Source organism: Pieris napi, chromosome 3, assembly GCF_905475465.1.
Source record: "Pieris napi chromosome 3, ilPieNapi1.2, whole genome shotgun sequence".
NCBI lineage: Eukaryota > Metazoa > Arthropoda > Insecta > Lepidoptera > Pieridae > Pieris > Pieris napi.
The window spans coordinates 1174506-1418298 of record NC_062236.1 but is presented as its reverse complement, the minus strand read 5'-3'; the positions used below and the strand labels follow the sequence as shown (position 1 = coordinate 1418298).

General features: G+C 34.2%; 6 protein-coding genes across 10 annotated transcripts; 4 read left to right on the top strand and 2 right to left on the bottom strand.

Moving 5' to 3' along the window:
• The first annotated feature begins 1981 nt into the window (after window positions 1–1981).
• LOC125063441 (opsin, ultraviolet-sensitive-like) lies at window positions 1982–51842 on the top strand. The gene is made up of 3 exons (XM_047669870.1): window positions 1982–2517; window positions 49253–49383; window positions 50347–51842. The coding sequence occupies exons 1-3, from the start codon at window positions 2015–2017 to the stop codon at window positions 51357–51359; spliced, it is 1647 nt and encodes a 548-aa protein (XP_047525826.1). The 5' UTR covers window positions 1982–2014; the 3' UTR covers window positions 51360–51842.
• Window positions 51843–52992: 1150 nt separating this feature from the next.
• Window positions 52993–54172, top strand: LOC125063738 (methionyl-tRNA formyltransferase, mitochondrial). Its single transcript, XM_047670322.1, has 4 exons — window positions 52993–53183; window positions 53254–53460; window positions 53565–53694; window positions 54005–54172. Exons 1-4 carry the CDS (start codon window positions 53017–53019, stop codon window positions 54011–54013), a joined length of 513 nt encoding a protein of 170 aa, XP_047526278.1. The 5' UTR covers window positions 52993–53016; the 3' UTR covers window positions 54014–54172.
• Window positions 54173–56321: 2149 nt separating this feature from the next.
• LOC125063403 (glycerol-3-phosphate dehydrogenase [NAD(+)], cytoplasmic) lies at window positions 56322–75505 on the bottom strand. 2 transcript variants are annotated; one of them, XM_047669834.1, is made up of 9 exons: window positions 75261–75504; window positions 74959–75136; window positions 73956–74096; window positions 71822–71929; window positions 70624–70770; window positions 66429–66612; window positions 64849–65002; window positions 62871–62963; window positions 56322–56352 (listed from the first exon to the last, which is right to left on the bottom strand). In XM_047669834.1, the coding sequence occupies exons 1-9, from the start codon at window positions 75311–75313 to the stop codon at window positions 56340–56342; spliced, it is 1071 nt and encodes a 356-aa protein (XP_047525790.1). In that variant the 5' UTR covers window positions 75314–75504; the 3' UTR covers window positions 56322–56339. The 2 variants fall into 2 exon arrangements, with proteins under 2 accessions (XP_047525790.1, XP_047525789.1); XM_047669833.1 differs by lacking the exon at window positions 56322–56352 and adding an exon at window positions 58792–59327 and having other exon boundaries at window positions 75261–75505.
• A 625-nt stretch (window positions 75506–76130) lies between these two features.
• On the top strand, window positions 76131–82925 carry LOC125063231 (dnaJ homolog subfamily A member 1). Its single transcript, XM_047669561.1, has 9 exons — window positions 76131–76323; window positions 76910–77116; window positions 77998–78245; window positions 78471–78629; window positions 78788–78943; window positions 79978–80149; window positions 80533–80660; window positions 81036–81183; window positions 81645–82925. Exons 2-8 carry the CDS (start codon window positions 76918–76920, stop codon window positions 81180–81182), a joined length of 1209 nt encoding a protein of 402 aa, XP_047525517.1. The 5' UTR covers window positions 76131–76323; window positions 76910–76917; the 3' UTR covers window position 81183; window positions 81645–82925.
• A 314-nt stretch (window positions 82926–83239) lies between these two features.
• On the bottom strand, window positions 83240–84830 carry LOC125063230 (U3 small nucleolar RNA-associated protein 18 homolog). Its single transcript, XM_047669560.1, has 2 exons — window positions 84591–84830; window positions 83240–84507 (listed from the first exon to the last, which is right to left on the bottom strand). Exons 1-2 carry the CDS (start codon window positions 84629–84631, stop codon window positions 83253–83255), a joined length of 1296 nt encoding a protein of 431 aa, XP_047525516.1. The 5' UTR covers window positions 84632–84830; the 3' UTR covers window positions 83240–83252.
• An 845-nt stretch (window positions 84831–85675) lies between these two features.
• Window positions 85676–179956, top strand: LOC125063741. Of its 4 annotated transcripts, none has more exons than XR_007119559.1 (9): window positions 85676–86888; window positions 127668–127791; window positions 153486–153624; window positions 168628–168734; window positions 168921–173057; window positions 173708–173813; window positions 174849–175121; window positions 176056–176235; window positions 177512–177642. XR_007119559.1 is itself a non-coding variant. In XM_047670326.1 (9 exons), the coding sequence occupies exons 1-9, from the start codon at window positions 86230–86232 to the stop codon at window positions 178404–178406; spliced, it is 5988 nt and encodes a 1995-aa protein (XP_047526282.1). In that variant the 5' UTR covers window positions 85679–86229; the 3' UTR covers window positions 178407–179956. The 4 variants fall into 4 exon arrangements, 3 of the variants coding, with proteins under 3 accessions (XP_047526283.1, XP_047526284.1, XP_047526282.1); XM_047670326.1 differs by lacking the exon at window positions 176056–176235 and adding an exon at window positions 178187–179956 and having other exon boundaries at window positions 85679–86888; window positions 177512–177734; XM_047670327.1 differs by lacking the exons at window positions 176056–176235; window positions 177512–177642 and adding an exon at window positions 178187–178340.
• Window positions 179957–243793: the final 63837 nt, after the last annotated feature.

Below are 243793 nucleotides of genomic sequence, written 5' to 3'. Positions count from 1 at the left end.
GCTTAATGGACGAGACATTTTTATCAACTTCTATACTTATACTAATTGGAGGTTAGAGTAAATTCAAGAAGGTTCATGACCTCTTATTGAAAGGGTTATTGGATACTATCAGGATACTTTGAAAATAGTAGATTTATAATTTTTTTGTTAAATTATTTATTAACAATTTTTTATTTTATTTATCGTATTGTTATTAATTGTTGTCGTACTTGAATTCGTGTTTACGGTGATGTTAGTTATTTCAACTATGTATTTGCGTGTTGTTCCCACGAGAATGTAAGTGCGTGCTCCTATTTCACCATGCCTCCTACTGATAGAGAACAAATCTTTGTTTTTAATTTATTTTATTATTAAATTTTTTATTTTATTTATCGTATTGTTATTAATTGTTGTCGTACTTGAATTCGTGTTTACGGTGATGTTAGTTATTTCGACTATGTAAGTATTTGCGTGTTGTTCTCACGAGAATGTAAGTGCGTGCTCCTATTACACCATGCCTCCTGCTGATAGAGCACAAATCTTTGTTTTTAATTTATTACTATGTATTACTTAAGATGTCATGTGGAACATGGTGTAATGGTTGCAGCTCCTTACAAACGTTGTGTAAAACAAAAAACTTGGCGATTAACTAGAGTGGCGGAGAGTTTATTGCCAGTTCTTCTCTTCCGTTCTACGCCCATCATTTTGAGTTAAAAGAAAAAGGAATTTGTTAATATATATTATTCACACCCACACAGCACATCCCAAATAGATATTATATAATATTTTTTATTGATAAGTAAAGTTTTCCTTTCGTAAATATTTAAACATTTTTGTAGTATTCTTTTGAATTCCATCTTTGGCTATATATTTAGTATAATTGTTTGTTGTATATATAATTTACGCTAGCAGTAGGAATAAATAAATAATAATTGCCTAATACTGCATTATTAGAAAAACAAATGAAGTATTACAGTATTAATTAATTAGTTTCTCAATTGTCAGATTGTCATTGTGTGGTCCCTTAGATTTCCTTCTTTGTTATCGACTTTCTTTAATCATTAGTGAACCAGCCGATCATGAAATCACGTAGCTGACGTGAACAATAATAATTAAACCTAAAGAACAATCTCATCTGATGATATACCTATAGTAGGTGTTCTATATGAGTACGTTTATACACAGAGAAAAGTTTATAAAATACTAGCTGACCCGTCAAACGTCGTTTTGCCATAATTTTTTTGTTCAACAAAAATAACTATCTACAAAATCGGGGTTGCTCGTAGAGGGGTGAAAATTAGGGGTTGTATGTATTTTTGTATGCTGTATCATAAAAAAATAAAAACTAAAAAAAATTCTAATAAATAAAAAATAAAATTTTGTGGTGGACACCACTTATCACTTAGGGGTTTGAACGATAGATAGTAGCCGTTTCTCGGACTTGACTTTATATGTATAGGGATATATAATATTTTGATATTGTTTAGAGCTTTTGTTTTAAATGTTCGATATTTAGTAAAGCTTTAAAGAACTTTCTTATGGAAATAAAATATTTTCTTCAAAGAATAATGATAACAATGCAATATGTTCTTAAGCGTAAAGTTTATTGTTGAATAGAACAACATTTCTTTTAATACGGGTCTTCTGTAGCTATAAAAGTTGTTTCGAAACTCCGTGAAACATAAAAGCTTTATTGACGAAAGCTCAAAGCATACTAATTCATATTCATATTACTTCCTTTGTTTACTACGAGGTATGCCTGAGATTTTGTGTTTTATACTATCCTGTTTAAACAAATCTACTCAAATAAAAGCACTACCAAGTTCATTATAATAAATTAACATATTATCTAGAATTGTTTATTTTTATTTCAACCAAACATACTTAAAATTCAACTAAGCTCATATAACTCATTTACTATCGCATAACAATAATAACAAATTTATACAGTAAAGTGTAGACAAAAGCTTCGATATGGAGCAGAAAGCTCACTCCGCGTTTACGAGCGCGCGCGAGCGGTTGTGTCATGTGAATCATGATGCAAATAACAAAAATAATCCTTATACTAATCCCGATAATAGTGCCATGTGACAATTCGGTGACAAATGAACTCGACATCAAATGTATAAAGAAAAGTGTTCTAAGCAAAGTGTACTGCAACAATCTCGTGCGTTACGTCGAAAACTTTAAACTTTGGAAGAAACGTAAGCGATTGACGAGTATGTTTGATGAGTTAAAGATTAGAATTAAACGAAGAGCAATGGATTACGAGTATGTTTTGGATGTGAAAAGCACACCTGTGGCTCGAGGCGAGCTTCGAAGCAGTTCTGATATTTTGGTAACATTCAAGAGGAATTGGCCTTTGGCGCTGTGGCGACGGTACCTGTTCACTGATGACTACTTGCTCCTCATCAATCCTCATTGGCTGAAATTTGGACCACCAGAACCTGCCATGCAATATCTCCTTGGTGGGTTATACGTCACCATGGCTGTTGTGGGCTGTTCGGGAAACGCAGTTGTTATCATAATGTATTTTAGGCAAGTACATTTATAGGTGTTTTGTTTTACTGTATCTATGACATATTTAAGGTAATTTTGGAGTTATTGGACGTATTGTTTAGCATTTTGAAACGTTACTTTTATCATTACTATATACAAAACAAGCCAACAAAAGTGTATTCTCTCGTAACAAAACTAAAAACGATGACTATTACGAAAAACGTTTAAAATAAATATTGTGTCATCTCAATTTTCCGCGATTGAAACTTTTTTGGCACATTTCCATTATTGTCAAATTGTCTGAACATATACAGGTATCTAAATCCAGACGCGAAATATTTATAGTCAAATATTATTGAGCAATGTTAACTAAATTGAAAACTGCTGTGGAACGTGGTTCTACGTTAACGCAATTACGACTTGCTTATTCGGAGAAAGTACATAGTGAGGAAGCAAAGAACACTTACTCAAACTCAAACTCAAAATATTATGTATGTTGTTCACGAATGTTTGTGGAACGTTAAAAACAATTTATACAAAAACAAACAGGCTAGGCATTCGGCATACACTGCTTTAAAAGAAGCTATTTAGTTTATTATTTATATTTAGTTTATTTATTTCGAATAAAATCTCATCTTCTATTTGTTCCATAACTACAGTTAGTATTTTGCGTAGAATAGAGCGTATTTGCCGACGTCGTTGCGCGTTCATTGTGGCGCTGTAATGATACTCTACTGGAAGAAATGTAAACGTTCACTCGCAACGCACTAAAGCACTAAAGAACTTGGCTTACAAGTTGTACTAAAGCACTCTCCTAAACACTAAAATAATGTCAATCGGCCTTTACAGAAACACATTTGTACTCATCGTTTAATGGTCCAGATTACGTCGGATTTACAGTATACTGTTATGAAAAATGTCTCGGTGTACATTTTCAGTAGCTCCATGGAGATCTTTCCGACCTTGCAACCTTGAAGTGTTATTTATTTGTTATTATTATTTTCTTTGCGACTTCTTCGCTACAAAAAGTCCCCACGGAAGTTGTGTGCTGCGACATCGCGGGCTACTACTGAGGAAGTTGTATGGATCTGGTTAGCGCCTTGTTCTTCCCATGTCATTTTCACAAGTAGATCCTTTCTATAACATATTTTCATAACTATTAGTGAAAATTTGAAATACATGAAACTGTAATACAAAACTATTCTTATCAAAAATATTAAAAGGCATAATATCAATTAGCCGTTCAAGTACTACGTAAACAGATTTACTGCAATTTATCTCCCGTCCCTTCCGTAAACAAAGCTCTCAAAAAAAATAGTTACTAAACGTATTAATTTTTTTAGGAATCCTCAAAAATGCATTTCGTTTTTAAGCATAGACAATGTGTGGGTTATATGTGTAAAAAAGTAAATAATTACTGTTGACGTAATCACCAAAAAAGAAAATTAAAGTGCTTACGTTTATACTTGAACGACCCTTTACCTATATGTTCTGTATGTATCATAAATTCGAATTTGAATTGCGCCGCAAGAAATTTGATCATTCAAATGGTTAAAAAAGTTAAGTTAAAGTAGAATCAACCTTGCACGATGACTTATTAAAAAAAGACATGCGTGTATAGCGTTGCATTTCGCTAAATGATGAAAACATGCGAAATACAGATTGATTCCAATATTTTATCTATATTCAGCTATTGATTTACACGAACACTCGCTGCAATAACGTAAATTAGTACAAGTTTTACACTGACTTCAAAAAATACCGAAGTACGAGGCGAGACAAATGATCAATTCAAGTTTATGCACAGCATAATCCACGGACGGCGGAGCTTTACTTAAACGGTCCAAACGCTTTCCAAAGACAATCTTTAAATAAATAGCATTGTATTTCTGTCTAAAAGATTTACATTCTAATACATCACTTATTGCATTTTGACATACAGGTCTTAAAGCGCACTTACACGGGCAACTAAAATTGCTCAATTCCAGTCAATACTCGTCAATTATGACGTCACGACTACATCAAGCAATTTACGGCAACGGCAACAAGCATCAATACTGCGCAATACAATATTGAGCGATATGGCGCAACTTCATCAACTAGGCAATACTGTCATACACGAGCATTTCAGTTTTCGCTCGCTATGGACGACATTGTTCTTGCTGTGGCGGCTTGTAGCGCTTTTTTTATCATTAATCAAAAACAAAAAAGAAAGAAAAGGAATAGGCGCATCTGGGTGCGATCGTTTTTGGCAAAGAGGACATAATTTTCATTATTTAAAGAATTAGATGATATATTATTCAAAAACTTTACTAGAATGTCACGAACAGACTTTGAATTACTTTTAAATAAAGTAATTAGAAATTATTATTATTTAGACCTCTCGCTCTCCCCGCGGAAGCAAGACGGCAAGCCGCAAAACAAACAAGTGCGAATGAGACATATACAAAAATTGCTAGGTATTTCCAAGTCCATTGGATATTCGTCAATTCGTATCTGCGACATTGAGCGATATGAAATATCTGGAGCAATTAGAATCCGAAATAATTTATTGCAATTTATTGAATTTATTGAAATTGCTCCATTAATTGCTCCAGATCGGTCCATTCGTATCGCCGAGCAATTATTGCCCTCGTGTAAGCGCACCTTTAGTTCGTTCAAAATAATCGGGGTTGATAAATAAGTGACACGGTTGTATTTACGAATTAATAATACAGATTTACAATGCGCAGAGGCGATGAGAACTTGGAGAAACGGATCGTGGTTGGTAATACAGAAGGCAAAAACGTGGCCGTTCACCAACAGAATGGACCGATCAAGCGAAATTCTCATCGTCCTCAAACTGTACATTGTTATAAGAGATGCGCTGGACCGAAAACCGGTGGAAACAGATGCGCTCCAGACGCTTTTTTGCTGACCACGACGCTACGAAGCTGCGCTGCATGAGCTGCCGATTGAAAAGATAGAGTACTTTAGACTTTAGCTATGCCAATGAAGAAGATTTCATGATAATGAGTAATTTGAATAATCTCGCTCAATTATGTTAACTGAAAGATTTAATTACCTTCGAAACAAGAAATAAGGGAACTAAGTTACCGGTATGTTCTGTTTTAATTGTTAAAATGTTCTAATTTCAATCCGATTCATGGCAAGTTAGAAATATAATCATGCAGTGTTTTTTATTTCTCTATGCTTACCACGTACTTTCACGTTATATATAATAATAATCCAGCGGCGATAGTGTTCCTTTGATACAAGAACGTGACTTATATGTGTCTGACACAACGATTTTGTAATCCGGTTTTCATGTTTTCCAATCCTACATACAAGTATTCATTGCGCTTATAGAATGCTTGATTGGCCATGATTTGAATACACAACCTCTAGGTTGAAATTTCGCAAGCTTAAGCCACTAAGCCAACACTGCTCTCATATTTTTATAAGAGTTATGAATTTGACCTCTTTTTTGATACTTTTCACAAAATTCATGCTCTAATAATTGTACCATGGAGGTGTCTCTTTATCATAACGTACATGAAAACAAAAAACTTTACGATACTGATAGCTTGTTGATTGTAGATAAAAATAGTAAAACAAATACGGAAAAATGCCTAAAACCAACTGTAGCTATTATTGTACTACCATTAGATTTGTAAATAACAAAATACGATTGCTTTTGGTATAAATGATTTTTTTACATGTGAATTCCATACTTCATAAACAATAAATCCGTAAAACTGCTTTCTTTAAACTATATTAATTATTTGTATTTCTTCATCATAGTGTAAAGTGTAAACACAATTAGTCACAGACAAAAGACTAAGTACTTTAGTTAAATGAATTCTGACTGAAGCTCCCATGGAAGTCCGCGAGAAGAGATACAGAAGACTTTGTTACTGAATTCTTTGATCGTGTTTTAACATCGGCCTGTTCGGGCAGAGCTCCCGCTGGCGGTGTGATTTTTTTTTTATAGAACGGGGGGCAAACGGGCAGGAGGCTCACCTGATGTTATGTGATACCGCCGCCCATGGACACTCTCAATGCCAGAGGGCTCGCGAGTGCGTTGCCGGCCTTTTAAGAATTGGTACGCTCTTTTCTTGAAGGACCCTAAGTCGAATTGGTTCGGAAATACTTCAGTGGGCAGCTGGTTCCACATAGTGGTGGCAAAAACTGCCTTGAAAAACGCTCAGTTGTGGAACGGCGGACGTCGAGGTGATACGGGTGGAATTTCGTATTCTGTCTCGACGTCCGATGATGAAACTCAGCTGCAGGTATTAATCCGAACAACTGCTCTGAACACTCTCCATGGTAAATTCGGTAGAAGATGCAGAGTGACCCCACATCTCTACGCAACGCCAAAGGATCAAGCCGCTCGGAGAGGGATTGGTCGTCGACGATTCGAACCGCTCTGCGTTGTATACCGTCAAGTAGAAGGAGCTGGTACTGGGGAGACCCCGCCCAGAGGTGAGAGCAGTACTCCATGTGGGGCTGAATTTGCGCTTTATATAGTTGCCTTGATTGTTCGCGGCCTGCTGATGCAGACACTAGGGCGTGCGTATAGCCCTTGGTGTGACGAGGAGCGGCAGGCTCGGCTCTTCTCAATCGTTGTCTTGGTTCATCCGTTGTGAGGGGCGTCGCGACGGCGAATTGACAGGATATAGCTGCGTTATCAGTCCTTGGCAGTGTTGGCCTAGTGACTTCAGCGTGCGACTCTCATACCTGAGGTCGTAGGTTCGGGCCCCGGCTGTGCGCCAATAGACATTATTTCTATGTGCGCATTTTACATTTGCTCGAACGTTGAAGGAAACATCGTGAGGACACCGGCATGTCTTAGACCCACAAAGTCGACGGCGTGTGTCAGGCACTGAAGACTGATCATGATTGCCTATTAGATTATAAATGATCATGAAACAGATTCAGAAATCTGTGGCCAAGACCTAAAGAGTTTGTAGCGCCACTGATTTTTTTATCTATCCTTGCCCCGGTGTCTTACGTACGCACAACGGACCAACCTCGAGTCTAATTGCGGAGAAAGGAGTCCTTCTACCCCGGTGTCTTGTTCAGTGGTGGTACCAGCGAACTGTTACGAGAGGGTACTCGTTTCTGGATTCCTGGAGTACCACTGTGCGAGGTCCATCTGCTCGTACATGCACCTGGCTGACCTTGCGACAAAACCGTCGATGTTAACCAATGAAAACAAACAGTCACCAGTATATAAATATCCTTTAAGTAAAATACCGCGTTTATAATGCAGCAACTGCCATCTAGTGATCGGCATAAGAATTAACTGCTTGATTAATAAAGTGCAATAAGACTAATTAAATTTTTATAAATTTACTAGCAAACTCGGCGAACTCCGTTTCGCCACCAGATGGCTTCGTTTTATGTAACATTTCGTTTGGTGATCCCGCTTTTCTGTTAAAATTTTGTCAGAATTTTCTTTGCTATAAACCTCACGGAGCCCAAGACCTTTACAACGAATGCAACGTGCGTTCTGGAGTTATAGCGTCAGGAAGGAAAACCCGACTTATTTTAATATAGTAGATTGGACCAATACTAACCAGTATTGATCCAATAAATTTACAAATTGTTACGTAGCTTTGGCTGAACTGTCAAAGGCATCTCTTTTGATTTCACCTAGGGACATAAATAGGCTTTGCCGGGCGTGACCAGATATATTCAAATCTGTATGGAAATGTCAAAGTTCGGTTTGTTAAAGCGTGAGTGAATACGTTGGTATAAACAGATAATACTAACTTTTTTATTCCTTTGCCGGATCGCTTGTATGACATATTCTGTATGTACAGAACTTTTCTGCGTCACTACTGAACATTTAATAATAAATAATATATTATCTTAATACAATATACAGTATTAACAATTTTCTTAACCGACAGTAATAATAATAATTAAAATGTAATAAATAGAAAATTAAAACAAATTTAAAAAGTTTGGACCCTGTGGCATACCTTTAACGCTGGATGAATTTACGCGATATTGAAATTATTACTATTAACAAATATCTATGTAAATTAAGACGTCATTATTGTTTCTATTTTTAAAATGAGATGGAAGAAAAATTGGGTTTAAAAGATTTAAAACTTACATCTATATATATAAAAGAAAGTCGTGTTTGTTACAACACTTATAACTCGAGAACGGCTGGACCGATTGCCATGGTTTTTGATTTGTTGGATTTGTTTCCGTCCCGAATAGCAGAATAAGCAATAAAATATCGGATAAGTTATCGAATAACAATAAATTAATTTTACGAATGCAAAAACCATATGGTGCCATCTGTTGACAAAACTACGCATCATTTTACGTCCAATTCGTGTCAGTTCAAGAAATTCCGATCTTGAGGTGAATGAGGAGATGCATAACCATGCTTTGATCCTGATCAAAAGATGTTGGATATCAGAAAGTGCTTAACATGCAGTATCGCCATATTGACGCTAGAGAGAAGATGCCTAATGTGTAAAACTGCCATTCTTCTTTCGCAATGGCAAGCAATAAAACATTTCTGTATTTGCAAAAAAGTTGTATTAATGTAATACTTAACATTAATGAAATCCTAAAATAAGTTAAATTAAAGTAACAACGATATTATAAGGTTGTAGGGCGGAACGAAGTTAGCCAGGTCAGCTAGTTTTTGATAATTTTAAAACTCTAGATCTTATCTAAGAACAAAACAAAACTATAAATATAACGACTATTGCTTAATAAGATTTCTAGAAAAATCTTTAAACACGGAGAGTTCAATTCACGGCAATCATTCCAAAAAAGCTTAAATGAAAAATAACGTCTACATAGTGTTTATCAAATTTTTTAAAGTACTGCAGTTCCGTTCTTATGTGCCATCGCTAAAGATACTAACTTCATTTAATTTGACCCTACCAGGAATAGAATAAAAAAAATTGTATTTGGTTTTCGTCTAATGATTTCGTATTGCCAGCGGAATATAATTATCAATACTGGTCGTATTGATAGATTCATCAATCATGTTTTCTTCATATAAATAAACCATGCATTTTGCTACAAAAGAAGATCGACATTCATTGAATGAAAGCTCCATGTGATAGACATGCATTGTCTACTTATACTCACAAGACAGGCTTGGCTTAAGTTACTATTTTTAATATGTTGTTATCTTCAGTGAGACAATAGAAAATTTTGTCTAAAGTCTAAGGAGTATAATTTCTATAACGCTGCTAGAGATAAGAATATTGTCTATAACATATTTTATTCACTATTAAGCCGTCAATTTGTTCATGTGTTCTTTGAATTGCTTTTTTTTTGTAAACAGGGACCCCTAGGTCATAGCTTATCAGGCACGCAATCAGGCAGATATGTTGAAAGAAGCTAAGCAGCAGGGGAGTGTTGAAATCTCTCCTTTCCTGAAAAGGGACTTTAATAACTTAAAGGGTTAGCGTCTCCCTCCGGGCCCGGGTGACAACTACTCCGGAAATATCCTCATAATATTAATGGGCGAGTCGGGGGCCCGCTGCCCGGCGCTACGCGCGTTACCCCTCGTTCTAGTTAGTGACGTATCCAACATTCTTGCAGCAGATTTTTTCCAGCTGCAAACTGTGCTCAAGCAACATGTCGGAAAGCCCATCCCGGCACCCTCATGCCAGTCTCGAGCTCCAGATCGCACCTGGCCCTTTCAAAAGTCGCACAGTCAACAAGTAAATGAATCCCCGTTGGGTCGGTTCTGTCGTCACAGTCGCACGCGGGGCTTGTCTTCAGTTTGATTCTGTGTCCAAAAGAATTTAAATTGCTTTATCAATTGTATTATCACTTTTCACTAATTGAAATTAACACTAATATTCTAACTCGATAGGTTTTCATAATCGATATGTCGAGTTAGCATACAAAATAAAATACAATAAAAGTCATTAATCATTTATTCATGTAGGTAACACAACATACACTTATGCATTTTACATTTACTGCCAGTTCTCAAGGGCGTACACCGGAAGAGAAGAACTGGCAATAAACTCTTCGTCACTCTTTTTAATCGCCAAGTTTTTGTTTTACACAAGGTTTGTAAAGAGCTGCAACCATTACACCATGTTCCACATGACATCTTAAGTAATAAATAATAATAAAATAAATTAAAAACAGGAGGCATGGTGAAAGGAGCACGCACTTACATTCTCGTGGGAACAACACGGAAATACATAGTCGAAACAACTACACCACCTACGAATTCAAGTACGACCAGTCACCACAACTAGCACCCGTTCACGATTATGACGCATGGCCAGCCATCGGCCATCGGCCATAATTCATAATTGATAACAATGTCAATATGTATTTTAATACCCATAACAGACTCACTTCAGCCCTGCGATTGAAAAGGTGGGAGCTTGTAGTTTATTGTTTATCAGAATGCCAAATCATAAAATGACTACTTCACGACTGATTTGAGAGCGACCGCCGATGCGAAAACCGCTGTGTGAGTTCGAAAAGTGAGTTACAGAATCGCAGGGCTGCCTTACATTACCTTTACATTACAAAACAACACGGGCTCGATAAAATAGATTGAATGTTTTTTCCCTAATGAATATATAAAGAGAAATAAATGGCGATGCTGAAGAAGATACACTGTATTTTTAAGTGTCTGTTCTGTTTTACGTAAAAGATATAGCTCTTTGTGATGAAACTCAAAAAAAGTATTACTATTGACAGCAAATAAATAATATTGACTCATAATTCTTAGTTTTCTTATAAACTTAATTTTCAGTAAATAAATTTTAATTTTTTACTCCACCTGACATCAGCAGGTTTACAAGTGCGTTGGCAGCCTTTTAGGTAGTAGTACCCTCCTCTTTTGAAAGCCACCCCAGTACCAGCTCCTTCCACTTAACCGTATTTGAAGAGCGATTCAAATCGTCGACGCGACGGCCTGATTGGCCGTGCGGCTTGATCCCTTGGCGTTGCGTAGAGATGTGGGGTCTCTTTGCATCGTCTACCGCATTTACCATAGAGAGTGTTCAGAGGAGTTGTTCGGTCTAATACCTGCAGCTGAGTTTCACTATCGGACGTCAAGGCAAAATACAAAATACCATCCGTATCACCTTGACGTCCGTCGTTCCACAACTGGCCGTTTTCTATAGCAGTTTTTGCGGCCCACTGAAGTATTTCCGAACCAATTCGACTTAGGTCCTTCAAGAAAAGAGCGTACCAATTCTTGAAAGGCCGGCAACGCACTTGCGAGCCTTCTGGCAATGTGAGTGTCCACGGGCGGCGGTAATACTTAACATCAGGTAAGCCTCCTGCCCGTATGCCTCCTATTACATAAAAAACTAAGGTATTCTATTCCGTCAGTCTCTTGAAGCGTGTCTTGTCCTGTGCTAGATACAGCAATTCTTCCGCAGTCGCAATACCCATCCACTTCCTAACATTGCGAAACCATGATTTCTTCCTTCCAACACGCCATTTACCCTGGATTGTACCCATTATAATTAATTGAAGGAGGTGGTAGCATCGCGCAACACGTGGTCTAGGTACGCAACTTTCCCTTGTTTAATGTTATGCAGTATGCTGCATACGTTTTTTCGACATTCCAACCCGTTTAAAAACCTTCTCGCTAGAGACCTTCTGAATCGAGCTTATACGAAGCATGCGACGATAGCACCACATCTCAAATGCTTCTAAGCGTCAGCAAAGCGAAGCGAAACTTTAATTGTCTAATTAAATACAAAATTATAAATTAGTACATAAATAAATTTGATCTAAATTTAAATTTGATCGCGTCATTATTGTGGAAGTTAAAAATACCTTAGTCTAGTCGACAAGTTGAAAATGGAACAAAATAGAGATACTACTCCTAAAATTATGTGCGATAGCTCATTGGATCCGGAATGACGTCTAGAAAAATGTGCTAAAAGCGTGTATTAGCACATAAAAAATTGCAAAAGTTATAGACCATTAAAGATGAAAAAATAATGGCATTTAGTTTTTTGCCAATATTTAATAAACTATTAATATTTAAGAAATTTCAAATAAAGATTCTGAAAGAGGAGGAAATTTCCAACAAAAAACTCCTGACTCCCGGAACTCTATCTCCATTATTTATAATGTTAATTTAACGCTAAAAATAGGTCTGCGGGTGACATTTTTAGGATTCGCGCGTGGCGTCAAAAGCGACTACGGCACATTAATTAATTTATTTAAGGTATTGAATATTTTTTTTTAAATTTGAAAAAATTATGGTGTGTTCTGAACACTATAATTAATTTATTCCCGTTGAAAATTTTACTTAAAGTTAATTTTTCAACAAGTTAAATAATTGTTAACTAACGAAATTTTCTCGAACGACCGTCTTAATTGTAAGTGAAAAAAAATGTTTAAATAATGGTCGTAAAAATATTTCGCTTCGTAGAGCCTTTCTTACATACATACTTAACAAGATCGTGCCATAAAAGTTAAAAAAATATTTATACTTTGTTTATAACAATTTTTTTACTTAAACAAAAACTTAAAAATCCATGTAATGATGTTAAAAAATATTTTTTTTTTCTCAATCATCATATAATCGTTTTTTTATTAATACAAGATATTTATTGATTTGCAAAAAAAAAAATTCCCGCCATTTGTTGATAATTTTTTTTTAAACAAATTGATTAAATCAATATTTTTTAAAAAAATTTTAACACAACTTTATTACATTAAAATTTTTATGATTTTTAAAAAAAAAATTTTCCTTAATAACAATTTTTAATTGTTTATAATCGTTTTTTTTAATTTTCTATTGTTTAAATAATTAGTTAAGAAATTTTTTTTTTCCTAAAAATCATAATTGACAGTCTTCTATAAAGTAACAGAAAAAAAAATTTTTTTAATCAACAATTCTATTGTTTATTAACTTACCAATTTGTTATAAACAAATATTCAACTTTTGTTTATTTTTTTTCTAAAACTTCTAAAATTAACAAAAACAACCATATATAACAAAGTATAGAAAAAAAATTTTTTAATTTTAAATAAAAGTAATATTCATGATAATCAAAAAATTTACAAAAAATTTTTTTCTATACTTTGTTATATATGGTTGTTTTTGTTAATTTTAGAAGTTTTAGAAAAAAAATAAACAAAAGTTGAATATTTGTTTATAACAAATTGGTAAGTTAATAAACAATAGAATTGTTGATTAAAAAAATTTTTTTTTCTGTTACTTTATAGAAGACTGTCAATTATGATTTTTAGGAAAAAAAAAATTTCTTAACTAATTATTTAAACAATAGAAAATTAAAAAAAACGATTATAAACAATTAAAAATTGTTATTAAGGAAAATTTTTTTTTTTAAAATCATAAAAATTTTAATGTAATAAAGTTGTGTTAAAATTTTTTTAAAAAATATTGATTTAATCAATTTGTTTAAAAAAAAATTATCAACAAATGGCGGGAATTTTTTTTTTTGCAAATCAATAAATATCTTGTATTAATAAAAATACGATTATATGATGATTGAGAAAAAAAAAATATTTTTTAACATCATTACATGGATTTTTAAGTTTTTGTTTAAGTAAAAAAATTGTTATAAACAAAGTATAAATATTTTTTTAACTTTTATGGCACGATCTTGTTAAGTATGTATGTAAGAAAGGCTCTACGAAGCGAAATATTTTTACGACCATTATTTAAACATTTTTTTTCACTTACAATTAAGACGGTCGTTCGAGAAAATTTCGTTAGTTAACAATTATTTAACTTGTTGAAAAATTAACTTTAAGTAAAATTTTCAACGGGAATAAATTAATTATAGTGTTCAGAACACACCATAATTTTTTCAAATTTAAAAAAAAATATTCAATACCTTAAATAAATTAATTAATGTGCCGTAGTCGCTTTTGACGCCACGCGCGAATCCTAAAAATGTCACCCGCAGACCTATTTTTAGCGTTAAATTAACATTATAAATAATGGAGATAGAGTTCCGGGAGTCAGGAGTTTTTTGTTGGAAATTTCCTCCTCTTTCAGAATCTTTATTTGAAATTTCTTAAATATTAATAGTTTATTAAATATTGGCAAAAAACTAAATGCCATTATTTTTTCATCTTTAATGGTCTATAACTTTTGCAATTTTTTATGTGCTAATACATGCTTTTAGCACATTTTTCTAGACGTCATTCCGGATCCAATGAGCTATCGCACATAATTTTAGGAGTAGTATCTCTATTTTGTTCCATTTTCAACTTGTCGACTAGACTACCTCAATTTCTCGCCTTGAGCCCTTTTGTGTGATTGTAGTACTTTCGAGCGTGGAATAAAGGAAATGTTGATATCTTTCATCTTCCATTGTTCACTTCAAACTCGAGGATACTCAAGAGTTTTCCGCGTCACTTGCTTTTTCAATTTAATATATGAAAGTATTACAACATGTCTCAAATAATAAAGGACAGGGTATGTTAAGGACGTCAACAAAAACGCACTATCAGCCGTTATGCCGTGCGTACATTTGATGACAGTGATAATGTTATCTAAATCATAGTGATCACATATGTACAAGATATATTAAAAAGTATTTATTTTTTTGTAGGTAATAACCTATAATTAATAAATTATAATTCGTATTTCCTCTCTTCATTTTATTATTTCTATGAATATATTCTTTAACGATTTAATGATTATTATTGAAACAATTGACGCAAATATCTTGCAACCGGCCGATCTTCGCATTTTGTAATCTAGAATTCACTAGTAAATGCGTTAGCTATTTTTCATATTTTCTCAATACCTTATTTATTTATTTCGTAATTGTACAGCTAAGGGGCCGTTTAATTATTACGTACAGCAGATTTACTGCAATTTATCCCATTGTTTTGTTTTAAAAATTTTGACACAAATATACGATCATTTTGATATATCAATAATCGAGGTGATACAAATTTTACTGAGCTATCGAGTAAATGTATATATATGCCGTGGTCCTTCTTAAAACGGTTATCTACTAACTATTCAGGCAACGTTATATCATAAGTAGCGTTTAGCTTATGTTAGACGCTGGTTAAAAATGGCTACATCGATCCTGACCCAATCCGCATACGGACTCGCCTGTCTCCCATATGCCTACAGCGAATTCTATCTTATTTCGGCCATACAATGCACAGAGGCGATGAGAACTTGGAGAAACTGATCTTGGTTGGTAACACAGAAGGCAAAAGATCACGTGGCCGTTCACCAACCAGTTGCACCGATCAAGTTAAAGATTCATCGTCCTCATCTGTACAATGACATAAGAGACTGGATAGAAACCGGTGGAATCAGATATTCCGCTCCAGACGCTCATACATGAGCCGCCGATTAGAGAGAGATGTATTTCTAGCTAAAATAGTCCATGAAGTTGCCATATCATGAGCTGATTGATTGTACGATAGACGATAAATAAAGCAACCTGAACTGAAGTACGCAAGCCGTTGCATGTGCCAATTAATATGATTTAATACCGTTGGTTGTATTTCAAGTGCACTGACGTGACTGAATCAATATATGAACATTGTATTAATTACTTTGTGAAATCAAACGCCAATTTAGCATTTCGAAAGGTATTCCCATTTGTCGTATATGATACAATTTATAAGTACAATATACTTCCACATCTCGTAACAATAACAGAAAAACAATAACTAACCTTAAAATATAATAACTAATATATTTTTGAATCCCATTAGGCAAGGTTGCGAAAAAACTGGCAGCGTTCCCCTTTGAATAACTAGATTAATTGTCTGTCTAGGACCCCACGGACCAAGGGTCTCGATACCGAATGAGACAAAATCATATTCGGAGCCTAGACCCCTGTATAACAAAAACACAAACATTACATAAATTTAACATTTCTGTATATTGAAAATTAGGTTATAAGAAAGAGTAATCGTTTATTTATTTATTAACACTCCGTTGCATACAGAACTATAATACAATTGTCATAATTAAATGTTAATTAATCTGTTTCGGGATATATTGTTTTAAGGCAAGTGCTAGGCTGGGTCTAAGGCATGCCGGTTTCCGTACGATGTTTTCCTTTAACTTACGAGCGAGTTTAACATGCCCACATACAAAGAAAAGTTTATTGGCGGACCGAACCTGATGACCTCAGGCAAGAGAGTTGCCAATGTCGCATAAGCTCAAAGTTATAGTTGTATTAGGTACAAAAATAGTAACCTCAATTAAAGTTACTCACTACTTTCCGTTACTAGAAAATTAATGACCCTGTTATTAAAGAATTGATGTGAAATTTGCGATTTAAAATTATAAAATGAAAACCGAGAAAGGTCGTTTCTTTTCTTTATTCGTAGACGAGTGCTACAATACATTTGTGACTTTTAAAGTACTTATTGAAACTCTTGTTTGTCGGCATTGTATTGGTTTTGCTAAATAAGTATGAACAAATAATAAAGCCCGTTTATTTCCAATCTTTACAAATGTTTAATATACAGCTTAGATTTGTTATATACTTTGTTTTCTTACTACTCAATGCCCTACCTTCAGTATCATTGATCGGAACACCTTCACCGGTAAATGCCTCCAGCTTTTTCCAAATGTCACAATCCATGGCTTTCTTTCTCCATTCTCTTCCTGCTAACGCTTCTATATCTTCTATCCACCTATTTTAGGACACCCTCTTCTTCTTTCCATATTTTAGTTGTCTTTCTAGTCCACCCTTTATTAGTGCATCTTGCTATATGTGCTATATAGTATGTTGTATTAACAACGAATAAAAATCTCAGAAGCGAGTTAAGTTCGGCGGCAGTTGCTGTATACACATATTATGTTTCATCTATATAATATCGGTATGTAAAAGATATTAAATGCGTGTTTTTATCACTCTTATAGGATAAGCCATGATTAAACGAAGATGTAATAAAGTGTTACGTTCTTCAAGTTATTTGCTGGAAGTTTGTTTGGGGCTAAAGTTTGAATTGACATGTCGTAAGAAAGTACGACAACTTTCTGCTCTCAGAACTTGATTACTATAGATGCTTAAGGCCCGACTTTATACAAATTTAACGGATAAGGAAACGTATTGAATTTTCAAGCTTTTGTTAAGAAACGTTTACACATTTATACGAATTTTAATGGCCATTATAAATTTCTAGAATTTTAATTAATCACATTTTATGTTTTTTCTTCTTAAGGTTACATTATTGTAGTTTGCGTATAGGTCTATTTTGATTAATTTGTTACAAAAAGATTCCTCTTGATCACCTGAAGAGATTCCTGAGAAGCATTTTCAAAACCAGTTTAGTAGTATCCCTTGAAAACGTTTAACAAATTCTATTAATATCATTTTGTATGATTATAGTGGAAACGGAGATTTGCCGCAATGATTCAATAGAAAAATGTGGGCTTTCAAATATAACATATTGTGTGACCTAAATATACAAATAGGACAACAATTTCGCATATTTCTTTTCGAAACCACACATGCGAAATAGAGTCTGATTAACCATTCGTATTGGCTAGAAAAATATCACAATCTAGATTTATTAAAGGCAATTTTGAAGACGTACTTTAATATAATAGAAAGCCTTAGTAATAGGATGTTTTGATGAAAACAAAATTGAAATAATTTAGAAAGAGTTCGTAACATTCAGATGTTTATTGTGATGTGGTTAGTATAGTCTTGTCCCGTTCATAAGCCCTCTAAGTCTGAAACCCGTAGTAGACCTGTGGATCTCTTACTGGTTTCTACACGGTGACTACTAGCTTGTATTTATTAAACTCCTGTTAGGAAACCCTTGGTTCCAAGCCAGGGTTCACATGACCTCAGGATTAAGATCTTAATCGCTGTCCTAATTGGCTTAACTGTCAAATATTGTGGTTAATTAAATGGAATTGATTTATGTCGAAAACACTCATAAAATATCCACATCTGCACTGTAATTATTATCGGTTTTCATTTATTAATTTATTTTTACATTCCAAAGCAATGTATGCCTAAAAAATATGACATCACAAATTTAACACACATACACATAAATTAAATTAGAACATAAGCAATCTATCAAACGATTTTGTTTAAAAATTTGTTTCAGTGCTTGTAAAATAGTCAATTCGTTCCTCACACATAATACTTACTTTGTTACTAAGAAAAAAATTAATAGAGATAGCACAAATAAATGTTTCAGCTATAAAATTGGAGCATAAGATGTACATTTATCGTGAAACGTGAAGAAAACGACATGTTTTAAAATCAAAAAGTCAACGGCGTGGATGGCTCACTTACTTGTCTATGAATAAACAAATGATCTCGAAACAGATACATAAGGGTCACAGCATATCAGCGGCGGTTGACGTATAGGAGCTGCTGATACGTTTTGGTTACGTGCATACGTTAGGTTGACGCCTGGCTGACGGCGAAGCGTAAAGCGAAACGGTGACGATCTCTTTCTGAGTTGATATGTGTGCTGTGATCTTAAATCTGAGGCCAGACCACTTATTACAATACTCACTTTGATTGACAGGTCAATAAATTCAAATTTTTATTTTATCTAAAGCGGCGTATCTGAATATTTTTTATGGACCAGCAAATATGTGGCCGATACGAGTGGTGTACAGCAACATAAGACAATGAAAACAAAGATGTTGGCAATATAGCCTATTGATTCAAAATATGAAATTCTACAATAGAGTTTTCATAGGTCACATTGCCCGAAGAACAGATGGCCGAAGGGTCAAAAATATCCTGTAATGGAGGCCGAAGACCAGTCGAAGTGTTGGACGACCTCCTACTAGATGAACAGGTGACCTGGTGAGGGTGGAGGAAAGGCGTTGAATGAAAAGCGAGGAACCGGTGGTACTGGAGGTTTAGGGCCATTTATAGGCATATGCCTATGTCCAGTAATGGACATGGAAATATTTGATACCGAAGTATATTTTCTAGATTCAATTTCCCGTTCTTAGATTAAAAAATAATAATGTAAGTCTAACAAAAACGGGACCGATAACGAAAATGTTACGTAAATATTTACTTTAAAGTTAATTAAGCGTTTCGGGATAAGTTTATGACAAGGGCTCGTTTATTAATTTACTAAAGTAACTTAATATAAAAAATACTGCAAATTTTTTTTTAAGACTTTCCATGCCTATCCTCAAATATTTGTATAAATTTCGCACAGTTCCTCTGGTTACGCCTCTAGCTTTCCTGGTATTTTAAATGTCCGTGGGTGTTGGTAGCATCAGCCTTCCGGCCGTTCTCCTGCTGTCCTATATAAAACTAATTGATGAGGTATTAATCTACTCACTAACAAAAACCCAGGGGCTAGATCTGTCAGCTGATCTGAAACCAGAACGGATCCCCGACCCCCGTTAACAAAGACGTTGCTGTCTCTGACAATATCGACATCTTTATATGTTCGCAGAGTGAGTTCACAGTAGCGATATTTTTATTCGACAATATCGTATTGGTTTAGTACGGATAATGTATTTTTTTGTGAATAAATAAATAAAGCCTAGAAATATAAAGCCTAACCATCAGCATTCATTGTCATTTCATCATTCATGTTCACATCATTGGTCATTGGGGCGGAAGAAGATTTTTTATAAGCATTGTGTTTGTGCACGCCGACAGCACCTATTATCGGGACCACAAAAAAGTTTTCAAAATGATTTTTATTTTTACCATCTTAAGTAGAGAATTATTGGGCTTTTAATAAACACAATAATACTCAACTCGCTATTGACTCCCTAGAATCATGTTTTTTTTAAAAGAGCTTAAACCAAGAAAGTATTTGGTTAATTTGTTCGTTTTGTGTACATATAATTAGAAACTTAGTAATGTATATTCTTAATTTATATTCAGAGTTTCATGTAGAGCCGTGTCAATAAATTACCAAATTATTTCGCAAACTTCGATACGGTTTAAACAAACTCCGAGTTGCGAAAGTTAATTTAAACATAAACTTTTCATGTTTATTTTATACTACAAACGTGTGTGGTTTATGGAACTATAAATGTTGCCGTCGTTGGTCTCAAAAGCAATTTGTTGTATAAATTTAATAACAAAATAAGAATTATTTAATTAGTTAAATAAAATAAAAAATAAATCAGTGGCGCTACAGCCTTTTTAGGTCTTGGTCTCAGATTTTTAAATCTGTTTCATGATCATGTTTTAAATCGAATAGGCAAGTAGGTGATCAGCCTCCAGTGCCTGACGCACGCGGTCGACTTATTTTTTGGGTCTAAGGCATGTCGGTTTCCTCACGATGTTTTCCTTCACCGTTCAAGCGAATGTTAAATGCGCACATAGAAAGAAAGTACATTGGTGCACAGCCGGGGATCGAACCTACGACCTCAGGTATGAGAGCCAACACTGCTCTTTATTTATTTACTTAGTTACTTAAGCTAATATTATAAACTAAGTTTGTTTGGTTGATTGAACGCGCTACTCTGACGAAAACGAGAATAATTCAAACTTATAGCGGTTCCGTTTCTCTCATTGTTTATGTTCTAATTCATGCCTGAAGGTGTTTTATTATGACAAATTGATGAACATTGCCATCGAATAGCCTCTGAAAATACACAGCAAAATTATCGTCAAATACCATACGTGTATGAGCTGGCGTCTGCACGAATGATATAAATGTGAAAAGCAATTCGATGCTAGGTCACTTTTCAAAACAATTATTATAACTATAATCTATAATTACATCACGATAATATATGTAAATATTAATATGTTGGTACATACACAACAATTTACACCTTCATTACAGAAACAAAAGTGACATTGCAACCTTTTTAGGCCTGGGCCTCAGATTTCCCTATCCGTTTCATGATCATTTGTCAATCTAATATGCCAGATTAAGGCCCCATTTGAAGAATAAGAAACTGCTGTTCCATGATGACAGTACATGTTCATGTAAATGCTGGCAGAATTCCATGATTTCGCGTTGCTTCCACATACTCCATATTCTCGAGATGTGTCCCCCAGCGACGTTTGGCTGTTCTCAGACCAGAATGCTCACTGGACACTTTGAGTCTACATTTGAGTTTATATATATATATAGTACTAAAATGGATTCGAAAAATTGTATAACCGATCTTTGTATCGCTTTTGAAAGCAATTATATTGAATAATGAATTACTAACGAAACACACACAGAGAAACACACAAAATAATAAATACAATAATCAAAAACGAAAAATAACAAAAAATTAGGGAAAGAAAAAAAAAGGAATAATGTAATAATGCATTTCAACTGTGTAATGCGTGTGTGATGTGGCTGTAATTGGCCCTGGCTCAGCATTACGCTGAGGAGCAGAATGTTCCACAGCGCTGGTCATTCTACCAGAGACCACAACAGTTAGTTTGCGCCTCAGACAATAATATAATAATAATTATAGAAGAAAAAATAATAATGGTAGAAAAAAATAATAGTAAAAAAATTATCAAACTAAATCCTTTAATATAAATTGTTTCAATGTAAACCTAAAAAAATTCAGTTCACCTAATACAGGAGGTTTAAAGCTAAAACATGAAAATGGGTCATGTTGATTTACATGTTTTAGCTTTAAACCTTTTAAAACTTTTAGATCATTTAAAAGCTTGTTTAAATAGAACGACTTACCAATTATGGAAATCCCATTATGGGTACAAAACTCATCAGACTTACGTAATGTATACATTTATACACTTCTTTTACAATAACTTGTAAAGGTTTTCCCTGAATGGAATAGGCAACGATGGTATTAAATTTGTGTTATATTTATATTAATAACTGTTACATATACATAGTAAGAGCACATATGTATGCACACAAATATACTGTATTTACAATATTGTAAAAAAATTATAAATGGAAAATTAAAACATATTTAGAAACTTTTTCCTTTCTTAGATTCCATTGCTATCTCAATGTAATTGTAATTTTTCATACTTTTTTTTTCTTTAAATAGGTTTTTTTAGTTGTCTTACATATAGAAAATATTTGTATGAGTGTTACCAATTGTTGGCTCAGTAAATAAATATGAAAATGAATCAATATTCATTTCAAAGTACAAAAGCTATTGATAATTTTAGTATTAATACAATTGAATCGAATCGAAACTTAATCGGGATTGAAACTGTTATTCATTTATACTAGATAAACAAATCAGTAAGTATAAAAGAATAGGTATAGTTAATAAAAATATATCTATGATGTAATATACGAAACTTCTCTACATAGACACAAAGAAAAGGATTTGCAAGTTTCCCACGCTTAATCCCACAAAACACAATTAGACATCTCCTTTCTTATGAAACTCGACCTTCTTCTGAACTAAGTAATAAATATAATAATAGAGAAAAGATTGTTTAAATAGTTATCTAGAAGTTACTTATAACAGAAGAATCTTGTTACAGAAGAGATATCTAGACTAACATAGTTTGGTACCGACTTAAGACTTTTGGTTTCTAGCACGTCACTTTACGTAAGTACGTCTAGCACTTGGTTTTTCGGCATTCTAATTTCGTAATTTTTGAAATTAGAATGCCGAAAAACCTCGTATACATCATGTGCGTAAACCACTTTTTTATCGAAAGATACGAAGAAACATGTATTGAATGCGTCTTTTCCACTATATTGCATTGTGGGTGTTCACTTACTAAACAATTTTGTTCGCCAGCGTAACTCCGACAGCTCAACGATTGTTTATAGGGACAATAAATTACTTGTTGAAACTATTAAGCTCTATTTTCCTCAGTCGTTTAAATTGCGTTGACTTGCACTTCCTACGGTGTCGTCTATTGTAATTCATTCATTAACTAAATTATACAAATGCACTTTGCTTCGTATCTTTTCGGTCGAATTCGAAATTTAAATGTGCATCTAAACCAAGCAATGGAATCTTTGAACTTAGAACGCTAATCAGCTCGCTTGGAGGTGAATTTAAAATTTGACTTGTATTTTAAAATGTCTACTTGTGTCCTCGATGGAAGCTCGATCGATGAATCTTAAGTGACGTAAAATACCAAGGTTTAACGAGAAATGTTGTTCAAAACTCAAATAAAAAAATGGATCTGGGTGTCTACTTACTACACATTGTTAATTTTATTAAACTATAATTTGTAAGATCAATAGGCAATAAGTCCTTGTTTTTTGTAGACCGAGGATTTTTTTAAAATCAATAGATCATACGACATCATACGCCACTCTCTTGACTCTGTCAATGTTCCAGACATTTTGGAGCCAACAGGCATCGCTAGAGACGATGGCAAGTGACCGGATGGGATGTCTTTGATCACGTTACCCCGTCTCACCTCTCTCGGACAAACACAAAAGCTGGGACGGCCGGAGAGCAGGCGGAAATTAATAAACGGCTCAAATATAAGAATCTTTTCTCCAACTTTGAGTTTGTTCCCTTAGTAGTAGAGACTGTTGGGCCGTAGTGTTCAAGTACACAGGTGCTAATTAAAGATTTAAGTTGGCGCCTGGTAGGTAGTACCGGTGAATAGAGCTGGTCTGGAGCCTCGTGGAAATTCCTTCCAGCGTCATAGGTACACTGCCATGAATGTTAGCTTTTAAATTTGTTTTAAGTATCGACTATTATTTTTTAATTATTATTATTATCACTATCTATGTTAAGAACATTTTAAATACTCTAAATTTGTGCGTTAGTAATAAAATAAAATCGTTACATATAGAATATATAAATACCGATTTAAATATATATTTTCTAAAACAATAATCATACACCCAAAATTAAATAGACTCATTTAATTATATATTTATTTATTAATTGAAGTTTACCACATCATACATAAATACTATATCTGCGGTATATGTTACTAGCTATGTTATATAAAATATGTGACAACTTTGGTAAAAATAAAAATACTGTTATTTTTATTATGACCAAAGTTTTTTATTTACGTTGAAAAGAATACCAGCAAAACAGCATATCAAGTACGAGATAGGCACTTAACAATGCTTTTCTTAAAATTCATCAGCCCACTAACGAATATATTCAGCTCCGGATAAGTACTGTTTAATCCATTATTATCGCGAATAATTCGAATGAGAGGTGCCTGAACTCCTAGGGAACATATTATACACTCAAGCGTAATTTAAACCTTGGGAATGGTTAAGGGACGGCTTTATTTTAACGAATAAAATACCAGATACCCTTTAGATGATTTTACACTCGTTTCTACCTTAAGACCAATAACATTGTAATGAAATTCGCATATGTCATCAATTGACGAAGGTGAAAGTCAGGCCGCAACTTAAACCAAGCTGAAAAGTTTCCTTGCCATTATTGCTTCAAAGTATTTGAATTTAATCTAAGTGAATAACTAAACGTAATATTCAACTGTATTGTGTTAGAGTGTTAGCTACATGTAGTGTATAAAAAGGAACGTGCTCCTATTTCACCATGCCTCCTGCTGATAGAGGACAAATCTTTGTTTTTAATTAATTTTATTATTATTTATTACTTAAGATGTCATGTGGAACATGGTGTAATGGTTGCAGCTCCTTACAAACGTTGTGTAAAACAAAAACAGTTTTCCTTTACCGTTCGAGCGAATGTTAAATGCATAAACAAACATAGATCGATCTCCGGGGATCGAACCTATGCGCTGCTCTTTATTATCTGAAACACATTTCAATAAATAAATATTGTCACAAAACATTACCACGACTCAAAAAGAACTCACACAGAAACACACACACAAAGTTATACAATGACAAATAAAAACGCCATGCCATGCACGTTTATTTACTTACACGATACTTAAAACCTCTTTCGTAATCTCAGATAAACAAATTACAAACGAAGCGCGTCCAATTATAATCGTACACGAAAACCTTTACCATTTAATAAAGAAAAATATTTTTTTACCTTTAAGGAGAACGAAATTCAATTTGATACCCCTATAACGCTATTGTATATTTTACGTGGGACTTATTGATAACACTTCACCTCATTATCGAGATATGAAAGTAACTTGATATCGCTTTACGTTTAAATTGTTATATATATCAAGATTTTACGCGATATATTCGGCACACAATAATTTTATGGAAGTAGCCAGGCTATATAGCGCGTGATAGAGACCTTGGAAGAACAAAATACTTATCTATCCACCGCCGATGACACGGCGAAGAGTATAGATTCCAAATTAATGCAAAACGAAATGTTGGAGGAGATTGGGGGAGGCCTATGTCCACAAATGGACCGACAGGAAGGTCCACCTTTACCATAAAGGAACGTGATTTTTCTTAGATAATAAAAAACAATAATAATAAAACCTTTATTCATGACAAATAGGTTGTGACAAAATTCATATATCGCTAGTCCCCCACACTAGAGTCCCTGTGTTGTGGGTAACTAGATGACAATTAGTCAGTGGTACATGGTACAAGCTTAAAACAAGAAAAAGAGAAAAAGTAGGTTTAGTGATGGGTACAACTAATCAAACACAAGTCTTATAAGACATTAAGTATGTGTGAACTGTGAATGGGTGTGTGTGCGCATGTATTTGAGAGTGTAGCTAGAGTTGGTATAAGCGTGCGCTGTGTGTGTTAGTTTGGCATCTCAGAGTCATGCCAAGATACGTAGTAATGATCCATTGTTACAATTTATAATTTATCCAGAGAACTGAAGTTGTATATGTTTAAAGTGCAATCGTTCGTTTAAAATACAAAGCTGTAAACCAAAAGACATAAAAGATTTATTTCGTAAATAATAAAAGGACAGTTTTATGAATAAATGTATAATCTCTTACTACATATAATACATATTAAATACTTAGGAATTAATTTTCTAATTTTAGATTCCTCCCATCTAGCGTGCATCGAAGAAAGAACTTACCTTCTTCCCCCGGGAGATGCCTAATTCAATTGCGGGTTAATCCTATCTCATTATACACTCGAGTGTATAATGAGATAGGATAGTCACAAGCAAGTAAGCATTTGGGATAATTGGAGTGATTATACAATGCTTTGGACATCATAGGTCATATGTAATAATAATTGTTTAATTAATAAGAATTATTTCTAAAGACTAAGGTTTTGTTTATAATCATTGCATTTCACAAACGGAATTTGATGGCCATTTTTTGACTAATTAAAGGCAGATATGAAGTCATTTAAATCGTCACCTAATTAAAACACACGTCAATACGTTAGGAAAGATAGCCGAGATAAAAATACTATAAATACAATTTACCACCCGTGTATCCACAAATGAGCGTTTTGGAACCAGCTGCCCACTGAAGTATGTCCGAACCAATTAGACTTCGGTCTTTCAAGGCCAATTCTTAAAATACAACGCACTTGCGAGCCCTAAGGCGGTGAGAGTGTCCATGGGCGGCAGTATCACTTCACATTAGGTGCACCTCCTGCCTGTTTACCCCTGTTATATAAAAAATAAAACATGTGCTCTGTAGGTTAACTGCATACATGATGTCAGAGGTAGAACGACGGGGAATAATATATTCTTAGATAATATAACCAACAATATTGTCGAATAGATGAATAATTATGCAAATTAATGTCAAGTGACATCTAGAGGGTAAGGTAAACAGGCGCATACAACATAATATAGTTGATAGTGATTAAAGTGAACAAAATATGTTTAGTTAGATATAAAATGGGCGCTTTAAAGCCCTCCCAGCTCTGGCAACGCACCCACTAAAATGAAACCAAACGAGCCAGAAGGCTCGCCAGTGCGTTGCCGCTTTTTCCTTGAAGGACCCTTAGTCGAATTAGTTCGGAAATAATTCAGTGGGCAGCTGGTTCCACATATTGGTGTTAAACGCTCAGTTGAGTGAACGACAAACGTCGAGGATTTGCGGGTGGTATTTCGTATTTATATAGTTTTATTATATCAAAACCATTATTTTTTACTCTCTTACACTCTAAAGATGTTAATTGACTTTTTTTAGTAATCTCACGATAGTAATCATATATGTATATGATAAAGTGACTACACAAAAACGTTTTAATGTTTGTAGGTGACGGATTAAATGAGTTCAGTTCTTTCTTTTATCATATACTAGCAGACTCGGCCAAGCGTTGCTGTGCTAAGGTTTTTGTTATATTACATAATAGTAAACTATTCAAGGGGAACGTTAGGAGAACACCAGTCATGAGGACCACCATGCTTTTTTGGTGGTTATGCCATTTAGTTGTAGCTTATGTGAAACGTTCGTACTTTCAACACAGCGCCATCTGTTAGAATTGTGACTGTCAAATAATAAACAAATAATTTGCAATAAAATAATATTGCGGGTTTAAATTAAGATGTAAGTTCCTATCTTTTAAGTTACATCAAACTGCACACGGTGTGCAAGTTTGATTGAAATCGGTTAAGTAGTTTAGGAGTCCATAGCGGACAAACAACGTGACGCGTAATTTATAAATATGAAGATGGTATGCGTTTAGGCTATGGCATCACAATTTTGCTAGCTGGAGAGCTGGACCATCGCCAGCGATTAAAATGGGTGACAATATATGTCAAATATAACAATTGCATAAAAACCTGAGGGGAAAGTTTTTTATCCACGATGAATAACTATTTCTATTCAGTTATGAAAGCCAGCCTTGATCATTGCCGTAGGGGACAACTTTCTTATTACTTTTAACTTTTGTGAATGTAGAAAGATTGTACTTTCGCCTAAGAAAAGAATTTAAATTCTCCAGAAACTTTTCCACCAGGGTGCTTTCTAGTTTAAGTATTTATTTGCGACCATTTATTGACATTTTATTCTATCTGAACGAGTTATTAGAACGAGATGATTCGAAATGATATGCGGAACCAGCTGCCGTCCTATGTCTGAACCAATTCGACTTAGGGTCCTTCAAGAAAAGAGCGTACCAATTCTTAAAAGGCCGGCAATGCTCTCTGACAATATGTTCGGCGGTATCACACATCGGCTGAGCCTCCTGTCCGTTTAGCCCTGTTTCATAAAAAAAATTTTTTTCAGTCTATTAAGAATGATTTAGTTGTGAACGTTACAAGGAACTGTGTGTTTAATAGGATCTTACTTCTGGGCTGAAGGGCCTGCGCAGTTTAACACGCGTTATTTAACAAATGGAGCCGAGACGCGTAGTTTTTACTAACGAAATATATTACTATGTTTTTCAACTCAGAACATAAAATTTTAAAATATTTCTAGATATTTCACCGGAGGTCGACCGTACCGGACCGGAGATTTGTGAAGAGTATGGGGATAGTATAGTGATTTAAAAACGTACTTAAACAAGTTTAATTTACAGCAAGTTTTTTGTATTTTTTTTTAAACATGCAAGTAAATGATCGATCGAAAATGATATTTGCACAAATATGATTACGGCTGTCTGACAATACCCACATTATGTCAGCAGTCCTTTTTTGTTCAATGAGAGGAAAAGAATGATGGAAAAGAAAGACGTGACAAAAACATTTCACAAACATCGACACTTGTGATGCTGGTATTCAATTATCCTTGAAAACATACTTTGGCAAAGATTTGTCTTTAATGGCGGTTTCGGAGTAAATATACCTAATATAAGAACAATAAAGTCAGTCAATTAATATGATTGTTAATTACCACGACAACATAATTAATAATTTAAAATTATTTGATCAAATCTGTAATTGTGATAAATACTTAATTTATTAAGGTCAATCAATTTATATGGTACTAGAATTTTAAAAAATAGGTTTTAGTTAACAATGCCCAGCTTACAATAAAATCTGAATATATCGTTACATAATCTTACAATCTGAAATAAGAGAATATATTCTATATGTTATTCATGCTTTTAATACCTACGCACCATTTTTCATAAGTACAGCAATAACATTTGCCAAGAAAGTGTCGTAATGTATGTAATTCGCTAAGTCAGGTGACTTGACCTTCTTCCTTATAAAGCCTTTCGGTGATGTCAGAAAGTATAAAACTCACGTTTAAAATATCCAGCTTGCACTTTGTACTTTGCAGTTTTCTTCAAACTTTGATCAGCACTAGAAGTAAATCTGATATAAACTTTATAAACACGAATGGAATGTTTTACAACCCAAATTCAAAGTATATAACTGTTAAATAGGTCTGTATATTATAGATTATAGCGCTTAAATATAATATGTTGAAATATAACAGATATAATATAAATTTATTTATAATAAATAAATTTAGCAGATCTTCTCGACGAAGCGACGACCTTGGCTTGATCCTTTGACGCGGCAATTGCATATATAAGGGAGTGTTCGGATACCTGCGGCAAAATTTGGACGGCTCATTGGTCTAGTGGTTAGTGCCCCTGACTGCGAATCCATGGGTACCGGGTTTGATCCCCGGCTGAGACAAACATTGTTGTGATGAACATTTGGTGTTGTGATTAGGTCTTGGGTGTTTAAATATGTATTTATATGTCTATCTATCTATAATATGTATGTATATCCGTTGCCTAGTACTCATAACACAAGCTTCACCAGCTTAGCATGGGACTAGGTCAATTGGTGTGAATTGTCAAAAAAAAATCAAATCAATCAATCAAAAATATCATTTGACGTCAAGACTGAATGTAAAATTCCACCCGTTCTACTTTGCCGTTGGCATTCCACGACAGAACGTATTTAATACACTTTTTGCCGCGCACAACTACTTGGAACCAGCTGCCATTCCAGGTACCATTCCATTACGAATTAGGGCCCTACAGGAGCAGAGCGTACCACTACTTTAAAGGCCGTAACGCACTTGTAAACATCCTGGTGCTTGATGACTCCGATCCCATAAAAAAATTTAATTAAAAATTCTTTTAACACTCAGCTTTATTATATTATTTAATTTTTATAATACGTATTATTTTTACATCATATTTTAATTATACATTTAGATACACGGTCTAGCCTATTAAAATATAATTGTGTCTACATATTTCGTTATGTATATCATTTGTATAGGAGGTCTTTGTATTAATAAAAAAGTGCGTGCGTACAAAGTACACATATGTCAAAAGTGAAACTTCTTTGGCAAACTAATTTTTAACAAATTTCCGAGACTTAAGGAGGGAAAAAGAAAGATATGTTAGGAATTCAATGAATTTAATTGTCATTAAAATATTAAAAGTGTCAAAAATTAATACAAATAATAAATTTCTTTTTTTTTTAAATTTTATCTTCGATAATAAAAACTTAGGTGTGTTAATTTACAATTCGTTATTTGAGATTTCAGTAAATTATTTTGCATAAAATGTAAAATACTAATATTTCAAAAATTCTCTTTACGAAATTTTAATTTTAAAAATACAATTTCTATAAGATAATTCACCCTTCTCACTCTCTGTCAATCGCTCTCTCCCTTTTCTTCGACAAAAAAGCTGCACAACTTAGTGACGTTTTTTAAAAAAATTACCCTCATGAGCCTAAAGAAGTTTCACTTCAAGAATATGTGAAAATAGGGAACAAATTCTGATAATCTGCGTTTTGCGAGGAAAGTTATTTCGTCTACCGTTATCTGGAAAACGTTAACTGGTTTATATTTTATTTGAGATTCTATATTATCTAAAACAAATAGAATTATAACCTATCTACATTCTACATATATCACTATATCTACATTCTTAATAATTATTTACATACATTTACAGACTGTTCGGCCCAGTAAAGAAAGATTTGTGGTTAAATTATTCACAAATACATAGATCTACTTGCTTAATCATCTAGTTGGGTTTGAATATTATGAAAATATACACTCTTATGTCTGCTTACCAAGATTTTTATGACCAGCACTAATTAATTAATGTGTCTATACGATTCTCTTTGAAATTGAGTGATAGTAATAGTTATTGTAAGCCTGGAAGGTTGGAAACGCACTCACCATCCCCGCGTAATTGTAGGTACATGAACAGTGATTACTCATTCTAAAGGCCGATTTACATTATCTTAGTGTTTAGGAGAGTGCTTTAGTACAAGTTGAAAGGCAAGTTCTTTAGTGCTTTAGTGCGTTGCGAGTGAACGTTTACATTTCTTCCAGTAGAGTATCATTACAGCGCCACAATGAACGCGCAACGACGTCGGCAAATACGCTCTATACTACGCAAAATACTAACTGTAGTTATGGAACAAATTGAAGACGAGATTTTATTCGAAATAAATAAACTAAATATAAATAATAAACAAAATAGCTTCTTTTAAGGCAGTGTATGCCGAATGCCTAGTCGGTTTGTTTTTGTATAAATTGTTTTTAACGTTCCACAAACATTCGTGAACAACATATTCAGGCACAAATTTGATAGTTGTATCTTCCGACCATTTAGCCATCTATAAAAATCAAAAACACGCACGCGTTTCACGGCATTTATGCACTCTCCTAAAAATTTGACTAAATTACGTGTTTACACACAACGAGGGAAGATCTCGGGGGGTGCGCGGGCGCGGGAGGGGTATCATTTGAAACAAAAATAAAAAGCGATTCTATTTTGATTCAACTTGAAAGCCAAGTAGAAACGTAATAAAGCAAGTAGCGTTTACATGTTTCAACTAAAGTACTATCCTAAAGCACTCTCCTAAACACTAAGATAATGTAAATCGGCCTTTAATGCTTACCCATTAAAACTTGATATTTATATCATATCATTAGTAGTGTTTCAGAACTTAGATTTAAAAACAATATTTAAAACGACTGTTAATGTCCTAATCCTTGTTATCCTCCTTTAAAAAACGGTTTATCTCGATTTCCGGCAAAACTAAAAGTCCTATCGAAGAAAACTAAATGGCAAAGTTGTAGGTCATAAAAAGATCTACAACTTTTGTATTCACACATTTTTCACATAACCTCAAAATTTATTTGTTTTGCTTTATATCATATTTTTTATCAGTGAAACTTTTTGTGGATACATTTATTGTGTTTTTTTTATGTTTTATTTTTTAACTTTTTTATTGCATCAGTTTTGTTTCCCAAATAAATAAAATAAATATTTATGTTACAAAATTTATAGAATTTTAAAATATATAAATCTTGTGCTGCATTGAAAGACTTTATTTTGTCACAAACGTCTTTTCAGATAATATTTTCGCACTCGGCTGTGTGGAAAGATTATCAGATTTGAAATGAATAACACATGTACTAAATCAAGGTTGAAACAGAAATTTAAAAAGTTTGGTCCCTTTGGCAATTCCTTGCTGTATTAAGATACTTATTCGTTGAGGAAAGCACCAGCTCTGGGGTTACCGGTACTATCTGCCAGGCTTAGATCTTTAATAAGCGTCTGTGCACTTAAACGCCAAGGCCTAATTAATAGTCTTTACTCCAAAGGGAACTAAATTATAATAATCATACATTTTGATTATGATTATACTATATATAACATAGGTTGAGAATATTGTAAAAATTGTGGTTTTTTTAACAATATAACTGGTAAGACAATTCACAAGTCAATTGGTGTGAATTGTCTTTAAAAAAAAAAGCTAAGCTGGTGAAGCTTGTGTTATGGGTACTAGGCAACGGATATACATACATAGTATAGATAGATATACATATAAATACATATTTAAACACCCAAGACCTAAGAACAACACCAAATGCTCATCACATCGATGTTCGCCTCAGCCGGGGATCGAACCCGGGACCCATGGATTCGCAGTCAGGGGTACTAACCACTAGACCAATGAGTCGTCAAATACCACTATTTGTGTCAATGTGACCAATATTTGTGTGTTGAAAATAAATATTTTTAGTTTGAAACTACTATCTTCAAAGTTTTCATTATTCATTTATAGAACAAAAATAGCCACCTAATAAGCTGCCGTTATGTTAATAATTAAAATTAATTAAACAAAATACATTTGAGTTTCTCTTTGAAAGTGTTAAAATAAATTGGAACATCGTAATATAAAAAATAGTGGTTAATTATATTGTATGCAATCGGTCTGTTACGGTACGTTCTAAAATAGTTGCCTGCGTCATAATTAAGATAATAACAGTATTACAGCGGGCGTAGGAAAGTTTCCATATCCTGATCAATATCAAAACATCATAATAAATCTTAATTTATAGCGATATCTTTTCTCTAGAAAATACTAGTGATCATGAGCATTCATTCTAGGTAGGAATTGTATTTCTCAGCCTTATAGGGGGTCAGAGCCGCCATCTTGATTTTGAGGAATGACCATTTCTCGATGATTGAGCCAATTTATTTTCTACATGCTGTCTTTGGCTATTATGATCCCAAAAATCATTATCAGCCATACGTAAACAAGTATGTATATTTTGTTGTTATTGTGAAGAGATAAATGTTGTTTTGCAGGAAGGAACACGAACATAACTTTACAATGTATTTCATTTAGCTTATTGGGTTTACTTTTACTATTTGTTGTACATACTAATATTAGATTTTGATAATATTAGAAAAATATTGCTCTATTTATTCATTTGATATTAGTCTATGACGGTTGTATCTTTCTGTTCGCAACTAAAATCTGTTTTCTGCCTTTATTATTTTGTAAAACTTCCGCCATATTTTATAAATTTACTTGGCACGGGCGTCAATAACAGATTCCTACTGTCGCACTTTGCACCTAAGACTTTAAAATTGTAAATCAAGTATCCTCCCTTGTTTGAATTTTCTTTTTTTATTGTTTAATTTATTAATAAATATTATTGTATTGTGATAAATGTCGACGCTTGTGTGACCGCCGTCACATAAAATTCTGTAGTTTTTTTAATACATAAAATGTACAATATCAAAATTGATCTCCAATCTTAAAAACCTCCTTCCCAGCGGGCAACGCGGGAACTTATTAAAAGCTCCCTAATACGGAAATATCTTGACAATCATTCTATTAGGGGTAGATCGTGATTGAACCTAATCGTTTGTATTTACTTGTACTTAATACAGGATGTTGAAAGGTTTATAAAATCAATATATTGTATATCTTACACGGCATTAAAAGAATTAATTGTCAAAATGTTAATGAAAATCTTGTGACACGCGAGTTAAGTTCGGTGGCGGTTGTTGTATGTAATATGTTAAGATATATGTTATATGAAACACTTTGAAGCTGGCTAACAACTGGCTTTAATTGCTTAAGCTTATTAGGGATAGAGGGGTTGCGACGCTGGATTAACAAAAACTAACTTGACTTATTGAAGAGTTCGTAAATCTAAGTGACACTTAGGTTATCTATAAAGAATATAAGTATAGTCGACCTATTGGACATTATCGGAAACAAGAATGAGAATGAGTGCGGTAAAAACTAAGGGTCCCCGCACATGGGCCACCGGCCACAACCACAAAACGCCGCCACTGGCATATTTCCTGTAATTTTCATACATTTTATATGGACTCGCCGCACACGGTGGCGGCCACACGCTACAAATCGTCGCAGCTTGCTTCTTGTGGCTCGCACCGGCCACTAAACGCCGACACAAAAGCCGCCACACGCCACTCGCGCGATTCCGCGCCCCTCTCTCCCTTACCTCAGTTAACCTGAAGTCGACGGCAACGCACGCACGTAGTCTGTGTTTCATATAGGTAGATAAATATGGATATAGAATTATTTATATCAGAGATACAATCCCGTCCTGCGATTTGGGATTCAAAAAGTGATAGTTTTATTTTTAATTTTCCAAACATTTTCCAGAATATGGCCTCATCATATTTTCACTGAGGCCAAATGCTTCATCATGTATAGTTCAATGGTTGTCGATTACCGACCTGTCGTAGTGAGGGGATATTTAATGTCTTTCTGTGTATCCAATAACTACGGTTTCGTCTTCTACGACGACGTCTTTTTATCAAAAGTAGCGCAATTAAACCTTCTTCGTCAGAGTCCATTATGATACTGCAGGCAAGGGTTAAAAAAAGTAGCAGCCACCGACCGCAAGTGTCGACCACCGGCCACAAGTAGCTGTCGCGCGCTTCAGCTACCTTTGTAGCCGCTTCTAGCTTCTCGTGGCGGCGTTTGTGGCTGTGGCATGTGGCCCGTGTGCGGCGACAGTAAAAGGCTCATATTAGCTTCAAGGGTGCGATGATTATTTAAATTTTGTTTACCCTTTTACTAATATATATATATATATGTAACTTAACAAATGTTAGGTTATATAACTCGCACCGACGTGCACATTTTTTGAAAGTGTAGTGGTTTTAATATGGCGCTACTGGTGAAAACTCAAAATGTACGGTAGCAATACTTACTATAGAGGCCTCCAAACTAACAACAGTTTAAAGCCACAAATAAAACCTTGTTATCATAAAACACTTAAGGAAGAAATAATAAAAATAAATAAGATCAAGGGAATAGAAAGCAACCGGAGGCCCTTGAGGGCAATATTTGCCTGAGGCGTTCTTGCCCTTAGATTACTGCTTCGTTTATTTTATTAACGAGAGGTATGTAACATTCGTTAAATTACATATATTTTTTATTAAATAAGTATAAGCGTATACAAAATGTAAACCACACTCTAATAAAGTGTCACTTAGATTTACGAACTCTTCAATAAGTCAAGTTAGTTTTTTTGTTAATTCAGCGTCACAACCCTACAAACCCTAATGTTATTTTAGTTATAAACTCATGTTTTAAACAATTAAAGCCAGTTTCAAACAAAGTGTTTCATTTAATATATATCTGAACATACCCATACATCAACCGCCTCCGAACTTAATTCGAGTAAGAAGGTGATACCCGACACAGGTGGTCGACTTTTAGGTCTATGCCGGTTTGGATGCGATGTTGTTTCACGTAAATTAAACCTTCAAAAAAGCCTTTGAACATACAACCCTGTATAACGTCTATTTATAAACCAATAAGCTAAGCGGTTGTCAAGTACAAGTAGCTTTGTCATTACCTACGTTACCTTAAGGAATTGAGACCCAATTGAATTGTTTCCTGTAATTAGTAATGTGTTTAATTGCTCAGCACTGGAATTATATAAATAAAATTAAACAACGGCGCGACAACCTTTTTAGGTCTGGGCCTCAGATTTCTGTACCTGTTTCATAATCATTTGTAAATCTAGTAGACAATAATAAAACATATATTTTTGTGTCTACGGCAAATAAACTTAAAAACCTTCTTCTCAGGAAACCGTTCCTCACGATGTTTTCTTTCACGGTTCGAGCGAATGTTAAACGAACACATAGACAGAAAGTCCATTAGTCCACAGCCGGGGATCGAACCTACGACCTCAGGGATGAGAATCGCACGCTGAAGCTACTAAGCCAACACTGCTTAATATAACTATTATTGTAATTACTACCTCGGCTGTAATAAAAATAAATAATAAATGTATTGTAATTTTAATTTGAACTATTTTGTCTAACTTTTACCGTTTCCGAGTATTTGCTAAAAATTATATTTGTATTTATATTTGTTTTCAACCCTTGCCGGGAATTAAAACATGAAACTACTTTTGAGTAAATAGAATAAAAAATAAAAAAAGTAAAAAGTTAATATTTATTTAGCTAAATTACAAATTAATTATAATTATTTTACCGCATCAAAGGCGAATATATTAAAACCGTACTTACTTTAAACCGTAACATTCACATCTAAGGTTACTAGACCTATACATTATACAATTTGTATATTATGCCTGTGAATATCGTTCGATAGCTATTTTTCAGTCTGGAAAACTATCAAAAGGATACTTGGAGGGTTTTTTTTTTTAATGGCTCTGGCACGGTTTGTGCATAAGCCAGCGTCAAGTATAAGATTTTTATAATTCGTGCTTTTTGCCTTAGAAATGACCATGTACGGTTTAGGCACTCGCCCGGTACCGCACAACCCTCCCAAAGGCCGAGAACAAATTTTAAATTAAATTAAAACTTGCCCTCGAACCGGGAATCGAACCCGGTACCCCTCACCTAGCTGCCATTTAATAAGACCGCTAGGCTATGAGGCCCCCACTTGGAGGTTTGATGACAGAAAATAGTAATCAATGCTTAAAGTTTTGTCACTGTAGTTTAGACACCATGTGTGCCTGCAAAACCCTGTCGATATTTGCGTAGATATACTTAAGCAGTTGTAGGCAGAATTCAAAAACACTACCTCGGGACAAGTCCTCTTTCCACTAGAGTGACTGCCATGTAATTTTAATATTATTATTATCTTAGCATATTAAGTTTTTTCTTTAAAAGCAATATATTTATAATATAATGCTTTTAAAGAAAAAACTTTTTAACCGGATTAAAGTTATGTATTATTAAAAATTTACAATTCATTAACATAATTAACATAATTAACTCCAATTGCGAGTCAAACAATAAAGACCCACTTTTTCGAAGTATCGGTGAGGGTAGTGTGGTTCGCGAAAACATGCATTCGTCGATTATGTCGGCCGGGACAGGTATTATGACTCATACCATGACGACAGGGGCGACGGTGAATGCGGTGGCTTCAGCTGAGACAAGCGTAACTCAACAAATGAGCTCTGGACAACTGAACGAGACGGTTTTTCCAGTTGATAATGTCGAGCCCACGGATGGTGCGTGGCAAACCGTTACGAGACGTAAAACAAAATGTAAACAACGTTTTGCAGGAATGACGGGTCAAGCCAGTGACGGTGTTAATTTCAAGGCGGCGGAAAGGTTTATACCTATTTTTATAAGCAGTGTACATAAAGATACGGTTGAATCGGATATCATAGATTATGTTCTCAAGAAAACTCAAGTGAATATATCGCTAAAAAAAATATCAATTAAAAGACATAACAACCATTTAGCGTACAAGTTCATGATACCTGAGGACAATTTGTCATTATTTTTAGATGATAAACTCTGGCCTAAAGGAATTATTTTTAGGCGCTTTGTACATTATAAAAAAGAAAAAAATCGCCATATTATAAATGAAACGAATATGAATTCCGGCCTTGTAAATGTAAACAATGGATAACGGCGTATACGCAATGACAACATTTAATTGTAAAAATATTAAACGATCCTTAGAGTGTATCAGGGATTTATGTCGTCACTCAGACATCATAGCTCTTCAGGAAACATGGTTGCTACCGAGCGAGATCTCATATCTTGGCAGTATTGATGCGGACTTCGGGTACACGGGAACATCAGCGATGGACACATCAGAGGGAATGCTGCGGGGGAGGCCCTATGGAGGGGTGGCCCTGCTGTGGAGGAGGAGTGTGTTCAATAATGTGGTAGTGTTACCGAGTAATAATTCTCGAGTTTGTGCAATTAAAATAATAACGAGTGATCGACCCATAATCGTAGTGTGTGTGTACATGCCTACGAACTCGCAGGACAACTTGCCAGTGTTTACGGACTGTCTAAGTGTGGTGAGTGCTATTGTTGATGAGTATAGCATAGAATCTGTTTACATACTAGGGGATTTTAATGCGCATCCTTACTCGTTATTTTACTATGAACTTTTAAATTATTGTTATGATCAAAGGTGGTCATGTATAGATGTTGAGTTGCTTGGACCGCACTCTGACACTTATACTTTTGTTAGTGAGGCTCACGGATCGCGGAGGTGGCTAGATCATTGTTTAGTGACAGACGCGGCCTGCCGTTCAATATCAAAAGTGTATATTATGTATGATGTATTGTGGTCAGATCATTACCCGCTTATACTTCATTTTAATATTAAGATTATTAGTAAAAAGTTGTCCTCTATACAAAGTAACTCTGTAAACAATAACGTACGTTGGGGTCAAAGATCCGAGGAAGAAATATTGTTATATCAAAGTGAATGTAACAAGAGGTTAAAATCAATAGATTTTCCAGAGATATTTACGGATTGCGCAGGTTGTTATTGTGACAGACCTAATCATCAAGGTGCAATTGATATATTATATAATAATATTGTTATTTCTCTTAGTGAGGCAGCCGTGACTAGTCGGAAATACCCTAATAAAAATAAAATTAATGATAGAAATCAAAATATTATAGGTTGGAACAAACATGTGAAGCCGGCGCACGCGGAAGCGAGGCTGAGGTTTAGGATTTGGTTACTTCATGGGAAACCAGAATCAGGGAGGGTTTATAATGACATGTGTGAAAGCAGAAAAATATTTAAATCACGACTAAAATGGTGTCAAAACCATCAAGATTTAATAAAAATGGAAAAACTAGCCACTTGTCATGATAAAAAAGATTTCGTTTCGTTTTGGAAAGAAACAAAGAGGCTGACGCCGATGCCGGGACTCCCAGTCAGCGTCGGAGGGTTAAGTGACTCGAAAGAAATTGCTGATTTTTTCCGAGACAACTTCTATATATCATCCTCGCTGAGACCGTCGCGAAACGAACTCAGTGCTATACCCATTGGTGATAGGGTTAATACTCAATTTAGCGCCAAACATGTAAGAAGCGTTATAAGTTCTATGTCAAGAGGAAAGTCCCCTGGTCATGATGGGTTAAGCATCGAGCATATACAGTACGCTGGTTCTCATATATATAGGTTATTAGCCATGCTATACTCGTTGTGTATAAGTCATTCATATCTACCATATGATCTTATGCGAACATTAGTTATACCGGTTGTAAAAAACAAGACAGGAGATTGGGCGGATGGTTCAAACTACAGGCCTATATCGCTGGCGACTATTATGGCTAGGGTGTTGGACGGTTTGCTTAATACTCAGTTAAATAAATATATACATTTGCACGATAACCAGTTTGGGTTTCGACCCAAGCTGTCTACAGATGGTGCTATACTGAGTCTTAAGCACACCGTTTCATACTATCTGCGTCGGAGGACGGCGGTGTATGCCTGTTTCCTTGATCTTTCCAAGGCATTTGACTTGGTTTGCTACGATCTACTTTGGAAGAAGCTAGAGGATATAAGTGTTCCTCAAGAACTTCTTAACTTATTTAAGTTTTGGTATGGTAACCAAATCAATAATGTTAAATGGATGGGTGCCTTGTCTAAGCCCTATACGATGCAGTGTGGCGTAAGACAAGGTGGACTGAGCTCTCCATCTCTCTTTAATTTATATATAAACGCTTTGATTGAGACGCTTAGCAGCGAGCGTGTCGGCTGTCACGTGGACGGTGTGTGCGTTAACAATATCAGCTACGCAGACGATATGGTGCTGCTGAGTGCGTCGGTCTGCGGGATTAGACGTCTCCTTAAGCTCTGTGAGGTATATGCGGCTAGTCATGGTTTGAAATATAATGTAAATAAAAGTGAAGTCATGGTCTTTGGGGCCGGTTGGAAGGGTGTGTCCAGTATACCCCCCATGTCGCTATATGGGGTCCCTTTAAAAATTGTAAAAACATTTAAATATCTTGGACACATATTGACACCCGGCCTCAGGGACGATGCTGATATAGATAGGGAACGGAGAGCGTTGTGTGTCAGGGCGAACATGATCGCCCCCAGGTTTGCACGATGCTCAATTGATGTGAAAGTAACCTTGTTTAGAGCATTCTGCACATAATTCTATACGAGCGCCTTATGGTCGAAATATACTCGATTGTCATACAACGCTTTCCGTATCCAATATAATAATGCGTTCAGGGTGCTGTTGCGGCTGCCTCGATTCTGCAGCGCATCGGGGATGTTTGCTGAGGCGCGGGTGGATTGTTTTTACGCCACCATACGCAAGAGATGTGCATCCTTGGTGCGCAGGGTGAGAGCTAGCGGTAACGGTATCCTCCGCATTATCGCGGACCGAGTCGATTGCCCATACATGAATCACTGTTCCTCTATTTCATGCGGAATTATTCCGGTATGAATTAATGTAAACATACTAACACTTAGATTTAAGGTATTAAGCTGTAATTTTACTAACATTGTTATGGAACCTTGTTTTCTGAATTAAACAATTAAATTAAAAATTAAATTAAAAAATTAAATAATTTTAAATTTAACCGAAGTTTCGCGTGCTTTACAGCTGTGTTGGATGTCAAAAAGTATCACAACTGTAGAAAAAGTTGCATTATCTGTATTTATTTCCCCGGAGTCGGTATCGACTAAAAGATGGAGGGCAGAAATGGCTCACGGTGTCCTCTATTTTCGCGGATTGTTTATCTTGAGATTTTAATTTGGATAATATTGGATCCCAGGTGTTTGACAATTTTAGGCCGTATTCTCTGTCAAACACCTGGGATCCAATAATATAAAATACAAATATAAATGTCAATAAAAGACAATACTATATTGCTTTTAATAAAGTCTACACAAAAACCTGGCATGGCACTTTCCAGGCACAAAATTAAATTAAAATTTTAATAGACAGGATGTTTGACTCCCGTCTTCTCAAACCTCAAAGCAAAATTAAAACAATTGAGTTTTTCATCGAAAATTGTAAGAATATCGCTATTAAATAAAACAATTACTATATTTGTATTTAATATATCTAGTACGTATACCTTTTGATGTTTTGTCTCGCTTCTGTTTATAAAGGACATGATTGAAACGTGGCCGGAAATTACTTTGAAACATCCTTTTGATTTGTGTGGAATTTTTTTATAAGAATATGTCTTTGTTTGACAATGGACTGATTCGAAAACAATTGACTTTTAAGACGGGCCTGGGTTCTTTGAAGCTATATTCTTAAGTCCCGTCTTCTCTCGATATAATTTTCACAGCTCTTATGTGCTATCGCTAAAAGTACGTGAAGAAAAGGGATTGCCAATGTAATCCAATCAAAACTAGCACTAATCCTCGGTGGTGATGGTGGTCCTTGTCCCATACTGAAATACAGGATTGTACTGGGACGTAATCCATTAGTCACCAGATTTTGCATGTCAAAAACAGACTGACAATTCTCATCCTTTTGACTATCAGGTGAAATAATGCAAAAAGATGACAACTCATACATGGTTACAAATCATTTTTTTGTCCCAAATATGAAATTACTTTGTGAGGTGACCTAGGAGTATGCCCTGTTCATCTACGACCTTACCATCCAGAACGGACTGTGCTAAAAAATAGATTTGTTGATACATTCTTATTCCCTACCATTGCTTCCTTATTTAAAACGATTCATTCTAGTTCTAATAAACATATTTAATCCTTTATTTAAAGTGTCTTATGAAAATAGCATATTTATATATCAAATTCTCGTGACACGGTATTTGTAATAAAACTCAAAAACGACTTGACCGATTATCATGAATTCTTGTTTTTATTTTTTTATAGATTCTCAGTTTGCCATTTTTACGGCAATTTTTACCGGGTCACAGCATGTCTGTTACATTTCATCGCCATATTTCATGTATCATAGTTCATTCCTAAAGTATAATATTATGATAATAGTCAATTGGTTACTATGGCAACGTTTCAACTGCGCAGATGCTACTTATCTGTTAACTAACGAGGTCGTATTTCTTCAAGAAACGTACTTCACAATATCTGTTGTTAACGCTCTACTTTGACACCTACGTCCTACATTTCTTTAACTTCACTAATGAATACCAAAATACGATACAGCTTATACTAAAATAGAAAAACGTTCTAAATACTTCGTTATTAATATTTTGGTCTGTGATAATGTTTTGCACATAAAGGATAAAAAACAAATGGAAATAAAAATGGCTGCAAAACTGGCTTCAATATGAATTCTATCAAAACACTTTGTTCACGCCATCCAGTTACCTTTAGTCCTCTCTGATCACATTCTCCATCCTTACCGCACCCATTTCCTAAACACCACTCTTTCTCTTTTGCGGTATTAAAGTGTAGAAGGAGGGGACCGTATTCTACATGCTCCCGCGCCGCAGAGAAGATTCACCCGCCGCCGCGAGCTCACGCGTGTGCTTTCGCTTGCGCTTACGCTTCTTCCGCTTATAGTGCATATAGATTTATTTGTGGTCTTCTCTCACGAAGACAGGTGAAGAGACTGTGGACTTTAGGTGAGTGGTGTTTCCATTATTTTTACGCCGCATTCCACTTGCCCCTCGGCCTACTTCTCTTTGTCTTCGCCGCTACATTATTTTGGTCCTTTCGAGCCGCGATATATTATTTTAGTTTATTTCAATTCGCGATATATATATATATCTTAGTTAATATGGAGACTCGTAAAGCAACATTAGAGAAACAAGGTGCTAACAGTTCTCTTGAAATTGAACGAGCCGTGTTAATAGCAAAACGCGACAATCTATTTTCACGATTACAAGATTTATATGATAGGTCTAAGAAGACATCGGATGAAAGAGACATAAATTATTTTTTATCGGGAATGATTTCGATTGACAACATTCGGGATAAATTTTCAGAAACTGTAAATAAAATAAATATAATCGAATTAACAATTAATCCCCTATACACTGTTAATTTTGAATGCATGAATGCATTTGAAGATATGTACTGTCATTCTAAGTACATGTTTGAAAAATTCAACAAGTCAGTGGCAGGTAGCAATGGTTTGTCAGACTCAAATACCCAACGTAGATCGTTTCGTTTACCGAAGTTAGACTTGATGATGTTTAATGGTGATGTCATTAAGTGGCCAATATTTCACGAATCTTTTAAACGTACGATACACGAAAACCCTGACCTTACAGATCATGAACGCATTCAATACTTAATCAGTAAATTGTCTGATTCGGCCCTTTCAGTTTGCGCAGGTATCATTCCAAATGCCGAAAATTATGCTTTAATTTGGCAAACGCTTATAGACAAATACCATGACAAACGAAGTTTAGGTTCAGCCTATATGCAAAAGATTCTAGACTTCAAACCGCTTACCACCGCTTCACATAAAAATTTACAATTGTTTCTTGACAATTACTGCACCGCAATATCAAGTTTAGAATCATTGCAATTAGAAAATTTAGCTGATTTTATTTTACTATATTTATCATGTAAGAAATTAGATTCTAGTACGATTCGTTCCTTTGAATTACATAATATGAATAACCCAACAATACCTAGTTATAAAGATTTAATTGCATTCGTACGCGAACATAATAGGATAGCTCAACATCTAGATCCTACTCGCACATTTGATAACAAACCGGTTTCGTCGCGTGCGTTCGTTTCGCTTACAGAGAAGCAGTCTTCTTGTTCATTTTGTAAACGCACCGATCATTTTAATTTATATAAATGTAATTCATTTAAAGAATTGTCTATCGAGGATAAATATACTTTTATCAAAAACAATAAAGGATGTTTTAACTGTTTAAGTTTATCGCATATGTTGAATAAATGTAAGTCTGCATGGAATTGTCGTCATTGCCGCATGAGACATCATTCAACGCTGTGTCGTAATGCGACGGTTTCTCAAGAAAACATTCACCCTAATAACTTGAATCGCATGAGCAATGCAACTGCACAGGTTGCTGTGCCTCCCGCTAATAACACACTTTATTTACCTGCACGCAGCGACAATCAGCCGATTAATAACTCAAATATTTCGCTTTGTAATATTCGGCCCGCTATTTCCGAAAGTAATAATACATGTTTATTAGGTACGGCACAAGTATTGATATATGGTTTAAATGGTAAACCACACAGTGTGCGTGTTTTAATTGATTGTGCATCTCAAAGCACTTTTATAACAATGAAATGCTGCAGAAGATTAAATTTAAAGGTTAATAAATTTTCTAATAAATTTGTAAAGGGTATTGGTTCCGCGTCAAATCCGATAATAGGAGAAGTGTCTATTGTTCTGTCTTCTCGGATTAACAATAATTCTTTATCTTTGAATGCCTTTGCGATAGACAAAATTACAGACTCTTTACCGGTGTCACAAATTAATATGTCATCGCTTAAGCATTTGAACAATATTACCTTAGCGGATGAAAATTATTTTTATCCTTCAGAGGTTGATATACTTATTGGTGCACCGCAATACGCCGAAATAATGTTGTCAGGCCGTGTTACTGGCGCACCTGGCACTCCTACCGCTTTCGAAACAATATTCGGGTACATTATCATCGGAAACGTTCTCTTATTAGGTTCTGATTGCACCAATAACTATAACAGTTGTACCGCTATTTCGTTATGTTCTTTAGTTGAACAGCCGCAGTTAGAAAGTTTAATTCAAAAGTTTTGGCATTTAGAAGAGGTGCAATGTTCTGTCCCTTTGAGTCCAGACGCTATTAAGAATGAACGCATATTTACAAATACTGTTTCTCGCGATTCCACTGGTCGCTATACAGTGATGTTACCTTTTTCAGAGAATCCAGCCGTTTTAGGAGACTCATATGATATGGCTAAACAACGATTTTATTTTCTTGAGCGTAAAATGTCAGCATCAAAGGAACTTCGTTTGGAATATGATGCAATTATTAAAGAATACATCAATAAGGGTTACATTTCATTAGTGGAAAATGATAATAAAAATCAAGGTTATTATATTCCACATCATGCAGTTGCGAGGTTGGATAAGACCTCCACGAGATGGCGCATGGTGATGGACGCTAGTGCAAAAACATCTTCTGGTTTATCTTTGAATGATATATTGTATACTGGAGATAGTCTGCAAAGTGATCTATTTAATATTTTGTTAGACTTTCGCTTGTATAAATTTGCCTTTATTGCGGACATAAAACAAATGTACTTACAAGTGTGCGTTTCGGAAAATGACCGTAAATATTTAAAAATTTTGTTTCGCTTTAATTCAACTTCACCGCTTCATGTTTACCAGTTCAATCGTGTTTGTTTCGGTTTACGCTGTAGTCCTTACCTTGCAATGAGGGTGTTACGCCAGCTGTGCTATGATGAAAAAGTACGTTTTCCGAACGCTATTCCTATAATTGAAAATAACACGTACGTTGATGATGTTTGTTACTCTGTGCCCTCCTTGCCTTTTGGGTTAAAACTTTGCGAAGAACTTCGAGAGCTTGTTAGACTTGGGGGTTTCGAACTTGTTAAATGGGCCAGCAATACATCGGAGCTTATTGAAAATTTATCATCTTCTGATAATCAATTAGGAAAAATAGATTTTGATGGTTCAGAAAATAATTTAAAAGTTCTTGATTTACAATGGTCTCCAACCACTGATGAGTTTACGTACGCAGTTTCAATTAACCATAATAACCATGTGACTAAACGTAATATTTTGTCACTTATAGCACGACAATTTGACGTCCTAGGACTAATAGCTCCAGTCATACTTTACGCTAAACTAATTATACAACAATTACACCTTCTTAAAATAGGCTGGGATGAACCACTTCCTTCAGCTATAGTTGATGTTTGGCAAGTTTATATTCGGGAACTTCCATGTTTACGACAGCTACGTGTACAACGACATTTAGGGGTTGAAGAAAAATCTACAATTTCTATAATTGCCTTTGCGGATGCCAGTGAAAAAGCCTATGGCACTACTGTTTATTTAAAGACAAATAAACCTTTAAACTCTCCGCCTATAATTCGCTTAGTATGTGCTAAGTCGAAAGTTGCTCCGCTTAAAACCATTTCCGTTGCAAGACTAGAACTTTGCGCATGTTTACTCATGGCTAAGCTAGCTCAGCGGGTAATAGATACTTACAAGAAACGTCACGTCATTAATGACATTTTTTGTTTCACTGATTCAATGGTTGCACTACATTGGATTTCCGCATCTCCGCACCGATTTAAGACCTTTATTGCTACGCGCATTACAAAAATAGTTTCTCATATTCGACCTGAAAAATTTCATCATGTTGCGGGTGATCAAAATCCTAGTGATTGTCTATCTCGCGGTATGTCACCCACTGCATTTGTGAATAATTCTATTTGGTTCACTGGCCCAAAATGGTTAGAATTGGAATCATCTGAGTGGCCAATCACTTCTGTTAACTCTGAAACAGCTGTTGATGTAGAAGAAGAAAGAAAAATAGTTTCTATTCCCGCTACTGTGTGGAGTGATCCAAACCCAATTTTAGAACTGTCTCATCGAGTTTCTTCATGGTTATTGTTTCTCCGTACAGTGGTATGGATATACCGTTTTCTGAAAAGACTTCCTAGATCTACTAGTATCTCTGCTGATGATATTAATTTTGCTGAAATACAGATTTTTAAGGTTTTACAAAAAGTATACTTCTCTGATGTTATCCATAACATTAAAACTAGTGGTCGCTGCTCACGTTCTATTCAAAGATTATGTCCTTTTCTAGATTCTGATGGGTTGATAAGGGTTGGTGGTAGACTAAAAAATGCCAATCTTCAGTATGATCACCAGCATCCTATTTTGTTACCGCAAAAGGATAGGATAATTGAGTTAATTATTTCCTATTATCATAATCATAACTGTCACGTTGGTCCAGTTACTTTAATGGCGATACTCCGACAACGTTTTTGGATACTATCTTGCCGCAGCATAGTGCGATCAATTATACATAAATGTAACTTTTGTTTCAAAGCAAATCCTCAACCTACGATACCGCTCATGGGTGACTTACCCGACTATCGTGTAAACGAATCTAATGCTTTCGTTCATACAGCTGTAGACTATGCTGGTCCTATTTCAATTATTCCTTATCGAAAACGTGGAGTCCGCTCTATGAAAGCTTATCTTTGTATTTTTGTTTGTATGGTGGTTCGAGCCGTGCATGTTGAGCTTACAACAGACCTTAGTACTAGTTCATTTCTTTCTGCATTCAAACGATTTATTGCGCGTCGTGGTTCGGTTTCTGTTCTTTATTCAGATAACGCAAAGAATTTTGTTGGAGCTAAAAATGCATTATCAGATATATTTACACTTACAAATTCGAATGAATTTCGTGAAACATTTGCAACTGAGCTTTCAAATAATCGTATTCAGTGGAAATTCAATCCTCCTCGAAGTCCTCATTTTGGTGGCTGCTTCGAAATTTTTGTTAAGGCTTTTAAGAACCATTTGCGTCGTGTAGTGGGTGAGCAGTTACTCACGTACGAAGAAATGTTAACTGTTCTTACCCAAATTGAATCTGTAATCAATTCTCGACCACTTACACTTTTAAGTGAAGATCCTTCTGAGCTCACAGCACTGACTCCAGCTCACTTCTTGATGTCATCACCATTAAAGTTTCTACCCGCAAAGATAAAAATAAATGATGAACCACTTTCACTTTTAAAACGATTTGCGTTGCTGGATGGTATGGTACAATCATTTAGTAACCGATGGAAGGTAGAATATCTTCATTTGCTACAGTCCAGGACAAAATGGAATACACAGGCCAATCCTGTTACAATAGGTACAATCGTAGTAATTGTAACAGATAATGTTTCTCCACTTTCTTGGCCTTTAGGAAAGGTGATGGAAATCTATCCAGGAAAGGATGGAGTTTGTAGAGTAGTTTTAGTAAAAACCGCAACAGGAGTTTATAAAAGGCCTGTTGTGCGTTTATGCCCATTACCAAATCAGTAAATCTGCTTTACAAAACCGCTTTATAAACCGCATTAGAAACCGCTCAATAAAACCGTTTTACAGTCCGCTTAACAAACCGCTTTAGAAACCGCATCACAAAACCGCTTTATAAATTCGCTTTACATTCGCATTAATATTTTTATTACATCTTATAATTTCTTTCTTTAATTTACAAATTATCTCTTTATAAAAAACCTAAGGGTTTTTTAGGCCGGGGGCAATGTTCACGCCATCCAGTTACCTTTAGTCCTCTCTGATCACATTCTCCATCCTTACCGCACCCATTTCCTAAACACCACTCTTTCTCTTTTGCGGTATTAAAGTGTAGAAGGAGGGGACCGTATTCTACATGCTCCCGCGCCGCAGAGAAGATTCACCCGCCGCCGCGAGCTCACGCGTGTGCTTTCGCTTGCGCTTACGCTTCTTCCGCTTATAGTGCATATAGATTTATTTGTGGTCTTCTCTCACGAAGACAGGTGAAGAGACTGTGGACTTTAGGTGAGTGGTGTTTCCATTATTTTTACGCCGCATTCCACTTGCCCCTCGGCCTACTTCTCTTTGTCTTCGCCGCTACACACTTCATAATCTGGGTTTAACGAATTTTTTATTTGTAGATGCCGATCTCTCCGCACCCCAGGAAATATTTTGGTAGCCAACCTGGCCCTCAGTGACTTCATAATGCTGGCAAAAACACCAATATTTATTTTTAACTCATTCAATCTCGGACCAGCGTTGGGAAAAACAGGTAATAAGTTGGCATAACATGCACAGAATAATCATTATATGCATGATAATATATCAGCGATTCCTATAAAAGTATTACAAATGCTCCAATTATTTTTAATTTTAAATAACAATTCTGACGTTTCCGTGCTCGCGTTACTGAGTGAGCACTTTTTTAATCTTGACACAGAATAACAATGCTATTTCACAGAATAAAAGCTTTCATTTTTCGAGCCGACAGTTATCATAGACTAAAAGTCTATGATAATAATAATCTACAAGTACTTCACATCTTGAAGTTACATAACGATATGTATAATTAATGTTTAAATGGTAATCTATATGATGTTAAGATGTTTTTTGGTATGGAGCAGGACACGTTCCTGTATAATACTTATTTAATTGATACAGTAGTCTTCTGCGCTTACAAACTATTGTTTGGCCAGCAATCGAATCCAGCACTCTGTGTTTCAGTCAGTCAGTTATATGTAATTTAGCCTTAAGGCAGTCAAAAATAACTAATGTGCTTTAAGTTAAATAAGTATTTTAATTAAATATCCTACTTAGAAACGATAAATTACTAATGTCTAAGTAATGTTCTTGCAACGTATACGCTATCACGTCTGCAAAGTCTAATGCATTTCCCTAGAAGACTTTAATAAATTAGTCGAGATTCTAGTTACTTAATTATAACTTAAGTTTGTTAATATATTAGCAGTTTCAACTACAATTTTATTCTAAAACTTCAGCTTTGAGTTATCTGTAAAATAAAATCTTGCTTTATTTAAAATTTCACGTGTCATCAAATTTCAATCCGGAATCAGTACTATCATTCTATATGTCATTAATCATAGATCGATTGATTTTTTTTTAAAGTGTTTTTTATTTAAGACCAATTAATCCAGCTTTATACTTACTAGAAGAATTCGGAAGCGCCATCTCTAAATACAGCATTATAACTTTTTTAAAACCTTAATTATTACAGGTTGCGTGTTCTACGGTTTCGTTGGAGGTTTAAGCGGAACAACATCAATTGCTACTCTGACAGCGATTGCTCTGGACCGATACTGGGCTGTTGTCTACCCCTTACAGCCCCTTCGAGCCCTCACTGCCATTCGAGCCCGCCTTTTCGCAATAGGCGCCTGGATCTACGCAGCCATTTTCTCAATAATCCCAGCTTTAGATATCGGTTACGGCCACTACGTTCCAGAAGGCTTCCTCACCAGCTGCAGCTTCGATTATCTCACAGATGAACTGCCCCCACGCTACTTCATCTTTGTATTCTTCTGCGCTGCCTGGTTCTTCCCCCTTTGCATCATCTGCTTTTGCTACACTAGGATCCTGCGTATCGTTGTTGGAACCAGAAATATGAATAACAAGAATCAAGAAGAGAAGATGTCTTCGAGACATGTTAAGGAACAAACCAAACGGAAGGCGGAAATTAAATTAGCAGGTCTAGTCATAGCGGTTATAGCTCTCTTCTTTATATCTTGGACACCATATGCAATAGTAACGCTGCTTGGTATATTTGGTCAGAAAGACGTCTTAACTCCGGGTGTATCCATGATACCGGCGCTGTTCTGCAAAACTGCAGCATGTATTGACCCATTTATTTATATCATCACTCATCCCAAATTTCGGAAGGAGCTACAGAAGATGCTTTTTAAAGATAAATCACGAAGAATGACGGGGACATTTAAGAGTGTTGCCTACTCCATGGAAACGACCAAGGTGAACAGAATTAGCAGAGATTTGAGCGACACAGATGTAGAAGTAATCGAGATGAAAGACATTCCATATCATAATGATGCTAATGGCGATCACATTAAAACGGTATCATCCAAAGTATCGAAGAGGCAAGATTCACTAAAATCTGAAGGAGGTGTGAGTATGAAAAGCATTGAAGCAGGCGTAGTGAGCCCTCCCTCTTGGTACACCAAGCCGCAGTTTTCAAGAGCGAGAAGTTTCAGTCGTATTTCGAATAAAAGTTCGTGTTAATTAACACAATAATAAAGTTACTACATATCCTGAATTAGAATGTTTCCGTACTCTAGATGCCAGATTAAAATTATAGAAATGTTGATGTTGCTACTGATCGATATTTGTAGCAATTTCTTTATCTGCACTTGATATTTATAATCTAGAGACAACATGTTATGGGATCAGATCTTCTACTATTTTATCCATATATGTTTTGCCCAACATACAGGGAAAGGCAAAGTATATAATGTATAGTGTAACTCATGATAAAAATACTCAATCAAGGTCACGATTTTTATCTTACAATTAAGTTATATTATATATATCGTTTTAAAAACGGAACTAAATTGTTCAAAATAAATTTTATTATCAATATATTATGATAGTCTATTCTTCCAGCTTTAGAGCAGTGTTGGTCAAGTGGCTTAAGCGTGCGACTTTCATCCTTGAGGTCGTATGTTAGATCCCCAGCTGTGCACCAATGGTCTTCATTTCTATGTGCGCATTTAACATTCGCTCGAACGGTGAAGGAAAACAACGTGAGGGAACTGGCTTGCCTTAGACCCAAAAAGTCGATGGCGTGTGTCAGGCTGATTACCTACTTGCCTATTAGATTGACAAATGATCTCGAAACACATACAGAAATCTGAGGCCCAGACCTAAAACAGTGGTAGCGCCACTGATTGTTATTCATCCAGCTTATATGGATGTCAAAAATTTTAATGTGGTATAAATACGTTGTACTTAGAAAAAAAAATGCTGCTTTACAATGGGCTTTGTTAAGTAGATACACTGTAATTAGGTACTTGTTATATGTATTTGTAGATGTATGTATATGTTAATTATATTTTTATATTGTATACTATTTAGAATATGGTTGTTCAAATTGTTAGATCAAAGAATTCAATTTTCAATGTAAGAGACTATTTTTCCCAAATATTGTAATACATTAGGTGTCTGAACACTGAACAATAAAGTTAATCTTTAAACTGGTTTTTGTTCCATTACCCTCTATTCCATACCTCAAAATGCAAAAAGACTTTCAATTCTATGATAATAAAACGAAGTGAAAATAGTTTTAACTCATTTCGTACATGCTCGATTTGTTTCAAGAGTTAATGATTTATAATCTTTGTAATATTTTTAAGCGTTCTATTAAACGCAAAATAGTTAAAACTAAAGACATCAATAATGTAAATGTACAGACTTCCTAAGATATACAGTTCAAATGCTTGGTACAACGAAGACTATAATTTGTTTGAAATAATTAAACGGTTGGAATGTCTTGGGAATTTTTAATGGCCTTGTATCCATATAATGTCCATCCATTTAATAGCTTTTCAATTAGTACAATATATTAATATTCAATTACTAATATACCTATCTCAAAAGTACGAATATACTCCAGATTAATAAATTAAGGTTCCAAATGGCCTTCCAATACTGAAACCCTTTTCAGTGCCACAAGGCTTTCGTCACTAGTAGTGGTGTCTGACTTAAAGGAGCATGTGAAATCACTTAAGTAGTTTATCAACTATACATACATACAAACTTGACACGGGAAAGGAGAACCTGGGTATAAACTCTGTGGAAACACAAATTACCTACATTATCGCCTTATGTTGGCAGCAGCACGTATATGTCAAAAACTGACGTTTGTGACCATTTAATAAAAATGACAATTAAAATAGCTAACCTTACTTTACAGAAAACAAAATCTCTATTTTTCAAAGAAAAATGTACGCAATTACGAAAATTTTGTATCAGAGCGCCTTACAATGTATTGTTTTTCGGTTCCGACGTCATTGGACTTAATAGCTTACGTAAAATTAATTATTTAAGGTAAGGTAAACTAGCCTGATTTTTAGAAAATTTATGACATTAAATATTAAAATATACAAATCTTTTACAGAAAAAGTGAAACGATAATCAAACGGTTAGATCTAGTTACGGCTAATAGCTCAAAAAATAAGAGTATTATTGAGAAGTTTGCTGAAAAAGAAGATATAAGAGTACTGACCTGGCCCAACCTTAACATCCATGAAGCTGAATATGATATTGGTTTAATAGTGGCCTTTGGACATTTAATCAAGAAGGATGTTCTTGACAAATTTCCATTGTAAGTTACCAAGGATGTTTTGTTTAAACAATTATGGCTCTTGAATATATTAAATTACACAACCAATTTGTATTGGAGGTTAACATTAAGGAAATAAATTTCAGAGGCATGGTGAATGTACATCCTAGTTTATTACCAAGATGGAGAGGTGCTGCACCAATTATTCACACACTATTACATGGAGATGAAGTTGCAGGTGTATCTTTAATGAAAATTAAAGCTGATAAATTTGATGTAGGTAAGTACCAAATATTATAAGCTTGTATTTCCTACACATATTTGTGTTTTTTAATGACTGTCCTGTATAAAGCTTGGTAGGTTATATCTTTTTATTGGTCCCCTGAATTTTGCAATAAGTAGCCCTTGGTTTAGTTATATGTAGTTACTTATTGTTCTTCCATTAGAAATCAGTTGGAACTAAGATTAAGGAGATTTTTTCGCCACTGAAACTTTAAACCTTCAAAAATGTATGTATACAGTCAAGCCAACTTTAATATTTTGTAGTGATCTTATATACATTTTTAAGAGAACAATTATATTTCAGGTGAGATAATAGATCAAAAAACTGTTCCAGTACCTGAAGATATATTATTACCAGATCTAACACAGCAGCTTTCTGATATTGGAGCTGAGATGCTAGTAGATTGCTTAAGAACATTGCCAGATAGTCTAAATAATCTGCATCCACAATGCAGTGAAGGTGTTACTTATGGTAACTACAAGCATTGCTTTTAATTCAAATTAACATTTTAATAATTATTTTTTGTATATCTATTTGTATACCATGTTCCTGGAGTTTGCACCAGACAGAACAGACAGAAATGTGTACACACATCCCTTATATCTTTAGAAAATATTGCCATACTGAATATGTGTATACTTTTTACTTCACTGAATTATCTTCATAAGAAACATTGTTCAATACTTATACATGCAATAAACAATAAAAATTGTCTCAGAAATCTCCCCAAAGTAACATATTCTTTTCAAATTCCTGTCCAAAGCCTGTTCTATTATATATTTTTATTTTTAGCCAAAAAAATCAACAAAAGTATAAGTGAAGTAAAATGGTCAGAGATGACAGCAACTCAGGTCTACAACCTATATAGAGCCACATATGGCCTACATCCACTAAAAACAACATTTAAGGGCAAACCGATGAAGTTATTCAATGCCTTCCTTATTCAAAACCAAACAGAGTATGAAAAAAAACCAATTGGATCTCTAGAATATTGTAAAAACACAGATGCAATACGAATATTATGTAAAGATAATAAATATGTATACTTTAAATCACTTAGGATTTTAGGCAAAAGAGAGATCACTGCTTTAGATTTTTATAATGGATATATAAAAAATGTTTCTTTAGATAAAAGAAAATTTGTTGTAAGTAGTACATACTAAAAAAATTAAATAAAAAAATAAACCGTCTTATTCATTTAAATCAGCCTAAACACAGTTAAAAATTAAACTCAACTCCATTTACTAAACTGCGATCGCCATTCAAGATTGGGTCATTAAGAACTGTATCAAAATTTAAAAAAATTGTGCTGATGGTCATATTGTCTTTATGAAGGAGTAAGAAAATCTATAGCATTAAAGAAGAGTTTTGCAAAGAAGTTTTATTTAAATAATTAACAACACTATCCTATTATTGACACAACATACATACATTGATAAATAAATAATATAGAAGATAAAATAAATTTAATCGACATACAATGTCTAAGAAATTTACATAAATAAATATATATATATGATATACTTAATATACATATAACTTGTTAATAGCTGTAATAATATTAACATTGATAACTAGCTAATTTAACCTGCTTAAAATTTGAACAGCCATGAATCTTCAAAACCGCTCAGTGCCAAACACTTTTGCGTTTTGCCAGCGCTTTTGACGTATTCCTGGATTCGATTCCCAGCGTTACCACTTGTAGCTAAACTGAATTATCTACACTTCCTTTAAATTTATTATTTCTAATTAACTAGAATATTACTACTAAGAGAAAATGAGCAAATTTCTCTTTCATCAGCTGACTTAATCATTATTAACATACAAATAATTTATTTTATTATCATTATAATAAAATAAATTATTTGTATGGAACAATTAAACTATAACCGTTTCCAAAATAGAGTATTAAATACTGCCACATTGTTTGGGTATCTGATATTATGACTTTGCAACATGCAAACACGTATTAAAGGCTAATTTGATAACAATAAATTATTGTTGAAAAGAAGTGCTGTCCTCTTCCAATACGTAATCTTAGAAAGAGTAAGAGATGTGTCATGTGAACGTTGGCGAACTTTAGGCAAAGGTTTCAAATACATTAATTTGTCTTTTATAGAATTTTCTAACTAATACTTACTAGAGGTAATAGCGAGCGTCATGGTTACGAAGTCAAAGTTACTAGAACCATACCTACATAATTGTTTTATTTTTATTATGTTGCAGGGGACTCAGCTGATGTTAAGTGATACCGCCCCACCCACGGACACTCAATGCCAGAGGGCACGCGAGTGAGTTACCGGCCTTTTAAGAATTGGTACACTCTGTTCTTGAAGGAGCCTAAGTCGAATTGGTTCTGAAATACTTCAGTGGGTAACTGGTTCCACATAGTGGTGGTGCGCGGCAAAAATTGTCTTAAAAAACGCTCAGTTGTGGAACGACGGACGTCGAGGTGATACGGGAAGAACTTGGTATTCTGCCTCGACGTCCGATGATGAAACTCAGCTGCAGGTAGATGTTTCGCCCCTGCCTTGATGTTATATCGATCTAATATAAGATTTTCTACTTCACTATAACACACGTAATGTTCAAACATACATTTTATGTATTGTCATATGCTGATTGATTTCGGCTACTCTTACACTCTAACCCTGGAAATAAAAACGATTTTAAACGATATTGTATATTTCAATGTTTTAAACAGTTTAAAAAGTTACATGCATTGAAATGCAAAAGTTTACATACATGCTTTATAGAAAACAAGAAAAACATTCAGTACTTACCATTTCGACACATATTAATCTATTCTATACACGCAAGACACTTGTTAGGACATTAAACATTTTGTGATCTCCATTGAGGTATGCAGTGAATATTTCATATAGGTACATTAATATTTCTTGTATAGAAACATACTAATTATCTAATTTCCTATTAGAAACACATAATTACCTATTTTACTGAACAGAGTATTTATATACTCATCGTATTTGTTAGTCAAGTCTCGTTTCTGAATATCGCCCTTAGAATCAAGAAATCAACGGGCCGAGCTTATGTGTATTTTCATACTTTAAAAACAATTACTATTTGTGCCTATCAATCTATAAAATGAAATTTGGCTCTTAGGTTTTAATAGCGCCTACTTTTTTTTATTGACAGTTAACTAAGAGGCATATTTGAGTTCATAGCACAAAGCAGAAGCCTGTCTTACCTCAACTAACAAATGCAGCAATGAGATTTCCTAACAACTCGAATCCTGAAAATGTACTCAATATTGAGAAAGTAAACACACGGTTTCTGTTGTCTGAGTAAGAAACATAAAATTTAACGTAATAATAAACATAAAAAACAGCAATTTTTTAATTAACATAACTCGATGATTCGATTGCTTTTCAATATCTACAGAATGATCCTCCTAGGACGAACTACACTTTTTGTTGTACTCAGTTTTAAGGTAAATTCAAATACAAATAAAAATTACATTCAAGTAGAATAAAATAGCTGTATTTCGATTTTGAAGTTCCTACTCGCAAAACTTAGTTTTTTGATATTTCAATTATCCCTTGGAATTTATGTTTGGTTTAGCTTGATGGTTGAGTTCGAGGCGCGTTGATAAAATTGAGCGATTTTTAAATAATTTTTTTTTTGATACTTTACACGCTAAAAAACCCCTCGAGATCATAATTCCTTCTAAATTGTAAACCCCCAAGTTGGCATCACTGCATCAAGTTGACATAATTACTCAATATTATGATATTGAAGTGTTGGCAACACTTATAAGTTCGAGACTGACAGAATTTTGATTAATTTCTGTTTAGGCAATAATTGCAATAAACTCGCTTTTATTTCCGTTAAACATGTGTACAAGTCAATAAATGTTTACTGTTAATTTTTTAAAGTTTTTATCTTAATGGGCCATGATGATTGGTTCGTTAGAATCAAACTTAAATGTTTATTTTATTTCTACAATAAGACGATGTGTTAAAAATAAATTGACTTTGTTAGTAAATAATGATTCTTAAAGAAATAAAAATGCATTTATTTAATTTTTTTATATAAATCATGCTTAACAAAAATGGTAGGATGAAATGATAAAATGCGTCTTCCCTGTATCTTACGATCTAGCCATATTATATCTATAAGTAGGTAACAAAAATTCCTTTAAAATAAAAAGCTACCGAAACCTTATCCCAATACGATATTTTGTCTATATACTTATTAATACATAGTGCGCATAAAGGACTATTGCGGTAAAATTTTCATATTTTAATTGCAATAATATAAATTTTACTCAATAGTGCAAATTTGCCTTAAGTAAAATTATTTATGGTTTAATTTAAATAATATCGAATTTCATTGAGTACGTGTGTTACGTAAAACGGAACGACGGTTGCCGCGCGTCTGTGATAGAACAAAATAAGTTGACAAATCGCTTGCCTCTGGGAACCAAGTCGTAAAAGCAATTTTTTTTTATTTATTTATTTTGAAAAATAAAAGAAGGTAATGCTATAAATGTAAGTGCGTGCTCCTATTTCACCATGCCTCCTGCTGATAGAGGACTAAACTTTGTTTTTAATATATTTTATTATTATTTATTACTTAAGATGTCATGTGGAACATGGTGTAATGGTTGCAGCTCCTTACAAAAGCTGTTGTGTAAAACAAAAAACTTGGCGATTAAAAAGAGTGGTGGAGAGTTTATTGCCAGTTCTTCTCTTCCGTTCTACGCCCTTGATTTTAGATTAATAAAATTAGAAGTATTTAATGTACCTATATTTCTTTTTTGACTTTCATAAGTGTACATTGTGTTACCTATATGAATAAATGATTTTTGACTTTGACTTTATTATTACATGGTACACATGGTACAGTTACATATACACATTTGTTTTTTTTATAATAGGATAACGCACTTATGTTCTTTAATTTGTTATTATTAATTTATAAATTTTATGGCAATAGTCCTTATGTACAATATATATTTATATAGATATACGTTATATTTAACTGCGCATAACATTCACGAGATGTTTTGTAAAAAACTGATTAACTTTCGTAGAATAAAAAGATGTAATCCATTTGCTGTCCACAGACCCCAAATCTTCCACATTATTGCACATTTAAAACTTACTTTGTATAAACAATGAAACATAACAATGCACAAGGCACAAAAACATTATCTGCCAAAACTATTATTGTAAGTATTCGACAGTGATCTTAAAAAAAAAATCAAACCTTACATAATATATAATAACATACTCGATTTGTATATGTATTTCCATTTCACGACGGCTAATTAAAATATGTTCAATAATATACTAAACTAATAATGAACAACACGTAGGCCCCGAGTCGTTACTTCAAGGAATAAGAATCGTCTTTATAATTCAATGTAATCATTAAACAATGTTAGTACAAAATAAAATTACACCAATTTTGGCACTGACATTGTTGGCGCCATTACCATTAGTGTCAAGGTCAAAATTACATTAGAATTTTTGGACTAATAGCAACTCGGGGCTAAATGACATTACTGCAAAACAATGGCACTTGAAGTGAATGATAAAATGTCACTGTCACAAATAGCTTCAGTCGTCACAGAGAGCATTTTGGCGCCAACGGTTTCCTAAAATATGAGTTAAATATTAAATGAATGTTCAATGATTTAAAAAGTTATATAAGTAAAAATGAAACAAAAATACAATAAAGATATTTAATTAAAAAGCATTAGTCACAAATCATGCATATAAAGCAATCGCCATCAATGTAATTCGTTAGTAAATGCTTATATTCTTAGGCGCAAATCTGCAAATTGAATTATCGTTATAGTGATAGAAGTAACTCTACAGATCTAACATCAGTGTATGTATATGTTTTTGTATACAGGTGTGCCAACATCAAGTCGATTTCGGGTGTCGGGTTCAAATAATGCAGGTTTCTTATTTACATGCTAGTCATTAATAGTCACTCGTAATCTTTGTTAGAGGGTTTATATTAATGATTTGTATGGCCATCATTTTTATATTTCTAGGATAAATTATATGACCACAAATTTCTTTTTCCAGGTTAAAATAAATAGGAAAGAATGAAAAATCTATTCTTAGAATTTTCATTATTTAAAATTGCTATCTCAATTTCAAATAGGGAATAAATGCGTAATATATTTGTCACTGGTAATAGGTACTAAGTAATAATAAATGCAATTTTTTTTTTTAGTTAACCATAGAGATGCCCAATCCCGGCTTGACGTTGATTTATAGGAGGGTGTATATGGGATATTTTGGATAGGTTAACCTAACGTAACGTTTTTATTACATCTACGATATGTCTGCATATTATTATATATACTATTTGTTCGTCATATACTAAGCCTAAACTATAGCAATTATTAAGTTTTTGACATATTTATTTCAGGCCTACGTTTATGATTAAAAGATCTATCAATATTTTGATTACCAATCTGATTGCTTTTCTATAAAATCTAAATCTGAAAACATCGGCAATTATACTTATAATAAAAAAGTTATAAGGACATAAATAAAATTACATTTCTCAACATGATTTAATTAGACTCTAAAAGATAACAACATGTCTAGGATTAAAAAGTTACTACTTATAGTTACTGTACTTAGTTTTTAATAAAGATTGCGAAAATTTTTTATATTATTACATTTATAAACTCTTTATTCATATAAATCAATTAATTTTTATTTGTTTATACTCTGATAAACAGAAAACTACATAAATTTGATGGTTATTATTTTTGTTTCGAAAATTTGTGGTGGTGGTCCTTGTAAACCGTTACAATGCCTTACAGGGGTGGAAGGGGGGTTTGAACTACGTGTTACGTAGCACTGTTTTAATATACACCCATTGATATACAAAAAACCCAAGATGCACAGTCTCATATAAAAGTAACGCTCGAAAGTGTCCCGAAACACTATTTCTGTCCATAACAGTATATGTTACAAGCATATATCATTGCAAAATCAACCTTACGCGAATTGCTTAAAGTTGTTATTACAACGCAGCGTATACGTACTTAAAGCAATAAAATTTTACGACCGACCGTGGTCGGTAGGACAAGGTATTGAGTGGAGTCGAACATGACTTTTTTATTTACAACTATTTAACATAATTTTAAATTTATCCGACTTTTCGGGTGCTTTACAGCGTGAGTGGTCACGGTGACTGAAGACAAAAGGTGTTGGATGTTAAATAGTTGTAAATTTATAATAATACATAACTTTAATCCGGTTAAAAAGATTTTTCTTTAAATTAAAAAAAAATGTTAAATTGGCTACCTCCTGACCCACACTTTATTTAGCGTAAATATATTTGTCAAAAACTACACACAAAAAAGTTCAAGAGTACATAAATTTATTTATAAAAAAAACACAAATAAATAACATCGACTCCACTTGTAGACGCGAGACTATTTGAAATGAGCGCACAATTTAGAATGTTGCGCTCATTTTTTGAGGACGTTTTTTTGACGTTGAGTGTGCATCTTGGGTTTTTTGTATATCAATGTATACACCAGATATATTGTGTGTGACAAAAATGGTCTCTTGGTCATGTATCATTTAACTAGGGGTGAGGGGATACATTTTAAAATTCTCCAAAATAAATGTAATAGGAGGATAAGGAATAAAGACAAAGGCAAGATTTAAAATAAGACTAAGTTTTTTTTTTAAAGACAATTCACACCAATTGACCAAGTCCCATGCTAAGCTGGCGAAGCTTGTGGTTTGGGTACTAGGCAACGGATATACATACATATTATAGATAGATAGACATATAAATACATATTTAAACACCCAAGACCCAAGCACAACACCAAATGCTCATCACATCGATGTTCGTCTCCAGCCGGGGATCGAACCCAGGACCCATGGATTCCCAGTCAGGGGTACTAACTACTAGACCAATGAGTCGTCAAAGTTCTAAATGAACTATGACAGTTGACAATAGAGCTGGACTCTTTCCATAGACCAAATTATCCAAAGTATATGAATAAGGAGGTTAGTTATGTAATTTATGTCATTTAGTAGGTTAGCTTTTCTGACGCAATATTTCCGCAATCATTATCAATATCTCTTATCTATGTCTACTTTAGATTACCCCCATTTCGGGTTCCAATAATGCAGGTGTCAGCAATACATCATTACATGCTAATCACTAATAGTCACTCGTAATCTATGTTAGAGGGTTTATATTAATGACTTGTATGACCATAATTTTTATATTTCTAGGATAAATTATATGACCATAAATTTGTTTTTCGGGATAAAAAATTTAAGAAATATTTTGAATGGTCATCCTAATCATTCAACTTCACACAAAATAAGTATATAAGTACTAGCACCCTGTATATACATAAAAACATAATCTTGCTGTTATTTACATCTAGCTACCAGGCGGGCAACCTTTTATACAAGAATTAAAAAAAAACGGCATATATTATAACAATTCAAAAATAACGGGAAATAACGTCTTCTTATAAATATCGCAACAATTAACTCAAATAAAATTTTAAAAACTTCACAATCGTGATTTTTTGTCGTCTCTACGACGTAATTATAAATGTAATTTTGTAAAGTAGACTTTATATCTCTGTAAACAAGTCTAAACTTCGACTTTTTGGGTCTAAGGCTAGCCGGTTTCCTCACGATGTTTTCCTTCACCATTCGAGCGAATATTAAATGCACACACAGACAGAAAATCCATTTGTGCGGGATCGAACCTACGACCTCAGGGATGAGAGTCGCACTCCGAAGCCATTAGGCCAACACGGCTCAATCATCGTATAGGTCAGTAATTATTATCTGTTATTTTATTTAGTACTTTTAACTCTAGTAAATAAAAAAATCTAGTCTTGAGCCCTATGTAAAATTTCAACTGCTGCTGATACAAAAATGATTGCTATCGAATTTATTTAAACGCGTTTGCGTTGTCGGCACAGATTAGGTACACAAAAAATGTCTATTGTCAAATTGACGTAAATGATATCGAATTGTAAAATTATAACCCCTATAATCGTTGTATCGCTCTTGAATATTCAAATCAAATTCTACCAAATATTTATTCACATATTGACGTATGCTCTTCTATATAATCTGTATCAAAGATTGCCCATTACTACGGTTAATTGCGAACGTGTGCTTACATGTGCTCGGGGTGGGAACGGATGCAATCAATGAAATCGTTGGGCTTCAACTCGCCACGGCAGATACGGAAGACAGCTGTGAAGAGCGGGAACCTGGAACATAAAAACATAGATAACGTTGCCAGCCTTTCAAAGATAGGTACGGACTTTTCTCGAAGGACCCTAAGTCGAATTGGTTCGGGAATACATCAGTAGGCAGCTGGTTCCACATGGTGGTGGTGCGCGGCAAAAATGCCTCAAAAAACGCTCAGTTGTGGAACGACGGACGTCGAGGTGATACGGATGGTAATGATGATGACGTCCGATAATGAAACTCAGCTGCAGGTATTAATCCGAACAACTCCTCTGAACACTCTCCATGGTAAATGCGGTAGAAGATGCAGAGTGACCCCACATCTCTACCCAACGCCAAGACTGGTCGTTGACGATTCGAAGCGCTCTTCGTTGAATACGGTCAAGTTTTTAGGACTGGAAAATATTTAATTATTTTCGCTTCTCAAATGGAACATATTATAACAAGATTACGTCTTTAGTCAAGGTTAGGTTTGATGAATCTGTAATAAACAACCTTCCACTTTTAAATATCGGTTAAAATGACAATGACATCTCAAACCATTGACCTTACTGTCAGTGGATGCACGCCAGCTCTATTTTTGAATCTTGATTGCGACATTCAATTATAACGTATAGTATGAAAGTATATATTCTTCGCTAAGACTTTTTTAAATAGCTAAACTATTGATAATAAAACAAATAGTGTTCCGCAATTTTAAATAACATATCAATATCTACAAAAAACGTTTAAAAAATAAATTTCCACCCGTGCCATGCCAGAACGGGCCGCTAGTATGTTGTATAAATGTAAAATTTTACGGCATTAGAGTAATCTTTAATTTTGTTCTTAAATAAAGTTCATTGAGAGATCTCGAAAAATAAATTGCAATTCGACATATTAAATACTACAAAAACCAACTGAGCAATCAACTTCCAAATACGTTACCGTAGATAAGCAGTTACACAATAGCGAACTTGCCAACTATTCAATGAATAAAATTAGACACTGCACGGGCCTCGCGTAACTATGGCTAATATTTTGTATCTTAATACTTTTAATTTAAATTAATCTAAACATTTTGTAAGACAAAAACTGAACAAGAGTAACTAAACGAAATTAGAGAATTGTCACTGAATAAATTCAAAACTCTCGTTAAACGTAAATTAATCAATAAAGCTTATAATATGACGATTATTTAAATGATTGATTTGCTCCTGGCAGTAAATTTAGAAGCATTTTTTATTGACGTGAGTGTATTTGTAACTGCCAATGTTGACGCGAGGCTTTTCGAATTGGTAGATTATTATCGGAAATACTGTGGTAAATTGTATACATTAAGTTGTAATTTGATTGGTAAATGACGTAAGATTATATGATATAGTGGAAAGAACAATATAATATATCATATACGTATGATCAAACTATCATGCAAATACATGTACGAGGTGTGGCGTAATGATTGGGTAATATGGAAGAGGTTGTGGCGGTTCAGAAAAATTTTGTATGTAATTTTGAAAAATTTGAACATTATAGAGAACATCACTTTGTTTTCATTCGGTAGCACATCTACTATCTATTCTATATCATTTGGAGTTTTGTCACGAGAAAGAGTGGCAAAGAATGTACTTTTTTTTAATTATCGAATATCTCGAAAAACCAAAATCAAAGATGCCGGCTGAATTCTATTGTATTAGGTACTTAATAACAACATCATCGGTTGTTAAGACTATCGGATTTAACGACCAAATATGAGTCTCTTCGATGTCGTTATAACAGATTTTGACTGTAATTTCTGAGCCGCTACAACGTCTTTTACCCACAGGTACCATGTTATCAGCAACACCCTGTATACAGTAGAGATGGCCAGTCCCGGCTGTATATTTATTTAAAAAAATAGTCTTTATCAATGTTAAATGATCTTACTTATTCTCCATATTCTTGTTGGCAAGCATGTGGTTAACCTCCTCAGCGGTGATGGGACCCTGCAACTTCTGTCCATTCAGCATTTCGTCTTCCAGCTCTTTGATCGATCGGCCGGTCTTCACAAACGCTTCAGCTACACGACGATTTCTGCCACCTATCATATCATAAATAATTTATTTAAAATGGTCTACCAACGGATATTACAATAAGAAACAAAAACTCCTTCAGTTAGTTTTTTGATGTCAATTAAAACCTTATTACGAGATCCGTCTTATATTATTTATGAATAAATAAATAAAAACTACTAACATCATGTGAAATGTAACTTAATCTATATATATATAATGAAAATGGTCTTCGTTTGAGGCTCAATCACGCCTAAACCACTGATCGTATCGACATGAAACTACCACCATTCGATGCGAAATTTTTCCTAGATGGTTTATGGCTATTTATTTATTAAATTCCAACGTTCCTTCATTTTTTTATTTCTGTTTTTTTTTTATGAAAATGTTTCCCGCTAATAAAACAAAAGAGGCTTCCTAGAACCGCAAAACGTCAACATCTGTTAAAAACTCGATTTTTGAAATATTTCAATTTTCTTAGCGGGAAGTTAAAAAGAAGAATAATAAAAATATGAAAAAAAAAAAAAATAATGAAACATAAAATTTATTTTAATTCGTCCAGCAAAGCGGGCGCGAAACGGCTAGTATGAAATAAAAAGGTTTTAGTATTATATATATATAACTTGACTATATTTAGCAGTAGAGACTTATGGTTTAGACACCGCCCTCTTTTCAAAATGCCTCCACTTAATACCAACTTTAGGAAAAATACATTCATGATTCATCATTGACTCTGTGAGCACAGTCACATCCGGCTATTTCCGTTAAAATAGGTAATTTAAATCTTCTGATTTTGATACTTAATTTTAATCTTTTAATTGTTTCGTAGTTTTACATATTCATTATTATTAATTTTAATTTTATTCTTCCTATCTCCTAAGGTACTATAGCTGGAGATTTGTAATTAGTACTGATTTTATTTTATTGAAATCATCATTTACTTTTTGTTAAAATACTGTCAATCTTCCTAAAATTTAATAAATAAATAAACAATTTAGTTTTTTCTTTAAATATTAAGTTGTCGTTAGTTATATGTTTAATTTCAATTTTCTTTTTTGTATCTATTAACGTACCTATGTTTTTTCTTTCATATATTTTGTTTATCAATGTCATCTGTTTTGGCTTTGTATATATTATTGTATGTCTAATTGTTTTCTTTTATGATATGTATCTGTAAGATTACTTTTCTTTTTTTTAATTTCTTTATTTTACAAAAAAATATAATACAATCATAATAAGTTACATTAGAAAACCGCTGTGGTTTGTATTAATGTAACCATAGCAATCTTGTTTAGGAGCGCGACAAATGCATATAAAAGTAGTTTTTTAATTTGCTGTTTATGTTGGTTGGCGTTAAGCAATCTAATATGTGATTGGGTAGACCATTTATTAATTAATTAAATTAATGAAACAAAATTAATTAAAATTATAAATACATTATGTATTTTCACTCACCATAACAGGTAGTAATAAGATCGGCTACACCGCAGGACTCGAAGAAGGTACTAAGTTTGCTGCCCGGATAGAAGACATCGACGAATTTGATCATCTCCATCAAACCGAGTCTGATGACCGCTGCTTTCGTGTTGTCACCGAACCCTAAACCATCCACGAAGCCAGCACCAACAGCCACTATATTCTGAAGGAAATAGTTACATTCATTTACTTCACCTTAAATTACTAGGAATTCAAGAATTTCCGCTTCTAACTGAATAAATAAGAATAAGTTTTGTTTGGGTAACAAAATGATATTCGACATGGGTCCAAAGACTTCCGGGACCTCAAATATTTATACTTGGGACGAGTTCCACATTTAAGATGCTGACGAAGATACTGACTGTTTATTTATTTAAGATACTGACGGGTCGGGTTCATAATCTGGATATAATGGAAAGACTGGGTCTACGGGTACCAAGTAAAAACCTGAGGCGGAAGTCCCAAAATTTGGATGTACCGCGCGTACATTCCAACTTGGTTAGTGAAGCGCCACTCACGCGAGCAATACATATAATAATTAATAGAACCTCTGTTGAGGTAGACCTATTTGTTGGTACACCGGCTGAATTTACAAGAGTTGCTTCCTATACTATTAGTTATAAGATTTAGGTATATAAATATATTTTTTAAATGTTTTTTATGTAAGTTAATCGGCGTGGGTATAATTATTGCGTCGTTCTATCGAATTATTAATAACTGTAAAGATAGAATAATGATGTGGAATAAATAAATAAAAATAAAAAATAATTCTGTGTATCGACTCAATCTATAAAGAACCTCCAAAAACATCATGGAAACTGAACTATATCGTAATTGTAACGTCATACCATCTAGACATGCTCACATGATAACCATGTAAACAGATTTGTCTAACATTACCGACGTGCGTAATAATCGAAGAGATAACATAATCAAATTAAACTATTCAAATATCTGGCGTAATAAATCAGCCCCTCTGTGGTTCTCATACACGTAAAACCCCAAAGGGTAGAAGTAGTAGGGTGCTCCTTCCAGAAGCTCAGAAATTTCTTGGGGATTTCGCAAGCACGGAGCGACCTCACTGCTCTGAGGATTTCTGCTCTTTGGGAAGCCAGAGCCACATCATTCCAGTACTACGTGGGTGACTGATTCCTCTGCGCTAAAACAGCCTCTGCACATGAGACTGTCGTGCAAGGACATAGAGATAATAAAATACAGTGTCCCTACTCCTAATCGTCCCTTTCCCCCTCCTGATCTTCTTTGGATTGATTGTATTATTATTATTATTTTGCATGTAAGACGCAGAAATTTGATCCTGCAACTGTATATAGGTACTAACTGTAACATTACGGTCGAATAAGTAGAGGATAAATTATCGTCTTCATAACGGCAATACATACGGCATAAATTACATGACGTAATGGCGCGTCTAAACGGGCCATGTTTTGCTGCAATTGATGGCTGCAACACTGTGGCCGGCAACATTGCAAACAATAGCAGCCACACTATGCAATATTGCAGTAATGTCCCGGCCATATAGCCAAACATGTTTTGTATAGCCACATATGGCCGATGTTGCCCCGATGGGTGGCCGGACGATCGCTAGGCTATCGAATTCAACTGCAATATTGCACAGCCAGTTCTCGTGTTGTTTCAGTCACTCTCTTTGTTATGGCATAGTGTATCCTTTTCTACGCGACATGACGTTTGCTTTGAGTGAAGTGTGCCTGTTGCTTTATTCTGTGTTTTGCGATCAGCTGTATTTGACGTTAGATTACTACGTAAAAATGACTACTTTTGACATTCTAGTTCTTGAATAATTTATTATCAAGACTTATTTCTAGACTCAAATTGTCTACAGTTTCACGCCTATTTAAGTAAGGTCGAATCCACAATCTCTTCTTTTTCTGTTTATTTTTTAAAACAATAAAAGCTGCTGCGATCAGTTTGATTTCGTCAGCCAATGTTGCCGGTTTGTGTGGCCCGTTTAGGAGTCTGCATCATGGGCCATACTATTGCAGACATATTGCAACACATTGCCCAGCCATAGATTGTTCGGCCATCAGCTGCATTAAAATATTTTTCTAATGGCCGGACAATTAGTGGCCAACAGTGCAGCCATCAATTACAGCAAAACATGGCCCGTTTAGACGCGCCATAATGTACATAATAGTATCTAGAAATATTATGAATATATTAGGATTAACCTTATAAAATCACGAAAACATTTTAGTGACATTTCTAAATCTGGATATTGATCATATTCAAATCAATTATATTGCATCGTCCCAGAAACATATTTATAATTTTTATTCAGTAGAGGATTATTATTGTGGTGGTGAGAATATATCTGTCTAATTAAGACACCTTATAATAAATTTAAAGAAAACTATGACCGTAATTACGTAACTATAAAAGACTAATCTATATTTTTTACCCTACATAGTAGCCTATCAGACACGCGTTCAGGCAGATTTGTGGCCGAAAAGCTAGGCAGCAGGGGAGAGTTGAATCTCCCCTATCCTTAAAAGGTCCTCAGGTCTGGTGGGCTTGGCGTCACCAGCTGGGCCCGAGCGACACCTACCTTGGTAATCCGTAAAACTATAGAATTTCGACATACAGAAGTCATAGCAGTACATTTTGAAGGTGAATAACAAGATAGATGCTGATGATGATGAACATAGAAAATCTTTAGTAAATGCTAGCACACTGCTCTCTCAAAATTCTTTAACAAAAACGCGAATTGATTTCGCTGGTTACATAACTTGTGCTTTTATGTACCTTCGAATACGGCAAAGCGTGCGTGTTTACGTACAAAAAATTATCTTTATATTATGTTGGCTATGCGATTTACGTAGTTATCTACCTATCTATCTAGTTTATCTAAGTATTTGATGCTGGAATTAAAAACAATACAGTATATATTGATTCTTCACAATAATTTCAGTGCTTGACTCTAATTTAAAACACAATACAATATAAATTTCTCGCTACAAAACCAAAACAAAGTCACCTCAAACTTTTGCGTAATTTCGTTTTTATTCCATAAATCGAGTATTATGTAGCCTAGTAATTGAATTACAGCGCATTAGTTTTGCTAAGAGCTGTTACTAGCTATTATATAAAATATTGTTAATTTTACTAGTTATTTAAAAGAAGCATTTGGCGTTTACTACATTTTTGTTCCGGAAAACACTGTATCGTCCGTCTTATCTCACGCGATCTTCAGGCATACGCCTAAAGGCCGATTTACATTATCTTAGTGTTTAGGAGAGTGCTTTAGTACAACTTGAAAGGCAAGTTCTTTAGCGTAGCGTTTACTAAAGCAAGTAGCGTTTACATGTTTCAACTAAAGTACTATCCTAAAGCACTCTCCTAAACACTAAGATAATGTAAATCGGCCATAATTCGCACTCTTAGCGTCCAGTTAAATAAAATTTATTTGCAACAAAATCTGTTCGAAGTAATAACATTTTATTATGTTAAAATTACAGTGTAGTTGGATATTAATATCGATAAGGAACTAATAATATTTATCATGGATAACATTTATCTGGAGTATTATAACTGATAATAAGTATTAAAGCGATCCCTTCACTTCAGCAATTTTAGTTGCTTAATGAAAGTCCCAGCGCGGGAAAAAATTGGCGGCAAGATTTTTATGTCACAATAAAATAACAGCAACATGTGACAGTTGTTTTGTTTCGCCAAATGGCCAGGCTTTAGTCTTTCGACCAAACTACATAGTCTCAAATAACTATATTTGACGAAGTAGACCACAAATCTAATTTTAAAAGATTTATTTATAGAACAGAAGCCAAACGGACAGACGGCTCACCTGCTCGGTCTGTCGATGGTGTGCACAAGCCTATTACAGTTGGTATTATCCTAAATTTATGCAGATTTTACTAAAAAGACACTTATAATACTCAAAACCTTATAATATTTTTTTATGACTGTTTTGTTTCATTAGGGTTGTCAAAAGATGTGGAAGAGATCGCTACACAGCGATACAACCACCGGTTACACAATAGTTTTTATTATTTTCCAAATTGTATGATATGCAATAAAGTATAGATAATAGATTTGCGTTCGGTTAATACATTAAGAGTTTTAAACCTTATAAACTTTTTGCAAATATTTACATACAACAATAAAAAAAGTAATTGCATACCTTCAGAGCACCGCAGATTTCAACAGCATCTTCATCATCAACGACCACCACCCTGAAGTACTCTGTCTGGATGATGTCTCTCATCAGCGGGGCCAGCATTACATCACGACAACCAATGGTTGTTTCGCAGAACTTTTCTTCTGCTACCTGTATTTGATTTTCAGGTTAATTTTCAAGCATCACTCAATATATCTGAGCTCTTAGGAATAATGTCTAGGACCCAACAGTAGAATAAAGTATTTTTTTTTAATCTAAGCATATCGTTAAAGTGAAAGCATAGGCCTTAAACGACGCTATCGTCAAAATCGGAGACGTATCGTAAAAAACTACGTACGTATACGTACTGTACGTATCATTAGTTAAAGGTTTTAAGAACGCATCGACATTATATATTTATATATTTAGAATATATTTATCTCCTCCTACGATAGCTGAGCGTCGTCATGCTACTGACCACTGCTTCCATCCAGCTTGGTGAATGGCGTCAGACACTTCAGTGCGTAGGTTTTGGGACACTTGGTCAGACCAGGACATTGGGCTGGCCCTTGGTCTCCTTCTTTCCATTTTCCGGGACATTATTACTTTTCTAAAAGGTGTTAAATACTGGTCCCAATTGTCATCATAAATTGACCTAAATTCAAACATATCCTACTTATGCGAGATATATTTAAACTCCGAGTTACCAGCCCTAAATAATCTCGTTAAACGGAACACATTGCCAAGGTGAAACGTTATAAATAGAAACAGACTAACGAAGGTAAAGGTTTGCTGTGCGAATTTATAAAATTTAAGTTATAAAATAAATATTTAATGTATTAAATAAAATATAACAGAAAATAAGTACACAACAAGTAAACCATATATCTGTGTGAGTGTGTAGCGTAAAGCACACACTCAAACGGGGAATACACAGTCTTCTACCTTCGCTTTTGTACAAAAATTTTTGATCATACAGTATTTATAGAGAAAAATGGACTTTGAAAATTTATATCAAGAGTATAAATTAACCATATCTTAAAACTGTTTAAAAAAAATTGTTTGAAATACAGGTAAACATTATTTATGTGTGTATTAAAAATCACAATATGAACAAACATACACACTTAAAACATCATACTCAAATATTTTCCAATTGCAGCATTCATTCATTAAACTGATAACCTTTTTCTAAAGTCGCAATATATCAAATTTATCATACCTCTGACGCAATGTTGGCACCCATGAGTACCGCGCAAGGAATCTTCAAACATCTTGTAATGATATGTGAGATCAAGTCAATACCGCCACCTTCAGCGATGTCGAAACCCTGCCAAATTATATTATCTAACAGTTCTCGCCTGTGATATAGCTCTAAAGGCTAATTAGAACAATTATAAGGCGACTCTAAAGCAGTGTTAGCCTAAGAGTCAGCCTGTTCTACTGTCATGAGTTCGAATCACATGAAATATTCGTGATAGGAACAGGGTGTAGAAAAAAGAAACGGGTGCGTGTACTTATGTACGCGCGTAAGAAGTTATACTTCTTGGGCATTATTAAAAATTGTTTTTGATTGTAGCAAATAATTAACTACAATTAAATAATCAAAAACTGGAAAAGGAGTCATTACAGTCAATAAAGTTCAGTTTACATTTGAAAAATTAAATAAATAAATATTTATTATTATTCTCTTACATTAAGTGTAACATAAATTCTATTATTATTCGAATGTTGTTTTTAAATTATGTCCAATGCCGTAACATCTTCCGTGGGCAACTTCATTCTGTTAATTTTGTGTTACGGTGGGCGCGCATCGTAAAATTTCACTCTCATCAATTTTTCATAACGCGCCTAAAGAAGTATAACTTCAAAAATCTACGCGCGTCATGCACCACTAACTCCTAAAGAATAATTATGAATGAAACAGATGCAGGAATGCCCATGGGGACGTTACGTTACGACCTTATGTACCGTGATCACTTTTAGTAATCGCATCTTTATTGGTTTGTTTTAAAGTGCAAATTACAATGCACAAACTCATTGTTATATCGTCTTCAAAGGAAGAACTCTTTAATAATAGAAGTTATTTTAAAAAAAAGTAAAAATTTAAAATTCAATTAAATCGGGTGTAAGCTAGAACGCAAAACATTCACAAAAGGACGAGATTCTATTTCTGTGCGTATAAAATAACATAAATATGAAGAAAAAACGATGCCATTCACGGGAAATTATAGTAATAATGAAAAATTCTTCTAACAGTGCACTTATACCAAGCTCTCGACTACCGTCAGACTTCCAACAACGACAATAACAGCGCCGTCAGCCGTGAGCATTGGCACCAGCCTTGCGATTCTGTAACTCACTTTTCGAACTCACACAGTGGTTTTTACACCTTTCAAATCATCGTAAAGCAGTCATTTAATGATTTGGCATTCTGATAAAGAGGGAGTTTGTAGTTTTTTGTATATCAGAATGCCAAATCGTTACAGAATCGCAAGGCTGGTGTGGCAAATTTACACGCTACCCACTTCCCTATCCGACAGAGCGGAGTGGAATTGTGATAAATAATAAACGTAATTAACGAACCATTAAGATCGTAAATCGATTATGAAGTCGATTTTCTCTAATCTAGTTGTCATAAATTTTATGTTTAAATACGATAAGAGATAAATTGAAAAATAAAATAATTTATCTAACACAAATCAGGCCAATAAAATGTAATTTAAATTATGGTTACTATAAAGTTTTAAAAATCTGTAAAATATTTTATTTTAAATATCTGTTTACGCGGAAAACTAAAAATTTTAATGAGAATTATATTTTATGCAGACGATGACCTGTTATACTCAGTCCAACGCGTTGTTAGGCTCCATAACTTTATGCTATTTATAATTAAACACGAATATGAATGCGAAATTATTACAATACGTATATAACTCGAGTCATTAAATATACATTTAAGACAATATTATAATTATGTAACTTTTTCTTAAAGAAGCATACATTTTCGCGTTTAAAAAACGTAATATAAGCGGTACATGTGTTCCAAGGTCACATATACTCATATAGTACACGCCAAGTCATATGTTCGCACTATAAATATAATATATTACGGCTCATGTCCGTTAGACGCTTTTTTCAATGCCATCTACATTTAATCGCCACATTTCCATAACAATTACAACCTTGTAGCAATATATAAAGCTATAAAAGCATCTATTTTTTTTAATAATCTCGCAGTTTGATATTTTAAAACCAAAGCCGAAAAGAGATGGATTCATAATTATATTAGAAACCTCTATGTGTTAATTCACGTCAGTGGCAGTGTCAATCATTAAATAGGTATTTAATCTTACCTTGATAAGTGATAACGCAGCAGCTGTAGGCTTAATTTGTCCAAGAAGTGTAGAACATAGTGTTCTCACAAACTGATGTGGCACAACAAATATCAGGAGATCGGCGTCTTTAGCTGCTGTCACTAGATCTGGTACAGCAACCTAAAAATGACTATATTTCATTCTCTGTATATGCATACCATTCCTGGATATTGGAGTTAGTCAAGTAAGTTTTGTATGAGTCTGCACGAGGCTCTAATTTTTATTAGTGTAAATGCAATTCTTAGATTACCTAGATTTATTACGTCTGGTATAAACTGCATTCAATAAAATCAGTAAATTCAAAGATAGCTTTAATGATTGTTTTATTTTCAACAATCACAATTGTAGTAACTACAAATTCATAATATTATAATACACAACTTAATCTAAACCAAATAAAGCATAAATAGCAATTTACTTTATCACAGTTTATAATATTCAACAATAGAGCTTTTAATTAACAACTGAAACTAATATGTACAACAAATACACATAAAGTTAAAAAATAAACATATAAAAATGCCAGGAATGTAATGAACTATAAGTATTAACAACATATAAAGTTCTTAGTGAAAGTTAAAGACTGCATTTTATCTTAATGAATGTCACCTCTAGATAAGTGTCATCTAACATTTATAATAATTTTAACTAACTTTAAAAAATGCAATTCAATTATACGACTTTACAAAATATGTAACTTTAAATTAAAGTTAAGCTTACTTTATTTCTTTAAGTCTTTTAAGTCTTAATAGTAATAACATAGATTCATAAATATTGTAATAGAGATTGAAATCTGAATTTTAATGTAAGGGGCAGGTTGTGTTTATGCCTTGCTGCATCTATTGCTTTATTTAAAACAAAAGATAGTTGTTTTAGGTTGAAAGAGACAAAATTCTGCCTACCTAATTTACTTACAGATAAAGAAAATACTATCACTTAAACACACAATAAAGTATATCTCCCATCTAGAGTTGATACTTACTACATTCTCTGGTAATTTATGACCTGGAAGGTATTTGACATTTTCATGTGTTTCATTAATAATTTCCGTCAACTTCTTGCCTTCAATGATCTCTTCGTACACCCACATTGTGACTCTGTCTTCAAAATTTGAAAGGCGCGCTGCATTTCTACCAACAATTTTTGCTATCGCAGATCCCCTAGACAATGATTTTTTAATTATACACTAACTTAATATAACTAATTATTACAAAACACGCAGTAAACGTTATGTCATCAAATTAAAGTTACAATAACCAATAAACTACTGTATATAAGCCTTACCAGTTTCCTGAACCCACAATGCACACACGATTTTTTATTTGTTTCTCAGCCATGATATTTATTTACAATTGAAAACTCTCACTCGCGTTAATTCACTATTTAATATATACAAGCGTGTATAATGATTGCGATACTCGTAGTGCAGTGTTTTATATAATAATAATTAGTCGACTTTTGGCCTAGTCGCGACCGCAGTGTATTAACGCAAAATTATCACTTTTATCACTCTGTCTCTGTTATCAGGCAGCAGTCATCAGTCACTCTTGCAACAAGGCAGTGATATGACTATTGACATTATTATTTTGATTAGCACTTGACATCGTAGACTAGTTAGCATATTAGCATATATTCTGTTCTTGCTTGGCAAATTTAAATTTTACTTAATTTCTTTATTAGACTAGATTAACAAGTCAAAAATCTTTTCATTTAAATAATTTGTCATTAATAAGTTTCTAAAGACAACTACCTAAACGTATACATTTTGTCTCATAACAAAGACATAAAATTATTCGTGGTTTTGTTCAATGTTATATATATCGGCCTAAATGTTTCTTATTTATTTAAATGTTAATTTAATTATATATTTCTTTGTTTATGCCGAGTATATTCTTTTAATCTTTGGTTACGCCTTCATCTGTGTAAAGCAAAACATAAACGTTCAGTTCTACGCATAAAATCAAAGCAACAAGTTAACTGCTAAAGTAGCTAAGACATATGCTTTTAGTTAATATTATTTTCAAATTATTATTTTAATAACAAGTTATTAAGAAGAGATTTTTTGTATACCTTAAAAATAGAAGTATTTAGTTTCAACCATGGACCGTATAATGGAAAATGGAGAACATTCTAGAAACAACGCAAGTTTGATCGACTTTTGCGTAAATTCATAGTGAAGAAGGTTCTATGCTTATTTCGTTCTACGAAACGTCAGTCGTCATTCGCTATCGAGTTTTAATACGCTAAGGTGCTCGTGTCGCGTGTTCAAAATTGTTTTATCGTTGTTTCTAGAAAACTACGCTTTTACTGTTATTCCCTGTTACCTAAAACGTTAGCCCTGATTAAGGTAAGATGAAGTCCTTTTCTGCATAATATTAATTCAATTATAAAATCTCACGCATGATGCAAACAGCGTATTTCTAAGTTATCTTTCATGGAAGTCGACTATGAACAAAGTGATTAAAGCTTTGTCATACCAACTTTCACACCTCAGATTTGCTCGTTATCCCGTTTTAGAGAAAACATAGTTTTAAGTTTTAACTAAGTTGATGTTTTAATATCGGTCTTGGTCGATAATCAACTTCCATGATTTGTGCTTACAGAATGTAGTTAACATTCTGTTCATCAATTAAGTTAAATCTTCATAATATGTTTTCATTATATTTGGTGCTATAACCACTCTCACTTATTTTTATCCCTTTTAAGTTTTCAACATTTTAAAATAATTATAGGTTAATATCCTCATTGTGTTTAAATGGCATTTATGGCTACCCACATATACAGATTTTATTGCCCTAGGATGTGGTTATAGTTATATGAAAACCACTTTTATATAAATTTTGTGTTTTTTAGTCCTTAATTAATTATGGTAATTTAAAAAGTACAACAAGTATATAAATTAATTAAAGTAGAATAATCATTATATTGTTAAGGTGACAAGATGGTGAAGGAAACAACATACTATGATATACTTTGTGTAAAACCAAATGCCACATCAGATGAGCTTAAGAAAGCATACAGGAAATTAGCCCTTAAATATCACCCTGATAAAAATCCAAATGAGGGTGAGAGGTTTAAACAAATTTCACAAGCATATGAAGTCCTTTCAAACCCAGAGAAGAGAAAAATCTATGACCAAGGTATGATGGTATTATTATTTGTATTATTCATATTATTTATATATTGTTGCTATTTTGTTATAATAATAATATATATAACAAAATGTTTAATTATTTATAAAACTATGTACATTATGTAAACTACCTTTATCCTATTGTCTTAATCATTATGAAACAAATGTGGTCTTTACATAATTTAATTGTATTATCATGGTTTTGTCTGTTATTAACATTGTATATGATAATGCTCTATTTATTATGTTGACAAAAAATCAATGTCGTAAAATCATTTGATTTAATGCTTCTGATGTCTTTGAAGAGTACTTTAGAAGTAATATTATACTATACCAGTAAAAATCTTGCTATAATAATTATTTTTGATTATAATATACTTTTCTTGAAAATCACATTTGTCTTATGAATAGTTTATATTTTACTGAGTAAATAAGTAATTTTAGCCTGTGATATATTTGAGTCTATACCACAAATTGAAATCAAATTCTGTTTAGACCATCTGGTATGATTTATAAACTAGCATTTAAAAAAAATTGCTTAGTAAAACAATATTGTGGACTGACTTTTTATTTAGTAACAAGCTCGTTATATAGCTAACAATGCATCTATAATTTGACACTTTGAATAGTTATGTTGCAATAGTATGTTTATTTTCATTTTGTTTTACATGAGTTGGTCACCGGTGCCAACACTCCGATTTTGACAGATGTGAGTGGTTCTTTAAAGCAGAACTCTAGCTGGTAACAGTAATTAAATTAACTTTACGTCTTTTGAAGTGCTGGTATTATTTCTATGTTTATATATTATATTTTCTAATATATTAAATAGTATTATTCCTATGTTTATACATTATATTTTCTAATATATCTAAATTTTGTGTTTAAAAGGTGGAGAACAAGCCCTCAAAGAAGGTGGTGTTGATGGCGGTGGCATGTCATCACCAATGGACCTCTTTGATATGTTCTTTGGTGGAGGCTTCAGTGGTGGAAACAGACGTGGTCGCGAGAGGAAAGGCAAAGATGTAGTCCATCAGTTGTCAGTTACTCTAGAAGAACTGTACCGAGGTGCTGTCAGAAAACTGGCATTGCAGAAGAACGTCATTTGTGACAAATGTGAGGGCAGGGGTGGAAAGAAGGTAAATTATGTCTACATCAGTATTGTTTTTCATAGACAAGACAAACAGATCTTTTGATGGGCATTAACACACAGCAACTAATAGAGTGTTACTAATCACATTTATAGTTAAATCAGTAATGTCAAAGTTTTTATGCAGTAAACATGTCCAGAATATCTAAACACAGACATAACTTACTAGATAAACTTTATTAAAATGTATTATTTAAACATTTTTTTTATATAGGGTGCAGTTCAAACATGTACCACCTGTAGAGGCACTGGTATGCAAGTACAGATTCAGCAACTTGGTCCTGGAATGATACAGCAAATACAGACAATTTGTGGAGAATGTCGGGGAAAGAGAGAAATCATTGACCCTAAGGACAGGTGCAAAGTTTGTCAGGTATGTAACATTGTGTTGTAATTTAGAGGTTTTTCTATAAAATTTTGTGTGTCAACAATTACTACCTGTATTAAGTGAACCAAAGGTTCAATATAAATTTTAAACTATTCCAATGTTTGCGAGGTATTCTGTTTCCTAAAGATGAATTACATTTTTAGGGCCGTAAGACAGTACGTGATCGCAAGATTCTAGATGTGCATGTAGACAAGGGTATGACTGACGGTCAGAAGATTGTCTTCAGCGGTGAAGGTGACCAGGAGCCAGATTTGGAACCTGGAGACCTGATTATTGTACTTGATGAGAAGGAGCATGATGTAAGTTTTTATTTATTTATTTAAAAGTTATACATATTTGTTGTAAATAGTATTATTTATTTGTAGAAAACTTTCTAATTAGTAGGAAATTCAAAATATATTTGCAATGTGAGAGTATATGAAGAGAACATTCGAACTGTTTGTCATTCATAGTATGTTTGTAATTGACTTGATTCAACATTTTAGTTCGATATGCTGTGTTATTTATTATAAATTCATGAAAAATCCAATTTAAAATACATTATCTAAATCTACGTTTCACAATTTTTAATAAAATAATAATTTAATTGTCAAAACGTAATTTATGTTTAGATTGTCAATATATTAATGCAGATATAGTAAAATATCTGTATGCTTATAAGTAGTTTAGTAAATATACTATATAGAAATCATCATAGTAGTTTTTATGTGTCCTTACATTAAAAACCAATGTCATTTCATTGAATAATTTATACATAACAAACGCAAAGATGATAAATTTCATTGAAAATAATGAACCCGGGTGTAAATGCTTCTCATTAGCAGTTACGTCACTATCGCTTACGATAAATATAAATGCATGACTCGGCATAATAAATCACTATAATATGTATTTGAATATAATTAGTGTAGTATAATATCTCTATATTTTGTTTGGAACAATTTGTATATATTTTTAAAATTTTGCAGAATTCTATTAAATAAGTTTTAATTTAATTATATATGAAATGTTTTATTAATTCTCTAAAATAAGTTGCCCTAATAATGTTTACTTCATTATTCAAGCAAGGATTATTTGCACACATAAAAAAAATGTTTGTATACAAGTTCAAGCTTGTGTTGAGTCTCTTTGTTAACGACGTGTATAACATTAGAATTGACGGCACTTAATCTTTTATATGTGAAGTGAATATTATGATAATATCAATCTACCTTAAAGCATCAACTAATTATCTGTGCAGTTCTTGGGCTTGATGAAAATTTGTTGAATATTACTTTAACCCTTTCTGGCTATGTAAGTCAAATTTACTTCAATATTTTTATTTTATTTTTAGGTTTTCAAACGTACCGGCAATGATCTGATTGTGAGGCTGAATATAGAATTAGTGGAGGCACTCTGTGGTTTCCAAAAAGTGATTAGAACTTTGGATGAGAGAGACATTGTGATTACCGTTTTGCCTGGAGAAGTCACCAAACATGGGGAAGTCAAATGTGTTCTTAATGAAGGTAAGATTTACAGTCGTACTTTAGCCTTTTAGTAATGGGTGGTAAAATGGTATTTATACCCTTAATGGATTTAGATAATAAAATAAAATTTGTTCATAAACAGAACAAATGTACATAAATATATATGAAAAGAATTATATGATTTTAAATTTAATATCAGTTCTCAAATCAGATTTTTAAACCTGAAACATTGTTTCACTGAGAATCGAATCCGTAATAATGCCCTGTTTGTTAACTTCTAAAATGTAAATAATTTGTATTTTAACAGCTTATTGCATATATTGTATTTCAACTTGACATAAAGTTTACCTTATTAATAGGTTTAGTTCTTACAAATGGGGAAAAAGTAATAAATTGTATTAATTTGAAATGTTTAATTACAGGTATGCCAATGTACAAAAATCCATTTGAGAAGGGTCTCCTTATCATTCAATTCCTAGTTAATTTCCCGGCTCGAATTCCACCTGAGATCATTCCAGCTCTTGAGAACTGCCTTCCCCCTAGACCAAGGGTAAGAATTTAATCATTGATAATTAATAATTACTGGTTTATGTATGTATGTATGTATTATAAAGTCTGGACGTTTTTCAATGGTAATCTTGATTTATAGTATATAAAGAAGAGATTTCCCTGAGATTCTCTCTTCTATAAAAAGTGATTTCTGTACTTTTACTATGATATATGGAGCAATTTATATATTTTTATAATAAATTTAAATGTGTAAAATATTAATATCCAATTATGAAAATTATAAAACTCGAGTACAGAACAATTTAGGTATAATTGAGATATTGGTTATTTAGTTTTTTTTCATAGATTCCTGTAAGGACATAGAATTCCCTATATACTTCAAAGGTTATTTAATGGTACATACTTGTTTTTACAGGTTGAGATTCCGGAATTGGCTGAAGAGTGTCAGCTAGCAGAACTGGATCCGGAACAAGAAATGAGGAGACGGCGACAGCAGCACAACACCTATGATGAAGAGGAGGATGGCCCTGGAATGAACCGTGTGCAGTGTGCCACAAGCTAAGGTTTGCTCACCTTCATATTTATGAGATATTTAGTTGGAAACATAATACTTGTTTAAACCAATTATTATTGGTGAGATAAAATAGAAAATTTTCTGTATATTTTGGTTTTGCATACAATGTATATTTCATACCATATATAAATCCTAAAAAGTTAAAAAGTTGGCTATTTTCAAACATATAGGCATATAAAACAATAACCTATAAAATTACATAACTTTAAACTACTGAAGAGATAATATAATTTATGTGATTTTGTTTAGAAACACTGTAAAGTTCCTTACCTACTAAGTTTATTTCAGAATACCTGACCATAAAACACAAATATATTTTTTATATTCTTTGGGTGATAAAATATGCATGACATTGGTCAAAGTAAAATGGTTATGCACTAAATATTTAAAACCTTTATCATTTTTTTTATAATTTAATATAATATATCTAACAATATTAATTTTTTTCAGATAATTGCTGAGTTCATCAGAAGCCTTAGAAAAAGATCTAGATATAATTGTTTTCCCTAAACACTGACGCATGTATTGGAATTTGTATGGCATTGTATTTTAATAGTTTAATTATAACACTATCATGACGCATTTCCATACATTTTAATGATCACTTCTTTAAGTATTTTACTTATATATAACTTGGTCTATACATAATAATAAACTTTGCTACATTTGAATATTCATTTTTCATTTATGCAAGTTAATTTTATGTGAAAAATATACTTAAGGGTTGTTTATATCTAGACATTAAAGTGTGCCAGACACTATACACTTTTTTCTTTTGGTACCTCTCCATTACTGGATATTGGCAGTCAGTTTCATGCGTAGAGTGTCTTGTCCCGGGACAGATGCAGCAATTCTTGTGTAGTTGCAATACCCATCCACTCCGTAACCTTAATTATGATAATTTAAAGGAATAGGCTGACATGACTTTGTCCTCTTTATGTTGTGCTTAAGTTTTTTTGACATTCCAACTCAAAGTTTCTCGTTAGAGAATCCTATACACACCACAGATAGAATTCAATTGAAAATTTGTAAACGTTAAAATGTGTTATTTTACAATAAGAATCGTTATCTTGAATAGAAAATTCTATTAATGCTAAATCTAGCGCCATTTCCTATCCGTCAGCATTGAAAAAGTTATTGACTATATTCTGGTACTTTTAAAAATATTTTGTCCTGCACACTGTGTCTGATATAAACTGATCACTGGAAATTATAAAATGTGTTTCTGTCGAAATTAGACAATTTAATTTTAAAAGTTACTAGTATCTTTAGTGATAATTGATTTATGCAATAGTTATCTTTGAAACTAATAGGTCCGGGGCGTCATGAAGACTAGTATCATTCAAAGTTCTGTGATTTTAATTTTTCTAGAATATTACCTAAGTTAATATTAAAGACAAGTCATCAAAGGTGATATTGTATCTGACAAATTTATATATATAGTATTATTATATACTGAAAACTGTAGTATATAAATCCATAATTATCTATTGGGATATCTATAAACAGAGGTGTAAAGCAAACAGCATTTTACAAGATAACATATATCGATATTGTCTTTGATTCACTGGTCTCGTCTGAATAAACACTAGCATAATTTATATTTTAACTTACTAAAGTTAATAGTTTTTGGTGACTGTTTGATCATGTAATATAGGGCCTGGTAGAAAGAATTGAATTTGTGTAACTGCTTAAATTTGTTGTAACTCAATAAATAAACATTTAAATACATATTTGGTATTTTATTTATAAATTTTATCCAACCCATGCAAGACTAAGGTTTCTTCCAACAAGTACACAAAGACATAGCATTAAAATATGTTTAAACTAGTTTTACTCTTTTCTGATTAATTACAAATTTGATGTTACTAAATATAAGGTTTTTGTCCTCTGTGAAAATTCATATTATAGCATTTTTTCTTTCAAATAAATGATATTTACATATGTACCAATAAATAATAATTTTGTAGGTTTATACTTTATTTCTTGTAAGTCAAACATGAATTAGGATAAGATATATCTGGTTTCAAAATAAAACTACTATAAAACATCAAAAATCTAATAATTCTTAAAATGACCCAATCTGAACAGATTGACAATACCCTTGTTATTACTAATACCCATATAACCACCATTTGGAGAGAAGCCAACTGTTTCAATAAGTTGTAAATTTTTCTGTGGAAAATTTGGAAAAACGTTGTATGATGGTATGTGAAGAGCTTTTAAGGCATTTGGAAGGAAACTTGATGAAACTGATAACATTTCTGAGGTTGGGTTAAAAGTTATGTTGGTTATTTTTGTAGTTAAATGTGAAATAGTTTTTAATGGCACAGGGTTAGTTGTTGTTAATTCAGCAGTATCATAAATATTGACAATTCCTTCAGCTGTTCCTGTTGCTAAAAGACGCCCACAATGACTCATAGATATCCTTGAAGGTGTAATACATCCACTGTCAAAAAATTTCTTAATCGGTTTCATTGTTGTCATATCCCAAACAGTGACTTCACCAAGATCATTAAAACAGTAAAGTTCTCTAGAGTCGTGACTGTATGTCATTGCTTTTACATTTGAATTATTTTTGATATTCTTTATAAGTTCATTTGTGTCAGCACAAATAATAAAAACTTCACTAAATCCTTCAGAGGCCGCAATGAATTTACCATCAGGGGACAATTTAAAATGAACAGCCTTTTTTAAGGCATGTGGAAGTTGGACAATTTTAGTACTGGCCTTAACTAAATCATAAATGCAGTAGGTATGTCTAACGCCTGATATATAAGCTTCTGATCCATCAGGTTTAAAGTGTGTACTTGCTATTGTCCAACTTTTAAGCTTAAAACTATGAAGTTTGTTATTTCCATCCAAAGAATGCAGTGAAACAATGCCTGATGTATTTGCCAGCATGACAGCGCTAACCTTGGGATGAAACTTTAATGAGGTTGTAATTGCACCTTTTTGTGGTGTAATTGTTGTACTCTTTTTAATCTCCAATATGTTTTTTTCAAATTTAGATACTTTTTCTTTGTCTAAGTGACCAACTGTCTTAACAATATCTGATCCAGAATCATCTTTATTTGAAGCATCTTTAATTTTCGCCCAATTTGGTGATCCAATGAGAGTTTCATACTTTTGTTTAAGTTTTTCTGTATACAATGCATCATTTTTAACCTTAGGAATAACAGTGTTCACTTTAAACTGACGATCATCATCGTCGATCCAAGCAGGTTTGCGATCAACTTGACTAAGACTCGTTACATTTCTATTTAACTTTTCTGTAAACTTTTTAGTTTTGTTAAAGAGCAATGACGATAACCTGTGGAAAATATAAGAAATTATTAACATAGATCAATTGATTTGACAAAATAAGAGATATTTAATAAGTTATTATGAACTTACTTGGATTCTTCAGCATCGATTTGATTATATTTTCTCTTCATGGCGTTATTAATTTGTTTAGACGACTCCGGAAATAAAAAATGCGTGCACTATGCAAATTAAGGTTCCAGTTAACAATTTAATTATAACTACAATGTTTATGCTTAAAATATGTTACGTTCGTCTAAAATATAACCTCAAAGATTAGTTTTAAAAATACATGTTTAAGACTTATGCTTGAGATATGAGAGTTTACAGTTGAGGTTATTGTTTACACATTTTGATTGATGACAGATGACAGACGGAACTTTATGACCGTAAAAAAATATATTTTAAAATATTTTATTAAATGATTACTTGACGACAAATGTTTTTTTATAGATATTCGCAGCAGTATGCTATATTGAAGCATTTTACAAATAATAATGTGAATATTATATTACTTTATCCGTTTATTTTCATAATAATTGTGTGTTATCTTAGTTTCATAATTGAGATATTAGGTACTATAGTACTATACTGCACTATCGTATCTTTAATTACATACTAAAGACATTAAAACATATTTTAATTACAATTAATATTAACATGAAATAGATGACCATATTGTTTTAACGAAACTATGATGTTTAATGTTTATAGGGAAATAGTCTATATTTATAAACGTGCTTCAACGGATGCTGATGAGGATGATTATTACTCGAATTGTAAAGCAAATTATTTAGGATTCTAATCGTATCAACAATTTTATGCTTCAATTGGGCAACATTTATCAGAATTGACAATGACGTACACATGACAATAGCGATATGTTGTAATAGAAGTATCAATACATTGCGTTTCATATGCTATGGTTATTCCCGAATGGTCAGTCAAACAGTCAAACTCTTCCCCCTTCATACATCTTGCCGTGTGCACCATATCTATCTCTTTCATTTAATAAAGCCCTATGTTTCTCTCTCATATGAAAACGTTTTCTTGTTAACACAGCAGTAAATTTAAACCAATCAAATGTTTGTCTGAACTAACACAAAAAGATTTTATTGGTTGCTTTTGTTATTGGAAGTAGCCTCAACTAAATGTAACCCGGCATATTCTGAAGCACGCATGAAGCCATTTAAAGAAATAATATTAAAAGGCTTTAGCTATTAGTCGTATTTAATAGCTCAGAGTCTTTCACTCGTCACCGTGTCGTATTCAACTATTCAATTGTAGCGTTTAAAACGGTGTTAATATTATGCGACCATCACAAAACATTAAAAAATAATGTTTCTAATCGTGAAATATTAAAAAAAACATTATTATTTGCGGAGTGTATTGATGTGAAGTGTTTTGTTTAGATGATAAAAAACATTTTTAATCGGTGACCTTTTTACGAAGTGTCAATATGGATCCTAGCTAACCGATCAGACACAGTAGTGAATAGTCATTATCTTTTATTTCCTGCAATAAAAGTACAATGGGGTCGAAGGAGGCTCCCCCATAAAACTGTCACGTTTGTTTTGGACGTCATAAACTCGTCAAGAAAAGGATGGTGCAGTGTGTTTGGGTTCGGAGCGATGAGCGGGCGGCGAGCGATGCTCATATCGGGTCAGGCGGGTCGTGTGCTGGAGTGGTATCGTGAGAGGGTGTTCCATGTGGCGTGTGATGTGTGTGCGAGATGTCCGGCAAGCCCGCGAGTGTCGCCGCGGCGCGGGCGGGCGTGGCTGGAGCGCCGCGCGTGCTGCTGTACGTGGCGGAGCCCCGCCAGTTAGAGGCAGCCGCCGCCAGCCCAGACACCCCGCCGCAGCGTCTCGACGCGCTCTACGAGAACCTGCCCGCCAAAACCGTCTATAACGATAGGAACTTCTACAAACCCTACAGTGAACCTGACAAATTCGTCGACTCACAGACAACATTCATAAAGGAGCAGAGAAGTGAAGAACGGCCCAGTGTCAAGAGAACCACCTGGGACAGTGAATACTTACAGCTGGACAGTGGTGAGTTTCAGCGATGTGGAACGGAGATGCCCATAAGTGTGCCTAGTGATTCAGTGCAAAACAGTGAGAGAGATTTAGGAAAATATGTGAACTACCATCTGTTAGAACAGAGTGTAACTCACCAGTCTATAGTGAATCAGAGTATAAATATACTGAATAGGTCTATAAGTGATAATGAGGGCAGCCCCCAGTTGGTGCGGACTGCTGAGGGTGTTGTGCTTGCTGTGTTGCCTTCTGTGCAGGAGTCAGAAAGAACTACACAAAGTGAAATCCCACAGAGCATTACTGTTCCACTTGGCTGGAGAAGGATTGTGAATGGATTATCAGTCCTCTATGTCAGGTAAGTTCTTTTCTGTCATATACATGTTATTGTCTTATACATATAAGACAATATTATTTTGCCTCTTACTGAATAATTCATCTATGAAATGAGTCTTCTTTCATATTTAGAAGAAACAGTTTCAGTAAAATAAGTAATCAATATTCCTTTGATTTTACACTTTACCTAAAATAAATTACTAAATATTTGTTACTCTTCATTAATTTGTACAATAAATTCATGACACCAACATTTTTTTCAGTGACTGTTGGTGCATGAATAGTATTAATTTATACTACTCCATGGAATGTATGAGATTTAATTGCAGAAAGCTTACAAAAGAGCATGAATTACACATTTCAATTAAATAAATAAAAAAAAACAAAATAAAAATGAAATTCTTTATTCATAAAAGCATATAATTTACATCATTTAAGTATTCATGGGGTATTTCCTTATCTTTTAATCATTCAAGGGCATGCTCAACATTGATTATAATTTATTTATTTTACTTATATATATAATATACCTATTATAAAGTTATTTTTTTTATTTATATGATTTGAGGATATCACTTTCCTTAGTTCTAGTACTTATTTGACAATTATATTCATAATGATTATATTTATATATAACTCTCATCATTGTATAGTTCAAAGCAATTGAATGGACACATTCAATTTAGATTATATATTCATGTAATATATGATATAAGTGATATTAAAATAAATTGTTTTATGTATTTTTTTAAATTAATGACATGTCTAATAAATTCTACATATTTTACAAATTGAAATGTTGTAAGCGGTTCAGGTCATGAGATTCCTAACTAAATTTATTATTACATAAATATTTTATCATTACCAACACTAGGGCCTAAACATTTTACAAATACTTCCCATAATAGTTCTAATAGGTCCCATACTCCAAAGTAGGTATTGTGTGATTTTTTTAGATAATTTCAAACCCAGAGTTGGTTGCTTTGCTAATACTATTTAACTAATTCAATTACATCTAAATAAATAAATAAATAAAGTGTTACTCTGAATGACAATTTCCATTCTTGACCAGAATTAATCAATATGTATTTCAGAATCTTTGAGATTATGTTCACCTGTGGGCTTGCCACGTATAATCTTACGGCGAAAAAATGTAATCCTTACCAGTACACATATTTAATGCTAATAATGCATTTATATAATTCAGAAAATAAAAAGTATGATTGAGCATCACAAAAAGCTGTATATGGGTAGTTCTTATATAAGAGGTTTTTCGTGTATGGAGGAGACGGCCAAGGAGAAAAGTTGGAGTTTATCCATTATACATATATATTATGATTTTTGGCTCGTTTGTGTATCTACTCACGTAAGGGCAAGTTACTTAAAACATATTTTGTCACTTTTTAGAGGGCCAGGGTAAATACATCAGGCAGGGTAGAGACATGAAGATAAGGGTAGATACGTATTTGACCAGGGGAGATAATTAGAAGCAATAAAACAAAGAATACAATTGAAATAATCAACTTTTATCAAAGATTGTTCTTGAAATTTATAATCAGGCAACATTTTTTTATCATATTTATTATTAATCAGACTAAATGCGCCGTTTTTAAGCGTTTCTTTGGATGTCAACGGTTGTTGAATATTTTTTATTTGGTGCTTGCGATCTTTTGAAGTTATTATTTGTTCAATGTCAAAAGGAGTCTCGTTTTCGGACTCTGAATCAGGGACGTAAACATCTTCGACTCGGAGACGAGATTTTTTATTAGACGAGTATGTCATGACACCAAGCTTAGAATGATCGCAATGTATATCTTAATTGCAAAAGCAGCTTAAAGACTTCATTTTCAATGTTGTCGGATCTTCAATGTTCCATGACACCTGATGGACGCGCAAAGTACCAGCAAAAGTCTTTATGAGTGTTTTAGCACTAGCAAGCAAAGCGTCTTTGTCTAAAATATCTTTGTCATAACGAAAACATTAATGCCAGGACAGTTTTTCTGAATAGCATCTGACAAATCGCTCAGACATGCTATATCTTTGCCACTAGCTACCAATAGGTCGGCTGATCTTTTGCAAACAGCATCAACACCATCTGAAGCTCCCTTACCGTGTCCAGCTTCATGGTAATTCCAGGTAAAGTCTGTAAGAGCTGGGTAAACTTCTATTAAATGAGTGCGATATTGTGTCCATCGCTCCAAAAATGGAGGATCTCTACTTCTGGTGGCAAGCTGTTCAAAATTGGCTGTAAGTGTGCCCATATAGCTGGAGGCGTATGTAACAAAATCTGTGACATCGAACAATAGCATGTTGTCTTTACTTCACCTGATGCCTCTTCTTTCGTGTAAGTTACAACTGTGTACAGACTTATCTGTTGACGTGCACCTCCAAAATGGAATTTCTTCTGCGTATTTTGTTTAAAGTCACTAAGGTTCACGTGAATCACAGCTTCTCTTACTGTCAAATTTGTCTTATTAATTTTAAAAGCAGAATGTTGGTGGACTAAATTCAGTTCATGGTGAAGAAAATACTCCAAGTTGTCTTCTAACTGTATAATCAAATCACGTATATAATTATTTTTACAATGCAATCTCGCGATAGACACTGTTCGTTACACCTATTGCAACAAATTTGAAGAAGATTTTGATGGTTTGATATTGATGTAACTTTGGGTTGGAATAGTGCCGTAAGAATCAGATCCACATTGGCGTGTGCAACACACAGACATTAAATAGGTGGCACAATTACTATGATACATATCTCCCCTGGTCAGTAAGTATCTCCCCTGATAGTAATCTTACCAGGGGAAAGACGCCAGGGGAAAGACGTTTTCATAACATAATACATTATTTTGGTTTATCCAAGAAAGTTTTCAATGAATAATAAAGCAAGCTTTGACTATTACAGTATTACTAAATTACGACAGGAATTGCAAATAATTAAAATGATTATTATAACTTTTATTACTTACCAGTGGAGAGACACAATGACCTTGCGAAACCGTTACATCGCACGGACGTGACACAAAAACTGGCAAATTGCGTCGATCTAACCGCTTCTGTGCTTAGTATTGCGAACTTCACGTTGTTAATTGTCAATGAGCGAGTTCGGTAATGTGGCTGTCTTATATTTTATATTGTAGCAGCGTGCGAATATTGCCAGGGTAGATACACAAAAAAAGCGGGACAACAATAAAGTTTTAAAAATTATTGAAAATAAGCAAATATTTTTCAATTTCTCTTTAATAATGTTAAAGTATATTTAATTACGTTTGTGGTAAACATAGTTTGTTTTAGCAAATAATACAAATATTGTATGTATTGTATGCTAGTTGGGCTGAAACCGGTAAGGGGACAGGCCAGGGTAGAGACTTTTTTAGACTATATAACGAGTTTTACAAAAATATGCTTTAATGAGACATTTAATTATAATGTTATTTAATAAAGGACATTTAAGAGAAGTGATTCATTGCACAAAATAGCAACATATAGATTAAAAAACCACTTTTAAATAGATTGCCACCATAGTTACCTCTTATAAGAGAATCACCCATATGCTAACCCATAATGTTAATCTAAAGATAGTTAACCGATAATAATGTACCAGGCGATGAGCAACGCGAAGGAGGCTCAATCGCGCGTTTACGTTAAATCAATCCGAAGTGGACAAACCAGTCGGGCAGCTGTGCGGACGTTGCTTGGCCTAAGTTAGGAGGTACTGCCTTAAAATTTCATCACTATATGTGTACCCTGGACAAAATAATAGACATTTGAACATTGAACACTTAAATAGTATAGAACGTGCAGATTTGGATAACTTGCGTATTGTTCTTATATTGCGATAAAGAACATATCTTTGTTTTTAATTTATTTTATTATTATAATTATCACTTAAGATGTCATGTGGAACATGGTGTAATGGTTGCAGCTCCTTACAAACCTTGTGTAAAACAAAAAACTTGGGGATTAAAAAGTTTGGCAGAGAGTTTATTGCCAGTTCTTCTCTTCCGTTCTATGCCCTTGATTTGAGAACTGGCAGTAAATGTAAAACTAGCTAACATTTAATGTATATTTATTTTTTGGACGTTCATAAGTGTACATTGTTTTACCTATATGAATAAATGATTTTTTACTTAACTTGGCTTTCTAAGTAGAATACAGTAGAACATTCATTTTAATAGCATAAAACAGTAGCTCATGATAATAATAATATTTTTGCTTAATTTTTGTAAGATTATCAAAGTCAATATGTTTGGATAAATCGTGAAATGTTTTCCCTCTCACCACTAATTTACTTTCAAAACGTGTACACGATGCCCATAATATTAAATTGGCTTTACCGGTGAAGCAGAGATATTCCATTGTGGACAGGGCCGGAGTTTAGGTAATCATTTCCAGCGGGGCTTCACGATGTAAACGTTTTTGTACTTGGGCCTCAAACGTTTGTATGATAGCTGATTGAGGGTGCTATTAATTATTGGATTGTTTAAGAATATTCACTTATTGTTGTCGGTTTATAAGACGTTTTGGAACAGTGTGTCCTAGTGGCTTCAGCGATTCTCATCCCTGAGTCGTAGGCTCGATCCGCGGCACTATTGGACTTTCTTTCTATGTGCGCATTTAACATTCGCTCGAACGGTGAAGGAAAACATCGTAAGGAAAACGGCTTGCCTTAGACCCCAAAGTCGCTTATTAAATTTACAAATGGTCCAGACCTAAAAAGGTTTTTTTTAATAAGTCGTTTTAATGATTACATTTTGAAGTAATTATTCAATGGGGCCTATTCGGACCTCAGAAGTCTACGCATGTGCAGTACATCCCTGGTTAGATTCCTCTCTCATTACGCCTCTTATCTGTCATTGGCAGCACAATGCCGAACAATACGCGCTCACGCATCTTGCGAGTTTAATACCTCGGGATTCTTTTGTCTCTGCCTATGGGATCTGCATTATTAATTAGCTTTTGTCTTTCGTAATTGGTTTCTAATTGATTGAGCGTTTTGATACAAGAATGCGACGTTGTTATTCTCCGATCATTTTTGTTGATAAAGATCATTTTTGCTTAAACAATGCGGAACAAAAATGCCATATATTCAAACGCCGGTATCAAATATGTCGAAAACAATAAAGAGCTTAATGTCCTATTTAAATATACTGTAACAGTAAAGTCTTTCATGCAGTTATTTATCGGCCAGCTGACCGACAATAAAAAAACAACGGACACCGCTCGGTTGATTTACGATGCAAAAAGATCATGGTTTTAAGGATTTCTTTGGGCTTTGTGAGTTGCATAATGACGGAGTTTCAATGCGATTGTTTCGATGAATCGTTGGGCGTCACCGGGCGATGATCCGATTTACAATTCGTTCCAACAGCACTTCACAATGGACCGATGTATGGAGCCATTGCGTTTGTCACCACCCGCCGTGTGAAATTCTTTTATACAGCTCTGAGAAGTGGGCAAAATTGCCGCCGATAACACACGTTTGTTGGAAGGGTTTGTAAGTAGTTTTTGCGTCAGTGCACCTACTTTATACCCCTATGTTTTCCTCGTACTCTGTTTTAACTTGCATTTATGAAGCGTGAATTTGCAAAGTTTAACAAGAACGTCTAGACTTCTACAAGTAATATCGTAATGCAAGCGGTGTGGTCGTTTTTTCTAAACAGAAGTACTGAGAGTTCATAAACGCGTTACTCGCAAATCATAGCTGTCAAAGTGGTAGGGGAGCCCAAGAGGGGATTTCGGGATTTACTAAAGCGCGGCAGATTAATATATAGGGGGATACCTTGTACCCGGTTAAGTACCTCCACAAAATATGAGGCCCATATATAAGGCCGCCCGTGAAGGAGACAGGATCAGATTTGTAAAAAAAAATTGACCATCAGAAATTCCCGAGCGCGTCAGATTAAGGTAGGGTGAGTTAATTAAATCCTAAAAAGTGTATATTCCACTAATCTGACAATTTGAGAGTGACGGAAAAAAAGGGGAGGGCAACAAAGTTGTAAAAAAAAAACGTCATCTCGACATTCTCGAGCGTAGCTAATTTTTTTTTTATTTTGAAGGAAATAATTCAAGAATAATGAAAAATATATAATCTGACGATTTCCGCAAGCCGAAATAACAAAAATTCGTCGATAAAGTTAAATGCGTGCAGCTGCGTGATGCCTACATTTCCTTAAACCGATCGGAATCTACTAAACGGCGTTCTAAATATTTCCCTCAAAATTACATTTCCTGTGAATTTGAACCGATTCGGACCGATCGATTTTGAGAAATTTTGAAAAATCTTAAAAAAATAAGAAATATTTTTTTTTAAAGTGGTTTCTTTATCGATCAACTTCAAAAACTAATCCGCCTTTGAGCTTGAAAAACCACGTCGATCGCCACCAAGCTGGTCAAAAGCGGTTGATTAGTTCGAGAGATATCGTGAACGAAAGAAACCCGAAAAAGTGTTTTTTCGGGATTACTCCGAAATTTGTGGTTCGATCAATTAAAATTGCAAAATTACTTATGATGATGATAAAACTGCGTCGAATGCCGCCAACCACGTGAAAATTGCTTGATCTATTCAAAAGTTATTGCGGTTTGAAAATTCCAAAAATAGTGTTCTATGAAACTTCTATCAGACTTTCGAGCTGGGAGAGCTCAAATGCATAGAAATGTTATTTCTTTGAACTCAGCGAGCTCAAAATATCAATTTTAAGCGCCCAGGAATAGAATTAGCGGAAAGTTGCAAGGATGGCCCTTTAGGTGAACCGTTTTTCTAAATTTTTTTTTGTCAGATCAGGCGAATCCCTCTAGATAATCGTCAGATTATGAGACAGTACGTTTAGAACATAAAGATGAACCACATATATCTTAATCTGACGTGCTTGAGTATTTCAAAATGGCGATTTTTTTTTGCAAATTATGAAAATGGCCGTGGGTTTGCGTCCCATCGAAATCGTCAGATTAGTGAATGAGAGCTTTTTTTTGGTGCACTTAACACTCCCTTAGAAAATCTGACGCGCTCGATAATTTTTATTTTTTTTTCATTTTCAACCCTTAAATACAACCACCCGCATCATGCAAACGATCAGATTAACATACGTACATTATAAAAAATACGTAGGGCATTGATGCTATCAATATCTGACGCGCTCGAGGATTTCCATGCAACAGTTTTTTTTTACATATTTAATAATCTATAGCCGCTTCCCCCACCGATGAAAAGGTATATATCATATAACATTTTTTTCTTCTTATTATCTAAGCTTTGCATCCCAATAGGTCTCTACGACGCTCGAGTAAATCCCCATTTAGCATCGTGGGCTCCCCTACCAAAGAGAAAATAATGACTACCAATCTTTAGTCTATTGTTTCGAAGGTAACACGAACCGTACCTGAGTTGGAAGTCAGTAAAACTTTACAATGTTCCTAATTTGAGATTTACAGTCGTCTCCATGATGAATGGCTATTGTGAAATACATACAATATTGCGATAAAACAAAATGTGAATATCTTAAATGCTTTACGTTTGTGGCACATTTTCCACGATTGGAATAGGGTTGAGCGGTTTTATTATAGTATTTTATTCCTAATACGTTTCAATTATTTACGATGAGTTATGTACGGATTGTTTGTTAATCTGATGTTAAAAATATGTTTATTATGGAATATAAGATACAGGTATCACTTCTACGTCTTTAAATTTGAATTAGTAGACATCCCTACTCATCGGCAAAGAAGACAGAGGGTGTAGGCCAAGAGAGATACTCTTTTAAAATAGCAAATCTTCATACAAAATGACTATGGCAAACAACACTTATTTTAAAACAAAGTTATGTGTTAGGTTAGCTCATAAACATTGTCGAGTGTGTTGCTGGCTTTTTAAGAATTGGTACGCTTCTCACTTGAAGGATCTTAAGTAGGATTGGTTCGGAAATTAACGTAATGTTTTTAATTGCGCAAAAAATACCATACAATTTTATTAGTAAGTTATATATATATAATAATCTTGTATGTTTTTAGTAGAGATAGGATTTAAAAAGATTTTTTTTAAATATTTAATTATTATTAACAGTAGCCGTACTCTCGCTTAAGCAACTTCTCGATACTTAAAAAGGTTAAATTAAATTTCTAGTAGTAATAACGACAGGTATAAAAGGTAAATTGCGCTATACAAGCGCAAAAATTATCGAATTGCGCAATAAAAACCTTATCTCGAGTCGTCTGGAACGGTACAGATAATAATTTAAATTTTGTTGAAGTTAATAAGAAGATTGCTGTAATCACAACTTCCTTATAAGATTATTAATGTCAATTCATGCAATTTGTTATTGCAGTTATTTTGGTTTAAAGTTCAGATTTCCGGGGTAATAATTCATATGAATGATAAGCCAAAATAATGAGTAAATTTTGATACCAGGATATCTATATCAAAATTTACTCATTATTTAGGAATATCGTTTAAAATCAGAACTGGGGCAATTCTTCCTAAGTATTAGCTCGAAAGTAATCCTTTATATTGTAATAGGCTTTTCGTTCAATGAGATTAACTCGGGGGCTTTGGGTCCGAAACGGTAAATATAATAGGGTTTCAATTTGACTTGCGACAAGAAAAGAGTGTACCAATTCTTAAAAGACAACACACTCGCAAGCCATCTGGCATTGAGAGTGTCCATGGGCGGCGGTATGACTTAAAACCAGGTGAGTTTCTAAAAAAAAATGGAAATTCATATATCAACTTCTCTATTAGCGATATTAGCTTATGTAGACTCGCAAGGTCGTTAGTTCCAAATCTAGCCATGCAATTATTCCTTTAACATCAGCTCGTTTGGAGAAAACGCCGCCAAACTTCAGACATAAGTTTTCCTACATGCCTATGAAATAATCAAAATTGAGGCTAAATAAAGGGATTTTTTCCAAGGAAATACTTTAAATCCGACTCAAGCGACATTTGAAAGTTTAAACATACTATGCGCAATAAATGTATCAACAAAGGGAGCTATAAAATTGGTAGGAGATCGTGTTTTATAGGTTATTTAACAATTTATATGAACGCGCTATACGACGTAATGTTCTAACCCAATGTAGGCGGTGCCTCATTTAATGTCGCAATAAAAAATCGACTACGGAGACTTACGTAATCCGCGTTTCCATGTCGAATCCAAACGAGAGATCGATTTGGTAATAATTAAGAAATAAAAACATGTTTTGATGGTTTGTTTTTATGTTTAACTACTATGGATGTTTGATTTGGTAAATTAAACTATTTGAAGGTGATTTGGCAGATGAAATTAATCGCCATTTTGAATTGCAAACGATTGTACTAGTAAGCTGTGCTCAGTGGATTTTTAGTTTGCGATTTCTATTAAAACAGCCAGTAATTATGTCCTGATAGTCGAATGAACCTTATATTCGCTATTCTTTATTCATTTTGTGTCACGGGTCGGTGCCTACGAAGTTCTTAAATAAACCATGAATTTTTCTAATAAAATTAGTTGCGATGATTGCGATTCGATACCGCTCCTGAGTTTTGCCTTGTCATTCAACAAAGTACTATTTTTAAAGAAATAAAAATAGCTTTTCGTTTGTCTCGCTAAAACTCGAGAATGGCTGGACTGATTTTTCTAATATCTTGAAATATTTGTGGATGCTTTAACGGTTTAAACGGAAACATAAATTATAAGTAAAGGAAAATACTAAAAACGATAATTGGATCCAATAAAAACTTCCTAGCTGCGAAATATTTGAGGTTTGTTTAGAAATAAACAATTGTTATATATGTATGACAACAACAATATAGTGGCCAATTGTCCTGTCTTGTTTCTATTTATTGTACCCCACCAATATGTGACTGACAGGACTAGGGCCACTGGATTTATGGATGAAAGCTCAGGCATTAGAGTAGAAAATATCACCCATTAATGATGAAAAGGATTTAATGGCTTGTCTGAAATAATGCTGTCGAATAATGGGTGTTTAAATCGAGGTTTCAACATTCGAGATTAATAATTATTCATTACAACAATAGATGATGAATTGACAGCGGTATTTAGGTGATTTGAGAATGTTATTATTTAGTGGAATTATTTATGTGAATGTAGGATTTGAATTTTTGTTTGTAAAATTTTTGACTTCTAAGTTTCATCATCAGACGAAATTCCACCTTTCCATTGAGTGCCCATGGGCGGCAATCACTTAATATTAGGCGATCCTCTTGCCTGTTAGCGTTCTGTTATATAAAAGAAAGTGCGTGCGTACAAAGTACACATGTCAGAAGTGAAACTTCTTTGGCAAACTAATTTTTAGTCTTGTTCATATTTATACAAATCTAAAACTTTAGATTTCGGAGACTGAGAGGGAGGGAAAAAAGAATTTAAGTGTCATTAAAATATTAAAAGTGTGGAAAATCCATACAAATTATATTTTTTTTTTTATAAATTATAATTAAATTTATTTCTTCGATGATAAAAACACATGGCATTTTAATCTACAATTCGTCATTTGAGATTTCAATAAAGTATTTTGCATAAAATATTAGTATTTTATATAAACACAACTAACATTTCATAAATTATCTTTACGAAATTTTAATTTTTAAAAATATAATTTTTAAAAGGTAATTCGCCCTTCTCACTCTCAATCGGTCTCAATCGCTCTCTCCCTTTTCTTCGACAAAAACGCTGCACATCTTCGTGACGCTAATACTATTATTATTGCGTTTCATCAGTAAAAATTTTACCCTCATGCGCCTAAAGAGGTTTCACTTCAAAAATAAATGAATAATGTGTAATAAATGAATGAGTAAAACGAGTAAAAAAATCGAAACGAGTTGTGTTTATTTAAATAAATTGTTATATAATATATATTGTTCTAAAATTTATATAAATTGTCCTTACAAATGTTTAAAATACGGTTCTTTATTAGTTTATACATAAGAAGAAATAAAAATTAATCTTTCTACCTATTGCTTCCAAGACTTAAAAACTAATACAATAAAACGAACTAACCGTTTTTCAATACCGAATCATTTCATTTACAAACTACAAACTAAACTAATTTATTATAATTAAATATATAAACAGCTCAGACTTAAACGGCTTGACGGCAATAAATTTTTCATCAGTCTCGTTCCCGCATTTCCAAACATTACGTGCGGGTGTGGGAACTGGGTACAAATGTGGCCCATATGAGGTGCCATCCGGTAAGAACGAGATAGCCGGTCTCACTGATAGCGATTTCATGAGCTGGCGACTTAACAATATGGAATTTAGTATGTAAAGGTGAAGACACGTAGATACCGACTTGATAATGACAATGAGACCGTAGAGAATGAATTTAGTCCCTTAATTAACACCTGGGGCTTGAGACTAAGTCACTTTACTTCACTAAAATTGATTTAACGCTTGTCCCCACACTACACTTTTGTGCTGTTGGTTTTAAGAAAAAAGTAAAGAAAAGTAGTCTTAGTGTAAGTAGTCTAATCAAACAAAAGTCGTATAAGACCTTTAGTATGCGTGTGTGCGTGTGTTATGTTATGTATGAGTGTGTGCGTATAATACACTCATTTGAGATATTTTCTTTAATATTATTATTTAAAAAACAATCTATTATAAATAATCTTCGCAGCGCATGCGATATAAGATATAAGATAGGCAATTTTTACACCTTGGGTAACACTATTGTAGTTATAGCCTATATTAATCAGTGATAATGTAGCATTGAAGTGGTGAAATAATTTTTAAAGTCCAGTACTTTTGACTCGTTACAAACATACTTGAATACAAATCTATCCTCTTTATAATATTAGTATACACAAGTATCTGAAGGTATATATGTGATCCTGCTAAGATTCACCGCTACAAGTGAGACTGTACATTATAATTATCTGTGCTTACAAGCAACATGACGAATGGCGTCCACACACAATGCAAAACAAATACTTCTGCGTCATACGTTTGTCCTTGAACGCTTTGCTATTAATTCCTTGCAAATTTCGTTATTAATAACATTCATTTTATTAGTTTTATATAACGATCGGACAAGAAAAGAGCGTAGTAATTCTTAAAAGGCCGGCAACGCACTCGTGCGGAATTGAGTGTCCATGGGCGGTGGTACTTAACAATGCTTTCTTTAAAACCAGGTATCAACGCTTTCTGTACACATGTATACGTAATGATATTTACAATTATTATACATTGATACCCCAATCCTTATACGTATTACTCGCTGAAATCAACTTTCTTAGTGAAAGTTTTGCAAACGGGCCTCGCCTGATGTTAAGTGATACTGCTGTCCATAGACTGACTTACCAGAAGGCTCATAAGAGCGTAGCTGAACATTTAAGTATTGTAACGAACGTTGTTGAAGAACCCTAAGTCGAATAGATAGATAAAATTCTAGTCACATTGTTTCTAACCGAAACTCTCCGACGCGGCCCGACAGATTTTTATTAATTATGTGCATTTCGTCTGAGAATAGATTTGTTAAATAAAAAGTCAAAAATCATGTAGGTAACACAATGTACACTTATGAACGTCAAAATAGAAATATACATTAAATGCTTCTAATTTTACATTTATTGCCAGTTCTCAAATCAAGGACGTAGAACGGAAGAGAAGAACTGGCAATAAACTCTCTGCCACTCTTTTTAATCGCCAAGTTTTTTGTTTTATACAACGTTTGTAAGGAGCTGCAACCATTACACCATGTTCCACATGACATCTAAATTTGTACTTATTACTAAATCAGCTATATCCGGTTTTTGTATATTCTTTTGCCTTCTGTTTAAAAAAACGACGTTAGTTTGACGACTTGAAGCAAAATGATATTTTGAATATGGAATAACGAAACTACTGTGTCGCGAGTTTGTTTAAAAAACGTAAACTTTTCTCATTACAAAGTTGACATTAGTTTATTAAAGCTTTAAAGTTATTTGCTAACGTAACGCAGATGAGGATAACTCGTGAACTATATGTATTTTTATGAGCATTAATATATAAATAAATAATACATATATACCTTAATTAACATAACATTTATTACTGACGAAACACAGACACACACAAAATAAGAATAATAATCAAAAAAGACAAATAACAGAAAAATATGGTAAGAAAAAAAGGAATAAGGTACATTTTAAGTGGTAATGTGTGTGTGTTGTGATTGTAACTGGCCCTGGCTCAGCATTATGCTGTGGAGCAGAATGTTCCACAGCGCTGGTCATTCTACCGGAGACCACAACAGTTAGTTTGCGCCTCAGACGCAAAAAGATAAAAATAATATAATAGTAATTATAGAAGAATAATAATAGTAAAAATTAACAGTGTAAGTAAAGAAGACTTGGAAGATTTGTGTGTAAAAGTATAGTATGGTAAATAAAAAAATAAGAATAATTGTTACTAAAACTACTATAAGAAATAGATACATAAATATATTTTCTCTTTGCTCGTATTTTTGTGAGATAACCAGGAAACTTACTCTTGGGTAAGACAGAGAGATGGTGAAAGTGCAGCGTTACGTTTGTCTTTATTTTAAAGATTTAAGCAGTTTAGTAAATTATACAAACAAAAATCATTGTATTTTTGAAATAGGCAAATACTTTTGAGAGTAAACGTTGTTATTCTATCGGGAATATTAAAATACGAAAGGAAAAACCAAGATATGCGACTGTTGTGTGACTAGTCAAGGTTGTTCAAACAAAAACTATCTACAATTCAAGGTTGGCCCGCGGATTCGTTTGTGTAATGCTTTGACAAAGAGTAAGCCAGTGTTTTTGTACATTTTGGAGTCATATGGAGTTTTATTTTATTATGTTTTGCTTTAAAAGGAATTTATTGTATCTGTTTTTAATGGACGACAAATAATACAGAGGTTCTTAGAAATCGTTTTTATTCTTGGAAGAAGACGGCTGAAAGTAGTGTGGTGAGGTTCTGATGATAGAGTAGTTGAGGGATTCTTCTTCTTCATATTTATAGTCGTAATTGAAGTGATTTTATATAACTCAACGTTTCCTTTCCAAGCACAATTCGGTATAGTTGTTCAATGGAGACCATGGTGGTAGCTTTTAAAAGGAATTTTGTATTATTTGTTCAGATTACTGCTCATTTAGTATGGGGAGACGAATACAAAACCTCTGCGTTATGTGGCATGTGTTGCTAAGCCACCGAGGCTGTATACATCTTACAGCCTCCGCGTAGTGTTGGAAGTCAGAGAAAACCGTTGGCAATGCAAAATACTTTAAAAGTTACGAAAAATACGTACAATATAAGAGAATTCTAAGTAAAAGTAAATTATAAATATATCAGTGGCGTTACAGCCTTTTTAGGTCTGGGCCTCAGATTTCTGTATCTGTTTCACCATCATTTGTCAATCTAATAGGCAAGTAGGTGATCACCCTTCTGTGCCTGAGACCCGTCGTCGGCTTTTTGGGTCTAAGGCAAGCTTTACCCCCGATATTTTCCTTCACCGTTCGAATGTTAAATGCACACATATAAAGTCCATTAGTGCACAGCCGGGGATCGAACCGACTTGCATGAGAGTCGCATGGAAACCAAGAACACTGCTCAATTCAAAGTAATAATAAAATTAATTGTCATTGTGGTACAAGGCAGGTGTTCACTCGATCTGGTCTAGGCAACATGTATCAATATAAAATGTATTATTAAAATGTTTGCGCGGAGCCGGTTTTTTGTTGCCAGCGTTAATTAATATTGTTTATCTCTAGCGACCATTACTCATACTATAAATAATGTTTAAGTTTGTTTTTAGGTAATTTATATACGAAAGGATATGCTTAGGTGGTTTGGACATGTCGATGAATAAGCTTTTTTTTATATACAGTCAAAACCGGTTATAACGACATTGAAGGGACCGTATAGTTGCCGACGTTATATCCGATAGTCGTTATAAGCAATGTCATATACACAAGTACAGTACATATGTATGTACATAGTTATATTATCATAGTTATCGATCTAGAATAGGTAGGTATGGGTTATATGGTATGTTAATATTATAATATGTAAACGAGTCGTAGTAGTAGTAGTCGTGTAGTTAGGTACAAAAGTAATCAGTAAGTTTTTTTTTTAGCCCAGTCTCAAATATTTTTTGCATTTTACGTTTCATACTCCTCAAGGTATGAGTATCACCAGTATCAAACTGTTCGTTAAAGGCAACAAATTTTTTTAAGAGCCTCGGAAATCGTTGTTGGCTGAAACTGTTCGTTGGGATAATGTGCGAAGGTAATAAGATGCCTCAATATTCATTCAATGCTTATAAATAAGATTTAAAATCGTTTGTATTGTTTTGTTTTGCTGAGACAAGAAGCGGTTGGTCGTTATAGCCGATGAATATCGATAAAATTTCGTCGTTGTAAGCGATATGTCGCTGTATCCGATGTTGTTATAAGCGGTTTGTTTACTGAATAGTTTAATAGGGATTCGGACGGGACCGTACAATCTGGTTGTAATAACCGATAGGTCGTTGTAAACGATGTCGTTATAAACGGTTTTGACTGTATATATATATATATGTATTAGGAGGCAATTAATTATAATCGGTAAAATCCAAGGTAAACGGCGTGTTGGTAGAAGGAAGAAATCATGGCTTCGCAACGTTAGAGAATGGACAGGTATTGCAACTGCGGAAGAGTTGCTGCATCTGGCACAGGACAAGACACGCTTCAAGATACTGACGGCCAACCTCCAGTAATGGAGAGGCACTAAAAGAAGAAGATTAGGAGGCAATCGGGCAGAAGGCTCATCTGATGTTAAGTGATATCGCCGCCCATGGTCATTGCCAGAAGGCTCGCAAATGCGTTGCCGGTATTTTAAAAGCGGTTAACAAATATACAAAGTAACCGTGGGTGGTGAAGTCGGGTCTTAGAGGGACATACCTGGACCAAATCCAGGAGGTACTAGAGAAGGGAAAAATGTACACCTAACATACATACATGATGGATGTCACGAATGTGGATGAGAGATATGTCAGGACTGTAGCAGGTGGAGATCTGTGGTGGTATCCTGAAGGTAAAATACGACGAAGATATATAAATAAAAATCTAGTGGCGTTATAACCATGGCCTCATGATGATCAGCCAGGTGATCGTTTCTTGACGCTTGCCAATTTTTCAGACTAAGATATAATATGTCGGTTTCCTCACGATATATTCACCATATGAACCAGAGATGCGTGTATAGAAAGATAATCGATTAGTGCTCAGCCGTGATTTAAACACACGACCTTAGGGTTGATAGTCAGTAGGCCAACATTTCTCTCTTTAAAGCAGCCAACAGAGTATATATAGGTATAAAACCTATTAATTATAGTAAAGTCATTTAATAATAGTCAACATTGCGTGTTAGACTTAGAATTAGGGTGTCTGATGAAAAGTTCACAATTCATAATATATTTAATGGGTCGTTTTATTATTCTGTTGCTAATAAATTTGTTTGTTTGTAAGTATGGATGGATGTTTGTTATTCTTTCACGTAAAAACTACTGAATGGATTTTAATGGAACTTTACAATATAGCTTGTACATCAGAATAACACATAGGCTACAATTTATAAAAGTATTGTGTGAATTTTCCAAAATATCAAGTAAGTAGGAAAAAATCTACCATCTGCTAGCTATTCTGGCGTGCGCTGCCAAAACCGCTAGAGTTACACATATGTAATGTATGATGGAAATGTTTATCTTAAATAGTTAATATAAGCTACGCGAAATACTAATCCTGCGCTGACGCAGTCGCAGGCACCAGGTAGTTATATATATCTATTTATAATAATTTATCTTTCTAATTACGGCTTTGTATTTTGCGGTTGCTATTTAAATGCGACTCTCATACCTAGGGTCGTGGGTTCGGTCCCCGGCTGTGCACCAATGGACTGTCTATGATGACGGAGCATATACAATCTGAGGCCTAGACCTAAAAGGTTGTAGCGTCATTGGTATATTGGTATTTTTAAGTTAACATTCGAATCATAATGGCAGTACAAAAAATTATTAATTTAAGGCTTGGTAATTAAAATGTTTATTTTATAATTGTATGGTATCATTTACAATGAAAAAGTGGTTACGGGCGTATGAGTCTCAATCATCGAAAACATTCAACCACAATGTAGGTAAGCGTTTATCGCATTGCGACCAGGTGAATGTCCCGAGTACACACACACATACACAAATGGTACAGTTTGTTTCATACATAGTGATTCAATATTACATTTTTGACAGTTTAAAGTTTTTGTAGCATCCTCGCATGAATATCATTAAAGTGGTGACAAATGTTCGTGAATGTATGATTTTATTCCCGGGATAGTTCTCCCAAAGTCGACCTTGTTTACTCGCACCAAACATCGGTACAGAGTAGTTTCGCTTTTCAACAATTTACGAAGTTTTTCACATATAACTCAATATTTATTACTAGTATGACTTTCATTGTTGAGCCTAGTGGCTTTAGCGTGGGACTCTCATCCCTGAGTTCGTAGTTTTGATCCACGGCTGTGCACCAATGGACATTCCATGTGCGCATTTAACATTCGCTCGAACGGTGAAGGAAACCGTTAGACCCAAAAAGTCGACGGTGTGTCAGGCACAGGAGGCGAGGCAATACTTGCGTATTTGATTGACAAATGATCATGAAACAAATACAGAAATCTGAGGCCCAGACCTAAAAAGGTTGAAGCGCTACTGATTTACTTTGACTTTCACTACTGTCTAAACGACGTAAACAGCTTGTAAAAAATGTTATATATTCACCACTGAAACAAACATACACTGCGATGATGCTGGTATGACAGATCGCACACATTCATACATTGGTATTCAACACAAGTACGCCTGATCTCATTACTTGCTATACATAGCTAACATAGTATTGAATTAGTACTTTTTAATCGCGAGACAGATGTTTTAGATTAATTGTATACAAGTTAAAAATGTAGGACAATTTATTGTCTATAAATGGCTTGATATGTGCAACTCCTTTTGTACTGGTTAATTAGACTCGGAAAGGCTGGTTAGGAGAGAAATATTGTTATTATTTTTTAGTTTAGTTTTTGGGAATGCGATTACAAGTACCATAGGCAATCGTGGATGGTGTAGTCGGATTGGGCAGGCATTGTCGTCCTACATACCTGGATCAGATCCAGGACGTAAGAGAGAAGAGACAGGTTGAAAATACCCATAACTGTATGCATGGTGAATGTCATGAAAGTGGTTGAGCCAGAGTTGTGTCAGGGTCTGTTTACCCCTTAAGGAAAAAGACGTGAATGTATATTTTTTTTTGTAAAGGCAAAAACTGCCGCGCACGACTACTGTGGAACCAACTGCCCACTGAAGTACATTTTGACTTAGGGTCCTTCGAGGAAACAGCGTCCCAATTCTTAAAAGGCCGGCATCGCACTCTCGAGCCATCTGGAATGGAGAGTGTTTATGGGTGGCGTTATCACTTAACATCAGGTGAGCCTCCTGCCCCTGTGTTCTATAAAAAAAATATATACATAAATAACATTCTTTTGGTTTATATAGTAAGGATTATATAAAAAGTGCGACTCTCATACCTGAGCCCGTAGGTTCTTTCCACGACTGTGCAACAATGGACTTTTCTGTGTGCGCATATGTCTCTTGGGAGACTATCGCAGGGAAATGGGCCTTAGACCCAAAAAGCTTACGTGACGTGTCAGGAAGAGGCTGATCACCTACTTGCCTATTAGAAAAATTAATGATCAAGATACAGATACAGATATGTGAGGCTAATAAAGGATTTTAGCGCCACTGGTTTTTTTTATAGTAACAATAATCCAGCGGAATATTTCAACCTTTTAATAGATGATCAAAAGTTGATGTAATGATATATCACTTACCACTGGAAGCACTAGAAACCGAGTTAAAAATGTAGTAAATTCGCGTTTGTGGCCGTTAAAGTTACGACTCGTTAAATATAAATATACTATATTAAATACGTGTATGTTAAACATCATTCTCTATACACCTCCATATATGAAACCCAATTTCTTAGTCAACGACAAACTTCCATCGCTATCTCTTCCACCAATTGACAGGTGCAGGTCATCTCCACTCCGTTTAACTGTACACTTGTGTTCCCTAGGTTTTCTATTAACAGTCCACAGCATCCAAACCACCTTAAGCTTACAAAGATAACTAAAGCACCTCTATTCATCACACAGAATCGGTGATATGAATCAGTACTTCAATTAAAAAGGTGCTTCAAGACTCTTTTCGTTTTGTTTCAGTGAATGCGGAAATTGCGTGGTAAATGGTTCTCTAAAATATGTCATAAAATTCCGTATAATTTATAGGTGTAGTCTAAAACACTCGAGTTTTATAAGTTACGAGCCGTTTTACATTCACTGAAGCCCCTAAAGTGTTTTATCTACCGACACTAGTTCTCATGACAGACCTTTATCCATGGAAATACCAAGGATACTCGCAAACCCGTACAACAGCGAGGGTGAATAAATACGAGCAATTAAAAATATGCTTCAAAACACCGTTAATGATTCTCGCGTTTTTGTTGAGGGCTTCAAATGAGGATATTTTTATAACTTTTATGGTTAAATGTAAGTTTAGGCTTGGAGTTAATGTTAAGGTGTCATGGGACACACCTCTCAATCGCATTTAAAGATGCTGACAAGATCACAAATCACTTACAACTTGGAGAGTTTAAATAATTTTGTAATTATGAAAGTTGCATACAGTTTATTCGTTAGATTAGCTTTTTAATATAACAGTTACAGTGCGTTGCCGGTTTTTTAAGAATTGGTATGCTCTTTTCTTGAAGTATATATGTATGTTTTGTCTGTAAAACAAAAAACTTGATTAAAAAGAGTAGCGGAGAGTTTATTGCCAGTTCTTTTTGTCCGTTCTACACCCTTGATTTGAGAACTGGCAGTAAATGTAAAATTAGATTATTTGTATGTATTTCTTTAGTGACGTTATGTTATAATATAAATTTATCGAATTGGTTCGGAAGTACTTTAGTGGGCTGCAGCTGGTTCCACATAGTGGTGGCGTGCGGCAAAAACTTCCTTAAACGCTCAGTTGTGTAACTACGGACGTCGAGGTGATACGCTTGTATATGTATAGCATAATGGGCATTTATTTCTCATACATACATTCAAAGTGTAAATAAGTGTGAACTATGTCAAAATCTATTACGTTTTTGACATTGTATATTCCGGTTTCCTTCGTTCCGTTGATTCGATTTGGACAACCGGCTTGCAGTAATTTCCAACTGAATTTCGGAAACAAATATTTCTTCATGGTCGTAGAATAGTGACGGATCTGACAAATAGTAAACTTTGCAGGACAGCCATTTCAAAATAATATAGTCATGTTAGTTTTTGTCATAACTATTTTAATTCATTTCTGTTATTCAGAAAATTGGCATACAAGCAAACAAAAGGGTTTGTTTTGAAACAAAATAAAAATAATTAACATTAAATTACACAGTTTTCTAGAAACATCACATGTTTCTATGAAATTCGTCACTTTACCGACTGATTAATTTGAAATTTAAAACACGTGGAATTTTTTGAAGTTATACTTCTTTAGGCGCGTTACGAAAAATTGATGAGAGTGAAATTTAACGATGCGCGCGCACCGTGACAGAAAAATTAACAGAATGAAGTTGCCCACGGAAGATGCTACGGCATTGGACATAATTTAAAAACAACATTCGAATAATAATAGAATTTATGTTACACTTAATGTAAGAGAATAATAATAAATATTTATTTATTTAATTTTTCAAATGTAAACTGAACTTTATTGACGTTTATTGAGTCATTATATGACTCCTTTTCCAGTCTTTGATTATTTAATTGTAATTAATTATTTACATGCAATCAAAAACTATTTTTAATAATGCCAAAGAAGTATAACTTCTTACGCGCGTACATAAGTAAACGCACCCTTTTTTTTAATGTAGCCGTAATATTTAGTCAATGTAGTATACAAATATGTTTTTTTTTTCAATCCGACATTGTTCTACGATCATGACAATTTTTTTATTAGTTTTCCTAACGCAAAGTTTTCCAATTTTACACGTTAAAAGCTGTTATGTTTTATATACAGGAGACCCTACACCGGGTCAACAATGACATGACGTTATTTGCGATTCGTCTCGCGGGTACTTGTTAAAAAGAGGACCGCAAACAGTAGCCAGACGTGTACTAACTATTAACTAAACGATCCTGTTTGTTTTCTTTTTAGAAGTGTTTGCTTATTGTTACGTTTTGGCTTGACGCCTCATTATGACTGTAGGATAATATAAAGTTAATAATACAGAGTTTAAAGTTAGGTATGCAAGTATAGTATGAGTTCTATTCATTTGGGAAAATTGTTTAAATATCATCCCATGTGTCTAATAAATAATGTAGCTTTATTGAAATAGGCTTTGGTTTTGTAATGCCTGCCTGTACAATTTTTATATCTCCTTGGATGTGTTCTGATGATCGTATGATTAACTCTTTATATTGTTATCTTCAAAACATTAAATAAATTAATTATTTTTTAAATGTTGGTTATTTCTTCTACCCTATATAAATGTTCACTTTCTCCTATTCACCTTCAGATACAGCTCTGATTTCTCCACAACTGAGCGTTTTTAAGGCAGTTTTTGCCGCGCACCACCACTATGTGGAACCAGCTGCCCACTGAAGTATTTCCGATTTAATTCGACTTAGGGTCCATCAAGACAAGAGCGTACAAATTCTTGAAAAGCCGGCAGCGCACTTGCAAGCCTTCTGGCAATGTTAGTGACCATGGGCGGCGGTATCACTTAACATCAGATGAGCCTTCTGCCCGTTTGCCTCCTAATACATAAAAAAGCGCCTCGTAGTAATTCTCAACGTTAGAGAATCAGTTACCCGTGATATTTCTCTTTACAAGCTGTATAAGTACAAACACATTTGAATTTACATCGTCAATTAATCACATAATAAAATTTCCTATGATAGTCAACATAGGGACAACTGTATCGAATTTGATACAAAATAGTTCGTACGGTTAAAGTGTACCGTTAGTATTAACAATGAGATTGCCGGGCGATAACAGATGAATAGAAATTGTTATGATACCAATGATATTAATATTCCTAGGTAACTACGTATATTAAATAAATAGTATTGTTTTGTATTTCTGTGATTAAAACTTGTTTAAAATAACTGTAATAGATTAAAATAATAGTCGTACAAAATCTGTATTATTTTTTTATGATCCAATAGTTCTTATATGTTAAGCTATATTCTTTAGCTAATTAGTATAGGTTAATTTTCGGTGTTCGACAAAGGATAGATAGGGGTGGTAATTTCGGGGTGGTAAATGTAGTTTTGAAATTCGAATGTCAAAGTAATTTAAAACTAAGGGAAAAGTTGTATAAACGTTATTTAATATTCTTTTGATTAGCCTGAATCATGGGGTTTTCCATGAGTCACTAATATAGCATTTTATTTTACACCACGCGATGCGAGGGCCGAGATGTTTAGCATGAAGGGTTGAATGAACATAATCAATTATTATTTTAACTGTTTTTGGGTAATTATGTCGTTCTAAAGGACGTTTAGGACGTCGTGAACGAGCGATTAGCGGGTATAATAGCGATTTAATACTTCATGACTATCGAGATTATTGATATCAGAGATATCAGATATGTCAGAGATTATGTATGAAAAGAACACGATGTCATTTGTTTTATTAGAATGGCAATACCACGCGATATCAGAGACATCTTACAGGTTGTAAATTGTCAATGTGTCAAAGTCAATTTGTCAGTAGTGCGTAGAATCGATCGTTGACTTCAGTTGCTCTCTGATCTTGTTTAATCCATAATATAAAAATGAACCGCTGTATGCGTTGCTAAGCGCAAATCTTGAGAGCAGCTCGACTGATTTCGCTAATTCCTTTTTTATAATATTCCTTGAAGAGGATGGTTCTAACGGCGAGAAAAAATTTAAAAAAATTGCCTGAAAAATTCTAAAAACAACACTTCTATATTCCGATACAAATGATTCGAAATAATACTTAAAAGTCAATTTGAACTTTAACACCATACCATAAAGTTTAAGTGTTTAAGGGTTCCGGGATTGCGAAACAATTGAGTGACGTTAGTATAAATAAATATTAATGTCAATATTTGTCATATTTATACAAAACGTTTGAAAAAATAAAAGGCCGCTAGAACTAAATAAAAATATCGGACAATTTTTTCGATCCATATCAACCCGCTGGTCCCATAACCGTGTTCCAGGCCGTTATGCCTCACCTGTGACGCGCGATACAGACACCCCTTGTGATAAGTCAGATACGTACAAACATATAAACATGCGGGTGAATTGATATGTTTGGTTTCGATTAATTTACATAGTTCATGCAGGCTAGGAAATGTACAAATTGTTAATCAGATAATATGATAATTACAATTAGCATCACCTTGATGGCTGGAAGTCTTCTATTTACCGCTTCACAAGACACAACCTTCAACTTCGATTTTGTTCCCTTTGGAGTAGAGACTCTTGGGCCGTGGGGTTCAAGTGCACAGGCGCCTATTAAAGATTTAAGTCGGCGCCTGGTTGATAGTACCGGTGACCACAGAACTGGTGCTTTACTGGCTCAACGAATAAGTATCGCAATAGGCGAGGAAATGCTGCCAGCGTTAAAGGTACACTGCCAAAGTTTTTTTTTCTTTTTAATTATTTTTATTGTGTATATGATTAAATGAATTAAATTGTTCAAAGAACTGACCAAATATTAAAAAATATATATGTTTAAAATTTATTCTAAATAGTGAGATGGTGAGAACAAAGCAACTATTTACATTATCGTATTCATAAAGTGTATAGATATTAGTCAAAATATTAACGTTAATTTATTAGCGAGACGACTGATAGGACAAATAATTGATTTATGGCTTTTAGCGTCTGTAACAAAGCGTTAAAGTAGTTTTCTGGATACTCTGTCGACCATACACGTACGGTGATGGAATATGTGACAGATGTAAAATGATTGATTAAAGTACAGGTGGAAATCGGCAAGCCCATACTCCCAAAGGGAGGAGGGCTTACATAACATATTTATGTATATGAATCTTAAAACTTCTCCAGATGGAACGATTTTGATGTAATATGTGTTCAAGTGGATTTCAGAATGGTTTAGATGTGTACAAGACGACGCTAGGCTGATAGGAAAAGAATAGAAATCAACTGAAACTAGCAATTTTTTCTAAATTTTATATCATCTTAACATAATTGATGACAATGCCTAACAAATATGATTGAACCTCTAATAAGGATTATAATTGACTAAATTACACATAACTGTTGATTTAACCCCGAGAATACCAATTTGACATTAATTACATACTAATAATTAAAGATGTCATTGTCTATAGTTATTCTTAATTGGATTAGTTATAGAACATACAAAATATATAGAGTGAGAAATTATGGTTGATGTATTGTCTGATAGGAACTGTTCGTAATTTAATCTTAAAGCCGAAAGGAGTATTTATCCTTTCGAGATAAAAACATATGTATCTGTATCATACATAAGCATCTGAATGACAAATTATTAATAAAAAGATATATACCGCATCAAAGTTAAACATGAATACATATTTTTGTAAGGTTTATTTAAAATTATATAGAGGTCAAGTTTGTGTGGTTGTATCTGGTTCAACCGAACCGATGTTGAAAATTCTTTTACCAATAAAAATTAATGTTATTTGTGAGTGTACGCTATACCCGAAAAAAGAGACAGGTCACGTGCTGGAGCTGGTCGCTGGTATGAAATTAAGTGTCTTTATTGTAAAAAAACTTGTAAACGAATCGTAGGTACGTGTAACAGCAACAGTGTAAAGAAGTATCAAACTAATTCTGTCGGCCGTACGACAGATACATTTATATGTATTGGAATTTGACAGAGTTCGAGCTAAGGCTTGTTTCTGAATCTAGGCACTTTAAGTCTTAATAGCGTTAGTTAAAGTATTCAACTTTATGTGGCTGTTTCAATAACCGTTGCGTTGTTATGGCGAACTTGGAATCGCGCAGTACAAAAACCTAATATGGAAATCGGGTAAAAGATTGGAGTTAGGGTAACAGTTAAGTTCACCACATCATACATAATGCATATGTTACAAGCTTTTCTAAAATATATGACAATTAAGTAAACATAAATATTACAAAACATAACCATTACTAGCAAAACAGCGTATCTAGGTGCCTATCAGACACTTAAAAATGCTTTTTTTTTTAAATTGACACTACCGAATGTGTCAAGCACTGGATAACTAGTGTTTTGTTCCGTAATATTCGCGAACCAATATAAAAATTTTAATAAAATTATTTGCCGCAGAAGTTCTTTTCAGCTACAGGCAAAACGAAACGTTATGACTCGCGTTCAAGAATATGAACGTTTGCATTCACATCATAAAACATAAAATTAAAACCATCAATTCACCTGGCGCATAAAACGTTTTATAATAACTTTACAATCACCATAAAACAACTGTAAATAACATTCGTTTGAACACAATTATTGTTTAATATGGATGAGCGGTCCCCACAGTGAGCGGTTCTAGTTCTATTTGCTTTACATAATTTTCTTCAATCGACCAATATATCCTGAACCTGAGCCCGGAAAGATTGATCTCTCCAATTGGATTGGAATTTTCCCGATTGGAAGCATTCGGATTCCATCCGCGTTGCATTGTAATCGTGAGCTAATACGCATAATAAGTAGATATGGCGAGTAGTAAAATGGTTTTGAATTCGTGTATTTTTGTGGCCATACGTAGACTGATCTGGATGAAGTGTCAAATGCTTTGCAGCGAATAGGTAGGCGCCTTAGATAGGGTTTAGTCAGGCTTCCAAATATTTTTGTATCAGTCTTACAGAATTGTTATACCCGACGACGAAATTAATTAATTAATATACAGTGTTATACGGATGAAAGAAAAAAAAAATCTTATTTTATTACTATCAATAGTTAGTTTTGAACGCTGATTATAAAAACACTTAAGTATGTTGTTGATGTCTAAATATGAAAATATTTCTTCGTTAGGTATAGAGAATCGATGTGCGTTATAAAAAGCGAAGTAATGTATTGGCTTTGTGTTAAACCAAACAAAGTAACTATTTTTGCGTTATAGAGAGATTTCCGTTATAACGAATGTCTCTTTAAAGAGTTTACACTGTATATTGTATATGTAGTTATTTACATAGTAGGGGAGCGCGGGGCTTGTTGTAACAGGGGTAAATAGTAACAGACCTTTTTCAATAGGAATTTGAATTTTATTCACGTTTTTTTTTTACCTAATCTTAAACTTATAAAGTGCCACGCCACTTTACCACAGCCATGGTCCCACCAGACGGCGTAGTGAGTGGGTGTGTGCAAACGCTTTATTGTTGACAGGTAACCTATAATTTTACTTACGTAAATTTTTGGTTAGTTTTACTATTTTCGTAGCTTTGAAGTTTTATGTATTTTATTTTATGCTCAAATATAACTATTTATGATTATGTGTAACAGTTTTCGAGATTACTAAGTTGATTTATTAGTTATCGTGATAAATATTAAGAACTATATCTAGGGGCTAGTTGTAACAAAACCTCGGGGTTTGTTGTAACATGTTACAATTTGCCCCCAGATTGCTGTAAGTTACTGACGACCGATGTTTATTTTTCCCCGGCTTAAATACTCGGAAATGTTCATTCGCCGTGGACCTCAAGATTGCATTGGAGCTGGCAATTCTTCAGGGTGGATGACTGAAAAAGAATTCTTGATTTTTATAGATCATTTTATCAAACACGCGAAACCTACCAAGAAAGAGCCAATTGTGTTACTGCTCGATAATCATGGCTCACGTATGAATATTGCAGTTGTCGAAAAAGCCAAAGAAAACAATGTTATCATGTTATCGTTTCCCCCCCATTGCTCCCACAATTTGCTACCTATGGTTGTAGGAGTCTTCGGCCCTTTTAAAAACCACGTGAACAGAGCACAGACTGCATGGATAATCCAGTAAAAACTATGGCAATTTATGACATCCGAAGTGTAGTGAAGGAGTCATTATCACTTGCCTTGAACCCTGCAAATATTATCAGTGGATTTAAAGCTTCTGGTATTTGATCTTTGAATGTTTATATTTTCCAAGATAGTGACTTTGTGCCCTCTTATGTTACTGATCGTCTAGATCCTACAGAACAATCAGAAAATGTTCTAAATGAAAGTGAGAATTTATCGTTGAATCTTGAACATCCGCAACTATTTATTAGATTCTGCTCCTGAAGTGGATAATCAGCACAACAGAAATATATGCCACATTGAAACTGCGTACAAACCAACTCCAAGTTGCTCTGGTCAAAATCAATTTTCCCAATGAAAGATTAGACCATTACCCTTTGGTAATGGTCTACCTGGTCGCCACCACGAAAAACAAATATAATTTGCAGACGCAAAAGGAAGTCTCCTATTCTGACAGATACGCCTGAAAAAGAAGCTTTGAGACGGGAATATGAAGAAAAGATGAAGAAAAAGCAAAAAAAGATGATATAGAAAAGCGAAAGGGGAGAGGAAAAGTTAAAAATCTGCGAAAAATAAAGATTGAAGGTGTCACATTTTTGTTTTTTTTGTTGTTACTACTTGTCCCAACAGATGTTACAACTAGCCCCAACCACGGGGTAAGTTGTAACACTTCCCTTTTTTCAAAAAAATCATAATTGTGAGATAGTTACCTGTAGATTTGATAATATTTCAATTCGACTTCATAGATTAATAGTTAGAGTATCGATCAAAGTTTATTTGGTAGTAATTTAGCCAATACACCTCATGATATTCAATTATTTGTTAAAATTGTTACAACTAGCCCCTCGATCCCCTAGGTAGTCTAGGTATTTTTAGTATTTGTGAAACTGCTTCTAAAATGGACGCTTTGTCCTATTCATTGGGAAAACTAAAGTTAATTTAAATATGTTTTTAGTCTCGCAACCCCAAAATTAGATTTCATTATAGCTGATTGGTAATGTATATCACAAATAAGTGTATGAAGTCAATTTCACTGGTACACAGACAAAATCTCTATGAAAAGGGTTAAGCGGATTTCCCCTCGTATAGATATTCCGAATACTTCAAAATCGATTTCAGCTACACTTCCCAAGTCAAAAGCTCGAATTGGGCTTTGATCACCGAAGCGACGTCGAACCGACAGAGTTCATACAAGACTGGTGACTGGTACAAATTGAGCTTTTATTTATTCACTGGGGGACCTAACTGATATGGGTCTGTAATAGGGTTGTCTTCGAATACAAATTTAATGTTGATACAAGAACATTTGTGTATCGTATCAGTAACTTCGGTCGGAGAGCATTAAGTTCTTTTCTTGCATGTACAAGTACAGTCATTGGTTATTGTTCCTATGAAGACTTTTGATTTACGTTTAATTGCCAATAAAAATTTAAAAATTAATTACTAAATATATATATACATATATGTACATTGTACATATAACTCAATTGACATCTTTATATGTTTGCAGAGCGAGTTTCATAGCGATACTGTATATGTCTTTAATAGTACCTATATAAAAATAAAGACAAATGATTAATTAAATTAAATAAAGTGTAATTACACTAATTTAGTTTTTATATATGAGGTTGTTAGTATGGACGACCTATACACCGTGTACGGATACGTAATAAGAGAGAGATATTTGACAAAGAAAATTGGCATCTTTGCTCTCTAACTCAATCGAATTATATACCGAATCGAAGTATATACCTAAAAAGAATGATAAGATTTTCGTCTAAATAGTGTTGAATACATGTGAAGTATTGGCAGCCCTATAATGTAAAGAACACCGCCGATGCCGTCAAAGACCGCTCAGAGTCCAGACCCTTGTCAATGTTACTATCAATATCCAAATATTAACCCCTTATTGAACAAAATGGCCTGTTAATCATATTAAGTTGTTTGAGAATCATAGTCAATTTAAAAAATAATACTGTCATTGTTCGTATCAATTTAAGGGAGTTTTCTTTGTACCCGTGGCTATTGTGATAATAGACATTGGACACTCAACAAAAAATAAATAAATCAGCGGTGCTCCAACCTTTTTCTAGGCCTAGACTTCAGATTTCTGTAACTGGTTCAATAGTCTAAGACAAGCCGGTTTCCTCATGGATTCCTTCACCGTTCGAGCGAATTAAATGGTGCGAAAATCCAAAATATTAAAAAAAAATCGCCTAGACAGTAGACATACTTTCATGAAGATGACATACTTTCTTTCACAGTTAAAAAAACCATTTCAAAACAATATACATCGGAGGAAATATAATCAAAACTACGAAGAACTCATTACAGTTCCTACGCTGTGACGTCTGAAGTTAGTCGCAAGTTCTAGTACCTAACTTCACTAAATGTAAATTACTATCAGCGCTATCAAACACTAATCCCATAGGATGTCTTCATCGACTATGTCGTATTGTACTGGCAAAACGCCAGACTATTTGATTGCGATTTGCGACCGTAGCAAGATCAAACTTATTACATTTAACAAATCTTTCGCTTATCATTTGAGATGCTGGGATTTACTTTTTTTTTATTCTTACAAAATGTCAGCCGTGCGATCAATGCGATAAACTGACAACTTTAACTCTAAACTAATTATAATCGATACCTAAACCTTGGTATCGATTATAATTATCGAATAAATATAATTTATTGTTAATACATCCTGCTCGGAAGCTTCCATTTTAATAATCTTAAAGCAGATTTGTACTAAGTTATGAAAGAGTGAGCAGTGTTGGCCTAGTGGCTTCAGCGTGCGACTCTCACCCCTAAGATCGTGGATTCGATCACCGTCCGTGCACCAATGTACTTTCTTTCTACGTGTGCATTTAACATTCGCTCGAACGGTGAAGGAAAACATCTTGAGGAAATCGGCTTGCCCTAGACACAAAAAGTCGACGGCGTGTGCACAGAATACTGATCACCTACTTGATTATAAGATTGATAAATGATCATCAAACAGATTCAGAAATCCGAGGCCCTAGACAGACTGAGAATTTGAGATATTTTTTTGTCATATGATACATTGTATCATAAATAACGATAGTAAAATAAATATTTAACACAATATTTTCCTACAATTCTGCGAGACGTTCCAATGACTTATTTATTGCATGATTCATGAATTCTTGCAACCGGGAATGTTGTGGTTCGTTTTATTTTGCGACGGGCTGACTTGTTTATGAGTAAATTATTATAACGAGCCGTTAAATAAAAACACCCGTTTTGTTTCTCTCGATGCGATGAAGTGCATAACTTTACTAAAACGGGTATGTGTCTAAAGCAACAATGTGTGTATATCGAACTTGAGAAAACAGCACAGTGGTATCTCAAGTTAAGGGGCTTTAATCGGGGCCTATATCAACATTGGAATATAAGCAGTTATTACTGATATTATATATGTAATGAAATGACATTTTATTAATTTTAATTTGACGCCTTTTTATAAGTTGTCTATGGAAGTTGGTAGGCGACACATCGGAGTGACGCGCGATGGAATGGCGGATGACGTTCAGATTATTTTGTGCATTATAAAAACTTGTAGAAATATAAATTAAAGGATATAATTGGTGAGGCGATATTAGTGAAGTTCAAATGCCGTTCATTTGTATTTTCAGGTGAGATTTAAGAATAATTGTCATAGTTAAACAATAATTATTGTGTTCGGAAACCTTGCTCCAATGGTAAAGGAAAACATCGTGAGGAAACCGGCATGTGTTTAAACCCAAAAATCATATAGAGTCAGGCACCGAAGACTGGCTAAAAGAAATAGTATTGTGGTGCCACTGGATTATTTAAAAAAAAATAGAAGCTAGTAGTCAAGTTAATTGCGAAAGAGCAAAGTTACTTGTATGCAAGTAAAGGGGAGTGCAATATACACTTTTTACATTTCAATGCTTTTTCTCTACCCATATAAGAAAAGCTATAAAATAGCGACAAGATAATAGGCCAATTAAATATTAATGCCCGAATGGCAATAAAATCCAAGTGAGTATTGTATATGTCTCGGGTTTAACGCTGAATATCAAGGGTGAAAATAATTACAGCAGATACCGTGTAGACTCTTTGTAACGTCATTCGTTTTTACGAAAAATTCTATTTAACGTAAAAATGTATATAATAAAATTTATTTGGATTAACCCAATATCCATACCTTTACCCTTCTCTCCCTATAACGGCAACTCTCTATAACGAATAAAAATATTAAAAATGAAATATATTAATAAAAATTCGTTATAAAGAGTATACACTATATTTATGAAAATAAGTTAGACGATATACAGGTTAACTCACGAATGACTGAACGATGAATTTGAATATTAAGCTAAACATACATTCACTATTGGTTAATAAAGCAGGAACGCTTTGTTTTTATGTTCTTAAATCTATCGTATTTATATTAATGTTGTAACAAGCATACAAAGTTGATAAAAAATTATAAATCAAATCAAAATAAAAACAAACAAGAAAAACATAAATCTAATTAGGAGATTAAAAGTTATTAGTTTTTGTTATTAACTTATCGCTTTTATTTTTATCGGACTGGGGTAGACTAAATCTAGTCCAATTTAACCCCAAGAAGACACAAGTATGCGCGTTTTCCGCTAAAAAAACTCCCTTTGTCGCTACTCCCCTCTTTGAAGACACTCTCCTTAAAGCCTCAGCTAGCATCGGAATACTGGGCGTTGACATATCGAATAACGTTCAGTTTCGCGGTCATCTGGAAGGAAAGGCTAAATTAGCCTCCAAAAAGCTTGGTGTGCTCAGCAAGGCGAGACGGTACTTCACTCCGGGCCACCGCTTGCAACTATATAAAGCTCAAATTCGGCCCCATATGGAGTACTGCTCTCACCTCTGGGCGGGAGCTCCCCAGTACCAGCTCCTTCCACTTGACCGTATTCAACGAAGAGCGGTTCGAATCGTCGACGACCAGTCACTTTCAGTGAGGCTTGATCCCTTGGCGTTGCGTAGAGATGTGGGATCTCTCTGCATCTTCTACCGCATTTACCATGGAGAGTGTTCAGAGGAGTTGTTCGGTCTAATACCTGCAGCTGAATTTCATCATCGGACGTCAAGGCAAAATACAAAATACCATCCGTATCACCTCGACGTCCGTCGTTCCACAACAGAGCGTTTTCTAAGGCAGTTTTTGCCGCGCACCACCACTATGTGGAACCAGCTGCCCACAGAAGTATTTCCGAACCAATTCGACTTAGGGTCCTTCAAGAAAAGAGCGTACCAATTCCTGAAAGGCCGGCAACGCACTTGCGAGCCTTCTGGCATTGTAAGTGTCCATGGGCGGCGGTATCACTTAACATCAGGTGAGCCTCCTGCCCGTTTGCCTCCTATTACATAAAAAAATATGTGTATGTATATATAATCTACATACTTAAAGAACATTTGTGAATGTTCATGGGCGCGGTTTACATCATGTGAGGTTTAAGATATTTATTTCACAATAAGAATGACAAATCATTCACTTACATAAGAAAATATACTAACTAGTAATACAGGAATATATTAGAATAGCTTATAAACTAATTGTGTATTATACTAGTGAAAAAAGAATAACATTAAGCAAGAAACTAAAGACTTATGAGATAGAACACACTATTAAAAAAAAATTAAGATTAGGCAATTTAGAAGGTGGATAGACCAAATTAAGGACTTTTTACATAGCAGAGAAATAAATGTGTTCAAGTGTAAAAGTATCTGAAATAAAAGGTTTCTATTATATTATTATTATTACACAATCAAAGATGTGAAGGTAATTAAAAATTGTATGATTGTTATAATACATAAATATACATATATAGCCTAGGTACGGTTGTATTAATGACGCATGATTCTGCTTATAGATTAACGTTTATAGTTTGATTAATTAGTCTGTAATCGAGATTTGTTTATGGTACGAGTTTGAATTCAACAATTTTCGATTCTAGAACGATTTCCGTGGAGTTGTGTTTCGCGGAAGGCTTAGTCATCCATCTTAATAGATTTCAATTGCTCATTTGAATTGTAGCAGTTTTTGTTGATGTTTTTCGACTGTTTTCCTGTTAGGTACGTGTCTATGGGATGGTATGGTTTTTAAAACTAAGTTTTTGATATAAGTAGGATATAATATTACCATGTGGAACCAGCTGCCCCCTGAAGTATTTCCAATCCAATTCGACTTAGGCAAATAAAATAGCGTACCGATTCTTATAAGGCTGGCAACGCACTTACGAGCCTTCAATGTGAGTGTCCATGGGCGGCGGTATCATTTAACATCAACCTCCTGTGCTGTACATAAAAAAAATATATCTTTAGTTGGTCGTTATGTACCTATGTATGACTTTTTATACATTGGTTTTTATTTCGTTAATTAAAAAAACTAATATTGGTTTGTCGATGATTAAATCTTGGACCTGGAGGCTGTACAACTTAGCAAAGAACATATGCAGGCGTTTTTTAAAGGTATAAAAGTATATTTATATAAAAACACTTATACCTTTTATGTTTCTCCTGAAAAGCTTCTTTTAGCTTAGGGTTAGAACCCCACCACTAATGACTGCTACTGCTAATTTCTTCCCACTGAAGTATTTCCGAACCAATTCGACTTTGGGTCCTTCAAGAAAAGAGCATAACAATTCTTAAAAGGGCGGCAACGTACTCGCGAGTCCCTGGCATTGAGAGTGTCCATCACTTAACATCAAGTTCAGCCTCCTATGATATAAAAGAAGTGCGCACAAAGTACACATGTCTGAAGTGAAACTTTTTAGGCAAACTAATTTGAAACTTGTTCATATTTATACAAATCTAAAAATTCAGATTTTCAAGACTTCTAGGGAGGGAAAAAAGAAGATATGTTAGGAATTTAATGAATTTAAATCAATAAAGAAATAATCGTCGTTAAAATATTAAGTGTCGAAATAATACTTACAAATTATTATTTCTTTTTTTTAATTTATTTATAATAAAAACACGTGGTATTTTAATTTACAATTCGTCATTTGAGATTTCAATAAATTATTTTGCATAAAATATAAAATACTAATATTTCATATATTCTCTTTACGAAATTTTAATTTTAAAAATAGAATTTCTATAAGCTAATTAACCCTTCTCACTCTCTCTCAATCAGTCTCAATCGCTCTCTGCCTTTTCTTCGACAAACACGCTTCACATCTTCGTGACGTTCCGTAAAAATTTTACCGTCATGCGCCTAAAGAAGTTTCACTTCAAAAATAATTACTCATACATTATCTTAAGAACAAAGGCCCGAGGACATAAACAAATATAGTGAAACAAACCCCCGGGCGTCAGTTAACGTGTCGTTACTCGTTAAACAACAATCAATTATCGATTCTCAGTTAAAATAGTCGCAAGGTGCGAAAGGGTTGCGTGTTAAGTAATTACATACAGCTGTCAGCCGGTATTTAGGGTGAGCATACACAGACGCGGGAGTGTTTGGCAAATATTAGATTTCGATTATGCCTAAACACAGTCTGTCACAAATAATAATGGGGCAACTTATTATGTCTCCTAAGTTGTAGGGGTGCTATTTAACCATAACATCATATTATCCATGGCTGAAAGAAGCAGTAGGTATCCCAAGTCCTCTTGGGATGCGCGGGAGTCGAAAATTATGAGGCTATCTTCATGTCACTGCGAGCAGTGTTGGACAAGTGTCTTCAGTGTGCGACTCTCATGTCTGAGGTCGTAGGATCGATCACCGATCGATCACCAATGGACTTTCTATGTGCGCATTTAAAATTCGTTCGTACGGTGAAGGAAAACATCGTGAGGAAACCGGCTTGCCTTATACCAAAAAAGTTGACGGCTTGTGTCAGGCACAGGAGGCTATTAGATTGACAAATGATCATGAATACAAAAATCTGAGACCCAGACCTAAAAAGGTTGCAGCGGCACTATTTTTTTTAATTTTATCTTCATGTCACTAAGGACAGGGATCGCCTGGAGGCTTCTGTCCTTCTGCAAATATAATGACTTGTTTAACTATATTTTCAGGATATTGACACTTCCTTCGTCGAGTTAGTTGCTAACACAGAAGGAAGAATATGCGTAGATTCTAACACACACATAACCCCCTAGGCTAACATTGTGAAAGGTAATCTATTGTTCAAAGCAAATTAATTTAAAATTCTGATTGGGAGGAGATTGTACGAATGCCAGGTGTTTCTAATATAGCAAAGTTTATTAGGGAAAGTGAAAAATATTTAACCAAAATTATTAGATTTGGTTTGGTTTTGTCATAGCTTGGCAGAGTTTGTTTAGACCAGGGAGTAGATTCTTCATACAAATGCGGACGTAGTACATAAATGCTTTCACATCTTGGACGCATTAATATGCGTATTTCATAGCACATATTGTTTCTTTGGAAATAAAAAATGAATCTCTTAGGAGTGGAAGTAAGGTGTGTCTACGATAGGAGAGACGACCTCCAAGTCTTTAAAAAAAGAGCGTTTTCCTCCGTCTGAGACCGGAAAAGCACTTCTATGGGTTGAAAATAAAACACTTTCTAAATTTCAACCTCAACAGAATATAATATTTATATAAAGGTTATTTATTTATATATAATTTAAATTATAAAAGACAATATACAAAGTTAAAACAGCATAAACAAAATTATATATGAAACAGATAACATAAGTAAGTACATTAATTAGTCAAAAAAAAAACTGAAATTAAACATTAAACTAACGACAACTTAATATTAAAGACTGAAAAAATCACACTTCTGACATAAGCAAAAAAAATACATTTTATACAATTTATGTTTTATATGACTTGTTAGATACCCTAAACGTTTAATTTTGGTCGTGCCGTTGAGTCAAACAGAAAACGCGTCGAAACCAAACAGAAATCCTTTGTGACGTGCGTTTTTACAAGAATCACCAGACCGTGAAACGAATAAGCCAGTGTTTGAATCGAATTCCACGCTCCAAGACTGCTAAACACACGATAACAGTACAAAATAGTGAACAAATAAGAACACTATTTATTCATTTACAGCATAATATATGCCTAACAATAATTATAATATGTTAAGGAAGAGATCGCTCGCTAAGTTGCCCTCATTTTCAATTAATTATGTCAATTGTATTATAAATAAATAAGGGTCTGTTTCACAATGTTCGGATAAGTTCTACATAAGTTCCAAATTAGCTATTTATTACTTATTGATAGGATAAACACTATTGTTGCGTTTCACGACTGTCAGATAGCGCTATTCGTCACATAAAGTCCATCATAAGTTATGAGTCCGATGAATGTCAAATAGCACAATTTATCTTCCAAATAATTTATGTGTTGCATAGCTATTTGGTACTTTATCCATACATTGTGAAACAGACCGTAAATATTTTAAATTGCTAACAAGTTCCTCAACAAATTACATTCATCTCTAAGTCTTCCCAAACCTGTCCCAAGTATATCCATCTGGACCAGAACCGAGGAAATGGAGCTACAAAATCATAAGCGGCATTGGTGACTGCTGGTTCACTTCGCCTTATCGCTTAAAGTTACTTGGAGTTTCTTGCATATTCTTCTCCATATGAAACTACCTTTTGGAAGGGCAACTAAATATTTTTAACTTGTAATTTTGACTTTCAAAGGTGCCTTTAATTGGCCTAATTGAAATAAATGATTTGACATTTTTTTGGCTTAAGTACAGAGTTTGCGATGTTACAGTATTTGAATTTATTTTAAATGTTTAAGAGTGCAATAGTGGTATTTTGTGGACTCTCAAGTTTTGTAATTATATATAATTAAATTATTTATAATGCAAAAGATTACCTTGGACTTATAGTCTCGAGGAAGGTAATGAAGTAGCCAGTATTTTTCCATTACATAAAGTTTGAAGTTTAATTTCTGTTTAGTCATCGTTAAACTGGAGGTTGTTAGCTGTTCTTTACCTGTTTATATATATACGATAAATGAAACTTAAATGTGTTGCTGAAATATGTATTTTAAGAAACAACATTTAGGGCTTGTTATTTTACTTGGAAACAAACACTTTTATAATCCAAAATGTTCTACCAAAAAATCTTCGAATTAAAATTTAAACGACAGGCTAAAACTAGTGTGTTTTCCGCTAATAAACAAATTAAATGATACATCAGATAATACTTAATAATTAATAATCTAATCCAAGAAAGATCTAATCTAAAAATAGAATTATTTCTTTAGATAATATCTTATAATTATATTATATAATAATGTTCGTTCGTTACTTAATAAAATTAAATAACCATGAAAGAAAATACTTAGTATAATTTACTATACTGTTTATGTTCACAATTATTTCGATAATTTTGACAGCTTGAATAGATTCGTAAAGTTTAGTTCCAAATACGTACGATTTCTATAGTAATAAGGTAGAGTTAAAAAGCAAACAATTTATAATATGAAAGTAATGTTAGTATGGAAATGTTTGCGGCCATACACTATGAATCGAAATGCCTACTTTAAACACCAATGACCGTCAATTACCTTAGAATAAATTGTTGGATCGTTATGTTAATACGTAATACATAATAACAGTGGTATGTTGTCGCTCTGGAGCGGATTGTGTTCGCAAATTGCTCTTAATAGCCGTTCAAGGCGTGTTGATGTTTATCGTTACTTGTATCGAGTTTCGCAATGCAGTCGTTTGTTGGATTTTTACGTCTTTGTTTAAATTGTTAATAGCGTATAGAGCAGTGTTGGCCTATTGGCTTCAGCGTGTGACTCTTAGCTCTGAGGTCAGAGGTTCGATTCCCGGCTGTACAGCAATGGAATTTATTTCTATGTTTTCTATCTGAACGGTGAACCGGGTTGCCTTTCACCAAAAAATCGACGACGTGTGTCAGGCACAGGAGGCTGATTACGTACTTGCCTATTAGATTGACAAATGATCATGAAACAGATATAGAAATCTGTGGCCCAGAACTAATAAGGTTGTAGCGCCTTTGATTTTTTTAAACGAATATTAGTACGAGATTTAGATATTTTTGAAGTTATACTTATATAATTATATATAGTTCTTTTGGCGTGTTAGGAAAATATTATGAGTGTAAATTTTTACGATGCGCGCGCACATCGTCGCAAAAAACCGACACCCTGAAGTTAGCTATAGTTAACAATTTAGTGTCGTTTTTTCTACAAACAAAGAATAAGGCGAAAGATAAAATTTTTGAAAATATGTTTACTTTTTACGCCAAAAAAATATAACTTGTAAAGCGTGTACATTAGTAGGTACACATATGTTTTTTTTTAAATTAAGTACGTTGTCAAATCAGCAACTCTCGACATCTATTTAATCTATGGATACGGTGCTCCGGCGCTGGATATGGTCAAAAGACACAAACTGGTATTTGGGCTGGCCAAGAGATGCGAGCAGTAGGTATTCCATATGCGGTCGTAGTTGAGCCTTGTAGAGCTGTATCATCACAGTATAGCATCTTTCGAAATATAAATAGTTCCTGAGATTATCTTGTTAAACGAAACAGTCTTAATCTTTAAACAAAGGTCAACATTTTTCTAAAGGACAAGTTGGCGATTGTTTTAAATAATATTTTTTAAATAGACAGTGAACTAGATAATAGGAAATAATAATGTTAGTATTACACACACTAAGACATTACACACACGAATGTACATCGCTACATAAACTTTATTTAAATGTCTACATCTTCATAAATACCTTAAAAATATAATAATATAAAATAATAACTTAAATATATATTATTAAAAGGAATCCCTTGAGGCAAGGTTCCGAAGGTACTGGCAGCGTTCCCCCTTTGAATAGCTAGACTAATTCTTTGAACGAGGTAGCTGCCAGCTCTTCGGTCTCCTGTGATTTTGCTATTTCCTTAAAAAAATAAAATTAAAAATTACTTTGTGATTCGAGTTCACTGTATATAAGCTACCTTATAATACTAGTTATAAAACAGTACTCCTAATAAACCTTATTTTAGTCACTTAAACAAGAAGTAATTTAACTAAAGATATATGTATGTTTGAATGAGAGATATACGAACCGCAAACAGGAAAATGATTAAATAATTTCATTCAAAATTATTACCCAAAACTCCACATTTATGTATATTTTACACGTCATTTAATTAACAAAAACCCTATATATCTCGAAAACATTTGTTTTCCGGTGAATAGAACCGGTTAATTATGTGATTTGTATGCAAACACCAGGTTTAAAATTACCGCAAACGCAATTCGTGGTGAATTTTTTAACCGCAAAAGTAAAAGGGTTGCCCGCTAATCGGTCAATTATTGTATTTTTCCTGAACGATATTAAAGGAGTTGGTTCATGGAGTTACGAAAATATTAAAAAAAAGAAAAGAATTTTAGGTCTGAATAATATCTTCTTTCATGATCATTTGTCAATCTGATAGGGAAGTAGGTTATCAGCCTCCTGTGCCTGACACATACCGTCGACTTTTTGGGCCTAAGGCAACCCGTTCAGCAGATTTATACTAAGTTATGTGTGAAAGAGAGAGCAGTAGTGGCTTCAGCGTGCGACACTCAACCCTGAGGTCGTAGGTTCGATCGCTGGCTCTTTCTATGTGCGCATTTAACATTCGATCGAACGGTGAAGGAAATATCGTGAGGATACCGGCTTGCCTTACGAAAATATTAAAACAATACCTATAGCAAAGTTAATTAACAGTTTTAGTATGTGACCTCAAGGTGTAGGTAGCACGTTTGAATTCCGGCTTTGAAACATTCTATGTAATGTCCTTTAACAATCGTTTTACGTGTAAAAATAACTAACGATATTTTCAAATTCCTATTATATTTATTTAAATCTTTAGTTTTTTCACAAAGTAAGCCGTTCAATTATTACGTAAGGGGTATAATGCTATAGGGGCCAGGAGGTCTTTGATTTTCTTTTATCTAATGGCGATAAAGCTATCAAAGTGGTGATCTAGATCAGGAGTCTCCAAACTACGGCCCGAGGGCCACATCTGGCCCACGGATAGATTTTGTCCGGCCCGCGGAGAGAATACTTGAAAACTCCTTTTAGAGAACATATTTTTTATAGCAAATTAAATTTAGTTTACTATTGTATTCTATTTTTATGTTGAATAATTATTAATATGACATCTACATTGATATGGTCATGGGCTAACTACTCATAACATTGTTGTAGGCTTATCGTTATTGTTTTTGTGATAAAAACAAAACTTATAACAAGTATAATGACATATGGTTTTGGCCCTCGGAACTTACTGGAGTAATCAGTATGGCCCTAAGGCTGGAAAGTTTGGAGACTTTTTAACACATGGCAACCCACACATTGCCTATGCTTAAGAGCTTTGCTTACGTTTTCTGATAAGGGGAAAGGGGGATAATTTGTGTATGAAACCTTTTTACGTAATACTCAAACGGCACCCAATAAACATAGTAAAACCATTCTTTACCCTAATCGTTATTTATAGAAGACAAGGAACTGATTTAAAATCTTCTGAATTTTTGGTTTCTTTACTTCTTCTGAATATCTAGTATTCGTCATTTTTGTTACGAAAGTTTATTTATCTATTTATTTATTTGCTCAACGGTAGTCCTACAGCTACGTATTAAACAATATTCAAACAATTACACTGTACACAAAGGCTAAAAACGGAATACACATTTAAACATACATAAAGCACAGTTTCACCTATACAAATACAAAGAATATATGTATGTATGTAGTTATAGTTGTTTAATAATATTGTTATTTCCAGTCCGAGTGGAACAGCGCTGAGCACGCTAGCCCAGCTCCGAGAGTACCTCCAGACGGCGGGCACCTGCAAATGTGGTCTTCCGTGTCCATTGCGACCCGAAACTGCATTCAGCTTTGATCCAAAGGTATTTTTTTTTTTTTTTAATATATCACTTTTCTACTCCCCTGCCATTGTGTCCAGGGACCTTTGCACATCACACGTCTCGCGAACGACGCCCCGGCTACATCTGTAATATTTTTGTTTACAATATTCATGGGCGAGCCGGGACGCAATAATCCAAAGGTATTTGTCATATTAGGTTCAGAAATAATTACGAGATATTTAAAACAAAGGATATGTTTAAATGAAATTAATCGGTTTTAAAATCAATTTGTTAATTGTTTGCACTAAACAGCGAAGTGATTTGTCGATTTATCAATGCTGTCTTTGGTATTAACATTCGGGTCCGGTGAGTTTTTCATGTGAAAATATTCGTCGGAAGCCGGTTTCGTAATTGATGAAACTTAAACCTGTCGCCGTCTGAGCGCTGGCAATGTCGTTTATATCCGCTGTACGGGTCTTATTAATTAGCTTTTTTATTGTACTGTGTACTTTGACTACAGTTTTGTTCGAAATATATAATATGAATTGCCTCAAGGGCACCTTCAAATTCTTTTATGAAGATATACAATCAGATGACATTGTAACGTGGCAATGCAATGGTCCGCATTATCGCTAACAAGCAACCAACCTAACACTAGTAAAGATATGGAGACTTATACAATTACAAAGCTAACCCCTTATTAGTCTTTCCCCGTAGTAGACTATCTAAAGTTAGTAATTCTTCTTTGGGAAAAGGGATACTCTTCTTTAATAAAATCCCAGAGGCTCTTTAATCTCTGCATTTTAATAGATTTAAGGAATAGCTTTTCTTACAGGCTTACTATAAAGTTAACGATTATCTAGTTGATAAAAGGGCCTGGGCCCAGTGCTAGACAGGCTACTTCTAATTAATTTGCGATATTTGTTTTAAAATAAGTGTTGTTTGATGATTTGCTATTTTAAATGAGTAGGGAGAGTTTTTTACGCCGGCTTTTTCTCCCGGCCCACACCCTCTATCTTTTTTGCCGATAAGTAGGGATGCCTACAGATTTAAATTTAATGACGTGAAATAAGTGATACCTGTATCTTATGTTCCATAATAAACATATTTTATTTTATTATATGTATTATAATGTCTAAAATAAAAAATTAAAAGCTTATCTTCAAAGTCATGAATCACAATTGATGCTTAGATATTAAATCCTACTATGTCATATACAATAACAATTATATATCTACTATTACAAGATAGTATAATTATTCCTATGATGTCCAAGCACCATTGATTTTCCCTTAAAAAGGAATTAAGTGCGCCTACACAAGTTGAAGTTTTATGTGTTACTTTGACTTAACTGAGGGTTTTTAAGGGAGTCTTGCCGCTCACATATGTGGAACCAGCTGCCCACAGAAGTATCCTATTCCTGACCAATTCGAATTAGGGTCCTTCAAGAAAAGAGCGTAACATTTACTTCTCTTGAGCTGGCCGGCATTATGTGAATCTATGGCTGAAAAAAGATGGCGTAGTCTTGCTCTTTCGCGAATTTTGTAAACGTTTTTGACATTCATAAGCATGCCCTAAGACGCATCTCAATTGATTTTATGGGTGGTGGTATCACTTAACATCAGATGAGGCTTCTACCCGTTTGCCTATTATAAAAAAATGGCAATATTGACGCGCCCTTGAAGAATTTTCCAAATTGATCCAGGGGAGTTAAATATATATATATATATCTTATACGGAAGTTGTTTCTATTTATAAATATCTTTGGGTGATATGTCAGTAGTCCCTTGACATTCACGCCAAAATTACCTTGATTATAAATTGTCTTCGTTTTAATATGTTAAGTGGATGGATTTTGATTAATAAATTATGCATACATTATCAAACTAATCTATAAAATCTGATCGCCGTCAAGATTTCGTATTAAATATTCAAATAAAATCAATATATTCGTGTATTAGAATAAGAACACTTATCATATTGCCTTGACATGACCCATATTACAATTCAATTTACACCTTATGCTAATGTGTATAAGCAATAAATTTGCTTGAATTATTTGGAGTGATTACGTATATGTTATGTAAAAAATGAGACAGACCGAGACGAATAGTCAGAAGTCGACAACATTTTGATCGTTTTGTAGGCACGTGGTTTGAATAACGTTGTGAAGATATGCAGTGCCCGGCCAACACTCGAACGCGCATACTCAACATTTGGTCCGTCAATCTGTTGATGCAGTGAAAAGCAAGGTTTTTTGTTCTTGATTCAAAATTTATGATAATTGTGTTGGGTTAGTGTATTATTCGCACTAAAATATATTCAACCTTAAAGCTTAGTTCCAATTAAATAACAACGATAGTGATTCAAGGTTTTTTATAATGATTTCTAATGATGCAACGAATATTAACCAATATGAGTACGAATAATTCAACTAAACAATAGGCCATTTAATTTAACTGACACACTTCTTTTTTTATATATTAGGGAGCAAACGAGCCTATGGGATGCCCAAAAGGTCAGTTTGCAGTCATCGCAGCCCATTTTTAGTGGGTGCTTTGCCGGCCTTTAAGGCCGATTTACATTATCTTAGTGTTTAGGAGAGTGCTTTAGTACAACTTGAAAGGCAAGTTCTTTAGTGTAGCGTTTACTAAAGCAAGTAGCGTTTACATGTTTCAACTAAAGTACTATCCTAAAGCACTCTCCTAAACACTAATGATAATGTAAATCGGCCTTTAGGGAGGAGTACACTCTAACTTTTTCGATGTCGTAAACGGTTTTGACTGTATTACTTGACTAAATAAACTTTGCTTAATGTAAAAACTTCGTAAAATAGTATATTACGATTGCAGTGAAAAGGTTGGGCGCACATGAATTGCGTAGTAATTCAGAACACAGTATTGCCTAACAAGTGAGTCGTTAGAGCGCGCCCCACTTAGCTCAGTATGCGCTGCTTTATGCTAAAAAGATGGCAACATTTACAAGAGAAACTAACAAAGTTTTAATTAGAAGAGAGCCGTGTACATGTTGTTTATCATGTTGTTTTTGGACAACGTACGTGGTTATGTGTACGTTGTCGATTTTAAAAAGTTTCCTTACTAGGCACTCTATACTTTCACACTTTGCTGCACAGTCGATGGAGTCTGGCTAATGAAAGAAGATAACGAATATGCGCGGCAAATTAAAAAAAAATTGTATGGTATCCCTAAAAGTTTGATATATTTTGTGCATTAACTTACTTACTTGATACTTGATTTTATTTTATTATTTTTTACATTGATAGTAACTGTATTTCTATGAAATTAAATACTATACGTATTTAGTATTTTACTATTGATACTTAAAATTACTAGCATTATATGGAAAACTAAAACTATATTTATTATAAAACACAACTTTATTCAGAATAATCAAATCCTGCGAAAGAAACGAAATATTCTATCAAATAAAACGAGTTTTGGCTATTATACCTGTTAACTATTCGGAAAAAATATATTTTATTAGAAATAAAATTGATTATTTTTCCGACCCTAATGTCGGCCAATAGAATTGCACCATTCGACGTCACGTGGTACAACCTACATGGTATTATACTGAAAATTTTTTGTGAAAATTTTCTCTGGTCGTTGCTTCAAGAAAAGTATTAAGTAGTTGTTTTATTCATTATGAAATTCTTATTTGTTAACTGTACATTTCGTCTCATGGTGCAATTCTATTGGCCGACATTTGGGTCGGAAAAATAATCCCCCGAATACCACTCGAGCTTCAAAATTATCGGGTATTTCCCGATAGGTTCGTTGCAAACAATTAATATAGTTGTCATGACGACGACAGTCGTCATGACTACTATATTAACTTATTACTCTTGTGGTATTACATATGAGTAATTGCATGAAGTATCAAGACAATAAATCATACTAACCTAAGAAATCAATGACATTTTGTGTTGCCATCCGAAAGTTTTCAAATAATTAAATTATCTTCTTTCATTAGCCAGACTCTATTAAACCATCATACGAAGGGTAAACGAGACTTTGTTAGACATTAGTAACTACAAGTCTCGATTCTAAATCTCACCTTAACGCTGCGATAAATAAACGTAGAAATCTGTAAACTACGAGTAAATAGTTTACGTTGCTGTTGCACTTTAAACTATGTTAATAATAAATTCGCGTTTATATTAATGAATGTTTTATTTAGTTGGTTGTGCTGTATCTAATTAAATAATCGTGCGTCGTGGAATGGACTAGAAACGTTATTTCATTATGAGTCATTGGTTGTTATCGGTATAACGTGAAAAAAACTGTGCTGATTTATGAAGTTTAAAAAACTAAGATAATTATTCAATTCAATTCAAAATCATTTATTCATATTGGTAACACACTGTACACTTATGAATGTCAAAAAAGAAATATACATATATGAAATGCTTTTAATTTTAAAACGGAAGAGAAGAACTGTCAATAAACTCTCCGCCACTATTTTTAATCGCTGATATTAGGAATACTAACATATTTTGGGGCCGTCAACGCACTTTCTGACATTGAGTGTCCATGGGCGGTGTCACGTAGCAGATGAGCCTTACACATTTGTTCTATATAAAACTGGTAAATTCGAAAGAAGATGAAGAGAGACCCCATATTTTACGTATCGCCCCCTCGACGCCACATTCGCTCGAACCGCTCTTCGTTGAATACGGCCAAATGGAAGGAGCTGGTACTGGGGAGGTACAAGGTAGGTGAGAATAGTATTCCATGTGGAGTGTGTGTCCAAGATACATAAACTAATAACAAAGAAATTTTGAAAACATTCATGTTTGATATTCCATTAACTTGAGATAGGAGATCTGGGCCATGGCATCCACGAAGGAAGCCGTTGGAGCATTGGTCCAGAAGAGTTCGTCTATCCCTTCTAAACTAACCTAACCTAATCCTTTCTAAAATTCTTATGCCCAGCGGGACACATATCTGTCAGATGTGACGAAGCACCACAAATCCGTTGTATGTACGAGCGAGAACATGCCGTGAATCACGTGCTGTGTGCAAGAAATTGCAACCCTACTATAAAGACTTGTAAGATGATGTCAATGTATTGGAAGATGGATGCTGCAGCAGCTAGTCACGGGGTTTCTTGGTAGAATGCTTACGCGACCAAGTCACCCCAACAGCGAGAGGGGTGGGGTTTGGTGGTTAGGGCTTTTAGATCGAGTCCCATACCATATGCGGAAAAGAATTCCCCTCAATAAAAAAAAAAATAACATACACAATTTGACATACACATACACAATTAATTGTTCACATAACTTTAATGATGATGAAGGAAGAAAATCCTAAAACCTATCATTAAAACTAGAAACATTGGTAAATACTGGTCTATCCTATAAAGATAGTTAAGTCCATCTCATTCTCTCACTCTCACACAGCCTTATTTACAGATCGACACACACTTAGACATGTGTTCATACATTACAATATGTAAGCGATCTGTTACAGCTATATCATTCGTCTAGACAGTTTTTCCAATTCGATATTCAATAAAAGTTATCCTTTGATCTCGCCTACTAAAATTCAATGCTTTCAGCTCAATAAAGGTGTATGGCAACACTACGGTCGACAAGTTAATTCTGTCAAAGCCGTGGCCGTCTCGCCTTTGTGTGTACTTGAAATGTACAAATTGCATTGCAGAGGGGAGTGGGTTAGGGCTGGCGATGTTTGGATTCTGTGGAGCTTAAGCTCCCGAATGCAATTATAAGTAAGATCTGTGTATATGTTCTTCTTATATAGGCAAATTGGTGATTGGTCAAACATATTATGTTTTTTACTATGTTCTTAGAGCACCGGCGAAGCAGTGTTGGCCTAATCGATTCATTCCCGAGGTCGTAGGTTCGATCCTCGGCTGACGAATGGATTTTCTTTCTATGTGCGTGTTTAACATTCGCTTAAACGGTGAAAGAAAACATCGTGAGGGAACCGGCTTCCCTTAGACCCAAAAAGTCGACGGCGTGCGTCAGGCATAGGAGGTTGATCATCTGCTTAAATTTACAAATGATCATGGAACAGAGACTGAAATCTGAGGCCCAGACCTAAAAAGGTTGTAGCACCATTGATTTTTTTTTATTAGAGCACCGCGCTTTAAGCTTCTAAAAAAACCTAACACTGCTTTTAGTACAAAAAAATCTAATCTTCAAGTGTTAAAGAAAACTTTTGTTTTCGCACGTATTTGCTGTGCTCCACGTCGGTTTTTACCTTCTTGAGTTAACAGTAATAATAATTAGGCTACATTTATTCCTTGAAACATCATATTTACAAAAGATACACTCATACAATTTTTTACAGAAATAATTTTCTTTTTTCCAAGGACCTCTTGTAGAGTATAGGCCTCCTTCAACTGACTACATCTCCCTCTCTCTTTAGCATTTTCTACCAATTTTCTTCACCAACTTCTTTCCTTTCCACCTTGTTTACCATCTGCCATTGTCCATTGTCTGCATTTACTTAAGTTTTTTTGTAATGCAGACAATTATGGTTTTCTTTCTTATTTTGTCCTTTAGTTTTAAATTTGTATACTACGTTCCTCTCGTTGACAAGTTGTTATTTTTTTGTTTGTGTTAGTCTACACACACAGTAGACCTGTAAAGTACGTAATCATTTATCTGCGATTTAATAATTTCAGACATAATGTTAAGTATGAAAATCTTTGTTTAGCGTTTCATTACTGTAGAATCTTTCAATCAAATACTTGAAGTATTCTCTGATCTGTGTTATATACTATCGGATATGATGGTTTCAATTTTCATCTATGATACATGTGTGTTAATGTCATTTACATAAATGTGTCATTTATATACAAAACCATGTGTCCGCGTTCATCGTAAAAGTTAATAGTTTTATTAAATGTTTATTATATGTGATTAGTTTTGAACACACCCATTACAAATTAAAATTAATATTTAAATACCTAGATTTGTTGGCTCTATATAGGTTTAGTAAAACATGAGCGTGTTTATATTTTTGTTCAGCATCAGACACAATTTGATCTAATCTTATAATTGGTTGAAATAAAACATAGACTACAGAAATTGAGCGCGTCTAAAGTTGTAATAAGAACTCCTTGGAGAAAGTTTTTGCCGCGCACCACCACTTTGTGGAACTAGCTGCCCACTGAACTATTTCCGAACCAATTCGACTTAGGGTCCTTCAAGAAAAGAGCGTACCAATCCCTAAAAGGCCAGCAACGCACTTGCGAGCCTCCCGGCAATGTGAGTGTCTATGGACGGCGGTATCACTTAACATCAGGTGAGCCTCATTCCCGTTTGTCTCCTATTACATAAAAAAAACTGAAATGATTTTTGATATCGTTGTTAAAATCCATAGAACCGTAACTTTTATGATATTCTATGTTTAAAGTTCATAGACGTTCCTAATTTAAATATGTAGATACTATTTAATTCTGTGTATTGGATGTTTTGACAACCCTATAACAAGGAGTGTCCTCCGAGCGGAGGTGAGACTCGTATCGATTCCTCTTTGTCCCGACTGCATCTTGAGATGCACGAGATATGATTTGATTCAGTGCATTGATCCCGCCTGATTGACGGATAAGGATGAGCAAAGTGGGTTTCTAGATAACGATTTTTTGCACTTCCTAGCTTCGAGGACAGTCCATTAACTTGTCTGAATTTCAATATAATGTAATTCTTTTGTCAATTTAATAGGAAGTGGTCGTTTATGAATAATGCTGGCGATGATAAACTCTTATTGGTTTGAAATCGAATTATTTATATTTATTCGAAAATGCATCAGGGGTAGGAGGCTCATCTGATGTTTAGTGATACAGCCCATAGACACTCAAATTGCCAGAGAGCTCGCAAGTGCGTTGCCGGCCTTTAAGAATTGGTACGCTCTTGTCTTGCAGGACCCCAAGTGGTGGTGCGCGGAAAAAACTACCTTGAAAACGTTCATAAAATAAAATTTTAATACGCGATACAAGTTTTTGCAAAACAATACAATAAAGCAAATGTCTGTTGACGGAAATTTACATTTATAGCACTTTAAATGTGCCTAACACTTGTCGACATTTTCAAGGCTACTTAAATTGATTTGCATATAAATATAATATTTAGTTCTGATCAAATTAATGTGTTCACATATTTCTGTATAAGTCTTAATTCAAAATGCCGCTGCAACCATCTTTCGTAATCATTTTTTTTAGTACCCATCGGTGATTAGATTTCTGTGTGTAAGGTTTTCCTTTACAAGTGCTACATAGAAGAAAGTCATTCATACATACATAGTCGTATATTCAAACAAATGAACGAATGATAAGTCCGCAATTAACACTTGCTTTAAAACAATAAAAATATAAGACGAAAAACAATTATACGTATAGATAGATGCCTTATATAATGCCGAAAACAGAAGTGGCAAAATCAAAGACAAATATATGAAAAGGACAAAAGGGGAAGAAGAAGAGAGCGTCCTAAAAAAAGGTGGATAGAAGATATAGAAGTGTTAGCAGGAAACGAATGGAGAAAGAAAGCCTAGAGAAAAGCTGGAGCAGGCCTTTACCCGTGAAAGAGTAACAATGGTACTGATGAAAAACAATTATATTACAAATTTAAACAGTACATTTGCATATATTGGAAATACACGGCCATTATATATTTTATTAAGGAAATGGGTATGCAACAAAAATTTACGTCGCTTAATCTAAAATTGTGTAACTTGATTTTAATTACCTTTACAGAAATTATATACAATAAAACTAGGCGTTTTAAAAGCCGTCAAGTTGTAATTATAGCTTCAAGTAATATAAATAATTATAATGCTGTGTAATGTATTATATATTCAGATTTATTGGCTCATATTAAGGCAATGAATTTTGTTTCGCTTTAGCCTACATGTGTAGGAATGGATTTTGATCGACGACCAGCCACTTTCCGAGCGGCTTGATCCCTTGGCGTTGCGTAGAGATGTGGGATATATCTGCATCTTCTACCGCATTTACCATCGAGAGTGTTCAGAGGAGTTGTTCGGACTAGTAGCGTAGTGTAGTGGATCGTGATATTTAGGAGTCATAGTTCATGCTGTCTATCTTTTAATCTAACCCTAAGCCTTCATACAATTGTTTTTTGATATAACGCACTGGAGGCTCACCTGATGTTAAGGCTGCCCTTAAGGATTGCTATACATTCTTACAATGTTCTTATGTTGCGTTATCTTATTTTATACACACATTTTGTAAAGAAATCCCCTAATATACATATTTCTATTCCTATATATTCATAGGCGAGGGGGGGGGGGGAGCCTGCCGTCTCGCAGATTATACTATTATATTGCAGAAATCTTCTAGCGATCTGAAGCTTCTTAGACCTCTTCTTTAACTTTTAATAATAATAATAATTTATGTATTGTAAGAATTTTGTAAGGGGTATTGTTATTTTTAACTTAAAAACACTGAAAGGTTTACACATAGCAATATTTATTCGTTATTTCATATTTTAACCACAAAGAGAAGTGTTTTGATGGATATAAATGTCAGTACAATTATAATGAGCGATGCTATCTACGATGGGGTAATGGTGGGTAATCTCATTGTCTTGTCTGCGAGTTCCGCGTGGCAACAACAAGTGACATTTAAATGATCGATCAAGGCCCACGTTTCCTCGTTCGATTGTATCGAATCTGAAGGATTTATTCGATATTTTGTATTGAAAGTTGAATATCGCGATTGGAATTCGAATGCGCATCGCCTTTGGTTGATAAATTTATGTAAGAAATTGTTTGTGTCTAGTATCTTTAGCTTCATCCCTGAGGTTCTACTTTGATATGCGATAGACCAATTGGCTTGTGAGTAATCACTTATGGGAAAGGAAAATATATTTTTGTAACATAAATATTGTAGATTTAATTACAGATAATAAACTAGTTACAATTGACAATTATCTAGAAACAGGTTTCGTGCTCATACAGTGTTCAATTATTACGAATAATTTTTATTATATTAAAGTTACTAATAACGAAAAAAACTAATAACAAATTATGGTGTGTTTTCTGTAAGTGTTTTTGATTGCTGGCATAAGATTTCTTTGAACAACGAAAAAGACGAAATTATTCGTGTAAATAAGATATAATTTTTTATTCATATAGGTAAACAAGTACACTTATGAACGTCAACAGAAAAGATGTTAAATTGATTCTAAATTTCGATTTACTACCTATTCGCAAGTCAAGGGCGAAGAGCGGATAAGAAAAACTGGCAAGAAACTCTCCGCTACTCTTTTGAATCGCTAAGTTTTGAGTCATACAAATTGTTTGAACTGGAGCAAATCAATCCTAAGGATTAGTAATTTAAATATTTGTCGAATTTATAAAAAACTTCATTGATTAATTTACATGTGTTCATTCGCATTTCATCGTTCTTATGAATGTATTTTTATTTCATGTTGGTGATGTTTGACTATAAGTGCCTTTCATATTAAATCTTGTATTTAATTTTACTTATGTTGAGTATGAGTTACGTTGGCAAGCTTTTGTAAATGAATAAAAGTTGTTACCAAACCAAGTTTTCTTTGCACTTGAGACGTTATAGAATTAAAAAGCCAGCTTCAACTGGATATGTAAAGCTAATGTTTTCTAAGCGCGTCTACTTTCTCGTCGGTGAAAGTTGCGTTCCGATCTGATAGTGAGCTAAGGGGCGTGTTATTGGTGTTACAGTAGGAAGAGCGGTGAGCGATTTGTTAGTGTAGATATATAATTCATATAAACTCATACAAAGTGCTTGGAAGTACAGTATTTATTAAATTTATAAGCAACTAGGTCCCGACTGTTCGTTGTTCGTTGTTCTGCATATTTCAAGCCATTAGGATATAAAAAAAAAGTATGAAAGTACTGACTGCAGCGCAATCTGCCGGGTTGATTTGTGAATCTATACCAACCACCCAAACGCATACAAAAAAAAATCAAATAGGTCTAGCCGTTTATAGGAGTTCACTGACATACACACGTACAGAAGAATTATATACATATGTAAGCTATCCTATCTTTTAAGTTATATCAAACTGCACACGGTGTGCTAATTTGATTGAAATCGGTTTAGTAGTTTAGGAGTCCATAGCAACGTGACGCGTAATTTATATATATATATATATATAAGATATATTACTTGCTATGGTCCTGATATACCTCTGTTTATGCTCGTCGATTATGGGTACTTTTAACTTGTGCCTTCTCTAGTACCTTCTGGATTTGGTCCAGTACGACTTCTCTTTGCCTGCCTTGTTAACCGCTTCTCGTTCCGTTCTACATGGCCAAGCTTCCTAAGCATTCCCTTTCGTATCCTTGTCTTTACGTCCACTGTGAACCCACACAGCTAGCGTATCTCACCATCTTATCGTCCTAAATGTAACCTCAATTCTCTTGTTCTGCTGACTTGAACCCTGGTGTGGTGGACTACAACAGCTGCATCCATCTCCAACGGTCGCCAAGTATGGGGCACTTTGTTGCATAATGGAAATAAATATCAATATTACAAAGATTACTTACATTAAGGTCATGTAAGCTTTCTTATGACGCACAAATAACAATGCTCTTCATTCACTTTCTATTTGAAAGTTTTGTAAGTGGGACGTCTGAGACAAAGCGGAATATTTATGACCTTTTTGAACCTTACTATTTAGTATAAGGCTTTGTTTGTTTATTTATAATAATATGTATAGAAATAATTTAAATATGTAGGACAGAAGAATTGCCAGTGTTCGAAGTTCACAGTTCTCAATTCAAATTTTCGCATACACTGTAAAAATGAAAATTTAAATTTAGAATGTTTGTTTAATTTAATTTAGACTAATATGTAGACACATAATTTAAACATGTAGGAGAGAAGAATTGCCAGTCTTCACAGTCAATTGAAATTTTCGCATAGACTGTGAATATGAAAATTTAAATTTAGAACGTAAAAATTATTGTGATTATAGCGCCACAGACAGTGTCTACCGGTATAATGTATACAACAAAAAAATTGCTTTTAAATTTCGAACCTCTCGTATTTTTTTAATATTCGACGATTCCAAGATTACACGCTTGAATAATTCGTAAAGGCATTGTCTATGAAGCCAAACGAGCCACAGCTAATATGAAAACATATCAATAACGTGTTACATAGAAACAATTATTGTAACGTAATGGTAATAAAGCCTGTACCGTGACCTGATATGGTTCGTTGCCTCTTAGTAAACGTGTATAGGGGGCGCTTTGTAACATACGGTGTACGCATGTCACGGCGAGACGGGGAAATCGGACGTTAAGTGATATAACTAATTAATTAGTAACTCGCCTTGCGTGTTCATATATAATTATGTTCCGTGTTGAATAATTTATAGATGAATGACAATATAACATTGTAATTATTGAAATGTAAATTTTTCACTTCCGACTTGGCGGCCTTCGGCAGTGTTTGAAGCTGCTGACAGAATAGGTATTTTGTAAAATGAAGTATTTAAATCACTTCATAGAGGTAAATTAGTAATTCTTGAAACTTACTTATAAATGCAATGTATCCTGCTTCGGAACTTCTCCTTGAAATCAGAAGAGCTCATTCTTTAAATTCATTAAGGTATCATCTTCTTGAGCCTACCTTATAATTAGCTACTTATATATATTTATTATGATTCATTAACCCTAAGATCCAATTCAATTAAGGGTCCTGCAAGAAAACAGCGTACCAAATCTTAAAATGCCGACAACGCATTCGCGAGCCATCTGACATTCAGAGTTTCCAAGGGTTATCACTTAGCATCGGGTGAGCCTACTACCCGTTTGCCCCCTTCTCTATAAAAAAACCACTAAGATGAGTCTTTTTTCTTTATATTTTAGTTTAGCATATAATTTTTACTCTTAGAAGTTATTTCTTATTTATTTTTCCATGTTTCCCGCATGGAAGAAATCGCCTGTTATTTAAGCCCGTAGCTTAATAATTTATTAACTTGTATATGTATAATTAAATTATACTGTTTAATCATTCCTTCATTTACACGTTGACGTGTGTTTGTAACGCAAAGTTGATATCTTTTTTTAGTCTAGACTAGGTACGTTTTGTGTGACTATGCAAATACGTGTAACGGACATTTGACGTGCTGTCAGTTTCGCCTGTCCCACGACGACATGTAGACAGTTGCGATGCGCTCCAGTACCTCGGTGGTGCGATACGTGGCTTTGTGTTAACTGTTTATTGACTATTGTGAACGAGATTAACTCCCGACTGGATAGCGATGTTTATAAAGTGAATGGTTGGGAAGAGATTGTTATTATATATATATACTTTATTAACAAATGAAATACCCGATTATAATAATAATAAAAGCCTTTAATTCAGATACTTTTACATTTAAACACGTTACTATTTCAATCTTCTTTTAGGTATCTATATGCATTTTTTGGCAAAGGCCTACAAATCCCACCATTCCTCACTGCACTGTGGCACTCTCTGCCATGTACCACCTGCTGTTTCTTTCATTTGGTCTATCCAGTTCTAAGTTGTCTCTTGTTTTTCATGTTTAAATTGTAACTAGCCTCTCGTGGCTTGGTGTAGTAATTTTGAGTGTGTTCCTTACACACAAAAATATTTTTATTATTTCTATGTCATTTCATATATCCCTGATGAGACATTACTATATTTATAATAGCTATATATTATGTATGAGTTCATATTACCTACTCTTATTTTAATAACATTTTTATTTGTTTTTTGTAATGTTTCTGTTATGTTTCCGTCTTGAAATAAACAAACAGGAAACGCTAACATATATAGTAATTATGATTTTGTTGTTACACACAAAAATCTTTTTATTATTGCTATGTTATTTCATATATGCCTGAGATATTACTATATTTATAATAAGCTTAATGTTATTATGTTTATTTCATGAAGTACGTATTAGTATATTTCTTTTGTTTGTGATGTGTATGCTATTCTTTTGAAGAAATAATGCTGGGAACGCTGTTAAAATAACATTTTGTATACAAGTAGACATTTTGCAAATTATCCTAAATCTACAACTGACTGCAACTTCCTTATCGTAGTTTATTGTGTAGTGTGACTTGATCGCTTTCCGATGCCAATGCGCAAGTGGGTGGTTCCTACATGAATAGGTAATAGCTTGTGGATATTATAACAATGCATAATTTAAGACATATCAATATATATTATATAGTTTATATTATATACCAGTGGCGCTACAACCTTTTAGGCCTGGGCTTCAGATATTTGGTTTTTTATAAAAGGCAAGCAGGTTACGTATTACCTCGACGTCCGTCGTTCCACAACTGAGCGTTTTTTAAAGACAGTTTTGGCCGCCCACCACAGCACATCTGATGTTAAGTGATACCGCCGCCCATGGACACTCACATTGCCAGAAGGCTCGCAAGTGTGTTGCCGGCCTTTTAAGTATTGTTACGCTCTTTTCTTGATTGGCATCTGGTTCCATACAGTGGCGGTACGCGGAAAAACTGCCAAAAATATTTACGATGAGTTTTGTGAATTTCCTCTCAACCTTTTATGACTTATAAATTACGTCTGTTCTAAGCTGTCAACCGCCATCAAAGCGTGACCTATTTCCTTTATGCACACGTGTCTAAGTACTCCTGAATGTCTCAATGAGGGGTCTATTTACGTGACCTACACGTGTTATCGGCGAAGTGAGATTGACCCTTATCTCATTACCTAATCGTGCCTCGCCCTATTTCTTCAAGGGCTGAAAATTGTTTTATTATCTTTATTTGGTACGTGATAGATCTTTATAGTTTTTAAAGTTAATCAAAAGTCAAAATCATTTTTTATTCATATAGGTAACACAATGTACACTTATGAACGTCAAAAAAAAATACAATCAGCCCATTACCGAATCGTGTTTCACATTATTGAATGGATTATATGCCTGATAACAAAATAATATTATTAACACACGTATCTATTACACCAGTCTATTCCCACATGGGGGCAATTTGAAAATTAAGGGGGGGGGGGTCAAATTGGAAAATTTATAATTTTTTAAAAATAATTATTTGTATTTTTAGTATTTTTACTTAGTAAGGCTATGGTGGTGCATGGCACAAAAACGGTTCGGAAACACTGCACCAAAAGTGATCGGCGCAAATTAGCAATTTTTCCCCTAGCAACGCTTAGTGACCGGTTAAGAGCTTGACCTAAATAAATAAAGAGGGGAATTTCAAAGCGATTCGGTCACTTATCTTGTTGGGTCGTTACTGTGCAAATCCGATGGTTAGTCGACATATTCTTCTATTATAGATTTAGTTATTAAAAATTGTTATCAAATTGTCGAGGACAGTACTTGAAATATCTGCAGTGTTGGACTGAATTCAGTGTGCTACTCTAATCCTTGAGGTTATAGGTTCGATCCCCGGCTGTGCACGGTGCTCGTACGGTGAAGGAAAACATCGTGAGGCTTGCCTTAGACCCAAAAAGTCGACGGCTTGCGTCAGGCACAGAAGGCTGATCGCCTACTTGTCTATTAGATTAACAAATGATCATGACAACAGAAACAGAAATCAGAGGCCTAGACCTAAAAAGGTTATAGCACCATTGATTTATTTATTTGAAATATCTAAGTGACAAAGATGTACATACTACATTTAAGCTAATTTTAATTTAGATACTGTGGTGTTTAGTGTGTTATATCAATCGAACTTAAATCTAGTTCCAACAGCTGTCAAACTGTATGAAGTTTGACATACTTGACAGCGCTTAAGACGCTTGTTTATGAAAAAAAAATAGAACACAAGAACAGAGTGTCTTCCCTTTAATAGAGACTGTAAGTAGTGCTATTGGAGTCGCAGCTATCCATTGGTCTTAAACGTATATAAAATTTGCCACAAGGGCACAATTTCAACAAAGTAGATCGATTTGTAATACGACTGGCAATCGAATTGAGATAATAAAGGATATTCATAGCAGACTGTAACCAATCAAAAGTAGTGTAAACAACTCGCTGACATATCCCAAACAAATTAATAACGGCGCTTAAACAAAAACAAAGAGCGGTTTAATTAAAAGATCTAATTGGAAACAGTTTCACGACCGAACGTAATTAAAGCCACACGTATCCACTCTGAAGTTAATGCATTTCCCGAATTCGGGCGAGTTTCGGTCGATGTGGGGTGGCGCTGGTAACTCAGTCAACTTGGGAACCGGTAAATGTTCGTGTTAATTAGTGGCGGGCGACAAATTAAGGCACCTGGATAGCCGTTGTCTCACTTTGAATATAGCATTTGTAATACGACGTTAATGTGTTAACGATAGACGAGTGATTTATGCTTTTTTTTTTATGTAATAGAAGGCAAACGGGCAGGAGGCTCACCTGATGTTAAGTGATACCGCCGTCCATGGACACTTACAATGCCAGAAGGCTCGCAAGTGCGTTGCCGGCCTTTCAAGAATTGGTACGCTCTTTTCTTGAAGGACCCTAAGTCTTGTGTGCTTTTTGAAGTGAAATTTCTTTCGGCGCATGAGGGTAATATTTAACATTAGCGTCACGAAGATGTGCAGCGTTTTTCTCGAAGAAAAGGGAGAGAGCGATTGAGAGTGACAAGGAATTACCTGATAGAAATTCTATTTTTAAAATTAAAATTTCGTAAATAATTTAAATATTCAAAATAAATTATTGAAATCTCAAATGACGAATTGTAAATTAAAATGCCACGTGTTTTTATTATCGAAGAAATAAATTAAATTTATAATTTGTATTAATTTTCTACACTTTAAATATTTTAATGACAATTAAATTCCTAACATATCTTTCTATAAGTCTCGGAAATCTAAAGTTCTAGATTTGTATAAATATGAACAAAAAATTTATTTCATATCATTAAGTTTCTTTTTATTAGCAGTATTGGTTGGGCGCGACTTTTGAGGCTGTAGGTTCGAACCCCGGCTGTGCACTAATGGATTTTCTATGTGCGCGTTTATCACTTGCTCGTACGGTGAAAAAACATCGTTATAAAACCGGGTTTAAACCCAGAAAAACGCCGGTGTATGTCAAGCACAGAACGGTGACTTTTAGGGTGTGAATTAAGAAAAATAAAAGATGAAAAAATTTCAGAAAACTGAGGCTAAAAGGTTCTAGCGCCACTGGTTTTATTTTCATTACGTTGCTAGGTGAATTTCAATGTTAAATATTCAGATTGACATCCCTAAATTGAAACAAGCTATGAATGACACTATTAATACACGAAAGGCTCTATTTTCGCTCGAAAGATTTACGGGCTTCCGGAGGAAATAGAATAAATGGAGAAATCTGAGAGGGTGACTAACCTAAAGGACTAAAGGGCGTGGAAAGTATCCCTTTAATGTCGTTCATTAACTTGTTTTGTCTCACTTCCTTCTTTATTTATTGCATCACTTGTTCTAAGATTTATTCACTTGGAGTTCATTTACATGTAAGAGCAATCTTCGCCATTTCTGTGTCTATTCGCGTGATTTCTTTGGATAATTTTACAAATGTCAACATAAGTTTATTCATTAAGGTAAACAAGTACACTTATGAACGGCAGAAAAGAAGTTAAAATAATTCTAAATTTACATTTACTACCAGTTCGCGAGTCAAGGGCGTAGAGCGGGCGAGAAGAACTGGCAAGTAACTCTCCGCCAATCTTTTTAATCGCTAAGTTTTGTGTCATTCAAATTGTTTGAACTGGAGAAAATCAATCGCAAGGATTAGGATCATTTAAATATTCGTCTTACGTTCATATTTACGTTTTAAAAGGGCTTTGAATTTATTTAGTGATAATTCTCTAATTTCGCTCAGTAGTTTTATGTAAAAACGAATACAATTTCCATATAAGGAGTGGTTTATCTTCTGGTTGGTTGTACACTCAAATTAGGTCTGTTTTGAGTATTATACTGGTGAAAGTCACCATTTGTTTTAAAATCGTTTAAATTGTTTTGTACATACAACAAGGCTTCAAGAATATATTGACTAGATAGTGTCATAATATTTAATTGATTGATTGATTGATTAGCCTTTATTGCTGACACCCAGTACAATGTAATAACAATTATTTAAGTTACATAAAAAAAAACACTTAATTGTAACACATAAATATAACTTAATCTAATACATCATATGACCCGTTTTTGGTAATCAGCGTGTCCTGTGACACGTAGGCCTCTTCCAGCTGTTTCCATTCTTTTCTGTTATTTGCTCTTCTTGTCCAAGTTGTGCCTCCTATTATCTTAAAAAAGTAATTAAATGTTTAATTACTTAAACTTATTCCGTACCGACTCCCGCAACTATTTAAGTAACACTCTAATAATATTTTGTATGTGTGTGTAGGTAATGTATATTTCTCTAGTAGACCGTCATAAAAGGAATTGTCTGGTATAACATTTATGCTAATTGCGCAAATTGCGGCTCTTTCACTTGAACTGAATCAAGTGACTCATTGATTTGCAGTCCTTTGTTTTATTTTTGGTAGCAGGTGGGGGAAAACGGGTTTAATTGAATTCAAACGGATTGCAGTAGTGTCCATTATTTAACGATTTTTCCTTTGTGTATTGAGATTGGCTGATTCGGACCAGGGCGTTCATATGACCAAAGTTCAAAGCTGAAAAGATAAAAAATGTGTTTGAATGACTTGACAATTTAAAGGACAATATTTAATTCTCTTATAATAAACAGACTATTATGATATACTTTTTAGATAGATGTTGAGCGATAACTTTGAAATTGTTTTTCCGGTATGATTTTTTTACATTGAATAAGAGACTCACCTGATGTTAAGGGATACCGCCGCCCATGGACACTCTCAATGCTAGAGTGTGAGTGCGTTGCCGGCTTTTTAAGAATTGGTACGCTCTTTTCTTGAAGGACCCTAAGTCGAATTGGTTTGGAAATACTTCAGTAGGCTGCTGGTTCCACTTTGTGGTGGTGCGCGCAAAAACTGCCTTAGAAAACGCTCAGATTAATCTCTTATTATTACTCTTATCTTACTCTTACACGTACGAAAAATTATTTATAAATATTTTATATGTGCGTCCTTATATTATAAAAATCTAAAGAATCATGTACACAATCATATTTTGTTTTAATCTTATCGAGTATACAAAGTAATAACGAATTATTTTTTTAACATTTATTAATGCTTAATTTATATAAAAGAAAATACCAAAAACCACTAAGGTGCCTTAAAATTCCTAATTAAACAGTTTATATTTAGCAATTAATGCAAAAAAACATTAGAACAAACTGAGAGAAATCAGAGATTTTAAATTTAAAACAGCGCAATGAAACACGCACATTATTCAGTGAAATGTAACTATTAATTAGAATGTTGTCGTGTACTGACGCGTCCATCATTTGAATTGGATTTAGTGTATTGTAGGATATTGCTACGACGACGCTTAATGAAAGCCTACATGCACTGTTGTCTATAACTAGTCTGCTGTTGTATGGAAACCGATGTTGACTGAAATTGCCTTCTGAATGTATGGTTGTCTCGACGCATCCAAAGAAACCAATGTTTATTGGAATCATTTAAGTATAAAGACTCGGAGTACATTCTTATTGCCAAAGTTAAAATTTCGCCTATAATACACAGTAAATATATTTGATATAAATTTTGATAATATACGCCAAAACGTTTATTTTAATGAAATACCGCATTTACCATGGAGAGTATTCAGAGGAGTTGTTCGGTTTAATACCCGCAGCTGAGATTCATTTTCAGACGTCAAGGCATTAAGTCTATTTAGAACTTGATAATTGTTATTTACATTATCGAAATGCACCGTATTCTCTAGATTTGGTCTCCGGCGACGTTAAACTGTTCTCAGACCTTAAGAGAATGCTGGCTGGATAGAAAGTTTGCGTTGATGAAGACGTAATCGCCGAAACTGAAACCTATTTTTAGGCTAAAGACATCATACTATTAAATTGGTATCGAAAAAATGTATGACCGCTATTATTGTAATTTTTTTGCATACGAACTTTTTAGTTAATATAAACATTCGTATCCTATATTATGACTAGCGGACCCGTCAGACGTTGTCCTGCATGATATTTCAAGCAATTAGGATATTAAACAAAGTATGGAAGTACCGACAGCAGCGCCATCTGCCGGGCTGATTTGTGAATCTAAAACCATCCAGGGCTCCACCTAAACGCATTAAAATCGGTGCAGCCGTTTAAGAGGAGTTCAGTGACATATATACAGTATAAACTATACAGTATACACGTACAGTAGAATTATAACTATGTATATGTAAGCTATCGTATCTTGCAAATTGGATCAAGCTGCACACGGTGTGCCAATTTGAATGAGAATGGAAAAATGGATTGATGAAATAAAAAGAGAAGTTGGTGAAAACTGGATCACCAAAGCAGAAGACAGACAGATGTGGAGCAAAATGGAAGAGGCTTTTACCCGTAGAGGGGTCCATAATGATATATAAAAATGAATTTTTAATTTATTTATTAAATGATTTAAAAAAAATTATATACATTGAAAATATTAATTATAGTTGGAATTTATATTTAAGGATTATTAATAGTAATATTTTTTTTTTTTAATAAATGCACATATTATGTAATAGTTAATCATGTGATATACTTGTTTAATATATTATTCATTATGGAAATAAACGAGGCTATAATAATAATAATAATTCGTATTGCCATTGTACCTATAGTTCTAGGCTCGTTAATCTACCATTCAATGCTTTATAGACTTCCTTGTGACGCATTTGATAAATCGATTGTAAACTCATAAACATTCCGTTTCACGGTTTATATTACTTGATTAATAAAAACGGGCTAACACGTCCACGTTTAATTTGCAAGCGTTTGCACGCTCGTAGTAATTAATGTATCTGCGTGTTTGATCGTTGCAGTAGGTATATTGATGCACTGGATTCGAAAATAGACTGCGCGACGCTGATTTTGTACGTAACATTGTCCGAAATTGTTCATGTGTAACATATGCTTGGACATATACAGACAAGATAAAACGTAAAATCAGATCAGATCAGAACAATAATTATTATAATAAAATATCACACACAATATGCATTATCTACTAATACCCTAAACTGCTGGCATTAATGGCTCGAGCTGGATGTAGCTTGACCATGACAGAGATACCTGGAGATCCTTCGAGCGGTCCTCCGCAGGGGTTCTTGCAAACTGATCAGAAAATAGATATTATTTAGTATAGATACAAATAAGTGTAATTTATTTTCAATTAAATATTATTATAAGTTTATCATATATATACTATAATAGGAAGAGATGGTAAATCAAATTTTAATGTGGATGACATAAATTATCATTATTAACAACATTCAAAATCATTTATTCATTAAGTTAACACAGTGTACACTTATGAATGTCAATAAACAAATATAAATTTAATGCTTCTAATTTTAAATTTACTGATAGTTCTCAAATCAAGGGCGTAGAACGGACGAGAAGAACTGGCAATAAACTCTCCGCCACTCTTTTTAATCACCAAGTGTTTTTGTTTTACAAAATGTTTGTAAGGAGCTGCAACCATTACACCATGTTCCAAATGACATCTTGAATAATAAATTAATAATACAAAAAAAAGAAAATTTGACAAAAAAACATAAATACTATTTAATAAAAAACAAAGATTTGTCCTCTATCAGCAGTAGGTATGATAAAATAGGAGCACGCACTTACATTCTCGTGGGAACAACACGCATATATATATATTATGTGTGTATTATTAATACGTTTATTATTGAAACCGTAATAGTCCTGTGTGTTATTTTGATGCGCACATTACTATCATATTATTTATATATCAAGGACAGGTACCTACCCATTATAGCCATTATTATTTGTGAAGTAGATAATTTTCCTTAATCTGTGTTTTTGTTAGTAAAATTCTTACAAATGTAATGTCTAATGAAGGATTTCAACTAATGTAGCTAATAATAATTTGTGTCGAAATAAAGGTATAATAAAAAAATACTTAGATGAGATAATCTGGTTGATTGATTACGTAATTGAATAAGGTTTTTATGTTAGAGTAATTGGATGATGTAATGTCCTGTACTCGGTTTCGGGGCCTTGACTGGGATTATTAGTATTCTTTTGTTTTTAAAACAATGTTGGTCAAATGATTATGAGATTGTGATAAGATAGAGTGATTACGACGCACTATTTAGAGGTGCATTTATAAAGGTAAAAAGCGACCAGGGGACCTAAATCTCTGATCAGTGAGTTGGGGAGTAGCTTTCTGTGTGTAAGCTATTGTTTTCTTTCACAAGTATTACATATAACAAAGTCATACATACATGTACATTGTACAATGTACATATATTCAAGCAAATGAACGAATTTATTTAAGTCCGCAACTAACACTTGCTATTAAGGAAATGAGAATATAAGACGAAAACCAAAAGTTATTAACTATTAATTAAGCCTTACATTATGCCTAAAACAAGTGGCCATGGGTGCTTTAAAGACAACTATATGAGGGCGCCCGTTCTAGGAGGCAAACGGGCAGGAGATTCATCTGATGATAAGTGATGCCGCCGCCCATGGTCACTCACTTGCCAGAAGGCTCGCAAGTGCGTTGCCAACCTAAACCGTTTCAGTAACAAAGAAAATGTGTATAAAAACACTAAACTGTATATTGTTATGTAAAGATTGAAAATAAACGGGCTTCATTACAATTATCATAAACAAAGGACGCTTTACGCAATTAGATTTAAGAATATCGACATGTGCATTGTGCAACCTCCAGGCTCCGATACAGTCTATAAAAAAATACAATCTGAGACCAAGGCCACTGAATTATTATTCATAAAGTATATATGATAATTCTGTAAGCTATATCGCAGACATGGCGTAGAGCAATCAAAGTTAGTCGTCGAACTAATATTTGGTACTAAATTAGTTTGGCTTGTTAAGGTGCGGACATCCTTTGAGAGCCCCAGAAGCGAAGCAACTTTTTGTTACATGATCTACAGATTATGTATTTAACGTTTGGATTATAATTTATTATATTGCTACAAGTTTTATTTACAATTTTATAATATGTTTTTACAATTTTCTTATGTACTAGTAATAATAAAATTATTAAAAAAAAAATTAAAACAAATTTTAAAAGTTTGTTCCCTGTGACAGTGTACCTTTAACGCTGTATTGCGATACTTATTCGTTGAGCCAGGAAATCACCAGTTCTGGGGTCACCAGTACTATCTACCAGACACCAACTTAAATCTTTAATAAGCGCCTGTGCACTTGAACTCCACGGCCCAAGAGTCTCTACTTCAAAGGGAACAAATTCGAATTTGGTGAAAATTTGTGCCGTTTATTGCTAAAATCATTTAATTTAAAATAAGTTTGACTTGAAATATTTACATAAAGATATTTTAGTGATTGAATCACTCGAAAAGGATATGTTTTGACGAATCTTTTGTATCATTTCTAACTATAAAGCCCGTAAAAGAGAGCGGATTTTAATTAAAATATAAAATAATTATGGCTACTAAGTATAATTATGCTGACTTTATCATCTACAATACTTGTAAACTAAGATAATATTCATCAACAGTCTAAGTGTTCTGTTATGTTTTTGCATTCATATTTACTACACTAGTTTCACCAAAGCAGTGTTTAGTGGCTTCAGCGTACGACTCTCTCATTTGAGGTCGTAGGTTCGATCCCCGACTGTGCAACAATGGACTTTTTTTATATGTGCGAATTAACATTCGCTCGAACGGTGAAGGAAAACATCGTGAGGAAACCGGCTCTCCTTAGACCCAAAAAGTCTACGGCGTGTGTCAAGCACAGAAGTATAATCACCTACTTGCCTAATAGAGAGTCATGAAACAGATACTGAAATCTGAGGCCCAGACCTAAAGATGTTGTAGCGCCGATGGTTTTTGGTTTCACAAAAAAAAAAATAGTTCTGTTTAGGCGACTTACACCCTTCGCATCATATGAGTTTTCAAATTTATTTTTGATGCTGTTTTTTTTAAAAGACCTATCTAAATTGAAATATATTAGTCAAGCTCGTAGCAAAACAGCTAAAACTAAAGTTAACACGATGAACATATTGAATTCCCCACGAACATTATTGTCAATGCCAATTATTAAATGCATTTAGTCCTACGTACATTTATCGAGATTGCAATGGTCAGTGGGTATTGCTATTAGGTACAACCGTATGCAAATTGCTTCTGATAAGAGGTGGTTAATAATCTCGTGGCTTTAGGAGATTGTTTTAAGTGTAATTGATTCTCACGTAATAATATTAAAGTGACTTCGTTCGATTAAAGGACTTGTAACTTTCAAATATAGTATTGGAACGAAGTTCCTTATCGCGCGTTGTGAAAGGGGGCTAGACGGAAAAAATTCTTACGAAAAGTTGTCACGACACTTTTTTGCTGTTTGCTATTGTAATACACCGGTTCTCGTCCGATTACCGAGGTTAAGCAACGTCGGGCGAGGTCAGTACTTGGATGGGTGACCGCCTGGGAACACCTCGTGATGTTGGTTTTTTTTTTCGTGGTAAGATTGGTGTCGAGAAAATCTATCATACTATTATGATACCAATTAACATATAAATTAATCGAAAGGAATTTCGTTCCATCCGGGTGTCCCTTGACACCTCTAAAGTTTTCTTGTTTTTATATCGTTTCTTAAACTATATATATGTATATATTCTGCCGTTATTGTTCCGCAAGGGCAGTGTTTAGAGGCTTCAGAATTCGACTCTCAGCCATGAGGTCGTAGGTTTGAGCTCCGGCTGTGCACCAATGGACTTTTTTCAGACACAATAAGTCGACGGTGTGTTAGGCATAGGAGGCTGATCACCTATTTGCCTATTAGATTGACAAATGATTATGAATCAGATACAGAAATCTGATGCCCTAACTACTTACGATTTCTTATTTTCTTATAACACCAGAAAGTGTTTTAATTATAAATATGTAATCTTTTGTACAACTTTATTTTATGGTAAATATTTTCTCTGATTTTGTTATGTTTCATGTTTTTTAATAAAATATTTCTTCGGTGAGTTTATATATATGTACTAGTGTTACTTATAAATAAATAAAATTTAGTCATATTTATTGTAAGGCAGTATAAGTTACATACAATAAAGGTTAACTTAGGAGAGGCATTAGCAAACTGAGCCCCGTAAACCAATATCGCTTCTACTCTTGCTAAGCCGAGTAAAAGCTTAAAGCTTCTGGAGCTTAGGTGCTGACATGGTAATGAACTTACACAGTCATTCAATTTAAAGATTAATGACTGAATTAAAATATGTATTAAAACGAAATGTAATATATAAATTTCTCGTGTCCCAACGTCCGTTGCCATACTCTTTCGAAACGGCTCGACCGATTCGTATGAATTTTTTATGCATATTCAGTAAGTCTGAGAATCGGCTACTATCTATCTTTCAGGACCTAAGTGATAAGGAGTGTCCACCCCAAAAAAATATTTTTTATTTTTTAGACAATTTTTTATTTTTTTATGATACAACATACAAAAATACGTACAACCCCTAATTTTCACCCTCTACGATCAACCCCTATTTTTATTATACTAGATAGTTATTTTGTGGCCGGTTGGGGAAAGTTCGCACTAAAAACGACTTCTACTTATATGATGTTTAAAGTTTTGATTGAAAATAAGTTTTCCAGTTTCTAGAAAATGCTAATTGTTTTTCGTTTGTTTACAGGTGGTGAGCAAACCGTACCAAGCAGCCTCCGGCGCAGAGTTGACCAAACTGTGTAACCATAAACGGAAATTGCTCGCGACGTTACAAGCGCGCGCGCAGTCACCAGCCACGCCACCGCCCCAGACTGAACAGAAGAAAGGTAAGCAATTGACGCGAGTATATATACAGTTATGTATAAATTGTATAATTATTTAGTTTGAATATAAGAGACACCTCATGACGCAATTCGAAATTAAGAATTAGTAATTCTATTGGTTTTCTTGTATTATACACACGTGTGTATTGAATTATAGTCAATCAAAACGTGGAAATTACTCGAATTTGTTTGAATGAGACAAAATAACGCCAGAAAATGTGCAGGCTCGGATAGAACAGGGACACACAGACAGGAGGCTCACCTGATGTTTATGATAAACCCGTGGAAACTCTCAATGCTACGACTTTCAAGGCTCGCGAGTACGTTGCCGGCCTTAAGAATTAGTACGCTCTTTTCTTGAAGGACCCTAAGTCGTATTTGTTCGGATACACTTCAGCTGGTGGCTCAGTTATAGACCAACGGACGTCGAGGTGATATGGGTGGAATTTTGTATTCTGCCATGCTGTCCGATTATGAAACAGTTCTATAGCGTTGCAATACAGTTTACACTGTAATTGCTATTATCTCTGATTTATTTATAGTTCAATGTGTCTATTTATTTATTACAAGTATTTATTTCGTATTAATTAATACAGCTAACAGAAATTATATACAACAAAAACAATTATACTAAAGGTAGAAGTATAGCCGAAGATGGAATACATAATATATACAAAAATTTACAAAACTTAGAAAGGAATGGTGTGAGAATGAGTGTACGTATATGAGGGTGTATACTGTATATGTGGGGATATTCTTAATACTCCTTTTGAGCAAATTCCGTGATAGCTTAAACAAGTCAAGGCTTAAATATTGGTCGTTGTATGTCCGGGCTGCGCGATACGAAACTGAGTTTTTTGCATAGTTAGTGTTTATGTGAGGAACGTGAAACAAAGCACGATTCTGGTAGACAATAGTTTAAAAAAATAAATAATAGTTTAAAAAAACTGCTCGATAGACGAAAAATATGGCACAGAGCGCCCCACGCTTTTTCACAATAATACCAGTATTTTTTGTTCATTACCATTTTCAGCCTAAATTAGGAATTATTTTTCACTTTTTAGTTTGATGTGCTTTAAAAGCCTGTTTTTTTAGTTTTTTTAACTATTATTTATTTTTTATTTTTTAGTTAAACTTTTTTTATTTTTTTCATTTTTTTTTCGGATTATTACATTGTCATCGATCTTTGACAGGTGCGGAAAGTTTGAATTAAATTTGTCCGTTAAAAGTGGGTCAAAATCGAGTCCGAAGGAGTCGGTTACATACGTACATACATACAGGTGAAGCTAATATAAAGCGTGTAAAAAATAAGCATATCAAATTATGCAGAGCACTGATGGATACGTAATTTCAATACCTACAAATAAAGCGATTTCAAAACTTACTCAATTAGTAATTAATTGATGTTTCAATTTGGATGTTAATTTAAATTACGTAATTTAATCTGGATTGACGGGGACGGGGATGTAACAATAAACAAATTATGAACAAGGATGACGTTTGAATAAAGGAGGGCGGGCAGGTTTGTGGGTGGCATTTAAGCTTCCCTTAGTTAGCCTGTGGATTATGAGCTCTTGGGTTCAATTCCTGGCTAATTAAACACGTTATTATTTTTTAAGAAATCGTACATACCTCGTACGCATGTAATTGGTTTTGTTTCCCTACGTGCGGCCCACGCCCCACATCAATCAGATTGAATTTCAGTTTTTCATTATATGTTATTAATTTACTTATTTTGTTTTGTTAGCAATTTTCTATTGATTTCTTCCTAAAAACTATCCTGTAAGTTCTTAAGTGAACAATTCAATTTTAATATTAAAAATTATGTATATTTTGGGTGCGTAAGAATTTTAGAAAGGCTAAGTTGGGACATGGCCCTAAAAAAGGTTGGGATACACAAGTCAGCAGTCCAGCTCTTATGTATACTGTGGTCGTGTGTGGTACTGTGTGTATATGAGACGAAAAGGGAATCCATCTGTTTGGCAATTATCAATAGAGATAACCCGTAAAAGTCGGCTTCGAAAACATTATTATTACCTGACTGATGAAATGATTCATACCAATTTCGAATATTCAATAGTTTTATTGTGTGTCGGGAGTGAACTTATGCATTTGTAATTAATTTATGATAATTGATTTTTTGATTATTTTCTAATGCGGTAAAGATATAATCGGCATTTTTCGGATAAACTTGAAGTACACCACATCCTATATAATTGGGGGATCCTCCACAGCTGAAACTTGTGGTACTCTCTGGTGTGATCTCTGTTCAAACTCTACCTTCATACTTTTCAAGGCGGGCTCTGGGAGTCTCTCACCGCACGAAACGAAAGTATAATAGTATAAGATGAACCCATTGCATCACTTGACACCGGTTTTCTGTGAGACAGTGGTACTGCCTCTGACTGTCCTTTGGGCTGAATCCCGAAAGCAACAGCATGGCACTCCTAAATTTAAATAAACAAATAGGTAAGTATTCCAAAAGGAATTACGTCCAACCTTGATAACAGCCTTGACAAGACGTATCGCAATATTAGGGATGACAAATCTCATTTCGTGTTTCCTTAAATTGTTTTCCTTAACTTTGTCAAGCTAAGCCCCCGTAGATAGGGCGACCTACTTTTTCGATTGAAGACTTGACCTCATTCGCTTCTTATTTTACATACAAATTGCTAATGCGCTGGAACCTTGTCACATTCACGCATGAATTGCGACGTATTTAATTGATATTTTTCATCATAAAGAAGTAAAAATATATATAATTAAGCGAATAAGTATTTTAAAAAAGAAAATTACTAGTAAAAACTAAAATTTGTAGTTGGAAGTGTAATATTTTAGAATTGATAGATTGTAACTTATACTTTACTTCTTTCCGGGACACAGCATCGGCCACTGGTAATATAACCTGTGACAGAGGTTACATCACCAGTGCAATCAGTCAACCCCCTTCCTAGTGGTTGTGCCTTGCTGTTGCTTTGGGGCTTAAGAAAATAATCAATTATCATAAATTAATTATACTATCCGTATTAGGTATTACGTATTTAATTATTTTTATTGATTTTCTCTCTCTATTATATCGCTATTCGTAAATATTTTAGCCTTTTTGTATATATTATGGCGTATTAATTGTTTTTGTTGTAAATAAAAAATCAATGGCGCTACAGCCTTCTTAGGTCTGGGCCTCAGATTTCTGTATCTGTTTCATGATCATTTGGTAATCTAATAGGCAATCCATTGGTGCACAGCCTGGGATCGAACCTACGACCTCAGGAATGTCGCACTAGGCTAACACTGCTCTATAATTGATGTTAGCTGTAGGAATACAAAAGAAATTAATAAGCTCAGTGCAACACAACACAAAAACAACAACCTTTAAATGTCTATACAAACAGATGTATTGATTAAGTATACAAGATTTACTTTTGATCCGATTATTCGAAGCATTCCTGCGTCTTGTTTTCATCCAATTACGAGCAAGTTGAACCAGATTATTCAGTGATCCGGTAGTACGACAGATGTGTTGTATAGATTCGACAAATAGTGATTATGTCAATCTAATATTGTTAAAAGTTATTATGCTTTTGTTTCATTTCATTGTTTTTTTATCACTTACAAATATTTATTTATTGAATTAAAATTATGTCTACACTAATATTATAAAGAGGAAAACTTTGTTTGTTTGTTTGTTTGTTTGTTTGATTGTAATGAATAGGCTCATAGACTACTGGACCGATTTTAAAAATTCTTTCACCATTCGAAAGCTACATTATCCACGAGTAATATAGGCTATATTTAATTTTGAACAAAAATAGGGTTCCGTAAGATATTAGGGTTTTTCGGACACAAGGTGTAAAAAATCAACCAAAAAAGTTACTTATTGTTACTTATTACTTATTGCGTACCCTGCCTAAACTATTAAAGATAGAACCATAAAATGTTCTAAGTAATTGTAGATCTTATAAATATCTACAAAAAAGTCCGCGACACACTATACCTATCGAGTGTCCTATATATGTCGAGTGAGGCACAATAACCATAAATGATATAATGACATGGCAAAACGGCGTTTGCCGGATCAGCTAGTATAAAATAAAAAGAAGCAGCGGATTATGTATGTGATAGACACTTAACAATGCTTTCTTTAAAATTTATCAGCCAACTACCGAATATATCAATCAAATAGTTGGCATCTTGTCAAATTTGCTCTCCACGAAAACAATTGAGCGTTTCTTTTTGCCGCTCACCACTACTATGTGGAACCAGCTGCCCACTGAAGTATTTAAGTAGCATAACAATTCTTCAAAGGCCGACAACACACTTGCGAGCCTTACGGCTATGGGTATCACTTAACATCAGATGAGCCTCCTGCCCGTTTACCTATTGTTACATAAAAAAAGGATAGGCTTTTTCGAAACTTAATTTTAAATACAAATACTGTACTTCTTTAACATAAAAATACATACAAAGTAGATACATATGAATGATCATTAAGTTGTTGTTTACATCCCTTTAAGCAAGGCTGTGATGGGAGGTCCCACCCTATCCAGTTTGACAGCAATATATAAATATACCACTAAGGAATATTATTTTAACATACACATATTATTAGTCGTAGTAGAGCAGTGTTGGCCTAGACTTCAGCGACTCTCATGACTGAGGTCGTAGATTCGATCCCCGGCTGTGCACCAATGGACGTTCGTTATATGAGCGCATTTAACATTCGCTATGTAAAGTCGACGGCGTGTGTCAGGCACAGGAGGCTGTTCACCCAGATACAAAAATCTGAGGTCCACCTAAAAAGGTTGTTGCCCCACTGATTTATTCATTTATATTTTTAGTCCATGTGTGGTGTGAGCCTTGGAGTGATGGTGTGTGTGAGTAAATGTATGATTTCAACACATACATATAGTCGTAATTAACATTCAGCAAATTATAAGCCTCACAAAACACAAGTACCTCTTATCTACATCTAAAAATGAAAAACAAAAAACTCTACCGCAAATATCGTGTCCCTGACCTTAATTCAACTTGCGGTGTTATTTTTGTACACGTGTTTGAAGTATACTCGACAAGATACACATCTTTTATGACACACCTTTATTAATTAAAGAATTTGTGTAAAATTTATGTGTATTTAGGTGATTTAACATTGAAATAACATTATTGTTATTGGTAGGTTTCGTTTAAGTATTACGTAAGCAGATTTACTCCAATTTATCCACCCTCCTCCTCTTGTCAGCAAAAGTAAGCCAAGCTCTCAAAAATAATAGTACCTGAACGTATTCATTTTTTGTAGGAATCCTCGAAAATGCATTGCGTTTTCAATCACCAAATATGAAAATCAAAGACTTATTTTTAATAATTACTTAAATTGTTCTCTTCGAATTCTTCGCGATTTTAACGGATTGAACACAGCTTATCCGGAGCTGGATATATTCAGTAGTGGGCTGATCGGTTTTAGAGAAAGCAAAGAAAAGAAAAGCTGATGATTTTTTTATTTTTTTCTGCACTAAGTGCCAACAAATCTCTATAATTTTATTATATTTTGTTGTGTGCTTGTATTATCTTGTACATGTTTTAATTGTATTTTTTTTAATTTTAAATTTCTATTTTTTTTTGTGAAACTTATGTTTACATTAATTGTCACACATTTTAGATGTAAGATTTTGTAAAATAATTAGTAGTTTAAGTACTGTGTGTAATGTCGTAAGCATAATAACTAAATAAAAAAATTACGAAAGTGATACAGAAATCTTAGGCCCAGGGCAAAACTTAAAAGGTTGTAGCGCCACTGGTTTTTTTAGTCTTATTTGTACTTTTTATACCTTAGCGACCATCTCAATGTACCTATCTACAAATCGACAACTAATAAAAATAGCGTTTATTCGAGTACGACACTACACTATAAATACACTAAGTCCATGTCATTTATGTTTTACACTAGTATTCAACCTCCGATGGAGTGAAGGACTCCTCCAAATTCTTCAATCTTTAATTTAATATCAAAGAACTATCCAGAATTACGTGACATTCTTTCCCTATCTTAATAATTAACTCACATTTAATCGGACATTCGGCAAGTGTTTGCCCTAAATGTATAATGATGTCCTTTGAGTAATTTTTATTCGATTTGTAAGGTTTGAGCGCTTCAATGTTATTCGCAGGGGTCTATCCAGTTACGCGTAGTTGAAACCTATGTTCACGTGTAGAGGCGGTAGCGTGAGCGATATATCACTGCTAAATATTTTCGTATATTTATTTTAAGAAGCATGAATATACTTAATATGAATCATAATTTAGTAGCGGACCACATTTTTCTGTATTTGTTATGTTCCTTTAAAACCAGTTAGACAAGCGTTTGTGTTACTGAGGCGAATCTAAGATTCTAAGATAACGCCTGCGTTGAAGATGTTCATTTGTTCTTCACTTAAACTGTGCCATGTGTTAAGAAAAGAGACGCAGGGTGAGAGTTTCATATCTTAGCAAAAGCAAAAAAGCAAAACGGGGCATTCGAGCACTCGTGAACTGCGCATCTACAAATATTCAAAGATCCTGCATCTTGGTGCACGGCCTCTTGAGATTTTTTACAAATATCGCGTTTACACACTCGTCCTGCCCACTTCCCTATTCACTACCGCTGAATGTAAAACTGGTATCAAAACGAATCAAATTAAGATTATAAAAATAATAAAAAAATAAAAAGATTTTTAATCATTCGACAACAATTCATTATATTGTGTAAGATTTAGGAACCCTTTTAAGGAAATAAATACCTGTTCCCAGCTCTTCCATAACAAACTTAATAGTAAATTCCATAAAAGATTGACTAAAACGAGTGTATAAAATCGCCAACGCTTCCCACGTGCTCTCTCTATTTGCGACGTATTTTACAAGCCTTCGATTCGCCTACTCGTAATCCGGATTTGTTTCCTGTAGGGTGCAACCTGTGTAGTGTAGACGGGAAAGAAACACGACACATTATTTAAACTAGGGATTTTGCTTTTGTTTATTTTTTGGATCTGTTTCCCTTCAATGTTATAGATAACGCACTTGGCTACGAACCCACAGTCTTAGGGTTGAGAACTTAGGCTAACACTGGTCAATTGTATCCGGATATTTTATATTTGTTTGTTAGTTTACGTCACTTAAAACTTATTAAAAAAAGTATTGTGGGTAGTTCCATAATGGTGGCGGTCAAACTCAATTTGTGACATAACCAACAAAAAAAATTACAAATCTCATTTTAAGATTATTATATAATATTTCCCTACATATAAAAACGCTATATACGTTTCTCTTTCTGCTGGGCCTCAGATTTCTGTATCTGTTTCATGATCGTTTGTCAATCTAATAGGCAAGTAGATGATCGGCCAACTGTGCCTGATACGCTGTCGGCCTTTTGGGTCTAAGACAACAAAAACAGGAACATTGTTTTGATCTCAGAGATGAGAGTCGCACGTAGATAGAAAACTACCCTCATAACTTTTTGTCTAACGAACTTTTCTAGTTATTAATTAATTCCTTTAATAAATGAATAAGATTGTGAACTTTTATTCTGTCTTATCTTATAATGAGTAAAGAATCATTTTAAAGCTAGTTACATAGTAAACGGAGCAACATTGCCAAAGTGGTTGTATGGGAGTTTGTAACAAAGAGGGTAGCGGCTTCTTTGTTGATAAGTGCCGGGAGGGAGTGATCTAGGGTTGCCAGTCAAATTAAAATACGTATCGCTAATATTAAATTTGAAAATTTTGTATTGTTTATAAATATAATCCATAAAGATACTAATTAATGTATACCCATTTAATTATGATTAATTAACACCAAGGAGAAGAAGGCAAGCAAAGATGGATAGAAGATATAGAAGTGTTAGCAGGAAGCTATTGAAGGAAGAATGCCATGGATAGAGATATTTCGAAAAAGCTGGCGGAGACCTTTACCCGTGAAGGGGTAACAATGGTACAGAAGGAAGATAGGATATTGAGTAATAAAGAAAAAAAATATAACAAATCTAAACAGTTAAACTGTTTGTATAGAATGAAAATGAACGGGCTTTATTATTATTAATGAACTAGCAAATGGAACTAGTAAATATCGTGAGGCATGTCTGGCATATATTATATATTATTAAAAACACCTAGGCTTGAGTATCCAGCCTCTAGTTTTATATACAAATCTTTAAAACAAATGTACACTTATGAACGTCAAAAAAGAAATATACATTAAATGCTTCTAATTTTGCATTTACTTCCAGTTCTCAAATCAAGGGCGTAGAACGGAAGAGAAGAACTGGGAATAAATTCTCCGCCGCTCTTTTTAGTCGCCTAGTTTTTTGTTTTACACAACGTTTGTAATAAGCAACCATTACACCATGTTCCACATGCTTAGTAATAAATAATAATAACATAAATTAAAAACAAAGATTTGTCCTCTCAAATGTCGAACAGATTTAATTCACTTATATACTAAGACCAATGACATACACATCACAACAATATAGCCATTAAAATGTCACAAACCAATTGAAACATCAAAACTTAAAGATTTATACATTAAAAAAGAAGGTCCTTATAAAAACACTATTAGTGCTTAAACATCAGTGTGACAACCCTACCCCAGGGGGGTGTTTAGCGCCTGAATAGTGAGAAGTGCAGTCCGGCAGGGAGTAACAACCCGAGACTGCAATGCAATGAATACTTACCTCTTGCGATTTCTCTTGCCCTGGTACTTGGTTCTGAGATTACGTCATTTTCCTTTGAACGATTTTCTTTAAGAAAATTATTTTCGCATTTAAAAAAAAGCCTTTTTCCTATTAATATTTATTTATTTATTAATAATTTGGAATAATTTTGGATTTAAGTTACTTAATTGTTAACAAAATTAAACCAAACAAACAATGTTGGCATAGCTTATAGCCCAGTTTTTCATCTCTTCATTAAAGCTTCAATACACACACACACACATATAACACTAACCACTTTGTTAACGATGATTCAGAATATTTAACTGTAAAACAAAGCATAATAGCAAGTAGAGTCGACACGTTTTATTGCATTGAGGCGAGCCCCCACCCACCCACTGTCCTGGCCATTGCCCCACAAGTTAATCTTATAATAACGAAAATATTTGTCCAGATTAAAGGTCGATGACCCTTGTTTATCTCTGGATAAACTAGGCTTTGAATTATAAAGGTTGTGTAAGATTTGTCTAAGTAATTGGCATGAAGGAAAAACATCACTGCCACGCCTTAGATGGGCGTCGTGATTTATTGATTACAATGACTTCTATACTTCATATGTGTTGAATTTTGACGTGTGAGTCAGTTTGTGTCAAGTCTCGTTACATGAGAAATCGACTTTTGTCTGACAGGTCACCTACCTATCTAGAAAAAAAAATGAGGAAATAGATGTAGAATTATAAAAGTGTTAAAGTGACACTATCACTAATTAATACACTTAAGTATTTCCGAACCAATTCGACTTAGGGTCCTTCAAGAAAAGAACGTACCAATTCTTAAAAGGCCGGCAACGCACTCGTGAGCCCTGTGGCATCGAGAGTATCCATGGGCGGCGGTATCACTTACCAGGTGAGCCTCCTGCCCGTTTTCCCCCTGTTCTATAAAAAAAAAAGTAAGAAGTGTTGGCCTATTGGCTTCAGCGTGCAACGCTCATCCCTAAGGTCGTAGGTTCGATCCCCGGCCGTGCACCAATGTACTTTCTATGTTCGGATTTTACATTCGCTCGAACTGTGAAAGAAAACATCGTGAATAAATCGGCTTGCCTTTCATCCAAAAAGTCAACGGCGTGTGCCTGCCTAGTTGCCTATTATTAAATGATCTTGAAACAGATACAGAAATGAGACCCAGAACTAAAAAGGTTGTAACACTTTTTTTATCTAGACATGAAAATCATTTCTATGTTTGAAATCGTTTTTCCTATATTGAATGACATTGTTAAACTCGCTAGTCTAGTACACGCTCTTTGACAATCTAATAAGATTTATGATAGAGTCTAGACGACTCTCGAAGTTAAATCGCTTGAAGTACTTAAAGCTTTTGATACATTAACGTCTTAAACGAATTCTAGGATTGAGACAAACTGTAATTTTGTCTTTACATATATATTGTTCGTGTGTTAAAACATATTTAAAATATATAACTTTGTTACATAAACATATGTTTAATTACATGGTTCTTATTAAATGAAATTATCAAAATAAATGTATAAATTTATCGAAAGCTTATTTGCAAGAATATGGTACAAAAATGTTTTGGTGGTACAATCTTAACATTGCATATTATGCCACATATAATGGCGTGCAAATTTGTCAAAAATTTTAAAAGGTAGAATTTTACATAATACTTACATTATCAATCATATCATCAAAGTCAATTTCTCCATCAAAACATTATTAAAAAATATCCAAAAGTAGAATATCTAGTACGAATATCTTTGTAAGTTTTTGGTAAATTATTTTAAAAGGTACAAAAGTACATTTCGTCTCCCCTATTCGGGCGCCACCCGAGGTACATTGTTCCAGCTTGTCACTAACAATATCGTATTCATGACTACACATTCCTGTTATACAACCATTGCGATGATCATTTATAAAGTTAGGTACTAAATTTAACTTTATCGAGCATCCCAATCTGACTTAAGATCCGAAAAATGTAGTAGTAGTATTTTTAATAGAAGAAAACTAAAATGAACAATGAATCACAGGTAATAACTGTTTCGTTTAATGTAAGCACTGATTACACAAGCTAATAACTCTTTGTTTGCGCCTGTTCTACGCTACATTTACTTTTCTAATTAATGTCTGTAACTGTAATATTAAACACTGAACCGCAACGCAAATTAAAATTAATTCACCTAAATCAAGCAAAGACTGTATGGAAAGGACCAAGAGGAAGAAGGAGAAGATGTCGTCCGAAACGAATGGAGAAAGAAAGCCATAGACAGAGTCAATTGGAAAAGGCTGGAGGAGTTCTTTACCCGTGAAGGGGTTCCGATCGACGGTACTGAAGGAAGCTAGGATATAGGATAACAAGAAAAAAAATGTTAAATAATCTAAGTAATGTATTATTGTTTTTTTGTCATGATTGGAAATAAAACCGGGCTTTATTATTATTAAATCAAGCAAATTTATTTAAAATCTCCTAATAATCTTACATAAAATGACCAGTTAAATCGGGAAGTGTCCACCAGCCGCAGGATTGCGTAATTACCATCAAGGAAGTGAGCCGTTTGGGGGCCAGCAAAAACGTTGGCGATGCGATCACGAGCGGGAACAAAGCCCGGGCGTAATTTGAAACAATTGGTGGTTCAAAGCGGGCGGTGCGCACCCCGACTATTGATCTGTGCCCGCAGCGGCGCCTCACACCCCGTCGCCCCCTCTGACGCCCGGCGCCCCGCGTACCACCCCCGGCTCCTACCAGTATTTTAATTGCAAATCTGACGGGTAATGTGCAAATAGATAACGTTATTATACGCGGCTCGCTAATTATGATGCGATTGAATTACCGCCTTTTCTTTTTTTAATTGGCGGTTGTAGGTGATTAGATTTTGTTGTATCGCCTTGGGGTGCACCTGCTTAAATGCCTTATCTACGGTTAATGGTTTCTTTATCAGCGTTTTAGGGCTATGCGATAACGTAATTTTTTTGGGTTTTTAATTACGCATTCGTAAGAGTTTAAGAGTTTGTTTGCGAATGTAGTAAAACAGGCTAGGCTTACTTTAAAGAATAGATCTTATTGTTCATTTCGTATAATAATACGCGTTTAGTGAATTAGGGTCATGAAATGAATACGTATTTATCTATACTAATATCATAAAGAGGAAAGATTTGTATGTAAGTATGTTTGTAACGATTTGGCACAAAAAGTACTGGGCCGATTTTAAAAATTCTTTCAACATTTGAATGCTATTATCACTTATATAGGTTTTTAATTGCTAGAAAAAAATAAGGAAATATATTCGAAACCTCAGTGATGTTGTTAAAAATTACCCGTAGATGTTATTTATTCTGTCATCATTTTGTTTTCATCAAGTCCCGTACACAAAGGGAGCCATACACTAGGTATTGCTAAATCGTCGCTGTAGAATGATAACCTCTTATGTCCAGAAAAATGTTTTATTTCGTAAATCTTCGGTTAAATAGTTATGTGTTATGTGGTCCATTGTTTTAGATGGTAAAAAGGACTTATTTATTAATAACATAAATAAGTCCTTATTTCATAATCATACCAGTTAAATGACATAAGAGTCTAAAAATAAAAAATAAATGGTTTTTTGACATACGAGGTTATCATTCTACAGTGACGAAATACATTATTATTTATGTTTATGCCAAAAAAAAGTTAAAACAATATTTGCTTACACTGAAATAATTTGGAAACAATCCACTCAAAGGCCCCGAGATGAAAGAAAACGTTGTAATAGATTTTATCATTTTAATTTGAATTCTTGAAATAAACTCGTCAAAGAATGAATAACTCTATTGTTTGGTCGAGGATGATAACCGACCTTCATGAATAAAAAATCATGTTTTTATACTTGTAATGGAAAAGGGAAATATGCTAATGTTACCGTTTAGCTTATTTTATTCATATAATGGACGTTTATTCGTTGCTGTATTATGGTGCCCTGGTTAATTTATTTCACATTACTATGAGCGTATTATTTAAATATTGTTTTGTGTTGATTATTAAATGATAATCGTACTTAAAGTCGTTGATTAAGAATTAACAAGGTTATTAAGCGAATTAGCTTAAGCTTAACTAAAAGCTAATGCTAATCACTATTTAATTAATAGATTAAATTGAATTGCACCGTTCCATTTATCTTATGTTTAGTTTATTATAAAAATAATATAATGGAGTGTAATTTGAATTTTAAAAGCTTTTAATTAATTATCTTTGAATCAGTATTGAGAGACGTTAAAAGAAAGTCTATTTTTAAATCTAAAGCAAAGCTGTAAATGGTTGAAATGTAGAAAATAATAGAGAATGTCTTTGCATTGTTTGAGATTAGAGTCGTCTAGAGATCGGCGCAAAGTCATCCGGTCGGTAGCCTCGCGACCTTTCCCTAAGGGTACGTCCGTACTGACATCTTAGCACCTAGCACTTTGTTATTCTAGAGGCTATGGTTCATAGATGTGAATTTATATTTCTTTACATTTATACAGTCCTAGTACTTCAGCTTATGTTTCATACATTATTTACACGACGAGAAACGACTTTACGGCTAAAAAACAATATCTATTTATCGCGTGTTAGTGATATAGAAATATATTTTATATTATTATGTTATATTTTTAAGCTTTAGTTAAATTAACTATCTGCCTCTTGAATGCGGCGAATGAAGCAGTTTTTGTAGTAAGAAAGATTTTAGAAGCGTCAGAAGTACCAGGAGATATAAGTTTCAGAGCTCCGATGGAAGAGGTTACGCTAAGTGCTACCAGGAGCTAAGTAGAAGTGTTAAAGATTCGGTAAAATGAAGTCTATAAATCTCAGATTATCCATAAGGCAGTTATTATAGTAGAAAATATTATAGAAGAGCCAAATGTAGAGTACCAGGAGATAATAACAGAGCATGTGGTTACACTGAGTCCTACCAGGAGATAAGTAACATTGTAGGAGTGGTTTTAAACGGTGTCTATTCCTTAGTTATTGTAACGTATATTTCTTATTATGTATGTTAAATATCGTTGAACGCCAAGCCCATTTGCGCTTGAAGCAAACATTCCTGTCTGCATCAGTCAGCCCCAAGGTTTATGCCGAGTTTATTTACAGGGTAAACTCAACATAAACAAATAAACACAAAATCCCTAAACCACACATACCACTAATTGTTTTTGCTTATGTAGATAATATCGTAAACGATTTATCCTTTTACTATGACGACATATAGAAGCTTACAAAATCTAAACGAAAAGTTTTATGCATACCTATATTTGAATACTGTACATTTTTGTAAGCATTTCTTTACTACAGTAGCGGATCCGACAGACGTTATCCTGTACGACTCTACTTGAACACACCATAATATGTCCAGCCGTTTAGGAGTTTAATTACGAACACACGCACAGAAGATTTATATATATACCAGCTGTTTATTTGTTGTATAGATAAATAACCTAGATACCGACTACAGCGCCATCTGACGGACTGATTAGTGAATCTAAACCATCCAGGGCACCACCCAAACGCGTACAAACAAATCATTCAATCGTTTAAGAGGAGTTCATTGACATACACACGAACAGTAAAATTATATGGAAAAATATATAATCATATTTAACAATACTCATTTCGCTGTGAATTTGTATTCCAATTCAAACGTGTTATTATTTTAAATCACCTGCAGAATTCCTAATGATTATATCCTGCCTTAACAATTGCGTCTTAAGATCTCACTGCGAAATGAGCATTGCGGTCGTTCCCAGGCTCTTTAGAAAATATGAAGAGTCATTTGTAACGTTTACAACGCGGTTTACACTTAATGCGAGGTGTTGTGTATGCGCCCTAACGTTAGGTTCATTGTTAGGTAACCTGCTTTCTACTAAATGGATCTTTCACTTCCCCTCACATCTGGGTCAAGTGATGTCGGATTATTGGTTCGAACATAATATCGTGTTTTATATGAAAGTAGAGCAGTGTTGACTTAGTGGCTTCAGCGTGCGACTCTCATCCCGGAGGTCGTAGGTTCGATCCCCGGCTGTGCACCAATGGACTTTCTTTCTATGTGCGCATTTAACATTTGCTCGAACGGTGACGGAAAACATCGTGAGGAAACCGACATGTCTTAGACCCAAAAAGTCGACGGCGTATGTCAGGCACAGGAGGCTGATAACCTACATGTCTATTGGGTTGCAAAATTATCATGAAACAGATTCAAAATCGGAGGCCCAGACCTAAAAGGTTGTAGCGTCACTGATTATTATTATTAGTAAATGAAAGTAGGAAAATGAGAAGAAAGATTGTAATTAGTTAATGTATCATTTCAGGTGTGGATTCGGCTAAAAAGAAAATGAAGAAAAGGACGGGTTTTGCGCCAAATATGAGCGTGTCTCAAATGATGGTGCAAAGGGAGAGACCCCTCAATGAGTTCAAGGTACTTGACATTACATATTCATAGCCGTGATAAGAGTTGAGACGTTGCCAATAGCGGTGCCTGCGGCGATTCTTTATTTTTATCACACATATCAACTATGAATACCGTTATCGAATCGCTTTTGTGAATCATATTTATAGGGCAATTTACTTGATATATTGCTCACGGGTTCTTTTTATTTTTCAGACTTTTGAAGATCAGAAAAGGACAGCGTCTCCTGGATCTATAGTTCAACGGCCTGCGAATCAGCCGTGTTTACCCTTCCCACAACAAAATATGCTTAATGTTATCCCAGAAGAAGTGAAACAAGAAACGCACGTTCAGAGAAGTTCACACTATTTGACTGTTAGTAGTGGTTGGATAACTCAGCACCCAGAAAATATTGAAATGAACCAGAAATCAAATCAGGCTATGCCATCCACTGTCAATAACGCTTTAAACGTTGGTCTGCCAGTATTGGGAACTAATGGACAGATAATAGGTGTTAATACAAGCTACAATAAAACACCTAACGTCAAAAATTCTATGAGTATCATCCCTCAGAATGTCATAGAACAGGATAGAAAAGAAGATGACAAGGAATTGCAAATAAAACAGACGAAAGAAGAGTCTCAAATATTTTGCGGATTAAATCAACCTCTGACGCCAGAGGTTATGCAGAAAATAAATGAACAGCAACAAATTTTCATTCAAAGAAATCAAAAGCAGATAGAGGTCATGAAAGGGTACAAAACGCAAATGACGGAGAATATAAATAAGAATAATCAAGTAATGCAAAATCAGTTTGTACCACAAAACCAATTGGTTATACAGAATGGCGCTGTTGTTAAAACAAATTCAGCAAAAACTCCGCCTTGGCAGGTTAAAAGAACTGACAGTAGTACCCCTAACTCATTAACAAGCCCGAGCCCAAAGTTACAGAAAATAGATAGTTTGGATTATGATGTTAACACAAATCCAGAAGAAACCCCCCAAACAAATAATTTCCCTAACAACGAACATAGTGTGAACCAAGTGATGTGCCCCAGAGTACCGCCATTACCGCAGCATTATAACATGATGAGTCAGCAATGGCCCAACGTAGATCTTAACAAGAAGAAAGGGAAGGTGAATAAAACACCTAAAAAGAAAAATAATCAAATAGAAAACAAGCAAATTGTCTTCGGAAACAATGGAATGAAATATCTGCAAGAGCAAAAGAAAACGTGTGACGATATTATGAGCAGTAATGTTCCATCATTTATGGATGATCCAAGCGGGTACTTGGCACAACAAACTGTTCTTTTAAACAACACCATATCTCGTCAAGTCGGAGTCAATTCGGCGTATGAAGGCCATCCGTACGAAGCCTCCACGAGTTACAATTCACAAAATCAGACCGAAAAGGGAAAACCAATGACTAAACAGTATGAACCAATCAATGTGTTCAGAAATAATATGGTACCAAATTCATCTCCGTCGCCTCATACGCCGGATAGCAGCATTGTGCCTGAAAAGGCTTCCGAAAATATGATGTCACAATGTTGCAAAGGCTGCAATGTAACATTCAAAGGTAATAATTGCGAAGGAGAAACTCACATGAGACATAAATTCAAGCATAATATTTACCAGGATCTCGACACGGCTAGTCCAAAACACGGTTTCGACGAGAGTCCTGTCACATCGTCGACGTTTCTCGAAAGAAATACCTTGTCGAATGAAAATTGTGGGCCAATTCAGGCGGGCGTAGTCAGCACCAGTAACGTGTCACCGACAGAGACTCTGCAGCCTCCAGAGCCTTCGCCGACGTTATCTAATAGTTCGCGAAGTACTGACACACCGCACAGTGGCGGCAGCAATGGCTCTCAACAGCAGAATTGTACATTCCCTATGCCCAGCCCAGCATATTCTAACTCTGGTTCTTGCCGTGATAACTTCAGCAGTAACCCCTCAACGCCTAGTAGTCAAGGCTACCCTTACAATTCGTCAGGGCCTCCCAACCCTCAATCGATAACCGGAACTCAAATGATGCACTTTATATCAAATCACAATGTAAATAAGAACCTTATGGAAGTAGATAACATATCAATGGTCGGCGTGAAACCTGGCCTAAGACAGGAGTCGTTTAGACTCGAACCCAGAAGGAGGTATGAAAATGCTATGCCGGGTTATTGTCCTCCCCCTCATTTAGGCGGAGGGCCACCGTATTCGTTGATACAAACGAATTATATACAGACGTTTGTCACTACCATGGCAAGTTTCTCTGTGCTTAGAGATACGATTACTTCGGTTTTGGCTGGAAAAGCCAACACGGCAACGACCTCTATAAATGCTTCACATGCTAATTTCATCAGACCTCCGCCACCTCCAAGCGTCAATTTGGCGACTACATATGCGATACCAAACAATCAACCGGATCCATTTATAAATTCTGTCAATCTACCGACGAGTTATCCTCTACATATCGCTGGTACTACAGCACAAAATATGATCTCAAAGTCTCCATTGGAAATGGTTCAAAATGTGATAAGCAGTCTTCCTGCTAAACCGGAAACAAGTAATTCTCAAAGTATATCACTGACCATGGGTAAGAGAGCCACTCCAGGTCAGATTGTGATCTCATCTACCGGCCAGATAATAGTCAGCAGCAACCACATGCCACCCCCGCCACCTAAAAATACTTCGGCGGTATCGCAAATGTCCAATGCTGTGACAAATGTAACCTCTTCGGTGAGCCAAATGGTTCCAGCCGGGCAGTCGATGGTGAATCAACCGACAGTTGTAGTCAATACCTTGCCTACGCCTTTTATGATTCAACCTCCCATGATGGCTGTTGATGGCCAAGTTGTACAACAAAACACCGTGCTTCCACAAATCGTGACTGGAGGTCTAGTGTCTGGCCAATCTTGCGAAACATCTCGGCAGATTGAAGTTAAAAACGGACAGAGTTTCGTGCAGGGTGTCGCAATGCTCTCGCCGGAAAGTATTAAAAAGAGAAGTAAGAAGAAGAAAAATCAAACTGCAAATATAACTAACGTCTTGCAAATAACGGCTCCACAGCAGAATCCCAATAACATCATGCTCCACTCGTCGCCTCAGCATAATACTAGTCCACAGTTTTCTCCTCGAGGCTTTCAGCTGTCCCCGACAAACAATATTTCACCAACCCCGATGCTTCAAGCGCTCACAATTGTCCCCGGGAAGTCTGGTACTCCCGCACATATCGTCATGAACGGACAAGGCAACTCTAATAATTTAGGATCACAACAATTCATCACAAATACATCGCCATCACAACAAATCAATTTATTGCAACCCGTCAATTTGATAAATAACGCTAGCAACGTGATGTCAAACTTCCCAACGTTCCAGCAGTTCATAGTACCCAATCTCGGGGGAATGGTTATGACGGCCGATGGCACGACAATTATCCAGGATAATTCCTCTGGAATGCCAATGCAATTACAGTTACAAACTGTTAACGGCCAAAATGTTCTTACGCCAGTACAAAACCAGGGCGTATTTACCACAGGAACTAACAGCGGCGTCGTCATACGTCAAAATCAACAAGGCAAGATCATCCAATCTCAACACAGCCCCGGAGCACAATTCCTGTCCCCTAACAGTCAGGTGATGGTCAACAGTCCAAACTTCAACGGCCAGCTAAGCCCATTACTAGCAAACTTAAGCCCGACAAACGTCACCTTTAACCAGAATCAAGTTAGATCTGGCAACGTTCAAGCCCAGGAGTTTATACAGACCAATCAAATAGGGCAAACCTTGATGGTCCCCTTATCTCCCAAGCAGGTCACCATACCGGCATCCAACAGAAGTAACTCCACATTCGTTCAACAAAACACGACAATAGTGCAACAACAAACAACCCTCGTTTCCAACTCTCACAACTCCCAATCCACGAACTTACAAGGGAACTCATCACGTTTCATGGATGCTATGAACAAAGCACAGAAGAGGTTTATTCAAACAGAAACTTTAGAGGATCAAAAGGAGCGGCCGCAGTCTGCTCAAATCCCTCAAGAGGATAAAGTGAATTCCGAGGGCTACAAGTTTCTGAATGAGTTCAGTCCGCAGATGGGGCAAGAGGAATTTTCCGTCCGGCACTCGGTGTCCACGCAGACGTTGCTGAACCAGCAAAGAGGTGGGAAGTCTCCCAGTAATCAAGCTGTGACGGGGAGTAGTCCTCCAGATACGACGACGCACAGTCCTTTGGGTGCTTCTGAAGCGGCCAGTCCTAGAATTTATGGGTCGCGGTGCGTCTCCACTCAGGGCAATTACGCAGATACAACTACAAAATCACCGGAGCCCGCTGATGTCAATTCTTCGGTAAGTTTATTTTTCCCTATTTAATACGTAAAATTTGATGTATGTTCTTCTTGTTACTCGTTATCTTCCTTTAGTATCATTGATCGGAACCCCTTCACGGATAAAGGCCCCCTCCAGCTTTTTCCAAATATCTCTATCAATGGCTTTCTTTTTCCATTAGCTGTTGATTTGGCTTGTATATCTTCTATGCATCTTTTCTAGGGCCTCTCCTCTCCTGCTTCCCTTTACAGCTTTCCTGCTTTCTTTCTAGTTCCTTTTCATCTTTAAATCATCTTTTATATCTGCATATTGCACATATGTAAATTAAAATATATTTGAAATAGATAACGGGTAGAATTCCAACCTTTTGAAAAGTATTCTCTTAAGTACCTTAATACATATAACCTGTATCCTAATTACACGAAATAACGAAAATTATTTTTGTTCCTTATTATAAAAGTAATGAAATAAAAAAAAGAAACACGAAATAAAAATTTTATTATACAAAGTTGTTAAAAGCTATACAAAATTACATATTTCAATCCACACTTTTAATTGAAGTACATTTTCGGCTTTGCTAAATTGCGTTTAAACTGTGGAAAATGTTGAGAGGCTGAATTCAACAAAAGTACTCTATAAAGTATATTGATATGGTGTGTCGACGATTCCAGGGTATGGTACAATGCGTGTCAAGCAGTGAACAGGACATGGCAGAGTCACAGGAACGCGCCTGGACTGTTCCCAGGACTGAACAACCCCACGACACTGATGCTTCCAGTAAGTTGTGATATACTTATGGAATAAAATTTATTTATTTATATAACAATGGGGGCACTGTGACTTACTTTCCAAAGGTAATATTAAAGTCAAATTATTTAGTTTCAATTAAAATGGCACTTTTGAAAGTCAAAATTACAACATATAAATATTATAAAAAAATACTTTAGTTGCCCCTTCCAAAAGGTAGTTTCATATGGAGAAGAATAGACAAGAAACTCCAAGCTCACTCTTTTATTTTTATAGATTGATTCAATAATGATATGTGAAAAACATGTACGTAGAACAAAAACAAACTACTATACTATAATAAAATAGGTGCATGGTGTTGTAAAAAACAATGCAGTAGATAACTAGATTATAAGGTAGATACATGGTGCTTACGTATTTATTTTTGTTTAGTATTACGAGAAAAAGAAACTTACACCTTACTTGATGCTATATCTTATAGTTATTGGGCACTTCTCTGACTAAAATAATGAATAATAATTAAGAACATCGATATAAAATATTTCCATGTAATTAACTATTAAGTTTTATTATGGAAGATCTGGGAATTCTGGTATTTTTTTACTTAAAAGGGTTCCCAAATGAATTTTTGTCGAATGAATAAACACATTTTTTATTTTTTATTAATTATGACGAAGGCAACGACGTACTCGTGACGAGTCATACTTGTGTGACTGTAATTTGTATTAGTGTATGATATTACTAATTTCAACTCATTAAAGTGGGCGCTCCTATTTCGTCTACTGAACTTTTATTTTTTACTTAGTTATGCTCTTTACAAGTATTATAAAATGTTCCACCCTTATTATTTGCAAACTAGAAATGGACTTAGGGCCCTTCAAGGAAAGAGCGTAACAATTGTTAAAAGGCCGGCAACGCACTTACGAGTCTTCTGGCGATGTGAGTGTCCATTGACACATAACACTAAACATCAGGTGATCCTCCTGCCCGTTTGCCTCCTATATTTTTTTAAAGTCAATTTATCAATGTGTTTCATGTCAATTCATTTATAAAAACTATTTCCAGATCTCCTATCAAACATGCAGTTGATGCGTCCTAACCGCGTGGAATCCACCGAGATGCCATACCTTGGCCCAGCACAGCATCAACTACTGCCCATGGGCTCCAATATATACGACCGGCCTCCGTGTTACAAGCGGAAAAACGAATTTAACTCTTACAGAAACGAGAAGATTATGAGGACGACTTATATGAAAGATCTGGAATATGACATGCAAGAGAAGAGTCATTACCAGGGAACTAGTTCGGGCAAATATGACCGTATGGGGCCCGGACATGGTGAGTTGGCTTTTGGGATTATATATTCTTTTGGATGACAATTTTCATACATACCTTAAAGAGTGATTTACAATAATTTTTAGACTAGGGCCTGACCATACCAAATTCCTGAAATCTGAAATAATAATAGCCTTTAATTAAGATACATTTACATTTAAACACGTCTCTATTTCAGTCTTCTTTTAGTGTATCTGTGTGCCAAATCTGGAATAACAATATCACAAATTTTCTCTTCTTGTTCAATATTTTTTGTATTTATTTTTCTCAAGTCTTTAGTTATAACTAATATATAATATTATGTGGCTATTCAGGCATCGTCTTTAAATATCTAAAGTTTATTCATAAAGGTAAAAAAAAATACTAGCCGGTTTAGTATATTTTTAATTTGTAGTAATAGAAAAACAGGTATGAATGAAAATTGTTCCATCTTTGTCACGAAGCACCATTCTTGTATATACACTGAATAATTCCTGTGTACTAATCGAAACCATTTCACGCTTTTCTCATAGCTAACAAAATTCAAAATTATTTAATGTTGTGTCTTGTATTGGTTATGTATTTGCGTCCTCATTATTCGCGAACTCAACTGTAATATAGCGCCATCTATTGGCCAATTTCGGAGCAAGTTATCCTAAGGTTTCTTTGGGAAATTTGCTATGGAGTAATGATCCAATAAAATTTAGTAAAAGGTACACAAATTTTAATTAAATACTTTTTAACTGCTGTTTGGTATTTCTATATTTTGTTTCAAATAAAATGTTGTCCAGCCAACACACACATATATATATATATTTATATAAATCGAGTATGTAATCCTTATGTTCGCTTTGTCTATCTTTTCCCTAAATTCTTGGAGTATTCCACAGTACTTAGAGATCTTTATTATTGAGTTCGCGAATCGCATTCGGTTTAATAATGTATTATCGTATTTCAGCTTCCTCATAATGCGATATTGGTTTTCTTTGGTTGGGTTAATACAAGATACAGCTGTAACGGTGTAGTGGAAACCAATTTTATATATTTGCTTTCCGTTGCACTTGTCCAAGTAACAAAATTGGCTCACGAATTGGGATTATACTAACGCATCATTGTAAAGCGATCATTCCATATCATTGTAAGTAAGCACATCTCATTCTATGTAACATTGTTCTTGATCAATCGTTGTAATTCACTATTTGGAATTTTCTTAAACTTAATTCAAAGAAAGCGTTGTGACTTGTAAATTGTTTAGGGCTATTTGACAGTATGAAAAATCAAATATTTTTGAGAGGAATCTGTATCAGTAAGTAAAATAACTTTAACAAAAAATCCATAATTAAAAATATTATTTTTATACGTCAATCACGTGACACGTAACGGTCACATATTATTCGTATCGATGTCTTTGTGTGTCTTGGATACCGTTTTGGAGTTCAATTTCGTTTGAGCCTCTTTTTTATCAAAATTTGTATTTGTGTAAGGGAGCGTTCAAGTATTACGTCACGCAATTTTTGGAGATTATTGGACACCCCCCCCCATGTAACGCGCCGTAACGTTCCCTACCTATACCCAATATTAAAACGTTTTGTGACCAGCCAGTGACTCTTTGTACCTAAAAGTTACCATTATGTGGTGTACAGTACTGGAAAGTCGAAAATAATATTAACAATAACGTGTAATTCAATCCCCGCCCCGCATAGTAACGTTTTACAAGGACCCCCCCCCAAAATTCGTTACCTAATACTTGAACGCTCCCTAATTTAAAAACGCTAAACACAACGCGCAACACGTTAAAAACATTTGGCATGGTATGTCATAGTGACTGGTGCGACGCCATCTTGTCTAGTCGCATTTCGGGGGTTATTGAAATTATGTATGACAATTGTCGTAGTCACTAATAAATATTCTGATTTTTTAAATCTTTTTAAAATAGCCCATTTTTTATGAAAGTTCCAAATAGTACTACCTAAATACACTTCGCAAAATGTTAATCTATGTAACTATAAGCTTTTTCAATTGTTAACGCTATTAGCTTGTATACATCAGCACCAATTCGAAGACAGCAATGTCATACAAAAATGGTTTCATGTCTGGGGTTTCAGAATGCTAATACAAATTGAGAATACAATAGTTGTATCCAGGCTTTGGGTAAAAAGGGTCGAGACCGCGTGAACTACGTCAACACGTTATGAATGTTGATGTCATGAACTGTTGGTTCGCCTTCTCGACTCTATACCCTCAGTCTAAGGCCAGTATTCCAAAACGTGGACAAAAGATGTGATCACAGTTCAGACCAATCTTGAGTAACGTTCTGAAATACCAGCCCAAGGGTAAAAAGCAAATGCGCTTCGGCTTTCTGATCGAGGTGATGGATCGGTGTCGGATAAAGTCTAAACGTCTTGGTGTGTCAGATGCGAAGAGCGAGTCCAAGTTCCAAGTGGGAGATTTAGTTTGGGGGCCGGTCAAGGGTTACGTCTCCTGGCCGGGGAAACTGATGGGTCGGTGTGATGATGGCAAATGGAATGTACGCTGGTTCGGCGGTGACAAGCCGCCGAGTAACGTGGAAGACGGAAGACTGCTGACCCTCACCGAGGGGTTGGAAGCTCATCACGCGGCACGAACCAAGCACAGGAAGTGAGTGGACGTGACGTTTGACGATACATTGTCTAGGAATCAGCTGTTTTTATATAATATATTCAGTTGTAAGAAGAATTGTATTTTTTTATGGAAAATGGGAGAACGGACACAAAGCTACGATCCTTACAGCCGTATAATAAAGTCTGGACTACATATGTACTATTTTATTACGTAACAAAGACCTTTCTATATTTAGTCCACGTTTTATAAAAGGCCGTTGTTATTTCGAAATGAGAGACCCTTTTCTTGTGTGTAAAACATTAATTGTAGTTTTTCTTATATAAGTTGTTATTTCTAGACAATGTACGATTTTAGATTTAATTTAACAAAAAAATGTAATATTAACCCAACCTAAAGATAATCAAAATACAAATTTTTAAATGTTTAAATTAGGTTTTAGCATGAGTTGTGTTATTAGCTCATTTAACAATGTTTCGTAAAATTCCCAGGAGCAGAAAATTGAACACCCTTTTAGAGAATGCTATTCAAGAAGCAATGTCCGAATTGGATAAAAAAAGCGATGGTACGAATGAAAGTGTCGATTCGGAACGCGGTGACGCATTTGCCGAAGAAGAGATAACAGAGACTCCAAGGAAGAAGAAGGATAAGAGAAAAGATAAGTGTAAGAAGAACATGAAAGTCGATACTCGGTTACGGAATTCACGATGACAATTTTTGGGCAAGTTTTAATGGAATGTCATGATTTTATACGAGAGATTTTCACTTGTAAATACGTTTTTGGTTCAAATTTTAGATGCTCGTTAGACATGATCAATATTTCGATGGTTCCTAATATCTTCGAATGTTATTCCAATAGATTTTAGATATAGTCAGTGTAGTTGGAGGCAGCTGATAGTACTCGGTGTACTTATAGTCCAAGCTGAATTGTAACGTGTATTTTTATTATTAAAATATTATCCACATTAACACCCTTATGTCTCATAGTAAGTTGCTTAGCGCATAGTATTTGAATTTTTAAGTCTAATTTTATTGTTTTAACTAACGCACTTGTCTCTTTTCGTCACGGCGTATCGTCAATTCGACGGAAAGAGACGAAAGAGTACTTTGATGAGTGCAATTAGTTAAGTCTTTTTAAGGGTAAGTTTTTAAACACTTACGAAAAAGAAATGTTTAAAAATGTATAATAAGTTTGATTTGGTGAAAGACTATTGAGTTCAGCTTGGATTATAAGTATCCATGAAGTATCTTTCAAAGATATCCTGATGTAGAATTTATCTTGAAAATAGGATTTCTGGTTTTATAATACCCCAACTTTATATTAAAGCCAGTCTCAATAAGTTTACTGTAGCTAGTGTAATTGATTTCAGTTTCCAGATTTCTTTATCATACGTTGTTGAGATTGGCTAGATATTGAGATTTTTTATAATTCAGGAAATAAAGTTTTGTGTCTAGAACAAAATTTGTTTATCGTGTATAAAATGGCTTCAAATGAAGCGTTTCATATCAAATTATTTATCCTAGAATAAATGAATGTCTATTTTATCCGAATCGATGTAACCACTTCATCGACGTTGTACAATTATAATAAGGAAATACGCTATTTATCACTGTATATTAAATTTTTGTTAGAAAATATATAATTATAATTTCTAGTCAAAATATTCGATTGTAGATATTTGTAATTGACAATAATTCTGGCCTGGTACATACATAAGTACAGTATTTATTTTACAATTTGTTTTTCGCGATTTGCGCTAGTTTTGTTATTAATTTTATAGTGACAGACGGGGGTGTAAACAGTGTTGCCAATTAAAAATTTTATACGAATACCAAAAGTTCTAAAAATCGTGAAAAAGGAATAAAAACTTATCAATCAATTACAAGTTATGACTTGATTAAAATCAGTGATTTTTTTTATTACATTAACCAAGTGTTTGCTTGCTTGATATTTTTTACTAAAATGGCAACACACTGTTTCTTCGCTAATGTGACGGAAATTTTAATATGTAGTTCGATAGGCCTATATGACATGATTTAGGCCAGACATGTCAATATTGAACAAATTATTTTATTGTGATAAAGATTTTTAAAAATCATAAACAATTCGAGATTTTTTATAACATCACGGGCGGGTACCTTTATTTTAGTTTTAAGTTGCGCGTGACAGGCTACAGACTGAATCGATTCCATAGATTAAAAACGCTTTAGTCTGTGGCCTGTCATGGCTCCGTACAAGGGAGATGCGCTTTTTACAATCATAATAAGGCTGCTGCCTCGAATTTCGCGGGCAGCGGGGCGGCAGCGGCTGCGGCGCGGGAGCGAGGCGGCCAACGCATACCTGTTCTCCAAACCAGCGGGCAGATCGCGCGGCACTATAGCGGTGTAGTGTTGTGTTCGAGTTTGTGTAGTCGAGATATTTGTTTTTATTCGCGAACGAAATGTCTAAAAAACGGTGACAACATCTTTTTGATTCAAATTTATTCCTAACGCTCGATTTATTGTGGGCAAAAATATGTTATATGCAAAAATATAGTTCCATATGGGTCTCCTTTCAAAGATAGCTGAAATAATTTGCTCTTGCACGTCCGAGGTCATTTTGATACGTCACAAAAAATATGTACAGCACTATACTACAATGCATACGCGCAACGCGGGCGGTCACCGCTTGACTGGATTGCACCGCTCGTTACCCGCCCCCGCGCCGCGGCCGCCGCCGTCCCGCTGCCCGCAAAATTCGAGGCAGCAGCCTAATATAGATATAAAAACTTTTAAAATAGAAGACATTAGATGTGCAACTATAGGCAATTTGTTAACAGTCATTGTTAGATAAGTGTAAAAATAATTTATGTGATCTTTGAAATTTCTTAATCATAGCTTAGTCCAGGAGTCTATCCCTGTTGTGAACTTTCCATAGGACACGGGGAAATGGCTTTCAGACATAACTGTTTTTATATTATCGCAACTTAACCTTAGGTATTCCATTTAAATGTCCTAAATACAGTCTCGAGATGAGGTATATAATGTTATATTGTTTTATAAATGCACAGTCGTACCCTCTGAAGCGGTATTATTGTAAATATTTTAAATGTAGTTATGTATAGTATTTTATTTCAGTGAATTAAATGTTTTATAGACTAATATACGACATAAGATTATTTATTTGTTTTGCTGTGTAAATATTTTTTTCAATAAAATGTACCTGTTTTTAAATGAGTTTTGTTATTTCTAACCCCAATCTAAAGTATAATAAGGATTTTATATAGGCTAGAAAAAATTATTGAATACAAAATATACTTTTTAGAAGAACATTTAAAACACGATATTTTTGTATATTAAAACGAATTAAAAATGGAAATTAAATCCCAGATATTCAAATATGCTGAATTTTATTCAGCATATATTTTTAAGACAAGAGGCAAACCAACGAGCAGACTGTATACTTAGAATTAATTGCTTAACACCCGCAACTCCAGCTTACAAGTGCCTTGTCAGCCAGGTTAACAGGCTAATGATACCGCGTACATCCCAAAAAGATTTCCATGGCCTTGCTGCCCGAAAGACCCATCTTGGTCTTCTTTGATGCAGGTACACGAAGAGAAACCCACTATCTTGAGTGTTCTTTGGTCCCTGATAAAAGGAGATGGATCCATGTTTCATCTATGGTATCGCTAAACACGATTTTCATTTTAACTGGTCACACGGTTGAGTTTATGGTCGAGTGTCAAACGCAGCACCCATCGTGCGAATACCTTTTTCATATCCCAATACTAATAATACTATACAAAAAAGTATCCACAAGGATTTTAATGTGGATACTGTCCTAAATACAGCGAAACGGTTTGCCTTTGCTTACTTAAACAGGCTACGTAACCATGTGCATTCTGAGGCAATACAACTTCTTGACAGAACAGGAATATGACGCCTCAAGAGAACTAAACGTTTTGAGTTAATAAACCTAGTGAATATAAGTGCAACTGCGGTACCTCGAACACATGAACATAGTGCCAAAATATTATAGAACACGAAAAGTCTGTTAATGAACATTACCTTAGTTGAAGCTATTCATAAGTACCTATTGTAGAAAATTAAGTCATCATAATATTACTTACTTATTAGCCATAATGATTGTATAGGCTAGATTGTAATTCACGTAGAGTGTCTATCATATATGTTTTTTGTGAACTTTATTGTAAGAAAAAAATAAAATAAAAAATATCCCAATACTAATGCAAAATGCAGATGCCCATAGATTCATTCACCTCATGCACTTTCATTTTTCAATCGTCCAATATCATTCCTTTTTTTAACGGTTTCTGGTGTAAAAACCTCTTTTCAACGACCTGAACGTTCGGCGGTGTGGTACGACCACAATAAACAAAAGAGCAGGAGGCTCTTCTGAAGTTTAGTGATATTGTCGCCCATTGAATCACGCCACATCACCAAATGGATCGCGAGTGCGTTGCCTTTTAAGAAATAATAGACGCTTTTCTTGAGGTGGGCAGTAAATAAACCACTTCTGAATTTAATTTTATGGTGCAGAATCCTCATAATATTTATCAAGCATTTTCTTCGTTTCAGTGATGGTTTTTTACGCAAAAAAATATTACTCATTCTCGGATTGCACTATATTCCGATGTTGTCTGTTTCCAATCGCAAAAACTAAATGGCGCAGTTTGTCTAAAATTTCTAGTATATCAATACATCGATAGTTGACGGGATCAATTGATATCAAGCATCTGTTCGGGAAATTAAAGAAGTCACTCACTTAGCAAACGACGTACACTAAACGTAGGTACCTACGTTTAAAGTATGTATCTAAAGCACCAGGTTTGTGTGTTTAAAAGGCACAAAAATACAATTGTCCTTTATAGACTCCATTGCACTATTATTGGGTATTTTAAAACAGAAACAGCTGAACACATGTGCAGGAAACAAAATACGACTGAAGTCGCCATTACAGCCTACACAATATGTAGTGGGGAAGTATTATAATCATTATTATTATTAAATCAAAGTAATTACCGTTTCATTTGCTTCTATAAGTTTAGATTATATTTTAAGCAATAGTTAGCATTAAAAAAAGATTAAATCTTTGTTATATCACCACAACACATACGCAAAGTAAAATTTAGAGATCACAAGGATTGTTAGTTTTACTAGCTGACCCGGCGAACGTTGTTTTGCCATGTATAAGATCTCTAACCAGCAGTGGATATGGATAGGCCATACACCGAAAAGTAAAAGTAAAAATCATTTAATCATATAGGTAACATAATTTACACTTATGACTCGTCAAGGAAAGTGGAAGCGTGGCCGTCCCAAGAAATCCTGGCGTACAGTTGCATATGAGGCAAAAAGAACCAGAAAGACTTGGAGCGAGGTGAAATACGAGGCTAAAGACCGAACGCGATGTAGACTCATTTTGGACGGCCTCTGCCCCATCTACGGTTTATAGGACATTAAGTAAGTCAGTGTTTGGCTTCATTTGAGATTGAGGTTGTTTAAGAAACAGGCGCTCATTGCAAGAATCGGAAAATCAATATGAACGTCACTCGTGATTCGCAGTTTTTACCACTGTCTGAGTACGTAAACTACACCATTACTGTGCAGTTCTGTAGAGCGTATAGAAATTGCTTTCTTGACTATAAAGGGTCGTTTAGGCTTCGATTGGCATTTTGTATTTCACTAGTTATAGACCAGTGCCGATAATTTTTGAAACCAAAAAAAATTACAGTAGGATAAAACCCATTAGAAAAGGAGGGGAATATGATCAAAATGAAAGGAAAAATAAATTACGGTCGATCTGAGGTCGGGAAGGGGAAGGGGGGGGAGTTTTAAGGGTTAAAACGGTTTATCTCGATTTCCGGCAAAACTAAAAGTCCTATCGAAGAAAGTTAAATGGCAAAGTTGTAGGTAATAAAAAGATCTAAAACTTTTGTATTCACACATTTTTCACATAACCTCAAAATTTATGTGAAAAATTCAAAAAACCAAGTTTTTGGTTTTTAATTTTTATCTTTAACAAAAATAATTTTTTTTTAACGAAATTTGGTGAAAACTTACCTTTCTATGTCCCAAATATGCTGTAATTTATTTGATTAAAAATATTTATTTGTTCACCTTATTTTGAATTAATATCGAAAAAACACCCTAATTTTCAATCGAAAATTCTGACGTCAAAATTTCAGCTTTTTTCAAAAAGTTGGTGTGCTTTCAGTTCATTGAAATCTCTACTTTCCTATGGTAAAAAAATATATATATATTACCATAGTAAATCTTCTCAGAAAACGCAAAAAATCGTATGCAGTAACGCCCAGACCTGTCATCCCCTTCCTTACTTCTCTATGAATCTTCTTTAAATTATAATCAGATGCCTATTTATTACTATTTTAAGACTTATAACATATCCATTGCACTCCCTTTCCCGCATAAGCAATACCTGTACCCCTCTGACGCAACACCATTATAAAAGGAAGCGGACAATAGATATCATAGCTTTGATCGGATACCACACATCGGACCGGTCAATTCTCAATTAGTAATAAGTCTATAATATAGATTATTTGTCGTGCATATCGGGCCGATAAAATAGTCATATATAGTTAAGTCTCCATTATTGTACTAGTAATTAATTAAAGTAATTTAAATAATTTTGTTTTTTTTTGGGATTCACCGCTGGCCCTCACTTAATTTGCTTAGTGGTGAAGTGGCAAACAAAAATTTTATTTATGTATTGTTAGTTTGAATGTTGGGGCAATCCATCTAATTCAGGGGCGGATCTACTAAATGGCTTTTTGGGCTGCAGCCCAGGGCTCCGTGGATATAAACGGCCTCCTAACAAAAACAATAAGCGATATTTTAAACTTAAAAACATATCTGAAATTTAAAAAAGGCATAATCATAAGGTCTCTCTCTCTCTCTATCTCTGAGATCAATCAACGTCTATCGAACGAAAAGGGTAATCCCCCGTCGCATTTTTTCGGTCGGTGTCATCGCGTATGCGTGTATTACGGGGGACTTCCCCGTAATAGCCCCCACAAATTCACGATCCGCCCATGATCTTCTTGACACAACAGGAATAAGACGCCTAAAGAAAACTGAACCTTTGAGTTAATAAACCTAGTCTAGTGTCCAAACATTACAGAAAACTAAGACTGTTAATGAACATTACCTTAGTTTAAACGATTCATTAGTATTGTATAAAATTAAGTCAACAAAATATTACTTAGTAGCCAAAATTAGATTAGCTAGATTGAGAAAGTCACACACTCTTCTGTGAACTTTATCGTAGGAAAAAAATGTATTGTTAATCCGAATTACTAAAAGGTTAAATAACTTTGTTTTATCTTGAATTTAACGTCCAAGCTAGATGAAACCATAAATATTAATCTTGGCAGAATAAACAGCGTGTTCATTTAACATTCACGACACAAAACTACAAAATATACAAAGGAATGTATGTGAATCGTAATATTCCGAGTTTCGGGTATACAAACAAAATAGTGTCGCAACTCACAAGCGTCGCCTGCAATATGTTAGGATTAAAAAATAATATCGCATATGAATGTTTGCTTTTGTGATATTTTATTGCTATTACCGCTATTTCCTTACAAATCCATGTTTATTTCTGCCATACGGTTTTGTTCTTTATGGATCTTGGCCATAGATTACCATAAATAGATACAGGCTCCGTGCCGAATATGTCATTAAAGGTTTTGCCTGTCCAGCCCTGCGATTCTGTAACTCACTTTTCGAACTCACACAGCGGTTTTCGCATCGGCAGTCGCTCTCAAATCAGTCGTGAAGCAGTCATTTTATGATTTGGCATTCTGAAAAGGTGGGAGCTTGTAGTTTATTGTTTATCAACATGGATTTGTAAGGATCTGTTTACAAATAAAATTCACCGTACGATTAAAATGTTGCGTGATCCATTCACGGTATTTTTTTATTATTTTAAGTCAAATCAAATCAAAATCATTTATTCATTTAGGTAAGACAAGGTACACTTATGAACGTTAAAAATAAATATATACATATATGAAATGCTTCTAATTTTACATTTACTGCCAGTTCTCAATTCAAGGGCGAAGAACAGAAGAGAAAAACTGGCAATAAACTCTCCGCTACTCTTTTTAACCACCAAGTTTTTTGGTTTACACACACAAGTTTTTTGTTTTTTTGTTTAAAAACAAAGATTTATCCTCTATCAGCAGGAGGCATGGTGAATTAGGAGCACGCATTAACATTCTCGTGGGAACAACAAAAGCAGTGTTCGCCTAGATGAGGCGGCGGTCTCTCACTCGTGAGAGCGTTTGATTCTCGATCGTGCAGCTATGATTTTTATATGTACTTATTATATACTATAATTAATAATACTTTTAAGGAAATTTCATGAGGAAAGAAGCAAGTATGTAGGTTTTTTTTATGTAACAGGGGGGCAAACGGAGGGTCATCTCTTGTAATATGTAATACTATAAGTCCATGAACACTCACATTACCAGGCAAGTCACTCTCTTCTACATTGCATTCATTCGTTTCATAGCAATTAACATGTCAGTATTTCGCTTATATTCTACTGTTATACGCGAGTGGTTAATATAGAGTAAAACTAAAATCCTCTATTATTTAAAGCACCTTGATGACCCAGGAACTGTACAAATCTAATCATACTCCTCCGAAACGGCTCGACCGATTTTGATGAAATTTTTTGTGCTTATCCGGTATCTATGAGAATCGGCTAACATCTATTTTTCATCCCCCTAAATGTTAGGGGTAGTCCACCCCTAAATTTTTTATTTTTTTTTTGTAGACAAAATTTTTAATTTCTATTTTTTTATGATACAGCATTAAAAAATACATACAACCCCTACTTTTTTCACCCCTCTACGATCAACCCCTATTTTTTTTTTAAATATACATGGCAAAACGACGTTTGGCGGATCAGCTAGTAATATATAAAAAAAAATTGGGCTGAGAGGATCCTTTTTAGAGTTGCTATATAAATGTAAATAAGAGGTTAGGTTAACTACAGTACAGTTCTAACTCGACTACAAAAGCAAAGAATCTAAGAGAAACCTTTAAATTAAAATTAATGTTCCCTCTAAAGAGCTTGTAAGTGGTAAGTAACGACAAGTGTAATATAATGTGAAAGATCTCGAAATGGGTTTAGGAAATGGACTAAATAACGATCGTTAGCGAACTTCTAATAAGGAATTATTTCTCTTAGATCTTAAGAAGTAATAAAAAACTTCAAAAAGTTTTGTTTCAACTTTCTCAATTGATGGTTGATAAATCTAAAATGTATTTCTATCATTTGGATAAAATAGAATTACAGATTGAAACGTTTTTTATAAGTTTTTAAAAATACTTTTATAATACACATATACACAATACATATTAGCTAAAAACGATTACACAACACAAACAATAAACACATTAAAAAAATAAAAATAGGTAAAAAAACTTTTTAAGTTAAACGGTTTTATGTTAAACATACATTGCAATGTTTAAGATAAATGTACTAAAAACCAAAAAATAATAAAATAGATACAGTCGTGGGAATTATAAACATATGCATAGACTAGACTAAAATAAACCGTGGGGCACGTCAATTGTCTACAAATTATCGACTTAATGTGCGATAGAAGAATCGTTTAATTCGTCGTTAAAATAGGCAGTTGGCCCGCAGACGGTCAGGAAATTACTTACTATTTTCTTGCTCATGGAAATTCCAATAGTTATACACTCCATGTAAATAAAAGAGATGTTTCAACTAGTTTATCGTTGGACATTCACACTGCTGGCTGGCGAGGAATCGTTTCACTGCTCGTAGTTTGTCTTTAATCGACAAAACATATGATAAAAGTACTACTCGCTCACCACTATGAAACCCTAAAACTCGCTTATAATCGAGCTTGCTAGCTTGTTTCCACATTCTAGCCCTACTTATCACACGTCCATCGTTGTCGGTTGAACAACTGCCTAATTATAGTGTAACATTACAAAACAAACATTTTAATCAACGATTGTAGACAATTGACGTGCCCTACGGTTTTATTTTAGTCTAGTCTATGCATATGTTTATAATTCCCACGACTGTATCTATTTTATTATTTTTTGGTTTTTAGTACATTTATCTTAAACATTGCAATGTATGTTTAACATAAAACCGTTTAACTTAAAAAGTTTTTTTACCTATTTTTATTTTCTAGTTTTTAGTTTTTATTTCGCATTCTGTTTAATTCATTTAGTGCTTCATTATTGCAAGGTTCCTTGCCCGTTAGTTTATATAAATAAATCAATTCTATAATATAAATATAATATATATTTAATTAATAAAATAGATACAGTTTTTAATATAATGTTATATATATATCTATAATATATATTTATATATTATATAATATTTATTTATTTTTATTTTATTTATTTAGTTTATTGTATTGTCACCAAAATCCAAAGTGTATACAAAATTTCAGATTAATCGGTTGACAGGAAGAGGGTGAAATTTGAATTACTAAATTTGACCCAAGAATAAAACAAACGGGGTGAGCTAAATAAAACCGTTTAACAAGCATTTATAAGAAAACAATGGACAAAATTAAAGGTTTACTTTTTTACAAATACATTTATAATACACATAATATGCATAATACACATTAGCTAAAAAGGAATACAAAAAACAAACGCGAAACACTTTTAACCATTACGAAAAAACTGATATATTTAGAAGAAAACAATAAAATAAAATAAGGGTTTACATTTTTAATGAGAAACACATGTACATTGTACAACTAATTATTTTGTAAGTATTGTTCATTATACTTAAATGAATTTTTACACTAACCAAGCCCTTGTAAAAAAAGAAATAAGATTTTTTAGAAAAGGCTCTAGAGTACTACCATGGTGCACTGTTACTTCCAGTTTTCCAATAGTTTTATACTAGAACCAGTGGCGCTACCACCTTTTTAGGTCTACGCCTCATATCTGTTTCATGATCATTTGTCACTCTTATAGGCAAGTAGGTAATCTTGTGTCTGACACGCCGACTTTTTGGGTCGAGCGAATGTTAATTGCACGCATAGACAGAAAGTCCATTGCTGCACAGCTGGGGATCAAACCTGCGCTCTCAAGGATGAGAGTCGCACGATTCAGCCACTAGTCCAACACTGCTCACACTATTTTATACTAGCAACGCGTATAAAAGTCCAAGTCGTTGCTTTAAAAAAATAATTTTCTTTTAATTTTCTGTCGAACTGTACCCCTTGGAATGGGACTTATCAATATGGATGTATATATTAAAGTATCAAAAAATGACATAGTCTCTTCGTCCATTTTCTTTTAGATGAAAACACATATAAAAAGATTTAAGATTAGGAAGGTTAATAATATACAATCTCCACCTATTGTTCCAGTGGTCACATAAATAATACTGTGTGGATAAAGCGTCACCCTGATATGTGCGAGCCATACGTCTTCTTTCAATGACTATTCATTTGCAATTGACGGGGCAGGTCAGCCATCCCTCTAATAGATTAATGACGATCCGCTTCACTGGTTACGTAAAAATATATTAAGGACCTTTACGTTTTATTGGATACTTAACCGGACAGATTAAAGTATTCACTTTTTGTACAATTAATGGTTTTTGTTCGCGCCATACTACTTTACTAACACTTCGTTGCAAGTATAAGTAATTATAGTTGTAGTCGACGACCAATCCCTCTGAGCGGCTTGATCCTTTGGCGTTGTGAGATGTGGGGTCACTCTGCAACTTCTACCGCTTTTATCATGGAGAGTGTTCAGAGGAGTTGTTCGGAATACCTGCAACCGAGTTTCATAAGCGGACGTCGATCCAGAATACATTCACCACCACATTCCATGAAATGAAGAAGTGCACATGAATTACGATAATTTAATCAGTTAGAACGAATGTTAGGGATACGATGTGGATAGGTAATTTTTCATAAGAATTGCTTCTGTAATTGTAGTTTAAATTGTTAAATCTCAATTTAAAATCTAAGAATATTCAGGAACAATATAATAAAGCGAAATTAAAACCAGTCTCGAAAAGACCCCTGACCGTGCCAGGCGACAGACACGAGTGAAACCGGATGGACAAACCCAAACCTGACTGAAGCTGATGATTGTTCTTTAAATATTAAATTGTATTTTGCCTACTGTTAAAAGTTATTTTTTTAGGATCCATAAATCAAACTTCATACGTAGATCTATGGTTACTCTACTACGAATTACTCTCACGCGTGCGTGTTTTACAGTCCTTGATATTTAAATAGTATAATTAAATTTGTCAACAGCAGTACGGAAAACCTACTTACGGCTTAGATTGTATGCTTTTGACAAATATTCCTCCAGGCATTCTCGTTTATGTGAGGTAACATTAATAGCGGATTATAATATATGTCATATTATAGTGTTTTTATGGTACAGGTAAACGGGTCATTTGGTTACGAATACATCGCTACAAAGCCGTTGGAATTTTATAAATTAGAGACATATACCCAGAGAGTGCATTCACAATAATTTTCGTTACGTATTAAATAAATTGATAAATAAATATTTCTTTAGACAGAGAAAGATTGTAAGAGTTAGCGTTTTTATAATGCATAGCCATCCAAATCCACTTCTTTTTTAAATCGATTAGTTTTACTCTTTATGACTCCAATGTACACAACAAAATTTTAGATACTTATAAATTTTGTTTTAGTTATGTCTTGGGTATTTTTACCATTACCAAGATACGGAATATGCTTAAAAGAAATATTGAGAATATCCATAGCGCTAAATCCCCTGCAATATGAGCACACCACACACTCACGCTCACACCATCACACAACACCGCCGAATTAGGTATTACTTAGTTAAATGTATTTTCTTTTCGAAACTTTTTGTAAATATTAGGTATTCCATCTTTGACTATAGTATAATTATATCTTTAGTATAATTTATTTATACGAAATAAATAAATTATCCCAATCATCATACCTCATACCTCATATTTCCTTTATTGTAGCGAGCCTCGCTCTACTAGTCAGTCCAGCCCTGCGATTCTGTAACTGCGATTCTGTAACTGAGTTCGAAAAGTGAGTTACAGAATCGCAGGGCTGGTGTAATTCAGGTTAAATTCCTCTCATTCATTAATATATCTTCAAATCGTTAATTCTTAGCCATCCTAATTAGCTTAGTGTACCAAACCCGCTTGCTATAATTGTCTTGTTGTCCCAAACAATTCCTTTGATTAATATTCACGGCGGCAACGGGAAATTAAAATTATGCGCCATCTCATTACTGCATTAAACGGAATTTGTATCACGAAAAAATATTCATGCATTTTATTTACGATGTTCGCTATTTTCATAATTGTTAAGGCTTTTATTTCGAATATTTCCTGTAAAATTTTGCAGTCATTAAAACTAATGAGCATTATTGGATAGTTAAAACGTGGATGAAACGTTTCTACTTTATTCACAAATATTTTAAAAGAAAATGTTTAACGTTGTTCAAAGTATATATGAGAGATCAAGACGGGGAGAGAAATTAAGAGATCCGTAGAAGAACTAAAGGCACTGACATAGCAAAAAGGGCGTATAAGCAAAGTCAAAGTCAAAAAAGTCAAATCATTTATTTCAATTATACCACCTAAAATGGCACCTTTGAACGTCAAATAAAATATAAAGAAGATCTGACTTTGACTTTTGACTTTGACATAGCAAAAAGGGCGTATAAGTTTAAATGGCAATAGGCAGGGCACATTGCCCGAAGAACGGATGGGGAAAAAAGTCCTGGAATGGAGGCCGAAGACCAGTCGGCGAAGCGTTGGACGGCTACTAGGTAGACCGATGAGCTGGTGAGGGTGGAGGGAAAGCGTTGGCTGCAAAACGCGGGTAACCGGTCGTATAGTAAGTTTAGGCCTGTATCCAACAGTGGACGCGAACAGGCTGAAATGACAAAGTATATAAACAATGTTTTACCTAAATCATTCTATTACGTTAGAAAATTAATCAGTCATATTGTAAGTATATAAATTAAGTTGTTTTCATTAGAAAATCCAATTACGAAATTGGATTTTCTAATGAAAACAAAGTCTCGACTGTTTTAACTAAAACACTAAATAAACCTCTAAAACAGTTTAAGATAAGATTGTCAAAGTCTGTTTATTTGAACTAGACTTATATCCTAGACTTGGCAACATGTAAAAAATACAAACTTTCATCAGCATGTTGCGAAATATTCAAAAACTTTTAAAAGTGTGTGCAAAATTGCTAAAGCACTGTATATTAGTAATAAAATAAAATCAGCGGATGACAAAATAAAAACTACCTGGCAAATAATAAATAATGAAACTGGTAGAAAAAAACAGCGTAATACTGAATTTAACTTAGAGACTGCACATGGCCCAATAAACTCAAATGCAGAAATAGCTCAGGAATTTGAAAACTTTTTTATCAATATTCCCTTTAAAACTACCGAAGCTTTAAGTTCATCATCCGCACTTTCTTTTGCGTTACTTACGAAGAACGTAAGGGCATGCCCTACGGAGTTTCGATTTCAATATACAAACCCCCAGGCTGTTATGAAAGCTTTTAAAGATCTTAAAATTAAATCTACAGAAGATCTTTGGGGATTGTCTGTAAAAGTCTGTAGTTCTATCATCGAAACTATTGCGCCTTATTTAGCTTTCATATTTAACACCAGCATAGACCAAGGAGTCTTTCCGAATCTCATGAAACACAGTAAAGTAGTTCCGTTGTTCAAATCCGGTGATAGTAAAGAACCCAATAATTATAGACCTGTGTCAATTCTGCCAGCTCTCAGTAAGGTGTTTGAAAAGTTAATGCTCAATCAAATGTTATGTCACTTTAATAAAAAGTCCATCTTTCATGAACAACAGTACGGTTTCACCAAAGGGCGTTGTACAACTGACGCCGGTGTCTCCCTAATCAAGAACAATTTTAACGCTTGGGAGGAAGCACAAGATGCCATTGGAATCTTTTGCGACCTTTCGAAGGCGTTCGATTGCGTAAACCATGAGACTCTTCTGCTGAAACTTAATCACTACGGGATTAAGAACAAAGCTTTGGACTTACTAAGATCTTACTTGAAAAACAGACAGGTTAAAGTTCAGGTTAACGGCATAAACTCGTTAGGGTCTGAAATTACAATGGGCGTTCCTCAAGGTTCAATATTGGGTCCATTCCTCTTTTTAGTATACATAAATGATTTACCCCAATTAGTTCAGAATAAACCGAAGATGGTGTTATTTGCAGATGACACATCATTGATTTTTAAAGTAGATCGACGGTCACAAAATCGTGACGACGTGAATAACTCTATTCTTCGGGTCCAAAATTGGTTTACGGTAAACAATTTGGCACTGAATGATAAAAAAACTAAATGTATTAGATTTACGTTGCCAAATGTTAAAAGTAAGGAATGTAACATAATGTTGAATGAAGGAAAACTGGAATTTATTAATCAAACGGTTTTCCTAGGCATCACGCTAGACGAGAAGTTACAATGGGGACCTCATATCACATCTCTTGCGGGGCGGCTGAGCTCAGCCGTTTATGCGGTTAGAAAGATAAGATATTTAACCAATGTAGAAACTGCGCGTTTGGTCTATTTTAGCTACTTTCACAGCATAATGTCTTACGGCATTTTACTGTGGGGTCGGGCTGCTGACATAGAATCCATTTTTATTTTGCAAAAGAGAGCGGTCAGAGCCATTTATAATCTACGTCGTTGCGAATCTCTCAGGGAACTATTTAAAAAGATTAATATTATGACAGTACCTTGCCAATTCATTTATGAAAACATTATGTATGTAAGAAAGAATCTACATCTTTTTAGTAAAATAAATGAAAGACATAATTTTAGTACTAGAAATAAAGATAAAATAGCTCAACCATCTTTCAGATTAGCCAAAGTTCAAAATTCATTTATGGGGTACTGTGTGAAATGTTACAATAAAATACCTTGTGACATTTTAAAACTAAATGAACGAAAATTTAAATGTTTTATTAAAAGTACACTTTGTAAACAAGCATATTACAAATTAGATGATTATATTCAAGATAAGAATGCTTGGAAACATGCTGGTCCTGCTCCATAGGACAATCCTATGATTGGCTCTATAGCCTGGACAAAATCAAATTGGTTGCTGATTTTTTGCTTTAATGCTACAAACGTAATTATTATTTTATTTTTTTTTGTATCTCACACACTGTTTTGTTGTGTTTTTTTAATATTTTTATTACTCTTTAATGTTAATATTCTACGGTTTCGATATTTGTAAATATGTGAGGAACATGTATACTAACTTTTTTAGTATAGTAGTTTATTCTAAGAGTACATTGTCTTCACATATAATTATTTAACAAATGTAACAAAATATTGTAAACCTATTTTAAAAGAGTAAGTGTGGAGTTTCTTGCCCATTCTTCTCCACACGAAACTACCTTTTGGAAGGGGCAACTAGAATCATCTTTATATTTTATTTTTTTTTGACGTTCAAAAGTGCCATTTTAGATGGTCTAATTGAAATAAACGATTTGACTTTGACTTTGACTTTGACTTAACTAAAATCATTCTAACGCAAAAGATGTGTGTGTAATTTCAGCATACGATATTATCCGGGATAAAAACTTACGAAAACATGCATTTCTATTCAAATAACTCAATTTGTAACATGTGTGGAGGAGGGAATGTGCTGCTTTTCCTCCGACCTAAAACTCAACTCAACTGAAGGTCTAAACTCAGACAGACTGGCCTGCAGGCCCTAGTGGCTAAAGCCAAGCGATTGTTATTAATCTTAGCTGGCGGAATAACTTTGTTAGTGCGTCTAAGGTCATCAACTCAGTGATTGTAAATGTAGAATTTAGATGCCTTTGTTTTCTAAGCATACACGACGCCCCGCGGTGCGACTGTTTGAGGCGGAGGGTTCAAAAAACCCACTGCGCCACCAACACTGGAACTCTAGACGGGGCGCGGTAACAGCGAGCCAGAATTTAAGTTTCGCTACAAGTGTAAGCTAATTCTAAGTACCTATATTACTGATAAAAACCAAACTGGATGTAGTCAATATGTCAAATCCTAATATTTTTTTCGTTAAATGTCAACTTTAAAAAAAAATCTGTGCAGTACAACCATTTTAGCTCTGGGCCTGAGATTTCTGTACCTGTTTCATGATCATTTGTCATTCTAAAAGGCAAGTAGATGATCAGCTTCCTGTGCCTGACACACGCCGTCGACTTTTTGGGTCTAAACAAGCCGGTTTCCTCACTATGTTATCACCATTCACCCTTTGATCTTAGGGATGAGAGTCGCACCGCGCACGCTGAAGTTACTAGGCCAAAAGTGCTCTCAACTGTTATTCAAGATAAAAACCTATCTTAAGAGTAATTCAAGAAAGATTTACTTTAAGTTGTGACTACTCCCGGGACCAATTTTCATTTGCTAGAAACTTTTATAAGTGGAAAATAAGCGAATCTCTGTGGAACAGACATTTCTCTAAAATGAAAGAATTTCTTGTTCGTCTTAAATATTTGAACAGTATTTTGTCGGGAAATTTCTCGTTGAATTTAATTAGCTACTATTGAATTTATATTACGTAAACATTAATTAGTTGCCTATTCAATTCTGTTTAATAGTTAAAGGGGTTAGTTCGTAAATAAAACGAAAGAAAATTGCTACGATCATTACAGGTAAAGGTATTTGTCTATGCTTTTAGAATGTTGTAAGGTATACAGAGAAATATTTTTTTAGCTGTGTAACTTAGATTAGATTTTTTTAGCTTTAACCAGAAAGGCAATATTTTTTGCGATATAACAATAAACGTTCTATTGTTATATCGCAAAAAATATGTCCTCATGCCTCCAAATTTTTGCACTCTATTTTATTTTTTATCACCGTAATGTTTTTCTAGCTACCCTTTGATCCCGTCGGATGACAATGGTGTGCGTTTCTTCTTGGTAAGGATGCATCGTAAAGAGGTTATCTAAAATATGCTTAAACGGAGTACTAAGAATATCCATAGCGCAACATCACCAGCATCATGGGCACACACCACATACACATCCTCACGTTCACACCATCACACAACAGAGCCGAATTAGATATTAAAGTCAAATGTATTTAATAAGTTTTATTGGTTTTTTCCTTTTATAAATTTTTGAACCTTTTTTCATATATTATGTATTCCTTCTTTGGCTATATCTTTAGTAAAATTGTTGTTTGTTAAATATGATTTATTATAGCTAAAAAATAAAATAAAAAAGCACGCAAAATAAAAAAATATAGAATCAGAACTGTGCGTGCATTGTTTTGTTAATTTGGCATATATGAAAGCTTTGGGAGTATGTGAAGTTTGATTTAAATGAATTCTGTGAGATGTAGCTATAGGGGTTAAATGAGAGTTTGTTCGGGATTCAACAGATACGAATTTATTCATACGTATTCGGGAATTTTACTCGCATTTTTGTGCCAAACGGTATATTTTACGGCAGTAAGTAAAAAATTGTGGCTTTTAACCGTTGCATTATATATGGCGTTTGGGGAGCTTTTACCGTGCATGTAGATATTAATACTTACATTGTTTTTAGGTAGAAGCTGAAAATATGGTATCCACTAGGTACTTGGTTTCAAGAAAAGAGCGTATCAATTATTAAAGGGCCGGCAACGCACTCGCGAGCCCTCTGGCTTTAAGAGTGTCCACGGGCGACGGTATTGCTTAACATCGGTGGAGCCCCTCCTGCTCTAGGAAACAAATAACCAAGTCGACTTAGGGTCCCTTAAGAATACAGCGTACCAATTGTTAAAAGGCCGCAACGCACTCGCGAGCCCTCTGGGATTGATAGTGTCCATGGGCGGCGGTATCAGTTAACATCAGGTGAGCCTCCTGCCCGTTTGCAGTTATATATTTGTTCTAAATATATAACTTCTCGATCACTATTCTATCTATAGATATCCTGAGGCATGCGGATTAGATATACCGGCCTTACAAAAGCGTAAAACAAATGAAAAGTTTTAAAAAAATATATTCGGATATCGAAGTCCAGAATCTACGCTTGCAGCCACGAGACTTACTCGACTTATTCTTCTATATTGAATGGTTTTGAGATTAAACAATTATAATAATATGTTAAAAAAAATTATGCAATTTCTGTTATCATTGACGCAACGAATAACCTTTTGTTCGGGGAAATATTGAATTTATTTTTAGTTCTGCTGGACACATTGTGTAATGTGATAATATTTCATGTCAAATTAATGTGTCAGCTTTATAAAGCAATCATTTAAGGCGGAAACATACTACTAAAACGCGACGCGACGTGTCGTGTCGACACCCGATGTCCATCGTGCACATTACCAACACGCGACACCACGACACGCTTGCAAATTCAGAAGTCATTTAGCTGATTTATTCCCCGCGCAATGTGCCAGCAAGTTTTTACCAATTTGAGGTTCAGATTCAAGGAATGTTTGCAGCGCAATGGTGCACACCTGGATGATGTTATTTTTAAGAAATAAATTTCCCAGATGTCTATTTTAATTGAAATAAAAAATTGTATGTGTATTGTATTTAGATTTTTTATTATATTTTTTTCAAATTCGCAAATCTATCTAGCCCACCCTGTGTTTTCTAATAAACTGAATTGATTAGCAGGTTATTTGTATTAAACTAACAACATCCTAATTCCCTGTTTTTGGCCTTGTCTTGAGGTAATCTTATGTCATATAAAACAGAATATTGTTTCACCAACTCAATTAATTGTTCGTCGTTCATTTCGCCAAATAAATCCAAAAATATCTAAGTATATAAATTGACATTCGTGTCAAAAACTCGAAAGCATTGACGCATGACGTCATCATCACAACATCCACAACACGCCGATCCAAATCGATTGGATGTTACCGCGTGTGATCACATGGCGTGTTGTCTATGTGCATCTGACCATATTAAATATATGGGATTGATAAGTACTGACATGCATCGGATGGCGTGGTGTAGCGTGGCGTTTTGGTAGTATGTTTCCGCCTTTACTATTGGGTATTATTTAAATGGAGAAATGAGTTGCAGTTGTTCAATATAAAAGTTCATATAAGTTCTAAGTGTGGCTTTCGTTTTGATATGGGGACCCGAAAACAGCTCGTAAAAGGTGATGTTCGTTAGTCAAAATATCTCTGTTATATATTTTTTTTTAGTATTTATATATGAAATTAGCTTTAAAAGGGCGGCAGTAATTAATAAGAATAACATCCTCGTGGTTAAGCATTATCACATCACCTCAATAAATTGTTAATCGAAAAAAAAATCACTTCGAATGTCAAACCTAGCGTTATCCAAACAAACTTCTAATGTTAGTCATTATTTTAATATTTATTTACCAATGGCGCTACAATCTTTTATGTCTGGTAGAGATTTCTATCCGTCCCGTAAACATTTCTAACCGGCAAGAAGATTAAACTTTCTGTGCCTGACACATGTCGTCGACTTTTTAGGTCTAAAACAAGTATCTTCACGACGTTTTCTATCACCGTTCGAGCGAATGTTAAATGCGCACATAGAAAGAAAGTCCATTGGTGCACAACCGGGGACCGAACCTACGACTTCAGGGATGTCGCACACTGAAGCCACTACGCCCGCTCGTATTGCTCTCATATGTAATATGTAATATAAATAAATAAAATTAATCAGATGCGCTACAACCTCTTTAGGTCTTGGCCTCAGAATTCTGATTCTGTTTCATGATCATTTTTTAAATCTAATAGGTAAGTAGGTGATCAGCCTCCAGTGCCTGACACACGCCGTTGACTTTTTGGGTCTAAGACATGTCGGTTTCCTCACGATGTTTCCTTCACCGTTCGAGCAACTGTTAAATGCGCTCATAGAAAGTCCATTGGTGCACAGCCGGGGATCGAACGTACGCCCTCAGGTATGAGAGTCGCACGCTGCAGCCATTAGGCCAACACTGCTCGCACATCTGCTTCGCATTATAAAGGGTTTTTCAACAAGAACTTTGTTTTCTAAAACAAAATAAAACAAAGAATTTAGAGGAAAATGAATAAAATTTTTATTGTATTACAAAGAGAAAAGTTTGGCAATTATGAATGAAAAATGATATCTGGCAAATGTCCACCACGACCACGCTGACAGATGTTGATTCTTTCATCAAAATTTTTAATCACTTTTTGGCAAAATGGAGGGTCTATTTCGTTAATGACATCACGGATTTTGAGTTTTAAGGCTGCAATCGATTCGATTGGCTCGGTATAGACTCTGTCTTTAACATAGCCCCACAAAAAATAATCCAGTGGTGTTAAATCACACGATCTGGCTGGCCACTTAACAGCTGAATTTCGCGAAATTATGCGCTCGGGAAATTTGGTTTGCAATAAATTGATCGTTTCATTGGCTGTGTGACATGTGGCACGGTCCTGTTGAAACCACATTTCAGTGATATCCATGTCATCAATAATAGGCCAAAATTTAGTGGTTAACATCTCGCGATACCGTGATCCATTGACTGTTACCGCATTTCCAGCCTCATCTTCGAAAAAAAACGGCCCAATCACGCCTCCAGACCACATAGTGCACCACACAGTAACACGTTGAGTATGCAAAGCCTTCTCAATAATTGCTTTAGGATTTTCAGAAGCCCAAATGCGACAATTTTGCTTGTTGACGTACCCTGACAAATGAAAATGGGCTTCGTCTGAAAAAATGATTTTTTTCAGAAAAACCAGCAGGTTGTTCCTGAATGAACTGAGTGAATCTGCGGCGATTTGAATGGTCGATCAGCTTTAATTCCTGCACCAGTTGAATCTTGTAAGGCTTCAAAGCCAAATCCTTTCGCAAAATTCGCCATGTTGTGCTTTTGGATAACCCCAATTGTTGAGAACGTCGTGAAATTGACAAATTTTGATCTTCTTCAACATTGTGGCTCACGGCGGCGATGTTTTCTGTTGAACGACCCGGTCGAACACGTGTTGGTGTTGGCACATTTTGTACCGAGCCTGTCGACTCAAATTTCGCGACCAAATTCTTAACAGCGGTCTCAGAAGGACGATTATGCTGGCCGAAAATATCACGAATTTTACGAAATGTAACTTTAACAGAACCACCATTTTTATAGTGGATTTGAATTATTTTAATGCGATTTTCGAGCGAAATTGAATTCATTGTAATAATTGCCAAAGCACCTGCTACGAATACCGCCAAAAACTAAATGTCAAAACTATCACGTTCTCGGTGTTGCCACAATTGAAAAACAAACTTCTTGTTGAAATACCCTTTATAATCATATGTAATATAGTTGAAACAATTCTGCCATGAACATAGCAATTTATTTACGCTTATCCATCGAGGCTGCCATTCTCCGTTCCTATTAGTGATCGACGTTTCGCACAGAATAAATAATAGGACTAATAGCCCAATACACATAGGTTGATAGATTTACTACCAAACGGTATCGTATTTGACCAAATGGAAATTCAATGCGTCATATTACGTCATTGTTTTAGCGAAGATATCTTGTAATTCATATCATATTTGTTGTTATTAACTAGGCTGCTTTATTATAATTTAATATAATAATAATCAGTGGTGCTGAACCTCTTTAGGTCAGGGCCTCGGATTTCTGAATCTGTTTCATGATCATTATTTAAATCTAATAGGCAAGTAGGTGATCAGCCTCCAGTGCCTGACACACGCCGTCGACTTTTTGGGTCTAAGACATGTCGGTTTCCTCAGGATGTTTTCCTTCACCATTCAAGCGAATGTTAAAGTTAAATATTATCAGAAAACTTAATATAACTACATAGTATAATAATAATCAAAATATATAATAAATAAAAAATTAAAAAGTTTTGTGGTGTACCTTTAACGCTGGCAGAATTTCCTCGCTATATTGGGATACTTATTCGTTGAGTGAGGAAACCAGCTCTGGGGTCACCGATACATTCTACAAGGAGCCAAATTATATCTTTAATTAGCGCCTGTGCACTTAAAACCCACGGCCCAAGAGTTTCTACCCCAAAGGGAACAACATCGAAGTTGGAGGAATGACTATTATATTTGGGCCGTTTATTATTTATGCCGCAGCTTTTTTACTTGTGTGAGGGAGGTGAGACAGGGCAAACGTGTCCACACAAGTAGCATCCCATACCAAAGCCCATCTCATACTCCAAGGGATCAAAGACAATATCTTTAGGCTCCTTTTAATGCATTATATAAAACAAATTACAAAACTTACACAAGTTCACTGAATCTTCATTTCGAAGAAATCGTCGATGTTTTACCAAACTTGCCTAAAGCACGATATCTCTAATACGCGAATAGATTTTTAAATTTAATACTGAATGAAACTGATAAGTATGCATGCAAACAAATAAATAATCAGTGCTGGCGATATTAAGAAATTAGGGAACATAATATGGAAACAAAAGATATGATTCATATATTTTCTTTTTTGTAAAATAATTAACGAAAAATAATTAAAGAACTTTATCATTTATAACCTAAAGTGCTATTTTTGAAGTCAATGTGAATTAATAATATTTAAAAACGTATAATATTATCCTTAAAACTCATCTTTACTCATAAACCCCGTAACAGTTACAGGGCTATTGCATTACCGAACTGAAACCGACCACAGAGCAGTATTTGCATTTTCAGGAGTCCAGAAAATAAATTTCCGCGCCAATTCGGGCTTACGTCACTTAGTACCTTTGCGAGGATTTACAAAATGGCCGCCGCTAAAAATATTCAGAGGCTGAGGCTGTATCGGCGGTTAATTACTTTTGAATATTTATTGGTCGTTTGAATAAACCGCCGGCAGCGGATAAACCTTTAACTTGTATTAAATACATTTTTTATCGGCTATTTTAAGGGTAAATTATGAATCGGTCTAGACAGGTATTTAGTTTTTTGTATTTAATTTCTCTTACATTAAAGTTCACAGAAGAGTAAGCGTCTTAAATAGCCTAGCCTATACAATAATCATTCTTTTCTAGATACCTCAGGCATCATTGAGATTGCTACGTCCACGCTTAAACTCGTTAAACCAATTGTAAATAGTGGCACGAGATGAGCCTCATTAAGAAATGCTAATCGCAGCCTAAATAAGAAAATTTTGTCGCGTTAGGTTAATTTCCACGTGTAACAAGAGTTTTAGATTTGCCGTCAATTCACAAAAACAAATGACAAATGAATGCGATATGCTACATTAGGTTACCAAAGAGTTCTAAAATTGAAATTCGAAAGAAGTTTTCATTAGCTGGCCAATTCTAAACATTTTCAGTGTTACCCACGTAACTGCTTGCCATATTAAAAAATGTGTTTTGTGATTGCCAATGTGCCGAGCATTGGCAAGCTGCAATCAATAAAAAAAATGGCTAATAAGCAACATTAATAATAATAAATAAATTGTATATATTTTTCCTTGGGCTCCTCCAATTTGAGCATTTTTCTCCCAATCTTCTCCACTAACTTCTTTAACCTCGTCATGCCACCGTGAAAGAGCGACCTCTCTTTTTTTCCTGTTGGTCCTTTTCCCCTTGTCACCGTTTGTCCTTCTGCCAATGTTCATGCGAGAGATTAAGTATGTCGTAGATACTGTAACGTGTGTTTGAAAAAAATTGAATTTTAAATAGATTTAGAGATTTTAAGATATTTTAGTTATTTGCCTTTTCAGTTTGAAGAATGTTTTCCAGAACTTCCATTGCGGGAGAAAGTTCGCTAACATATGTTCCATTAGTCCAATCAATAAATAGCACATTAAACTAGTTAATATATTTGATAGTATTAACGATAACGTTTAAACATTAGTATTGATTAATAACAAACGTATATTGTTCAAAGGCCTTTGAGGAGAATTCTGTTGAATCTGCAGATAAATGTACAGCTTTTGTACCATTGTTCGCTTCTGGCATTTCACTTGAAAGGTTTGTTATTACGAGCTGTGATAGATTAATTTCTGCATCTGTGGACATATTTTATTTACTATTAAAATGTTTAATGTATGATTCAGGTCCATAATTGTAGAACTTCGGTCACTTTAGCAAATATCTATTGGTCATATATAAGATATTACTTCATAACATTTATAGCCTATGGGAAATATAGATTTTTTTAGTTTAAGTTATTTTTACTTTTTTTGGTTGTTTATTATTATTTTGTGGTTGCGTGTTTAATTGTTTAATTTTTTCCCTTACCAGCTTGCTTATATTCTCACATAATTGATGTGTATAAAATTTATGATGTCCTATTTTCTTGTATAATTATATTAAAGAACTTATAAATAAATATGACTAGAAATTCTTAAAAGGCCGGCAACGCAATAACGAGCTCTCTGGCATTGAGTGTCCATGAACGGCGGTATCACTTAACATAAGGTGAATTTCCCGCTCATTTGCCCTCTATTCTATAAAAAACATATTTTGAGTTTACACAGATTTTAAATTCGAGAAAAAAAAATCTTTTTAGACTATTGCAAAAATACTTTTACCTTATCCATTTCGGGATTTGAACGCGAGACCACGTGCAGTAATATATGCTAACAACTAGATTCTTGTTGTTGCAATTGACTTTCATTAAACAGATGCAGAAACGTCACCCCAAGCCCCACAGGGGTTGCGTAATATCAAAGACATTACTAATATTACGAAGAATGCACTTTTATCATCTCATGTATGATGGAATTGTGAATTGTGGAATATTTTCTCGCGTGGAAAAGTTTCATTTCTGTACAGTAAATTCACAACATTTATGACTCACTCAAAGGCAGAGACATAAAATTCTCCAAGTTACGAGGTTTTTTATCTTGAAATTTTAAAGAGAATGGAAATGACAAACAGACGTTGAGATGCTATCGTAAATAATTTATATTTCTTTCATTTAAAGGTTATATCTTTTCTTTTGCGTATCTTTTTAATAATCGTTTTAAAGCAAATGTAACTTGTCCAGTTTGGAGAATTGATCATTCCAATATGGCGAGGTAAGGTATATTATCCAATATTAAACAATTTAAAGCATATAGTAATTTGTCGAACATTTGTAATTGATGAGTAGTGTTGGCCTAGTGGCTTCGGCGTGCGACTCTCATACCTGAGGTCGTAGGTTCGATCCCCGGCTGTGCACCAATGGACTCTCTTTCTATGTGCGCATTGCTCGAAGTGAAGGAAAACATCGGAAAACCTCTTAACCACTTAGACCCAAAAAGTCGACGGCGTGTGTCAGGTACTGGAGGCTGATCACCTATTAGATTTAAAAATGATCATGAAACAGATTCAGAAATCTGTGGCCAAGACCTAAAGAGGATGTAGCGCCACTGATTTATTTAATTTAATTGTAATTAGTAAAATTCATTACATTATTTAATATAAGATATCTGGTAAAGTTTTGATGTTACAGGCGTACAATCATAATACTTCATTAAAACAATATCCATCTTAATCTAGAATCATCTGTATAATTTTAAATGCAAATAAATTTATCCACCTCTGACACCTCTTAGCGCAATCATTATTTAATTTTACTTAAATCTCTCAAGACATCTCTGTGTATAACTAAAAATTCAAATGAAGTCTGAGAAGACATCCTGCCAGCGTGAAAGCTACACTGTCACAGGGACCAATTTTGTTTTATTTCTCTATTTATGTTTTTATTATTATTATTACGATGTAGCTTAAGATTTTTGTAAATAATGTATATTTGTGTGTTGGAAATATATACTAGTAAATAGTAAAGCCAATTTCATATCATTACATATTATATTGAAATTAATCAATAGACGACGTGTTCGGGAAAATGTGCTACGCGAGCGCTACGCGGTACTCTACGAGTTCGCAGTACAAACAATTCAAACAGGTAATATTTGTTGAATTATTATTTAAATTATAATAATCGAATGACTCCTTCTCCCAATGAAATAGAGCTTTTATTATTGCAGAAATTATACAATAATGTGTATAGGAGTTTATTCTATTCAAACAATGATGAAATTTTATGTTTACTGTAACTGGTGGTGATACAGCCCATTCATTAATTGATGTATAAGTTTTTTTATATAAATTGTCTCTGCACATAGTCACAATTTAACATTACGATCTAGCCTAACTTAAGACTAATAATAATTACTTGAAAAGTAACCTAATTTAATAAAAAGGATAAATAAATAAGATAACAAGAAAGTGTCCAATAACACTACTTACAGTCTCTATTAAGGGGAAGACACTCTGTTCTTGGGTACCATTTTTCCACTTACCACTATTTCACACTAAATACTAACGTGCACTCACACTAGTTCACTAATTCGAACGGTTTTGTCCTTTTCATTCTTCTCACTCGATATTCATGTGTTGGAGCCTCGTGGGATTTATGGGTACACTACTACACTACACTAAAGTCCCGATGAAGGTGTGTTACTAATCTTAAATCCAAAGTTAGTAGAATTACCAAAGAAGTACAAGAACATTATTTAATTCCATAACACAGCGGAGAACGTAAATAGGGGTTCATCATGTTTGCTATCATTTCCAATGAATATCTAAGAAATTTTCTTACAAATGCCAAAGTATATAAAAGTCGTTATAAATAAATTGGCTTAACTTTATCGTCCGTGAGTGTTCAGAAATAGTAGACCGATTCAAACGACACGAAGTCAGCAAGCAGTTATCTGCGACAGCACACAATAAATCTTGTCCTTCGATACTGCCCCGCTCTCCTCTCTTCTAAAGCTTTATGTATTGGGGGACGATTTTCCAATTTCACAATCCAGAAAGTAATCATTTCCAACACACAAATATACATGTCAGAGATTATTTAACAAACGAACGTCTTTTGTTTTAGAATGGCACCACCACGCAATATCATTGACTACAACCTGTAGATTGTAAGATGTCCTTCCCACCTAAGGAGCCCTCTAGTATTAAGAGTGTCCATGGGCGGCGGCATCACAAAAAAAAAAAAATATTATATGCAGTTGCGCAAATACTATGTATTTTTTTTTCATTAAAAGTATAACACAACCAATTATTCTTTTGCGCTTTAAGCACCTAAAACATAATATGTTGATGTGTCGTATCAAATATTCAAAAATAGATCCTCAGTACAGGAACGGAAACTTTTAACAAGAAATAGCTGCATATCACGTATTTAGAATTTCGTTTTATTTTCGAACTTTTTCGTATTTTATCAATAAGATTTCATATAAATTGCGTTTACTATGTGTTAGTAAATATAATTAGGTTAATTTATATTGGATTTTTATGAACAAGGTTAGCAGAAAAACTTGTTTTGATACCGTGCTTTGATATTTATCAGAAAAAACACACTTTTGTAATCACTCCCTGATTCTGATAGCTGCTTTCATATAACAAGTAACTGTAACACAGATTATATAAAAATTATATAAAATAAAGTAACCTAGATACAGAAGCGAACAAACCCCTTGGAGTAGAGACTCTTAGGCCGTGGATTTCAAGTGTACAGGTGCTAATTAAAGATTTAATTTGGCAACTGGAAGATAGTACGGATGACCCCAGAAATTGGTGCTTTCCTGGCTCAACGAATAAGTATCGCAATACAGCGAGGAAATGCCAGTATTAAAGTGCAATGCTACAAGGACCAAACATTTTAAATGTATTATTACTATTAAGGTTAAGAATATAGAAATTACACATTCACAATATCTTTCTGAATATTTGTGAGTTCGAAATAAATCGATTATACGATACAAAAGATAAAGATAATAGACAAAACTTATTTTCATCATTTTCTTTTATGTGGCCATAAACAAAGGTTAAAAGCTATCTTATAATGATAAAGAAACAAAAATTATATCGCGCATTGGCTTTTATAATACCATAAAGAACTAAGGACGTAAAATTTCTTCAATTCTTAAAGCAATGAACCTTAAAGTTTATCGTAAAATACTTCGCGTCGTAACTTGAGATTTTTCGGCAAAAATCACTTGAGGCATCTTACGAACTCATAAGAATATCGTTATTTTCCGAATACTTTATGGTTATTATTTAATTTGATCCTTTATAAAATATTGTACTTGGAAAGCAAACATTGGAGTTAAGAGGTCGGGAAATATTTTTTTCTTACGCTCGAAAATCAGTAAGATTTTGAATTATTCTTTTTGGGTTCGAAGTTATATTAAAGGGCATGAGTGATTCACTTTCTGTGCTTCTCAACACTAAGTGATTATTGTGTCGTCAGGAATCAAATCCAAGACTTTAACGAACATTGCGTTTCCAGATTTCGATTTGGTTTTTTACTTTCAAATCTTTAAAGCAATTATATTTTTAAATACTTCAATCGGTATTTCGTAGTCGTTTCAATTTAAATAAAGCTTCGTTATAAGGGTATATTGTGTGCTCAACTCAAAAGCCTAGTCTATATGATAAGTAAGTTAGTATATTTTTAAAGGCTGCAAACGCACTCGCGAGCCATTTGGAATTGAGAGTGTCCATGGGCAGTGGTATCACTTCACATCAGATAAGCCATCTGACCGTTTGCTTCCTGTTTTATAAAAAAGAAATTCTCTGTCATTACCTACTTAGTTTACTGACGAAATTTGTGAAAGTTGTCAATTTCAAACACTCAATATAGTGCCTTTTTAATAATTTACATTTACATTTTTTCTCGTAGTATGGAGAGGGGCGTGGTTGACTTGCTAAAAGTTTCTGAGTTCCAATTATTTCCTTTTTATATAATAAAAATATACGAACTGCGTTTGTGGACACGTCCTATTGCCGGTCTGTGATGTTGTAGGCTTTCAGATAAATAACTTTTTATTTGTTTAACGTATGAAAAATTCGATTGAATGTCGTATTTTGGCGTTGTATATAATAATAAAAAATCTGTGGCGCTACAACCTTTTTAGGTCTGGCCATTCGATTTCTGTATCTATTTTATGATCTAATAGGCCAGGTGATCAGCCTCCTGTGCCTGACACACGCCGTCGACTTTTTGGGTCTTACGCCGATTTTCACACGAAGTTTTTCTTCACCGTTCGAGCGAAAGTTAATTGTGCACTTAGAAAGAAAGTCAATTCACAGCCGGGGATCGAATCAGGGATGAGAGTCACACGCTGACGCAACTAACCAACCCTGCACATATAATATATGTATTGTGTTGTGTGGTGCCGATTATGTGGTGAGTGAGAGTGGCAAATGGAATACGTGCTCAAGTTGATTTACTTCCAACTACAACAGAACTTATATGCTATTATTATACACTTATAGTATGTACTATATAGTATATATACAATGACGCCATAGTGGTAGAAGGGTTATATGTTTTCATGCATGTTTGTATGTGTGCTCAAACTTGAAAAAGCTCTTGGTCTTAAGTTTGAATCGCGTTTTCGTAACAAGGGAATTTGTCATTTTAAAACAATGTTCTAATATGATAAATTCCCTTCAAACAAATTGTGTTGGAAGGGAATTTGAAAAAAAAAAAATAACACAATTTGTTTTGACTATTACAGTGGTTTTCTAAACATTGGAGAAATATTTTAACGTCTGTAAACCAAAAACAAAATTATAATCTCAATAAAATTACGGACGATGAACTAATGATACAATATTTTATATTTCATATGGTTACTTGGTGACAGAGGCTCCTCATCAAGTTTACGCGGCAAGTTTCAAGGTTATAATCGTAAAATCTGATAAGCAATTTTCGATAATGCGTCATCAACTTTACTAACATCAAGGTAGAGCACAGTACTTCAGTTCAGTTGCAACTTAAAACACAGGCAAAATATTTGGTAAGATTTCAAATTGTTGTTGCCAATCAATTTTTTTTTTAAATTGTACTGTATTTCTGCATTACTGCAACGAAGTGTAAATAAATAAATAAATTCTATGCCATTTCCTTTTTCCAGCTTCGGGAAAAAGCGCTTTATGACATCTTTTCTGTAATTTTTTATATGTAACATAATTCAGGTTAAATCATTTTCTGTTTTCGGCAACAATTTGACACAAATTCTTGATAAAATCAGAACAGAACAGAACAGAGTGAGATGAGAATGATACACGGTTCTACCACCACTGAATCTATGTAATGTAATAAATAAAATTACTCTAGTAGTATAATAAATAAATGAATATCCGCAAAACCAGATAAGAAATTTGTTATAATTTTCTTAATAACATTAGCGTTTGTAATTCCAACTGTTATTAGTTTTCTGTGCGAATCCTATGGACCGATGACGCGGAAAATCGAGAGCTCTACAGTATCGCAACATTTCTACTAAAACTTGAAAAGCTGGTCTTAAATTGAAGTGGCCGTTTCCAGAAGCTTTCAACTTATTGTCTACTCGCGATAACATATAAGATTTTCTTTATAGCCATAAAGGCTTTATTCGATATCTGCTTCATCCTCAACTTTATATAAGTATTGTACAATACTTGATTCGAAGGCTCGTGAATGCGTTGCGGCTTTTTCAGAATTGGTACAATCTTGAAAGTCAGGTTAAGATCTGACTCGTTTAACTCAAAAATGTATTGCGTTTTGACATTTCGCGCCAAGTCTGATTAGTTTGACTCAAAAATGTATTGCATTTTGACTTTTCGCGTTAAGTCTGATCCGTTTGACTGAAAAATGTATTGCATTTTGACATTTTGCGTTAAGTCTGATCCGTTTGACTGAAAAATGTATTGCATTTTGACATTTTGCGTTAAGTCTGATTCGTTTGACTCAAAAATGTATTGCATTTTGACATTTTTCACCAAGTCTGACTCGTTTGACTCAAAAATGTATTGCATTTTGACATTTTGCGTTAAGTCGTTTTTGAATCACACTCTATGTCGTATTGGTACCGCAATTACCTGCTGGTCCTCCATTTCGCTGCACCGTAATGTACCGTGTCTTATCATAGCTGAAATCAAGTTAATTAACGTTTATTTTATACAAATATAATTAAAACAAACAAGTTTAAGAACGAAATGTGTTTACTGATATTTATTTTTTTATTAAAGTTCACCACATCAATTATAATGATAAGATATTATTATATTATTTTTAGCGCTTTAAAGCTTTTTAAAGAAATTTCAAAAAGGTTAGTCGACATCACAGGAGACCGAAGATCTGGCAGCTACCTCGGACAAAGAATTAGTCTAGCAATTCAAAGGGGGAACGCTGCCAGTATCTTCGGAACCTTGCCTAAAGGGACTCCTTTTAATGATATATTTTAGTTTATGTTAAGTTTAGTTATTTATTTCAATGTATATTATTTTATTATAAGTTTTATATATTCATAATCAGTATTAAAGTCTATATATATCTTTCATTATAATGATATATCTACAGTATATGTGACAAGCTACCTATTCTAAACTACATGACAATTATGGTAAACATAAATTAAAAATGTTACACTTACAATTTAAGATTTTACTAGTAAAACAGTAGATCTCTATCTATAGATAGGCACTTAACAATGTTTGTTTTTAATTGATCAGCCCACTACCGAGTATGTCAAGCTCTGGATAAGTAGTGTTTATTCTGTGATATATAATCTTAAATATTTCTCATCCCCGAGGGCGTAGGTTCGATCCCCAGCTATGGACCAATGGACGTTCTTTCAATGTGCGCATTTAACATTCGCTCGAACGGTGAAGGAAAACATCGAGAGGAAACCGACATGTCTAAGACCCAAAAGTCGACAGCGTGTGTCAGGCACTGGACGCTGATCACCTACTTGCCTATTAGATTGAAAAATGATCATGAAAACGATTCAGACATCTAGACCAGACCTAAAGAGGTTGTAGCGCCACTGATTTATTTTTTTATATAATCTTTAATTTAACACTTACCAGTCTGTCCATATTTGTAAGTAAGTGAGATCAGTGAATCTATGTGGTTAGAAATCCATTGAAACCGAATTCCTAATTATCTTTAAATCTTACGATTTGTCTCAGGTTATATCACGGTCGAGTGGGCTTAAAAATAATTTGGAACAAGGGTAGCAATGATGATAGTCCCCATAAACCTCCTCCATCCTTCCCGCGGGAGACATTACGGGAATAACGCTGTCTGCTTAATTCCCTCAAAATTCCGTCTACATAATCGTGACTTATTTAATAAAGCACTTTTTAGTCGGCTTGTAATTGCAGAGTGACGTGACTTTGGGGAGTTTTTGTTACTTTCCCTGTTTTGTTTCAGCCAATTTAGAGGTATACCTATAATATTTGGTTAATAGCCTCGGAACGCTACCTGTAATAGTCTTTCCATTATAAATATTAAAAAACTCATACATCGTAATTTGTTGTAGTAACCTTTTTAGGTCTGGGCCTCAGATTTCTGTATCTATTTCATGATAATATACATAAATATATTTTTTTTAATGTTTTTTTATTTAGGTTAGGTAAAAATGTTATTATTAGTTTCTGGTTTAACAATATTTATAGCTGGGGTTTCAGCTGTTTATGAATTTGATTTAAAAAAAAAATATTGGTGTGGGTAAAAATATTGTGTCGTTCTGTCGAATTAGTAATTACTGTAAAGATAGATAGATTATGGGATAAATAAATAAATAAATAAAAAAATAATTTGGCAATAGGCAAGTAGGTGATTTGACTCATGAGTCACACGTATCATCGACTTTTTGGTTTTAAAGTACGTTTTCCTTCACCGTTCGGGTGAATATTAAATGCGCACATAGAAAGAAAGTCCATTGCTGCACAGCCATGGATCGAAGCTACGACCTTACAGAAGAGATTCGCTCGCTGAAGCCACTTCAACACTGCTGCGTAATTTGTTATACCTGTTTTAAATGTAGTTAGCATATATTTTTTTAATAACTCAACTCTTAAAATTATATACAAATAAAACCTTGTACACAGGAGAGCTTTCCCCATAATAAAGAAAAAAAGTACGACGTAGAACCACCGCAAAGGCGAAGTTAGTAATATTATAAACGGGCTCAAAGTGCAAATCTAATTGAGTAAACACGAAACCAATTAACTAATGCTAGGGTTGCCTCATAACCACTTTTATTTGAGCAGACTAATGGATGGAACTAATTAATTGGATGTCAGGGCTGATGTGCACTGGACGGTGGGGAATCATAGTGTACGGACTACAGTTGTGAAAGAGAGAGAAATTCCAGATTTAACAAAATTAAATGGAAATTGGTCGATTTCTTTTAAGCTGTTCTCACAAAACTAGATATTTTAAAAATATTAATTTTTTGGATCAATTCACCTATTTTTTTTAAATTTCAAGTAAGAGTGAATAAAAGTAATTCTGTAGCGTCACCGTCACTACACTCCCCTTTCATTGATCTTCATTTATGTACAGACAGCAAAAAGTTCTTTTCCGTTTTTTAGATCCGACTTTTCTAAGTCAAAAATCATTTACTCATATAGGTAACACAATGTACACTTATGAACGTCAAAAAAGAAATATACATTAAATGCTTCTAATTTTACATTTACTGCCAGTTCTCAAATCAAGGGTGTAGAACGGAAGAGAAGAACTGGCAATAAACTCTCCGCCACTCTTTTTAATCGCCAAATAAATTAAAAACAAAGATTTGTCCTCTATCAGCAGGAGGCATGGTGTAATAGGAGCACGCATTAGATACCACTACTTTCAAGTAGAAATAGCATGGTTACCATGGTAACCAACGCGCTATTTAATCTACGATTTGTAATACTTGGGTTTTGAGAATGCAACACGTCAAGATTATGCGTTTGATTGTAATCGATGCAATATATGATGACGTCAATGCGTTTCAGATATGCGGTTAATCAAGTATTAAACGCCCACGAGATGGTTCAAAGTCAAGTACACAAGTCTTGACAGTCTGTAACAAATGCTCCATAAATATAATTTGGACGAATACAACTTCCACACACTGTGTACTTCGGTATCCCTGGATTTACATAAAGCCGACACATCATGCAGCCGATATCGGCGCACAGCCCGATGTAATAGAATAATCAGCTAAAGCTGACTTTCCTTTATGGCTATCACAATATTACAAATATATGCAACTAGTTGTCGCTACAGTTTGTTAAACACATATAGGACTGAATGCCCGGGATATAATATATATCTTAATATATATAAATTACGTGTCACGTTGTTTGTCCGCTATGGACTCCTAAACTACCGAATCGATTTCAATCAAATTTGCACACCGTGTGCAGTTTGATCCAACTTAAAAGATAGTATAGCTTACATCTCAATTTATACCCGCAATATTATTATATTGCAAAATATTTTTTTATTATTTGAAAATAATAATTCTAACAGATGGCGCTGTGTTGAAAATACCAACGTTTCACATAAGCTACAATTTAATGGCATAACCACCAAAAAAGAATGGTGATCCCCATGACTGGTGTTCTCCTACCGTTTCCCTTGAATAGTTTGCTACTATGTAATATAACAAAAACCTTAGCCACAGCAACGCTTGGCCGAGTCTGCTAGTATGTATATATATATAAAATAATGCTAATTAACTATGATGGTATGTACATAAAACAATTTTGATTTTTAAAAGTTTACTAAAGTTTCAAACCAGAAACGACAAGCATTATTTAAAATTGTTAGATTATTGTGTGTATTTATTTAAAACATGTGGCAATCGAGTATATTCCTCGTTCAATAGTTTAATTTACGTGGTTCCATTTTTAGAGAGACAGTTTACTATATGTTTAGCCTACAATAATAAAAAATGCAAATAAAGACAACTAAAATTCGTCTCTGTGGCAGTGCTGGCGGCGTTTCGTCGCAGTATTGCGATACCTATTCGTTGAGCGAAAGAAAGCACCAGCTCTGGGTCGCTGGTATTATCTACCAGGCGCCAATCGTGTACTTATACCTAAATTAAATATCTTGACATTTGAGTTATTACATTACTTACATATTTATTTATATCAGGGGGCAAACGGGCAGGAGGCATTCTATTATTGTGCCTTCTCTATGGCACATAAAATATTGATTACAATATAAACTGTTCTATTGTCTTTGTCTTATTCGAATCGAAAGCAATTTGACCGCGTTCGTTCACATGCATAAGTGCTTAGGGCGAGTGGAGTAAATATTCATTTGCCGTAGGAACAACTTAATGTTAGTACGTACAAGGCTCTTTAGTTATTCAGTGCTTCTATAGTTTCCTTAAGACAGGAACAAAGATATGAAATGTAAGGGATGTTTATAATAAATGATTACTATTGTTATACGTACATAGTCAAAGTCAAAATCATTTATTTATATAGGTAACACAATGTACACTTAAGAACGGCAAAGAAAAAATTATATGAAATACTTCAAATTTTACATTTACTGCCAGTTCTCAAATCAAGGGCGTAAAACGGAAGAGAAGAACTGGCAATAAACTCTCCACCACTCTTTTTAATCGCCAGGCTTTTTGTTTTACACCTAAAATTTGCAGCCAAAACTTTTCTATTCAAAATAACATTAAATTGATTACAGACAGATGGTTTCCGATCGACACGTAGCATTATCTAAACACGGTGTGGGAACATTGATTGATAGATATGTGCTTGGAAACAACTCTGTTAGAAGCCTTTTTTATTACATAGAAATGTGCCTTTATAAATACGCATAAATACTTATTAGATGCCTTTATAATGATAATGGTAAGGTTTATGGTGTTAATTTATATATACAATATACATATTAAAAAAATGACTCAAGTTGTCCCTTTCAAAAGGTAGTTTCATATGGAGAAGAATGGGCGAGAAACTCCATACTTTCTTTTTTAAATTAGGTTTTATAACATTTTAAATATTATATGTGAATACCATGTACCTAAAACAAAAAAAAACTGCCATACTAACATAAAATAGACGCACGTTATTAAAAACAATGCAGGAGATAACTAAATTATTATGTAGATACATTGTGCTCATATTCATAAAAACTTTACACGTAGTAAAAGCTTAAACATGTTAATTTAAAGATTACATTAATATTTTCATATCTTTCCTTCCTTTATGGATTTAATTTATTTGTGCAATTCGAAGTCACTCACAGAAATAAAAATAAACGTCGTCTATTTGCAAGGACTACAGTTGTTTGAGTATCAACTGAGTTACACAAACGGCCAGAGGGGAAGTCCATCGCGGACAAAGACCCGTAAGAGGCCTTGAGGAGAGCAATTTCTTGCAACCACGTTTATTAAATTTTATAAACGAAATTGAAGATAATAAAAAAAAATAAAGGTTTAGTTATTTCAAACTAGCTGACCCGGCTAAGTTCGTTCCGCCTTACAGTCTAATAATATCGTTGTTGCTTTAGTTAAACTTATTTTAGGATTTCATTAACATTAATACAACTTTTGCAAATACAGAAATGTTTTATTGCTTGCCATTGCGAAAGAAAATGGCTTCTAACGCCAATATTGCGATACTGCATGTTGAAGCACTTTCTGATGTACAACATTTTTTGATGAACATGTCTTCGATCAAGATCAAAGCCTGGTCTCCTCATCTCCTCATTCACCTCAAGATTGGAATTTCTTGAACTGATACGGATGCGACGTAAAATTATGTGTACTTTGTTTTATATATTTAGATATATCTTTCTTGTGTATCCGTGTATCAATTTTACCGTGAGATAGTGAATGCAACAGTTTTACTAAGAAAGTATATATTTTAAAATTAATATGTATTTATTAGTATGAAATAATCAGAACTAATACTCATAGCCGATTATATTTTAATTAAATTAATAATAGTAAGTAGATGATCAGCTTTCAGCCTGAAACATGCTATATGGTTTAAGGTGTATGTAATTATTAAAGTTCTTTTTTATAGAATGGTGGGCAAACGGGCAGGAGGCTCACCTGATGTTAAGTGATACCGCCGCCCATGGACACTCTCAATGCCAGAGGGCTCGCGAGTGTGTTGCCACACTCTCAGGCCTTTTAAGAATTGCTACATTCTTTCCTTGAAGGACCCTAACTCGAATTGGTTTGGAAATACTTTATTAGGCAGCTGTTTCATAGCGGTGGTGCGCGGCAAAAACTGCCTCAAAAAACCCTCAGCTGTAGAACGACGGACGGTTATGAAGTGAAATAAAATTAAATTCCAACTTCATTCTAATTCAATTTATAAGTAATTGTAAATTTACTAAGTTCAAAACGAATAATATTCCGACTTTGTATTATACTTTCTCCTCTCAGATTTACGGTTCTCTGAGATAATTTACTTTTTTGTAGATAAAATAGGTTCTATTAAATATAAAAGTTGGGCAAGGTATTTGCAGTAAACCGTTGAATAGGTGAGGTTAAGCTAACAAGCTGTAAGCTGGTGTAAGCTGAGCATCTCAAGCTGCATCCCTTAGCCATTCGTGGACGTGACAGGACTATGCTTGCTAGGGATGTACCGATAACCTAATATCATTAAATGTGCAATATCTTAAAACGTTGGTATTATTACATTATAAGCTGAAAAATCTCAAGAGATGCGTAGAAGAACGGTGCGTGTGGTCAGATATAGCCGTTTATAATTTGTATTGTTTGATTAGTGGTTTTCTGTTGTTTATGAGACTAAAAAATAAAATTAAATAAAATTTTAGCTTAAAGTTATACGATTACATGATATATAATCTTATAACTCAAAGCTAAAACTACATTTGGATATATTCTGAATATAGTTATTAGTTAAATATCATTGATTTATTAAGAAGATTTCAGAGCACAGATTCATTTACTGTATGTTATTTGTAAATTTTTTGCGTCTTTTGTAGTTTTCTAATCGTTAGAATAAGACAATAATGTAATAAATATATTGAAATTATTTATATGAAATGAAAACTTCTACACGTACCTCGACGTCCGTCGTTCCACAACTTATATATATTAATACTTTTTTTAAGGAAATTATTGATAATATTTATTTGAAGGTTAACAATATAAACGAAATTGAATTTCAAATCAAATAGTACACTTATGAACGTCAATTTAAAAACATATTTTTATAAATATAACAACAACCTCTGTATTGTTATATTTATATCAATATAGTTTTGAATAAGTACTATTTATTTATTTATTAACACTTCGTTGCATTAACAGAAATATTGGAATTGACATAATTAAATAAAAAGTACCGCAACTGGTGGCCTTATCGCTTCCGAGCGATCTCTTCCAGGCAACCACTACCACCACCTTTCCTTTTCTTTCATACCACGTACATTACTGATGCATTTGCAAAAACAACTATCTTAGATTCGACCGTCAACCCATTCTTAGACCAGATGTCAAAAAAAATCTAAAGCTATTTGAAGGTAAACTTAAATACATTTTAAATTCACCTCGCAGCGTAACATTCAAACGTAGACTACAAAGAAAAAGCTTAAAAGGTTAACACATCACTAGCGTTGAATTAGCCCATCACTAGTTTTTATTCCGGTGCAGTAACGTGAGCCAATTAGATTAGCGGAGCATCGAGAAGTCTGAACCCGTTTTTGAGCGCGGCATCGCTTTAATACAGTCTTCAAACCACTACATGTAATTGAATAATGCCTTTTGTCAAGACCTTTTTGAGATCTCAATAAAAAAAAAACAATGGCGCTCCAACCTCTTTAGGCCTCAGATTTCTGTATCTGTTTCATGATCATTTATAAATCTAATAGGCAAGTAGGTGATTAGCCTCCAGTGCCTGTCACACGCCGTCGACTGCTTGGGTCTAAGACATGTCGGTTTCCTCACGATGTTAGGGTGAAACCGATATGTCTTAGAATGTATAAATTATAGCATAGTATTACAAAACAAAAACTACTTCACAGAAAATTACGTTAAAACAATTAATACTCAGCATTCAACACGTAGAAATAGCATCCGAACAGAATGAAAAAGGAAAAGAAAATTAGACTATGTTATTCCAAACTGGCTAATAACTTCGTAATGTTTTAATAAAATACAATATTACATTTAAATTAATTATTCATAAAAATAAATTATGTTGACCAGACATCCCGATTGACTGATATGACTCTCCGCCTCTCTTTTTAATCTCCAAGTTTTAAGTCAAAAAATTGTTTGAGCTGAAGCAAATGAATCCCAAAGAAGGTCAAATTATTTTATTTATCCAATATTTAAACTTTGACTTTTTATTTCTGTGTTACATATGCATGTCTACTTCTTAATAAATACACTTTTAATATTATTTAACAACCTCAAATTATTAGTGGAATTCTCTACATTGAAGTACCAGGCTCTCATAAAACCAGAAACCTTGTTTTGTATAAGTCTATTTCTAGTTTGAAGAGTCTTCGAATTAGAGGCTGTAGCGGCACAAGGCGACGCGACACAAAGAAATTGTGTCAGTGGAAACTTGCCGTGAGAGGGTTGAGATGCTACATTGAGATAGGGGGAGATAACTTTTGGACCTTATTTATCGAATTTAAAAAAAAGACGATTTTAAGAACTAGTTTACGAAATTAGTTAACCCAACTTCATAACTCGACGTTTCGAAGTTCGTCAGTTTTTTTTAAAGTTTCAAATTAAAATTTAGTGTGGAACCTGAAAAACAATCTGAAATCTTGTTTCTCGGTTATCCGGATCTGTTTTATCAATTTAGATTTCTATGGATGTCATAATTTAATTACCAAGCAAGGTATAAGTACGAATTTGTATTGGGTTGTATCTTGTATATATATCTTTTTATTTAATTTCCTAAGGACCTAAGATTTCCACGTGCACCAGTTGCCTGAGATAGTAGTTTCCCCCGGTCATCAATATTTTTATGTTAATGTTTTTTAAGTTATTAAATAAATTTACGATTTAATCGGCGCCGTGAGACAGGTATTATTCAAATAAAATTCCCGCACACTTTAAGAGCGATTTTTGTTTAATGTTTATTTAAATTCTAATATTGTTTTGCATAATTTCTTTTTATTATTTCTTATATGCTATGTTTGCCTGTAAGTGCTTGACACATTAATAATTGTATTTTATTTTTCTTTTATCAATGTATCAGTGTGCCGAGCGTTGGCAAGCTTTTCTAAATAAATAAATAAAATTAAAATTAGGTTTCCAAACTTCTTACATGTATTAAAAATGGATATAATCTTAAGTCAAGGATATTTTTAATATGTTATATTTTTTCTTGTATGTTGAGTACCTCTTCGTTTCCACTCTTCTGACGTCGAAGTGATGTATCGCGCTCAATTGTGAGTATTTCCTTTGTGCAAACATAAGATGACGTCATCGCTTTTACCTACCCTTCACTTAACAATATTTTCACTTACAATCTGAAGTTAATATTGAAATTCCCCTATTGAAAGAATAAATGAATACTGTATGCCAGAAGGTGATTTATATTAAAGGAATAAGATGTTATATAATAAATATTGATATATTAAAATAAAACTTGAAGCGACATCTACAATCTGCGCTTCAAGTCACTGCGATGACGTCATAACCTGAAACACGCTAAGTAGTATCGGCTGCTAATATAGACTTGTCAACCTTAGCCAATGGTGTGGACATTTACTTCGTACTTCGTTCACTCCTGTGAGCTTCCGTCCTGCCCTTCAAGCAACCGACCAGCCCACGATGGCTCAAGCCAAGATCTTGCGTTAGTCGCGGGAAATAGCCCATTCCGGCTGAGCTACGCTCGCCAAAACAGCCCGAGATGAGCTGTGAAGGTCAACAGCGAGCGATGCCCAAATAAATATCCATTGGGGCCTTCGGGCCGGCCAGTCTGTGGTTAGACTAGTCGAGGATTCTCCCTTTAGGTTGGAGCAACTGTACACCATCCTTCCTTGTTTTAAGTCTTTGTTTTTTTTTTAAATTATGTTATTATTATTAATTACTTGATATGTCATGTGGAACATGGTGTTATGGTTACAGCTCCTTACAAACGTTGTGTAAAAAAAAGGCGATTAAAAAGAGTGGCGGAGAGTTTATTGCCAGTTCTTCTCTTCCGTTCTACGCCCTTGATTTGACAACTGGCAGTAAATGTAAAATTAGAAGCATTAATATGTATTTCTTTACTGACGAGTAATAAGTGTTTATTATGTTACCTACATGATTAAATGATTTTTTACTTTTACTTTACTTTTAACTTAAGTACTATTTCGTCTCATCCTGTCGTTGTATTTACACTGTGACGGAAAGAGACGGGTAAAAAAAAAGGTAGGCAATTAACACGATTTTAAAAGGGAGCTGGGTCTATCGGCGGTTCAGATATAGGTGCACCCGAATTTGTATTTCAGAGATTCCGTTTTGAATGTCGCATTAAATAGTAATTAGCGTTATACTCCCTTGGAGTAATGGAGCTTTGTAATTGACTTTTCACCCATCAGTGAGAGGGTCGAACACTGTAAAAATGTTTTTATTAACACTTTGTTTAATCAACTAAATCTAGTTAAATGTTTTGAAAGGCATTGTCTATAAAGACTTAATTACCTATATAATGAAAACACAATACTTGCACGTTATTTCTGTCGTTAGCGCACTTGGAGTATACGAGTTCTTAGGTCTATATTGTATTTAAGCATTCATTCTAGACTTGAAATTAAAATTAGAAAAAAAACTCTGCTTTATTCTAAAATATTTAAATCGGGAGAGCTCAAGAACAGATTTCATTTTCAATATTATGATTCATAATGTTGCTTGAGAGATGTGGACAATTGTTGGTATATTATTATTAATTGTTTAATACACTAACTATGTTCCTCAGTATGATGATATAAAGGAGACCTAAGCTCTATTCTTTGCGTAACACATATCATTAAATGTTAGCGAATAATTATGCTTTGTCATGTGTTGAGTTTCAGCGACAATAGAGGCGAGAACAATTGTGAAATCCGTGTTAAGTTTGTAGATGATGAGTGGAAAAGTAGGTCGTATATTAGCTATGCAGATGTTTTGTGAGGCGTAATATTGAGATAAACGAGCAATTTATAAACATGAAAAGGGGAAACATGTGTTTGTTATTTTTCAGTGTATTTAATACAAGAGTTATAAGTGTGAATCAAGAAATTTATAAAAATCTGCACAGATTAAAGTGCCACATACTTTTCTTGGCCGGCGGTAAATTGTTAACACCGTCGCCATTTTGAAATGTCAGACAATTGCCGCGTATAATAAATGATTTTACTATCTACCAACATCTAATAAAAGTCGAACTAAAATGTATTGATTTTTATTCCTTGAATTATTAATTACAATGGCAAAGTTTTAATTATCGATCGGTTCTAATTGATATTTTTTTATCTTTCTGATATTATATTAATAGTACAGATAACAAAACCAATCATATCAGTTGTTCCTATGTTTGTGTCACATTAATATATGCCTAAAACTGTGTTTTCTAGATACTAGTATACATTGTTTTATTAAGACATAACAATGAAGATAGCCTGCACGACTTCAAATTATTCACCTTATAATGGTTAATTTTTATTTATTGGCAATACTCCATGACAGCGACGCTCTTACCAGACAAGACAAGTATATGGCACTGTAAGTTAGTCTCAAGAACTTGTCAGACAGGGAAACGTCAACACAGTACTAAATGCACTAAACCGTAGTAGCTACGTATCATCCGCATGTTGTCTCTGTATGCAACAACCTTTGAAGCTCTAGGCCTTAGAATATGTTTCATGATCAGGACAAAATACATGAGGTAAACATCCTCGTGTATTATTTTAGTGTAAGATAAACTGGATATCTCAGAATGTTTTCCTTTAAAGTCCATAGATGAACAGCCGTTATTTGAACGCCTTACCTCAGAGATCAAGGCTCAATCCATTAGGCCAACACTGCAAATTGTACTAATAGTAGAAGCATCAAAGAATATTTTGGTGGTGATTCCTATTTTATATCTATCAAGGTCCTTATACATTCATGGTATAGTGTAGAATCATTAACATAATATTAAATTTATATTTAAACATATTCTAATACCACTGATATGATAAAATAGAAATATGAAATATTCTGTTCGCTATACTAAGGGCCGCCGAAACCTTTAGTTTCCGGGTACAATTCCGAAGGGACCAAAAGTTATATAGATTTTATTTTAACGTTAACAAAAGTAGCATTAATATTGTTATTAAACTAGTTATAATATCAATATAAGTTATTTCACGTAAAATTTATTTAGAGAATGAATTCTAAAAATGAATTCTTTTATTTTCTTATTTGGTGACATTTTTACTCATGTTACCTACATATTGTCTATGCTTGAAAACGAAATGCATTTTAGAGGATTCCCAAAAAAATTAATACGTTTATGTACTATCACTTTTTGAGAACTTTGCTTACTTTTGCTGACAAGACAAGAGAGAGAGGGGGGGGGGGATAAATTGCAGTAAATCTGCTAACGTAATACTTGAACAGCACCTTAGTAAAAAATGTATATACGAGTAATATGAAGAATAGTTAGTACATGTGTTGCGCCATGACCGCCACCACCTCCTTCAAATCAATGGATAAATTGCGGGGTAAATAGCATGTTGGTAGAAGGTAAAAATCATGGCTTCGTAACGTTAGAGTTGACTGCGGGAGGGTTGCTGCATCTACCACAGTCTTGTCCACACTGCACGATGCTCCAGTAATGGAGAGGCACCTAAAGAAGAAGAAGACTGAGTCTTCGAACGTCATAATATATAGATATATACATAACTATTCTATTGTTCACATAACCCCAAGCAGTGGCGTAACTATACCATCCGTGGCAAATTCTTTTGATGGGGCCCTATCAGTAAAATCGTCACGTTGTACTCAGTTTAATTTTAATAAATTTTCACGATTTTCAGAGTACTTAATTACACGTTGTATATGTCCCACTAATGGCCATAGTCCACATCTCTTAGGCGAGACGGAATGGTCTGTAGTCCCCACGCTAGCCCAATTCGTATTGGAGACTTCACATGAATCCATAGAAGATAATATCTCTTGGGCAGAGGCCCTCTTGGGGTGGGGGCCCGTGGCATTTTGCCAGCCCTATTGTGCCGCCACTGACCGCAAGTCACCTGTTTCATATAAACTTAACAATTCAGGCCACGACGACCATTTGTTCAATTCGGATTTACTTCGTGACGATCCAGTCGGCTTAGATGGCTTACTCACTACATGACACTTGATTTTTCGCATTAAGTATTCCGAAGACGAGGTCACGTAAAGCTCCCAACGCACAGGGGGTAAAGGGACGAAGCCCTGAGGACATTTCGTGTCATCTAAATGTTTGACATAACAGATTATTCGAAACACGCTCCGAGATTAATTATGAATAATTTATTACAATTATCGACCGTGTTTAATAGTTTCTAAGAGACATTTAATTATCTTTTAAAGAAAATATTGGTATTATTCATTTTTGTTAGCTCACGTAGTTCTTAGTTTCGTGGGGACGTATAGTTATAAGTTTGACATGTTAGAGTGTCTATATATTACAAAGTAATCCTAAATGACTGAAGTAATTATGATACTAGAAAGCTGAAATGGTTCTTAGATAAATAAAAACCATGGGGTTTGGAATACCTTTGTCAAGATTGGCAAACGGACTTCAGTTTGTTTTTTTTTTATTTCCGAAATAAAGGATATTTTATATTGATTATTGATACATGATTTTAAAGACCAATTATTTTACCCTCAGAACCCGTCCCGTCCCAAGTTCGCCTAAGCGTTGTACTGGAACTAAATAAAATTACGTCCAATGTTATTACTATTAAAATATGTTATGCTAATATAAAATAACCTTGTATTTCGTCCGCCAAAACACAAAAGTCCATTAGAAAAATGGAACTGAAAGACAATAAATGTTTTTGTTTCGAAACTTGTTTTTAGTGTTATTCAATTTCTCGACAATTCTTTGAAATTGTCTCTGGCAAACCTCTTACAAAAACTTTCTACTCTCATCGTTACAAGTGTTATCGAACTTAGGGGTTGATATGATTTCGCCTTAGTCATTGACAGCTCGAAATATAATAAATGTTGTACAAGATAAATTTAACTGGCAACATTAGCACCCCAGCTATTACACGCCACAATTTTTCACAAGCAACCCCTGCTGCTACAATTTATGACATAACGAATGATTTTTCAACATAAACTCGGATGTATTAACAGGCGACGTCGAGTTTCCTTAAAGATATATAGGGGCTAATGTACTTTTGCAGATTAGCGACGCTATTCCGTTTACATATATATTATGTAAACGAAAAAGCGGATATTAATCATATCAAATTGTGCGTTTATAGATTTTTTGAACGTTAAAAGTAGCTGGTTATATCGGCTGACGGTATGCCCTAAGAATTCGCTTCAGCCATGCGATTCTGTAACTCGACTGATTTGAGCGCGACCGCCGCTGCGAAAATCGCTGTGAGAGTTCGAAAACGAAGTTACGGAATCGCAAGGCTGGTGTCTAAATTTCTCGGCTTAAAACGAGATTAAACTTGATTATTTTATAAACACGAAATGAAAAAATAGGTATAATTTCAAAGACATTCTCGATCCAAAAAGGATGTCGGTAAGTTAAGAAAGTCATCATGTTCTAAAATAAGAGTACTCGTATATCATAGCGGTAATAAAAAACACAACAAATACTTATCCAGAACACGCATAAAAGCAGAATATAAGCTAATATTTGGCCAACCTAACAGAGCCGCTTCGGCTATAGACTTTTCAATGCATATCAATTATATGGTCAATTAAGAGCGAACCACAAAAGGTCCATTGGCCGGGTCCATACATCGATTAATCTGACCGGGCGAGATTAATGTAAGGTAATTTATTACATTCGTACAGAAACGACCATTAATGTAAAATATCGCACGTTTGCGCGCCACGGTCATGACTTAAATTATTGTTGATCGATTCATTTAAATGCGATTCTATAGGTGTTCTAAAATTTATTGATTCGGAGATATTTGATAGAAATTTTATACTGGCTAGACGGTGACAAACTCCTTTGAACCCTAAGACATTACCTACGTATTGGTCAGCTTTCGGTCAATTTCTTTAATTAAAAAAAAGTTGGAGTCTGGTAGATAGTACCGGTGACCCCAGAGCTGGTGCTTTCCTCGCTCAACGAATAAGTATATACAGCGAGGAAATGCTGCCAGCGTTAAAGGTACACTGCCACAGGGATCAAACTTTTTAAATTTGTTTTCATTTTTTTTTTATAATAGTACATAATAGGTTAAGAAAATTGTGATTAAAAAATATAAATATTAGTCTTTCTTAATTCGATAATTAAATTCATTATATTGTTATTGTGCAACAATAGTTTAATTGTAAGTGTTACAATTAAATAAATTATGTATAATAAAGGTTTTTTTTTATCTTATAATTTAATTATTCTATATGCTGCACTTAATGAATATTATTATAATAATATTATTAATATATTTTAGTAGTTCAAACTTTCTGTAACAATTGATAATTGTAATTACAATTATTGTTTCTATGGAAAGGTATAATCAAGGTATCATCAAACATACCAGTGATGTCTAACATGATTTTCTTTAGTTTCTACGGATCGTTGCAATTACGAACTGTATAGTGTATACTGAGCCCGGGTGTAAACGAATCTTGAAGGTTAAACTGATTATACAATATTTGTCAACAATATTAAATGAGATCCAATTTATCCACACTATCTAAGGAAACAGCAGACACTATTAGAAGCAAAATATCTTGCCGTGAACGTGATTTATGATGATGTATGGCGGCTGACGGCTACATCCAATACTATGATGTATGACATCGAATTAGTTGTCGCTTCTTTATACGAGCTTTGAGATTACAAATTTACTTTGAATTAACTTTGCAGTAGTTTTAGGCTACATTAAGGTCCAAGGTAGTCTCAGTCAAGTCAAGTCATTGAAAAAAAAAGATTCTTTGAGCTACCTTTTTAGGTCTGGGCCTCAGATTTCTGTAACTGTTTCATGATAATTTGTCAATCTAATAGGCAAGTAGGCTATCAGCCTCCTGTGCCTGACACACGGCGTGGACTTTTCGGGTCTAATGCAAGCTGGTTTCCTCGCAGTGTTTTCCTTCACCGTTCGAGTGAAATTTAATGTGTACATAGAAAGTACATTGGTGCACAGTCGGGGATCGAACCAACGACCTCAAGGATAAGATTCGCACCCTGCTGAATACAAATGTTTAATGTTTAAAGAACTTTATTTCTCATTACAAAAATTATTTTTTTATTTACATGAGAAATTTAATATTAAGTATATATACGAACGAGATACACGTCGCCATCAGCTAGCCCAATTCTAGTCTAATGGGCCCATTCTGATGTGTGTCTTTAATGCCCTTTTGAACTGATCAATCACGCTAATGTTACGAAGCTTAGACGGCAACCGATTAAACAATTGCACACCCTCATACCTAATAGATCTCTTTAAATAATTTGTGCGCGGCTTTGGCAAGATAAGCAAACTCGCTCGACGAGTATTGCGTGTAGTGGTGTATTTGATTTTATTAAATGATAAGTTACTATGTAGAGAGTTATTTAAAAATTTTTTAATAAGGACACAGGTGCTATAAACATATAGTTGTTTAATCGTCATAATTTTAGTTTCTTGGTAGATTTTATTAGTAGGTGTTAAAAAATTGTATCTGAATAGTGCTTTTATTAATTTATTTTGTAGTGTTTGTATTGTAGAAATTTTGTTTTTGCATGCTGTACCCCATATTTCAATTAGGTATATGAAATGTGGCTTGACTAAACAATTATAGATCAAATGACGTACAGATTGCGGAATGCATTTAGATATTGACCAAAATCTGCCTATAAGTGATTTTAGTTTGGTAATTATGTGTGATATATGAAAGTTCCATTTTAAATTTGTATCCATTCTAAGACCCAGATATTTCTCCCATTTTTTGTTATTGATTTCAACGTCTTGAACTTTAAGCGGTTGAAAGATAGGAATGAGTTTATTTGTTGCCTTGAATATTACATAAGATGTTTTTGAAATATTAATTGTTAGAAGATTTTGTTGAAACCAAGAAGATAGAACATTTAGGTCTGATTGAGCTTGAGCAACCATAGTCTGGATATTTGAACCAAAGTAAAATAAGCAGGTGTCATCAGCGTAGAGAGTGATTCGGCCGTGTAAACCGAGTTCGTGAATGTTGTTAATATATATTAAAAATAACAATGGACCTAATATAGATCCTTGTGGGACGCCGCATGTTATTGGTATTTCTGAACTTTGAGCATTACCTATTTTTACTATCTGGGTTCTGTTTGATAGATATGATTTGAATAATTTTAGTGCACGATCTTTTATTCCTATGCATTCTAATTTTTTAAGCAATAAGTTGTGGCTTACGGTGTCAAACGCTTTTTTCAGATCAATAAAGACACCCAGCACCATTTTCTTAGAGTCAATATTTTGTTTTATGTCGCTAACGAGATCGGCTGTGGCTGATAAAGTGCTGCTTTTTGATCTAAAACCATATTGACGTTTAAAAATGAAATTGTTAGTTTGCAAGTAAGTGTCAAGTCGTGAGTAAATAATCTTTTCTAATATTTTTGATATTGTAGGTAGAATAGATATTGGTCTGTAATTGCCGGGTTCGGTTTTGGGGCCAGATTTATGGATAGGAGCAACTCTGGCCTTTTTAAGAGAATCCGGAAATTCACCATTATGCAGCAGCTTATTAAAGCAGATCGAGAGATATTCAGAAATATGATCAACTACGCATTTTATTGTTTTAGTATTGATCCCATCTATTCCACTACTACAATTCGTGTTTAGTGTTTTTATTATATTAGTGATTTCAAGTGTTGTGCATGGATTAAAGTTAGATAGTTCAGAGTTAAGACTTTGAGGAAGTGCTAGTGTAAAATTAATGTGAAATTGTGTTGGTATTTCATTGGCTAGTTTTAGCCCTATGGTAGAAAAGTATGTATTAAAAGCAGCACAAATATCAGTTGTTTGAGTTAACTCTTTAGTGTCTATAATAAGTTTGGAAGGTGTGCAATCTTTATTTAGCTTGTTACTAGCCAATTTATTTATTAGACTCCACATTTTTTTAGGGTTTTTAGCGTGTTTAATAAATTCGTTGGAGAAGTAATTATCTTTAGTTTCCCTTATTTTCCTTTTGACCGTATCTCTTGTAGTAGTATATTGTGCTTGAACAACTATATTTGTAGGATCTTTTTTTAGTTCAGCCCATAATTGGTTTCTAAAGTGAATTGCACTAATGACTTCTCCACTTATCCAATCTTTCTGAGGTGGGTTAAGTATCTTTTTCTTTACTTGTTTGCATTTCCTTACACAGTCCTTAATCGTATCTTCTAGTAAAGAATAATCAAGTGTTGCTACATCTAAATTGTAGGTCGTGAATAGTTTGTTAAATTTAGCATAGTCAATGGCTTCATATTCAGAGTATATTAACTGCGGGGCTTTGGATTTTTTTAACTCGATATAAAGTTGCCTATGGTCGGACATTCCTGTCTCAATAAATGCCATATGAAAACGGTCACTTCTTAAATTTGAGCACACGTGGTCGATTATTGATTTACGTGTTTTCGAGTCACGTGTACAATATTTTTTCCTAATTTTATTTATGATGTTATATCCAGCCTCGTCCATTACATCCATATACTGCTTAGTTTGTTTTTCATTCTTTTTCACTAGATCTATATTAAAATCCCCAAAGACTACAGCCCTCTTTCTTTCTCTTAGTTGCAAGCGAAGTTCTTCCAAAAACTTTGAGAAGTTTGTATCTCCAGGATTATACACAAGTCCAATTTCGGTGGCATATCTGTCTAATTTGACCCATAGGTAGTTGTTGCCATCTTTATATGTTGACTCCGACAAACTATGTCTAATACTGTTATGGACATAAGTTGAGACTCCACCACCTCTAAAATCCGATCTATAATTGAAATAATGAGTATAGTTTGGTAGACTCATCTCTTGGGCCTGAGTTTCATTAGTGATCCATGTTTCTGTAATGAGTACGATATGAACAGTTTTAGAAATTGTTTTTAAAATGCATTTGAGTTCATTAAATTTGCCTTTTGCTCGGATACTCCTAGCATTAAGGTATAAAAACGATAAGCGTGACTTGTGTGGTTGTAGCTGATTATGGTTTTGCAAAACTTCATAGGTATTTGTATCTGTGTTGAGGCGTTTGGTTGTATTTGTTACTTCGAGTTTTTTGGAGACATTTTGGTAATAGTGGGAATTCCAGATCTGTATTTAATAGTGATGTCAGTATCTCCCGCAGCCTGACGTCGCACTAGTTCATTTTTTAAATTTTGCAAATATTTTTGCTGAGCTGGAGTTAGGTCTGAATAAATTTTAATGGCTTCTGGAAATTTAGACTTGTTACGTAATAAGTATTTAGCCGTAGTATTTGTTTCGTAACAAACTTTGATTCTACGGTTTTTGCCTGGATTAAATTTTCCTATACGAAAGACCTTAAGGGGTTTTGGTAGACTGGGGTTTATGGTGGAAATCAGTTGTATTATCTTATCTTCATCCTTTAACGGTCCTTCCTCTGCGTTGATCGCTATTTGTTCAGGTATACCTGCAATAATGAGGTTTTTCTCCCTTTGATTGCGATCTCGAACCTCATTGATCAGATTTTCATTAGAAAGATGCTTGTCGATAAAATTGTTTGGCAAAGATTCATTGTTAGCCGTTTGATCTTCCACTTGCGACAGTCTGCCCTCCCAGGTACTCATACGAGCTTCAAGAGAGATTATGTCATCCCTAAATTTCCGCGTCACTTCGAAAATTGCAGCGTTGAGGTCGTCCCGCCATTGCTGCCTCAGATCTGCGAGTTTAGTATCCATATATTTTGTCAGCATTTCAGTATCGACGTTTAATGATGATGCTAAACTTGTTTTCGGCGACACGGATGAAGTAGGAGCAATCTTTTTGCTCTTGCACGCCGAGCACTTCCACTTTTTCCTATTCATCGGTAGAATTTTTTTAAAATCAGCTTCAGATAGATCAGCGCAGAAGAAATGCAACACCGTGAGACAAGATGTGCATTTAATCAATTCAGTATCAGAGGCATTTTTTAGGCATTTACCACAATCCATCTTGGAATATTATAAAATTAAAAAAATAAAAAGTATTCGTTTCGTAGGTATGTGCGCGCCAGGATTTGATCCACAATCGACAGTGTGTATGGTGTTCCTAACAACTTGTTACAAGTGCTAACCAATTCATTACTTGACTTGCGAATAAATCGTATATAACACAATTACGATTTGTCCAAAACAGTGTTTAGGTTTTATTTTAAAGTACTTGATTAGCACAAGACACTTTTAAAAGTAACTTCACTATTTTATGTCAGTTTTTTACAACAATTACTCTGATGTTTAACCACAACCAAACGAGAAATGTCCATCGCGGTATGGCGGATAACAAATTGTTCGATCACGACTAACGAATCACTGTTTAATACACTATATTGATTGTTCACAACTTATTACGTGAAACTGTTGCTTAAAATGTCATAGTTCCCGTGTTTTAACCTCTTTTACACACTAGTTCTATTTTTAATTTAAATAAATTTACGGAGGTAATGTTTACTGTGACGCGGTACCCGCTCGAATAACAACCACAACCAAATAAATTTAAACTACGACATGTGATTTAAATAAATTAATTACTTTAAAAGTATTTAAAGTATTACTTTTCATACTTATTTTAATCATTTGTTTAGATATATTAATCCCAGCTTTGGGGTGGCCCATGTTTTACTGAAAAAGCTCACGATAAGCTCGACTGCGCATTGTGTGTTTAATCGAAGCGTAGCTCATTAACGAAGGATTCTAGAGGACTCTTCCACTAAACGGTATTAAATGGCTATTTACTGAGTGCACTTGAGCTTGCGCTTCTAGTATGTCAAGCGGGACCAATATTATCGGTTTTTAAATTGAAAACTCCGTTATAAACCGTTATTATTATGTGAGTTATTTTGTAAAGACTAATGTAGGTAGCTTATCAAATTCAATAAGATTTCTGGTAATATTGATAATAGTTTAAATTTAAGAACAGGGTTCTTTAATTTATGTCTTTGAATATTTCATAAAAATACTCTGTTATAGACCGTTATTAGGCAAGATGTTTTAATAGTAAACCATTTTGTAAAGACTTATGTAGGTAGGTTATTAAGATAATAGTTTAATTTTAAGAACAGGGTTTTTTTTCACTTATGTCTTTAAATATTTCATAAAAAAACTCTGTTCGTTATTAGGCAAGATGTTTTAATAATAAAACATTTTCAAATTCAATAATATTTCTGGAAATATTGATACTAGTTTTAAGAACAGGGTTTTTTTTCATTTATGTATTAATATTTTATAAGACTTAGTAATTAGGTTACTAGTACTAGTACTAGTAATTAGGTTAGTAATATAACACTTTTTATATTTATTTTTATTATTATTAACTATAACTATTATGAATCAGTTGATTTGATTGTTATTTTTCAGTTTTGTTTACAATCGAATAGTAAGAATATGTAAATGTACGGTTCATCGGGGTGCTTTAAATAATGAGGATTTTAGGTTGACTCTATATTAACCACTCGCGTACAATAATAGAACATAAGCAAAATAATGAAATGTTAATTGCTATATAACGAAGTCGAGAGTGCCTACGTTTGGCGATACTCTCGTGATGTAACTTCGACGATTTGAGAAATCGCCACGCTTATAAAACTAAGAAAGCAAAAAGTACAGCCTTGGTTCGTTCAGTAACATACTATGAATATGTGTAAAAATATATACGTTTAAATTAGAATTACATTAAGTTATTTAGTGTATACGAAAAGTTAGAAACAGCAATTCATTGAGTTGCGTTGTAACATTGAGCTAAAACCGAAAGTTTATCAAAGCTTACAGGAACAGCTTTTGGAAACGCACAAGTTTAGTTTAGCCAGGTGTATTATGTTTACACAGCTTATTCAAATGTAGTTTGCTCAGTTTAAAGAGATTATTTTAATTGCTACGATACACTACGTGTTGTCTTTGTTATTGTTATGGATGTAAAAGTAAACATGAAATGGAGTTCTAATGAATATGTGAGTTTATCCGTTCGTTTTAGAAGTTCTAGGCGCAAACAGATACTGAATTTGTTCTACTGCCCTTATAAGGACAATGAAAAACGCATTTTAAAGGAAATGAAAACGTGGGGGTCTTTTTATTGGACTGCATTCGAGCAGTGTACTGCTCTGAGTAGCAGACAGGATTCCTAATGTAATGATTGCCACATGTCTCCGTAGCCTTTGAAATACGGAGAATACGCAAATCGCATTTTCCTTGGTAATCAAAAAATATGCAAAAAAAGGCAGTGTTGGTCTTGTGGCTTCAGCGTGCGATTCTCATACCTGAGGTCGTAGGTTCGATCCCCGGCTGAGCGCCAATGGACATTCTTTCTATGTGCGCATTTAACATGAAGGAAAACATCGTGAGGAAACCGACATGTCTTAGACCCACTGATCACCTACTTGCCTATTAGATTTAAAAATTATCATGAAACAGATTCAGAAATCTGAGGATAAGACCTAAAGAGGTTGTAGCGCCACTGATTCATTCAAAAAATATAGTGACTTTAGTGAAGGTGTTAATTGCATATATATTATTATGTTAATTTTAAATTGACTTTTAAGATTTGTGGAGGATGGTGTATGGTTGACGTTCATAATTAGAGTACATTGTGTTACCTAAATGAATAAATGATTTTTGACTTGACTTCTTTCGATTTAAAGGGAGCTAGGCTAACCACTGATTCGCCGGCTCGAATACCCCAGTGTCCAGGAAGTTTCCATAGCGGCCGGTATAACTTTGTTAGCACTATTTAGGGTATGACGTAATAGTAGTGATAGTTTTTTTTTAATGTTAAAAATATTCTCTTCTTGGACATTACAATTGGCCTAACTTAAGTAACTTAAATCTAACCTAATTTACTAATAAGGACTTTTTTCGTAGTACACATTTCATTTTAGGTAATAGTTTGAAAAACCATAATTCTGTCTCATTTTGGTATTTTCAACGGAAGGGAAATTTGTACGCGTGTCTTTTGAAAGTTAGGGCTTACTAAAATGATATTAATTAATCTCTATCTATATATATAAAAATGAAACCCGTTTTCCGTTGTCACGACATAACATGAAAATGGCTTGACCGATTGTTCTGATTCTTTTTTTATAATATTCCTTGAAGTACGAGGATGGTTCTTACGGAGAGAAAAATTAAAAAAATTGAGTGATAAAGTCTAAAAAAAACACTTTTCTATATTCCCATACAAAACATTCGCAATAATATTTAAAGGCAATTTGAACTTTAATACCATATTATAAAGTTCAAGTGTTAGTGGAGGGGTTCAGGGAAGGTAAATTTTTATTTTTTGACATAATGTATTTGTTGTATGATCAACTTTCTTTTTTTTATCTTACTAGCTTGACCAGTGTCCGAATAGCAGAATAAGTATTAAAAAAACATAAAGAATCGACTGTTAGGCGGTACGATGTTCGCCAGGCCAGCTAGTATATATATAAAATTCTCTTGTCACAATGTTCTTTCCCATACTCCTCCGAAACGGCTCGACTGATTCTTATGAAATGTATTATTCATATTTAGTATGTCTGAGAATAGGCTACTATCTATCTTTCAACCCCCTAAGTGATATGTAAGTATTTGAGGGTGTCCACATCAAAAAAAATATTTGTATTTTTTAGACAATTTTTTTTGATTTTTATGATCAGCGTACAAAGATACATACAACCCTTAATTTTCATCCACCCTCTACGATCAACCCTTATTTTTATTTGTTACTTAAGAACTTATAACTTGAACTCTGAGGTTTATAGAGAGAAAAATCACAGAAAAACTTAAAAAAATTTCATTCCGGAAAACCGAACAATCTCAGTAGCGCCATCTATGTCAGCCTACGAACTTTTCAGTTCACTTATATGTGACGCCCAGGCGGACGTAGTACTGAATATATGTTATTTCATGTTGTTTGTGATTTAACTGCCGATCGTAAACAAATTTGTGCATAGGAGGCGCATACCGAAGTCATTAGATAGGCTTTGTAAGCTCATAGGACTACAAAGGCTGTGTCAAGTTGTAGTTTAAAGCATAATTTGGCGATTCACGTTTGTTTGTGTACAAAAAAATAAAAATGATTTTAAAACAAATGGTGACTTTCACCAGTATAATACTCGAAACAGAAGTAATCCAAGCGTACGACCAACTAGGCTCCAGAAGATAAACCACAGCTTATATTGAAATTGTATTCGTTTTTACAACAAACTCCCAAGCGAAATTAGAGAATTATCACTGAATAAATTAAAACTCTCGTATAAGTAAATTAGTCCATAAAGCTTTTTGCTATTTGACAATTATTTAAAGGATTCTTATCCTTGGAATTGAGTTGCTGCACATCAAATAATTTGCATGACTCAAAACTTGGCGATTAAAAAGTGTGGCGGAGTGTTTCTTGCCAGTTCTTGTCCGCTCTACGCCCATGACTTACGAATGTAAATTGAAAATCAATTTAGCATCTTTTCTGTTGATCATAAGTGTACTTGGTTACCTATATGAATTAAGTTATTTGTGAGTTTGACTTCGAGTTTATTTAAAATATGTTTTTTAAAGTGTTATATAAACTGGGTTTTTTACCTCGATACTTCTAAATGTTAAGACGTTTTTTTATAGAATGTCATATATTTCATATTTGATAAGACATATAAAATGGGCTGGTTTGTATTTTAGTATGACGAGCAACTTGTTATTCATGCAGATTTTTAGAAAACCTATACGAAGTTCCACCCGTATCACCTGATGACCGTCGTTCCACAACTGAGCGTTTTTAAGGAAGTTTTTGCCGCGCATAACCACTAGGTAGGGTACTTCAAGAAAAGCCCTTTGGAAATGTGTCTATGGGCGATATCACTTAACTTCAGGCCAAGCCCCCTGTTATGAAAAAATCTAGAATATCCAAAATAAACAAGGTTCTGCTTTACCCGCAGCATGCACCTAGAGTGGTATCGATCGGTCAGTGAACCCGGCCGTCTTGTTCAATAGAACAGGTGACAGATAATGAATGAACCATGTTACTGGATAATAGCTAGTCTCATGTTTGAATCTGCTTTACTAAGTGGAAAGATAACCAAATTTTATGTACCTACCTGTATTCATGAACCAGTTAGTCTTTTAGTAAATAATAAAAGCACCCCGATGACGCAGAAACCGTGAACTATTAGTTAACTTTACTTTAAGAAAGGGTTTAATCATACTGAACTTCTTTCTAAATTTTCCTTTCTTTGTAATCCTATAGTAACTAAAAGTCTTCTACGCACCTACGGCTCGGCTATCCGCTACTTCCAATGCTCCAGTGCAGGCTATCTCGCTCTTACAACTGAATCATTTAATTAATTAATTGACATTAATGATAATTTTGATCTATTTACAAAAATCTTCCCACTTCGGCAATTTTGTCCGTCACGCACCTAATGAGGTTTAGGTGTATTTTTTGTTTGAAATATTTACGTTCTAATATGATGTGTATGTGTGTAAAGAAGTCATATTTTCTTGTATATTTTAGGCATACACGTTGTTTTAGGACGTATAAATAAATCGATTTAATTTCTTAATAACTACTTACCAAATAATTAATAAACACTTTTGTTCAATGTTTTATCAATATATTTTTTATCATAATTTCACGAAACAGATAGACCAGTTTTGTTATAAATGAGACCGCATTCAAATATTGTCAGTATTGTGACTTTACCCAAAACATTCTGCCATAAAAGTCTTCGAAGTCCTTTTCGTGATCGCAAATAGGAATTTTCCGGCGGGCCCTCGCCCGGGGGACATTTCGCGACCCCAATAATATTTACATAGGCCGCGTCACACGCTCTGCGGCTAAACTTTTGATCTGCTTATTAGAGCCGAGTTTTGACGACTTCATGAATAGTTTGGGATATCGATTCACTGTAATATTTCTGTTATCAAATTGGACTATTGTCTGGCAAATCATATCACATTTTAAAATGAAGCTAGAACTATAGCATTACTTAATAGTGCTTGGATATCCTTTGATGTTGATTTTTGTGGGTTTTCTTACTTTGTTCTTCTTAGACTACTATAGCACCGTTCTAAGTACTATCTATCTCTCTTCACACAGGTCAATTATCTCTTTTTATAAAAGTACTTTTGTTAAAAAGATGAAGTTTTACGATTATTAGTTTTTAAGTAATAATCGTAAAACTTCATCCATTAATAGTACGTAACATAAAATTTGCCTATCGCACTAATATTATTATACAGTGAAACTTGGTTAAGTGGGACCTGGATAAGTGAGAAACCTCCATAACTGGAACTCATGCTGAGGTCCCAACACTTTGGCACTGAATTACCTCTGTTAGTGGGACGAGGTAAGCCTCTATATCTGGGATTTGTTCTTTCGATTTATCATCATAGTTACCTCTATAACTGAGACAGCGAGTAAATTTTATATGCATAAACCTCTGTAACTGAGATAACATTGTTTGTTTACTCATTCTTATTCTACCCACAAATTCCACACATTACTGTTACCTTCAGTTTTAGTTAATGGAACCCTCTGTAAATGAGACAGATATTTAGTTATCCCTGTATATCTGAGACACTGGGTAAGTGGAATACCTCTATAAGTGAAACGACATTGCAGGTCCCTTGACGTCTCACTTAACCAGGTTTCACTGTACTACAATGAAGTTGTTAGGTCATTGTCAGACCAAGTGTGGACATCTAGAAAAGGCATGCACGCTGGTTCTAAACTGTGCAGAGTCTAGGAAAACACTGTGACGATACCGGCGTGACTTGTGAAAATTACTCGTATAGATAGATAGAGAATTATTAGTACAAAATTATTTTATACATAAACAGTTATCAATGAAAGAAATGCAGAAACTGAGGAATATAATTGATTACTAAAATATCTTCTACATTTAAAAACAGCTGAACAACTGTTTCGAAATAAACTTTGAAAATTCAGATAGCAATGGTTATTTATGCGGGACTCGGTGCTTATAGGTACCCGCCGAATTTATTTGGCTGCGTTCTGACTATGCGGCTGTGCGACTCAGATAAGTCGGTATACGAAAGGCTGCGTTCACATAGTTTATAAATATTTGAAAGAACCAAAATGCATATGATGAATGAAACTCAAATGTATTTTACGAAACAACATTTAGTTTGTTCTTTTCGTTTAGTTCTTTTATGAATGCAAAATGCAAAATGTTCTAACAAAAAAAAATCTAATTCAAATTTCAATGCAGCGTCTTTTCCACAGACTAACAAATAAAGATCAGTTAACACATAGTAGATAATCTAAAGAATCGAATCTAAGAAATATTATTATTTCTTTACTCGTATTTATATCTCAACAAATTTTGCTTAAACGAACGAGGCACTTCAAAACCAGTGTACTACTTCATTACAGTCTGGAATTTACAAGACTCCTGTGTGCACTTGCAACACTACTGCTGTAGACACCTGTTATAGACGCTGGGTAGCAGTTAAATTGTGAACAATGTTCTAGTGGTGAACGGTTGAACGGTGAAGGAAAACATCGTGTGGAAACCGGCTAGCCTTAGACCCAAAAAGTCGACGGTGTGTGTCAGGCACAGGAGGCTGATCACCTACACTTGCCTATTGATCATGAAACAGATCCAGAAATCTGTGGCCCAGACCTGAAGAGGTTGTAGCGCCACTGTTTTAGCACTTAAATTGAAGCCGCTGTCCCAAAGCACCAAATCAGTTAGCGTGTGTATTAATTTTCTAAAAGATTTAGAGAATTCTTCAGAATCTTGCCATGATTGAACCCTGTTTTGATGATCGAGAAACTAAGAGTAAAATTGGGAAATGAGATTTGGAGGTAAGTCTAATTTCCGTTCGTCAAAAATGTTTAAGATTTTGACACGTGATAGTCACTTCGTTATTGAATCACGCCATAATGCCGGCCATACACACTACGGTCTACCGGAGAGGTCCACCTGTGCAGGTATGACTGCGCAGGTATCACTCGAAAGAATCGATTTTCGATCTTGCGCCGGTCGTCTGTGCAGGTTTTTGAACCTGCACAGATTCTATTCCCACACACATTCCGGTCTACCTGCGCAGGCATACCTGCACAGGTGGACCTCTCCGGTAGACCGTAGTGTGTATGGCCTACATAAGCCACGTGTGTGGTAAATTTCATCAACATATGCTTGTTAGTACGGTTTTTTAAATGTATATAAAAATATTTCATTATGAACACAGCATGAATAAAAGTTTAGGCTGGCGCGCTGCCCGCCAAATTCAACTTTTAATTGATTCGACATTATTCCGTTTGTGGCGTTCGATGCCCCTTCAATTATAACTCATCTCGAAATGATCAAATGAAAATTAATTTATCAAAGTTTAATGAACTTACTAAAATAATACTCTGACGGCTTCAATTATTCGAGATTTTGATTGGAACAGAGAATTACAACAATCAATAATTTGTGTTCATAGCTTGGTTTTAATCTTAGCATCACGCTTGAAGAGTATATAGTATCTCTGCTATCTGAAGCGCTAAATGAATTGAAGAATTCGAACTTGGGACGTGTAGTATAAGTGTACATAAAATAAATAATAATATTTATTTCCAACACACAAATATACAGTATTTTCAACATTCTTAACCTACATAGTAAAAATAATAATTTAAAATTAAAACAAATTATAAAAATTTGGTTCCTGTGGCAGTCTACCTTTAACGCTGGATACTTATTCGTCGAACGAGAAAAGTACCAACTCCGGGGTCACCGGTACTATCTACCAGGCGCCAACTTAACTTTTTTGACTTTTTTTTGAGTGCCTGTGCACTCGAGCCCCACGGCTCAAGGGTCTACTCAAAAGGGAACGAAATCAAAGTTGGAGAAAAGACTTATATTTGGGCCGTTTATTATTTTCTCCTTTCTTCCTGCTCAGAGGCCGCCTGGGAAATAGTTTTAGAATATGATATTCCTAATTGTAATAATCACTTCATCATCGTAAAAATACATTAATTAAAATCTAATCTTATATATTATAAATAATATTATACTTATTTTAATATATTTTTTTTACTTTATGTATTTATTTGTATTTATCTTATACATATATTTTTATTTAAATATTCATAAAGTACAGGTATCAAAAAACTACAAATATTTTTTACGTCGGGAGGGCCTGAGAGGGCCACGCCACACTTACGTGTAAAGAATAAAAAATTTAGTCCCAGAACACGGTTCACTGTCATTATTTTCATAAATCAGAACCCTACCTAAAAATAGCAGTTATACAATAGATAGCATAGCACTTAAATGTAATTAACGCATTACGAATACGACTAATATTGATAAATTGAAAATCCAATTATAGTCAGTAAATATAACATTTTAATCATTAATTTCCCAATACATTGTATTACATAACAAATAGATATAAATAAGTGCGGTTTACACAGTTTGAATTACTTTAGTTTTTTGGAACGTATAGTTGTGTTGGTTTTGAACACGTGGTCGTAGTCTGTCTCAACGTGAACCATATATATGCAACCACAGGCAGCAAGTCCTTGTAATCCCCAGCAATAACAGAGGCAAAAACTTATTAATTGCAATACAATCCAGCATCGTTAATTACTAAAGGTATTCATTTTTTATGGAGCAGTGTTGGCCAAGTGGCTTCAGCATGCGACTCGCATCCCTGAGGTCGTAGGCTCGATACCCGGCTGTGCACCAATGGACTTTCTATGTGCGCATTTAACATTCGCTCGAACGGTGAAGGAAAACATCGTGAGGAAACCGGCTTGCCTTAGTGATGATCATGAAACAGATACAGAAATATGAGGCCCAGACCTAAAAAGTTTGTAGTGCCACTGATTTAATTTTTTACAGTAATTCTACTATTTTCGCGCTATTTGTTTTAGTATTGTTAAACTACAATGGACTATATTATAAATGAATGGAGACATCACGTAAGTAACACGAGAAAGTTACCGGAGAGTTGTAAATGAAAAGTTAGTGTGACTTGGAGAAAACTTGCATTTCCTACTCAACTTTCATCTTGTGGTATCCTGTTTACAGTTCTTTGGATATTAATTAAAAATAAGAAGTATTTATAAGTAATATTACAACTACCTACACAAAACAGATTGATAAACAAAATTTACTAAAAAAAACAATTATGAAATTAAACACACGACAACTTAATATTTTAAAGAAAAAACTGAATTGTTATTACATAATGATACGGACACTCAATGCCATAGTGCTCGCGAGTGGGTCGCCGGTCTTTAAGGATTTGGTACACTCTGTTCTCGGACCCTTAGTCGAATTGGTTCAGAATTATCAGTGCGTTATTATTCTTCGATATTGGTTATTCGCGTAAAGTTTTCAATCGGTAAAAATATAAAACGATTTCCGAACAAACATATCAGCGTAAGTTAATATTTAAAGTTTAAATCCTTCAAGCATTCAGCGTCTGCCAGAAATACGTGTCGGCGAAATTTATGTTTGAAAATGAGCTCCCGTAGTCGTTAAAACTTTGTCGGGGGAATAGTTTTTTTCCCGTGAATTTATGAAATTCAGGATAAGCTTTACTTAATAGTCTCAAGCTAGTGTTTCTTATTATATTAGATTCAACGCGATTTACTTTGACAAAACCTACTGGTATAATGAAATAGTCGAATACTTAGTCTAAACGGCAATTTTTGGCCTTGACACACACGACAAGACAAGATTTCCTCACAATATCTTCCTTTACCAAAAGAGTAAGTGATTGTGCGTATATAAAGAACAAGCCCTTGGTATACAGCTGTGATTTGATTGCACGACCTCAAGGTTGAGAGTCGCACGCTCAAGCTACTAGGACAACTGTTTGGTAGGTGGGGTTCGTATGGTAAGATATTAGTGAGGCTTCTTTATTATTTTAACATAAAGGCATGTATTGAGGGCTTAGATTATAAGTTATATCGTCTGAGTTAAGAGTAGCACAGAGCAAAATAAATAAAGAAATAACCTTGTAAATTACTTTTTAAAAAAGTAGCACCGGTGAATGACCCTGACCATGCCTTCCAAATAAATACAGTTGAAAAATTAACTAACCAGATGATTAAGCACTACTACCTATTTCTTAAAAAAATAAATGTATAACATTTTCAGCTAATTCCAGAAAGATGCCTCTGAACCTATTGTTGAACTATTCTTTTAAGTTTGTCTCTGTTAATTTTATTCCTATAGCTTGTCCAATTGTTATACCTACCTGTCGTATCCATACATTTTACAGTCGGTCAGAACATGTAACACCGTCTCTTCAGCTGTATTTCTACAAGAACAGGCAGCACTTTGTCTAACCCTGAACCTGTAAAGATACGACAGAATCCACCGTGACCTGTCAACAAGTGGGTAAAAATAGCTGAATTAGATAACAAAATGTTACTGTCATCATGTTGTAGTAATTCTTTCTATTGCAATATTAAGTAATAGACTTTGGCAAATATTCATATAGGTTCCAATTAGTAATTAACACATTGTAATATATTTATGATAAATAATGTGCACAGGTAGTTAACTTTCGCGCAGCCCTACAGCGATGCACAACGCGGCGTATTTATAATTTATCTTGCCTCTCGGCTTCTAAAGCCTTTGAAATGTGAATCTGCGCTGGAATTAAGGCCCTAAGACCCCGTTATAAAATTACATTAACGTGCGAGCAACCGATTAGAGGTAATTATCGTTATTTCGTATAAGCGTTACAGGGTAGGGATGTAACCCTTATTTGGCATCATTCACCCGATAAATTGTTGGAAATTCCCGAATGGAGAGTTTGTATTGTTCTGAATCGATTTTAGATCAACTATACCCAATGTTAATTAATGTTGTTAATAGGCATGTTTGTTGATATGATAGTGTTTTCTACACGAATGAGTCAGTCAAGTCAGTGCAAGCTTATTGACATTACATTATTATGAAATAAATACGACCTATATATAGACTCACAAATCACAAATTGCCAAATTGGATTTCGAATCTACAGAAAGCATCTACAGCCTTACTATGTATCTTGGCATGACTCTGACTTCCAAACACAAAAACAGACACAGCGCACGCTTATAATAACTCTCAAATACACACACCCCCATTCACATACTCACGCATTGACGAATACTCAATGTCTGTGTTTGATTAATTGTTACACTGAAACTAGTTTTTCTTGCTTTAAAACCTCTTTAAACATGTACCACTGACTAATTGTTGTCTAGTTACTCACAACACAGGGACTCCCTAGTGTGGGGACTAGCGATATATGAATTTTGTGACGTAATGTTTCTGTCATGAATAAAGTTTTTATTTTTATTAATTTATGTATAACTATGTCATTATTACATACATGGTTTAGTTTATGTGGTGCAGGTTGCAGATACAAATTCAATATCTTTATTAATATCAAGTTACATTATTTTAACAGGTACCCTGGCCCCTGAACTAAGCATAGTTAGACCTGCACATATGCATTTGTAACTTAACAAACATTACTAAAATATTATATAAAGGAAATGAAAAATATAAACTTATTACTTAAATAAAGATATAGGTTGAAGAAACGTTTGTACACACCAGAAGTGAACGACTGTGATAATGGAAGTAATGGATGGAATGGGAGGTGCAGAGTGCTAGAGTAGAGTAAGTCCATTGTGAAAATTACGAATGATTAGATTATTTTTGTACTAGTGATTCAGCTTCTTCATAGTTAAGTGCACAAAGCTACTTAGTAATTACTTTCGTTTAATAAATTATGGTAAATATTTATCAAAGAGATTAGTAATAATGTTTTGGATTTCCTCGTTAACGATAATTAGTATTTAATATAAAAATACGATATGTATACAGTCATTATTTAACAAGATAGTACCGGTAAGCGTTCAACCAACCTTATTTTAAAAAGCTATTAGCATAGTAACTCTAGAAAGTATTTTATCATTGTAATACACTTATAAATACAAAAAATTCAGTTCTTTTTCGAGCCAGTCACTTAGCTACGTAAACATTTGTTACAAGAATATTTATTTATTTTACTCAGCGCCGGAGGGAACAAACGAGTTATACATTTAATGGAAGAAAATGAAAAAACTGAAATCTCGTTTGTCAACTCTTAAACTCTCCATAGCGACGAAATTCCTTTTATATTATAAAATGAATTCCTCGTCTGTCTATATTTTTTTAAATAAGAAAGTCCACAGAAGCGGCTGTCCTAATTCAGAATCTTGTGTATTAAGATTAACATAAAAGCGGACAGTCAGTATTCATACATAGTAATTAAACTTAAAACACGATAAAATATCGGATTATTACGGTTTTTCAGTATGAGGAAGTTTTTTCAGTTTAGTGTATGAGGAAGGTTTAGGCGTAGAATTCACTGTTTTTTTTTAAAAACACTCAAATAATATTAATAATAGTAATTAATAAATAATAAATAGAAAATTAAAAAAATAAATAAAAAGTTTGGTCCCTGTGGTAGGGAAATCCAGCAACGCTGGCAGCATTTCCACCCTGCATTGCGATACTTATTAGTTTAGCAAGGAAAGCACCAGCTCTGATGTCACTGGAGCTATGTACCATACGTCAACTTAAAAACAAACTCAAATATACAGTTGAAGAGGAGAAAAACACGAAATCCAAGGGTGAAACTGCGAGCGAAGGCGAGTTATGTATAAATTGATACAAATTTACATTAAATGATTCTCAGACTGTGATTAATGTTTTTGCATCTAAATAAAGCCAACTTCTTGTTCAACTCTATATTTTTAGATATGAAAAATAACTTTATTTTATTAATTTTGCTCACTTAAAACATACGTTTGTGACAATGACTTACTTGACTTAATGTCCTAATACCCCTAGATGGGGCAAAGAGCATTGTTAAACAATACAATATATTTATTAATTTTATATTTGTAAAATTTCGAAGGTGTGTTGTTTCATAAATACCATATCTTTTTATTCTTTTTTTAGCACATGCTTAGATGAATATTACGTATATATTATATATTTCGGTACCCAGCTACTACAAACGAT

Excerpts from the sequence above, each read along its gene's own strand:
- LOC125063738 (XM_047670322.1), top strand. The coding sequence starts at position 53,017 with ATGACAATTAAAATAGCTAACCTTACTTTACAGAAAACAAAATCTCTA. Across the intron at positions 53,184-53,253 it reads CGTAAAATTAATTATTTAAG|AAAAAGTGAAACGATAATCA; the intron begins GTAAGGTAAACT and ends AATCTTTTACAG. Across the intron at positions 53,461-53,564 it reads GTTCTTGACAAATTTCCATT|AGGCATGGTGAATGTACATC; the intron begins GTAAGTTACCAA and ends AATAAATTTCAG.
- LOC125063231 (XM_047669561.1), top strand. The coding sequence starts at position 76,918 with ATGGTGAAGGAAACAACATACTATGATATACTTTGTGTAAAACCAAAT. Across the intron at positions 78,630-78,787 it reads ACAGGTGCAAAGTTTGTCAG|GGCCGTAAGACAGTACGTGA; the intron begins GTATGTAACATT and ends TTACATTTTTAG. Across the intron at positions 78,944-79,977 it reads TTGATGAGAAGGAGCATGAT|GTTTTCAAACGTACCGGCAA; the intron begins GTAAGTTTTTAT and ends TTTTATTTTTAG.
- LOC125063230 (XM_047669560.1), bottom strand. The coding sequence starts at position 84,631 with ATGAAGAGAAAATATAATCAAATCGATGCTGAAGAATCCAA. Across the intron at positions 84,508-84,590 it reads ATCGATGCTGAAGAATCCAA|GTTATCGTCATTGCTCTTTA; the intron begins GTAAGTTCATAA and ends TATTTTCCACAG.
- LOC125063441 (XM_047669870.1), top strand. The coding sequence starts at position 2,015 with ATGATGCAAATAACAAAAATAATCCTTATACTAATCCCGATAATAGTG. Across the intron at positions 2,518-49,252 it reads GTTATCATAATGTATTTTAG|ATGCCGATCTCTCCGCACCC; the intron begins GCAAGTACATTT and ends TTTTATTTGTAG. Across the intron at positions 49,384-50,346 it reads ACCAGCGTTGGGAAAAACAG|GTTGCGTGTTCTACGGTTTC; the intron begins GTAATAAGTTGG and ends TAATTATTACAG.
- LOC125063741 (XM_047670326.1), top strand. The coding sequence starts at position 86,230 with ATGTCCGGCAAGCCCGCGAGTGTCGCCGCGGCGCGGGCGGGCGTGGCT. Across the intron at positions 153,625-168,627 it reads CCAGACTGAACAGAAGAAAG|GTGTGGATTCGGCTAAAAAG; the intron begins GTAAGCAATTGA and ends GTATCATTTCAG. Across the intron at positions 173,814-174,848 it reads CCACGACACTGATGCTTCCA|ATCTCCTATCAAACATGCAG; the intron begins GTAAGTTGTGAT and ends AACTATTTCCAG.
- LOC125063403 (XM_047669833.1), bottom strand. The coding sequence starts at position 75,313 with ATGGCTGAGAAACAAATAAAAAATCGTGTGTGCATTGTGGGTTCAGGA. Across the intron at positions 75,137-75,260 it reads ATTGTGGGTTCAGGAAACTG|GGGATCTGCGATAGCAAAAA; the intron begins GTAAGGCTTATA and ends ATCATTGTCTAG. Across the intron at positions 66,613-70,623 it reads AAATCTGCGGTGCTCTGAAG|AATATAGTGGCTGTTGGTGC; the intron begins GTATGCAATTAC and ends TATTTCCTTCAG.